Raw genomic sequence first — 215,069 nt, 5'->3', positions numbered from 1 at the left:
ACTTTATTTCAAACATGGAATAAGACTCGTTCCCTTCTTTCGATCTCCGTGGAGGTTCTCGTGTCCGAAACAACCTGGAAAGCAAAAAAATTCACATGTCATCACAAGTGTAGCAGGACTACAACAATCAAGAACCCAGCCTGCCATTCACCTTTATTCGGCTATTCCTTATTTTGCTAAATTATTCTGACCTATTGATGTCAATATATTTAAAAGGCAAATACATTGACACCGTTCAATAATAAACCCAAACACCGGTCAGAAATGTACCCCTCCATCATTCACCAATTTACGTTACGTTACCTGCAGTCCACTAATCTAAAGATATTCATGTTAAATATTCCAAAAGGTGAAAAACTTAAATATCCCGTAACGTTACATACACATTTCCGACCAACAGTGACTGTGATAATGATCCGTTTGTGTGAGAAAGTATACTCAAGATAACTGTACACTTACGACTACCCTGACATATCAGTCACACTTACCTCATCCAAGAGTCCTAAACTCTGTCGCACCCCTTTGATGTTCCTTTTATAAAGGTGCATACACCTGAAAGCCATTAATCAAACCTGTTAACGAAAAGAGGTAGGGCTGGGAATTAAAAAAGAATCGATTCCAATGCGTTGAGAATTGAGAGTCGATTCCGATTCCATTAGGAATCGACTCTTCTCTAAGAGCCTTCATAAGCACAAGCCCCGCCCCTAAGCTGATGTCATTGATGACGTCGACAGGCTTGTTAACTAGGTACGTTAGTTTACCCTAGACACTGTGTTTCCATTGTATTAACTAATGTACCTAGTCATAGGTTGATATTATCAAATAGGTACATTAATTTCTTGTCTAAGACAGCGCAGACTTCCGAAAAAACTGATGGATTAAGTCTAGAGGAATGATAACATATTCTGCATGCATACAAGCAAAAGCTTTTTTTGCAAACAAAATGCAGATATGATAACATGTGTCCACACATTTAACAAATCATATAAGTACGTTTATTTTTCAGACGGACTGTAAACGAACCATCTTCTCTTACTCTCCACAGATGAACTCAGTATGTACGTGAAGAGAATGACATATATAAAGCACAGTCTCACCACATATTTACTTGGACGTCTGTTTAAAGCTGTAAAGCTGGACTGAACATTTTAAACATCTGTTTGCACCACTTACATTTAACAGTAATATTAATATGCACAGTATTCTTACATTTTTCCATTCATTTCATTTTCATTCATTCGTTGTTTTAAATACATTTTTTTCTATTATCGATCTGTCTAAATAGCCCTAAAGTATTTTTTTGTACAATGAATAACTTTAAAAATAGGTATTTGTTAGTTAATTAGTAATTTGAGCTGTGGTTTATTTTGAAAACAGCTAGTGAATAAAAAACGGAGAAAGATTATTAATAATATTATTAATTCTTTCAATTCCCAAACCAGGATTTGGAATCGGAATCGACTGCGATTTGTATCGCCTTTTCTTGGGCCAAGAAAGTTTAAAAGTGAGAAATATTCTGAAACTTATATTAGACAAACTCTCAATTTTTCATAATTCTCAGAATTTTCTTACCATATGTAATGTTTATAGTGTTTAAGAATTATTTGGGACAACATTAAAAACGCTGTCATAAGTAACAAAAAGTTTGGAATTTTGTTAGACATATTAGATAATATAAATTATATTTCTTGTTTTGAATTTGTTGATATGGATGTATTGAAAATGTATTTTTTCCTTCTTTTTCTTTTATGTTTTATATTTTTTTCTTGTCATAGCCCATCTTTAATTACACGTTATTAATCCTTTAGTGGTTTTATTATAATAATTCATTAAAGAGCACGTCCCTGTTCAGCATAGAGTAAACAAACACTAGAGGGAGACATGAAATCGTATAGAGGGACTACTTATTGTACATTTATAACTCCAGACACGGTTTCTAATTTTCGTAATGTTAAATAACTATATCAACGTGTTTTTCTCCTTAAAAAACGCTATCTATATTTTATATGTACATTTAAATGAATGTATATGTATATAGGCATAGGATGACACCTTCATGTGGTTGTCGACCAGCTGCTTCCCTGTCCAATTGTAAAATCTTTTTTTTTACAATTTACATTTTACTTGCGTTTTGTAAATTGCGCAAATCCTCGACTTTTTTTACAAACAAAATCTGTTCTTATATAACAAAATATGATGAAATTGCATTGCAGCACACAAGCCCTCATTTTATTCAGCCTCATATCTGTGAGAACACAGTAATATTAGTGTGATCCAAACAGTTTGTTGACTCACTTTCCTTCGCATGTTCAGCCCACACTTTCAGATTGCTATGCTGCTCTGTGGTCTCCATAGCAGCCGGGGGCTGACTGGCTTTCACAGGTTTTCTTGTATCAGATGCTGTTTAAGCAGAAACTGGCCTTGGCAAGCTCATGTGAAATATCAGCACACTTGGCTCTAATGATGTTTACTTAGTAAAGTGATACACCAGGTGACTCATGCTCAGGTGACAGTGACCAGCATGATTATATCAATAGGATTGCTACTTCAAGGGAAGCTTGTCGAAGAGATTGAACCTGGCAGCATCAATACTTGCAGTATCAGCATGTGATACAACCCTCACGAGTCTGTGAACACAAGCAGTGGTGGATCGATAAAGTTTAGTTTTGTGGAGACCATGAACCTCTGTGAAAAGATAACAAAAGACAGGACTATGTTCAAAGCATTTTATTGTGTTTTGTCGGTTTGTTTTGTACAAAACAATACAAAAATCAGCAACAACAGTCATAAATTTAGCTTCGAGTGAACTGCAATCAGCCACATGGTACAGTAAAGTGCTTCTTAAATCAATACCCATGTCGTCTCAGGTGATTTTTACCCCAATTTGTATTTTGGACAAACTTTGGAATTTAGAAACAGACAAACAGTGCTTCAAAAACAATAGCTTTCAGACTAGAGGGTCACATTTTGAGGATAAAATAATCGATTCTTGTGTACCTGAATACTCTTATCCCAAGAATGTTTGGGTGGGACATTGGGTCATACTACAATACTTAACATTTGTTTTGCAATGGCTAATATGGGGCTGCGTAAAACAAGAACATTCTACACACCCCAAATAAGAAATCTTGAGAATAGAAGTCAGATTTGTTAATACAAGGCAACCCATAACTCCTCCATGGGTAAAACAGAGGTGAATCTTTTGTCAGAGGCACAGGGGCTTTTGAGGATATACCAAGTGCCACAGACACTTCAGGAAATACAAACCTTAATATCTGAGAAATCGGCAATATAAAGAAAAAAGAAAAAAAATATATACTGAAGAGAAGTGTCAGAAATTGTATTTCCCAGACCAAAAATTGCTTTAAATTTAGCTTACGAACGCTTCAGTTTACCATTTGTACATCATTGTAGCAAAGTAGTTTCCTGAACAAAACATGAGGAAACCACTGTACATACAATTAAAGTCTTACTATAAGACATAAAACCCCCACAAAAGATGCATTGGTAAAAACATTTTCAAAGTATTAAAGAAAATCAATAAAGGTTACAATCAGTGTCATATTAATCAGCATAATGGGTCCTTCAAAACCAAGGCCTGCCATTAGGTTTTATATATTTCAGAGCACCACACGACAGAACTGGTGATGCGCTGAAAACATTCAAGAGGATCATACACTTGAGCAAACCAAACTCCCAATGATGATAATAATGCTTGTCGATTTCATAGCCTCCGAGAGGCACGTGATCTATACTTGTGTCGTAGGAGTTAGCGTGTAAATGGCTTAAGCTGATCCAAGATCAGCACTCCCAGACCCTATGGCAAAATTTGTTGCATCCCATGAAAACCATCAAGCATTACAGAGAAAAAAGGAGTTTAAACAACCCGAAAGTCACTTTGAAGGCCAAAACAAAAACAGTTGAACAACAGACCTGCACTATCAGCCTCTTTCTTAATTTCCTTCGTTTTCTCTAGTCACATACACTCGCTCGCTCGCGTTTCAGCATATAAATCAACATCAATAAGTAACAAAAATTATGCAAAAAGAAAAATATAACGTTCCACCTGAACAGCACCTTTGTAAAAATAAAATAGAATATTCTTTCAATAAAAAGATAAACAAAGTTTGAAACATCAGTGTGGCACACTCTGAGTTGGAGTCAACCATTAACATATAAAAAACAAAAAAGTAAAATTTCTTAGACCATTTCACTCATACGGCTACATTGTCTTGGAAGACTACATTTTTTAAATACTTTTTCCTGGAATGCTTTTCCATTTTTTATTTTTTTTTCAGTTTTTAAGTGTTATTTGAAAAAAATCTCTCCCTCCCCTCCTATTTATAAATCGCTTTGTTCGATATTTGCGTACCACAACGGTCCGCTCTCAAAGCCTTTACTCCCTGATGCCACCCGTCGGCATTCATCTAGCCATACTGGCAAACGTGTGCTTGTCAAACCACCAACCACTAGAACCTTATTGTGCTTAAATGTTCTAATGCAGCTATTGATAAGATATTTGGTGACAAGTTACTGGAAACCGTTGTGGCTTCCTTGACATTGGTTGGGATGAATCCATCATGCCAATTAAGTTTGCAAAGTGAAACCCTCACATAAAAAAAATGGCTGGAAAGAACACTGGGGCAATCTGCAAGTATGAATTAGAAATACCACTAAAATGGCACTTAAGTATTAACAGAAGATGCTGGTATTCCTAAATCAGAGGATTATTTTACAGATGAAATGAATAAAAGGCTATGGAGGCGCTATTCAGAACTTCACTTAGACGAGATCTACACTAAAATAAAACGAGTCATAACAACCTTCATCTGCATTGCCTGAGCGCAAACTAGATTCTTCAGTATCTGCAGAAGGGGAGGGGGAGTATAATGCTTGCACGCATACAGGAGGAACATTCCTGAAACGAAGAAACTCATCTCTCATAGAGAAAATTCACAGTGAATCCAGTTGTAAAGTGGAAGCAGCACATAAAGGAGGTTTGGGTATTAGACCTTTGGTGTGTGTGTGAGAGTTGGTATTTTATGCTCTGACAAATTCCTAAAATACCTGATGTAACCCAGTATCCTAAACTCAACATCGAATAGACTGTCGTTCCCAGGTTGTCGAGTGCTGTTCAAAAGTGCTCTAGAAGCGTTTGCACCGGTGGAACAGTCAAACAGAATTTAGGACAGACAGACTCCTAAATTTTAGGACTTTAGGGAAGAGTTTGGTTTCAATTGGACCAAGGAACAAAAAGAGGGGTGAAGGTGGAAAATAATCATTGGTTTGTCCGTACAGGTACCCCAGCTCAACCAATCAAGCGCAGTCCCCCACAATGACCAGCGGTGCCAGGAGTTGCCGTAGCTCAGAGGCGGAGACGGGGGCTCCCTTTAGCATGCTGCTCCTCTGTCTGCGTTTGGCCAATTTGGAATTAGAGGGAGGGGAGAGGCGCATAGATGAGGCACCAATCGTGACAACCTGAGGAGAGTCCTGCTGTTGCTGCTCCTCCAGGTCATCCTGCTCGGCCAGTTGACGGTTCATTGCAAATGCCTTGCCGGCAAAGAAGGTTAAGTCCTTAGTGCTGCTATTCCTGTGGGCGTGCGGGAAAGACAAAGTTAGAATGACATTTGCCGATACTACATGCATCATGGTACAATCTGGAAAAAAAATTCTCACCTTTGTGGCAGGATGGAGGAGAGGAGACAATCAAGAGCACCCTGGAGGAAAAAAGGAAGAAAGTTCAAATTAAAAACGTGTTGCAAAAAGTTCCTTCAAGTAAACAAGAAAACATCAGAGCTTCTTACCCCTTGTACCCAGGGGTGCTGGAGAACCTGAGCGGCACTGAGACGTTTCTTGGCGTCCCGTACAAGCAGTTTGGAAATGAGGTCTTTGGCGCTGTAGGAAATGTGAGCCCAATCTTTTTCTGGAAAGTCATACTTGCCCTCCTGGATGCTCTCAAACAAGGTGTTCTGGGAGGAACAAAGAAAAAATTTATATATTTTTTACATTTCATCTCAAATGAACATCAACCAGAGCTACATCTGTTCATAACAGTGCACATAGTCACTACGGCTGTCACGATTATGAAATTTGGCTGACGTCTAATAAATCATTGCAATTATGACAATTGTCTGTGCTAGGGCTTTGTCATTTAATTCTCATACAATTTTTATTTGGCTTTGAAATGACCACATTGTTCTGAATACAATATTTTAATTTCACTTAAATAATGGGGTCATCATATATTTAAGATCTAAGCTTTTACCTACACATGTAAAACAGTACGATCAGGAGTGAATTGAAGCCACCATTAAAATGCTATCAGACATAGAAAAGCTTCTAGTTGTTATAAAAAGTTTTACTTCTATATTCAAGAAATTATGGCTGGTTTTCACATTGAGATGATCTTAAATAATATTAAATTGTACTTCAGGTATTTTCATGAAACATGCTTTAAAGTTTTCGTTTGAGTGATTTTTGGTACATTTTACAAGTATCATCATACTTTATATTATTACAATATATACACACAGTAAAATATACAATATGCAGGCACTCCAGCTCCCCCTTGTGTCTTCTATAGAGACTTGCAATAATTGCAATGATCTGAAACCATCATGATGAGGTCAAACAATGGCGATGAGACGATTATTCAATGATCGTGACAACCCTAATGGTCACATGACTGCGCAACGCTAGGCAATGTACCTGACATGCATGGCAAGGTTCTCCATTCTCCCAACCGCAGTCACTTCCACAGCGCCCCACGAAGGGAGGATACCCGCTCAGCATGATGTACAGGATGACCCCCAGGCTCCACAGGTCACAGCGTTTATCGTAGATGGTGGCTTCCTCATTAAAGGCCTCCACCACTTCAGGGGCCATGTACTCAGCAGAACCACACTAAAGTAAAAGAAAAAGGAAATGGGGTTGAGAATAACGTAAACAACTGCCACCTGAGTCGTCTCGGTCACAAGGCACAAACACATGTAGTCACATCAATTCTGGTGGCGTGCCATGTTAGCAAAACAAAGATGGAACCAAAAGCAAACAGAGAACAGTAAAACTGTGAATGCGCTTGTATTGGTTCCAAGCAGTTCAATTTCTAAACGCTGCATTCAGCTGACAAACGTCATGTAGACCCTCAAGCATGTCTGAGACATACTGTGTGAGAATCACATGGTAAACAGCAGGTCGTGCCAACCCGGAGGGGGGTTGGGTTGTCAAGATTAACAAATTGAATGCTTAAGGATGCACCTCACAAAACCTCGACTTGTTTCCTGCCGCAGTCCAGATGGAAAATGCGGTGTGGTGCATAAAACCTCAAAACGAAGTTACCACGGTAACAATGGTTATGTCACAGAGGGGGGGAAGTGAGTCATGGAGTGTTTTGAGGGCTCAGCTGCAAGCTCAGAGCGCTTTGTTGGGTCGGGCTCCATCCGCCTCTGCCTGAAACTAGGTCACGGTTTGGAACAGGAAGAAAGAGGATTGTATGTCCCAGAAAACCCACATACTGTTTATTACATAACAGCAACACGGTCATTTGCGACACACACACGCACATCTTTAATATAACAGGATAAAACCATTTGAGAGAGCAGTTCACTGGTTAAAGGACAAAAGACATTCTGGAACGTTCCGCAGAAAAGTGCTCTTTAAATTGTCCTCAGCGGGTTGCACTATTATGGTCGATTGATCATCTACAATTATGGAACGGAGGTCAGTGTTACAAAATAACTCGTTCACATTTTTCCCCCGAGATGAATTAATTTAGCAGACACTTTTGTGCGACTGTATTTCACAATAATATTTAACTCCTACACAAACTGAATTTGAAGCAGATACGTACATTATCACACAAAGGTGAATTTCCAAAGTAGACTGCAAAAAAACAAGCTAAAAACCACAAATGCTGGAATTACCCACACCCCACATTCAATGTTTTCTCAGGTGTTCAAGACCAACGTGGGTCATGTTTTGGTTTGTTTCTTTGAGGTTAAAGCAGCAGTCTGTCTGCACTGCCGGTCTTTTGTTACCCTTAGCCCAGCTGCCGCTTAAACACCGCCTCCAAACACACTTATGTAATGCTATTTCGCAGTGCAGGAATCCAAAGGCAGACAAAAGCTCCCACTGTTGCACCCAACCCCCATCAACACGGCTGTTTCTGCTCGCCATCTCTCAACACCCTCACATTCAAGAAAACACTTCACATCACCCCCACTCCTAAACAAAGACTCTCACGACACACTAATCCAGACTGGACTATCTGGTAGCAAACACTGTTCCAACCCTACTTGTGTACCTATATTTTAAAAACACGCCTTAGAGACTATCGTTTGTTTTTGAAATAACGTTGACTTAGTTTCAAGACAAACTTCAGATGCAAGACTAGCACGACGTTGCATCATTTATTCAACCTAACGCGATTGCTGTGTGCCACCACATGAGGACTAGCATCCGAAAGAGTTCTAGATATATTATATGTGGGACTTTCCGAGTTCTGTGACAAACTCGCTTGAGGCACCAAAGCATGCTTCAGCTATGCGAGCTACTCAACTATACATAGATAGCTGAATTTCCCCTGTGGTTATGGGTGAATATATCCTGCAGAAACAGTGCAAATGCATTTCCTATAAAAATCAAGACTTCCTAGTAGTTTTCATTGCATAAGAAACCACACCAAAACAAATAAAAAAACGCAATCTGCTTGCTTCAACTAGCCTGTAAATAAGAAACAACTCCCGAGTTTGTTAAAGAGACAATCCTGTAAACAATAAAAGGGTTGCGATCTACTCGGGGAATGAAATCTAGATAAGATCTCTTGGATTGGGGCCAAGAAAAACATGTTGAGTGCATGACCAGAACACACAAGATGCTCCTCCCCCTTTCAACCTCCCTCTCATCAGACCAATCGCATGGCAGTTGCTAGGAGTGGGGGTGACTCTAATCGAAAGACTTATGCCCAGACATGCTCGAGGAAATGCAGAGAGACAAAAACAAAGAGAAACGCAGTCCAAATGTGCCCAAGGGGAGCGGTATGTGAGGAAATTGAAGCACAGAAGCCTGAAATGTTTGTTTGCGTTTAACTTCTGTTCCCGTCGAGCGGTCTGGCAAAGAGTGGCAAGGCAGGAATGAAGGTTGAAATTATTTTAAAAGAAACAAACACTGGGTCCAAGTTTGAGAATGAATATAACTTTAAAAGTGGCCATGTGAATTGCACATAAAAACACAGTTTAGGAATGTCGAAACTAAATGTTTTTGTTCTTCGCAGATTTCAATTTTTCCAAAAAGTGTGAGCATAGCACTGCTCAAATAAAGTTTATAAAAATCATTTTCACCGTTAACTCTACAATTTCTAGGATCTCTCACCAACACAATCCCCATCTCTTAAAATAAAAAACAGGTAATTCCTTTAAGATTGTACACTAGACACAGTACAATACAAGGACGTAGATAAAGATGTGGCCTTATATCAAAGAATACAGAGGAATGACTGAACTATTATGACCTCCTTAAAGTTTCACCGTGGTCATAAACCCAGCCGTTGACCTAGGTCTTTTTTAGAATGATTATAACCAGCCAATCAGAACAAGATACATCAATGACACCACCCAAAGCCAACCAATAGCATTAAAGCAGTAACCCCAGATAAGCAACGGCACTGAAAGTGCCTTATCCATACTCCCAGCAAAAATAACAAGCTTCCAATCTGTTTCTCCTTTGAATTTAATAACATTTGGTCTGGTAAAATCTGCAGCCAGTGCAAGAAGATAAAAAATAAAGCAAGCAAGAACAAAGGTCACGCTTACTGGAGTGAGGAGCTCTGGAGTGGAGATGGGTGAACTGTCACTGTTGAGTTTAATGCCACTGCCCAGATCAAAATCGCAGATCTTCACAGGAGAAATCTACAAAAAAATAAGATCATGAACATATGCTCAGAAATGACGGACCACAAGTGGCAAGCATGTTTGTTGAATGTTTTCACTGTGACTGGAAACCTCAGACTATATCATCACGCTGCCTAAACCACAAATATACTTTGAATGCGACTACAGTGACAAGCAAATGTAAAACTTACCCTGTCCACATATTCACACAAGATGTTTTCAGGTTTCAGGTCTCTGTGGGCCATACCTGCAGGTAAACAAATGAAAGTCACATGTTAGCTTTAAGTGAAGATTGTCGATGGGGCGAAGCGATCATTGTGGGGGAATTTTTCCAACACAGACCGCTGCTTAGTGCCGCTATATTTAGTGGAGCATACCCTCACCCATCAGTACTGACAGGATTAATACATATGAGATGCTCATAACTTCACATAGAAATGCACATCCCTCAAGCTAACAGATGAAGTGCCAACTTGATTTCCAACGACCCCTATTTCTCACTAGACCCAGCAAACCCCCAATGTGAAACATCATCTCCTTAGCTCCACTTTCCAAGCTTTCCCCGCCCCTCCCCAACAGTCTTCTCGTACCTTTGTTATGAAGGAAGTCCAGCGCACTCGCAATCTCTTGCACCACAATGCTAGCTTCCTGCTCGCTGAAGTATCTCCTCTTGTGAATGTGGTTCAAGACCGAGCCTAAAACGTAAGGTTACATGTTACCATCAGACCATGCAATCTTTTGGTTTAAATCAATACGACCGGCTCTCTATTCAATTACCTAGTACCCGGGGGAGTCTGGGTAATGTTTCTCAAAAGTAACACAACACTACAGAAACTGCACGTACCTCCTCTCAGCTTCTCAAACACGAGGTAAAACTTGTCCTCTTCCTCAAAGAACTCCACAAGCTCCAAAATATTTCTGTTGGGTGAACAAAAGACTAGTGTTGAGTGACAACAGTCAACAAACAACCCTAAAAATGACAAGTACACCAGTTTCTTCAGGCGATATTGCTATCGTCATTAAACTGACACACGTTTAAGATTGAATATACCAAAATAAAAATAAAAATTGTTTGGATATGCAAAGCAGATCAGTAATAACAGGCTTACCTGTGGCCTTGGCACTGGTACAGCATTTCCACCTCTCGAAAAACACGACTCCTGCTGTGTCCTGGCCTCTTCTCAATTATCTGAAGAGAAAAAAAGAGGTATGTTGGGATCAAAGCTGAATGACACGGGCAACACCCTAAGGTGACAACCAACCTTTGAAATCTCCCACTATAGTAACCATTTGATTACAAATTACCTTCCTAAATAATTGTAGCACACGATTCAGGACTGATAAAATCCACCACATCTCTACACAGAAACAAAATAGAACCTATATTCTAGTAAAAACAATTCAACAGTTTACTCAGTCAACCCTTTACTAAACTGAATAGGAATCATACACAATTGCTATCCAACAAACCTAAAAGTCTCAACAATCACAACCCCTCGTGTTTTCTCAGAATCTGTATGTGTGTGCGATTTATTCAGCTCTCTGGATTAGTGTCGCTATTGAAAGCCAAGCATGCAAGCGCACAAATGTGCATCGGGGTTAAGAATGAGGCATGTGTGGCAGCGCATTCCCAAAAACCCCAGTGCTGCTGCTCCACGCCTGAGTCAGCAATCAATCCTCACTGAAAAAATTATAGGGTATAACATGCTCAGAGGAACCAGAGGCATGTGGGGACAAAAATAACCTAGTTTACGCATTTCAAATTTCATCCAAAAGATTTACAGCGCTCTCAAAGTATATACTTAATTAGCTTGCATGAAGGGAAACCAAACCTATAATCTTGTCATGGCAAGCACCAAGCCAAATTCGGCTACTGCTGTAATCCATGTAAACATGTTATTTCCAGGCAGCATTGTTTATCTCCCATTAATCTTTATCCTCATATAGAAAGAGGCCCTTATAGAGACTGTTTGACTGCTGTTCTGTAAATCTGACCACGCTTGTAAACACGCTTCCCAAGCATGCTGGTCAGGAGGCCCAGCTGAGGAGGCTACTGGGTTGTTTTCATTCAGCTTTGCCTTTTGTTCAGACTGGGACACACAGGGGGAGGGTAGGGAAGGACATCTGGTGAGAGCTGTCTGAAACCCATCCCATCATTAATAGACCTAATGCTTGTAATGATACAACACCCCCAAGGGACCAAGACCCATCCATAAATAACATTGTCTTTGTGAGGTAAATTACATTAAGCCAGCTAAACCTGGGGATTAAGACCACTTTAGTATAGATAAGAAAATGAAGAGCACAAGTAATATTTTGATGCTCGCTAAATAAAGAACTTGAAAAATCCAAAACAAGTTCACAAATTTCAACTTCCTCAAATAAAAATGTGAGACTAATGTCCCTGGCACACAATGTTCATTTCACAACATGCACTTGGTTCTAAATTCTGCGGTGTGCGAGAGAGCAAAAAAAGAATAGAGAAGAGAAAAGAGAAACTAAGTAAACACTTCCAGGACATAACTCCACCCTATCCCCCTCCCCCATTATTGAGGTTGATGTTTTGGTCGACGTGCCAGTACAGAATGTTCTCGTCGCTGTACATTCTACCAGCCAATGAGAGTGATGAACGGTAAAGGATGTTTCTGTTCCAACTCTCTGATTGGTCGACCTAATATCCGGTCTAACATAAACAAAGTCTTTCCACCAAGCCTGTACCATAACTTCTAGCGCTAACACAATAGAGCGTCTTGTTGTTCATACAAAGGCCTCTGAGAACTAGAACAAAACTCTGTGAAGTACAAAATACCAAGACAAACTACAGTTGAGCGTGAACTATTTTAACAAATGCAACAATTGTTTTATTAGACTGAAAAAATGAAAACCATTACAGTTATCCCATTTCTGAAGAGGGTCATTTACAGACAGTCCACATTCATGAGCTCACCATCCTCAGCTTGTAGGAATCTAACATGCCCTAAGCAACCACATGCAAGAGTGCAAGTCAGCACTAAACAACTACAGTCACATAGGCATGTCACAGGGGTAAATCTCATTCCCTGTAACCCAATACACTTCTTCAAAGGGAAAGTCATTTCTAACAATAGCCCTTGAATGCCAAATCAGACACGTGAAAGCTTAACTTGTTGAATTGAACTTTTATTTCAAGATATACAAAGCATCTCACCTTCACAGCATATTCTTTGTGGGTGATTTGGTTGATGCAGGTCTCCACCCTGGCATATGCCCCTTCCCCTAGCACCTCATCCTGCAGTTTATATACATCTGGAATCAAAAACAATTGTTAGAATAACTGAACCCACTGTGAGCCTCAAACTGCAATAATGTCAATTCTACATTAACATGTCAGGACATCGTGATGCAAGAAAACAAATCATCATCTCATTTGATATGCAAACACTTGGAACTCACCCTCAAATCGCCCTGAGAAGCTGTCGGTTGCTCTGCATCTCTTTTTCTTCTTGTTTCTCTTCTTGGCGTCTGGGATGTCGATGGGCTGACTGGATAGTATGTCTGATTAACAGGACAGAGAGCAAATTCCAGTGTTGGGTATAAACACTCCGAGATATACTTATGTTTAATACGATCGTGTTTATTCACATCTTTCGTAAAATATTCGGTAAAACATAACCTACCATGTCGGGCAGAACAATCAAAGTTGAATGACGTGTCAAGAAGATGGGATGCGTTTTTGGTAAATTCCTCGGATTCAAAAGGATTTTGCCCCTGGATAGAAACAAAAAACATGTTGCTCATTTGTACTGGGGTTTAAAATCAATGGATTTTGTCAGTAGCATACAACACACATTTCATAATTAAATGGCCTATTATCATGTAAGGTTTAAAGTCCAAACAAAAAATATTAAGTTAAGAGCACTCTGGAAATGGGATTAATGTTTTAACAGCCCTGCGATCTTGAAATGAGCCACATCTCCTAAATCGTACTCAATGCAGATCAGTGTTTATATTCATATAAATCACACACTCACCTTAAAGGAGCGATGGAATCCGGTAACCTCGGTGACTTTGTTCTGCACCATTTTGTCCTGATTTATGTGACTTTGTTTCGACTGGTGGGCTGGCTGCAACAACGGCGATTTTAGCTTCAGTGATCGAACTCACTCAGCTAAGCCAATGTCTTGCGAACCGTGGCGCTTTGAACGGGAAACCTAAGGAAAAAAGTTAAACTTCACTGTAAATCAGGTAACTTCAGTTAAAAAACTCAAAATGCTAAACCACTACAGAACTTTATTTATAAAGCTGCCGTTTTAAACTTTCGGTTTTAAACGAACCAAAGCGACACAATGAGACGCAGTAAAAGCTTGCGCGTCACGGGCAGGGAGACATGCCCAAGAGATTTGTGCCAAGAATAACTTCGATAGAAAACCTCGCTATTTCCGTTCGTTTTCCGTTCGGCCAAAGTACGTTACTTAACGTTCATAATCGACTAAAATGCACGCAAGCAAGTTCAACCGAGTGATTCAAATGACTCGAGTGACTCCAAAACACAAAGCGTAAGGTCTGCAATAACTCCACCAGCATTAAGAAAGGTCGAAATAAACCAAAACATCAGTAACAGTTACGCAAGATAATGTGAAAATGAACGGACCTAAACGTCAACTGCAATAGTAATTTCCACAAATTTCCTGAGATGTGGCAACAATGAACTAAATCCGACCGTTGGACTGCGTCAGTTTAAATAAAAAAAAAACATGACGTTATGCCGTCGCTCCTCTAACGTTAACGCAAATAGAAAAGCCCGATATATCAGTCGAACGTAAAGCTCGTACTTACCCCGTTGTTGTCTTTAAAGCTCCAGGCTTGACGCCGTTGTATGAGCCTCTGCTTCGGGAGCAGCAGATGGTGGCCGTGGGGTGATTAGGCTAAAAGTGTGTAAGGTACAAAAAGGAACACGGCGATACTGGGATTTATAATCTCACGCCCCTTCCCTCCTCCTTTCAGCTGGACCCGCCCCCTGTTCCCTGTAAACACGTACGACACACACTCTACCGAGCGAGTGAAAGAAAGAGCGAGAGAGAGATCACGTGAGCTGATGACGAATGTTATGATTAAAGACTGAGGAGAATATGAGCTGCATTCGTACGTTTTTCAAAAAGAATAAAACACGTTATGAACAGAATGGTGACAATCTACTTACACACAAATTATTAGGGGACACATTCATGTGTGGCCGTTATGTCAATTAAAACGAGATCAATAACTCGTGTAAAGGCGAACTGCATTCATTTTGACTGATGCAACATTCTGTAACAGCCAAATTTCCCAAATGACTAATCATGAATTGCAATTTCGACAGCTGGTCTGAACAGGTTTTCTGTCGTGACAATTTCAAAGCTAACATCGTTTTGTATATGCTTATTACTGAATTAATGACCAGGAAATAATGTTCTTGTGCTTTTCCCTCATTTGACGTTTTATGCTAAGCTTTGTAGCGGTCACAGGGTAGCATTTGTATTTGGACAATTATTCTGTAAGCCTAGTGAATAAGCAACTTTATATATTTTGTAATAATAGTACAAAAATACTAGATTATAGGTTGTATGTTTATTAGTTTCATGTTGATTAAATCTTTCACATTTTCCTTAGCCTGGATTCCCAATATAGATAGTGGGAATGTTGGAATCCACGGGCAGGCGGCTGACACACCCGGACGGGACACCAGCATGTTTTACAGACATGCTGAGATAGGTGGACAGTCTGAGCATCCTCATGTTGGTGTTAATGAAAGCCTTTATGAATTTGATCCTTTGAATGAGTGACATGAAATAGCTGAGATCTGATCCAAAGCTGTTAGAGAATAACTGGAAAGGGATAGTTAATCCAAATTGAAAATTCTTTCATCATTTACTCACCTTTACAGTATTCCTGTATGACTTTCTTTCACAAAACAGAAAAGAAGATAATTTGAAGAATGTTGGCGACCAAATAACATTGGCCCCCATTGATTCCATTGTATGGACACAAAACGGACATTTCTTAAATTATCAGGTCAGGTTTTGAATGACATGAAGGTAAATAAATGATGAATGTTTATTTCTGAATGAACTATGCTCAAAGTCATTTTTGGAACTTGATAAGACCATTCTTATTCAGAACTCGCAAGGTTGTGTCAAACAGTGATATATATTTTTCTACCAGATGGCCCATGCTTTATTTTCTTGTCTTATCTTTATTGTTGTTGTTTAAAAGCGTTCAATGCCAATTGTAGAGTTCGGGGGACATTATGTGACTCTCCCTCTTTTATATCCATCTGCCTGTCTGTCCTCGTCGTGTTTGTTTTGGCCTATATATTCAACCGTGAAAGCAGCACCAAGGATTACGCAAAGTTCAGCACAGGGAAAAGTGAAGCACATGATGAAATGCCAAGATATGTTGAAAACAAGCCACGTGATGGAGGAGTGGCAGAGGGTACTCTGGGTTAACATATTAGTGGGGCCATCGCAAAAGGTTGCGATAGGCATTCAGACTCTCCGTAGGAATGCCTTTGAAAAACAGAAGCACATGTATGTAAGAGGGGGAATCTGAAATCTGATATTTAGTGTGTTAGTCTGTTATTCTGTAAAATGTGATTTATTCACAACACAAGCAATGGATTAACATACTAATGTATGGTGCAAGAAATTTTAATGAGAGAAGAAATGCGGTGGAGAAAGTGAGAAAGAGAGGTGTTTGTGAAAGAGGGTGAAGTGTGAGCGTGTGTTTGCAAAGGGAGAGAAAGAAAGTTAGGTGTACAAGTGTGTGTGCATGTGTTAGGACTTCTGGTGTGTAGTTTTTCCAAGTAGTCAGCTCGAACATACACACAATGATTTATTCACACTTTAAACCTACACACGGTGAAGATTTATTCACACTTATGCCGTAGCATCTTAATCGTATGCTCGAAGAAGAGCAATTGCCATTCACCAGTGCCCAGATCTGCAGTAGGCAACCTGCTTATCTAGGGAAAGCACAGAACAAAGCATACATAATTATCAGAAGTTTGACAAACTAAAAGAATGATCCCTTAAATGCTTATAATTAACGTTTGAAACAAGTTGACTGTGGAGGGAAACAGGAGCTGCCTCTGTTTGTCTAAATAAAGGAATATTGCTCATTCTAGAAAATATTTGGGGGGATTAAGCAACCTGCATGGGCCCATATTTCATAAGTGCGCTTTTCTCACTGATATCCTTTTCCTAGAAATTGGAATTTCAGAAATTGTAATATAGGCCAAACAATAAGCCACAGAATACAAATGCGGTGACAAATGGAAAATCAGTGCAATTATCAATTTAGTTGTTTCCCTAAATGCACAGAGGAAGCATACTTGGCATACTGAGACGTTTTGTTAAATATTTGCATGACTACTTTGAGAGTCAGAATAGATGGGCTAATATACTGAAGTATACTGATTTTTTTAAATAAACAGATATTGAAAAGGCATATCCTCCAAAGAAACACAAACTGACCAATGTAAAAATGTGCTGTTTTCACAACCATGATGTACTGATCATGCCAATTTTAGTGTCAGATAGTTTCGTTTACACAGCCTTATGCAACATTTACCCGCATTGAATCAGCTTACAGTGACTGCAGTGTGTGTAGTGTATTTGTGCGTATGATTCTCTCGTTGTGCACGTATAAAAACTGAGAGCATGAGATCATAGCTCCACCCACTGACGTCTCAGTGTCCCTTCATTTTGATTCTGGTACATTCCAACAGATCACAACAATGCCGTTATTGCAGAACTTGCACTTTCAGAAGTGTAAACACACGACCAGGCGCTTTTGTTTAACACGAAAGAGAAAGCGCGTGCAGTGCTGCACATCCGTTTATCAGTCAGATATACATTAGCAAAGAGCGAAATCTGTAGCCCTACTTCAGTTTGTCCACTTTCACCTACAACTGTTTAAAAAGACAGAGATGGAACCCTTATAACTGCACGCGTTCGCATGCAAGCACATTATTTAGACCACAAAGTAAATAAAAACGTCTTGAATTGGTTTAATTTACTCGAGAAGAATTCTTGATCTCAGCATGACCTTGTTGCAGCGAGACTAAGCCACGCCCACTTATTATAATGCCGAACCTTCTGGACATATCCGGACTGGCAATGCGTCAGAAGAGTAATTGAGAAATTATGGGTTAAGCGTGATTACCAATTAACAACTTGATTTTCAAAACAAACTGCAGGAACTAGAGAGAGGGTTGAACAAAAATGTATGTGAACTCGGGACCTTTTCAGCACGTAGACTAGTCTAAGACAGAACAAAGGTCTCTTAACACTCCCTGAAATTTCGCAACGTACAGTAACGTTAGGCCTACTTGAAAAGCACATTATAAAAGGGGTTTCTTTGAAAATTAAAACTGGTTCTATTACCAAAATGTGGACATAGTTTTTTGTGTAACTGACTAGTTATTTAAGCTTGCAAGAGAGCTCATGGTAACGCAACATTACATCATCCATCGCTGACTTGGTGATTGCAGCGTTTGTCTCCTTCTAGCGGACAGAGACAAAATTGTTTCACATATGTGACAGTGGGTTACAAAACCAGTCTTAATTTTGATTTTAACATCACATGAAAGCTGAATAAACAAGGTCTCTTTTAATGTATGGTTTGTTAGAACAGGTCAATATATGGCTGAGATACAGCCGTTTAAAACTCTGGAATCTGAGAGTGCAAAAAAATCTAAATATTGAGAAAATTGCCTTTGAAGTTGTTAATAAGGGGCACTATGGCAGGCCATCCACTCACAAAAATAAAGTTTTTTATATTTAGGGTAGGACATTTACGAAATATCTTCATGGAACATAATCTTTACATAATATACTAATGATTTTTGGCATAAAAGAAACATCGATCATTCTGACCCATACAATGTAATTTTGTCTCTTCCTAAAAATGTTCCTGTGCTACTTAAGACTGGTTTTGCGATCCAGGGTCACATATTTGGATTTCAAAAATAGTACATCTCCAATTCAAGAATAAATAGGGAGTTGTAGGTCAATCTTTTATTTATAATTGTGCAGTGCATCAGAAGGCTGACACAATACCACAAGAACAGCTTGCTGAAAAAAAAACATTAAACATTAGGATTGTCTATCACAACAAAAAATAACATGAAAACGCCAATATATCAGGTGGTTAAATGAAATGTCAAGTCAAATGCACTGAAATAACAGTTTTTTTCCAGACTATCAAATTATTTTTACAACTCAGTGCAATGCCAGATCTCTGACATGAATCTCTTACAGAATCAAAAAAGAAAAGAATCCCAATGTTTTATGCAGTGTTGTGTGGTTGTTCATTAAAATTGATCCAATTTGATTGTTTTAGCTATTAGTAAGAGTGTAGTACCATCAGCTCCATTAAAACACATTTAAATCAGTTCCAGACAATTTTGATCCCCCACAAAATCTTTTTTTTTTTTAAATGCCACAGATTCCATCTGGTGGTACCAATAGCCAAGAGCACAACTAATAAGGTCCACAGACGAGACAGAGTGGGTTTAATATCTCAACCACATACATAAATAACCACAAATATAATCTGTATGTTATAGATTATAATAGTACAACAGGTAAAAAGGAATAATTCCGAAATTAATTTGGAAAAATAACTGGTAATACTGATTTCAAATAAAAATATACTCCCTATGCCTGTATACACATCAGAATACAGAAATGTAGACCTCTCTTGCTAAACAGAATATTACAATACTTTAAAAGTGTATAAAAATAGAGTCTTTAAAAGTTTTCTATTTTATCTGCTTTTAAATTGTTAATTTTGGGTGGTTCTTCTGATCTGTGTGGAATGTGAGGGGCCGTTCTCCATTTCAGTGGCACATCCGTGATGTCATCTCTTTCTGTTTAAAGAAACAGACACTGCATTAGTGCCACAATAACCATCACACAAACCGCATTGCATATGTTCAGCATGCAACAGGTAAAAAAAACCCCGGCATGTACAAATATCAATGCTATCCCTACTTGATAAAAAAATCCTTTCAATGAATTGATTAATTTACATATGTTATGTATCAATATAACATGATTACAATCATGCTCCCTTTATTTGACTGTACTTTACCATTATAAATCACTTAAAAATGCATGATGCAAACAGTGACACCAAGCTCCTGATGTCAGTAATGGGATCTGCCGTGACACCTGATCTCAGGCATTCAGGCGTGACTACAGAGAGAATTAATGACTGCGTCTATGGGGTTGGATTTTCTGCCTCATGAGCTCAGACGCTCATTAACCGCATGTGAGAAAATGACGGCGGCAGCAAACATGCTGACTCATCTTGTCCTTCAAAGCCCTGACAATTAGTTAAAACTTTTTGAAATTGGTTTGTTAGCTACTTATCATGCAGTGACGCATTAGCATTCGTTCCTTTATCGGTCATCTTTTGTTTCTTGGATTCTACACTCAAACAATTTGGGAAGCACATGACTTTGTCCACAACCTTCCACATAGAAACAAACAAATCTACAAACAAACACCTAATTTAAATATTCATATCATCATTTTCTTTACATCTTACACACATGCTTACCAGAGGCTCCAGTTCTTTGTGGTCTATGAGGCTGAATTCAGTAGCGAAGTAATAGAAATGTTTGTAACAGGTGTTCACATGGGCTTCGGCTCCCATGTGGCTCACACGGTCGAAGTGGTGGATGTACACATGCACGAAGACACGGAAAAGACGTGATAAGATCTTCTTTGCTACTTGCATGAAGGTCTTGGGAAATGGTGTGCCTTAAAATAAACAAAACATTTCATTAGTTACATTAAAGGGTTCATATGGCGCAAATACGTTTTTTCTGTGTATTTGGTGTGTAAGAAGTTGCCTATGCATGTATAAAACATGTAAAATTGCAAAAATGTAAGTGTTGGAACAAAACATGCATTCTATCTAAAAGCAAATGCTCACCCAGACCTGCCAGAAACGCCTCGTGTAACCACAGCCCCACAAATCTACGCAAGTTCATGGTATGATTTGACTGAGACCGCCCAGATGTATACGCAAGTAAGGTGTACCTATGAGTACAATTGCTTTGTAACCTGATGTTCTAAATATGGTAAGAGGTGTTACATTTCCGTCACACGCTTGCAGTATTCGACCAATCACTACGCACTGATTAACTGGCCAATCATAACACCCCTTGCTTTTCAGAGCGATGAGCTTTGTAAAAAATCTGCGCGTTTCAGAGAGGCGGGGCAAAGAGGAGATACAAACATGCACAGTATGTGGAAAATACAGCGTTTTTGAACCTTAAATCGTGTAAACACATTGCATTACATCTAAAACAAATGATAAAATACGTTTTAGCCATGTCATGTGACCCCTTTAAGTGACATACACAGCATGCTAACATACAAAATGACACAAGTTCAAGTGTAACTGTATTATTTAAGTGCGTATGAGGTTCAGCGATTTCTTGTTGTGACAGTGATCAGGTACAAACATAGGAAACAACATCAGAAGGGATATTATTAGATTAAGCTACAGCATGCGAGCTTACTGATTTCATTAACTCTCTGTTCTCTTCTCTCATCTTCACAACATCTGCAAAAATGTCTCATCTGATGCATGTCCTGCGACAGATTATAAATCTTAGAATCGCTGTGGCGTATTAATAGTGCCCCCGCGTTCTGTACCGTATGCAGAATACATTTGCATTTATGCATTTGGCAGACACTTTTATCCAAAGCGACTTACATTGCTTTATCCTATACATTTTACATAGGTATTTGCAATCCCCTAGGCTCGAACCCACAACCTTGCGTTGTTAACACAATGCTCTTACCACTGAGCTACAGGAAAGCCAACTGTAAATTATATGACCAAATTTGAAAGCACAACAGATGCCAGGGGAGGCTGGGAAATTCCCAATGGCAAATACTCACATCTAAACGTTAAACTTTTATTTGTTTGGTTACTTGTGTCATAAATACTATTCTAAATCGTCTACATTTATATGATGGTTGCTTCAAGATATCAAAGCCACACTAGACATGTGATCACACGCATCACCTGTTCTAATGACACATAGCGTGCACACAAGTTTTCTGGTTTGCGGTGTCCTTACCAACATTAGTGGGGAAGATATGTTCATTGTTGATCTGGACCTCAATCCACTCCATTAGCAGACTCATGTACTTTGGTGCAGGGAGAGCGGTGGGCTTCTTGTACTTCTGTTCATCCTGCCAACGGTACTCGTACTTGGGTCCCCCGGACATAACTGGGCAGGTCTGGTCTGTGCAGGAGTCGCTGATAGTGCCGTAAATGAGGTTGATGCGATTAAAGAAGTCCACTACGTGAACGGCCACCCAATCGTTGAGGTCCTCACCGTGAGGCAGCTGAACCGCCTGCTTTAGGTCCAGGCCGGCGTTTAGGGACGCCTGCGCTTTCTTGTGCAGTTCAAAGCGCTGCGTGCCGGGCTCAAACTTGCGCTTGGGCCGGAATGTCCTGTCCTTGTTGAAGACTTGTTTGAGGGCCATGGACATGTTTGCTGGGGGGTTGCAGGGTTGTTGTGTAATGTTGAAAATGAACCTTTTGTTAGTGAAAGGTGACTGAAACTTATCAAAACACTAAATAAACAGATCAATGTCGTATGTTGAGGCTTTTCAATAACACCAAGTTCACTGCCAATGAGGATGAATGCTGAAATAAAAAGGAAAACATAAACTATCAATTTTTGTATGGGCTCATTTTGTAATTCATTATTATACAGATGAATGGAACGCAAACGGACGAAAGCAACAACATGTCAAAAGAGTGCCTAACATTTTTGTCATCCGTGACAATGAAATAACTTTACATGTCTGGATTTTTGTTCACATTTTTGCAACTTTTCAAAACCACATTCTTCAAGCCAAGGATTAATTCCAATTCACTGAGCTTTAAAGCGAAGTGGCATTAAGTGTGCAGTAAAAAAAATGTATTTTAGATAGAAAAGCAAACTTAACTAACACTATCTTTGCAGAAAATCTTCTGAATTATAAGGAACCAATTTACCACGGACTATGAATGGGCTTTGTTTAGTTGAATAAAAAGGAATTCCAGTTTACACTGCACATGTTGTACTAAGAGCCTTATATTTATAATTTTCGCGGAAATATTGAGTAATTTCCTGTTGGGCACCATGGGTGGCATTTACTGACCGCGGCAGGGAGGAAGATATTTACGCATTATGATGATTCACAAAATAGACATAACTACATATTCATTTTGCAAATGTAATTCTGAAAGTTAAGAACATTTCCAACATATTTTTAAATGAATGGACGCCAGTAACCAATGAAAAGCGAAACAAACTTGTTGCGTGAGATGCTCGTCTGTTCAAACGCTCATTCCGTGTGACGATGTTTTTAATGGCGCGAGCACGACTGACAATCACACGTATTAAACTTTAACTAAACCGCATCAACGAGATAAGAAAATAAGCTCTGTCGAATCTCGACACAGATCTATCAACTGTATACAATAACTACGTTGTTAGCGAAACGGTGTCGTAGCCAACAGTAGAGAAGTTGAAATAAACTTACCAAGCGAGCGCCTTTCTTGTTCCGCTTTGATGTGGACCGCCTTTTCCCGCCACCCTCTGTTTGACGATTATTCAATAACGCTTTTTGTAATTGAACTTACATTGTATTTGCGTTTGTTGCAGAGTTAAAAGGAACGTGGCGTTCACACTGTAACAATTATTTTGTCTACACGACTACACTTTCTAAGGAAACCACAAGCCCCGCCCTATTGAACAAAGTACACTTCCTCTATAGAGCATTAGTGGAAGGTCTTTATAAAGGAACATGAAGGAAGTGGATGAAATAAACAAATGTTACTTTTATAAAGTTATTTTTATATCGTCTAAAGCATTAAGTATATCATTGGCATATTTATACACAATATAATATAATATGACAATAACTCAATTATTTTCGCATTTCTGTATTACAAATATGTAATTCTAATTGTCTTAAATTAAAGTTAATTATTTTGTCCAAAAAATGTATGACCTCATGAGTTTATTGTTTAACTTAATTTTACTGCATGCACAGTTTATTTAAAGTTGCAAAATAGCAGAAACAAAAATATAAAACGTTTTTTTTAATAAAACTCAGAAATGACAAGAAACTTGAAGAAACACAATATCCAACAGAAAGCAGGAGATTGTTAGTTTGAATATCTGATCACATTGCATATTTAAATAGTAATAATTACACATTATTATGAACATAAGCAATACAAAGTATCTATTACTGATGGCGGCAGGCATATAATCAAAAAATCACTTGCATTCTTCTGAGAGTTTTATGAACATCAAAAGTATTTTCAGAATGCTTCTTCCCATGTTTTTATTGTGTCCTCAATTCAGTTATCATTTGTAGGAGGACTTTCACCGTCTTTTTTCATGTAGTCTGGTATCTTTTTTGCAATGGAGTAATAGAAAGTTCTCATCTTCTCCTCAACAATTACAAAGCCAGGTCGGTCTTCATGCCTGCAGAAGTTAATCAGAAGATATTTATACTCCCACACCAGAATCTTTACAAAAAACGCATAGATGATTTGTTCTTGTAACTGTGTTGAGAAAACGACTTATTATATTGGCTTAATTTAAAAACAATATTGGATAATATTTACTTGTATATCCAGCAGTCTTTCATCAATTCATACATGGTGTCAGGGCATCCGGCTGGGCATTCCATACGATTTCCACTTTCTATAAAACTCATTACTTCTGGGCCTTTCATTTTCTGCACATCAAAGTCATCATTCAAGCAACTCATTTAAGTTGGGTACTAAATATGTTAACCACATCGCAGCATATGCTTACCTTATACGGTTTTCCTCCATAGGTAAAGGCCTCCCACATGGTAATGCCGAAGCTCCAAACGTCACTTTTGCCGGAAAATTTGTGAAACTGGATGCACTCGGGTGCATACCACTTTAAAGGCCATTTCCCCCCTGTGCGTGCCTGTACAAATAAGAAAATCACACTCAAAATGAACACTGTCTACTTACGATACTGTTCTCAGATTTAAAAAGGTTGTACAACTGTGAGCAGTCCCACCTTGTAATAATTGTCATCTGCACCCAGCGCCTTGGAGAGACCAAAATCACTGATCTTGGCGTATTGCTGGTTGACCAAAAGTACATTACGGGCAGCCAAGTCTCTGTGAACGAAGTTCCTGCCTTCTAAATACTTCATCCCCATGGAAACCTGATGCATTAACATCACTATGTTATCCGCAGTGATCTGGTCCCTGAGAGATAATGCAAAAAAGCATATGATTCAACAATGAAAACAACACCATCGAGAGAAGTGCTTATTGTGCAACATTTTGGTGTCAGAGTATTTTAACAAAGTTGACAAAAAGTGCATTTAAATGCACATTATGATGAACTCACCTTTTGCCAGAGAGAAACTTGTTGAGCGGGCCAGCAGGGGCCATCTCCATGACCAACATGAGTGCTTCGGCCTCACAGAGCCCAATCATGCGCACAATAAAGGGATCACTCAGCTGATGCATAAACTGTGCCTCTCGCATCATCTCCTCCTTTACTGATTTATCGTTCTCGTTTTTCAACACTTTAATAGCCACATCGATCTGTTTGCTGTGTTTGGAAACAATTAAGACATTGGGATCAGTTATGGGCCTAAATTTAAGTTGTGTAGTAACTATTACTAGAATGTCCTTAAATCACGTAATCTAACTTTATGCAAAGAAAATATATTTTCTTTTTATTTAACTGCCAATATATGATATCATTTAATATATTTAAAAATATACAGAATAATACATTTCTAATATATTACAATATATTGAATAAAATGCTACATAAGGAATTGCTCTTCATATTGAAAAAAATACTTGGTTCCAGTATATGGAAACGTATTAGGCCTGTCTTTACATTGCATTATATTTTCCAGTTTATTTCTATATGGGGGTTTTGGGTAATTTATAACATTTTCACCTTTCCATTTTAAAAACACCTTTCTTCACACATCCGAAGTTGCCTGATCCAAGCTCCACCTCGTCGATCATGAGCTTGTCTCTCTTGATGAACAGCGTTTTCTTCTTGCATTCATTCGGATCGTCATAAGGACTGATGAACGCATCATGGTCCATAGGCAAATTTGGACGAAACTCTGCTCCTGGAGGTTTGGGAACTGGCCCACATGAAAGCTGATGTTACTTGTGTGAAGTTGTTGGCATGCTCATTAAAGGTTAGTAGTCTAGAGGTGACTTAACCTCTGCTAAATTTAACTCGTTTAAACATGTTAGATAAATGAGACATAAAGCACCTCTTTAAGCGAGATGAATCGGAAAAGTTAAACACTTAAGTCAAACATGGTTTCAAGTTTTGTTGTAACACTGTAAACATACCCGAAGGGGGCGGCGTGTACCCATTTCCCCTCTTCCACCTCTGGAATAGACAAACAGAAATGCTCCTCAACGATCAACATCAAACACAATATTGTTATATGCGTTTAAAATTAGGCATCATAAGTGATTTTTTTCAGTTCTACTTACCGGGCCGTTCGAGACAACTGCAGGGAAAATCGGAAAAAAGAAAACGTATTTTAATAAAGGCATATACTGTCTTAAAATAGGTAGGTCATTTAAATAGGTAATAGGTAAACAGAAATACATTTTAAAGTCCATACCTGCTGGTGCATTATTCTGGTTGATACATGGTTCTCTAAGTACAGTCACAAGACCATCTGGTTTCATCTTTAGGTATTCAACCAGCTGCCATCCAAAAAATATAATTAACATTAACAATAACCATAATAGTGAAAGGTTTAGTTGTCATTCAAAAGTTGCGAGAGCAAAATCTTTATTAGCGAGACATTTTGGCATGGTTATCCTGTATTTGGTGGCCCATCATAAAACCATTCACATAATAGTTTTTAGTATTATTATTTGCTTTAGTTGTATACCATTTGATTGTGTATGCTTCGAAAATAGTTTTGCATATCTATATCAAAGATTTTTTAAAAGCTAGAACAGGAAACTCTCTCTTGTGCTTATATAGCTAAGTATAGGCTCATCGTTTAGTGCAAAAACATAACATTTTGTGAAAGTTGTTCTGTTCAAATGGCTTTCCCTTTTGAAATGATCTTACTCATATTTTCCATTTTTTAAATGAAGAGAATATGAGATAAAAGAGACTAGTTTACCTGCCAGACAGTGTCAAATTTAGTTCCCTCCGGCATCGCATATTTCCCTGATTTGTCGTGCAAGATCTGATAATGATATACTGTTTTCCCGTATGTCACAGACAGCGCAAAGGTGCCAAATTCTTCTCTTTCTCTTACTCTGGAAAACAGATTTTTTGATTAGTTGAGGGGACTTTTAATAGATGATCTTATCTGCTTTTCTGGTTGACCATGCGTACCACGAAAGCATCCACAACATTTAACCAGATACACCACCCTTATGTAAAGGGATAGGTTATCCAACAATGAAAATTCATCTCTAGTTCCAAACCTATATCATTTATTTGCTTTATTTAAACACAAAGAAAGATATTTGGAACAATGTTAGCAATTGACATTTCTAAGGCATCAATCTACCATACCAGAAAAAATTTAAACGGTAGTCAAAGGTGCCCCAGAACTTTTTGCTTTCCTAAATTCTTCAAAATATCTTCTTTCGTGTTCAACAGAACCCCCAAAATATAAAAAATCCTAGTACGGTATTCAATGATATTTCATTTTTGGGTAAACTCTCTTTAAAGACAACAATAAGTGTGTGATTTGTCCCTAAAATCTGCCTGTTTGTAGCAGAACACCTATAGATTGTCAATCTGATGAGTAATGAAGGCTTTCGCTCACAGGAACTTTCCGTCCGGCTGAGATCCTGAGTACAGCCGTCTCTCACCCTCCTGTCGAGCAATCTTGCCATGGAACCAGGGCATTTTTTCATGTGCTGTGGTGGCAATCAGTTTCTCTAGCTGTGGGGCCTGGCTGATGACCGCTTGCTCCAGCGCTTCACCCTAAGGAAAAGTAATGTATCTTCAGTGCCAGAAGATTTGTAAATCTCTCATTAGAACATCTGCTGTGTACCTCTAGCTTGATGGGTCACATCATTTATGAAGGATGTCTAAAAAGCATATTTTAAAACAATTACAGTGGATAATATATGGTATTAAATATACTTTTGAATAAGGGGAAGAATAAAAAACCCAGAATTAGGACTCTGAAATGATTCTACAATCCAACAAATGATTTTAAACAGTACAAATATTTAATGTAGTCACTCATTATTATGGGCTTTTAAAAGGTGCATATTTAAAGAATAAAACAAAACAAAAAGGTGTAGCATAAGTTTTACTAATTATGTAATTTACCAAAATACCCCTGTATATAATGGTAGTTTAAGCTGAAATATATTGTATCTGTATCAGCAATATTTGTAAGCGTAAAACACATTTCTCCAAATGTCAGTGTAATATGTATATATCAGAACACTTTTTTGGTCTCTATCCTTAAAACATCATTAGAATTAAAGAGATAGTTTGCCCCAAAAAATTAAAATTCTGTCATCATTTAATTTCTTGTCATTTCAAATGTGTATGAAGAAGTTATTTTCAAGAATGTTGTTAACCGAACAGAAACCGCGCTGTTCGGTAACTAACATCCTTTAAAATATATATTTTTGTGTTTTGTGAAAGAAAGAAACTCATACAGGTTTAAAAAAGGTCTAAAATGATGAGAATGAGTAAATGATGACAGAATTTTCATTTTTTTGGGTGAACTATTCTTTAAGTAGTTCTAATGATATTTTCAGGATCGATGCCAAGATGTTGTCATGGTTTAAACATTTTATACTGATATTTGGGATTTAACTTATTCAGAGAAATTTGTCTTACGTTAACAAATGTTTTTGGGTGAACTGTCTCTTCTCTTTAAACAAAATTTAACATCAAAATGAAAAATTGAAAAAAAAATGTTGTAATGTAACATTTTCATTGTCTTTGCTTGGTTACATTTACACAAAGTCTCACCTCTAAATTCCAGGTCTGGCGAACATATTCTCGAAACATGTTGTCTCTCAGGCTGTCAAACACTCCAGGTGTGATCTGCGTGTCGGCCGTTCGCAGGCATGGCTTCCTTAGGGTGCACACCAGCCCATCTGGGTCTTTGCTATAATATTCGCATAGCTCCGCGGGTCCACAATGAGGCTTTCCACCCGCAATGCAGTACGTCCCATTTAACTGTTTCTCTATAGAGTAGTGATAAAACTCCAGGTTCCAAACTATGGAGAGGACATAGCCGCCCAGACTGCGGAGGCACTGACGCATTAGGAAGAGACCGTCTCCCATGCCGGCCAGCTTCAGGTGCTCCTCGGCCTCCGAGCGACTGATGCTGCCATAGAAGAACGGGAGCTCCGCAGCAGGGTCGGACATGGTGGAGGTGAGGAGGAGGCGGTGAAGATGTTCCACAGATCAGGGACTGTGAAAAATGCTGCTGTTTGAGGCAGAAAGAGAGAAAAGAGAGGTTGAAGAAGCTGATGAGGTCATCAAAATGGGGTAATCTGTGAGATGTGATCTGTGAGATGCGGGATGTGGGAGGATATTTTCTTCTTTAAGCCTCTTTGATTTCCTCTGTTTCTCACACATAAAAACAGCTTTTATTGACCCCTCATGCTCCAAAGAAGTCACATATTGAATTTAAATTTTGTTACACAGCTGTGTAGATAAATATAACACAATCTGTTAAGGGTGGTGTGGTTGATTTTAGTGTTGCTTTGCAACTAGCGAAGTCTCGCATTCGGTTCAAATCACCACAACAGGAAACTTAGACATATCCTTTTCCCCGCCCCCGCCAGGGTTTATATGACAACCTCTCCACCCAGCACAGGTGCTGATGCTTCAAGAACGTTCCTAACCCGTGTCAACAGACACATGTTGAAATGTCTTTCTGAAGGACAGAAAGAAAAAAGGACAAGGTGCAATTGAAAAATGAAGTACTTGTAGATACCGGAAAGACACTAAAGTGCAGCTCTGGCACCATGGAAAATAAGAGAAAAAAAAAACAATCTACTGTATGTGCTGTGATGAATTTTTTCCACTTGCAGAAGATGTGTAGGAGAGTACAGTGGCAATGTTCTAAGTATATGGATACATGACACACGCAAACCTTCACAACCAAAGAAAAATCCCTTTTCCTTTTTCATCGTCTTACGACGCCTTTCACTGGCGTAATGCAAATGATCTGACAATGTCTACCGGAGTAAAGTTGCACATGTCTTGAGGTTGAATCACATGGAGCATCATCAAATAAGAAGACAGATGCTCCTCTATTGCTATCTTTGATTTAACCACAGCTTCCTGGACACAGAAGTCTTCTGCTGCCCACACTTGCAGGGATGACAGTTACTAACCCTTAAAGAAAGACCCTACCACAGCCGCACAGGTCTGTCACAGACCACCACAGGCCACAGCAAAGACACTGGGGGACAGTGAGACTTGAAATATTGGAGATATCACATGGCAAACATTTATCATTTGGTTCCATTGACATGTGTGCTGGAATTTGTTGCTGTTTTGTTTCTGACATTTTTTATGTAGTGTAGGTGGAGAGGGTTAACAGGAGTCGCAAGATGACAACAAGCCTCCAACTCATGTTTCCTGAAACGCCATAACATGTCGGAAACAGCCTACAAGTTTTTCACTGTTTAAAGTGATGCGAGCCGTTCTGGAATTTTTGCCTTTTGATTATGGCGATGCTGAATTAGACACGCCTCCTCACCCCCAAACCCCGCCCTCTGCAGACATGCACACTCAGGTTAATTATAAATATCTTTAAATTACAGGTAAGGAAAATACAATCAAATGCAAACTCAGCTTCACACATACCTTTAGAAAAGGGAGAAAAAAGCATCACTATGTGAGAAACTGGTAAACTAAGCTTTCAGTTTCTGATAAAGGGACTCTGTAAAATGGCCAAAATTATTGACAAGCATTCTGATTGGCTAAACAGAACCTACAGATTACAGGGACAAGATTGATATAAAATTGATACTTCACCTAATAAATATTTTATTGACCCTAATTTGCTGTGCAAAACCTGTGTGACATTTTTTTTGTGGAGCACAAAAGTATATTTTGGGAAACGTTTAAGTGTGGGTTTCTGTACATACAATAGAAGTCAATGGTTCCAGTTGTTTGGTTACCAAAGTTCTTCAAAATGTATTTTGTGTCATGCAGAAAAAGTCATACTTTTTCTGCATTTGTTTAAAAGAACACAAGCAAAAGAACATTTTAATTTTAGGGTAAAATGTCTTCTTAATAGTTCTTAAGCATATAGAACTGGATGCAAGATTTGTAAGATCTGTTTACAAACACACAATTTTAAATCTTTAAAATGGAGAGGTAGGCGCAGGCTCCCCGTGACCCGAGGTAGTTCGGATAAGCGGTAGAAAATGGATGGATGGAAAATGGAGAGGTCAGGGTCCATGCTTGCTCACACGTTGAGTTGCTGTGTCTGGATTGGGACCTCCCTTTTGTGGGTCCACAAAACGAGGCCTACTAGTTTAACATGTATTTTGAGGATCAAAAATGTACTTTCAAAAATGAATAGTGTTCTACAGTGTTCAATGGAAAATGTAACTTAATAATTTGTTTTTTCCGGTGTGAAAGACAGTGACGCACTGCGGCTGGGCCTTCATCGCAACAGCAGCTCGTTTATAACCGAGATAATTTTTACCTTAAACAAAAACATGTCTACAAGTGAATTCAGACATCAAGCGACAGCATTTGATGTGAATTTTCTGTCTATTTCATCTAATGAGCTTTGAAATTGTGCGTCTTTGAAAATGCTAAAAATATCGAAGCGTTCTTACCGTATTAGTGTTTTAAAGGGTTTCCCAATATTACGAGTTGCAAAGAGTTTAAAGTTTATACATCAGTAATTCATCAATAATTCAGTAATCATTGCTTTACTGATTTGGATGTTTTAAAAAATATCTTCCAAACTATGATGTCTAAAATTTAAACTCAAACTTTCTTGAATGGAAAAACTGTTTTGTACAATCACGCAAACTACAAAGTACAGTACAATCTTCTTTCTCCTTATATGTACTGTAAAAGTGTAGCCTATTTGATCCTTGACCGTTTCAAGACTACTCAGTTTGTTTGTTTTGCTCATTTTTTGTCTAACTTTGATTTTGTGCATATTTAGATGGTCTCACGGGACCACTGGAACGTCATGGGCATTTGGATATAAAGAGTTTGGATTCCTGCCACCATACTCACACAAATTAAAATATACGATAAAGATTCAGTGCTCTATATTATGCATTGAGGTTAAATAATTCATGCTGCGGTAAACTTTCATTTCAAACATGCTCTATTTTATGAAGTGTGACCTGTAACAAGTTCAAATATGTTGCTGTCAGTGGATTAGTAGATAACCCAAGTGTCAAAACACATTTTTGGTATATACACTCTTAAAGATTGCTTTACTGCTTAATTCAGAACTGTGTGTGTTACTCTGTGATGAGTGATACTATTTTATCTTTGCTGTCACACATATTCATCATTGAATCTAAAATTTAAAAGCATTAAGAAACATACTTTTCAAGAGATTATAATCTAATCAAATGGAAATCATATACAATGTACTGCTAAAACACTGACCTCCATCCTGACTTTTATGAACTAATGATAGTTCTATTAAATATTATTTTTACTTAATAGGACAAAGTGTTATAAATATTCTTCTATTTTTATAGTAATGAAAACTATAATTTTACATCTACAGAAAAAAAAGCAAAATAGTTAAATGCAAAATATGACTGCAGTGTTTTCCCAAATGAAACACATCTACAGTTCAATTAAAAAAATATTTAGAACTAATATGCTATTTAAAAAATATTTACATGTATGTGAAAAACAAGCTTTGTTACATAAAATCTGCCTTGATAGCTCCCATAAACGTTGCTTAACATGCATATGAGTATGCCAGCAGGATGTTACAAATTAAGTTGATATCTGCTGTCTTAATTTAATGTAAAAGTTATCTGTCAGTACGGTATTTGACCTCCTCTGAACCCTCAGCTGTGAGTTTTCAGCATCTTTTCTCCAATATCTCACCTCATTTGCACATGTTACATGTCTGACATTTTGATTAGACTTGAACGTTTGTAAATTCACCCGAGGATAAGATAAGAACAGACGGTCCTTGGCAGACGGAGCTTAAAAAAGCCTAAAAAAATCATATTTAGCACTCACCGTGGCCTGTAGCTGAATCCAGGGATACAGAAAAAGAAAGAGAGAGAAATAACGGGTGAAGAAGGTATTACAAATGTATTTAGTCTGCTGAGGCGATGAAGCTCTGTGATCTGGCTTGTAAGCTAGACGGTTTCTATGCTTGCCAAGTCTTACTATCTGTCTGCGTGTGTGTGTGTGTGTGTGTGTGTGTATGTGCGTGAGCTTGAGAGAAAATGTGCACACAGGTGAAATGTGTGGGCTGTCAAAGTCGCTGAAATTTGAATTCCCTTTAGACTTCTCAGAAACTGTGACTTTTTCACCAAAGTCTGATGTGCAGCTTTGGGATGTGGCTGTTTTGAAACCCAGGCTCCAGAATAATGCCTAAAACAGGTACAAAAACGTTGTAAAAAGTCATAATTTGCATTTAATTGGATTATGGATCCATCAATGAATTTGAACAATGATGTATTCATAGTGGACATCAGAAATATAATGCTTTTTATCAGTGTTAAAAGAAAATTGGTCCAGCAAAGGAGAGTTAACGTCAAAAATGTGTCTCAGGCATAGACATCCATTTCATGTTCAATTACACCTATGCTTATTAATTTCTAAAGAAATTTTCCTCAAACTCTTGACTGTTGACGAATGCACATCTGGTATCCGGCTCTGTTTGGATGGTGTGTGTGTGTAAGTATGTGTGTGTGTTTTTGGGTATCCGATATTCAACAGGTGATCGAGGCAGCCCCCTCTGAGGGGCCCCAAACACGCGCTCATCAAAGGGAACGTAACGGTGCGACGCACAGAGCGCAATTGTTCTTCGCGGTGGCTCCTCCCGGCGTTCAGTGTCTGTTAGTGCCGTGAGCGCTGTGCAGAAAGTGATGTAAGAAGTCTGGTTCGTTTTACACAACCGCTCGTATGTGCGAACCGATTCAAATGAACAAGTTCAAAAGCTTTGAGTCATCTCTCAAAATATAAGTGATTGTGGACATATTTGGATACAATTCTTCTCTTTTTTTCGGACACTTTAAATGATGGCATCATAATATCGCCAAGTGTACCGTTTAATGTTTATTTACAGTCAATGGATTTACAAACGTTTTGTGAATCGGTTCGATTGAACTTCTAAAGAGAACCGACTCAGTAGAACGAGGTGTTTGGGAATCGAAACATCAGCGGAGCGCGAGCAGAATTCACTCAGATTCTTTTGCGGTAGACTGAAGGCAGCAGTGAAATCACACAGCACCAGAGCACAAATCACCGGCTCTCCTCACTATGTGGCAGAAAACGAACCGGCACTGAAAGAAGACGACAGACCAGACGGAGGTGACCAAATCGTAGAGTCCCCTAACGTTACCTGGACAATTAAACGGTGAGGATAGTTTTATGAACGACTTTACGCATTCACTCTTAGCTTATTATACAGTGTGCAAACGAATGCGGTGCAGTAGTACACACTTATAATTCTCAAATACTTTATTGCAAAACGCATTTAGGCGCAGTGCTATGCAAGCGAGTCTGTTTAGCTGTCAATTTGTTACATCCAGCTTGATAAAAGTATGCAAACAGCGGCGTTGTCAGAGTGGTGATCACTCTAGCAGAAAGGAGAAATATGTCTCTTCGCGGGGATCCGAGTCAAAGAGTTTGCCAGGAGCCTCAGAGGAAAACTTGCAGTCTTCTAAATGATCTTCAGTTGTAGTAATGTCTGATTACAGCTGCTATCAAATACAACACTGAATGTAAGACAAACATCTGTGTCTGATATTTGGGTACATGTATAAAATGCATTATTTGGCTTTTTAAAGGCTTTAAAATGTTGGATAAACGATTAAATTGAAATGCGTAAATTGGCGATGGCAGGAGACCTGCTCCCTGTCAGGTAGAGCGAGCGCTTCTGGCGCGACTGTCAGTGCGCGTGTACGCGTGATGGAGAGAGTTTGGCAAGCTTTGGGGAGATCCTGGAAACTACGAGTCTGACGAATTTCATTATAGTTAGAAAACCAGGCTTATCTTTAGTCTCGTATTTGAATAGTATACAAAGTTATTTTCAGCATACTAAATGTTTGTCACTTAATATGGTTAGAGGAGGATATTGATTTACTGCGAGATTAGACCCTTTTGAGGCAAATGTATGGTGTATTAATTACATTAATCAAGGTTATTCTAAGGAGTTTGCATTAATTTGACTGAACTTTGACGTTTCTATAGTGAACATAAGTTTATACGTATTTATGGTTAATATAAGTTTTTGTAGTTGTTCTGGATTTACATTTATTTTTTAAAAGGACAATGGTGGTAGCAAAGCTAGAGTTTTTTTTAATCATATGTCACCTAGTCCAAACTCATAATCTTTGGGATAGGAGACTATTTACCCAGTGTTATCACCCTCTGCTGGTGAACATTATGACTTTCACACATTAGTGAATAAGCATATTTGACTTCTGTCAAATATTGAAATACAAAGTAAATAAACTAAAGTTAGAGAAAAAGCGACTGGTTCTGAGGTGTATGGTTCGAGAGTTGACTAAAATGGTCATGCTCTGCAGCCGGTCATGAATAGCAATCACATTATGGTCACCGCTGATGAATTCTGAGTTCATTACCGGTTGTTACATAAGTCACTTCTGTTCTTCTCTGTGAATCAGTGATCATAATCTTAATTCGCTTGTTTGTGCTTTGTTTATTCGAAACAGAGTGCAGCGAATACATTGAGAAGACTAATATGCCAACATTTTGTTAATATCATCTCGACTCCTTTGGAAGTTTTCCCAGTTTGGATCCTCTGGTTTGTGTAAATCAAGCCTTGTTGTTAGACATTGTTTGCGGATGCCAGAGACCTGTGGCTTTTTTTATTGCCACAGCTCGCTGTCAAGCTAAATTGAAGAAAGTTGCTGCCTGCATATCATCCAAATGGAGATGGCCAGGGAATGCCTAGTTTCCAAAGAGGTTTGGAGCGGTGAGAGAGTGCTTTCCAGAACATTGGACAGAAAAGAAACGGGGGGAAGAAGAGATTTCTCCATTGCGGTGAACTCTTTACATTCAGTCATATGGGTTTAATTATCAAAGTCTTGCTCGTGCCTGATGGCTCCTTGACTTGCTGGTGTAGTCTGACAGCACAAAATGCTTCTTACCGTCTCGGATCCAACACATTGTTTTACCTCATGTCTGATATACCAAATAACAAGTATTGTTGTGTCACATCTACTGTACTGTATGTTGACACACAGCATGTAGCTCACAGATGCTTCCCGTTCTTGATTTGCCCTCAAGAACAGCCAACTTCAGCTCCTTCAAGGCCGCAGCTGAATCTTTTGGATGAGATGTCTTCCTGCAGCGTCTGTGGCTTGTGCTCTGTTGATCATTGGCTTGGCGTTTTATCTCGAAACAGACTGCATTGCAAAGAGACATCCAATGGAAAAGTTTCATTTTTCTCTCTTCACTCAAATTCTGTATAGCATAATGTTTGCTTTGACGTTTCTGAAAAACAAATAATGAACATTGAAGAACAAACTTGGACATTTCCAAGCTCAAGTTAAGACAATGTTTTAATGAATCATGATGATATCACTATAAAACAAGTCTTTAGCACGTGATAGTGTAAACGGGGGCTTTGCAGAGCATGAAATAACAGGAAAGGCCTTGGGAGGACAGGGGGTGGATGGATTGAAAGGGTGTGGAGAACATAGGGTCTTGTAGTCCATCACTATTCGAAGGGCACAAAGACCTCTTAGTGTTTTAAGTCCGCTTGCTGCATTTAAGCTCTTTCAGTGGAGCTCATAGGAAATGAGGGAAACTTAAAACCAGCATCAACCTGTTTTCCTCTGAGGCCTCTTTTGGGTCTCGACCTATTTGTTGGTGTTACATTTTTTAGATTGAGAAGAAAGCTGGTACGCAGACACTTTAACATGGCTTATTTTAACGCAACAGAATTCTTGGATGACTCTCGCACAGTGGTTTCAAATAACTTTCCAAAACAGTTCTTTTATAGAAATTAGACAAAGCCTGCACACACAAAAACGTAATTTTTGTCTTTGCAAAAGACAGGAATAGTTATCCCAGATGTACAAATGAATGTGTAAACTCTATTTTGACTTCGTCCCCCTGAGATGTTTTCTCTTTCGAGTCCATCCTTTTTTCATCAGGAGGCAACTTGTATCCTTATGTTGCCAAATAATTTCCCATCTGTTCTTGATTACCTTTGTCTGCACTTGGTTTCTCATCACCAATCTGGGCTGGTATGGCATCTCTGTTTACCTCTTCCCAGAATGCACTGTGTGAAAGTAGGAGAGGAGAAAAGTAGACCGGGGTGAATGGCATATTCGTAGCATAAGTTGTTTGTAGTTTGCAAGATGTGTGCAAAGCACAATGTAATAAATTGGACATTCTACAATGTAATGTGTTTAAAGTAAACGTAAACGTCTATTTCCAGAAGTTTAACCAAACATATATTGGCCACAATTGACTACCATATTAGGAAAGATTGCTTTATAAACTTCTTTGTTCTTCACAAAAGAAGATATTTGGAAGAATGTAGGAAAGCAAAGAGTTCTGGGGCACTTTTGACTACCATTGTCATTTTAACTACTATGGTAGTCAATGGTGCCCAAGAACTGTTTGATTACAGACATTCTGTGTTCATAAGAACAAACAAATTACAGTTTCGGAACAACTCGAGGGTGAGTATTATTATTTTTTTAACTTTGATAAATAAAAATAAATAGGGTATTGTGCTTATTACCTGCATAAACATGCATTAAGCATGTCAGTCCTCCATTCAGAACATATTCTATGTTTTCCACTTTTCTCTGTTATTCATAACAGCAGTGCCACAAAAGGCCCTCTTGTGGCATTTTTTATATTGAGGGGATGTTCTTTTATAGGTGCCTTTAATCAGCCTACCCTAGACCTCGGATAGAACCATCCCCCTAAGCTTTCCACTCTTCTTTTGTTCTTCCAGATTAGACAAAAGCGAGAGGGGCCCCCTAATTCGGAAAGAGGGTTTTTGCTCCTCATTGGATGTGAAAGGAGTGATTGATTGTCTCAAGTGCAACAAGAGGCAAGCAACATCCACCCAAGCTGATATGTGTGACCGTTCCGTGGGGAACAGATTGGCCAAGAGACCCCTAATTCTCATGTTTCTTTTTTTTTCAATAGGGTGGCTCTTCAAATTTATGAGTCCTGGTTCTGTAGAGGTCTTCTGAGAGGCAAACCGAAAGGATCCGCAACGAAAGGCAAGAAATCATGGTCCCAGAATTCTGTGCGTCACTCTGGTGAGTGTGGGCCGTCAGAGGGCAGAAGACATGTTGGGACGGAGGGCCGGGCATCGCACTGAAGCTTGCTGTAGTAACCATGGAAACGGTGTGGAGGAGTTTAGCCTGTGTTGGCATCATTGCCATGGTTGCCAGTGGAGTGGCAGAGAGTTTGAGTGATGAGGAGTTTGCTCAGTCTCAAGGTGAGATTCCTGTTTGCTATGCGGCTTTATTAATGTGAGATGAAGTTCTCGTGCAAATAAAGAAACTTCATGACAGTATAGTGATTGTTGGGTATCTAGAGAAGCACTGAAGAATCAATCTGTGTTCAGTGAAAACTAAGGATTTTTATTTTGTTTTTAAGTATATTTAAAATAACTACTAAAATAAAAAATCATATACATTATAAAAAAAATCTCCTATCAAAAAAGCTAAATCTCATACTTGCACAGAAAGTTATGTGAGAAGCTTTATAGACTGTGTCATTGGATGTACGTGTCTGGCCCGAAGTTTACTTCGGATCTGTTATACTTGATTTAATATACATCAATAGTAATTCATATGAATATTTTATTGTATTATCAAAGTTTGTTGAATTTTATTGCATATTACTTTTTAAATAAACAATTTATTGAATGGGTCATGTAACTTTGTACATGTAACATGTACTTTGCCAAGTAACGGTTCTTCTACTGGTAACCCAAAATAATACTGACTAGACATACTTTGAATTTGCTAGCTAATGAAATGTACTTGTTATTTCTTTTGCATATTATCAGAAATAATTTGCAGGGACTCTATTCTTTGCTAGTTGTGTACCAGAAGTAAATGTTGGGCCACAAAAGCATGCATGCGCAGTAACATTTCATTATGTTGTTACTTTGAAACCGTCTATACTGCACAACTGACTTGCTAATGACAGATCATGAAATCCATCTGATCCTGTGAAACACACAAGTCGGAGTCTGAAATTAAAAACAACTGTCTAGACAACCAGAAACATATGCACAATGCTGTGACCTCACAGCCATTACAAGAACCAGCCAGAACCATTGATCCAATCAGAGATCTGACTGTCTTGGGTATTTCCATAAATATATTTATTTTTTAAAGAACTTGTCAAAAAAACGTATCTGGAGCCGGTAAGAGTTAATCCAGCTTTTTCTCTAAAATGGCGATCAAGACTAAACCGTCAAACATCCACAAGTTAATATTTAATTTATCCCTTTTAGCTTCAAGAAAACTAACTACTGTCTCTTTTCATACAATTAGTGACCCCGTTATCCTAATTACAAGAGTTTAAATATCAATATGTGTTTCCCCACATCACAAATCCATTACGTCATTTCAAATATCCAAATCAAAAATTGAAATAGAGACAATCCTCATTCATATAACATAATAGGAACATAAATAAACATGTGAATTTGACTTCACCAAGTGTGTCAGCCTTTCTGTCTGCGTTTGTTCGTGTTTATTTAAAGATGGAGGAGACAGATATGTACACATGCTGTAGTTGCTTTACTTTTCTGTTTGTTTGGCCTGCCATCCTTAAATAACATAATGATGTCTTCTATCCAGCGTTACATCACATAACCGTGTAAATGGAAACTAAACCAATGTATAATGCATTCAGAGGGGTCGCCACAAGCATATTTTAGTCTCTCAGACAGAATTACACAGACAGAAAATGGATGGCTTTGCTTTAGTGGTGACAAAGTCTCCGTTCAAGAAAGAAGTCTTAGCCTGGCATGAGGGAGAATTTCCTTCCCCGCAAGTCTGGACCCGCTCACTGACTTGATGCAGCTGTTGCACATCTGGGAAAGGTAGAGAGACATCTCTCTGTCATTCGTTCTCTCCACGGGTTTCCACGGGAGCCCTACAGTAAAAGTGGCTTGGGTTCATACCCCCTTCCCCACCCCCAGCCCATAAAGATTGTTCTTAACCTTCTAAAATAAACTCTCCAACCCTGGGCGGCTCCTGCCGTCGGTTTATTTGATTCAAAAGTGAGGTCTTTATTCTTTTAATGGGTCTACATCTGTGGAACGAGAGGGGGTTTATGAGGAAGTAATCCAGGCGTTCTCCACTTCTCTTTTCCTTGTTGAGATTAAAGGGAGATCAAACGCTCTGTAGGACCACGGCGCCCTGTAGGTGTGAGCGCAGGGAGGACCCTTCCATCAATTGTGGGCCTTGTGTTTACTTAAGATAGGGCCTGTTGATGGTGGTCAGATGGGTGGGTGTGTGAGTTATACACTTTCATGCTTTGACATAAAAATCTGGCTCCTGTTACTGGATTTAAGATATAGAAAACGGCTAATTTTGTGTATGTTTTTGACCTAAAGTGACTTACGGTACATTTATACTATGAGGACATAATAAGAATGACATATCCCCTTTAAAGGAGTCCACCCTAAAAAATAATGATGACCTGATGACTTTTTCTTTTGCAGAACACAAAAGAAGATATTTAAAGAAATTGAACACCATTGGTCTCCATTGACTTGCATTAGTTTTGTTTATATAAGTCAATGGGACAAACGGTTTCTGTTGAAAATATACATTTTGTGGCTTTTAGTTTATTTCTGGGTTAAGGCTACAATTTTTTTATATTAAAGACAAAATATTATGTCTGAACTTGGCATATGTCTGGCATATGTTAACTATTTGACTTAATGCTTATGCATTCTTCAAAGTTGACAAAACAAACCTTTTGATTTTAGAATTAAGCAAATAGATACATTTAAAAGATACGGCCTTTCGGGTAAACGGAACAAAAATACTGATGACTCATCATGCACTATACTTGTTTTAATCCAATCAAATAATTTAGAAAACGGAAATGTCCTTCACCCTTAACACCAACCAACTAGCAATAAGCAAATTGTGATCCAATACACAGAAACAAATGATTAAAACTCAGAATTATGATGTAAATACTAAATGTAGCGTGATATTTAAGCCCAGGAGATAGCTTGTTCATTATTTTAACGATGAACCTCCATCTGTTGAGCTCCTCTGCTCGTGGGCTTCAGTCCGCACAGGTTTCGAAAATCCAAAGAAAACATGTGTGGGGCTCAGAGGCAGCTGCTTTTTCATTAATTACATTTATCAAACAGTCTCAGTCTGAGTAAATGGCTTTAGGAAAATAAAGATAACACCAGATATAGAACCAAACTCCCCTTTATGAAAGTCTTATTAAAACAGGCTGTATTTTAACATTGTTTGTTATTCTCCTTTTGACATTGAACACAATGCCACATTTAATATAAATCACACGCTAAGCCGGACGGTGTATTTCTACAGCTTTGTAAAGCAGAATTCCTACAGTGAATTGTTTATTATGGCCCTGTAAATCATGAGAAGTTATGGAAAGTAGTAAAACAAGTTAAATGAAGGTCACACACACACAAGACCCAAACGAAAGAGACATTTCTGTCGCCCTGCTCTCTGTTTAAACTGGCTGAATAAAGTAAACAACACAATGGAACAATCCTTGTTTCACATTAGGGACACTGATCCTGGCATGCTTTTTCGTAATATTTGAACGTATTAGAGAGTTTGGTCTGAAGGATGTTTGTCTCTATACGGGGATCTCCGCCTCATGGGAGGAGTCGTTCCAACACTGAATTTTCACAATTAATCTCCAGGCCCACTGTGTCGGGGACAGGAAGTATACAATTTCAGGATTTCCATAGCAACAGGCAGCCCTTGGCCTTTGGGCTTCAAGCTAGCTTTTCTTCTCTGTGGTCTTTTCAATGGTTTCACTGTGAACTATCTTGTTCCCCAATTGACACGGTCACAGTACACGAATGCGACTGAATAGAATCCTTGTAAGTAATTATTGGATCTTTGCACATGTGCCTCAATTTGTCTTCGTTTACTTTCATTTAAAATAAGGGTCCTTAAAGGATTTGTTCATCCGAAAATAAAAATGTATTTTGTAATTTGCTGACAGCCAGTTTGCTGTAAAGTGAATGAATAGTGAAAGCTTATTTATTCAGCTTTCAGATGATGTAAAAGTCTAACCCTAACCCATATAACTGGTTTTGTGGTCTAAGGTCACAAATGAAGAACGCATTTTAATTTTGGGGGAATATTTCCGTTAAAATGATATGTTGGCTTTGAAAAAGTGGCCAATATACAGTGTTTTATTATCTTTCACAAAAAAGTATGTCTGTGATTCAACGGGGTAGGAGATATATCTAATAAAGTAGAATTTAAATAAATGTAAATAACACCGATATAATATATCAATTGCATATATCATTAAGTCGTTAATCGCACATCCATATCTACGACTTTGGTTTTGTGTGTACGTAGAAACAGTTTTTACTAGGAATGCACCGATATGTAAATTTTGGATGATAACGATAATTATTTAACACTGGAAGCCGATAATCGATATATTGGCTGATAAACAGTATCTAAATATCAATATTACATCTTCTGAGAATGAAACAAAAGGCATAAAGTGGACAGATGCTTTTAATTGAAAACATTCAAAGCAGAAAACAAGGTAACCATTAGTTCTCTTTTTCCCAGAAAATCATGTTCCGAGCTTACCTCACACTAATTGAAGATTATTTAACGTTTAAACTTTTCTGGTTTGTTTATTTAATAAACAAGAGCCACCCAGTTTTTAATAGACACATGTCTATCATGTGTCAAGACAGAAAGCATTCAGACAGCAATCAGCTTTAAAAAAATATGATTTTGTTTCTATAATTTACACATTCATAAATATCTACATACTGTTCCTACATTAACAATGTGTTGCTTATAAGTAAGTGATTGATCCTGACAGAACGATAGTATTGTACTGGGTTACAACTCTGAGTTTTGCAGCTGTAGTGATTTAACCAGAGAAAATGATTCATAATGTATCAGCTATAATTTATCGGCCTAAATTTTATTATCAGCCGATAACGATAACACTTAAAATGACCATTTATCGTCCGATACCGATATGGACGATAATTTATTGTGCGTCCCTAGTATATACGTACATCAAATCATACTGTGATTGAAAAATAACATTTAGGTCTGTAAAACTGACTTTAAAAGTAACTGCTGCTTTAAAGTCCCAGTGAAATAAAAAATGACAATGCCTATTTTTCTCATGAAATATCGCAGCGTTTATTGTAAATAGTTTATCAATTTGGGCCATTCTCTTTAATAAAATTGTGTGTCCTCATAATCTTTATTTTATCTTTATTTGTCTATCTATGGCTCTCACTAAAACCTTGGTGTTTTAAATCTGATGTCATCACGCAACCGTGTTTTATTTTTAAGTTTAACCATAATAGGTAGTTTATATGGTTAGGGTAAAGGTTTCGTAAGACTTGAAACATCAAGGATATAGTGAAAATCGACAAGCCACTCCCATAGTTCTGACTCGAAACATCAAGGATTTAGTGAGAGCTGTCTATCCATCTTAAATGATATATGTTAGATGCATGGGCGGAGCATCCGTAAACTCCTCCCCTTCATCTGTCATTCTGCTGCCAGTACCATTTCAAAGTGCAATGGCTGTTTTTTTACATCCAATCAAATCGCTGAGAAAGACAAAGGCACCTGCCACTATTTTTCTCATTACAAATTCAATTTCACTCGAAAATGAGTAAAAATACGGAAGTGAAAACGATCGCAACTTATGGTTATGGTTACAACTTTATATATTGCCACAGCGTTGCGTCCTACTTACGTCTCAATGACCCTTTATCTGTTTCCACAGCTGAGTTTCTGTCCACTTTGGGCCAATATGAGATTGCCATTCCAGTGCGAGTGGGACCAGATGGGGAACCGATGTCAAAAGACCAGACCTCTCATGAACACGGCCGACATCGGCGAAGCGCAGAAGATACACAGAAGATCTACTATCAGCTGTCAACGCCGAGCGCTGACCTCCTCCTCAACCTCACACTACAGGGAGGACTGCTCTCACGGGAGTTCCGCGTGGAATACTGGAAAAAAGGCCATGTGGCCTGGAGCCATCCATACCTGCCCAACTGCCACTACGTGGGTCACCTGCAGCACCAGCCTCACTCGAGTTCTGTGGCTCTTAGCAACTGTAACGGCCTTGTGAGTTCCATTGTCGTTGTCTCTCAGAGGATGTATTTTACAAGTATATTGACCCATCCTCAGCCCCGATGATAGAGTGCAGACTTCATATCAGTCTACAAACATGTTTTTTATTTAAGATGAGGGAAATATACATGTAGTATGGATGTGGTAAAATTACATTTTTTAGAGCTGACTTGAGCTGACAGTTGATACATCAACTGTGTGATGTAGTGAGGTCCAGACAGTGAAGAATACATTGTAAGACTACACCAACAACACACATCAAACATATACACAAAGGATTTCCATTTATTTATACAGACTTTTAGATATTCAACCAATGAAATCCCAAATGTTGCGATAATGACATATGATACATCATAATCTCCTTCTTTCCACACTTGACTAAGCTGTTACGGCACTCATTGAGATCTGAAATGGGCAGCTGTATGATGTCTGTCTGTCTCAGCTGGTTTAAAGCTTGCTTCCAAAAACAGGTGTTTTGGAGCCTAATGAAGGATTAAGTTTAAAGCAGCATGCGGTGGCACGCTCATTATTTGCCTGTGGTTGTAAGGCACCTGCGTAAATAGATTACAGAGTCATACTTATTTATCTTGACCCTTTCAATATTCTCATTTGGTCCTGAATCCTGTTGTATTGGGTGATCTGACTGTCGCGCATCAAAGATGCTAATACTTCAAACCATTTATACAACTGCTTCGATTCATGGTTTTGGCAGCATGCTTGATATTTCATCCATTTGGGTCAATTAGGTCTGCGCTAACACGAGGAAATACAGTGGAAGATTAAGTTTGCTCATGAAGGCGGTAAAAGGCTCCCAGGTTAATTACTGATGGTCAGAGTAGCATGACTTAATTCAGCAGGGAATGCCCAGTGTGTTCACAAGAGCATCACTGAGCACATTAAAGGATTATGCGGGCTTTGAAAAGTGTGCCTGTAAGAGATGAAAAGAGAAAACAATGAAACATGCTAAGACTCTTTGGCCATTAGCCATAAGGTCTTATTTCATCCAGGATTATTACACGCAGTGTTTGATTCAGTGGGAGCTCATTATTGTCAAGTGGCTGCTCTAATGATAGCAAGATTCGATTATCTTGTAACCTGTCCATCATGCAAAATCAGATCGTCCAGGGAGGCCAGGGATCAAGAACCCCCAACTGTTAAGTTCTTTCACATGCAAACAAAAGCTCTTTGCGTACCTCGGTGTGGAGCCCTTCATGTATATCTAGAGGCGACGGGAAACGCTAATCCATGTTTTTTTGGGTTTTATAGCAAGGAGTGATTGTGGCTGGTGGCGAGGAATACCTTATCGAACCTCTGGTTTCTGCTAAAAACTTTACCAATGAGGACGGCAGCGAAGGACGCCCTCATGTGGTGTACAAACGGTCATCTCTGAGGTACCAGAACATGGACCAGTCCTGTGGAATCATTGGTGAGAGTATTAAAAATAAATACTGTATCTTGCTTAAAAATTAACATGCAGTTCTATGTTTCAAACGTGGTTTGCGACAAAGAGTCAAAAGATTTGGATTTCTGCTATAAAAAGCTTGAAGCCGTTTGGAAGTGTCAAACGATAACAATAAACAAAGATGTTTGAACATATTGTTAATTGCTAAACTATGACATTTTGTCAATAACTGTGGTTATATGTTTAAAACATCTGAACAGATGAGAAGCCCGGTAAGATCTATGGATGGTGGCAAAGACCAATAAAGCCGTCACCCAATCAGATGGGGCGAGGCCAGTTACCACTGAAGCGTTCGGTCAGCCGAGAGCGCTACGTTGAAACCCTGGTGGTTGCCGACAAGATGATGGTCAGCTATCACGGCCGCCGTGATATTGAGCAGTACATTCTGGCTGTTATGAATATTGTAAGTTTCAAACCTCCTTGTTTTTCTTTCCCGGGGTGATGACATCTTTATGGCAGTTTGGGGAATGGATGTCAACAGTTGACATCAGCTGGCTCATCACAATTCAGTGTGCAATGTAAAATTGTCTTTGGAGTACGATTGACCCCCTTCAGGTCATTTGAGTTGGCTCACCAGCTAATGATTATATAAAAACCAGTTGTCTGAGCAAGTGTCTTTAGTAAGAATCCACATTACTTTGTGCAATTTATAATCCCCATGGGCGATTTGTGGTGTTGCTACAAATTGTTTCACACCTGTGGTATGTGTTTAATGAACAGTTTACCTCACCTTACAGCCAAATGCAGCAGTGAGCACTTGTTTTATAGCGGACTGTAAAACTTCTATCTTAACAGTAAACAGCAGTATAACAAAAGTCTAAAAACAGGTATTTGGCTTGTTTTTTAAGACTGTTTTTTCTTGTTTCTCTGGAGGTCAGGTTGCCAAACTGTTCCAGGATTCTAGCCTGGGGAACGCAGTGAACATCGTTGTGACCAGACTTATTTTACTTATGGAAGACCAGGTACTCTTTATGTAGTACACATGCACACAGCCTTGGTCTGGTTTATTTCACCTGTCAAAGAGTTCCTTGTTTATTAATTTCTAGGCTAAAGTGTCGATCCTAGTCTGAGCCAGTTGAGACAGTCCACACAAGTTTGCACTGTTAGCTCTGCTGGGTGAGTCTGGTGAAAGTCGGCCATGAGTGCTCTTATTGTCGATTGTAACCTCTCGTATTGCCACGTACAGGATACTACATTTTTTAAAAATAAAAAATAAAGCAAACCAAATCTTAGGGCAGGTGGTAAATGTACACTGTACCGACACTGTTCTCACCACCAGCCGATGTGTGTCCGGGCCACCACCTATGACGACACTACACGGGGGAGTTGGCTTCCTCAGCGGGGTCTCTGGAACACACAGACAGAGTCAAGACCTCAAACGGTCTCCTACAGACGACACGGAGGGCAGGGGAAGGATCAGAATAGGTTTGCGGTGCGTTTAATGGGCCATTAATGATCCCAAATCGCAGACAGCTAAAAATAAATCCCCCTGTAATTTGTTCCGCATAATGTCATTTGACAAATGATGGGAGACCGGTCATTAGGAGCAGCATTAGCTGTGTTGAGATAACCGCAGTCAGGCACGCGGAGGTTTCGTGGAACCGAACGTGGTTCGTTTCCAAATTAGAACACCCAATTCTCCTCCTGAAGCAGAGGAAACCTGGAAAGTTAGGATTTTACGTATTGGATTGTGGGATTTAACTGTGCCAGTGTGTGCATTCCTGAGTTATAAGGGTGATGGTGCTGTGGTCACCGGGGTGCTGAATGCCCGGCAGTCACAGTGGTACAGAAAAACACTTTCACTTTAAGGAATAGTTCAATAATCATTTATTCACCCTCATGTCATTTCAAACCTGTATGACCTTCTTCTGTGTTACACAAAAGAAGATATTTTGAAGAACGCTGGTAACCCAAAAACACTGGATCCCATTGACTTTCATTGCGAGGACCACTAAGACATTTCTCAAAATATCTTCTTTCGTATCGCACAGAACAATTTCTTTATTTGATCAAGCTGAGTTGATTTTTTTATTTAAAAATAGAAATGTAATCAATCAATTCTCAATCTATATTAAATGTGTATGTACTCAGCTGGTCAAATAATACACACTGCAGTATCTGAATGTACTGAATGTCAATACAATCTTTTCTGTTCTTATCAGCCCACACTAGAGGTAACCCATCACGCAGGGAAATCTTTAGACAATTTCTGCAAGTGGCAAAAATCCATCTTGCACCGGAACGGCCATGGCAATGCCATTCCCGACAATGGAATCGCTCACCACGATACAGCAGTTCTCATTACTAGGTTGGTTTATATTAGACTTCTGTTAACACTGTGAACTCAAAGTATGCTTTGTGGTTCTCAAACTTCTACTTTCTGCATGTGAGCGTAACCAAACTGTGTGAATGGTCTTGTATTTAACATTTCAAACAGGATTTACAATCCTTCTTCTGTTTGTGTGACCAACTGTATGTCTAGGGGTTCCCTGCTCCATCTGTTTACTATTCATCTGTTCATTGGCCTAAAAATGGTTGAAGACTAATGTTATTACTTTTAAACGCCATAAGACCTAACACACAAACAGCTGTCTAAAAATGAATGGGACTCCATTGGTCTATGTCTAGGAAATGGGCCACAGTCTAAAATAGTGTTTACAAGTGACAGGAAAAGGGCAACATCTTTGCAATAACTAACATGGTGTTTGGAAGGACTGGCGATTTATGTTACAGCTTTCATCTACACCGCTTCATTGCTGTTACATTTAGATGCTTTATAAGTGACTTACAGTGCATTAAAGTAGGCTATACATTGGATAAGTTTGTGTGCCCTGGGAAACCCATGATCAAACCTTTTAGAAAGAAAGTGACAATGAGGGAGAGATATAACGTTAGTCTGGGAAGTGTTGAGTCTTTCATAGAAAGCTTTTATCGCAGGGTATGTGTGCATTTCCTTTCATTGTCTTCACTGTCATATCAGGACAATATCCAGCAGAACTGTCTCGTTGCTCTCTAGTATGTAAACAAACACGTGCCTTTGTGTGTGTGTGTGTGCCGTCGAAGCAGTTCATTCACACTGACAAATCCTTGTTCAAAGATTTCCATTATGTTTGTTTTCCAGATATGACATCTGCATATACAAGAACAAACCTTGTGGAACTCTTGGTAAGACATCCATTCATTGGCCTGTCAATCTGCATATGTAAATTATAGCATATGTTATAACACAATAGCGTTTGTGTGTGTTCACATAAGGTCTGGCACCTGTTGGCGGTATGTGTGAACCGGAGAGAAGTTGCAGCATCAACGAAGACATTGGTCTGGCCACTGCTTTCACCATTGCACATGAAATTGGACACACGTGAGTGTCTTTCCTCATTCTCTGTTTTGTTTCTCTGTTCATGCTCGTCTTTTTTCCTGCAATTTGGTGATTGATGCTTTTTGCGTTGGGTTAAGACCCTTAAACATTTCACTACAGTTAAATCAAGCAGACGTCTATATTTACACAGTACATTCTAATGAATAAAAGGGCTTCATCCGTGTTTACATATGCTCAAAAAGCGCCCTGAAATGTCAGTGCCACCTGCTTATGTCTTCAGTCAACACTTTTGAACTCACACATTTGACATTTGATCTCTACCCTGTGCAGTCCATTAAATCCAGCTTTGGGTTACCTTCAGAATTTAACCCGGCGCCCCATTGCCAGCCTTTACATACGAATAATGCTCATCACCTACAACTACACTAATATTTTCTCTCTTTCTTGCAAGATATTTTTATCATCTAAGTGGAGCAAGTGACGACAGACCCGAATGACTCCAGGCACTAGGCATTTCTTTGGTGGTTTCTTGCACTCCGAGAAATTGAAGTGTTGTTTTACTTGGTGGTCCACCATTTCACTCACTTTGTGCATTTCATTCATGCATATGCCTGGCCGATATAGCGCACGTATCATTCCTCAAACTTCCTAAATATTTCCATGAAAGGCAATTTTGATGTTTTGTTAGTGGAAAAGTGTATTGTGCTATCATTGGGAGATCTCAGCTCTGTTTGTGCTGGGTCACCGACCATTCTGTTGCTTTAGCTACGCTCTCAGGTCTCCAAACTGTTTTCATAGGTGGTGAAGTCATTAGTGGTCTGGTTTTAATGGTTTGTACAGGTACCTTTGAACCGACGACCATCTGACGCTGCCCACTGGGGCTGTCTAGTGTCTAGACAAGGGGGCATATGTTTGTGTGAGATACTGATGAGTTTGTGTGTGCGCACATACTGCAACATTACAGAGGGGTGAAATCACTAAACAGTTCACATACAGTTACTAACGCACAAAAACCTGCACACTGTTCATTAACCACCCACAATCCAGCTGAGATTAGTTTACCCCAAAATAAAAAATCTGTCATTATTTATTCATTCTTAACTTGTTCAAAACCCGTATGTGACTTTTTTCAGCACAACAGAAATAAGGATATTTTGAGAAATGTCTCAGTGGTTTTGTGTCCACACACAGTGGCAGACAATAGGGTCCAGTGATGTTTGGTTGCCAATATTATTATTTTGAATAAAGTCATACAGGTTTGGAAAGACATGAGGGTGAGTAAATGATAAAAGATTTTTCTTTTTTTGGCTAACTATCCCTTAGCTTTTCTCATAAATTAAATGCTTATTTAGATCTGTGCTTTATTTACAAAACTCAGCTCTGTCTGACTGGTGGGATTAACACTGTGGTACAGTAATACCGCGCAGGGAAAGTAAATCAGGAAGAGTAGAATTATTACATGTTTTTTTATTTTTCCAGACTGGAGCCGTCTCACAATTCCATAAAATCATTCATCTTTTTCACAGATTCGGAATGAATCATGATGGTGTTGGCAATGCTTGTGGGGTGCGCAGTCAGGAGACCGCAAAACTCATGGCCGCCCACATCACAATGAAGACCAACCCCTTCGTCTGGTCTGCCTGCAGCCGTGATTACATCACCAACTTCCTCGAGTGCGTCTGTTTCCCGGTTCTGACATCTATATTTCCACTTGGATGCACTGTAAAAGCTGCATTGAGCGTGATATATAGATTATAACTTTATTTCGTTGTCACAAAGGTTCAGTATTAGAGCACTCACTTATAAAATGTATTGATATTTAGGCATTTTTAGCTGATACAGTATCTCTTTACAAATTGACGATTTGCAAATGTGCTCATTCAGCCTAGTGTCACTTACAACACAGATGCTGCTGTCAAAGAAAAATGCACATTTTATTGTTTTATTAAAATGTTAAAGTTATTTTAAATATATTCATTTTGTGGGTATTTTATTTGATATGATCATTTATCCCCTTTGCCGTTTAAAAGAATGTCGTTCAGCCAGTAATTTAATCCATGTTATATGCCAGTGCCCTAAAAACAGGTGGTCAAGCAGGTTTTGATGGCTACTCAAGCTTTTGGGAAACCATCAGCTGATCCATCAATTTTTAATCTTAGTGTTAGTAGCCCTAACATTTAATCAATTTGCTTTCACAAATCCTGACATACCTCTATTATGTTTTTGTCAGCTCTGGAATGGGTTCCTGCCTGAACAATGTGCCTGCCAAGCAGGAGTTTTTGTACCCCACCACAGCACCTGGCCAAGTTTATGACGCTGATGAGCAGTGCCGCTTCCAGTATGGAGTGAAGTCTCGTCAGTGTAAATACGGGGTACTTGCCTTACTCAGTGACAACCATTGTTTCCTAAAGTGTCTTTTACTATTTTTGATGCATATAACAAAACTGCACATAACCTCGTATAACAATGTTTTTTGGAGAAGGCACCATGATAATGCCATGTATCTTTGTGAAGATACAAGACCGTGGTTGTGGATTAGAAAGCATGTTTATGTAATACTGTACATGCACATTTTATATCGACTGTACGAAACACCAATTTGAACAAAACCATCATATTGCAAGATTCATTGCAAGATATAGTTCACCCAAAAATAAAGATTCTTTTATCATTTACTCGCCCTCTGTCATTTTCTTCTGCAGAACACAAAAGAAGATATTTGAAGAATGTTGGTAACCAAACAACGGCCCATTTACTTCTATTGTACGGACACAAATCCAATGCAAGTCGATGGGTACCGCCATTGTTTGGTTCGTCAAAATGTCTTCTCTTGTGTTCTACAGAAGAAAAAAGTCATTTAGCTTTACAGGTCGTGTCTTTATATAGAAAAAATCTGTTGCTGGCTGAGGTCCTATCCAACTTACATTTATATTCCCATAGTAAATCATTTTGCCTCTCTCTAAATGTGCACCAGATGGTCACTCTACCTTTCGCTGACTGTAACATTCCATTTTTTCCTCCCCCTTTACACTTCAGACTGCTGGCGTTCTGCCATTTTTGTCCAAAACCACAAGATGGTCAAAAATGTTACATTTCGCTGGATTGTGACTTTGTGCTTTGCCAGCTGTGTTTGACCTTTCCACCTCAAAAGACTCACAGATGATTTTTAAAGCAGGCGGTGTGTAAAGTGTACCATACCTGCTCTTAAAGAGTTGAGCCTTCTGTATTGTCTGCAAGATTTCAGAGCAGGAAGAATGAACATCTGGAGGAGGATAATACACTTTAGTTTGGCTCTTACTGTAACTATGTAGTCTAATAAAACAGGAAGTTGTTGGCTAAGAGAAGTGTGTTCTTTCAGTAAGACTGACAGACAAAAGCCTGAGAACATCTTATAATTAGAATTTGGGCTTAAGAAACATTAATTGTGTTTGTAAAAGTCCTATGGTATCAAAATGGTATGGTAATGCCCTGTTTTTAAGCAAAAAACGTTTTGATTTTAGACAAAAACCATGATATTATTACTCAATAAATAATTATTGGCGTTAATTCTGACTGCCTAATGCTAAAATGTGTTGATAAAACACCATTGCAACCTCTATATTCTCTTTCAGTACGTTAAAGCAAAAGCATATTTAGGTTGAGAAAGTTGATTGGCACGTTTTATTAAGCGTCAAAGACTTGTTTCACTTTCACAGCTTCAGTGTTTATTTAAAGTCTGTTTATGTTCCATTGCCAGGAGTCGATTTCTTTAGTGTGTGTGTGTGTGTTTGTGTTCAGGAAGTGTGCAGTGAGCTGTGGTGCATGAGTAAAGGGAATCGCTGCATCACCAGTAGCATTCCAGCAGCCGAGGGCACCATCTGTCAGACCAGCACTATTGAAAAAGGGGTAAGCGCTGAGAATCCTGGGAGCAGGCCAGAAATGCTAGAACACTGCTATATCCAGGCTCAGGAAATAGCAGTCTGGCAGTCTGAAAGATAAAGCTTTTTTTGGCTTGATAAGCAGATAACATTTATTTTGCTTGATAATGAAGTCTGCAACTCTCAAAATTGAATTTTATATGAAGTTTCGCAAAAAAAAAATTGTGTTGACCCGTTGTCAACATTTCTATTTCTTTAGTGGTGCTATAAGAGAGTATGTGTGCCATATGGAACTCGTCCTGAAGGTGTGGATGGCGGGTGGGGCCACTGGTCTCCATGGGAGGAGTGTAGTCGCACCTGCGGGGGCGGAGTCTCATCCTCCATTCGCCATTGTGACAGCCCTAGGTGGGTCAAGGTCTTGTGTTTGATAGAATCTGATTGGGTTGTTAGCCTTTGTTAGCCTAGTTCTACTTCATGCAGTGCAGACCAATCGGTGTGTGACATCACAGAACCGTGAGAGCTTGAAAGCATACAAAGTCGTCTTCTCTGGAATCGGTGATGTCACATGGCAATTGGTTTTTCAATTGGTGTTGAACAAGCCCAATATCTGTGTGTAAATATCTGTGTGTAATAATCTCTTGTCAGTGCAATGTAATAAGTCAAAAATATTTTTTTTACAATTAATGCAAATAGATATTGACATTGGACAAGATTAACATATGGTAAACTTTATGGATGATATTTAATTTTGCCCAGAAAAATTCAAGTCATTTTAGCAATTTTACAACATATTGGTGTATTTTTATATTTGGTCGATACCAATATTTTATTTATAAGCCAATATTAGCCGATAATATCTTAGTGCCGATAATATCCTGCATCGCTAGTAAATCTTTGGACAATCCATGTTTGGTTTTGTTTTTAATGTTATAAATTGTCCGTTTTGAATATCATTGTTCTATTCACTGGCAAATTCTTGCAAATCCCGCCCATTTGAGAGTTCACCCAATCAGGACTAAATGACATTGATTGAAACAGTCTTCTGTTTTTCCATAGCAAATAGCGCTTTTTATGCCGTTATAGCCTCCGGTATGAATCTCTTTTAGCAACCGCCTTTGTGTAATTGATTTAATCATTCATGATGTTCTTACTTTCAGCCCTAATTGAACTCTATGAACCTAATCTGAAGACATGCCAGAGAAAATCGGAAAAACTAAAAGATAGACAGGCAGACAGAAGATGTCTGGCTGAAATGAATTTAAGCAGAAGTGATTGTGTAATTTTGAGTTGCATTCAGATGGTTTTCATGCTTATGCAGGCCAACGGTTGGGGGAAAGTATTGTCTGGGAGAGAGGAAGCGTTTCAGATCCTGCAACATTGATGTAAGTTTCAAAGGCACATTTTAATTGTTTGTTATAGAAGACAATTTTAGTGCAGATGCTCACAGAGTATATTATCATCTAGCACCCGCAAGTTGTAAGTAGCAAATGTTTGTTTTTAGATTCTGCTCCACAAACTCTAATCTAAAAAGTGGTTAGGGGAACCACTTTTAGTGCTATAAAGCACCATATCTTGGTGCTTCAGTGGTTCTTCAGAGGTTCTACTGAGGTGCCATATAGCACCGTTTCCGTATAAAGAACCCATAAATGGTTCTTCAACAGTTCTATATAGCACCTCATCCCAAAGAACCTCTGAAGTACCATTGAAGCATTAAAATCTGGTTCTGTATAACACTTAAAGTGGTTGCCCAATGATTGCGGTCCAAGAACCACTTTAAGTGCTATATAGCACTATTTTTTTTGAGTGTATTTAAATTTGACCTGCAGTCTGGTGGTTTTCTCTGAAGGAAGATAATGACTGAAGAAGTTATGCTCCAACAGATTGTTAGACAGACTGAATTATGTGTTTGTTTATGGGTTAGGAGTGCTCGGCCGGATCCCAGGACTTTCGAGAGATTCAGTGCTCCGATTTTGACAGCGTTCCTTTTCGGGGAAAATATTACACATGGAAACCATACCGAGGGGGTAAGTGAAGGAATTATGTAAATTAGTATTTGTTTTTAGACGTGATGTTGTGTTGTTTTGGAATCACATGGATCAATAAAGGAGAATTATATTAGAATCTTCTGCACATTTCCATAGTGACCACATCCATCAAGCTATATAAAATACTAAGAACGTGAAAAGTAAATAGATAGTCCTTTATAGAACATACTGTATAGCGCTACTGTCCAGGTACTAAATTGAACTCTTAATCTCTCAGTATCCTTTCCCTCTGTCATACATTTACAAATGTTTAGTGAATTTTGGGCTCTTGGGAGTGATTTAGATATCTAACATGGACCACCATGCTCCGGAGATATAGATAATGATAGAGAAAGAGAATGCAGGCGATGGTCTGGCATCCATATGCTGGGCTCTGGGCTGCCAACTCTCTTTATGAGTTCAAAGCCGGCCGTCAGGGACGTAACTGCCTTTAATCTGTCCCCTAAATAACATAATGACTTAAAGAGATAAACCCACTGCAGACTAGCCACAAGTGCTGCTTTCATCAAGACAGCTGATTTTACAATGGAAATCCCTTACGGCTGTTAAATATCTGAGTCTGTCATAAGTTTGGATAGCAGATAGACCCTAGACCAGCATCTCCTCTTTATGTGTGTACCTCATTATCTTATTGCATTTTGTGTTGCCTGCTTCATATTGTCTTTCTGTGTGGGCCTGCATTACTTCTTACCATCCCAAAAAATCTTGCGCCATGTTTTTATGAAGAGTATAGGTGCCACAATATACTGGTATTGACAATAACCGTGATATTAAAAACCATAATATTGATATCGTGTTAGTACCACACCAATGATAATACTTTTTAGTTATTTACCACCCATTTGAAATGTTTAAACTCTCTCTCTTTGCCTCACTGCATTCATATTTAAAGTGTGATTAATTGGTCAAAAGAAAGAGAACACAAAAGAACTTAAAGATGACGGATTGCATTACTTTTTTATTTTCATTTCATTTTTAATCAATAGGTATCACGATAATATTGTTAAACTGAAATCTTTGGCAACAATAACCGTATAATGAAAATCTGATATCACGACGAGTTAATTCGTTAATAATATCTTAAATGGTGTCCAACATGCACAGCACACGCATTGCATTGTGGGATACTGTGTTTAATGCAAGGTTAACTCTAAAAAACAACATGTTGAATTCTATGTAAGCGGACCTGCGGTGTATGTGGAAAGAAATAGTTTATTCTAAGGTAATAAAAACATAACACTTCATTATGTAAACTCTTTATACACCTCTGAATACATAGTCATGTATGTACCCGTAGGACACATTTTTTTTTTAACCTATAATTCATTTTCGTAGTAAAAGTAAGTATAACAATATACAGCATTTAACAAAGTAGACACTTTCCTCCACTTTTAAAGCCTGTCTATTGAAAAAAACTCATACTCAAACTCTCATGAACCCCATACACTCCAGTGAATCCCTAGCCACCTACTTAAAAAATATACCTCTGTCCTGCCAGAGCAAAGCCTCATGGGACCTGTAGTTTTCCATCGTAAGATAGCTTTCATGTTTTCACAAGCACCATGGACCTTATCAGATTAGTCCAACACCAACAGAAAATTGGCATCGAAGGAACCTGCAACCTTTCATTGGCAGCTCAAAAACTGCCCTCCTTAGGTTTATAAATGTTGTGGAAGCGTTATTGTTTTGCATGTAGACTTTGGTAAATGTTTTGGGTTGGAGCATCATCACTGCAAAACAAAAAGGGGAACAGGTTCAGACCTAATGGCCTTTCAAGCATAATATTAAAGGAGGCCCATAGAGGGGCCTTGCTGTAGGGGGTCCCAGACAAATTAACTTACTCGTACCAGTATTGGATTAGATTCTTTTAACTCCTTGTTCTCTACCACATGACCAAGAGAAGGCTAAAAATGATGTGGCGTCAGTCTGTGTCTTGGAAAACTGGCCTCATATTTCACAGTATGGATTATAAGACTGTACAGTTCCTTTAGATGGTAGAGCATGTGAAGGTCATGTGTTCGATTTCCCCTCTTCCTCCTCCATCCCATGACTTTTCTTCGCACGTTCTCTTCGTCTCTCAGGGAATGCGCTGAGAACGACTTTTCCCCTCCAACATGCTTTATTTTCTGTTTCTTAAATTTGTAGGGCCGTGACAGAAGAGACAAGGGGAATGAAGCAGATGTGTGTTTGTGTGTGTAGATTTTAATCAGATTCAGCTGCTTGATATCCATAAGCAAGCCAACTGAAATGTGCTTCCCCCATCACTCCCGGGCCCCCCATCCTTGTGCTACCCGTGGATGTATCAGCAGTGGAAGAATAAACTTACATAAACCCCACAAGCTCATTAAAATACCACATGCAGCCATGGGACTCAACGGAGTGTTGGCTGCTGTCCCATAGAGTTAGTATAGTTATAAAGCTCAGTTTGGCTGCGTGTAATACGTTATTCACATCTCCCCATTGTAAGGGGTGCATTAAACAAAGGAGAGAGTTTGTTGTAAGTTAATTAGTTATAACACAGGAAGTGCCAGGTCAACACAAATAATGAGTATTAGAACAGCAGGATTTCTCTGCGTGTGTGTCAAATTGAAAAACAATTCATATCTGTGTCTTATGCAAGATCTTTGTAGCATTTAAACTATAAATGTATATGGGTCAAAGTCGTTAAAATTTACAAAGTGGTTTTATGTCCATAAAAGCACATTAAATGTAAGTAAAATGTCTACTTTATGGTTTTAACTAAGTTTGAAATAATGTTACATTGTCATTCAGTGTAACACAATATTTATGTAAAAGTTCAAACAACATGCTTATTCTGACTTGGACATATTAAAATATAAGAATAAGGGACCATATTACATTTTATTGTGCTTTAAATGAGTAAAAAATACATATTGATGAATGGGCAAAACCTAGGATGGTTGCACATTATAATTTTTTTCAAATGACTACTAATTAGCATTTGGGGTGAACGTAATTACAGTTTTTTTAAATAGTCATAAATTGATTTTTGTTGTAAATATGACTGACAAGATTATTGAACTGGATGACATTTTAAGGGAACAATTTATGATATTTACTTTTGTTCATGCAAAAAAATGCAATTCAATTATCATCAATTTAAAGCAGTATTACACTTTTTATGCTTAAACCCTTTTACATCCTTGACCCACATTAAAGGTATTTGCAGAAGTATTACGCTTATGAAGTTATGAATCAACTTTGTCTCAGATGTTTTTAACAGAATGAGATGCAGTATGACCAGTATTATGAAACAACAACAAGAAGAATGCGTAATCTCTCTGTCTTTCCAAAACCTTTTAGGTTCAGATTCTCTTTTTTTCAGAAAATGTATCACTGCACTTTTTAAATTCTTAAATCAAGTTGACAAGCACTTTTTTATATCATTGGTTGGATATTTGTAAAACTGAGTGAAATAAAGGGTGATTAATAAAAATGATATATGGAAGAAAAAAAATCACGAAATATAGAGATATGAAGTTTCGTAAGGACTGCAACTTTTCGAAGAATTGGAGAGAAATGTCTGACTTTTCTATCTTGTCAAACCATAGTAGAAACATTGTTGATGCTTTTCTTTTACATTTTCCATTTGTTCTCTGTTTAATCCCACTGCCTGTTAAACTATTTAAAAAAGCTCTCCATCGTGATTCCGTTGCATTTCCTGCAGAAACAACATGTTGCGCTTCATTCTGTGACTTTTTTACTTTCATCTCTGTTAGTGTCTTCCAGGCCAGCTCTTGTTCTCCGTTTTCACCTCATGTTTCTAACTAAACGGCACGTGTTTGTTGTGGTGTGATGTTTTGCACGTTTGGCCGCAGGTGGGGTGAAGTCATGCTCGCTGAACTGCCTGGCAGAGGGCTATAACTTCTACACTGAGCGCGCTCCAGCTGTGGTGGACGGTACGCCCTGCAGAGACGACTCTCTGGACGTGTGTGTTAATGGAGAGTGTAAGGTGAGTCACGTGCGTGCATTTATGAACCGAACGTTTCTTCAGATGGATTGGAACCGTCTGCCTGAGTAAAAGATAGAAACCGTTTAATAAGTTATATTTCTGCTTTTGTGATTGAAACGCACGTTTCTAAAATATACACAGAGCTGAATGAATGTCAAATGGAATGAATATGTTAACAGCGTCAAACACATATAATTGATCTCATACGCTAGAGAGTTAACTTTCCTATCCCCTGATGTTCTGCGTGTGCTCTCTTGGACCGAGTTGGACTGCTTTATCCCTGTACTCTCGTCCAGACCGAAGGTTCTGTTTATCAACAGTTCAGCCCAGAGTTCTGCTCTGCTCTGAATGCCGCGAGAACTCGATGACCCTCCAAATCCATCTGTCGGCAGTACAGGCAGCTGAACATGATCACGGTGCTTCGCCTTCCCTCCCTCCTTGCCTTCCACTCTTACTCTTTCTTTATTTCTTTCCTTCTCTCCGTTTCTACTTTTGCTTTTCTTTCTTACTCCCTATTTATCTTTTTATGGTGTATATGTAAACCAAAGATCAGCAGGGGCAAACATCTAAGTCGTGTTTGTGGTTTAGCATCCAAACCAAATGGCCACTGACTTGCACTGTTTTTGGGAGAAAATAGGTCAAACATGTGCAGGTTATGGAATCTAGGCCAGGTCAACAAAACTCTTTGGGGCTTTAGTGGGACTTTTCTGTGAAGTTGCACAGCTCTGGATTTGGAAGGTCTCGTAGTTTCAAGGGAGTACGTTTTGTGTTGCCTGGGTTTTTTTGCACCAAAAATGTTTGTTCACCAAAGATTACAATCATCATTTAGTTATAATTGACTTTGTTATCATTTACTTACCCTCGTGACGTTAAACACTGAATTGCAAGACGTTGGGCAGTCTTTGTCGCCATTTACTTTCATTGCATTTGTCCTTTGGAGATGGAGACTTGAGTCTGTCAGCTGCTTAAATTCTTCCTAACCTCTTTTGTATAACACTGAAGAAAGTCATTTGGGTTTTAACAAGAAAAATACATCATTTCATTCAGTTTTTCAAAATGCCTTTTCACTCCTAATATTTAAGTGACACTATTCATCAAAAATGATGGCTGAAACGTACTGCTTGTAAATATCCCTCGAAAAAAAAGGTGTCCTTTGCACAGTGGTTTTGTGTCGGTATATTTGCAGTTCTTTGAACAATGAAATATCTGCTCTTTTTTTCTTGTTCATTGATTGACCTCCGACCCCTCTATTTACCTATTTTGCAGCACGTGGGCTGTGACCGGATCCTTGGCTCGGATGTTCGGGAAGATCGATGTCGCGTTTGTGGAGGAGACGGGAGCAGCTGTGAGGTCATCGAGGGGGTGTTCAATGACTCCTTGTCAGAAGGAGGTACTGAGGGTGTGCACTTTGTTTTGGACTTGAAGGATTTGTATCAATGTGTGCAAAACAAACATGTTGGAAATGATCACTACGTTTCCAAAGACGGTTCTGTTTTATTTCAACAGGCTCATGAAAGAACATTTTAGGTGTTCAAATACAGGCCCTCCTAGGGGTTTCAGCTCCCCTCTTGACAGAAGTACAGTTTCTATAGCTGTGGATTCACAGCTGGAGTTAAAATACAATACGCTTGGGTGCTAAAATACTGTTCCCATCAGCTTTGACTGTGTGTACAGGTTCAAACACAATTCCTTCATTGATGGCTGAAAATTTCAAGCTGCACCATGACCTGATCTGAAAGCACATGCAAATAAACATTGCCAACTGCAGACTCAACTCAGTTTTACTCACAAGAAGAATATAATTTAGTCTGTCGACTTTGCTCTTGTTAACTGAAGTAACACAAGCCCTAGTGCCGGAATTGTGTCGCTCCCCGCTAGATCTCATAAATGTTTGTGTGACACGCTTTGAGGTACTGGGAACAGCCTTGGCCGGTTCCCTTGGTGTCTGGGGAAGTATTTTAAGTGTTGGCTCTAACCCAGAAGGCTAATTGATGCTTCTTTGAGTGTCCAGAACATAAGAGAGATGAATGCATCTCTTTAGTGCGGTACACAGACCTTTAATATCCTTGATTAGTCAGCTTTCATGTTCTCTAGTCAAAGCTTCTATAGAACATAAGAAAGCCTTTAAATACACAATCAGAGAATTATGTCATTCGATGAAAAAAGTTAGAAGTTTTCACCCAAAAATGCAAATTTACTCACGTCATTCCAAACCTGACTTACTTTCTTCTGCAAAACACAAAATATATTTTGAAGAACGTTGTTGAAGGGATAGTTCACCCAAAAAGGATAATTTGCCATTGTTAACTAATCCTCAGGTTGTTCCAAGCCTGTATACATTTCTTTGTTCTACTGAACACAACGGAAGATATTTGGAAGAATGTCGTAGAAGGTAAAACAAATTCTATGGTGGTCAATGGCGGATGAGATCTGTTTGGTTACCGACATTCTTCCAATTATCTTCCTTTGTGTTTAGCAGAACAAAGAAATGTATACAGGTTTGAAACTTAAATATTGACAGAATGTTCATTTTTGGGTGAACTATCCCTTCGACCAAAAAACACTGGTGCCATTGACTATCACTGTATGCACACAAAACAACGGAGACATTTCTCAAGATATCTTATTTGTGTTCCACAGAAGAAAAAGTCATTTATAGGTTTTGAATGAAATGTGGGTGAATCATTGATGACATCATTTTTATTTTTGTGTGAACTACCTATTTAAATGCTTTAGGAGTTGTGATGAACCTTGCACCTCAAGACGTGTGTAGATGACAAAGACTTAGCTTTGAGAGGCTGTTTCAGAACAATGTGTATTATGACTTGTGTAGTAAAAAATAACGCTACAGTTCAGATACAGCATATGTTGGAGAGTTTCCTTGCTGTTGAGGGGTGCTCAGGGACCCCAGCGGTTCTCAACGGTGTTTTATAATTACCTGCTCACATGCAAGGACTCTCTTGAAACCTGTAAATCCTGGAACACAGAATATTGGCCATGAAATCCTCCATTTTCATGTTAAACATACAGACAACCCATTATTAAAGGAAAAGTTCACCCTAAAAACTATTCCTTTAAATTTGTTAGCTGATATGAAGGTTTTAAGGGTAATAGAAATACATTGCAGGTATAAAGTATGTGTGCGTATTTGTCTGTAATGTAGTACTTTGCTAGTTTTAACATCTGATGTAATTAAGATTTTAATGGAAAAATAGTCACAAAATCATTTTAATGTACTGTGGCCATTGTTTCCAGTTACACCAGTCTCAGGTGTATTCATTTATTCGAGGTTTCCAGTCACCCACTTTGACTGATTGAATATACAGGACTGCTATTAAAGGGTCATGACATGACACTGAATTGTTCAAAGGATTTTCGGGAGACAGCAGTGTTTACATACGGGCCGCAGGTTTTCTGTGGGTGCGGTGCAGTCTGCTGGATCTGTGCTGGGTTAAGGGTTATTCTCAGATTCAGGAAGCCCTTGTGGGCCACTCCCTGGGCCGGCAGCGGTGAACATTGACCGCAGTGGCTAGCCGAAGCAGAGACGACGGTTATTCTTGGCTTTATCCTTGTTTGTGAGTTCAAGGTTTATAAAGGCATAAATGCAAGCTAAACAACTTAAAGTAACAACACTCATGTATTTTTTAAATGTGCTCAAGAATATTTTCGGGATTTAAAATGAGCAGTTAAGTGTCAAAAACGAGTGGAAATTTACTTGGGTGAGTAAATAAAATGGTCAGTGGAAGTATGGAGTCAGCAAGTTCAATGCACAGTAACAAGCTCTACACAAATATCGAAAGGAAAACATAATATCAAATATTTAAATAGTTATAGATATCAATTATTATAGTTTATAAATAACAAATACAGTTTTAAGGTCAGTAATCTTATTATTTTTCATTGCCATGTGTAGGAAAATTTATTTTTTAAACACAAAATCTCTCTCCCTTTCTATGTATGTGTGTTAAGTACTCCAGCATTCAGCATAAATGCAAAAGGCAGGGGGTCACTATGGGATTTACGGTCAATGTCTTCACCACATGGTCTCAGTTAACAGCAGAGCCTCTCTCAGTGATATGACTGAATTGAAATAAGTTTAGCTCTTTCTATTTTACCTTCTGATCAGATTCTGGAGTTGTTTGTAGGCCTGCGGTGGAATCTGGCTTTAAGCACAATATGTGTTGGGCAGCATAATGTAGAGACGTTGCCCAAGAATTCAGTCGGAATTTCAGATCAAGTCACACTCATCCACAAAGTGCATGGTTCTGCTGTTATGAATAAATGTGTGTGTGTACTCTCTCGTAGGTTATGAAGAAGTGGTCAGAATTCCCAAAGGATCTGTGTTTATACACATCCAGGAGCTCAACATTTCTCTCAATTACTTGGGTGAGACGATTTTTCATGGTGTTGCCTCAAAAATGAGGCTTTGCACTGCAAAAAATATCCGCTCAAAATGTATTAGTGACTTGCATCCACATTTTTAGTCTCAATTGAGGTTGCATAATTGTAGGAATTGTGGCAACAGTCTTTTCAGCAGGCATTTGTAAAATCCTTTTTCAATGTTTTCTTGTCCTAATGTTGTCGAAAAGTAGCATTAACCCTTTCTGTGCCCACTGCAGTGTTGAAGAGCAAAGGGGATCAGTACTTTATCAACGGCAAGCTGACCATCGACACGCCACGCCGCTTTGACATCGCAGGGACCACCTTCTACTACCGCCGTCCCACCAATGAACCGGAGACCCTGGAAGCACTTGGGCCCACAAACATGACCCTGATTGTTATGGTAACGTTACTGTAGCTCCATGGTGCTGGGTGGTCTGTATATTTGTGCACTGCCTTTATTTGTGCTACAGATCTTGCAGAATTTCGTAAGCTGCTGTGTATTTGGTTTCAAGGGGGAAGTGAACAGCCATTATTTTTGCGCTCTTCACCTTTAAATGCCTTGAAATAGTAAATAGCATGAAATTGTAAATCTTAGTGGGATAATATACAGTTCTGTTTTTAAACTGTTGCTCAACATTTAACATTGAGTTTAATTCTCTGTTGTTTGTGGTATATTGGAGGTCTTGGTCCGTGAGGAGAATCCCGGCATTCATTACCGTTTTAACCCACCCGTCAACAGAGATCTACTGAGCGGTTACGCCTGGCATTATACATCCTGGTCTCACTGCTCTGTGCTGTGTGCAGGAGGTAAATTGTGTATTACAGCTTCAACATCTGATCACAGACACACAAAATTGCACACAAAAATATACACGAATGTGCAAAAGAGATGAATGACCAATAAATTTACACAAACAGGATGTACAATTTGATAGCATGGGAATTGAACACTTGCATGCACTATATACTGAGACCACCACAGAGGATGTTGCTAGCTCTGAAGTCACTTCCTGTCCTTTACTTTCTTTTCCCTTTATTCTTTCTTTTAAGTCTTTTGAACTAATGACCCGAATCCATGTCGCTGATAAGAAACCATTAGGCGCATAACTATTTGCTGTGAAACTTAAGCTTTGTTCCAAACAAAGCTCGCCTACTGTAAAACGGCATTCAGCAATCAGGTTTTTCTCACGTTTATTAATTTAGCAGTCGGTTTTATCCAAAGCGACATAAGAGAGCATCCTAACCATTGTAAGTGACTGCTCTTCTCTGTTTCAGGAGTTCACGTGCAGCAAGTGGTGTGCAAAAAACAAGCTGATCTCTCTGTTGTTTACAACCACTTCTGTGACAAGAAGAACAAGCCCAAAGACAAGAAAAGGATGTGCAACATGGAGCCCTGCCCTCCAACGTGGGTTATGAAACTCCTACATTTTCTCTCTTCCAGTTTTGCATAAATTAAAACGCAGGTTGTCAATGCGATCTTAGACACATCTTAGTTATATCTCATAACAATGTGGTACAACATGGTGACATCACCAGTAGCAGATGATGAATGTATGAAGTATTCATGATGTGTGATGATGATGGGCTTGATGTGTGCGTGTGTCAGGTGGAGGACCGGGGAGTGGTCAGAATGCAGCCGGAGCTGTAACGGAGGACTGCGCACACGGGAGGTCCTGTGTGAGAGGAAGATCTCGGCCTCAGAACAGAAAGTCCTGGATGACTCGGTCTGCGCCACCCCACGTCCTTCCATGACTGAGCCCTGTCACAACCACACCTGCCCCCCAGAGTGGCACGCGCTGAATTGGTCTGAGGTACAGGAACACTAAAGAGAAAGATCTCTCTCTCTCTCTCACTCCCTAAACCTGTCATTGTGTTTCACTCATCTTGCAGTGCACTCCTAACTGTGGTCCAGGTTACCGGTACAGGGTGATTGTATGTAAGAGTGGAGAAAATGGAGAAACACTGCCAGAGGCAGAGTGCCCAAAACAAAGCCGCCCGACCACTAGGGTGCGCTGTAACATACAGCGCTGCCCCCCGCCTCAGTGGGTCACGGGACCCTGGGGAGAGGTAAGACCTTAACAACTGACTTTTCTGTTGTTTAAAGTTCAAGTAATGTTAGATTATGTCTTGATGAGATGTGAATGGCAGGAGTGTTCTTGGTTCCACAAACACTTGCCAAGTTTGTAACCTTTTCGAGTTAAGCCAATGTTCTGTCCCATGTGTTTGCGTTTCAGTGCTCGGCTAAGTGCGCGATGGGTCAAGAAATGCGCTCAGTGCAGTGTCTGACACACACCAGCCAACCGTCCAATGAATGCCCAGAATCACTACGGCCTGCATACATGCAGCAGTGCAAGAGCAATTGTGAATACAGTGGCCCTACAGATAACCCTGAAGGTTAGAGGTTACACACAGACACAAAGAGACGTGTTCTGGGTTCAGATTTACGTTGACCTAAATGCTGTGGTTTGATTATGGTAAGAGTGTTACGGATGTTGAAATCAATCAAACGTGTCTAGATGATATGGCATTTTAATGCATGCACGTGTATTCGTACATGTGTTTTTGGACTAAAAAAGGCAACAAACACTTATTTATCTATCTTTACCTAAGCTTTTAAGAATATTAATTGTCGAATAATCAAACACAAATGCAATAAGTAGTCAATGCAGGCCAAAACTGCATGAAAAATCTGGAATAGTTTACCCAAAAATGGCCCCCGTTGACTTGACAATAGTCATTTTTAATCCTACTATGGAACGTTGTTATGGGTCAGAAATACACCTCATCAAAGGGTTTTAAGAGCTGATCTGAAAACTTTGTAGTACATGTGACTGATTTGCATTTTTCGGTGTCTTTCAGAGTGTAAAGATGTGAACACAGTGGCGTACTGCCCCCTGGTGCTCAGGTTCAAGTTTTGCAGCCGCCCATACTTCAGACAGATGTGCTGCAAAACCTGCCAAGGACACTGACCTCTCTCTCTCTCTCTCCCCCCCACCTCTTCCTTCGTGCGTGGCCAAACCGCCCATTCTCAGCATTCCACTGGAGGAGTGTTGTTAACCACTGACTGACTGACATCATTGTAGTAGAGAGTGTGGAAGAAATCAGAACGTAAGAGAGAGACTTGCTGCTCTCCGTCTCGCTCTCAGACCAGCTGCTTTGGGCCTGCTGCTGTGAAAACCCGTCTGTCCGAAAGACCTGTCAGGGTTTCGTTTGCTAGCAACGTGGTGCTTTCGCCAATAACCTGGTGTACAGAAACGTGTTTGTGACATAGTTCTTGTAATGTGATAAAGGAAACTGTTTCTCAACGTTATTTTCTTAAGGGCCGTTCACACTGACACAAAAAGTGACATGTTGACCAGCATTGCAGGCGTCAGTATTGTGACTGGAAGATGTCTGTGTGAGCAGCTATTAAGATAACAAACAGTATCACTCAGATCATTTGATCGTTTAGATCTCATAAGCTCTCATTCGCCTGTTGGGTTGGTGCTAAGATACTGTATCTTTAAATCTGATGGCCTCACGACTGTTTGCAGACAACGTGCCGTTATCTTATCTTCTGGACTTGTAATGCTTTCACTAATAATCATGAGGTAAGTGCATCCGTCAAACATTTGAAGTGTTAAGGGATCAGAGAGATTGAGATGTAAGGGCTGTTTTAGCTAACATGCACATTGATGAAAGCTGAAGCGGCCGGTGATATTTTAGTTCAGTTGCTTTTACTCAACTTTGCTCTGTTCCTCATTGAAAGGCTTAGAAAGAAATTCCAATGAGCAGATGTTCTTTTTTGGGGGATTCTGGGTCATGATGTAACCCGTCATATGGTGTTTTATATATATCAAAAGTTACCTTAAACCCAGGTTCCAACCCACAGTTTCCTGCTCTACCCAATAGGCCACTCTGCCTATGATCATATAGCTTGTAATTAGTTTTCATGCTTTTAGGTTTCCTCTAGTTGTTTACAAAAACCTAATAGACTTAAAAGATTTGAGAATCCAAAACTTTTCGCTCAAATTTGTCACTAAATCATCCGTCTCAAGTTGTTAGGACTGTTTAGAGTTCTAACAGATGTTCTCTCTGTCTTGGATCCTGGCAGCGCTTGTCAAATGTTTGATTGAAAGAGCAGATGGCCTCTATTTCACGCTGGTGGCTTATCTGTGGTGCTATAGTACGGTGCTATGTTTTTATTGGTCATAATCTCAAGATTTATGTATTTTTTATCGTAGGGATTGCTGTGCTTAAATACATTTGCTAAAAAAATTATTAGCAAGATTCTATGAAAACTAGAATTATCGTTGAAGTCTCTCTATAGAGGCGCTAAATGCATAATCAGATTTTGGTACAGTTATTACAGTGTGTCAAAGACGAACATGTTTTGCTTTTGAAAATAAGCTTTTTTAATATTTTGCTGTGTTTATACATTTGCAGAAACTGTAGATTTACATTGGAGAACATTGGTTTTCACATGCTATTCAGTAATATGCTGTTCTGTATTGTTTCGATGTAGTTTGTGTCTTCTAAACTGTAAGTAGACGAGTTTAATTTGAAATACTGAAATAAAAAATGCATTGTGTACAATTTACACCCATTGGTTATTTTGATTGTGTTTGTAGGGCTGTTCAACGATTAATCGCGATTAATCGCATCCAGAATAAAAGTTTCTGTTTACATAATATATGTCTGTGCACTGGGCATATTATTTTTTGTATTTATAAACATGTACACATGTAATGTATATATTCAAGAAAAACATAAAAATTAATACATATATATATATATATATATATATATATATATATTTATATTAATATTAATATATACATGCAAATATTTCCTAAATAGATACATATAGGTCTAGGTTTGTATACATAAAATAAATATGCACAGACATATATTAATATGTCAACATAATAACTTTTATTCTGGATGCGATTAATCACGATTAATCGTTAAGTATCGTGGTATTTCGTTTCTTCCTTAAATTAAATTTAAATTAATTTAAATTAAATTACATTAAATTCACATTAAATGTCAGATTTGTCCCATGCAAACCTCACATTTATAAGTTCCACTCCTTTGGAATGACATTGGTGATTTGTTTAAAGGGACAGTTCCCTCAAAAATGTTCTCACTTATTTACCTTCATTTTGTTTATTCCCTTTTGACTTTATTTTTTTCTAGTATGAAACAAGATTTTCATATGGATTTGATCACTCATGACTTTTATTTGACTTCATGCACTAAGGTCCAGCATTGCTTAATTACAGGATTTGAGCATCCCTGGCCCTCTCCAGAATTTCTCTCTGTCCCTGCCATTTTCTGCTACCAAAGCACCATGATTTTGTATTCAGAAGCGAAAAGAGGTGTTTACATGCTGTTGAGGGTTTTTCAGCTTTTCTGGTTGTAGGATGACTATATCACTCTAGCTTTACTGCCATCCAGTCACAGGAGGGGCTGCATCCTGTTTCTCTTAAGCGTAACGGCTAACCTTAAAACTTTAATCATTATAAGTTATCATTGCGATTGGGGTGTGTGCCCGGTCTGTGGTTGTCAGTGGATGTAGAAAGCATTCAACTTCTCGTCTCACCTAAAGGCGAGTTTGAGGAAGTCATATCAGCTCACAGACTGTTTCCCATCGCTGCACTTTCTGCCCTTATGCTCTTCAGTCTGGCGGTCATGGCGGGGTGCTGAGAAACCTCTGGATTTGTTAAACTCGCTACACTAATCAGCCCAAAGAAAAGAACAACGGGGAGGAGAAAAAACAAAGCAACACAATGGTAAAGAAAACCGTTTATATGTCACTGTTCTTTAATATGCTTGTGGCTTATTTTAATGAAGCTATCTCAGATAAGCTTTGACTAAGTGACTGTTACAGATACTGTTATAGATAAAATAGAATTTTATTAAAGTTATAGCACAAAATCTAATAACTTCAATTGAGCTTTTTTATGCATAAAGCATCACTTTTTATTGTTTACTCACAAGTTGTTGCTAAATCTGAATGTCAAAAGCAACATATTTTCTATAAAAAATGTCGGTCGACAGAACAGCACCACATACAGTCACAGGGTCTGTAAGGAATTTCGACAGCTCCTTAAATGGAAACCAATTGACTCTGTTTAAATTATGGTTCAATGTTATACATCTGCACAGTTATGGGTGGAGTACATTTGTTATTGAAAGACGCTGTTCACATCTCCTTTGCTACTGAAGCTTTCCTGAGTTCACCTGGCCGTCTGAAAGCTTCTCAAAGTTAAAAGGTGCACTGAAGGAAGTGAGTGTTTGACTCGTAGCTCGAGGTTCACGCAAGATTTTTTCGCAACGGCATCTAAAGTTTGTAGAGTTGGGTGGGAGGGAAGTGAAGATATGTGTCAGAGGGGACTGGTGGTTCCTGTCTTGGTATACTTCCTCACACCTTCAGCTTTAAGGAGTCTGTATTTCAGTCTATGCTAAAAATGTCCTCTATACTGTAGGTGGCTGCAGCTTCCGACAGCCAGAGGATGGATGCAAAATCCCCGGTAGTCATGTTGTTTTAAAAGATGCAGTGTGATACATTGTTGGCCAAAAATCTGAGAAGTGTGAAGAAAGTCACTCATTTGGACGTTTCGTAAGGCGTCATGAGGCCCAAATGTGAAAAACAGCAAGACTGTATCTACACTGTGTCATTATACAGAACGTCAATGAAATGTGACTGACGTATGATTTGTCAGGTCTATTGTAGCATACGGATAGATGTATGCTATCAATTCCTCTTTCTGGATTTTATAAGAGCACATCAGCTTATTCTTTAATCTCTATATGACTCACAATGCTTTGGCGGGGAATTTCGCATTGGGCAATTTTGGATTAGAGAATCAGAGACTTTGTAAATAAGGAAATCAGCATTTTCCAAAGTTCAAGCATTTTCCACTTACTACCTTTCTTCGAAATAGATTTCATACAGATTTCAAATAAAGAGGTACTATACACACTGTCCACTGGCCAGGCATTTTTAGCCCTCCCCTCCAGGCCCAATTTACAACAGACCGATAAAAAAGGGAAGGGCAAAATAAAGGCCCACACTACATTTTTTTTAATTAAAGATGCCGTTTCACTAGGATACACGTCACGATACGGAAAAAGAAGTAAATCGCAACTACCATTTCATGATGACTTTTAAAATATATTTGTATGTGTTCTGTGGTAGAAAGATAGTCATGCGGGTTTGGAATGACAAGAGGTTGAGTAAATGATGACAGAATTTTCATTTGTGGGTGAACTATCACTTTAAATGTTAACTGTGGCTAAACTCTACAGCTTATGCTTAGCTACTAAAGTTACTTATTACTTGTAGCTCAGATAAATACAAACATTATAGTGAATAGAAATCATACGATTCCAGCTTCAAAGACGGTAAAGACTTTGAAACACTGGAAATGTTGGATTGAAACCTCTCCAATTGTGAACTATAGAATATGTATTGATTCTTATAAAAAAGTATCAAGCAGGTATTTAGGCAGAACTGTTTATTTGAATGATGTTTTGTAAGAGGATTGTGCTATATTTCTATGTAATACAATACACTGACACACAGCTGGTCTATGGTCTCTGAATATCTGCTTCGTGCTAACTATTTGGGGCTTCCTGTCATAATTACCACATGCAACCACCTTTCAGTCATTGAAATAGATCCACTTTATGTTTCAGAAGACAGGGCCTCTTTTTCTCATCACATTTGTAGCTTTAGAAAAACGTTGTGATTTGAAGGATAGAACAAAAAAATCTGTCATAATTAATTTACCCTAATGTTATTTAAAAGCTAGATATGACTCTCTGTGGAACACAAAAGAAGATATTTAGAGAAATGTCTCAATTGTTTGTGTCCATACAACGGTTGTCAATTGGGTTCAATGTTGTTTGGTTACAAGCCTTCTTCAAAATATCTTGTTTTGTGATCTTCAGAACTCAGACATGATTTATAAGACTTGAGGGTGAATAAACAAAGAATTGGTGTCAACTCAATATGATTTTGACTTTCTGATTTGGTTTTTGTGAAGATCTTGTTCCCTGTTAAAAACGCATCCGGATGCCCGTCTCAGTTCAACTTTTAGCTTCTCTTCTTCTCTATGTGCAATCATAAATGGTTAAATGTGGCGGTAAACACTTCAGCAACCGGTAAAGTTGAAAGAGGAACTGGATGCTGTTAGTCTGTTCATGATAACGCTGTCAGTTTTCCAAAGCTAAGGTATTTTTCCTGCCTGAATACTCCTGTATATTCCTGAATATACGCCTGAATATTCCTGCCAGTTTTCCAAAGCTAAGGTATTTTTCCTGCCTGAATACTACACCCTCTCTCAAACCCATTATTTTTATATAGATTATGTTGTTAGATTTCACATACTGACCAAGTTAACTGAAACTTCCTTTTATAAAACAAGACATTGTTTCCTGGCCTGTTTGCCCTTCGCAATCTTGAAAATGTAGTAAGCTCTGTATGTTACGCGACTTTCTTTTCCAGCTGATGTTTAACTGGCTATTTGATAATGCAATAAATGTTCCTAAACAAATGTATTCATTGTTTTAAAGTTACTCTTTTAGGTAATGCAGCTTTTTAAAATCTTAGCAGGTGTTGCAGTAATTTATTTATCGTTATGACAATAAAACACAAATATCAATGGACTTGAAAGGAAGCCATCGGGATGTTGAGATGCTCTCAAGGATGAATTTGATCTTCAGCATCCTCATCCTGGTTGAAAGGTTTCGTCAAACCTAATGGCATTGTTGGCATTATTCTGGATGACACACCCATCCTATACATCTTATGGATGATTATTTTATTGGACATACGTTCAATTATACAAATGAAATAGGCTGCAAATGCCAAATTGTGTTTTATTGCTGTATTTTGTAATGACTGTTTTTTCTAAGTACTAAGTACTCTAAATGCTCCACTGAATACTATTTTTCCATTCTGTCTCTCTTTCAGGCCAGTAAGTACCACTGGCAGAGTCAAAATGTCAAACAGAGCGGTGTGGATGACATGGTGCTTCTGTCCAAAATCACAGAAGATGCCATCGTGGAAAATCTCAAAAAGAGATACATGGACGACTACATCTTTGTATCCTTTTAATCAACATATTAAAACAAAAGTAGTTAAGTTGAATGTCAACTAAAAGTTTTCTGATAGGAAGAATGCGATATTCTTTAAGAACTTTCATAAAAATCAATATTGACATCTTAATGTAAAAATATTAAATTTATAGAGCTTGAATCGAGAATTTATGGCTTTCTGCTTTTGTGTATCTCGGATAAACTCACTTCCTTATTTCACACGATGCTAAGCAGCGACTGTGTTGGTTATATTATGAGAGCATTACTTTACTTTACTGATGTCACATCAATCAAGTCAAAATAACTACAATTATACAGACAATGTTACGCAATACTTAAAAATACAGTTGATAAAAAATTTACATTTTTTGTTTCACAACAGTGTCTTCTTTGAGATATTTGTTTTTACATTTTTCAAATCAGCCTGTTGATTTTACGGTGCATTGCTCTTTGACGAAGAATCTTGAAAAGAAAAGCAAATATAAACTTTTTAACAACTGAGCCAAATTGAAATGAAACTAAACTACACTGAATTCGTTCATTTGTCCTTGACTCAAATCTAAAGACGTACATAGGGGCTGTATTGATCTCAGTGAATCCATTTAAACAGATGCCATACTTCACAGAGCATGAAATTGAACTCTACCAGGGAGCTGTACGTCCACATACAAACAAACACTGTTACTTTAAATATTCATTCGTTGTATGTTGATGTCAAATTCACATCTCTTCATCTTTCTCTCTTCAGGCCCAGTATGAAAACCCACCGCATATATATGCTCTGACTGATAACATGTACAGGAACATGATGATAGACAGTGAAAATCAGTGTGTCATTATCAGGTTTGTAAGTTTCAACACCAGCCTGTTTTAATGTAACTTGCTGCAGTCAAACTCAAAGCCCCTTTCACGTTAAAGCCACACCGTCGTGAACCTCTCCCGAAAATAAACCACTGGAGAGCGAATATCAGAGAAGAGATTCACTTTTGCTCTTAGAGACCCTTAGACTCAATTTTCATAAAAATCTTCAGCTTTGAGAAGACTTTTAATTTAAAATTGAGACATTTTACTCTCTAACAACTTATCATTATTAAGTATAATTTACTTGGATTTGACACTAAATGATTTGAAGGTTGTGCAATGCATCTACTTTTTATTTCATTACAGCCTATCTGCACAGTCACATGTATCACTGTGGCTCTATTGTAATTATTAATTCATTTACTTTTGTCTTCTTCTTGCTTTTGGCAGTTCCTTCCACCATTTTTTTTGTCACACCCACCAAAAGCTTTGCAGCAGTAGTGGTCACCGTTCTTAGTATAACTTCCTTCCTGATTTGCAAAACACAGACTGATGGCTTAAGAAGAGTTTGCAAATGTTTTGCATCTCACAATGACCCAAACCAAAGGCAGTTAGGTTGCCCATCCACCCAATAACCTAACAGACACCATTAATGAATAACAGTATCTCTAACAAGAGTTAAACTTCCAAGGCATGATGACCAGAGATGTCGTAAACATTGAATTTCCTGGACCTTCATTCTCAGGCACAGCCAATGAAATAAAGCATTCGTGTGTAACATGACGTTTTTGTTTTTGCAGTTTGGTTTATCACGGTTTACATTTCTTTGAAGAAGCATTTAATAAAAAATAGGTGGGTTTTAAAGCCGTTACCCACAGCTTCCTGTGATAGTGACGAAAGCATTCAATCGTATGTTTGTGTGAAAATGTCATTGTGAAAATGAATGTTGACGTCGATTCCCATGGAATGTACCAACTTGTACTTTGCATGGCACTGTTGCTTTAAATACAGGTGTCTGCGAAATGCAGAAGATTGTAAATGCATGTGTTTTGGTTACCTGTCTTGAATGTGTGTCCAGTGGAGAAAGTGGGGCAGGAAAGACAGTTGCTGCAAAGTACATCATGGGCTACATATCTAAAGTGTCAGGGGGAGGAGCCAAGGTTCAGGTAATGTCTTTGAAAATCTTCTTTGCAAAGTCCTTTCAATATTTATGCTGATATAAAGAAGATCTGAGCCCTGAAACCTATTTTGTGATCTTTGTGTTGTTTAGCATGTGAAGGACATTATCCTGCAATCGAATCCTCTACTGGAAGCATTTGGCAATGCAAAGACAGTCCGCAACAACAATTCGAGCCGCTTCGTATGTTTCACACTATTCATATATCTGCTCAGTTTCCTAAACTCCCGAAAAGGATGTGTTTATCATTAACAAATTGTTTGTGTTATGCTTTTTAAGACATTGTGTGTTATTTAGCACACTTGTGTGAAATAAATAAAAGAGACAACACAATAACACCCAAAAATAACACAGTGGTGTGTTCAGTTAAGGACATTTTATTAAGTCAAATTAAAAAATATATATATACATAAAGTATATATACTTTTTATTAATATACTTTATGCAGTAAGTATAATAAAAGCAATGGACTATTTCAATACAATTTGGGACTAAATTGTCCCACTTTTTAGTATTTTAAGTGTAACAGCAGCAGTCACATGGAGTACACAACATATTGTACTGAAATTATACTAGAACTAAACTTATAGGGATACTGATAAAATACAACTGATAGTTTAATACTATACTTTTAGAACGTTTTTTATCATGACAGTATACTTTGAAATTTACATTTTGTATACTTGTACATTCTATGTAAACTTAAAATCATAGTTTACTATTTAAATATTATAAAGTACAGTATTATTATTAATATTATTTCACATTTATATTATACTATTTATGTTTTAAACTGTTTTAGTATTATTAGTATTATAATTAATATTACTACACAACAAGTATATACTTAGAAAACGTGATATACCCTTCAAAAGAATGAGTCTAAGTATAGGCCAAATATAATGGAGTATAATACTCAATACTTAATACATAAAAAGTTTACAATCTTATTTTGAGTTTGTAAAGATATATACTAGTAGTGCACTTGAATAAACCTCTTATTTGTAGAGCTTTGTAACACTGGTTTGATTGACAGGGTAAATACTTTGAGATTCAGTTCAGTAGAGGAGGAGAACCAGATGGAGGGAAGATTTACAACTTTCTCCTGGAAAAATCGAGAGTCGTGAGTCAGAATGAGAATGAGAGGAACTTTCACATCTTCTATCAGGTAAAGCTAGTGTTTTTTTAAGAAGAGTTTGTTAACTCCTTGTTTGCGTACACAAGTTTACCTTGCACAAATTTAAAGAAACTATATAACCTTTTTGTTTTAATTCTTTTTTTTTGCTAGCTTATGGAGGGAGGCACACCACAGCAGAAAGAACAGTTAGGAATTATGACCCCAGATTACTATTACTATCTGAACCAGTCTGGCACCTACAAAGTGGATGGAACCAATGACAGCAAGGACTTCCAGGAAACTATGGTAGATCTTCGCATATAACATAATGACATTCAATCTGTCAGTTTCATTTGGGAGTGAACAATGACCCTACCGTTGATGATGTGTATTGATGACTTTGTCCACAGGAAGCAATCCAAGTGATTGGCATCCCACCGGCGTTTCAGAGTCAGGTGCTGCAGATAGTAGCTGGCATCTTACACCTGGGTAACATCTGCTTTGTGGAAGCTGGAAACTACGGTCAAGTGGAGAGCACAGACTGTGAGTGACATGTGCACACTTGATAAACAATGTCTTGTCCATAATTTGTGGCATTTCAACCTTTTTCCACCCTCACCGAACATATAAGATTTCTAAGAATGGTGACTTCTACTCTTTCATTGGAGTGTTCTGCTTGTTCTACCTTCTCATCCCAGTGTTAGCATTTCCAGCGTACCTTCTGGGCATTGATCAGAGAGGTCTTCAGGAGAAACTCACCAGCCGGAAAATGGACTCCAAATGGGGTGGCAAGTCAGAATCCATCGATGTGACTCTAAACAGGGAACAAGCGTGCTACACGCGTGACGCTCTTTCCAAAGCTCTGTACACGCGTCTGTTTGACTACCTGGTTGAGGTAAGGAAACAGTACATGGCTGTCAACATGCGGCTATACTGTAACCTTCAGTGGTTTGAGTTAGAGAATTGTTTTCTCTGTTGTCAGGCAATTAACAAAGCCATTCAGAAACCTGTGGAAGAGCTCAGCGTTGGAGTTCTGGATATTTATGGATTTGAGATTTTTCAGGTAAATATTCACCTCAAGTTTCCTCATTTTATTTATATTGATTCAGTTAAGGCAGTTTTAAATAGAGATGCACCGATATATTGGTTTATAATCGGTATCAGTCGATAAAAGCGATTAATCACATTATCGGCCGATAGTTTAAAAACAGCCGATGATCAAGGATCACGAAAATGTTAAGAAACATCACCCGCATTCAGAAAGCTAAGAAATATAAATTTGATCTTTCAGAATCGGTTTCAGTAGATATCACGAATTATTGCTCTTCTTGTGCATTGTATTTTAAATTGAAGCTTTGTCCCATATTTTCATCTATATTCTGGGAATAACCAAATGAATTAAAAAGTTATTATTTTGACTCTCTCTTTCTGTCTTATTCTAGAAAAATGGTTTTGAGCAGTTTTGTATCAATTTTGTGAATGAGAAGTTGCAGCAGATCTTTATTGAGTTAACACTGAAAGCTGAACAGGTACAAAATCATAATCATTCAGATGTATATATTTTATGTTTATGAGGACTTGATGTCTGTCATCATTCTTCTTTACCATCCACAGGAAGAGTATGTACAAGAAGGCATCAAATGGAAACCCATTGAATATTTTAACAACAAAATTGTGTGTGACTTAATAGAAAATAAACTGGTAAGTCCACAGAGCGTTTTTTGCAATATGCTGTTAATATTATAAATCCAAACAAAAATCTTAAGATAAAAAACATGTGCCATTATCTTGTTATATTTTTCTCTACGCTTCAACATTATTTTCTCCTCAATCCCAGAATCCCCCGGGCATCATGAGTGTGCTGGATGATGTGTGTGCCACCATGCATGCTAAAGGAGAAGGGGCTGATATGACTTTACTTCAGAAGCTTCAGGCTGCTGTGGGGACACACGAACACTTCAACAACTGGAACTCTGGTTTCGTCATTCATCACTACGCCGGCAAGGTGTGTAAAGAGACTTGTGTAGAAAAACTGTGTAAATATCAATGTCAGAAGTTGTCTGGCGAACAGTCGTGCTCATATTTTTCTGATTTAGGTGTCGTATGATATCAACGGTTTCTGTGAAAGAAACAGAGATGTGCTTTTCACTGATCTCATTGAACTGATGCAAAGCAGCGAATAGTAAGTATTATCTCACTTTTTTGTTTTAGGCCTGCAGCATTGTCCACCCCTTTTATGTAGGTTTGTTAGAGAATTAAGCACAGAAAAGTTATGCAATGCAAGAAAGCTACAAAACAAAGACAGATGAGCATAATGAGTTTTCCAGAAAAAAATGACATACACACATTTATTATAACCTCAATGAACATATTCCAAACATCCAGAAGTATTTCTTTCTGTGGTACTGCAGTGACTTCATCCGAAGCCTCTTCCCAGAAAACCTCAACACGGATAAGAAGAGCAGACCAACCACAGCAAGCTCAAAGATCAAAGTAAGTCCAACTGTCCTTAATAAACTCCTAAGACTTCTGCGGATCAGCACACCAGTCACATTTTCCATGTTTGGAGTCCAATTAGAATAAAAAGAATCGATTCTTATGGAATCCCTGTGTGGTTCACAGAGACAAGCCAATGAACTGGTCAGCACACTGATGAAGTGCACGCCACATTACATCCGCTGTATTAAACCCAATGAGACCAAGAGACCAAAAGACTGGGAGGAGAGCAGGTGAGTTGACCACTTGAAACATCACAGATTCACAGATCAAGAAAAAAAGATTGTGGATTGTAGAAAGATTTCTTTATAAATGTCTTTGTCCTAATGATCACAGAAGAAGATATTTTGAAGAATGTGGCAAGCAAACATTTTTTACCATTGTCATTTTTCTACTAGTAGTCATTGGTGGCCAAGAACTGTTTCGTTACAAGCATTCTTCCAAATATCTTTCTCTGTGTTCATCATAGCAAATATGTAAATATTGACAGAATTTTTATTTTTGGGTGAACTGTACCTTTAATTTAATAAGTTATTTAGTCAAATACATTTTAAGGTCAATTTGATTATACTTTTTTTTTCACAGTGAATAATATTGTCTGTCGTATGGAGGCAATAATAGCATTATTAGATAACATAATACAACATCCAGACAATGAGACTGTTTAAAATGCCAAGATACTAATCAAACACAGAATGTAATAAACTTTCATGGTCTTCTTTTCTAGAGCTAAACATCAGGTGGAGTATCTCGGTTTACGGGAAAATATCAGGGTGCGACGTGCTGGTTTTGCCTATCGCAGAATCTTCCCGAAGTTTTTACAAAGGTAAGTTTTTGACAATATTATATTTCAGGATCAGTTCAAAAATAAACATATGCTGGAATAAGCCTGATTTATAAACAACTTTCATGCATGTTTGTATGCATTCATTCGATTAATGGTCACCTTTGTTAGGTACGCCATCCTAACTGCAGAGACTTGGCCGCATTGGCGAGGTTCAGAACAGCAGGGTGTTTTGCACCTCTTGCAATCTGTAAACATGGATGCCGACCAGTATCAAATGGGCCGCTGTAAAGTCTTCATCAAGAACCCAGAGTCGGTGAGGATCTTAAATCACTAAACACACCAAAATAATAATAAGAAATTAGTCAAGACTGGCTATCTGTCAGCATTGAGGGTATAAATAAACTGTTCTTCAAATTCCGCCTTGACTTTCAACTGCATTTATTGTCCCATCCCCCATTTCTTCTAACCCTAGCTATTTTTGCTGGAAGAGATGCGAGAAAGGAAGTTCGACACTTTTGCCAGAACCATCCAGAAGGCATGGAGAAAATACATTGCCAGGAAGAAATATGAACAAATGAGGGAGGAGGGTAAGTGTGAGATGAGGCGATAAGTAATATGTTTACCATCGATAACAAAGCTGTTTGTTTTAAGTTTGCTCATTTATTGATGACTCTTATAGCATGTGAATATACAGGAAGACTCAAGGCAGAAGTAGATTTTTGCAACTATGCTCATGTCTCATCTCAAAAGTTACTGTATGACTGTCCTCAGATCTGTCAAACTCTGTGTAAAGGCCATAGTGTTTCACTGATTGTGCCCCCTCTTTCTCTCTCTCTCTCTCTCTCTCTCTCTCTCTGTCTCTCTCTATCCCATATTCAGCATCTGATATACTGTATAACTTTAAAGAGCGCCGCAGTAATAGTATAAACAGAAACTTTGTTGGAGATTACCTGGGCATGGAGGAGAAGCCTGAACTTCGACAGTTCTTGACCAAGAGGGAGCGGGTTGACTTTGCAGACTCTGTTAACAAGTTCGATCGCAGATTCAAGGTGAGAAACTCACAAACACAAATCAAACAGAAATAAAGACACAATGACGGAATATGTGCTTCAACACATAAACATCCTTTCTAAGCATGAGTTTAACTCATGAGTTTAACCAAAAGGTTCTGTGGGCTACTTTTCTTTAGACAGTGGTAATTCACACTAAGTAAAAATGGCAGCGGATGCCATTTACACTAAGTTTAAATAGCAGTAGGCTCTGTTTACAGTATGTGCAAAAAGCAGCATTGACAATATGCTATTTACATTTACCGAAACTAGCTGTATTTTCTTTGGATTATGTAGAAAAGTTATATGCTATCGGTACTTATGAATAGTGTCAGATAACGTTACTATTTGCACCTTATTATTAACTATTAAACATTATGCAATAATAACAAAATGTAAATCATTATATTTATTAAAATTATTTAAACGATGGCAACTTATTGAGATATTAAAACCCTACACCTACCTTAACCTAAACTTCATGAATTAAAAAATAATTTTAAGTCTTAAATCAATTTTATAAAAAAACAAATGCCTTTATGAGCTATAATGTGATAGAAAATGGTAAAAGATCATTTTCAGCGAGAGGTGGATTACAACCCCAGTCTATAGTGCCAAAGCTATACAGTCCTTACACCTCACTCCATTGTAGTCGCTGTTTGAAATGGTGTCGTTCTTACCCTTTCTCTAATCCTGTCAAGAATAGTCGAAGGAAGAACCCTTAACACAGACAGCGGTACAATACCAGAACTTTAATTACCAAACAAAAACTGACCTGAGGTAAATACAGAAAACAAAAGACTTCCCACGAGGGGGAAAAACAAGACTGAGACAGTACGACAAACTTAAATATCAGCCACGAATTTAGGTAGCATAATATGCATGGCACGAATAAACTAAATACTACTCACATGAGGAACATAGTTTCTAACACACAAGGTGTCTGACAGAGGAATAAAACACAATGACACAGCGCAGGACAGCGAACACCAGGTCAATACATAGGAGGACTAACAAGGGTAAGTATAAATGGGTAGGTGTTGGGAATCAGACAAGGCAGAGAATGCTTATCGAGGGGGCGGGGTCGAGACGAGACAGGAGAACACATGGCACGCCAGAACAAACAATGCCATGTGTCTCACACAAAACACATTGGGCTTTCATGACCCTGCCACAAGGCTAGAATATCAAGACAAGAATAGGCAGGATCATGACGATTCTAATCACATATTGGTGGGCTGAGCGAGGGCAAATAGTCTCTGCCAACAAGGCAGGCGGTTTGTACTCAGTGTAAACAGACACTCCGTTTTATTTATTGAAATGGTGTGTTGAATATATAAATGATTGATAAAATACACATTCTTGCAAGCAGTCAGTTTCTCTTTTTTCGCTGATTTTTTTCAGACAATAAAAAGGGATCTAATATTGACGCCAAAGTCCATCTATCTAATTGGTCGTGAGAAGGTAAAGAAAGGACCGGAGAAGGGTCAGATAAAGGAAGTCCTGAAGAGAAAGCTGGACATCGGCAGTATCCGTTCGGTTTCTTTGAGGTGTGTTTCGGCACAACATGAACTCCAGATATGTGCTTATTTAGCAAAGACGCATATGGCGACTGCATGCAAATGGGTGGAGCGAGCCCCAAACAATATGAGACCTTGGACCACAAAACCAGTTATAAGGGTCCATCTTTTTAAAGCTAAATGAATAAGCTTTCCATTGATGTATGATACAATATTTGGTCGCTATACAACTATTTGAAAATCTGTAATTTGTGGGTGCAAAATAACTAAATATTGAGAAAATTGCTCAATTCATAAAATTCATAAAGTTCAATGAAATAAAAAATGAAAAAGTCTACTTTTTCATGAAATGTTGCATCAATGTGGGTCATTCTCTTTTTAAAATTCATGTGCTCTCATAATCTTGTGTTCAAATCTGAAAATGCAGATGTACGCACTGTGCGCTGTCCCTCGCGTACGCGTAAAAAAGGAACTATACTTCAAACTTAAGATGGATAGTCATTACAGGAAGGAAGTGGGTTTTCAGATTTTAACTAAATATTATGAGGGCACACGAATTAAAAAAAAGATAAACGAAATTGATTAACTATTTACAATAAACGCTGCATTATTTCATGGAAAAAAGGCATTGTTATTTTTAAATTCATTGGAACTTGTCTATCAGAGGCTCTGTAGCAGGCCGTTGCTAAGAAGAGACAGGTTTGTTTTAACGCTCTCTATTGTCTATTGTGAAAAATAGATTAACCCGAAAGTAGAAATTCTAATCGGTTACACAGATACCAAACTTGAGTGGGTATTTCCCAAAGAGTGGGCAGCAGCAAGAGATGCTTGTAGGTGTTTTTCCGGCCATTATTGTTAGCAATTCTGCTGCATCCACTCACAAATGTAAAGTTTTATATATTTACAGTAGAAAATTGACAAAATTTCTTCATGGAACATGATCTTTATTTGATATCCTAATGATTTTTGGCATAAAAGAAAAATCTATAATTTTACCCTCAATACAATATTTTGTTGGCTATGTGGTGGACCGGGAATGCCGATTAGAAATAAAAGAAAGAATCAATTGATCAATTCATTAATTAAAACATAACAATGTAAACAAATAAATCACTTTTTAAATTGAGAAATTAATAGACTTAGTTAAACTGTTCTATTTAACTTGTGTTAAATGAACAATAAAAGTTTAAATTGAACAATAAAACACTAAATAAATAAAAATACTTTTTAAATGTGTAAATAAATAGATCAATTTCAAACTGTTTATTTTATTCATGTTTTAAAATGTAAAAAAATTAAAAGTTCATTAATAAATCCTTATTAAATCGTTTTAAAAAAAAGCATTTGCCAAATGCTGTTCTCTCTCTGTTTGCCAAACGCTTTTCTTTATCCATTTGTCAATCGAGTCAAACAGCTTTGTTATTAACCAAACCAAACCAAACCTGTTAGACGTACGAGAAGTATTTATTACACCCTGTTATATCGCACGCAAGCCCTGCAGCAATTTACCATAGAAATCATCAATTTTAAGGCGTTTGCATCCCACTGCATCCATATCTGTTTATAATATGTCATAGTCTTTTGCAGCACTGCTTGTGTGTATTGTAATGTAAGACAGGGTGTTAAGGAAATGGATTGCATCTTTCTTGGCAGCATTACAATCCCAACCCGAGTTTCAACTCTATCTCTTCTAAACCCCTTATTCACAGGAAGGCGTTTTCGTTTTGCCATTGTGGTACTGAATAACGACTCCAGCCAATTTAGGGAGGGGTTAGGATAAACTAATCCCACAGCAGTTTCAATTAGGGGAGTCGTAATCTGGTGGGGAGTCAAAATTCGACAGTCCATAACAACAAGTTGCAACATTCTGGACTCTCGAGTGAGCGGATAGGTTCGGTGTCGAGGCCATTGTGTGTACAGCTCATGCTGGACTCAGTTTATAACTTTGAATTCTGTTCGGATCTCCAGCTCTATCTCTCGCCATTGTAAAAGAACAACGCCACTATGGCTCTCACATGATGAACTTCAATCAATCTGTGCTGGAGTCTGTGTGTGAGATTGATGAAGAGTAATTTGGGTTTTGGGTTCACATATACGTCCGAAATTAACTTCTGCCATGTTATGTACTTAGCGTACTTTAACGGCAGTAGGTCTTTCTTGCTGTCCAATGAAATTCTGCCTTACAATTACTTTGTATGGCATGTATGAGAGGGGGTGTATCCTAAAACTGAGCTGAAAAATGATTGGTTTCCCACACGTGTGGACTGTCAAATGGCATAATTTGACTCTATTGACAAATGGTTAAAGAAAAGCTTTTGGCAAAACGACAATAAAAAGCAATTTGGTAAATGCTTTTAAAATTTGCATTTAAAATGATTTATGAATGAACTTTTTATCTTTAATGTTTAAAAGCATGACTTCTAGAATGTATCTATTTATTTAGACATTTAGAACATTTTTTTTTATTTAGTGTTTTATTTTTCAATAAAATAACATTTTAAAACACAAGTTAAATAAAACAGCTTAAATAAGTCGAATCATTTCTCAATTTAAAAAGTGATTTATTTGTTTACATTGTTATGTTTTAATTCTTAAATTGATCAATTGGTTCTTTCTTTTATTTCTAATAGGCATCCATATAAATGTACTTTGTGATACTTATGACTGGTTTTGTGGTTCAGGGTCACATATGTCAGTTTTGCTTAAGCAGTAGTTCCCAGTACAAATGCAATTACAAAACTTTTAAATGAGGAACACCATGAAAAGAGAAATATTGTGCTCACTATTTGTTTTGAAATCATAATTAAAATACAGCTGAAGCTGTTTCGGCCCGACAACCTAATATTTTCAGTGAAATGATTTGCACGTTTTGCCACAATCAGCTAAATATACAATCAGCGAAATAACTATTCAAAACACATATCACCTCTTTCAAAGCTTTTTGGGTCTGAGCGAAAGTTCTCTACATATTAATCGTGTTTATACTTCATTGGGGACGGTGCAAATGTGCAACACAAACTAGTTTCCAGACAACCACTGATGCTGTCTAATGCGGAAGTTCTGCCACTGTTGCAAACTGCAAAGGGGAAATTAACAAACAGGAAATATGTTAGTATTTATGGCTATGTTCTAATTTTTTGCCTTATATGTATGAGGCTCTTAAAGCTTTTCTGGTTGGTGTGCTTGCACAGGCATAGAGAAAGAGAGAAAGGAGAACGAGATGGTGTTTTTCAAAGGAATGTTTATTGTTTATTACTCTGATTGAAGAGAATATATCAAAGATGTGCTAAGATCATGTAGAAATCAATTCCAGACATAACCACTGCTTCTTCTCTATAAAAAATGCATTATTTCCTCGAAAAAAAGGGAAATACACAGAAAAAATAAGGCAATAAATTAACTAAATTAAATTTCCATATATTGGAACCAAGTACTTTTAAAAGAATAATTAAAAAAACATAATGACAATTCCTTATGTGTTTTTCAATATACTTATTTATTTGTGTAATGTTATTTATATAATATTATATATATACCATATTATTTAGATTTTATTTAAAATATTTTCAAATTTTAAATGATTTAATATATTGACAGCTAATACGCATGAAAATATATTTCTGCCTAATATGTTCTTAAAGGTTTTGTGGTTTGTTTGAACATACATGATAGAGAGAGAAAGAACAAGAGAGTGAGATGGTATTTTTCAGAAGAATGGTGATTGTCCATCACCCTGGTTGAAGATAATCTAAAAATCAATTACAGATATAACTTCTCCCTTCTGTACTTTGTATTATATCAGCAGTCACTCTCACCTTTTCTCTCCTCTGCTGTTTAACTTTACACTTTAGAAATCATTCCACACCTTTGCCAGTGCAAATGATATCTCTAAATGATAAAAAAATCAGTTAATTGAGGATAATTGAGGCAAAAACAAAACACTTCTTGAGAAACAAACAGCTTCCATTAATGGTCCAGATTGAACATCATACAAAAGTGGATGAGGGCTTTTTTGGCAAGCACCACTCACATATTTAAATAAATGTAAAACTATACTCTTTTTTGCATACCCTCCAGCACAAGACAAGATGACTTCTTCATTCTTCATGACACTGAGTATGACAGTCTTCTGGAGTCCACGTTTAAGACAGAGTTTCTCAGCTTGCTGTGCAAGCGCTACGAGGAACAAACCAAAAGCAAACTTTCACTGTCCTTCAGCGACAGGTCCTGATTCAATTTTATTTCTTTCAATGTCATTTACAATGAATTAGTGCAGTCTCCTTATAGCAGTCCAACATGGTCTCATGTTGAACAGGCTGGAATTCCATGTGAAGAAAGAAGGCTGGGGAGGAGGCGGCACCCGTGTGGTGGTTTTCCAGAGGGGGCAGACGGATGCAGTTCAGATCAAACCTGGAGGAAAGACGCTTTCTGTGTCCGTAGGAGATGGACTTCCAAAGACATCCAGTAAGTGAATGTGAGAATGGATGGATGGAAATTGTTTACAAAATTGTTTTGTGCTCTGATGTTGTGTTTCTCCAGAGCCAACCAGGAAGAATATGCAACAGGGTCATGGAGGAAAACCCCGAAAACAACACAGAGGTATACAAATAAACTCGTTTTTTTGTATCTTTAGTGTTGAAACCTGAAAAGCCACTACTAACTATGTTGGCTTATATGTTAGAATCGTTTATCCTTACATCTGTCAATGTCAAGAAAATAACACCTGTAAAGAATTGACTCCACTGAGCTCCACTTTTTTATTTCTTACAGGTGGCCATCAAAATGGAGCTGCACAGTTTCCCCGGGCTGCTCCTCAACAACAGCGGGATACCACATACTCCCTCCCCATGAGGCAGAACCCTCCACCCAGCGAAGCTCTTGCCAAACTAGGATCACAGAAGAATCGGAAAGGCTCCAGGCCGGCGCAGAATCAGTCCGCAAACCTTGATTTCCTCAATGTACCTGATCAGGGCATGTCAGGGTAAGAGAACTTCTGAATTACATCTAAAATAGAGTTTTTCTGAATATTCCGTCTAATAAGGATCTTTGCTTACCAGAATGCAGAGAAAAAGGAGCATCAGTCAGCGGCCACCCCCGGCCCCCTCAAGCCGATCCAGACCCCAACCCCGACCGCAAGGCCCACGCTGCAAAGCGCTCTATCAATATGTGGGCCAGGATGTGGATGAAATCAGTTTTGATGCTAATGAGATCATCGATCTAGTCAAAGAAGGTGAGACCTGTAAATGAGAGAGAATGCCATCATTTCGCCATGTAGGACATGAAACCAAACAACAAATCCATTGTAAATTTTAAAATAAGTCACATAAAAAATCATGTCCTTAGCTTAACCATTATACCTTAAATGTGATGTGTTCTTTGGGCTTTCTGTAGATCCATCAGGCTGGTGGCGAGGGCGGATTCATGGCAGGGAAGGTCTCTTTCCTGGGAACTATGTTGAGAAGATCTGACCTTCTTATATGTATGCGGTAGACAGCACTGATGAACCTGAACCATGACTTTTGACCTCAAACCTCCACCAAATCTCTGGAAATCTGGGAATACTCCAGTCTTAGCCTATGATACGACCAACTATTTCAAATGCTCTCAAATTGTCCTTTGTCAATATTTGTTGGTACAATTTGAAGGCTAAGAGGGAGTATACACTGTTTACAAAGACTCTGCACTGTCCACAGGTGACCACTGGGTTGTGCTGTTTTGCGGTTTTCAAGATTTTCAAGAACTGTGTTAAAACCTTACCATGAATTAACACAATTTTCCGAATGCTTATGTCTTAAATACCTAAACTGTATAGGTATAAAATCTGTTTGTTTTTAAAATGTATGTTTTTTTATTTTCTATTCTTTAACATGCATTCGTTTTCTAGGATACTAACAGTATTAAAGTGACTTTTATTAAAATGATCATGCCGTATCATAGCCTGTATACTTTAAATGAGGTCCTGAAAGAATACTTTTTACATACCGTAATTTCAGCTACAGACCCTAGTGTCTATATTCTCATAAATAAGGAAATGATGTAAAAAAAAAATGTTGATTATAAATTATGTGTAAAAGAGTTCCTTGTGGGAGTTTGCATGTTCTCCCCGTGCCTCGGGGGTTTCCTCCGGGTACTCAGGTTTCCTCCCCTGGTCCAAAGACATGCATGGTAGGTTGATTGGCATCTCAGGAAAAATTGTCCGTAGGGTGTGAGTGCGTGAGTGAATGAGTGAGGCCCTGCGATGGGTTGGCACTCCATCCAGGGTGTATCCTGCCTTGATGCCCGATGACTCCTGAGATAGGCGCAGGCTCCCCGTGACACGAGGTAGTTCGGATAAGAGGTAGAAAATGGAATGGAATGGAGTTCCTTGTGTGCTGTAGTTTATCGTAGCTTATAGTAGTCCAGTTCAGGGTTTCTTTAAAGCAAATTCATAAGTTTGTGAAGCTTTTACTGGAATCCTTGCATTTGAACTTCAATTTGCCCTTTGGCCAACACACCATTATTCCTGAAACAACATTAAGACCCCAGTCTAAAAAGCTTTACCTTGTGAAACATGTTGTAGTCTTTCCCCCCACTACTTACACAATGTTTTGACAGATGTGTGAAGACAGAGAAACGTTCCTTCTGTGGCGTTGAAGGTAGATGGAACTCCCACTGTGGGAGAACTGGTTGAGCCGGTGTGTTCAGACCGAAAATGTTCTCCTTAACAGATGCACAGAGATACACAACAAGAATTGGTTCCTCGTGTAAAATAAGCATTTATGCAAAACCTCAAAATGTAAAAAAACAGAGATTTAAGAACATGCTTGATATTTGCATGTGATCTTAAAGGTTTTAAAGGGGTAACTGCACTTATTCAAACTTATTATACCCCATTTTGTGTCATGTAGGCAATGGCCTATGTTTTTCAGGCCGTATGCTGATCTTTGCGGGTTACCAGGCATTTTTTTTATAATAACCAGTTTAAACTGAAATAAAATATTAAGGCATAGAACCTTTCAGATTCATTCTTGACTTTTTGACAGATTAAATGCATTATTATGATTTTGTACAGGCCTATATGCAAATTAAAATTGGACATCTAAAAAAAAAGAGCATCAAAACTTTTCATTTTACCTTTTCAATGAACATGAATGGATGACATTCAAGACATTAAATACTAAAATTGTAAAAAGAAGAACAGTAATGACCCGAGAGGTGTTTGATACTCGACAGGTGAGATGAAAGTGCGGTTCACATCAGCTTGTCAAACTTGCGCTGCAGCTCGTGCCGGAGGCGGCGCGTGGTTGCCACCCGTTGTCATGTAAAACGGCTCGTTTCAGGTCTGGCCGCATAGCGCACTGACAGCTTCACAGTACAAACGCGCCATGAAGAATGCGACTGTTCGCTCGGTTTCACCTGAACTCTCCAGGTGATGTCACAGAGCGAGACCCGAGTAACAGGATCGGGGACATTTCTCCCCTACTTAAACCTACCTGACACATGGAGCGCGCGGTCGTGGATACATTTTTAACAGGTAAGTAGTGCTTTTTGTGCGATCGAGTGCGATCGTTTGGAATGATCGATTTGAGAGAGTTTATATAGATAATCGTCAGCGTTTCGGTTATCGTAGCGTTTCGCATGCTTGAAAATGCGCTGTTGCTGTGCCTACAATTAATTTATTATCCCGTGGATTGGCTTCTCCGGGTTTAATAAGGCTAAGTGGTCTATGGTGTAATGTTCTGAAGAACATATCCGGTAAAAAATGTGGTTATGTGCTCTTTGTGGTTGTTTGGCTTTGTTAGATTAGTGATATTCATATCTGCATATAGGTGCAATTGGCTTATTTAACCTGTAGCCTACAGGTTGCCTATTGATTTATAAAACCACGTGACCGCAGTCAGAGGTGTAGGTTGCTACGAATCAAAGAGAAATTGATTTTTAATTGAAAAATATTGAATTGGAACAAATATTTCTTTGTGTCTTAAAAGCGCTTGAAATCCGAATAGGTTTCAGTTGTTAAACATGACAACGTGTGAGTCACATGAAGCCATACAATGTTGTACTTAGCCTACATGCAAAACCTGCTCAGGCAGGATAAACGTGAAAATGTCACCTGTCAGTTTAAGCTCATGCTAGAAAAGACAGAGTTTCTGTCAAGGTAGTTAAAGTGCTTTTGTTCTCCATTCTGGAACATTTTCCAACATGACTGTTTAGTATTTTAAATCCTTAAAAAAATCAGTCAGTCATGTACATTTGGACGTATTGTACATTGACAGTCTCTCTCTTTCTCTCTCTCAGGGATCCCTTCAGTACCATCAGCGGATAAAATGGCAAACATATTTTCTTATGAGAGCTCGGAAGTGGACTGGTGTGAAGATAACTATAAACACTCAGAGATTGTTGTGGAATATTTTAACACGGTATGTGGCCACAAAACCTGTATTCAATCACCAACCTGTCTGTGAATATCACCGTTAACACTCCTTTTTATTATAATGAATCTTATTCAAGACATTGCCGCAGTCTCCATACAGTAATGTTCAAAAGTGTCACGGTTTTATCCAGAAACTACACCCACAGTATTGACACATTTCCAGTGACTCAGGCACAATCTTCTGTCTATCCGATGTGTATCAAAGACTATTTGTTCTGCCCATTCAAGTGTTCCGGCCCTACCCGAATAACAAACCGATAAAAAACATATGACTGCAGATATGTGTGACAGGTAGCCAGATTTAAGATGCTGTGTGATTTGAGTGTGTGTCCAATCCACTAACATACTGTGTCCTTTCCTCCTTCAGTTCAGCAGTTTCATCTTCTTTGTGATCTCCCCCATTATGCTTTACCTGTTACATCCATATGCCAGGGAAAGGAACCTGGCTGTGCACCTGGTTTGGATCATGATGGTCTTTGTAGGCAAGTGTCAGCATATCAGCACGAGTTGAATTTACAAGCTGTTGTGGCATTGATAATCCAGCAGGGGTCAGCATTGCGCAGTAGTTAAAGGGAAAGTTCACACAAAAAAAATTCTAGCATCATTGATTCATCCTCCTGTCATTTAAAACCTAGGTATGACTCTTTCCTCTGTGTAACACAAAAGAGGATATTTTGAGAAGTGTCTCAGTGGTTCTGTGTCCATACAATGGAAAGCAATGGATTCCAAAAGTTGTTTGGTTACCGACATGCTTCAGAATATCTTCTATTGTCTCCTGCAGAAGAAAGAAAGTCATATGAAGTGTTTAGGATGTGGTGTTCACAAGACAATGTACATATTTGTTATAATCTGATTTTTAACAACAGTCGATGACCATGCATGTCATTTACAAAATAGATTAAAAGAGCCATTTGTATCTCTCTTCAGGTATCTTCTCCATATATTTTCACATGACTCTGAGTTTCATGGGACAGATCCTTGATGAGTTGTCAATCCTCTGGGTTTTGGCTATCGGTTATTCTCTGTGGTTCCCACGCAAGCACTTCCCGTCTTTTGTTACGGACAGGTAATGCTGAACTTTATTAACTAGATTATGCTTTTATTCCTAATGTACCATATGGACTCTTTCCATAGAACTGTGTGTTTTATTCAAGGGAAAACCTGCATCTTCAATTTAGTAAAAAAAGGAAGAAGCAATTAAAGGATCCATTTACTCTTGACGTGTGTAACATTAACCCGGTTTTACACCGAAATATCAAATTCTACTCACCTCGCTGTGGGAGAGATGGTGTCCACAGCTTTCTCAGTGGGATCCAACCGACTGTTTATTAATATTTAAATATGGGTAAGAAATAGTAGAAAGCTAGATGACAGGGTTTGCTTAGAATACCTGTAAGTATTCTAATTAATCTAATTGTAATCCAGAAAACATTTGATCAATCTCGAAGCTGTATTTTATTTTTTAATTCATCTGTCATCGTGTGGTTTGGATACCTAATACATTAAGAAAGTATAAGCTCCCATGTATCAGGGCTGTGCTAGCCTAACCTTGAGTTTGATTATATTATATAGAATATTTAGCTGACTATATGGTGAAAAAGTGGTTTTGAAAATGTAATGATTAATGTTTTTTCTGTCTTTCTCTGTTGTTCTTCAGGAGATCCTTCTCTCAATTGGTTCTGGTTATGACGTTTGTAACCACTTTATTCTCCTTTTACAAACCTACAGCCAACGCTTACGCTCTCAACTTCTTTGCGATACACATCATCTACTCCCTCTTGGTGGAATTAAAAGAGTAAACTATATACATTACAGTTAAACACAAACTGTCCTGCTTTTTGTAATATGGTGCATTCATGTGTAGGCATAGGGATAAATATATATATTATATGTATCAGATATTAGATTTTTGTTTATATCTGAATTTAAGTCATAGTTCACCCAAAAATGAAAATTCTGTCATCATTTACTCATTCTCTTGTCATTTCAAACCTGTAAGACTTTCTTCAGCAGTACACAAAAAATGAAATTTTGAAGAATGTTGGTAACCGTGCCAGCAACCATTGTCTTCTGTTGCATGGACACAAAACCAATGCAAAAGATTGGGTGCCAGTTAACAACATTATTCAAAATATCTTCTTTTGTGCTCTGCAGAAGAAAGAAAGTCATACAGGTTTGATATGACAAAAGGGTGAGTAAATAATGACATTACATTTACATAACATTTAGTCATTTAGCAGACGCGTTTATCCAAAGCGACTCACAAGTTGAGTAAACAATGAAAGCAATTGGGTCAAACATTAGGACAACAAAAAGCATAAGAGCAATAAAAGTTTAGTTTATCTAAGCTTAAATAAGCAGGTTTTTTTATTAGATATTGTAGAAAAGATATAGAAATCAGAAATGATCAGTCAGGTGCAGATAGAGGAGATGTGTTTTCAGCGGATTCTTAAAGATGGTGAAATAATCTGCTGATTTTGTAGCTGCAGGCAGATCATTCCACAAATGTTATGATGACAGAATTTTTTTTTTTGGATGAACTATCACTTTAAGGCTAGAAATGCTCATTATTATAGACTTTTTCCCTTATTTTATATCTTGCTTGTTTTTAAATTTTTTCAACTGCTGTGTTTTTCACAAACAGTTGCCCAAATAAGAGAGTTTTGCGACTGACCTGGGCATCTATTGGCCTGTGGGTGCTGGCCATCTCCTGCTGGATCAGCGATCGCTTTGGCTGTAGCTTTTGGCAGAAACTGAACTTCTGTTATCTGCATGGGATATGGTAAGTGAGGCAGTAACAGTTTACAGTGTGTTCCAGTCCTCTATTTAATTTGACATGTCACAGTCCTCATATTATGTTAGGCCTGCATTTGTGTATCAATTATTGCATAAATGCCATTTTTTACTTGTGCATAATATAATTGGAGACCATGCTTTGTAAAATATGTGGGCATATAAATCACAATACAGACTTTCAGGTGACCATGTTATTCTTGTTTTTTCTCCTTTCTGTTCAGGCACATTTTGATTGTTTTAGCCACTGCTTATGCTAGCACTTTGATCGCCTATCTGGATGCTACCCTGGAGATCCCCTACTCACTACCTGACGTGCAGTACTGGCCACGGGATAGCTGGGCAATTGGGCTGCCTTACATTGTCCTTAAAGGCACCACAAAGCTGAAGAAGAGGTGTTAGCAGACAGAACAAAAAGCAGAGATGCATAGTCATATTTAAAAAGCTGCTTGGTGTAATGCTGATCTAGGTTCAGCTTGTCTTATTCTAGACAATATATTATATACTGTAGGCAGGATAGAGATAATCCTGGATTAGAGAGACCTTGCGCTTTGAACGTTTAAAGGGAAAGTAATTGTTATACGAGACAAATTTTACATCATGTGGTGATGTTGCCATTTCAGGCACTTCGTCCAGTGTGTGTGTGCATGTGTGTGTGTGTGTGCGTGCATGTGTGCGTGTGTGCTCTGTAAAGCTGCAGATGACTGTCTGTGCACTGATTGTATTATCATTTTTACAAACAACTGTTTTGTAAAAAATTGTATTTGCACTGTTGTGCAAAGATTGAATGTATTTACGACATTTAATTCTTAAATTTGAATCAAGGGCTTTAACGCTTTTAAAAGACAATTTTAAAGTGTGACAATTACTTGTAACAATAACTTGATTTTTGGGAAAAACTTGAATGGTAATTGTTAAGAAATGCTTTGGTGTGAACTTCACACTGTGAAGGTGCTAATGTAAAATATGTTGGATTAAGAGTCTATTTATGGAGAAGTCACCGTATTTGTCTGATATTAGACGTCAGTTCAATAATATTCTGAAAAATGGTGAAACTGTTTGTTTACAAATGTAATAATTGGGACTGTATTGGTGTTGGAATTGTTTTTAAACGTGTTTTGTAAAGAGAACTTTATACTTTCGATAAACTCCATATCCTTGTATGAAATTGTGTACAATGATGTATTGACATGACATCACTGTTAATACAAGATGTATGTGGCATTAAATAAACTAATATCATCACTGTATCAGTTTTGATTCTTAAGACATGTTTGGTACACGATTATTTAAAGGTTTGAAATGTTTTCATCATGAAGGATCTTAATCCGCACTAAAATCTTGACACACAGAGTACTTAATAGGTTGGTAATGCAACTGGTCGGATGCTTTATTTGGAAAAATGGGGTGAAGTCCAGGTTAAGGATTTTCCAAACAGATGTATCGATTTGCTCACACGCAGCACCCTCTAGTGTACATCTTTGGGATAAATCATAGGTGCAGTGCATGTTCACACAGCCTCACCTCCTTCTGCTCCGTCTATAGATTTTTTTACAAATACTTTGCATAATTTACAAATATACTATGTCTTTTGCTATAGGTTATACAGTTGTTGTTATATGATATTGCCAAACACTTTCAAAACACTAGATTCTCACACAGTTTGAAGTAAATTCCCCATTTAATAATGGTGTTTTCACGAAAAGTTGCCAATGACGAAACCATCGTACGTTTTACAGCTCAAAAATGTCAATTTGTGACTTTAAAAAAAACGTATTAAACTAAATAAGTTCCCTAAAACGGCAAGTGAAATCCCTCGCCGTTAATAATTTACTGTAATCTCCCTAATGAAACAGAGAACAGAGGCATGTCCTCAACCGTCCAATCACAACACAGCTGTGTCTAACATGCTTTATTTTGAGGGAAAGAATACATTTAAAAAGTGCACAGGAAAAAAATAATAGCCTGCCATGTAATGCGACTACACCGAAAAACAAAAACATCCTATCGGTTCGGCTGATCTCTAATTATTACCTACCACCAGTGCAGCAGCCCGTGGGAAGTCCCGCCTACCGCGCTTTGCGATTGGCTCCGACGCGTAAAGCGTGTCGTCGACGGCACCTGATTGGACACAAACGCTTTCTGTTTTGGGTGCATGCCAGAGGTCCGGAGAGGGGAGGGGAACCGTCTAGTTTCCGGTTTTGGGCTGGAATTGACACACAATGAGGAGTCGGGAACAGCCGCTCAAAAGCATTCTGTAAATAAACAGGACCTTCATCGTGCCGGTGAACTATGGAGAATCAGGTAGAGTATTAAACGCTTTTGGTGTTGCATGGGGTGAAGTCAACTTTTGTAAGCGCGCGCCTAGAGAAATCCACCATTGCAACTGAATGTGGACACTTGGAGCTCGTGAAAGCAGCGGATCGGAGCCGTATAACCCCCTCCCTCCTCCCTCCACTCAGCTATTTGACTCGAGCAGGCCACGCATATTAAAGCTACATCGGTATTTGAGGACACCAGCTCAGATGCGTTAGCCAGCTTTTGCAGTGGGCAAGTCCTGCGTGCACGATCACAAACACAAAGAGAGTGTTTTTGTCCCGTACTTCTGTGCCCCGGGAGTCAGTAACATTCTGCGGCTTTTATCAGAGGAAATGAGGAGCATGCGTTTTTATGCATTAGTGCTTGTGACAGAGCATGCACGGTGAAGGGTGAGGGCATTGCACAGGTCTCGTGTAATAGTGGGGGTTCCTGGTATGCTTCTGGAAGCGGGAATCTATCTTCTAACAGGCAAATAAATTGCCCTTTTTGTGCATTGTGATTTATGAGATGCTTAAACAGGGAGTGCAGTAGCAGTGATCATATGCTGTGGATGAATTGGATTGCATTAACATTTGGGCTTTTATTGTTGGTTGATGTTTTTCATAATGTCTGTGTTTGCAGGAGCATCATTTGTTTTCCTGATGCTTTTACGTTCTGAAAAAGAAACATTGTTTCAACTAATGTGACTTGTTAAACCGAGCCCCAACTGAATCACATTTCTAATTTCAAATACTGTTATTGTTACTATTTTTATATATGTGTAATATATTGACAGTAAATCTCCTTTAAATGGTATTTTGACAGAAATGATGGTGCATCTTATTAAAACGAACCAGGGTTTTATCACTGTTGTCGTAGTCTAACTATGATATTTTTTTAGAAAAGACATGATCACAGTTTCATACTGTCATCATGAAAACCATAGTTTAAACATGGTATTTGTATTAAAAATATTGTAACACAAATGGTACTCGCAGATCTACTATGAGAAAAGCATGTTAAATATTCCTAAAGAAACTTTAGTCCGGCCTTTCCCGGACAGGGATTGGATTAAGGCTGAACTAAGGTTTACTAGTTAAATTAGGTTATTTATGTAGTTTTTACAAATGTGTCTTCCAAACAAACATCACGCTTGTGCATTTTCAGGCAAAACTATAGTGCTGATATATTATCATACATATTCCATTGCAAGCAGTTTTCAGTTAAGACAGTTCTAGCTGTCAGTTCTGTCCGGGAAACTACCCCCATTGACTACTGATGGTACTGTTGATGATAAAAATGTGTCATGTAGGGGGAAAAATCTCAATCTTAAAGCAGAATATTAAGAAATGATTTGCTTGGCATTTGTCTTATCCGTCCAGTTATATTGTTTATGTTAGTTTAATCTGCACATGCTTTTATTAGAATTTCTGCAATCGTATAAGACATGATAGCCTATATCAAAAACCTAATTTGTTTATTAATCTGATTTGTGAACTTTACATTTGTAAATTGAATGCTAGTTGTAAGCGTGTGTTTTGTACACGCCTTACTCCTTGCTATGAAAAAAGCCTTGGTGCTGATATAACATTTAAAAGAGAAAAAAATCAATCATTATGTCAATAATATGAAAAATCATGAATGCGGTCTAATTAAATTCTATTTCCCGAACCGCTTCAAGCACAACAAAATTGCAGCTCCTCTGAGACTTGTTTTATTGCTCCCTCTGTGACTTACACATGTGTTGCTTGTATTTTACTCCGCTTGACTGGTAATCTGTATCATAGCAGTGATCCAACCTACTACGTGTTGTCTCTGTTTTGGCTTTGATAAAGTGTTGCAGGTGAATCTATCTATGCTGGGGATTTGTGAGGTCTGCCCTGCACCCTCTTGTCTTCTGTCGAGACCAGAGCTAATAGACTTCTGTTTAATCTGCTCCTTTTCAAAAAGGTATTTTTTCATGTTTTTGCCCCCATTCTCCTGGATTAGTGTCGGATCCTATCATGTCTGTCTCGTATCATCTTTGTATTCGGGCGGTCATGTTCCACTCGGGCAGGAAGAGTTTTTCTGCGGTTAGTGTTTGTAATTGTTACCTCAAGGCGAGTTGCTGTGACAAAATAACAAATACCAAGGCCTGGAAATAGAACAGACTAATGCTGTATCGTCCTTGCCGTTAAAGGAAGCCAGCCTTTTGTCTGTATGTGACATGATGGCTGGGGATTGTAGTCAATGAATGAGAGATGGACTCATGGGGTAAATCTAATGCCTGGCAGCATCGGGCCATGATGGCAGGTTTGGAAACGTTGGAGTGTCGGCCAAAAGAGAGTTAAAAGGGCATTATGATGTCAGGACAAGCGTGCCAGATGGCAGCCAATAAGGTTCTTCACCTGAATTTCTCTTTATATTCTCACCTACTTTACCTTCATTAGGTACCTTAGTTGTGTTTTCGGTTCTGGTTCTCTTGGTGAGAAGGGGCACGAGTCAACAGCAGCTGAGCATCTGGGCACCTGGACCCACTTTGGCCCGTATCCACCCTATGTGGAGTCTCTGGGCAGCGTTCTTTTTTCCTGGCTGCTTTTCAAGGAATTCCCCTGATGTCTTTCTCTGCCCATTTGGCAGAACCAACCATGATACAGAAGATTAAAATGACTAAAATGACAAAAAACGACTCCCAAGAATATGTTGTGCCTAAGTTTCTCCAGTATAACAGTTTCGACTTTATGAGATTTTAGCCTAGATTTCACAGACTGGGTCACAATTCACAATCTAATAATGAGATTAGAAACATCAAAATTTGATTTCGATCATTAATTTCACTATGATTTCAATCTTTGACATGGCCTTACTCACTCAATATTAAAGATATGTTCTTTAAATTATGCGTATGACTTTATGTAGAAAACAGTGACTTTAGCTGGGTGTTCACAGCCAGGGTCACAATTCGTGAGTCTTGGGTGAATGACAAATATTTATTCTTCTCACAGTACACAGAGCAGTTCTGCAAGTATTCAACTGTAAATTATTGTTATACTTGGCCTGCAAATAGAACTTTTTTTACCAGAACACATATTATTTACTCAAACAATCTTGTCTTTCTCAGAGTCAAAATCGTAATACTTTTGCTTCTTATACGCGTCTCATACCGAAGAGAATTGTAAATTGGGTTGAATGGCTTCATTGAGATGTCTGTTTCTCTCTGTTGACAGTGTACGGTTCAGGTAAAGCTTGAGCTGGGTCACAGGGCTCAGCTGAGGAAGAAGGTGACATCAGAAGGCTTCACTCACGACTGGATGGTGTTTGTTCGAGGCCCGGAGAACAGCGACATTCAGCACTTCGTGGATAAAGTCGTCTTCCGGCTGCACGAGAGCTTTCCTAAACCTAAGAGAGGTAAGCTGTACAACTTTATGAATAACACATTTGCACCAATCACAGTTTAATAACCCAAAACATCATGGGGAGGATGTTGATGTGATACAGACGTGCTCAAATTTCTTTGTATCCCTCCACAAAAAAAAAGAAGAATGCACAATTTTCTCTGAAATAACTTGAAACTGACAAAAGTTATTGGCATCCACCATTGTTTTACTCCATATTTAATAGAAATCAGACTTTGCTTTTGATTTTTTTATTCAACATAATATGTAAATAATAAAACAAGTGAAATCTCATTGACAAAAATGATGGGACCCCCAACCTTATATTTTGTTGCACAACCTCTGACTGATCAGTTCTGACTTCTATTTCTTTTCTACTCTTTCAAAAACACAAAAACCTAACTTAGTTCTGTATACTGTGGTAGGCTATATGAGACCAGTCTTTTTTATTGCTTTTATGCTTTTTGTTGTCCTTATGCTGTCCCAATTGCTTTCATTGTTTACCCCATCTGTAAGTCGCTTTGGATAACATTGTCTGCTAAATGAATAAATGTGAAATATAAATGTTTAGAAGCAATCACTTCAAGCAAACATGTTCTGTAGCTCTCAATGAGACTTCTGCACCTGTTAACAGGTAGTTGGCCCACTCTTCCGGAGCAAACTGCTCCAGCTGTTTCAGGTTTGATGGGTGCCTTCTCTAGCCTGCGAGTTTCAGCTCTTTCCCTAGATGTTCGATAGGATTCAGCTCAGGACTCGTAGAACGCCACTTCAGAATAGTTCAATGTTTTGTTCTTATCCATTCTTGGATGATTTTTAGCTGCTCGTTTATGGGTCATTATCCTGTTAGAGGACCCATGAGCTGTGACTGAGGCAGAGATTTCTGACACTGTCCAGTACGTTTCGCTCCAGAACTCCTTGATAGTCTTGAGATTTCATTGTGCCCTGTACAGATTTAAGGCACCCTGTGCCAGATGCAGCAAAGCAGCCCAAAAACATAACTTGGCCTCCTCCATGTTTCACTTTAAGTATGGTGTTCACTCTTTTGAAAGCATGATTTTTCCGTCTGTGAACATGGAGCGGATGTGACTTGCCAAAAAGCTCCAGTTTTGACTCGTCTGTCCTAAGGACATTCTCCCAGAAGGATTGTGGCTTGTCAATATGAATTTTAGCAAATTTTTTGCTTTTTTTAAGTCCTTCTGGGTCTTCTTCCATGCTCAAAAATTGACGGATGGTGCGATCAGAAACTGATGTACCGTCATCTTGGAGTTCAGCTCGAATCTCTTTGGCAGTTATCCTTGGTTCTTTTTCTACCATTCGCACTATCCTTCTATTCAATCTGGGGTTGATTTTCCTCTTGCGCCCAGGGAGGTTGGCAAAAATTCCATGGACCTTAAACTTATTAAGGAACTGTTGTCACAGGAACATCGAGCTGCATGGACATGGTCTTGTAGTCTTTACCCTTACCATGCTTGTCTATTATTGTCTTTCGGGTCTCCTCAGACATCCCAATCCTTTGCTTTCTCTGGTCCATGTTGAGTGCGGTGCACACAATGATACCAAACAGCACAGTGACTACTTTGCCCCGTTTAAAAGGCTGAATGAATGATTACAAGATTGGAAAGATGTGTGATTCTAAATAAAGAAAATAATGATGCATTATCTTTTCTAAGGGGTACCAACAAATGTGTCCATGCTATTTTAGAATATCTTTGTAGAATAAGCAATAATTCTTCTCTTTCCACAGCTTCTTTGCTTTATTCTATGACATACCAAATGCATGCAAGTATACATGAGACAATAGCTTTTAATTTCATCACTCTTCAGAAGGAACAAAGCATTATTTCAATGAGCTGTAAGGGTGTCTACAAATTTGAGCACGTCTGTAGTTAGCCCTTCTTAAAATTAGCAGCAAAAATATCAACCTATTTGATTTGCTCCATGTTTCTTATTTAACAGAGCTGGTTTGACATGTTGTCTTTCTGAAATCACTATTTTTGGTGATGTTTATTTTTGCCGTAAATCATTATTATAAGTCTCCCTTTATGTTTGTTACTGGATTTGCAAATATCTAACCAATAAAAAGTGCAGGTCAAATTATCCTTTTCGCTTCTTTGCCGAAGGAGATAACATATTGATGAAACGCTCTCTGTAGAGCAGTTTGTCCGTTAAGGACTAAAGTGAAAACAACATGGCGAATTCCATGCAAGGGGACCCGCGGTGTTTGTAGACAGAAATAGCTCATTCTAAGGTAAAAAAAAAACATCAAGCTTCACGCTTGCATCCGTCAATAGATCTGTCAATTAATCCCTAAAAATACACATGGGACCATACTAACCATTTCCAAGTGACATCAAGGTTTCGAAAAGGACAGGGACAATATATAATATTTACATGTGTAAGGGATTATTTACAGTTAGATTGTCAAAATAAACCCACACGGGATGATCGGGACCTAGAGTTGTGGTATATTATACATCATCCCGCTTTAATGCTGAAATTACGCTGCTGCTTATTTCATATTGATTTGTGTTTGACTTATTTGTTTACGTGGGTGTAAAGGAGACTGGCACTGGAGCGACATGAGAACATGAATAATAATGTTAATAATTGGTTGTCAGTGCGAATAGGCAAAAACACAGTTTATTAGTCATTACATACAAATATGTAATCATAATATGCTTATGATTAACAAAACATGATAAACTATTCCAGAGAAACGTGTGATGATGTTTTGTCAGAATTCTGGAACCTCTGGTCAACATATATGTTCATTTTAGCCTAACATTAGCCTAGCCTAATGTTCAGCTATCGGCTATATTCAGATATAATGTAGCTGAAAGGTTTTCCCAAATTTGGTGCAACAGAAATATTCATTACTATAATAGAGACTAAAATCATTGCTGCTCTTTTGCTTTGTGTCTGTTTTATGACTATGACAAATGCCTGGTGATCATTTTCTCCTAAATTGTAAAACTACAATGAGATGAAGTGGCAATTGATTAATGCGGGTTTATGATGGCAGATGTTCAGTGCCAGAGAGAGAGACATGTTTTTATGAACCAGTTATAATTATAGTATAGTCAACGCAATAATTCATGTTTTGCATCTCAGTGTGTAAGGAGCCCCCATATAAGGTTGAGGAATCAGGGTATGCTGGTTTTCTGATGCCCATAGAGGTCTACTTCAAAAACAAGGTAAGGTATCTTTCCCTACAACTATTCCTTTTTTTGTCTCATCTGCATTCACCCCCCTCTCTGACTCATCCCCGTATGCGCTTGTCTTTTTCTGTCTCATCTTTTGTGAAAATCACCACGCTGAGATCAAGTGGGCACCGTATTGTACGCAAAATGCAGCGATTCGCCTTCTGAACTTTACACCGGGTGGTATAATGCGATACAATGACAATCTCATTTTCCAGACCACCCACAGCCTAACAAGCTTGTGATATGTAACTGTATCAGTCGTATCTTGTTTTAAAAACATCCCACAATAAAAGATTCCTGTTTTCCGGAGCCGTCTTCAACAAATCCATATTTCATCGTGCTGAGGGAAGCGATGAAAAGAGAGAGAGAGGTGGAGCGGGAATGTTCATTTGTAACTGTAATCTTTCTTAATCTGTGCTCAGAAGCGTTGCCGATGAATCTCAGCCTGCAGTTCTTTGTCTCTGGACTGTGAAATGTAATCCATCAGATTACGGTGTCGGTCTCGGCTCTGCTGGCTTTGCTTTAATGCTTTGATGCTAGTCTGAGTTGTGTGCTGAAATGAGCAGAATTAATGGCAACACTGACTATTGTCATTCTCGCAGGAGGAGCCGAAGAAGGTGTGCTTCAACTACGACCTCTTCCTCAACCTGGAGGGCAACCCACCTGTCAATCATCTGCGCTGTGAGAAACTCACCTTCAATAACCCCACCCGCGATTTCCGTCGCAAGCTTTTAAAGGCCGGAGGGGTGAGTGGTGTATTATGGGATGTTTTTTTTATTGTTGTTAATTGAGATGGTCTCTTCTGATGTATACATGACAGATGTTGTCGCACTGTTGGGTAGCTGACATGTCATGTCCTGTGGTGTGACATGCTGTTCTTCTAATAAAGTGGTTTCAAATGGCGTTCTGCTAATTCTTTTACATTATAATGAATTCAGCTTTTATGAGCTCATATTCATGTAGAGCCTACATGAAGATTTTCCTCCTCAAATGTCTCACTGCAGGACTGTTTTAAGGGATCATTCACACAAAAAGAGAAAATAACATTAATTTATTTGGCCTCATGTTGTTCAAAAACTGTATGCTACTATTCTGTGGAACACAAAGAACATATTTTGAGAAATGTGGTTTTGTGACCCCACAATAGATGTCAATGGGGACCGGTGATGTTTGGCTAAAAAGTCCTACAGGTTTGAAATGATATGAGCGTGAATAATTGATAAAAGAAAACATTTTGGGAGAACTAACACTTTAAAATGAACTAGTGAAGGCAAAAACTTTATATAAAGAATATCGAAAAATTGACAGGACCGAAGATATACTCTTTATTGTATATGTATACATAATACATTGAAATCAAAACGTCCATTGATACATTGTCAACTACCCTTCTGTATCTTGTATTTTACACTCTAATCTCCTATTTATTGTGTATAAAACAGGTCATGGTGATCCCAGAGGGCGCAGAGGTGGTCCCGAGACCCAGTCCAGATTACCCCATGCTTCCAACCATCCCGCTGTCGGCCTTCTCGGACCCTAAAAAGAGCAAAACCCCACAGGGATCAAAGGTATGAAAATAGCAATTTACTAAAAACATTTCCTTCTAAGCTCTTTTAAATACTTTATTGCATATCAAGGCACTACAACAGGTCAATACACTACATTGATTGTACAGCATTCTCTAGTCTTTTGTTTACTTGTAATCCCAAGATTACAGCATTTTAAAGGGGAATTAAATGACTATTATGAAAGACGTGCATCGTATCGCTGCTGAATGACCTTCAGTTTATTTATCATATCTGAGCACTGATGGCTTTGTCTGGGTCGCTCTGTGGCATCTTTCATTAGCTCAGGAAAGTGAATCAGTCGCCCGCTGCTGATTCACTGTGATCATCCAGAGCGAGCTGGACATCGTCCAACATCCCCATTATCATTAACACTGCTGATCTCAGAACAGCCTCATTAACAAAGCACATGACCTTTGGATCAATGTTGAGTTAAATTAAACTTGCTGTGATGTTTTTTTTGTGATGATTTTGTGGTGTCAAGTGGTAATTCATCTCTGAATGGAATCTGTTCTGTTATTCTGTAATATTTGCAATAAAATGTAAAATGTATTATGTTTTCTATGTTTCATTATTTCCCTCCTTCTGTCACTACAAAATGTATTTATGTGTATTTACTTTAATGCAACAATTGTTGTGAGATATCAGTGAGATATCAAATAGATCAATATGAATTAGTGAGTAGAAAGTTTGATGGTGGAAATTATAATTTTGATCAAAACAATGTTCTGGTCTTGTAGGAGCCCAGTAAAGAAGGAAGCAAAGTGTCCAAATCTCACAAAATGGCCAAGGAGCATCGAGAACGGCCGAGGAAAGATTCGGAGAGCAAGGCGACGTCCAAGGGAGATGCCGACCGGGACGGTGCCAGTAAAGGTAGCCGCGACCCTTCCTCCTCGTCGTCCAAGAAGCCAGACATCAAAGTGAAAGATGAGAACAAAGTTGTGCCCAAAGCTGCTTTCAAGGAGCCCAAGCTCACTCTGAAGGAATCCAAAATGGAAGGCATGTCTCCTAAAGGAGGGGGGGCGGTGGGCGGTGGAGGGGCGGTCGACGCAAAAGTCCCCAGCAAACGACCTTCCAATGCGGAGTCGCCCAAACCCAGTGTCAAGAAGCCAAAGAAGGGAGGGTCCGAGGGGTCAAAAGGCTCCGGGGGTGGGGTGTTCACAGGCACTTCCCCCCGAACGGCGTCATCTTCAACGACTTCTTCAGGCTATGGGGATAAGAAGGCATCTAAAGAGAAGGGCCGTTGGGCCAAGAGCAAATCGGAAGCCCAAGAGGTCAAAGAGCCAAAAAAGCCTCCGGAATCCGATGACTCCAACTCGGAAGATGAGGCTTCGTCTAAGTCGGAGGTTAGACTTTTGGTTTTTGTGTTTAACGATTTTATTTATTGGGTGCAAAGAAAACGTCAAACCTTGATAAACGTTACTGTTAAATGCCTGAAAGGGTGATTTATTTTTTTTGTGGAAAAAATGTAATGACACTTATTGTTTAAGACGTCGCCACCTTCGGCTTGAAGCATAAGTTAATAGCAGTAATAACAAGAGTTTTTATCTTCCTTCCTGCAGCAGTCGGCACCTTCCAGCCCATCTGATTCCAGCTCCAGCTCAGAGTCGAGCTCAGACTCGGACTTTGAACCACAGCAGAAACAAGGCCAGGGTAAGACGTGATCTTTCCCCTCAGGGAGTGTCCTGATAAGCATTTGGATCCTTAAATAGATTTCCCTACTACACTTTTTCTCAGTTCACCGTCGACTTCTTTAATCAGTTACCTTGGAGAGGTAACTCCATTTTGAGGAAGTGTCTCAAATTTAAAGATGTACTTTATGTTAAAGTGGTTGTGTTAATGTCATTGTCCTGTTTGGTTATGCTGGTGGTGCATATATTACATTCTGTTGTGCCAACTTGATAACAAACGGAACTGGAAAAAATAACAAATAGATTCTAGGAACCGCTCATAGAAATTTTAACAAACTGTAGATGTGAAGCTAAATCTGTCCTATAAAGAAATGTATATTAAATGAGGAAAAAAGCCCTTTAGATGTTTATTGTGTGGACTGTGTACTGTAGGTCCCCTGCGCTCTATGGTGGAGGATCTTCAGTCAGAAGAGTCAGATGATGATGACAGCAGCTCAGACGAAGAGACTCCAGTCAAGAACAACCTGCCCAATCGGGACTCCAGGTCGTTCAGATCTCTCTCTCTCTTTCTTGCCAGTGTTTGCTTAAGCAAATCTTTCAGATGCTTTAAGTCTCTCAAATCAATGTAAGGGGAGGCAGGTTTGTTTGCTCAGAGCAAACACTTCAATTTATACGTCGCTCTCTGTTTCCGTCTCATTCAAGTGGATGAGCTGAATTTAAAGACATACTGTTTGAGCTTGGAAGCATTAGATGAATTGTTGAATTTGTCATTATAATATGCTTTATTTAAATCTACAATGCATTTACTTACATTAGGGCAGAATAAATCCTACTTTAATGTCAAATGCATTTCGCACAACATCAGGTTGAATGGTTTTATTTTAACATTTTATTTTTACACCCATTTTTGCTCACACTGCATGCATACAATTCAATTTCGATCGAGATGTTTCAGAGAAATGAACAAAACGGTTGATAGTTGGAGCGTAAAAGGGATTTATTTAAATGTAAACAGGAACTTTTTTGACCTTTGCTCTCTCCCCTCACAGGCTGAGTCTAGACAGCGAGAGTGACTGCAGCGACGGGCCGCAGCGTCCCAGTCGAGATCCGCCCCCCCAGCCACAGAAACACAACTCCAACAATAACAAGGTTACTATGTATTCAAGACTGCATGGCAACGTTTCTTTTTGAACCTTGACAGTCGTCCAACCGGTGTCTTTATTCATACATTTCTACAAATCTTTTTGCTGGCAGCGAACGCTTGTTTTATCCTCTTTGAAACTCAATCGCGGCAGTCAACTGCCCGTTGAGGAATTATTAATGTTGAAAGATGATGAACGATTGGCATTAGCTCTTGGATTAGCCTGCACCCGGTGTTGAAATGAGGCGGTGACCCGCGGCTTTTGATCGAATGCTTGTGGAATGCCGCATAACTGAGAGCCTCCAGCGGTGCTTAGTTTTAACAATGCTCCGAACACTGGCTCTCTGTTACTGGAAAAACACTGCAATGTTGAATTTTTCATCAGTTGGTCACTGTGATGTTTTGGTCCAATCTCTGTCTGTCAATCACACAGGTGTCAGGAAGGAAGAGTCCGGACCCCTGCTTGCGTCAGGAAAAGGTCCTGAAGAAGGGTTACGACAAGGTAGGAAGGGTAAATGAAACTTTTTATTTTACACATCTCACCCTTATCTCTTTATTCCTATATGGTTAACATCACACAAAAGCCCTTGATAACCATTAAAAGCTATCTGTCCACACTAAATGTGAACAAAAATGTTTTTACAACAGTGGATTCTGGGATTGCTTACCAATTAGAGAAGGCACCATAAATATGTTGCTTTGCCTATGATGCTTTTTAAAAGCTTCCTCTGTAAATACTAAATGAGTGATTGTTATAAAATAGATTTGGAACGAATGAATGTTTTTTTTATGTCTGTGATGTAAATCTTTTGGTCTAATGTCTTGTTTTAGGCATACACTGAAGAGTTGGTAGATCTTCACCGCAGACTTATGGCGTTAAGGGAACGTAATGTTCTGCAACAGGTATGTGCATCATACTAAAAAAGACATTTTGGTCATAATGTCTAATGGAAGATTCAATAGACGACCAAACGATGTCACTTTTAAACAGCGTGTCAAGTTAAAGCAGTGTCTGAGAATCTCAGTTGTTTGAAAGGAAGAACAAATCCTGTATACAGTATGTGTGCTATTACAGTGAAGGTCACAGGAATCGACGTAACCAATCACAAAAATAAGTTATTTATCCATGAGTTGTGCCAGAGAATTTCTGTTGGTGTTTGAACATCCGTGTTTTAAACTCCTGTGTGATTTTACTTTTAATGTTTAAACCAAATCACGCAGGCCTAACAAATGCCATTGACCTGTTTTGTACCTCCAGATCGTGAACCTCATCGAGGAGACGGGGCACTTTAATGTCACCAACACGACTTTTGACTTTGACCTTTTCTCATTGGATGAGTCGACTGTCCGTAAACTACAGAGCTACCTGGAGGCTACCGCCACATGACAGGAAGTCCATCACGGTTGGGGGGGGTTAGGGATGGTGGTCTGCCCTTTTTCACTTTTGTGCTGAGAGAGAAAGATGCAGAAGGTGAAAAATCTACGAACAGGAAACGGGAAACAAAGGCATGACATCACAGCCATAAACAGATTACTAAAGAAGAGGAACAGAGGACGAGTGAAAGGTCTTGGTGCACGGACGATATTTTGGGAACAGCTGCTAGCCGACAAGAAAGGCTTCCCAGGAACAAGCGTTTCCTTCATTCTTCTATCTAAGGACCTCTGCTTTCTTCTTTCTCATCCCATCTCAATATCCTGCGCAACAGGAAGTTCTCTGCTTAAGGGGCCTGAACTGAGGGTCGAATCTGAATTAGAGGAAAAAGTCTATCTGTAGCCATACGCACTGATGCATCGAGGGCCACAACCTTTTATATTTTATTTTTCTACCAATGTTTTTCAAGGTATTTTCGACTGTGGTCGGTAAGAAAGCCCCGCACGCCATGAATGTATCGCTTTTTATCCTCTAGGGCTAGTCTTAGTGCCTTTATCATCTCATTCGTGCTCATAGGAATTACAGCAGTGTTATCTTTCACTTTCTTATGTGTATGTGGGATGTCGGGATACCTTTTCCGAGTTGTATGCCAATATGTATCGATCCTCATTTATGTGTTTGCCAAACGGGCCTTAGAACTAAATGTTGTGCTTTGCTAGTGCAGCTCGTGGAAGTATTTGCAAATCTGTGTTGCCGTGTTTTCCGTTATCATATTTGGTTCTTACGTAGACTGAAAAAAGAGAGACAAAAAAAATGGCAAAATGGGTGAGACAAGCTTACGTGGAAGTAGGTTATGAATAGGAAACGGCCCCTGAAACGGCAGTCTGTAAATTCACTGTGCTTCTGACACAAACTCTCTCTCTGACTATCATCTCGGCTCCGCTCGATTTTGTCTCGATGCCCCGCGCGTCTATTCTCATGCTAATAGCTTTAAAGGGCGCTGTGGACTGAGCTATAGACCATATGCCCTTAACTTCACCCTGTGTGGGAGTATTGTATGTTTGTGTGTGTGTCGTGAAAGTGTTTGCTTGCAGAGTTCATTTCAATCTTCAACAGATTCTGATGCTGTATGTCTGCTGCACAGCAAACAATTTTATACTAATTCACTTTTGGTTAAGAGTCTTATTTGAAAGAGTGGCTGAATTGGGTTGTGTGACCTTTTAACTCCCAACTCCTAGTTCATGAACTTTAACCTTTGACCGCATACTGGTTCGGGTCAGCCTGTCATAAAGGGGCAGGGCAAGAGGCAAAAGGGGTGGAGTTAAGTGAACTTGAGTGGCAGCTCTGAAGAATTGCCCCACTGAGCACACCCTGTTCTTGTTTTTTCTTTATCTTTTTATTTTTAGGGGGTAAATTTATTTTTTATTTATGTACCTCTGCACTTTTGGCTTTGTTGACTCAAGTACTTAAGTAATTGTATTTTTATGAATTTTATACAATATTTACATGCAATATGATATTAACTTTTTGTGTCAAGAATCGCCAGTTTTTTTAAGAAACTTTTAGTTTTGGTTTCTCTGTATCCGCACATTATATCATCATAGACTGTAGGAAATGACCATACGAACTTGAATCTGTTACTTCAGGCCGATGTATAAGATCATGGCAGGGCGTGTTTGTGTAGAAAACTTGACATCAAGAGTTGACAAACCATATGGTTTGTTGTAGCCTGCTGTACACAGGACCCTATTACCATTCACTACAAGGGGAGAAATGCGGATGGAAAATAACAATTATCATGTGAGTTTCAACTTTTCAGAACTGTATTTTACACAGAACAGGAAATGAACACTAATGGGAGGGGCATAGATTTAAACAACATTACATAGAAGTACATGTATAATACACAGTGGGAGTCTCATCTACAGAATCAAATCCTGCATCATTTTCTGATCCTCAGCTTGCTGGTGCAGAGAACTGTCTTTTGTCATTCTGTGGTGTTTTTATTTGTGTTTGCTGTATTTATCCGTGGGTTTGGGGAGCTCTGGGTTTTTACATGTGATCTGAACAGAAGCGTAACCTTTAGTATGATGTGGTAAACTTTGCATACAGTGCCACCATGTGGTCATTTGATGCAAGTTGTAATAAGGGCAAAATATGTTTCTTTTTATGTTTTTATTGCAAAATCATATTATGAATAAAGTCATTTGAGTACTGTTCACGTGGCTTTCAGTGTCTTGTTTATATTTTTAACGATTTTAACAAGGTATGCAAAAATCAAGTCTTTTTACATTGTGTATAACGTTACACTTAACAATGAAAAAAGTAGATAACATCTTTGCTGAAAATGGTTTCTGTGATAGCCTATTTTGACGTCATTTTGAGTTCAACTCACGTAAACTATATTTGTTCAAATGAATCAATCAATTTCAGCAACCTTTATCAATAGAAAGTACCCGAACGTTCGTAACCTTAGTTTTTAGTTACAGAAAATAATATAGAATTATTTTGTTCCCAAAATAACCAAATGGGATTCAACGTCGCTGGAATGTTTTGTGTTACTAATTATATATAATATTTTCAGAGCAAAGGAAGAACACACCAACATTATACATCACATTTATTTGAGATAAAGTGATAGGCCTCACATATTTCACAAGTGCAAATCAGAATTCCATCTCAATACCAACTATATCCAACATCTATCTTGTGTCGACAGTGACATGCACTTTCACAACCTTTAATGTCACACTAAACACAACAAAGTTGTTACCCAGCTCAAACGATTTTAGAGTCAGGTAGAACCAGATATAACCTTCCATAGTCTGAGACCTCACATTGTTAAGCTTGTAAACTCTACGTTGAACTTTAATTAAGCCGTAACTGTAGTTCTAAGTTCATGAGAGCATCCAGATGGAATCTGATAAAGATTGAAGAGAAATGTACACTTAAACCGAAATCCCAGACAGAAGCTCAATTCTACCTTCATTCTCTGTGTTTTAATGAGCTATGTATATATTTCATATCATTTCATAAACAAATCACTAATACTCTTATTTACAAAAAGGCCTCACTGTGGTCCTGTCATGCTGCGTAGTCCGAGTATACATATTAAGTAATTAAGGATTCCTTGCCGAGAAAAACAATCTAGTGCATTTACAGAGGGAAAATAAAATCTTTGGATTTGCGTTGCAATTTTCTGGTTCTTTGCGTATTCAACTATTTGACTGATTTTAGTTGCAGACATTTCCAAAGTATCACCTGTGCAGAGTAGCTCTCACAGTTCCTTCATATCATTCCCTTCTTTCACAAGATAAATATTCAGCGTCATTAAAGACAACAATGGCAGAACAATGTTTTCCCATAAAGCTAATGCATATACTGGAACTCAATGATATCCAATGTTAGAATTTAGAGGACTGTCAGAGAGAGAGTCAGTAAAGCATCAAATAAGACCACAGAAGAATACGCATTCATAATACATACACACACACACACACACACACACACTATACAACAGGTTCATGGAAAATTAATAAAGAATTACAATAAAACAACTAAATCAACCAACTGGTCAAACATGTGATGCATTTGGTTTAAAAAAATAAGACAAAAAAAATATGGCTTGTTTGATATGGGTGTTGCCAAACAACCGCCTTCAAAGAACAAAGTCTTAAATTCCTCTATGTACATCCAGTTTTCATTTAACAGAAATCAGATCATAAAACTGATTTCATTCACATCTTTCTGACATTAATCGTGAGTATCAGTAAACAACCCTGACTTATTCTCAAAGCCATTTAGTCACACCGATGTCTTCACCATCAGGCGTTCTCAAGTTTTGATGACAATTTACATCATAAATAATTCATCTTTAAACATACCTTCTCAATGACCCGCACCAAAGTTACATATAACATGGCTGATAAGACACTTCGTTCATTGGTAGATACCACACTTCATTACAAAAAGGCAACAAAATAAATAGTAAATCACCACGGAAAGAAAACCTTCAAAAAAAAAAAATCTCACAAATGGCTTTTGGTCTTTTGTAACGATACAGATAAATGTAAACAATATGAAAAAAGATTAAACCCTGAACAAATTTAAATTAAAAATAGACAAGCATAAGCAAACATAAGGTCAGAAGTTGTGTTCCTATGTGTGTGTGTGTGTTCGTGCGTGTTTGTTAAACCATGTTAGTCTCTTTGTCTCTCATCTCTTTTGTTGAACATCTATTTAGAAGGCAGGAGGTCATCTGGGGTGGTGGGGGTCGCGACTTCTTTGTAAAAGTTCTCGATCTGCTCTTTAAACAACTTCATAACCACTGGCCTTTTGAGCTTCATTGTGGGCCCTGACAGAAAAAGAGAGAAGCTGTTTAAAATGTGTCAGCAGCTAGAAAATAACAAGACTTTGATTGACATGTGAACTCACATAAAGCATTCGATTTAAATATTTTTGAACAAAGTATAAGAATAATAAAGGTGGACGTTAAGAACTACATTTTAAACAGAAGCTCTTATTCATTTTGGCTGGATGTCCACATGATCCCCATCTAATGTCCACTCACCCAGCTCTCCTCCAGGGATTGAGAAATCTTTATCCAGCACCGTCCATTTCTGGATGCGCTGGGCGTTAGAAGTGGATTTTTCATTGACGCGGTTGATGCCCTCTTGTATAGCGGCGTATACAATACGGTCACGCCCGCCGGCGATCTCACTGACTCTTGTGGAGTTGCTGCCAAGTTTGCGACATAACTCTACGGCTTCAGGAGTGAGTTCATCTACAGGTAAGCCGGTCTCACCGTTTAACTCACACTGAAAGACAGACAGAAAAACAGTTAACAGTTAGAACTAATTACTTGAGGAATTCTCTTTATCTGTATATTCAATTGTTTTTGATGAAGTCAAAATAAAAACATTACAACTATTTAAATTAAAGGAACTGTTATTGTTATATATTGTTATTTATTTATCTATATTACACACCAGATAATCCAAATAAATCAGAATCATATTGGTTTTGATATACTTTGTCCCGAACACCCATGAACCATTGAGATTTGAAGTTAGCAATATTAATTACTGCATTTCCCACTCATATTGAATTTGATCATTTATTTTATTGATGTTGTTTTTTTGCATTTAGCAAAATACGCTCAATATATATATTTACACATCTATAATTTTAATTCAGAACACATACAATTTATTAAGAAGGTTTAATGTTAAAACTAACCCTAGTCTTTTCGTTACAGATGGCTGCCACTAGGGGGCGTAAAGATCCCAGTAAAATGTTATTGCATTAAGCCAATGTAGTTACACTCATTGTGCATTGGATGGCAGCAGCTTTAAGGCTGCGAGGTTATGAAAGCGTTTTGAAAACACAGGACTTGTGTATCTATAAAAACCTATAACCATTCACACAAAACTTTTCATTGGAGCCACCAGATCAGATTTGCATCATTAAGTTATCCATATCTTTCATAATTACACAAGGCCATAAGTAGATATATAATAGAGTTCACACTGACACACAGACCCTAGATTACCTTAATAGTGATCAGCAAAGACAGGAACTTTCTCTTATCTCCGATAAGCATGGCGTTGCTTATCAGCGGAACAGCTTCTTTAACTTCATCTTCAATGGGCACAGGAGGAATGTTTTCCCCTCCGGCTGTTATGATCAATTCTGGAATATTTACATAGATTTGATTAAAGAAATCACATTTAAATCTGTGACCACATTGTATTTCAGCTACGCGTCTGCTCTCGATCCACCGTCGATACCTTTAATCCGTCCGGTGATGAATAGAAAGTCGTTCTGGTCATGTTTGCCGAGGTCGCCCGAGTGCAGCCAGCCGTCTGCATCTACAGACTCTTCAGTTTTATCAGGCATGTTCAGATAGCCCATGAACACATGACGACCCCAGAAACAGATTTCTCCATTCCCATCAGCATCAGGGCTGAAGATCTTTGTTTTACAGCCTGGAATTACCTTTCCACAGCTGAGAGAGCAAGCAGATGTTAGATACACTAAGTGAATTGAGCTAATTTAGTTTGCTTCAGTTTTGTGGAAAAATGGATGGAAACTTAAACTTGAGCTTTAAAGAAATGACGTGTTTGTGTTTACCTGGTCAGTCTGAAGGCATCAGGCAATGTGACGGTATGAGGTCCTGAACTCTCACTCATGCCATAGAGCTCCAACAGTGGAATGTCCAGACTGAGGAAAAACTCCAATGTGTCTTTGGTTATAGGAGCAGCTCCAGTGTAGCATTTCCTACAGCGATCCAGACCCAGTGCCTTCCGAACCTTCCGGAACACCAGACGCTTCGCCAGCCGATAGTTAAGTGGATTTCTGGGCATGTTGCCGTTACTGGAGAGAAAAGTCAATTACTCTCTATTAACACCGTATTAAATGTATACTTCTGTTTTAGCACTTTTAATATTTTATTGTAGAAAACATCACTGACTAATGCATAATTCTTTAATTTAACATTTGAATACATTTATTTTAATGGCAATTATTTATCAGTGTAACAATTTTTTGAGAAATGTCCAAGTGGTTTTGTGTCCATTCAATGGAAGTCAATGGGATCCGATGTTGCTTGGTTACCAAAGTTCTTCAAAATATCTTCTTTTGTGTTCCACAGTAGAAACAAAGTCATACAGTTTTAAAATGACTTGAGTGTGAGTAAATGATGAAAGAATTTTCATTTTTGGGTGAGCCATTCCTTTATCTCAAAATGGAGCTCTGGTTTTCTAGTGATTTTTTATAAATTCTGACTCGCATACATGGTGCATTCTGTGTGTGTGTGTGTGTGTGTCTGTGTGTACGTACGGATCAATTTTGTTTAGGTTGGTCTGCAGACCAACATCTTTGGCCCAGGAGGCCACTTTACGGCGTACGGTGGAGGATTTGGCTCCGACAGACTTCATCTTTTCCTGCATCTTCTCCCACACTCGCGGGACGCCCATGAACGCAGTAGGACGAACCTCACGTAAGGTGTTGACCAAGGAACCCTGTGACACAAACAACCATTTCTATTAATACATGTCTCAGGATGGTTCATGTATGCATGCCAACATCAGCTGACACAACCAGGAATAAATCAGGTGACATGAGTAGCCTCTAGTGCAGGTAGATCAGTTTTTAGCTCCGAGATCCAAAATCAAAGACCTTATCATACAACCCAAACTGGTGTTAGATTGAGTCATGATCTTCTGTAACAGCAGCTATCACATGCTCAGTTTCAAACAGATCTTTAGAGATTTAACGTCATTCATGATTATTTTCATAGTAAAGAACGTTTTTTGAGGCCTTTTTGTACATGAAAGCATTGAAAGCATGTAATGATTTCCAACAGGGATGGGTCACAATGGTTCACTTGATTTTTTCCCTCTGCCTAATTTGTTTCTTTACCATATCTGCGTAAAAACAATGTCATGTATCCATCATTCACGTCATGTGCACTCATAACTCAATTCTGAAATGCTTTAAGACCGTACGTGCAAAAGCGCACACTAACCTTTAGTGCATCAGGCTGTGCGAAGTACGAGGCTCCTCCTACTTTCATGGTGATCCAGATGTCAATCATCTGTGCAGCGATATGGCTTAGCGGCAGGTAGCTCACCACGATTTCCTGTGATTTGTCTGCATTTGTCAGACCCACATCTTGGCTCGTTGCAAATGCCGTCCATGTCAACTACAAGAGAGAGAGAAGTTTTGTGCATTTTGCTTACTTACTATTAAGTACACACTACTTAGTAAACTCAGTAGTATAGTCATAAGCAATATTGCTCATGTTTGGGTTTTACTCACGTTGTCGTGACTGAGCATGACTCCCTTCGGCTGGCCCGTGGTTCCGGACGTGTAGATCAGCGTGCAGCACTGATTGGGTTTCTGGGAGCTGATGATGTCATCAAGCTGTGTATCGGGCTCATCGCGGCTCAGCTCCATGAACTCCGCCCACTGCGTATGTCAGAGGTTTGCATAGCGAATGTCAGCTTTCAATAAGAGAATTATTTAACGTTGCGATCTGAGAAAAGACGTGTTTGTTTTATCAAATGTACCGTGTAGAGGTTCGGCTTCTTCTCTTTTAGCTCATCTTTGTACTGGATAATGGCTTTGAGGTGGGGCAGTTTGTCCTGGATCTAAAATGCACACATAATAGATGAATAAAGACAAACGTTGCAATTTATTATCTTAGATCTGAATATGAAGCAAAAGTGGGTTAAAGGTCTGATCTGGTTTGTTGAATATGTTCAACACATTAATATTTTGTACTATTATCACCTGTAGGATCTTCTGTAGCTGTTTGTTGTTCTCCACCACCAGAATGTTGGCCTGGCAGTTCTCGGCTACATACTGGCATGCCTCTGGGGAGTTGGTGGTGTAGATGCCCACAGCAAACCCTCTGTCGACAACACAAACATATTCTCTATTTAAGCATCCTAAAGGTGCTCACCACAGTACATCAACAGGAAACACTATCAAACACAAACATCATTCCAACCCATGGGTATTCCGACCCACTCCACCTTAATCTTTGCAAACATGTAAATTTAGGCTGCTACGCAGCTGCACAACAGAGCCACTATTTATTCCTGATAAACAGATTACAGCTTTGTATAAAACTAACACAAACCATGTGCAAATGATGCGTTACGGAGAATGACCTAGCGTGCATCTGGAGTAGCGTTGTCATTTATCATCAACATTTATGGTTGAGCTGTATGTGTAACATGAAGGCCAAAGGCTGAAACATATAACCTGCAGATACACGGAACAACATGCTACCACACACACATGATAAGCAGGTGATCAGGACACAGAGCACACTCTTACCCTGCTAAAATAGCTCCGATGTCAGCGATAAACCACTCGGCGGAGTTGAAGCCAAGGATACCGACTCCATGATATCTCTCAAGACCAAGCTGTGAACACACAAACACATAATTACCTGCAGTTACACAATAAAACAATTACATGAATTCATTGAAAATTTCAATTTTCCAATGCAGTATTTTGCTTTCTATATATGCAGTTAACTGAAATAATAAAAAATGATGTTTATTTCATATTTTAAGATTGTATTTTTAATATTTCAATTTCAATAATTATGTTTTGTACGGAAGCCTTGAAGAAATTAGCAACTGTGCCTCTAAAATTGTTAGAAGGGGATTATAAATATAATATGTCAGCCATGAAAATATGTAGGGTTTTGCTGTAAATGATAGATTATATAAAATATTTCAAGATAGAGTACTTCCATTTTCATTTATAATATGATGAAAGGTAAAATTACTTATTTTTTTTACAAATTAAGTTTTCACATTTGCACATAAATTGCGGATCTTGTCTTCCTAAACAGGGATTTCATTCTTTGACATGTCCTTACTCAGAATATAAAAACATCAAAGTTATATCAAAGAACCGTACATTATGTATGATGATTTTTTGTAGAAAACAAAAATGTGCACATAAAAAAAAGAAGTTTACATCACCACACTTTTTTGTTACTTACTTTAACTTCCTTAACTCTTACTTTGAATAAGCATAAATATAATGATGTCTGAAATTCTGGCCTTAGTATTTCAAATGATCTTTTGGAGTCTAAAACATATTTTTTAAGTCTTTCCTCTGAGTATGCTACCTAGAGAAAACACACCAAGACCTGAATTGCTCCCAAAGGGTCAGAGTCTGTCACGTTACATCTAGAGTTTCCTAACTAACGATAAACAAAACCATGGAAATCTGCCAACATCAGCCGGCGGGCATGATGTACTGTTCCCCACAAGGAGAGCATGACCAGTCGGGAGTTGACGTTCACCCTGAGCAACACGAAACTTCATACAAGGTCACTGACAACAAGCTGAAGAACAATGGTCTGTGCATACAACGGTTATTATTCAACCCATGTTCATTCCAGTATCAATTCACTCTCAGGGGGGTCAGACCACACGTTCATAAACGGCACAAACTAGACTCGCAAGTGCTGTATTTAGTTCCATGAGTCTAAAGCTGTTTAAAACACATATGTGAACGCATTGGGCTTTCGTCCTGCAGTAACCTGAAGTTAAAAGTTTTACTCAAGGACACCAGTGTTCGAGGAGGACTGTGATCTCATTAACACTTCAAGTTCATCCCTTTATAAGCACTTATATGTTTTTAAATGGTTGTTATCAGGCACCTCTGACACTGTAATGTTCCTGATAAGAGGAATACTTTAGTGTCATTTCAGTTAATAGTGTCTAGGAATGGTAAACTGTGGCTATCACAACAACCCAGATGCGATAAGACGATACTAAACTCAAAACAAATCATTCACAGACAGAGTGTTCGAAACCTTTAAAATATTGGCCGGGTTTATGTCATCAATGCTTTTATCAACTATGCCATCCAGATTACGTTATATACCTGGTTATAGATTAAGTTTTGCCAACATTGTATGAATGTAATGCTTGGCGCTACATACCATAATTTTTCAGCAAAATTAAATGAATACGTGGAGTTCACCATAGATAGAATTACAAGAATGATTATAATAGTATATAATATAATTTAAAGAATCTATTGCAAATTAGAAATGAAATACATTTTTTGTAGTTATGAATAAACGTTAAAAGAAAATTACAAAATGACAAAATCAAATAATTTCCTTTATTTATAAAGAAAAAATGAAATGGCCAGAGGTCATATTTGACTCACAAATAGAAACATTTTCTCTCTCATGCTCTCACCTTGAGGAAACTCTTGGCAGCAGTCCGGCAAGCTTTGTAGTATTCACAGTAGTTCATGGTTTTCCACTGTTCTCCTTCTTTCCAGCCCAGCGCGGTGTATTTGCCGTATAGTTTTACTGCAGTGGTGATCATCTGGTTCACTGTCACAGGAGCCTCAGCCGCTGGGCCAGAATCACCCATCCTGAGCTTCACCACTCCATCCCTTGATGTGGTCCAGAGCTCTGTCCCCTGAGGCGGAAGGGAGAGAGAGTCAGGACGACGTGTGGCACCTAAAAACGAAAGCGAATCGTGATTATTATTTATATAAAATGTTCATTATGTATGCAGAACACTGATCTTTATAAATGACTGGATTGCACATAGAACACTAAACCAATGGCAAGAGATGAAGCCATTGGAAACGATCACGCCGCCATCTTGCCCAACTGAAAGAGAGCGCTATCTCACAGTCAAAATGACGATTCAAAACAACCAGTTTCTCAGCTTGTTAGGCACACGATACATTTTCAGTTCACATGTGTGTCTTTATAAATACTTAATTCTTATGTTTCTTTTGGGAAGTGCTACTGCACGCTACTAGAAATTAATAAGACCCGAAAAATTTCCCGTGTTTAAATAAATAACCATTACTTGCTTAAGACATTTGCGTTGTAAGAATGTACTTTAAGACTTTATATATAAGACGCGGACTGGTAAATTACTAATTTATCATTAATATGTGAAAACTCCCTATTAATTTAAAAGAACATTTGGGTATACTTCTAGCGTTTTAGCGTTAGCTTCAGTGTAAAGAAGTCATTTAGCAAAACAGTCATTTATATAGATCAGTGACACAGAACCACTTGTAAATGACTCAATTTAAAGGGACAGTGTGTCATATACACATCACTGGCACAAGATGTAACTGTCGTAATCCAGCAATGTCTTGAGCAATGGTGTCAGTTAGTTGCAGGAATTTCATTTATTTGCCAAAACAATGAAAGACTGCTTTTGCAATCATTGCTTAGCTTACACAGGTTAATACGGGTCTGAAATAACACACTGTACCTTTTGATAAGTAAAACAGTTGCAATATTAAGAGGAATTTTATTGACTGATTTTGCAGATGTTGAAATAGGAAGAATCCCCCTCGCCAACACGTTGTGCAATATTCTGTGTGTGTCAATCTGATACCCAAAACCCCCATCTGCTCCCAATTTTTCGTTGACCACACACCCAGCCAAACACACCAGCCTGACCTGTAAATTCAGGGTCATGTGACTTCACGACAAGGTGACCTCATTCTAAGCACAGTTATCTAATGTAAACACGACAGACAAGAGCAGAGCGATGAAACTTCTGAGTGTTCACACACACAAGTGCTCTGTTACTGTTTAACTTGCGTGTAAAAACTTATACGTGCCTATTAAAATTGATATAAATTCCCATAAAACAATGTCTTCCTGCTCAGGGAACAGGAAGTTGGCTAGCACAGGGAAGGGAAGCTTCCTTTACAAACACTTCCTTTAACGCAGCGTGCTGACTGAGTTCTCGGACATTCGAAGTTTCATACAAATTTTCAAGTATGGAAATACTGAGGCACGTTTATGTTTTCAGTTAGTCAGTGCACCGGCCAGTGTTCCATTGCTCTTTATCTCTAAAATGCAGGACCGTCACCGGATACACATGTGGTGGTTTTGGGGCCATAAAATGTGTAGGGCTTGTGTGCTTAAGCGGGTGTTAAGCTCTGGATTTGTGTGTGTGCAAATAAAAATTCCCTAGCAAGTTTGCATGTTTGCGTGAGTGTTACATCCACAAGAGAGTGTGTTTGTTAGTAAAGGAGTGAGAGTGTGTTATGGATATTTTACCCCAGTGTTCGAAATGATTTGCGAATATATGAGAATGTGTCTCACCTGATTCATTGTGAACGCTCTGTTTTGTGTCGATCTGCTCTTCTCTGGCACATGCCTCCTCCTCCGATGACTCACTGTGAAGAATTCAGTAAGAGAAGATAATGATCAAATAATGGTTTTTCCAGACGAGCAGCATTCTGTCTCTAGCTTTACTTTCAGGGATTCTTATAGGTATCGCCCTGCTCAGCTCAATACTCTGTAGTTATTCTAAGACACCTGTTTAAATGAGCGTCAAGAACTCGTAGATGTACTTTGAACAGATTGAGAAACTAAACAACGTGCAAAATGTTGTAGAAAATATGCGAAACATGATCTAGATCGGCAGAAAAAAATATCTTTTTTGGTTTCTTTATCCACTGTGAACAGTGTGTTTGTCTTTACAAAATTTGTGAAAAAGTCTTTGAATAATTTTAATTGGGGCTTGATTTATGCCAACTGATCAGCATAGCATGTGGTTAAAGCTGCTGTAACTTTATCTGGTTAAACATGAACAAAAGTTGTTAAGGGACAGTTCACCCAAAAATAAAAAGTCTGTCATGATTTACTAAACCCTTGTACCAAATCTGTATGCATTTCATTGTTCTGATGAACAGAGAAAGATATTTGAAGGAATGCTTGTAACCAAACCGTTCTAACTGCCATAGTAGGAAAAAAAAAAATTGTAGTCAAAAGTGGCCCAGAACTGTTTGTTTTCCTACATTCTTCAAAATATCTTTTTTTGGGTTCCAACTAATTGTAAACCTGTCTTTCCCTTCTATTTTAGTCAATGGTGGCCAAGAACTGCTTTGTTACAAGCATTCTTCCAAATATCTTTGTGTTCATCAGAAAAAAAAAGTATACAGATTTGGTACATCGAGAGGGTGCGTAAATGAAGACTTATTTTTTGGGTGAACTGTCCCTTTAAGCCAGAACTTCTTCTGGAAGTCTTCTTACACAATTTCTCAATGTAAGCTTTTAACAATGTTGTATAAGTTGAGCTGTCCGGTAAGATTTTGTCAGTTTCAAACCATATGAATTGAAAGACTGCAGCTTTAAGTGTATTAAACGACCTTATTTCTTTCCCACACATATCTAAGATGACATCATTCTCACATTTACAAACACTATCCTGACATACCTGTGACATAGGTGTCCATATTGTAAGTCTCAATAACCAAGGCGAGTTTTGTGGCAAGCAAGGGCTGGTATATTTAAACATGTAAAGTATGTGTACATAAAACAGAAGAAATTCATTTAGACTGACTTTGCTGTGATGATGTCCTCGAGGGAAGCAAGACTGTCCCCTGCACCACAGGACTGAAGGTTCACATCTCCTGGATGATCCATCACTACAGCTGTGGACATGTCTGTAGCTTCACAACCGGTCACTATTGAGAAAAGATGCAAAGTCTTAGAAGTAGTGGTTAAACATCTTCAGTTTCAAATGTATGCCAAGTGAAAAGATCTAAAGAGAGCAGGGTGGACAAAAGCAGTGTAAAAAAACTAGTGTAATTATAATTTTTTTAATGCATTAAAATCTTATTTTCAGACACAGTCAAGAAACTAGTTTGCAGACGACACCTACATTCAAGTCTAATTTCGAAAGTAGGCACCTGATGCAGTGATCATGTCACACGTGACAGTCACACATCCAAACACAACACATGTCTCTGTCACAATGGACTAAAAGAAACATGCCTTTGTATTTCTTCACTAAAATCTTTAGCATCTTCCTTAAAGAGACCTTTTTGAATTCACTACGGAACTTTGTGTTATGAAACCCTGTTTTGTTTATCAAACTCTGTGGGCAACTCCCCAAAAATCTCCCTTCAACCCCATTCTTACATTTTTGTAACCCTATGAATAAAACAGCCGAATTGAAAACCCTCAATTTGGCAGGCGAATGAGCATGTTGGCTTTGTAAAAATATTTCTGCCCACTGTTGTATCATTTTTCAACCATTCCATTCCGAAGCGTGACGTCTGCAATTTACATTAAAATTTTAAGCTCTCCTGCCCATCTGTAATAAACTCTGGCAAAGTTCTTAAATATTGCTGGTTTACCGACCATGGTACGATGCATCGTGGGGAGATTAACAATGTCGTTACGACTGTTTCGCAAAACCGTAACTCAGTCGGAGATCAATAATGCATGTTGCTTGCTTACTTTGGCCAAAAGCTTGATGCATGTATAAGGAATGATGCTTCTAACCGCAGCTCTAGACCTGTAATTCCAACCGCTCAACTTTGCGATGCTGCTTGCGATTGATCGTTGGAACGATGGTTTTGGGAAACACTTGAATCGTTGAAGTATGCTGGAACGACGAAACTTGGGACCATTGTTGGCTAAGGATGCATGTGGGAAACGCACCCCAGCTTGGTACTCGTATGAGCTGGCTCACTGCCCTGTGTGTTTTGGAGCTGGTGGGCAAGAGGAAGCCATCGGTTTCCAAGGCTACATGATGAACGTAGTTTACTACTCCATCTGGTACTGGCATTTTAGGACTCTAAAATGCAAATAGTTCTTAGCTACAGCTTCATAAAACCTGAAGTCCCTCGACCAAATACTACTACTACTATTATTCCATAATCTAGAATTGAACATTCCACACATTTCTGTTTTATCTCACTCTTCGTGTCTTTATCTCATATCAGCCAGCCGTTGTCATGTGGTTCATCCGAAGCGGTAAATTTGTGGTTGTACTGTGTTCATTCCTGGCTCTGTTTATTCAATGGGTTGTGATTGTATTCACTGCACTGCATTCCAGATTCAATCACCCACCCGATGATGCGTTTCTTAATAGTTCATATATTTCTCATTCTATCAAAGTGTAACATTATTTCACATCTGGCTGTAATTTTAACCCCAATTTAACATTTACAGGTGTCTTTTTAGTCCTTGTGGGTTCTGTAATGAGCACACGTGACTTGTATTTCCACCCTGGCACTGCTTTGGGAGTCGGACCTTCCCACAGGAATTCCCATCCGAGTCTGTTCATCTGGGGACATGTTCAAGCTGAGATCTGTGTATTCAGCACCTTTCTTTCACAAGATAATCACCATACAGTTTTGAGGGACTGGATGAGGGAACTGTTTTCTCCTGACTTACATCACACAAGCCAAATAGTGTGATTCACCTTAAAAACGGTGTGCGGGTCATATACAATAGGATGTCAAGTTCTTATATATAGTACATAGAGATGCATCAATATATCTCCCAATAAACGGTATTGGTCGATGAAAGCAATTTTTCACACTATTGGCTTTCGGCCCATAATAAAAAAGGTGGATGTTCAGGTCTGATATATCCTGTCAATCAAGGAAAATGCAATGAATTTCGGCTCTGCATAAAGAAAATAGTAAGAAACATCATAAGTTTGATGTTTAATATTAGTAGTCATTAAATGAATTAATAACATTCAGAAAGCCAAGAAATATTCTTTAAATCTTCAGAATCGCTATAGGCAGATATCATTCTGAAAAACAGGTTAATGGTGGAGATATTTAGTATCGGTAAATTGTATATTTTATGATTTATATGAATTATGTGCCTGATACATTTATAAGCATTACCATCGTTGTCGTCAGCAAAACCTGTATTTCCAACACAGCCACTCTTCAGGATTTCTTTTTTTAAATAATTATGAATTAAATAATAATAATAATTCATAATTATTGAAAACTCTGTTGTCAAGTTGACAAGCTCCTTTTAATACTTTTTATTGTTTCAATATCCAAAACCCACAGACAAACATCAAGAGTGACCAATAGCATTGATTAACAAAAAAGTATGAAAAAAGGATTTAATATAAAACATTTTGACCTAATAAACATATATATATTTTCTATATTTCTTTACTTAAAATACATTTTAAGGCTTGTATATATGTGAACTGGAAAAATTATAGTTTTGTTTATTATTCGTGTGTAATTTATTGAACACCCTCCTCACACATGGACAAAAGTTTGATCCTTTTCCTATAGAATTAACCTCACCATCATCTGACTCATCTTCCATGCAGTTATGAATATGAAAAGTGATTGAAAAGCATCTTCTCTACAGCATGATGGAAGAATAACAACATGTGTACATAAAATGAAGGCCACACCTCAATCGTGCCATGGATTCACTGTCCCAACCTCCAAACATACAGGATGCTTGGGAAGTGTGTGTGTGTGGTGGGGGGTGGCGGTCACATAGCTAACCCTGCCAGGATCAGCCCCCGCCCAAAAAATTACCATCTGTAAGCCGGTACTGAAAGTTGACTCCCACTGTACTTACATTAAAAGCTGTTTAAATGGAATAAACATTTTACCTGAAACCCAAGTATGTGAGCTTCACCATTTTGATGCTCACGACATCATGTCACCCGGCACACAAGAGCCACACCTTTAGATTTACATCCCAATTTACATCTCTTTACGTCCAAACACAATAACCACAGAAAGGAATACACCTAACAGAGATCTGCTGCTTTAAAGACACACATCAAGCCTTCATAATGCAATTCATCATCAGCAGCTTCTATAAACCATAAGCCATCAAACCATGATGCTATAAAACCATCATTCACATTCATCTTAAAAACAGAAACTGTAACTTACAGTGCATCCTTACAGGTGGAATAAACTCTGCTCTGTCTTTGGAATTCCTGTGTGTAAAAGCGTATAGGTGGTGTCTTTCGGTGTAATTCAAGGTTTGGTTCAGACACAGCCGGCAGACTCAGAAATGGTGGCCGCTTCTTCACGCCCTACTACTGTGCATCAAGTAGATTCATTTTCAAACTGAAGCATTCCCCCCTCCGTAACCACACCCTCAACCCTCGAAAAAAACACCCTTCCATTTCTGATTGGCTCAAATCGCTCACACCACAAAATGAGGGGGAGGAGCTTCTGAACACACGGAGCACATGATGCACCAGTTTCACTCTTATATATACAGACTGATGCAAATGTTTGGTTGAGGTTACTGCAGGCCAGGGTAAGCTAGAGCACGACACATCATCTTACAAATCCAAGCACAGCTGCGTCTGAGATCAGTTCATAGATATTCCATAGACACGTAACACACATCTGTCCTACTTAGACGTAGCAACTGGCACACTTTAAAACATAATGGTGATATTGTGCTGCTTGGATTAACCCTGCATACTTGGATCTTTAAAGTCCCAGTGAAATAAAAAATTACAATGCCTATTTTTTCATGAAATAATGCAGGGTTTATTGTAAATAGTTTATAGTATTCTCTTTTTAAAATTTGAGTGCCCTCATAATGTTTAGTTAAATTCCCTGTAATGACTATCCATCTTAAATGTGGGGAGCATCGGTTAACTCCTCCCCTTAAAGGCGCAATTTGAAAACTGTGATTGATAACATTGATAACACTGTGAAGGAGCATCTTCAACTCCAGTGCTAATAATCAATCAGAGGTGAATTAGAAATAATGTTTCTGCATGATGTAAAGTAATAAAGTTTGATAAATGTTGCGTTTGATGACGTGATTTTATTTTATTATAATGAATTAGATGTAATTCATACAATTTTATTTATTACTATTTAGTCATGTGATCTAAAAACGATTACTGCTAGTTCAGTTAATATATACATGATACTTGTGCTAAATTAAGAAAAAGACATTCAAACAATAAGACTAACCTTGTTAATCGATATAATAATCATACGTTTTCTGTCAGAAAAGGAATCTAAACAGTTGCTCAACTGTCTACAGTCTTTGAAGCAAAAATGTTGAATTAACATTAATCAAAAATAAATACGTTGCATTACCAGCGCTTGCATTTTTAGAGTCTGCTTCTCAATATAGTTGTAATATAAGCTGTGAATATTTCAAATTGAAACATTTCACCATTTAAAAATTCAATAATCAAAATATGCAGCCTTCACTGCATGATCCCCCATAAGTGACTTGTTTCATTTTATATCTGAGCCTAACCTAAGAAACCAAAACCTTTACATGTAAGGAGATGTACAGGCTTGTTAAATGCTGTTTTTTACATAAAAGTTTAAAAACATTGATAAATGTGCATGACGCTAGCAATGGTCAACAAAACCAAATAAGTTCAAAGTGAAGCCATGAATGCTTTTTACATTTTAGCTAAGTCTTATTGGACAACTCCATCCTGTATTTCTTGTTTATTTCTGTAACAAAGGTAGCTGGAAGATGCCTCTGAGAAGGAAATGAATGTGAGAATTGCATTGACATACAAAAATAGGAACTTACTGTAGTGGGGGAAACTTTTTCTAAGCTACTGCTCTATGAATTTAAATTTGCATCATATTTTTTGAAAGGATACCAAGTGAAGAAGAGACTTTTGCAACGAAATTCAGCATAATCATCTTAAGGAGCAGGGAGTGCTTTTCTCTGAGCACTTCACCCAACCATTGACGTTCAAAAACAAACCAATGAAAAACAACCATTTAAGTATCATGAAAGTTTTCCATGGGATGTTTTCCTAGTCTTTTGAAGCCAGACAACTGGAATTATGAACAGACTGAATAGCTGTTTGCTAATCTGAGCCAATGTTTGCCTCGAGGATGCAATGCCATTTTGCTGTCAGTTACATTGATGTGGTGTTTAATTTGGATGATGTGCTTTGGCTGAGATAAATATTCCAAGAGAATATAATATGGTTTCTGAAGATATAAAAACAGCCATTTCTGGTAAACACAACCACGTAAGCTAAAAAATAATGGTATGTTCTTTAATAAAGTACAACCTTTCTGCCAAATCAACCGATTGGCTAAATATTTTGTGTGACATTCCATGCGATATTTTCCCTTTTTCACTGACAAGAACAGGAAAATCGTAGTTTCCTCTAAAACAGGAAAGCTCATCCTGACATCGATCTTTAGCCTTCTCATTTCCATGTAAACCAAACCTTTACATGCACTAGAATACTTGAAAGGATATTTCTTTTTTACCGAGTTAAATCCAGCTGTCACTGTTTGAATATGTTATATGAATGTTCACCTAGGAGGGTCTTACTCTACTAACCATATGGTTTATTATCCAGTGTTTACAGCTCAGGAAAAAAGCTGCATTCCCGTACACTCATTGGCAACATTCATCTTTTAAATCTTGAATATACGTGCACTATATATACAGTATAAATATGTGTTGAATACTGCAAAATACATGTCTTCTTATATCTTCAATGGGTGCGTATACACATTTGTTTTACAGGAAACGTGTCGTTCAACCCGGAAGCCGGTATGAGCTCGAAACTGCCCATGATGTCCCATCAGTGTGGTCATGTGATCTAGACTGTAAATGTCATGGGTAATTGAAATCGGGCTTGAAAAATTGAACAGCTACATACAATTTCTGTGTGCTATTTCATAATCTTTTCGTTTGTCTTACTTGAAAACCACATTTGGAGACCATTTGCATTTTCAGGAAGCTGTGGTAGTTTTGGCATCTTTGCAAATATACTCGGCCTTGAGAACCAAGGGTAATTGACACAGCAGTAACTTCAAAATCGGTGATGATGGTTCTCCTCCCCAACGTTGTCCGACTCTCTGACAGCCAATGACAGAGTGTTTTTAAATACCGTGCGATCACGTGACCGTTGACCGAACATCAGATCAAGCATCTGGCGCGAGACATCGCATTCGCCACACACGCGCCACAAAAGGTTACTGGCGGTCACTGACATCATCATTGATGCGTACTTTGTGTTGTTCTCATTAGTGTAAGCTACAAATGCTCTTTTAGTTACTGCTGGTAGAGTTACTAGGTAATTATAACAACAAAGGTTCACATGGAGCACACATTCATTGTACCATGACAACGTAATGTGCTAAACTGATGAATTATTATATACGTTGCACACGCTTGTTAAAACAAACTGAACCTTCAGAAAGTTATATTGTTGTCAATAAATGTGCATATATTCACAGACTTAAGTTATGTATTGTTGTTCGTGCTATTATTTCCGTTTCACACGTTTCATTCATGAACCTGCGTAACCAGAATATCTAGCTAAACAGCTTAAACGATGCTAACGTGGACATAGATTACCGGCAGAAATTACGTTTTAGATGTAAATCACACTCACACACATCTTTTCAGAAGAATCTGTAAAAGCACTTACCCTCTTAACAATATCAGGGCTGTCAGATATTTACTTTGTTACTTCAGCGAGTTTCATACAATTGTAGATTTTGAGATATAAGATTGTAATCAGTAACCGTGTTGAGAAACAGACAATGTGCGATAACGTATCTGTTTATCTGTGACAAACCGGCTCAGTTTACGAAGTTCACGCCAGCTAGTAAACGCACAAGTAGTATAAATAATAGGTTAGTTAATCAATCCTAAAGCACACGCCCCCAACTCTTATCATCATACCTACAATATCTCCCGAGCGCCACCTGGTGTTCACTGCACAGACTACACACCTAACGCCCACTACAAGCAGTCACAGGCGTTATATGACAACATTTTAATTTATTGTTTTACGATAAACAATTAAATTAAGATTAAAGTCATGAATAAGTAATTTAATGGGTAAATAAATATATATAATTCATTTATATAAATTGGTTAACTAACTCAACTGTATGATTACACAGTGAAATAAAAAGAGAAAGTGTGAGGAAAGTACCTGTAAAGCAATATTAACCACGTTTTCTTCCTTCTATAGGGTCAGACATCTATAGACACATGTGGGTTATTATTTATTTTATTTAAGGTAAACCTGGTGAACACCACTTTTAGGCTATTCTATTTCACATATGTGACCCTGGATCACAAAACCAGTCTTAAGTAGCACAGGAACATTTTTAGTAAAAGACAAAAATACATTGTATGGGTCAAAATGATTGATTTTTCTTTTCTGCCAAAAACATTAGGATATTAAGTAAAGATTATGTTCCATGGATATATTAAGTAATTTCCAACCCTAAATATAGAAAAACTTTATTTTTGTGAGTGGATGGCCTACCACAGTGTCCCCTATACACAACTTCAAAGGCAATTTTTTCAATATTTTGATTTTTTGCACTCTCAGATTCCAGAGTTTTCCAGATTCCAGTGTCTCAGGCATAGATTGACCTACCCTTAAAAACCATACATTAAAAGAAAGCTTGGTTATTCAGCTTTAAAGTGATGTAAAAATCTCAATTTCGGAAAATTGACCCTTAAGACTGGTTTTGTCGTCCGGGGTCACATATTTTACTTAACACTGGGCAAATGCAGTATATACTTTACAGTTTGCAAATATAATGCCTCCTTAAATCCTAAAATATTTTAGACTTTGGTGTAAGATGTTTGTTTGTTATAACAATAAGCAAGTTATAACTTGATTTCATGTTGTTTAATTTGTCTTATTTTAAATACATATAAGTTCTCTTAAGGAAGTTTGTTTGTGCCCCCTAGTGGCCCTTGCCACCGGTTGAGAAAACACTGTCCTATGATGAAACACCGCCACCGAGCGGTGATTGTGACGTAGTACACATGAAATGTATCCGCGTGCAAATATGCTGCTCAGTCTGACAGCACGAACAGTTCTAGCACAGACGACGTTCGCATAAAAATACTATTTTTAAACTTCATGGATTGCGCCACAGATATTTTTACGGTCACACACGTCAACAACATCGTTGCTGAATAATGCGTGGCCCATACCGGTTAAATACGTTAAACGAGAGTCAGATTTCTTCTTTTGGTCAGTTTATCTGGTATCTTCGCGGTAAAATCACAAAGTTTTAGCGGAGAGAAACGAAGCGCGCTTCTGCGCGGCTCTCCGCGGGGAATCAAACATTAACCGGTTAAGCCAAGAGTAAAATGCTCTAGGAGGAGCCTAAACGTGGCCCTCCCCCTCTCGCTTTTTAGCCTTTGACGTATGAGGAGGGCGATAGCAACAGTTGCCTCGAGACCCCCGCTCGCCATAGTGACTGTAGTCGTGGAGACAGTTACTTACCAACGGGAGCAACACTCAGCAACAGCAGCAGCAGCCGCAACTGGAGGAGAGAGAGGGAAAAGAACAGTAAAGCCAGGGCAGATCTAAGCAGAAGCCTGAGGTGAATATCTTTTTACTGGTTAAAGAGATCGAAATTAATTTCATGAAAACGTTACAGGCCATGAAGGTTGAGTAATCTGCATCTGGACATGTTTTCACGCCCTGATCTCCTCGCTGTCTTATAGAATCACGTTAGCGCGCTAGTTGGTTAGCTCATCTGACTCGCCAACTTTGATCAGTTTGTTTGACTATACTGGGCGAAAACCTCAAGTGATCTGTCTGTATGTTAAATGTCATACATCTTGTTAATCACGTCTGTGAGATGTATATAATGTCTTGATGGGGTAAGTTGACGAGCTAACTTGCTAACCAGCTGAGTAGACAAACTTTCCAAAAAGCTAAAACTGTTTTAATAGCAGCGAAATCTGTTCGAGGAGGAACAGTTGCAGTTTAACAGCCTTGTTCCGCAATCGCTTCACTTCACGGATCGTTTTTATTTCCTAAAGCGCGTGAGTTACTCTGGTTCTGCGCTGATTCCGAGAGACTGACGCGAAATCTTGACCAATTTGGTTCCGTTTACCTAACGTTCTGGATAAATACTTTTAATATTTATAAATGGAAACGCCACATCGTAGATTGTTTTTAGTCGTGTCGTGTTTATTTGAGCCAGAAGTTGCAGGACGGGATGCATCAACAGGTTGTTAAAGAACCAAAAGCGGTGACCAGCGAAAGTGATTTGTCTTATTACGAGCGTCATTGGTGATACAAACTTTGTAAACTATTTAGACAATGATAAATGTCTGTTTGTATATCTGATTTGAGTGTATTTTCGTCATATACACAGATCCTCGGGCTCATATCAAGATTGTGATCTTAACTTATGTCTAGTAGCCTGTCGTTAAAATCCGTAAAAATGTGTAAAACAAAGAATTATTGTGAATGAGGCTCATGAATGAGATGTGAGATTAATGTTATTGTCCTTAATACACGGGTGTCTTAGAGAGGAATAAAATCACTGTTTTAAGTGGCTATTGCGAATGCATCTAAATTAGTCTTTAACCTTATTGTTTTGCGCCTTATTGATTTGTGCGTCAATTTTTTTGACGCAAAACAGAAAATCAATTTCTGTCACACATGTGATGCGTCTTTGATGCCGGGTACATGTCACTGCTCCACATCCCCCTGCCTATTCAAAGTTTTTAATGGCGTAACTAAGTAGAGCTGTGTTAGTGATGTGAATCACTATACTGTAGTAATTATGAGCAAATGAGTTATGTATTTGCATGATCATTCTCCCTAATGAGATCAGCCTGGCTGTTGACGCTAACAGCTTGACTGTGCTCACCCAAAGCTGCTGTAATTTTTCTGAAGTTGCAACGTGTCGCCGTGGCGATGTTACACCTGCTCGGGAGAGAGTCTGGTAATGAGCCCTCTTCATGACAATAGCTTGCGGTCCAGGTGTCGGCCCTCATTGGTCTCTGCCTCTCTATTGATCTCTCTTTAGCCGAGAGTGTCCGTGCTATTGAAAGCCTGCCTGATAATGAGGATAATTGGCATAGAGACAGATCCTGATGCAACATGTACCTCACGTTGACCAGCTATTTCCTCACTATCCACAACATCCTGGATGGCTTCTATTATTTCACTCTCCCTGGAGCGCTGGCGGTGGGATGCTTAAGATTAGGTGTATTCGTCTGTCACATTTAAGAGAGTGTGTATGTGTGACTGGTCCCTCCTGAGCTCAGCTTAACGGGGAGGGGACTGGCAGCATAGCTCGCATCCGTTGCCGACGTGTCTGTCAAGGGCTTCACTGAGCTCTGAAATTCTCCCCAAACACATCCTTACAATGTGACATCTCCAAAAGCCCAAAGATCCGGTTTCTGTAATGAAATATATGTTGTTACAGGTGCATTTCCAGGCTGGAGGAGAAATGAATCATTCATGTAATTGAAGTTAATTATTGATGGGGCTGGTCTCTGCTTCCTGGGCTGTGTGATGTCCAGTTTGGTAGTTTTGTGGGGTTTGCAATGCATGCGATACTATTGTTGAAATGACCTCTTCCTCGGTTAGACTGTGAATCATAATCAAAGTTATTTGTTAGTCCAACTGTCCGTTTGGATAAGCTTGGGTACAGTAGTTTGATGTGTTGCTAAGGGGACATCGTAGCCCAGTGGGCAACATGGGCTGTGATGTCTGCCCGCAAGGACAAGTGGGCCCCAGGAACAAGAGATCAAAAGTTTGCCACCGTTGGCAGTACAAAAAATTGCTAAAAATAAATATGATTTCTACATAGGTTTCCCCATAAGCACAAGGATGTTTACCCAAAAATAAAACATTTAGTGAATTAAACTAGAATGTGTATCGTGGTTTGATGTAATCTGAGCACTGTGGCATGCCAGCTTGACAAATATTACTTGCGAATTTTGCTTTCAAGGCAACAGGAAGCGGGGGTTTGTGGTAAGGTTGCATTTAATTAGTTTTAGATCACTCCCTTACTATTTCTGTGGTTATAATGTGAAATTACAATACTTTCATCCTAACTGAATGTATTTTGTATGTCGTCGCCTATCTTTGTATGTCACCTGTATTTACTGTATGCTCCCCATTGGAAAATTTATGGTGTGTTTGTCATTGGCAGGTTAGCTGTTTGTTGCCTTTTTGTCACATAAATGCTGGTGGAGTTACATATTGAAAAATGCAAGTAGGATATTGAATATTCATTAGTTCTTGCTGAAGTTACTACGTTTTGCGGCCATGTGACTCTGTCAATATGAACGAAACTTAAACCCCCAAATCTTAATGTAGATTGCCCAAAGAGCATATCAGAAACCAATGTTTGTTAAAGTTTTGCCTTAAACACTACATATATCTGTGTAGTTTATGTATCCTTTTTTGGTTATTCAAATCTGAGAAAAAGATTAGCTGTAAATCAGAGGACAAATTTAAAACCATTTGTTCACTTGTTTTGACAAAGCCCCGTAATGCGATGTAGTCCAAATCAAGCTTTTAATTTGCTTACACACCCACCACAAAGAAAAATAAAGGAATGGGAATGGAATTCTGCGCAACCCAGATCCGAGCAGCTGTTATGTTTACATGGCAACTTGATACACAAATACAGCCATGGTTTTGGCATCATAGTGGCTGGGACGGGGGTGCTGTGTTATTCTTTTAAAAGTCAGTGGTTTTTAATCAACTCTTCAATCTGTTTGTGGCGATGGACGTACACTCTACGCTCGCAAAGGAGCTGAAGGGCAAGATGCAGATACAGTACCAGAATTAGTCAGCTGTATCGCCGATCACTGTTCTATGCCGAATATCTGCTTTGATGTGAGTTTGGACGTCTCTGGTTTCTCTTCCACACCCTGGAGAGGCATCACTAGCATGAGAGCCGGTGTTGTACGCATTGCTGTCTTTAGCATCTGTATGGATAATCACTTTAAAATCATTTAATGAAATCAGGCCACACTATCTACGTTTACACAACAGGAAGTGATAACATCAGTTGCATGCACGAGGTAGTTTACCTACATCTGAACACGCATGCACATGCATGCATGCATGGGCAGTCCACATTACATCACGCTCATCTGTCAGCGCTCATGTAGAACCGTGCCTGCGTCCTGTATTCTGTCTCAGAGCTGATCTCCTCTCCCCTCCTCAATCTTCTGCCATCATGGAGACTTCATGATTGTTTTACCAGGGTCTACTGAAACCCTATACCGTACTGAGCTTTTAATGGACTATAGTACATGCAAACAGCTGCAGTGGTCCCCTGTGAAAGGTATTTGTGCATGTGGATGCATCATGGGGGAGGGGAGGCAGATGGCCAGATACAGCTCTCCCGTGTGTGTGCATGCGTGTATGTGCGCATGATTAAGCTAGTGCTGGATTTAGCCCGTGTTTAAAGAGGCCGAGCCAGAATCAGATCACTGCTGTACCCGTCCGGCAGCTGCCCTTGTGCTGAACAGGGTCACTGTGAGGCCTGCGCCCTGCGTGTCGGCGTCAGGGCTGCTCTAGTGCAATAATACTCAAGATAAAAACTAGAGATAAAGTCATTGGAGGAAAAAACACGCTATAGTTGCAAATTAAATTGTGTTTGTAAAGTGAAACCTGTTTTGGCACAGTGATGGGTTTGTTTATTGTGTATTTAGAAATAAAGATTTAGTCCTGGCAGTGTGATCAATTCTGTTGATCATTAGTCTTTTTTGTCTCCATAGATATCATAATCATTGTGTTTTGTTTTGCTGTTTATGACTGTAATTATCTCATTATCTTATCATTTACTCAGACGTACAGAAACAGCTTCCCTCCATTATGTCATACAGAATTGACAGGTTGAGTTCGAGCAAAGAAGTTTCCGTTCGATAGGCACTCATCATTATAATCTATTGCTCATATTTATTGCAAGGGATTTCTTCATTATTTACTCACCTTTGAGTTTTTCCAAATCTTTAAAAATGTCTTTGTATTGATGAAAACAGAGCTTATAACCATACAGAATTTGCCCCCCATTGACTACCATAGTAGGAAAAAATACAATGGTATTCAAAAGTGCCCCAGAAATGTTTGCTGTCCTACATTCTTAAAAATGTCTTAATTTGTGTTCAACAGAACAAAGAAATGTTTAAAGTTATTTTTTCTTCTATGTGATTCAATGTATAACTCACCCTACAGAAAAATAATGAACCTTAACTCTTAAAGGGACAGTTGACACAACTATAAAAATTCTGTCATCATTTACTCACCTTTGGATTGTTCCGAATCTTTGGGATTTCTTTGTTACAATGAACACAGAGAAAGATATTTGGAAGAATGCTTGTAACCAAATAGTTCTTGGCCACCATTGACCACCATAGTAACAAAAATTACAATGGTAGTCAAAAGTGCCCCAGAACTGTATGCTTTCCTACATTCTATAAAACATCTTATTTTATGTTAACCAAAACAAAGACATTTATAAAACAGTTTTTTTCTTCTATTTTTTTCTTTCTCTGTGTTCATCGGAAACAAGAATCGGACACAGATTTGGAACAACTGAAATAATTTTCATTTGTTCAGGTTTCTTTAAGACTTGTTCAGGGAGTGCAATATTTTACAGAGATAAAAACAGGTGAACAAATCTCATTGGTTTACATTCAAAGGGGCATCTAAGGATTAAAACCCCAGATTCTGGGGTTTTTTTATTTGACTCGGGCTAGTACAACCGGGAGCGCCTTAGCAACTGGTCTGGCAGCATGCCAAAAACATTCCCTAGCAACCAGATAGCAACCCCCTGGCAACCAGCCATAAAACCCTACTTGTTTTTTCCTTAAAAATGATTTTGTAAATTATATTAATGCCAATATCTCTGTTAGCTCACAGGACTACACTGCATTAAGCCACTACGTCTGATGAATAATATGTAAAGTTGATCAAAACCCATTCTTCTTTTTTTTTAAGAGATAGGGGAAACGTGTGGCTTGGCTGTGAGATGTCTGAGCAGCAGGTTGAGACTTGTTGAAGATTGAAATGTGTTGCTCACGAGAGCCTCTCCCTCACCGTATAAACCCCCCACCCTTTCGTCTCAAACCACTCCTTGTCGGGCGTTCTTTACATTCCACCTGCTTTGTATCGTAACCGTACAACTGCTAATTAAATTTCCTGCCACAAACAGCACACTGGGCAGTGACATTTGCATCACAATGGCCTTGTCTCTTTCTAAGTCTCTCATGATCCACAGACATGGACAGACACTGTAATGTCCTCCTTTTTAACTGTTGCATATCACACAAAGCTGTTTTTTGTCCTTAACCCAGTTTTCTGTTTGTTGACCTCAAAGAAAATGTAAGTCAGGTTCAAAATAATATGAGGGTGAATAAAGTTATTCTTTCAGTTCTATTTTATCGTTGTCTTTAAAATCGGATCTTTACTGACTTCATTTCTGTGTTCTGTTTCGTTTAATATCGATTACAATTAGGTTTGGCACATTTTGTAGCATCAGGATTCACCCACTTATTCATCCTTTAGAAGGTCACTTCATTTATACCCACAGAAAAACATCTCTTATTCAGCACTTTTTCTCCACCTAAGCTAACGTCTCTGTATTTATCATGCGTTGCTTAAGCTATGCCTGACTACAGATGTGCACTTTAGCCCATCAATACCCATTCATGTCCCTATATGCACCTGAATAGACGACGAGGAAGTGATTGTTGATTCTGTGTGGGCTGAACCTTGTGTGACTCTTGCGTTGCCCTCTGTGCTATTGTATGCAGAACTGGTCAAACAGTCATCTTGGCCCATTTTCCCCCATCGGTCAAGGCCAGGTTGAGTCTTTGTTTATTAAAAAATTTCCACCGTTTGCAAGCAGTTAAGTTCTCTGTCGTTTTTTCTATGCAGCTGCTCACAGGATTTCTCATAATGGATATTGTAGTAGAGTAGGCGGGGCGAGACCGTGGTTCGAGTCCGGTGAGTAATTGTGAATTAGCGCCAGCTGTGCGCACACCGGCCTCGAATCACGTAGGAGATGGGAGAATATAAAAGGAACGAGCGACCGGACCGTCGAAGAGAGAGGACCGGGCCCGAACTTGTGTTTGTATTTATGTTTATGTTAATGTTATTGCGCCGGCGGTCGTCCGTGAGGGGCCGCCGGCTATTATTACTTTATTAAATGTTTGTTTAAATGTCTTCCGGTTCCCGACTCCTTCCTTCCATACTTGAATTGTGTTACAGATATTAAAAACACTCATGTCCTTAGTCTGAAGATTTGGCCAGCATGAAGAGAAACCATCCATTAGATCGGCCACAACCATTGACGTGGGTTATTGGATTGCCTAATGTGATACTCAAGGAAAGACAGCTAATGAGCCGATCTTTCTATTTAAATGTGTGATGGGTAGAAGCGTGTTGACAGGCAAATTTCATCCGGTCTGTTTCCTTTCAAACGGTAATAATGACCGACTGTAAGTCAAGAAGTTGAAATGTCAACAGCACAGGGAGTTTAGCTGATGCTTTTCATTTACAGCTGTAGAGATCGGTCATAAGAGCACGTTAAAGGGCGTCTGTTTAGATGGAACCGAATGAATCGCAGAAGGTATGGAGAAGGCTGTGTTGTTTTTTCAGATTAATAAAGGAAAGATTACTCGGCCTGCTCAGCTCCGAAATCCCAACGTGGAGGTTTTTCTCTGGAGAGTAGACGTAATGTGGAGACAATGTGGTGGAACAGAATCACTTTAGGATGTTTTTTTCCTCTGTTTTCTCTTCGCATCCCAGTATATAGGTAACCGTTGACCTGATGCCATTTGGCGCTTATCTCTGGTCGTCTGGTTATCTTAGCTTCTTCAAACAAAAATGGCCAGATGCATACAATATTAGCTGTATTTTATTGCACATAATAACAAATGTAGATATGCATACAAAAACAGCTGTTGCATTTGATGCATTTAAAAGTCTTCTTTATCTGGTGGTTTGTTTTCCAGCTGGAACTTGTTGCAACTGTGCAGCAGCAAGCCTGCAGCAGCAACTGTGATCCATCACATTCGTGTGGCAATTTTCCCTCAACAGTTTTTCTAATGTGTCACTGGGTGTAGTAACCACTATGTATATTTTTGCGCCCCAAACAGGCACCTGCTTGGAGAACGTTTTGAAATTCGAGACTTACCCTGGAGCACCTTTTAGTAGCTCGAGACTGTTTTTGTATCACCATGGGCAACAAGATGGTGTGACAACAGAATCCGGAGTTCCACCATTTTGTCAGGGAAATGACTCCTACAAAACCATTAAACAGTTTACTTTAATGACGGTGTCTTTCCCCTTGTACTCTTTTTTTCAAACGTAAGCTTTCGGTTTTACAATCCACGTTCTTTATTCTCAGAATCATCCTCTGCTCCGGGTTGGGGGTGGTGCGGAAATCTGGAAAGGGTTACCGGGGGAGGAGGAGGAGGAGGAGGAGGAGAAGGAGTAGGGTGGGGGGGTTGTAGAGTTGTAAGTGTGAACAAATGGTCTCCATGGCAACGCTCGACCGATTCTCCCTGGCTGCAGAGCCCTTTGCTTGTGGCGTGCTGGCGACGGATGGACTGGGGTTGCGATGGCAATTGAAGAATGAGGGTTCTGCGAATGTGTGCGTTTGGTGGACGATCAAGGAGAGAATGGCAAGGAAAAGCTGCAGGTTTTTTGGAAGAGCTCGAATGGATCCAAGGGTCCAGCTGAACACTTACATCGTGACCGTCCACTGCCATCTGCAAACCCTTCCTCTCTTACCTCTCTTTGTGTATGCAGTGCAATTTACACACATTAAATAAAACTGGATTGCAATTTAGTTCTAACCAAAACAAGCCCCCACAACACAGTTTAGTAAATAATCTACAGCTTCAAGATTTGTTTTGTTCTGTCAGTTAGTTTAAATGGATGTCTGGATTATAAGCGGTAGGCAACCCGCTGTGTCGTCTGAATGTGTTTTGAAAACCGTGTATCTGTGAAACATCAGCCCAGCTTGTTGGACACAGATGTCCAGTATAGACAGCCCTTTAATGGCAACAAGTGCTTCTGCTTTATTGCACGACTGTTTGAAGCTTCCGGTGGTTCATTAAAGCAATCGGAGTGTATTTTCAAGCTGCAAATCTGTCAGGACCGTCTGGATTATCTAGTTGGAAAAGTAGTTTAAAGCTTCGTTTCCAAAGTGATTGTTGTGTTTGGAGTGTCGAGTCACTTTTCTTTATTCGTTTTTTGTCTTAATATCCTTTCTGATGGCTTTAACATTCCCTGTCAGCGTGACCACGTAAAAAACATACCAAAGGAAAAGGTTAGAAAGTTTAGCTGCACAGTGTCTGTAAACGTTTTGCTGTGAAGGCACATGGTTTTCCCCTCCCAAGTCCCTGAACCCCCCGTCCCCCCTTACAGGGTTGGAGTAATAGTTTATGTATTTATTGTTCTAAGTTTCTGGTTAATGTGAGATAGAAGGATCACTTGGGGGATGGCATTGTTTGGTTTGGGAAGTATTCTGTTGGTTGCATAGCAACAGGCTCCTGGAAACGGGAGTGGACGGTGTTGCCACTAGCAACCGTTGTTGCTCTGCAAACAATGTGGGCCAGTGCAAACATGAGCCAAGACTGTGGGCTCCTGTTTTTAATTGAACATCTGCATGTGCTTTTGCCCTGATAGAGCGCTGTTAAAGTTCGATCTGTCTTTGACAGATGTCTCTAAACCTTTTTCTCAACACTAAACACATTAACAGGTATGGCATTGTGTTTTCTTTGTTGTTTAACGCCTAGGAAGGATTTCGATCTCACTCCCTTCAAACTAAGGTTAATGAGAACAGAAGGAAATCGCCGCTGTGATTTGGCGGTCTTTAATAGCTCATTTGTGTTTAGCTGAGGTGAGTGGTTGTGTCGTGCGGCAGGGAGTCTGGGCTGTACTGTAATAAAGCACAACCCTATTCAGGACGGGCCTCTCTTGCTTTTCACACCAAAGTGCCGGGGCTCCCGCTGTTCTTCTGCCTTTATGCGGGTCGTAGTTGCTGGTGGGGAATTTGTGTGGCTTTTAACCTTGTCTAGAAGCTCACGTAAAGTCCAGAAAGTGACACCGCTTGTCCAATACTGCCCTTAATTCACTTTTTCTTTATCTTAGTTTTACATTAGACAACAATACGCTGACTGACAGGATGAAGTTGATTTCTCTCGGAACACCTGAAGGCTTACAGTGAAGAATATTAACAGTAGGAATAATAGCGGTAGGCAAGATTCGCCTCCAAAGATAACTGCGTCTGGGCCAACCAAACGTATTTATATCCAATGCAACACCCCTCAGACAAATTCCTTTCTTTTAAAAGATCAAAGCGCGCACTTAGTATTTACTCTCAGAGTTCTGATGAAACTTATTGATGTTATTACTCATTTTTTTTAAACAGTATGGCTCATGCGAGAGAGTTGGATTTTTCCTGAATAACCCTGTCGATTGATTGGATGTGACTCCGTGATTACTGAAGATTTAGCACACAGTTTATTTATTTACCGTATATTCAGTCAGTGTTGAGGATTACACTATCTTATAAACATGGTTTAAACGGATAATTCACCCAAAAATGAAAACTCTGTCATTATTTACGCACCTTCAAGTTGTTCCAAATCTTTATCGTTTTCTTTGTTCTGATGAACACTTAGAAAGATAATTGGGAGAATGCATATATAACAAGACAGATTTTGCCCCCCCCCCCTTGACTACAAAAGTAGGAATAAATACAATGGTAGTCAAAACGTGCCTCAGAACTGTTCGCTGTCCTAGATTCTTCAAAATGTCAATGGTGGGCAAAATCTGTTTGTTATAAGCATTCTTCCAAATATGTTTCTAAGTGTTTATCAGAACAAAGAAATTTAAACAGATTTGGAACAACCTGAAGCTGATTAAATTGTCATTATTGGGTGAAGTATTCCTTTAAAAGACACAATAATGAAAAAGACAAATTTTGATGTCTTGGCTTCATGAACAAAAAAAATGATAGAAAGCAGATATCAGTGAATTTTTAGCTTGCAAAGGCAATTAAAATTTCTTTGCATTTTTATACTTTATATTTAATACATTTCTAGATTTTGGAGTGTCATCTAAAAATGATATTTACCTTATAAAATATTTAAAAGGCATTTAATGAAATTTATGATAATGATATATAACCTTTCTTGCGTTAGATGTCATCAGAAAAGAATGAAAAATTATGGAAATGTAATTTTGTTCGTATATGAAATTGAATTGTACTGTTCTTCTAGAGCATTTCATCCTATTGCTGCTTTATTTTTTTATGCACATTTTTGTTATTTTATAAATACACCCAGAGCTCAAACTTTACAAAACTCTAGGGATGCACCAATTCTTTGGAAACCGATATATTGGCCGATATACAGTATCTAAATATTAATATAAAATTCCCTGAGACTGAAACACAAGGCAAAAAGTGGACAATTGCTTTTATTTTTAAACATTCACAGCGGAAAAGAAGAGAACCTCTCTTTTTCCCCTGAAAATCACGTACCAAGCCTACTTTACACTTGTTAACGGTTCTTTAACCTTCAAGCTTTTCTGGTATATTTAATAAACAAATTATAGATGTTCTTCCAGAAAAATGTTCTTAAAAGCTGAAAAAGTTTAACCAGAGGAAATTATTTATGATTTATCGGCTATAATATATCGGTTTAAATCGTATAATGTTTTGATATGTTTGTATCTATAACATTAAAAATGACCATTTATCGGCCAATGCTGATAATTTATCACGCATCCCTACTTAATTCATCTTCATCCACTTCTTTTATTTAAGACGCTGTAGACAGTTCTATTCGTCCTTATTCAGCTTCAATTAATTTACCTTTGAATTCAGCTTTCCACTTGAGAATTTATTATTTCACATTACTAATCTCAGAAACACAATTAGCCGCTTTTCTTTATTCTTTCGCTCCCAGTGGAAAACTTTGAGTGCTTGTAATTATCATCCGTGTTTCCCTCAGATGAAATCGTGCATGTTAAGCGTATCGCTTGTTGTGCTTTCCTCCATTGTAAACTTCAACAACTGTCATGAAAACGCATGAGCTCTCTGATCAGACTTCTCTCTTGACAGCCCTCAGGATCGATGCGAGTACGCATTCTAACCTCTGATCTGGGACCTGTTGCACGCTCTGCCAATTGCTTTTGAAATGTGGAACGAAAGATCTGTGTCGCTGTCAGGCAGGTTAAGAGCTTATTTAGATGTACACAGATCGACAGGCCTCCCTTAGCTCTTTTTCCATGTTTCTGAGTCTGTCTGTCTCTCCGCCACTACAGAGTTCCTGTGCGAGCGCTTAAAAAAGAATAGAGCAAGGGGTGGGGGGAGGTTAGGGTGGTAGAGTTAGGGATGGTTGCCATGGATCCCTCACCATAGCAACCGACAAACGTTTACAAAGCATTGAGGAATTTCCTCATATCAGCTGTATTATTGGAGCCCCTAGAGACGGAGTTCATTCCAAACAACTGCTGGAGATCATCAGTATCCTGGCGGGGGGGACCAGCCTCATTGCCGTTTTAGTTTTTCAGTTTTTTTCAGGTGTGGGGGGGCGTTGTTTTTCCACCCCTTAACTCTTTCCAAAGTCCTTTGCTGTCTCCTCTTGTTCCGTTTAGTTTTTCTCTTGTTCCATAAGAGGCCGCCTGGTCTCCATTTGTGTTGCCCTCCTCTTTTATATTGCATCATGGCTCGGATGAGTTGAACTGTGTTCTTGACGACAGTGTCAAACTTTTCGGCTCAACACTTTAACTGAATCCCCTCCCGGCCGGTAGGAGCCGAACCGTGGTTGTGATACGATTGTTAATGTCTCCTTTGTTCATTTCCACATAATATAGTTCATAGATGAGTGGCCTGCTGGGGCTGTGGGTGGCTTGGTCTGTCTTGGCTGGTTCGAGCTTTTCCTGGTCCTGTAGTAGAGGCTTGTGTGAAAAGGCACATTGATGATGGCTGGCCAATGTGCAGAGTGTTTCAGTGAGCCGCTTTGATCCCTCTAGCAACTTGATGCATCTACGATTCCATTATGCAACCCTAGCTGCATCCCTATTTGCATTATTATAAAGATGTTTTATTTATTATACCTAGCATTTAAATTTAAGGTGTAGTGTTTTATTGTCTTTCAATTTTTTCTTAGGAGAAACATGCAGCGGTCAGAGGGCGGCTCAGAGACGGCGTCCACTGTGGCACTAAGGACGTCCACCTCAGCCCAGGCGCCTGTGGTTCAGCCCGTTCCCCCATCACAACAGGTAAATGTGTTCTGCATGACACGCTATCACACATCCTAAAACAACAAGGCAGATAATAATTGTTATGAAACCTCCGCCACCTTGAAGAAAGGCAGAGCTTTAGTGTAGCACATCTCTCATCAGTCTGAATCTCGGTAAAGATGACTTCAGTAAACGCTGGATCCATCTGAAGTGATGAAAGATCTCTCCTCACCCACACCCTTCAGCTGTCAGAGCCGATTGAAATGATTAGCGGCGACGTTGAGCCGAGCTGGGAGGGAAATGTTGGGTTTGGATCAACCACACATTCAAAGAAACCCATCTTTATATTATTTAGGTTCATGTTTTGAGTATTACATCATATTTCTTCTGACTGAAACCGGTAGAATACTTTAAGCCATGATGTTTTCGTTGCAATTCATGCTCTATGTATAGATTACATTTCGGTTGTCACACACACACAGAAGAACATTTGAGGTGCCAGTCTGGAGAGATTAAACATGGTTTCTATAGGCGTATCCAGTGGTTGTCAACAGGGGGGCGGGGCCCATAAGGGGGCCCCAGCTGACTTCGAGAGGGGCATCAAGGTGATCATTATTTTAAAATTAGCATTGAAATACATAAAAAAGATATATATATATATATATATATATATATATATTATTTGGCCATTTTTATAGCTAATAAACGTTTTTACAGTCAACATTAATCTCTAAAATATTTTATTGGGTAGAAATGTTGAGGTTTTGTGAGTAGAAGGGCGGGGGCTTTTAATATTGTCAAATATATTTGTTAAAATATCTTCTTTGGTGTTTCACGGATAACAGTCATATACAGGTTTTGAACCACATGAGGTGTAATAAATGATGACAGAATATTTCCGGGTGAACAATTACACTTACATTTTTTCATTAAGCAGACACCACAGTTGAGAAATACAAGTGATTGCCTGGCCGCCAAATTATACTGATAAAGAAGAATTTCAAACTCCAGAAAAGTTACGCTTCTCCTTTCAAGGGACCTTTCAAGAATTAGAGTCTCTTAATTCTCAAGTTTGTGTGTATGTGTGTCCCTCACCTGCAGCGTGTGTTAGTTCAGACCACTGGTTCTGCCCAGAAGGGTGCTCAGGCGCAGCAGCTGCCCGTGCCTAGAGTTCAACAGGTCCCTCAGCAGGTACACACACACACACAGGACAGCCAATCACTGCACACCCCGATGACCGGCAACAATTCCGGCTTATCTCTTTCCCCTTTTCATATCTCTGTCACTCTCTCGGCTGTCTTTGTCCCTGCATCACCAGCTCTGTTAAATCAACAACATACTGTCCGAGCCCCGAAAAACACAGACACGCTTCACTCTCATGCACGCCATGCCTGAGCTGTCGCGACTAACACGCTAATTACTGCTTTTCCGGCGTGAAGGGGTGTCTCTCATTGTCGAGGTGAATCTTTGTGTTCACTGCCCTCTGCTGCCTGCAATCTGAATGTAGAACCTCACTTCGCTTGCAGAATTTATATTGGCACACGTCAGACGTGACGCAGTGCTTTTTGCTTCTGATCTTCATATGTGTGTTCCTGTGTGTTTTTGAAGGTACAACAGGTCCAGCACGTGTACCAGTCCCAGGTGCAGTACGTGGAGGGGGGAGAGGCGGTCTATCCCAATGGAACAATGTAAGTAATTGATATGGGTGCTCATTTTATTTTATCTTTATTTTCTCTAATTTGATGGTTCAACATTATTAAACATCTGACAGTGGTTTGTAGGTAAAATCTGAAGTTATTAATTTCTTTTAATGACTTGAAAAGTGAGTACGTGGGATCTGTGATAAAAGTTTCTGAAAATCATGAATCCATGACTCTCACGTGCACACTCTCTTCTGTCTTCCTTTAGTCGCACTGCATACTCTTACAACCCAGACTCCCAGCTGTACGGACAGGGTAGCGGAAGCACCTACTTTGACTCCCAGGCAGGGGGCACACAGGTCACCACCGTTGTCTCGTCCGCCAGCGGAGTGCCCACTCACAGCATGGTGGGCATTGCCATGGACGTAGGTGGCAGTCAAATCATTTCCAGCGGCAGTGCTTACCTGATCCACGGTGGAATGGAGAGCGGCCGTCACCACTCTTCTCACTCATCCCGCTCCTCATCCGCAATGGTACGGTCCTCTCTACTAAAAGATTGTAAGACTGGTCCATAAGTGATGTGGGAGAGGGGGTGAGATTTTGTGACAGTTTGAGTATTTGAAAAGCTGCAATTCCAGAAATATGGCCACCACAGAAACAAATTGCTCTCATCCTTCAGTTCTTAAAAGAAATAAAAATAGTCATTACAGTTCATGTCGATGGCGCAAAAAAATCTGTTTTGAATTTATAACCACACCACTTTTACTGCTCAAATAAGAGTAGAAAATGCTTGCTAAACTTTTTAAGTTATATCCAGTTTTCTCATATAATGGCTGTTTGAAGTCACTAAATCCCATGATAACATGCAAATGATGCAATCATTCCAGGACTATTTAGACAGCTTAGTTGCCACACATTTTCCACATATAGGAATGCTTTGTCCATAGACTTCCATTATAAGTGCTTTACAGTTAACATGCATTTCGAATAAACTAGTAAGATACTAGCGACATGTCACTAAAATGGTCGATACTGAATGTTTTTAACCTCAAACATTCCTTTAAAACAGCAATATTTTGCAACTTTTTTCAGAGCGTCACTTAAATATGTACAATACTACACTAATAGCCTCTGTCACGTAGTCGGTCATATCATCAGTCATATAGAAGTTTATGAGGTGGTCCTGAGGCAGTAATAGAGCTTGAGAAGGCAACTGCCTCTAAATAATTCAGCTCTGCCTTGTTTTAGCAGTTTTCACAGCCACTTGAGTGGCCTCCGAAACAAAGCAACCCCTGGGGCTCATTACCATTTGGCCAAGAGCCCTCGGGAGCCTTTTAAACACTTGGAAGGATGCCAGTTTTTTACTTCCACCCTGTCTTTTTCTAAGTTTGCCACTCTGCCAAATCTGTCTCCCAGTGCCTTCTTTTATTCCTTTAATCTTTTTAAGCCTCACTTTATTTCAAGTTTAGATAGACAGTATTTGAAAATCGAAATTCATCTCGGCCACAAGTTTCACCTCAGTGCTGAGAAACCAATCCGCGCCCAGTATTGGAAACTTAAATCCTTCTCCCGTGCAGGTGATATGTTTATAAACACGCTGTTTATAACCGTGCGATTTCCGAATCGCCTGGCGAGTTGTTCTGGTGTGTTTGAGGGTAGCGTGACCTCAGTTCATTTCCATATATGAGGCCGAGACAGGAAGAGTGCCGTTACCCTTAGAGTTCCTCACATTTGCATGCTTTTTGTCCACTCGTAATGAATGTGGCTGCAAATACTGACAGACTGTAATAGAAATGCTCAAAATCCGGCTGCAGCTAACAGACTGATTTCCTTTTCTTTTTTGTGTGTGTGTTCTCCTCTGTTGTCCCCCCACACATCCCACCCCCTCCATTCTTTCTTGTCGTCCCCCCGTTTCATGTCTCGCATGCCCTTACTTTTCCTCAGCTTGAAATGGCGATTGAAAACCTTCAAAAGGCAGATGGGATTGCCACTCACAAAAGCAGCCTGCTCAACAGCCATGTAAGTCAAACCGGGGGGGGGACTTGATTCGAATCGGGAACAAAATCTGTAACAGAGCCTATTTCTCCTGCCTGCTTCTTTTGCTTTGCATTTCACCGCTGATGCGAGCATGCTTTTATCAGAACTGCCCATTTGGGGTTAAACTGCCCCACTCACATGTACACCACTTATAGAGACATCCAGTTAGCATGAAAGGGACTGAACGTGTTTGTGTGTATTTCAGCTCGTGTGATGCTAATGAGAGTTTAAGGCCCTGAATTTGAATATCAGAAGACGTTGCTTTATGTTCCACCCCTCCACAAAACACACACATACACACAACTTAACATTAAAGCACACCTCTCAAACCTTACATTAAAGGTTTCGTTTCGCTAGTTCTAATTTGCCAGGGGTTTCAGATCCTAGTCGAAATGTGTTAGATGTTTAACAACCTGAAGTGGCTTAGAGCTCTTGAGACCGGCACATTTGTATAGGTCAGCATAAAGACAGACACCTCAGCCCACGGTTATGAATATTTAAAAATGTTCAATGATCCTCCTTTTAAGAGGGCTGTATTGGCTTAACAAAGCCTGAGGTAACGCTGCTGTGTATGTTTGTGTCGGTGGAGGGGCTAATTTAATCTTCACATATTAGCTGTTAGTTGTTTTTGCTTCAAAGTCTGCAGATATCTCCCACATTTCAAATAGAGCCATTTAACACTCCCTCTCTCGTGTTTTTTTACCTCGGTTATTGGTTGGCCCAAACAATCCAACCCTGCAGAAATCTAAAAAAAAAAAAAAATATTCATTTTTCAGTCATGCCACTCGTGTTTTTGATCATATATTCAGACATCTTGGCTATTATGATCATTAAGAAACATGAATAGATATATAGACACTGTGTAAAAGTGTTAGTTCACCCAAAATGAAAATTCTGTCATCCTTTACTCACCATCTTGTCATTTCATACCTATATGACTTTCTTTCCTTTGCAGAACACAAAATAATATATTAAAAAAGGTTAGTAACTAAACAATGGTGGTACCCATTCCCTTCTATTGTATAGACACAACAGCGATTCCCTATATCCTTCAAAAATGTCTTATTTTGTGTTCTGCAGAAGACAGTGGCGGGTATGCAGAGCTTGAATAAATGGCAGAATATTCATTCTTGGTTGAACTGTCACTTTAACAGTTTTAACCAAAAAATTAAATGATAGCATAATTTCTCGGCCGTCAAGTTGTTTCAAACCTGTATTCATTGTATTGTTATTCTGAACACAAAGAAAGATATTTGATAGAACGTTTGTAACCAATCAGTTCTGGGTCACTATTGACTACCATAGAAGAAAATTAAACTACTATGTCAGTCAATGGCCCCAAACTGTTTGGTTTCCAACATTCTTCAAAATGTCTTATTTAGGTCTTACTTTAGGTTGAATAAATGTTGAATGAATTTTCATTTTTGCATGTATGAGAATAAATACGAATATGTATGATAAAGATTATTTTGTTTAAACTTCAACTATTTCTGTAGTATTCATGATCTGGTTTGAGATCATTGTCCATTTGAGGTTATTGTATCTTTGTGCGCAGTTGCAGTGGTTACTGGATAACTACGAGACCGCTGAGGGAGTGAGTCTGCCGCGGAGCTCTCTGTATAACCACTACCTGAGACACTGTCAGGAGCAGAAACTGGATCCGGTCAACGCCGCCTCGTTCGGCAAACTCATCCGCTCGGTGTTCATGGGTCTTCGCACACGCCGACTTGGCACCAGGTCAGATAAATAGCTACAAACTCAAGAACCCCACTTAATCCACAAACAATGTCAGACTACAGCCAGAGCTACAACCACAATCACTCCTAGATTTAGTCACAGCAGCACAGAGGAACGTTTATTCGGTCTGCTGAAAACACTGCTGTAATACTTAAAGTATGATCATGAGGTGATGGGCTGAAATAAATCACATTCAGTCTCAAACTGTGGTGTGTGGATGCAGAGATTGGGGTTGCCGGGATAGAGCTGATGGGATAAAAATGCAATGGCTCATTCTGTGTGTGTGTGTGTGTCTCAGGGGGAACTCAAAATACCATTATTACGGCATTCGTCTGAAGCCTGACTCGCCTCTCAACCGCATGCAGGAGGACACACAGTACATGGCAATGAGACAACAGCCTGTCCATCAGAAACAGAGGTGAACACCTTCTCTCTCGTTTCCCACTTGTATTTAAAGTGTCAAGTCACAGTTATATCAGCATCTGGTAGTGTGTCTCGCGTTTAGATCCAGACAAAGTTTTTTTTCACCAAATAATTTGTTGGATTTGAGCGTAACGGATTTCCTTCACTGATTCACACTTCCTTCTCAAAGTTTTTCGTCTTCTCTTTTCAGTCACATAAATCCCAGCATACTTAGCCTTCATCTCCCTCTCGATCCATATCTCTTTCTCTCAGTTGTGAATAATAGTCCACTTGTAAATTTTGTGACGTTTCTTTTATGTCCAGGTTTAAGCCCTTGCACAAGATGGATGGGATGGGAGACAGTCTGAACAGCAGCTCCCAGCACTTGTCCGGCACCCCAGAGCAGAGCGTAGCCGCCCAGAGCCAGCATCACCAGCAGTACATTGGTAAAACCTCCCGTGGCATAGTGTTTTTTAAGCCGGTCTCTTAGGAAAGATTCAAATTATCTACACTCCCACCCTCTAGTTTACAATCCTTCTTAATTGCATTTTAACTTTAAGAATTATTCACATTGTATGTTTGTGTGTATTTTGGTAGATGTGTCCCACGTCCTACCGCCCTTCCCCTCTCCTGATCTCGGCTCGTGTCCTTTGCCTGAGGCGATCTGCTTGAATGATGTGAAAAAACTGCAGAACAACTACAGGATCCACTGTGAGGTATTGCACACTTTTGCACATTTATTTGTATCACTCCACTAGAAGCTCCTATAAAACATTGATGAACTTTGTTGAAACCTGTAACTTTATATTGGCACCTACTGTATTATTGCTCCTGTATGACATATCGCGTATTGCTTCCTAAACTCTTTGTAAATCGCTTTGGATAAAAGCGTCTGCTAAATGACTAAATGTAGATGTAAATGAATCATACCCACTTTCCAGTGCTGGACCAGAGCTTCTGCCTAAAGGTGGACCCCTAAGGAGAAACCCCTAAGGCCTGGCACTACGGTTATGTTCTTCTATCAAAAGGTTTAGAAAACAAAAACTTAGTCTGGCTAGCCTAATGTTACAAAGATAAACCGAAACTTATAAGGGCCTGATAGCTTTAGGAATATATGACCGAATTTGCATTTGGGAAGAGGATCCCTTTAATTTGCGATAAACAACCATTTATCACATATTTTCCACCATGGGTGCAAGTAGGTGACGGGATAAATAAGCAAAACACCATTAACATTTATAGCTTAATTTATAAAACATTTATAAATCATAGCCTTCTGTAAAACAGTTTTCTGTCACAAAATATTATTAGGTCTGTCAAAGTGAAATTTGTCATTTGACATTGACATTATAACTTTCATTCTGTTGTGTGTGATTTTTCTAAAGAGGATCAGACCACAAACACCACAGCGAGTCCTCTAGTGGACCTCACACATTGTTGTCCATGGCTCATTTATTTTTGTTAAACATCCCAGTCATACATTTGTATGATTCATTAAAATGTTTTTTCCATTGATATAGCTTCTATTATATATTCATTCTAAATGCTTTATAAATTATTACCAAAATTGAGTAAATATGACATATACATGTCTTTTCTCAGTCTTACCTTCACTTTCAACAAGCTACTAAGAGTGACAGGACAAACAGCACTACATTCGTGTTGCCAGAGCAGTTTAACTGCAGAGGATGAGGTTCAATGCAGATGGAAAAACTTGTAATTTCAATCTAAGTGCGCTTTTTTGGCATGAGAAATAACCATTCAAATTCATCCAAAGCTTGTGCAGTCAGGCTGTGTACAATGAATCTCTCTTTCTCTTTCTCTCTCTCTCTCTCTCTCTGCTCTTCTCGGTATTTATCTTCCTTCTCGTTCTCTGTGCCGACAGAGTTTCTGGTTTGACACGTTCCTTGAGTTTTACTTTCATAATGCAACAGGTCTCATTACACCACAGTTCTCAATATTCAGACCCATCTTCATTTCAGAGCTTACTGTCTTGATATCATTGCTGCCGTGATCTCATGCACTCTGTCTCTCTCTAGCCCTCTCTGTCCACCGCATGTATTTTGTTCCGTTTTTTTATTTCTCAGGGTTGTTTAGTCTTTACAATTAACCTTAACTAGTAGAATCTTGACTGTCCGTCTGTAGCTAGCTGCAGTTTTTTCTCACCGCCTTCATTATTTGGCTCTTCTCAGACCCTCTAAATGGGCAGATTTAATCTTACATTTTAGCTTTACTACCAATAACAAGGGGAAGTTTGACCTTGCATCCCAATTCGCACACCATTTGTACTAAAAAACTGTTAACTAAGTCCCAAATCAAAGAGGCCGTTTACACGAAAAAACTCAAAAACAATGTATGCGTTTTGGCTGTCCGTTTACACGGAAATGGCGTTTTAGGCGACTGAAAAAACAAACTTTTGAAAACGGGTCTCAAAGTGCAATTTTTTGAAAACGCCTCTGTTTCTTTAACTGTAAACTACAATGAAGACAATGACTTCACGCGCATGCGTATTACACGCTCCGTTGCATGAACATAGCCAAAACAAGATGGCGGCTTCCCGTACTGTGAACTCTCTCGCTGCTTGACTATTCGTTAACATTTCCCCTAAAAATGTGCTGCACCAATAAGACCAGCAAAGACACACTATTTACATTCGCCAGACTTTAAACACACATATACGTCCACCAACGGTATTAAAAAGCATATTTGGCTTATAACTGTGCCAAGGAACCTCATGTTTCTTTACGCAACAACATCGCCATCCACTACAACGATTTTATCGGTTTCCCTGGATCCATGTGAATGCAAACCGTTTTGATAACGCTGTCACGTGTACGTGAATCTTTTCAAAAACGTAAAGGAAACGTGTCCAAATTAGGACGTGCATCAGAGTTGTTTACGTCATGCTAAACGGTCTGTTGGGTTTGCAGTAGTAAGACTATTTTGGGAAAACATTTAGTTGGCCGATGATGAATCCCTCAACAGGTCACAAATCTGACGTGTCGACTTTTGAGGAAGTCTGTCTCTGTCATATCTGTCTCTGCACATTATGTTGTGATAAGAGAATGTGTAAATTACCATAGAAGAAGTTGTTCTTGAAGTTTTGTGGTTTAAAGGCAAGTTTATAAGCAACCCATTTGTGCTTTTCTCCCTCTTTATGATGAAGGTAAGACCGCTTGTTTGTCGAGAAAGAGATTTTCTCTTTTTTGTTTTGGAGTGCTGTGTTTGAACTGTTGCCGGGGTGACGGTAAACAAGGTTGTCATGGTGACCTGGCTGTGGAAGCCAAAACATAGCATGTGACCAGCGAGGGGCGGAGGGCGCTGTGTAACTGGATACAATAGTGTGTGTCCTCATCCTGAATCTGAAATATAAGTGTGAATCACTCTTGAGACGGTTTAGCACCACACACACAAACGCACATTTCACTTCTGCTCTTAAATTAAGATAAACACCTTTTGTTTGGCTAAAGCTTATTTTTTAACCTTAAACTGAATTTAAGATGAATGTTATTTAGTTTATGTATGTGGTTGTGTTGTTTAACATTTTAATTTCAAGAGGGCACTTCAATAAGTATTAGCTCAGACTGAAGGAGACCGTCATCACACAAATGTTATCTTAAGCCATTAGAGAGCGTCCTCAAGATTAGTCATCAAGAGCTCCACCCTTCTCTTTTAATAAATGTTTTAAGAGGAATTGTTGGAGTAAGTAGACCTTTAACTGTTTGGATGTGTGTAATCATATTTAATTTGGTTATTTTTCTTCGTCAGGCGACTCTTGATGTTGTGATGAACTTGCAGTTTCATCTCATAGAGAAGCTGTGGGAGACCTTTTGGTATTCAACAGCGCCATCTAGTGACGGGGGAACTACTATTCCCAACAGGTGCCAGATATTCTTAAAAATAAGATTACCTAAAAATGTTAAATCACGTGAAATTTAAAAATAGGACATTTTATTATTTTATTTCTTATTCATTTTTTTAATGTTTTTTTGCAGTGAAGAGGATATGGAAGACATCAGAGGTTTCCCCAGAGAGAAGCTGATCTCTCTCTGTAAATATGAACCAATCAAAGATTGGATGAGAAGCTGCGATCACATCCTGTATCAGGCTCTGGTGGAGATCCTCATCCCTGATGTACTGCGGCCTGTTCCCAGTTAGTAATTATATGAATACACTTACAGTGAGCTGTTCCTGGATCAGTGTTGCAGATATAGTGAGCAGAAAGAATGAGCATTATTTATGACAAATGTGATCCCGCAGGTACACTCACTCAAGCTATCAGAAACTTTGCAAAGAGTTTGGAGAGTTGGTTAACGTCAGCCATGAGTGACTTTCCACAGGAGATTGTTCGCACTAAGGTACAATGTGTGTGTATACTTGAAAGACAATATGTTATAATACAAATAATACGAGCGAAATCTAACAAAATACAGTGTTTTAAAGGTTTTTGATGATATGAAATGTTTTCAATGATTAAAAAGAATGCATTCAAATATTATGATTAAATAATATTATAAAAGTTACAAAATATTATGTTTAATATAATAATACAATAATATTTCCATTAATACAGTATTGAAAATTATATATTATGAAAAACATAAAAAATGCTAGTTAGAAAAAAGGGGTAATAACTGTAAATTGTTATTTGCATTTCAGTTGGTTTGCATTGGTAAGAAGTCAATAATGCTGACTTTATCTGTGCAATTTTGTTTTCGAGTAATTTAATACTCTGCATTAGTATTATTTGATGTAATACTCTGTTACTTTGTATGCGTAGGCAGCAGTAGTGTGTGCGTTTGCACAGACCTTGCGCAGGTACACCTCTCTGAATCACCTGGCGCAAGCGGCCCGTGCCGTCCTGCAGAACACCTCCCAGATCAACCAGATGCTCAGCGACCTCAACCGAGTGGACTTTGCTAACGTTCAGGTCCGTCTCTCTCTGAGTCTCTTTGACTTGTGTCTGTGCTAAAATGATTTAAATGCATCACGGTGTGTTGTGCGCGTCTCACTCTGTGTGTTTTTGTGTTACAGGAGCAGGCGTCCTGGGTGTGTCAGTGCGACGAGAGCGTCGTCCAGCGTTTAGAGCAAGATTTTAAAGTGACCCTACAGCAGCAGAGCTCTCTGGATCAGTGGGCCACCTGGCTAGAGAATGTCGTCAACCAGGTGCTAAAACCTTTTGAAGGCAGTCCCAGCTTCCCCCGCGCCGCCCGCCAGTTCCTCCTCAAATGGTCTTTCTACAGGTAAAGTAAAGTTTACCCTACCAGCATAATGTATCTTAAGTTGTCCCTCAATTATGGTAAGATGTTGAACTTTTTATAAACACAAAGCTTAGCAGTAATTGATCTTATAAGAGTGTTAATAGTAAGAAGAGGCACATTTCTTCGCCTGTGCTTTTAATTCGTGGCTAATTTGATGTGTGATAGTGTTATAGTTTAGTATGATGAAATTCTCCCGTTGCCCTGGTTACAGCTCCATGGTGATCAGAGATCTGACTCTGCGCTCGGCCGCCAGCTTTGGCTCCTTCCACCTCATCCGTCTGCTCTATGATGAATACATGTTCTATTTGGTGGAGCACCGTGTCGCCCAGGCAACCGGAGAGACGCCCATCGCTGTCATGGGGGAGGTGAGAAGATCAGGCTGCTTGATTCCGTTTCATATTTCAGACCTTCACACATTAATAATTTAATAACAGCTGTCACAGATTTAGCCTGTGAAAGAGTTTAGTGTATCAAGGACTTTAGCCTCTTTTGACATTTTGGAAACACTTTTAAAACATATTTTTTATACTAGCTAGTGTATTAAATTTGTGCACTAAACTCAAATCTTATTGGACGGAGAGATTCATCGCAGGTCGACAGGGGAGGGGGGACAGTGTCACACTGCGACAGTGTGTATACAGCTGTGGAAAAAAATTAATAGACCATTTCAAAATTATTTTCACTTTTTCTGAATTTACTATTTACAGGTAAAATTATAATTTTTGTTCAATTCTGTGAACTCCCTAACAATATTTCTCCCAAATTTCTAATATAAAAATTGTTTCTATTTGCATTTATTTGCAAAAAAGAGAATATTTTCTTCGCATTTTTAAAACTTTTTGCATTATTTCTCTTTTTCTCTTTGACACTGAAATAAATAGTTGTAAATTACTACAACATTTTGCGTTAATAATTTCCATAAATATTGAATAGTGCCCACCACAAGACCCACCACGTCACTGCCAATTTTAACAGTTTTCTTTGTTTATATTTCAGTTCAGTGACCTCAGCACAATGATGCCATCAATTATGGAGAAAGGTAACAGATTTGAAAAGTTACCAAACACAAGTTTCAAATTTTCAAGGTTTTTCTGCTCCATGTTCTCATATTCCTTTATTCCCATATTCTTTCTTTACCTAGACGCATCATTCTCAGATGATCTGGGAAGTGATGGAGATATGTCGAGAAGCATGAGCGAGCCAGCAGTGAAGAGAGAGAGAATCGAGATCAATCACTCTCTGCAGGAGATCTAAGAGCCTCATGCCAGCCCAGAGCCGGCTGCTTATGTGTGTGTATTCTCAGCAGTGAATGTAGGGCTGCTTGGGCCAAACTAACACTATGTGAGGTTTTGGTTTATCTTGAGGGTACGTCAGTTTGTCTCTCTCTTTCTCGCTCTCCCCGTTAGGTTTCCTGCGACTGTGAATAAAGAACTTGTTCGTTTTGTAATGTTTTTCCTTTTTGTTGACGTGCCATAGTCTTCATTCAGTGCCTTAGAAACACTAGAGCAGACCTATCTCTATTTTCGTCTCTATCTCTCGTTCTGTCGTTTTCTCGGCCGTGCCTCTAACCGCAGAATGAATGTATCGTCTCAGAACCTCAGATGTCTAAAGCACCTTTTAAAGATGGCCTCATTTTTAGTCGTGCCCTTAAAGACTTTCGGCCTCGGCCGTTACCTGCGGCTCTTCAGGCTTAGATGCAACCCCGCTGACCCAAAGCCGCCCACTCAGCTGCACCGCAGCGTTCCGCCCAAACCTGCTGCACATGCAAATGCCTTTCCATGATGACATGGAGGGTCGACACTTAATCCTTGCAGTTTTGTAGATATAAAGCCCTGGCCATATGAGATGACTAGTCTATACCTCAACAGTTTTTACTCCTCAATGTCTAACTGTAATGTTTTGTAAATCACTATTGAAGAGCATCCCAATGTCAAGCTTCAGGATGTACATACGCCTAATGTGTTGACGGTTATTACTCTGGTAGAGCCATATTCCTAGACACCAAGTAGTGCAGATCTCACCAAATATGGTTTGTAAAACTTTGGTTTAGTTTTGTAGAAGTTCTTAGTTGTTTGCAGTGGTTATAAAGACACCTAGATGATTTGTGAATATATTGAAAGTACCTGTGTGTGCGTGTGTGTCTTTATACAAGGCCTTCTAATGTAACTGGAAGTGAGTGTGCATTCACCCGGTTATGTGAATATTTTGTGTAATTTTTATTAAATTAAACATATGTAGGCCTACCTGAGCTTTTTACATAGCCTCTTTTTATAAAGATTAAAACCTTCCTTTGCATAACAGACTGAAGTAGATATTGTGTATATGTAATAGCAAAAAACATATGGGTGACACATTATAATTCTATGAACCCTCACATCTCGCTTTTTCTAGATGATTTAGAAAACCCAAAATAGATACATGCAGTAACAGAAAATATGCAGATACTTACAGAAACTCCTCATCACTTGGTGCTGTACATCTGATCTGTTGATTTAATTGTAATGCTTTAGATGGGAAGCTGTTGATGTGCCCAACTGACCGATGTAAAGCTGGAAATATTTTCTAAAGATGTCGTTTTTATGTTTGTAATCGTTTGATTTCCAATGTTGTGCTGAACCCAGATGTAATCTTAACCGGTGCCTGGTAGCGGCCCGTAACGGGCACCCTACACACCCCTCTCTGCTATTTACAAAGAGAATTTTCCTTTCAATTTGCTGTTTTGTGTGTTCTGAGAAGTGATTGGCTGATGTTCTCTCACCGTGGTTGGTCGTGAGTTTCAGGCTCTGTATTCTAACGCCTGTCACGTTTGTTGCCTTTCGTGTGCTTTTGGGATGGGAACTTTGTGGTTTCTAGTTTTCTTTTGTAATGCCGTTTTACAGCTTCTGGCTAAGGAATATTTTTATGGAGGTAGATGCAATTCTTCTCACTACTATATTGATACCTTATTTTTGTGTCTTTATTTAGCCTCAACCGCTTAGTTGGACTGTATTTTGTACTGGTAAAAGTGTAATAAATTTATGTAAACCACTTTTGTGTGATGCTTTGTTTTTCTGTGTAATGAATCATTTCCTATTAAGAAACTTAGAAGTCACACAAATACACGGTTTTCATATTAAATCCTCCTTGAATGCACAACATGAGTCCATTTTTTCTTTATGTAAATCATTTTTTTACATACTTGTATATATATATTTTTTCGTTCACAAATTTGAACCAAAGTGACAAATTTACATCCAATTTATAAACTTCAAAAAGGTGCACAGACCACACAGTATATACAGATAAGAGAACAGATTCATGGATAATCATCTGTAGACCAGGAAATCCCAGATCTCAAGCTGGTTGTGGTCCCCAGTTCCAGTGCATGGTTCCTAGAGTGGGTATTGTCCATTTCCTTCACAGGTCCCACTTGTGGACAATATGAATTGTAGCTCAGGGGGTTGAAAAAAGTGCAAACATTGTGCATGTGGTACCAGACCGGGCACCATCACCTCACTCACAAAGAACATCCAGCCATGTACTTTCCTAAAAAAAGTGAGAAAAATATGATTTCTTAATTATTTAAGAGCATGTTGCAAAAACAACCTTTTAGATCATGACTTCTGCAACATGCAAAGAAACTACATTTTACCAACTGCAGAGCATTACAGCACTGTAAGCATTCGACCAAGGTTGCAAGTTGGGCCAAGGGCTATGCACCAGCACATTTGTTCATGTAATATAATTCAACATATTCAGTACGACATTTTCTGTGATTAGATGAACATGAAAGCAACAAAAATCTATCAAAATATGTTTTCACCCTGTGATTAGGTTTCAAGAAGTCATCAAGGGTGCAAAAAAAAACTAGGTCTCACCTGTTGCAAACCTCTTCTTCACCAGGGACATGCGGTACCGGCTGCCCACCAGCTCAACATTCATGCCTGAGAGAGATGTCCCAGATCCAACAAACTGAACAGCCAGGCTTGGGGGAGGACCCCGGGGCACCTCAAGGCACTGCCAACTGGCGCACAATGTGCCAGATCCTGAGACCCAAACATAAATAACAGTGTCATTAGCTGCTCTTTGATTTAAGAAAGACTCTTGTTCTTTTCTCTTGATATGGTCTCCGAGACGCCTATGACATATGTAAGAAGTTTGGAACTAAAACATTTAGTAACTTCCAAAATGATCTAAATTCAAAAAATCTCCCATGATGCTCTGATGGTCTCTGGTCTATGTATTTGCTTCTTGGCCTCTTGCTCTGAGCAACTCCTCTTCCACCCACTACAGCAGAAAACATCTCTTGTTCACACAGCAATCTAAAACCTCCACTACACTTTATATAGAAAATGACTGGAAGTACATAAAATGCAATATTTTGGGACTATTCATTATTTCCAATCTACAATACTCTTCGATTCAAGCACTTAGTAAGAGAGAGGGGTAAAAAAGAACAGCTGTTGATGCTTATAACCTTTGCTGTGATTGGTCGGAGAAAGGTTGGGTATCTTCCATAAAAGTCGTCTTTCTTCAGCGTTCCTGTGACAGAAAACAGGTCTTCATTTCTCTCTTTCATGAGTACCCACCCATCCCGTTATTTAATGGTAACTCAAAATCATATTATAAATGTAATTAATCCACACCAAAGCCCATGTGCACACTTGTTTCTCACCAGGATGCGGGAGGCTTGCACTGCAGGTCGGTGGCAGTGTGATCGAGGGGCAGCAGCACTTGTACGGAGGTCAGCTGGGTGGCAGGGGCGGTTGCAGGGCAGCAGTGGTAATCCAGAGACACACGGGTGACCGTTCCACTGCGCTGACACTCAGCAGACAGCAACAGGGGGGCACGACCCGGATCCTGAGAGGATGCCTGTAACATACCATATACATCAAATTATTACCAGACAAAGCGTCAATGTGAGGCTAATGCATCTCGGGAGTGATTTACTGCTTTAAAAATCTGTTTTGAGTAAACTGTAGGTTTAAGTATAAAAAACATCATTAAACCAGATTCAGTTGCCATTCAAGTATTATTAGGGTTTGTGGTGACTGACCTGGTATTTGAGCAAAGCCACATTGTAATAAGAGGCCTGTGGGTTGAGCTCCGCCTCTCTCTGCAGATGAAGCGTTAAGGCCTGCATGTTGAACCAGAAATCTTTAGAGTCTGGGTCACTCTGTGATGGATCACTGCAGGTACAAAGACAAAAATGAAGGTGATGTCCATTACCATTATTCAGGCTCTTTCATTAGTTTGATAAATATGATAATGATAAATAAATAAAGCATGCAATGTAAAATAACGATACGGTTAAAAGTGTGTGCTAGACGCCATCATACCTGTAAAGTAACTTTTGATTGGGTAAGAAGTGGTCCACTCGAGAGATGTTGACCAATCGAAAGCTAAGCACAGGTGCGTTTGGGTTGGCGTTGAAAATGCGGGTGATCCCAGCAGGAAATGACATGGTGAGGTCACCGGTGATCTTAACAAGACAGCTGAAACATACACAAGTGAACAGTTGGAATTCAATGAAAACAATGAACACCAAGTCACTTGAAGCAAGAGCAGGGCGGGAGCTTCGGGTGATCTGCAGTTCTAAACACAAGCGTATATGTGTTGTTCTGGCTTTATCAAGAGCTTTCCCTTGAAATCCAAAGACTGACCGGTTGTGTTCTCCTCCTTTGAAGTAAGCATTGATGTACTCTGTGATGGCTGCGGCTACGGGCAATGATTCCTGAGTGCTCAGAGAAATGGGACTGGGCCCTCGAGACAAACCTGCAAGGTCACACAAGTAAAAGTATCAATATTAACATTCAATTAGGATTTGTATTTACAGAATCTCCATGGATTTTTATAGCGTGCGTGTTATGGATGACAGAATCACCTCGGGCTGGACTGGGAACACGGTTCTGCACTCCCCACTCGCTAGGGCTAGAAGATGATGAGGAGGTGAGTGAAGGACTGGGATCAGGCAGCGGAGATGAGCACAGTGATCTAGACTAAGACACAGAGGTCAAAGGTCAAAGTTGCTGTACTTCTGCAAAATGATGACAAATAAAAAAGTAACATTCCTCAAATACAAGGCAGGTATGTGTTTAAAATACAATAATTATTTTGTAATCTAAAACCTTTTTAATTTAACTGGTTAAAAGTTATATATAATTATAATCTAAAATAATATAATATTATAGATTAACAATATAATATTAAATGGGTTTGCGAATTTTATGTTGACTGTGCAACATGTGACTAATAACAAAACAGTAGATACTTACACACAACTGTTAAAATCGATTATTATAGTTGACTAAATCAAAACTATTAAAATGATTATTTTCATTTTAGTTTTTGTTTAGTTCTTAATTTAATTTTAACTAAACCTATACAGCAATATTAAAAACAATAATTAACACAATGACAACAGCAAACAATTAAATTACTTAAACGCAAAAAATATAACAACAACAATTCAAAATACTAACAAAACTACAATAAAACTAAAAACAAAACTATTCTACCCTTAATGTTAAAAATAAAACAACAAAAATCTGAATACCGGCTTCTTTTTTTTTCTTTCAACTTAAAATGATGGAAAACAAGTGGATGAAATTGCTTCTGTGGCTGAAACAATTTTCTCCTTGTCTTGTAACAATATTTTAACTTTTTTGGTGTAAAGCAACTAGCTCTTAAAGTGAGATCTCAATAGTGCTGTTAATTTAGAACTGAAGTCAAGAGAAACCACATCCCATAAAACAAGATTAAAAACAAAGAGTCTGCTGATGAAGGGCTTTATTTTTGTGAATGTAAAGACACTCAAGTGTTGCTCGCTGGACGGGTTGTATAATGAGGTCTGTGGAACATTTACCCGCTCACAGCCACTCAGTCTGCCCGAGGAGCGCTTGGACTGAACGGAGCGGGGCGGAGCCAACACCAGACGCTCACTGCTGTCCTGCCTGAAACCATGCTTGGAGACTGAAAGAAAAAGAGAGAATTCAAACATCTTCCTTAAATATCATTAGTCCCATCATCCATTAAAAAGCCACACCAGTTTATACCTGGTTGTGTGTTAAAATCCACGCAGTTCTGGTCTTTGTCTGTAGAAAAGCAGAGGTCCTCCTGTGGCCCAGAATGCCGTGTGAGCGGTGGTCCGTTCCTTCGAGGCTCATCATTAAATGATCTTTGTTTCCTGAGCTCTTGCGTGACTGTATTGTTGGGAGTTCCTTCGCTAAATGGGTTATGTACAGAGTTCCAATGCACCAGCTCTTTCTTGGGATGAGAACTGGGGGCGGGGTTTGGACTGGGCGTCGGCCTATTTCCATTCACCCTACCTTGTGCGGCGACCTGCGCTGCTAGAGACGACTGATGCGTTGGGCTGCCAATCATAGTAATAGCGAAAGGATCCTCTTGGGACTCGGAAGGCGGAACACTACGATCTCTTTTCCTCTCTCTGTCCTTGCGGGTGGATGATTTTGAAGATGGTGGAGGAAGAGTTTTAGTGTTGGAAAAGGGGTCTACTCGGACCTCGATGCCGTCCCTGGTGGACAGAGGCGGGGCCCAAGCATCAGAGAGAGGGATGTTGTCCTTGGAGGTCGACCGCTCAAAGGCAGCCAGAAAGGGGTCTTCTGGAGGGATGTGTTTACAACTCCATACTGACGGTTCCAAATCAGAAGACGGCAGGCTGTGGGAGAAGGCCGGGAAGCTGAAGGTGGTGGGCTCGATGTCGGGTGGGGCACGTGGGGAGCGTAGATTAGAAGACCAGGCATTGGCCGGATTGGCCTGTGGTAGAGGAGAGCGGCCGGGCTTGGGGTCGTGGAATGCGGCTAGGAAGGGGTCCGAAGATCGACCCAACTGTACAGAGTCTTTAGACTGAGCCGGGGGCCATGCTGCCCAACCAGTGGGTTCTGGGGACACCCCAAGAGGCTGATGGGACGGTGAATCCAGCCCAGAATCCTCAACATTCTCAGGAGAGGATGAATCAGAGGAGAATGCAGCATCTGGAAGAAAATAATTGAAGTCTATTAAGTCCCTAAGACAATTTATCCTTCAATTAGTCCTTTTGTCTTTAGTTGACTAATTCATGCTTCAGTGCCAACATAAACAGATCCGGAAAGGAAGGTGATTAATCCTTAGACTAATGCAATGCACACTTAGGTTCATTGAAAGCTTTAATTATTCGTTTTAAAAAAGCTGTAAAGGAATTGCTTGTTTTGTCGGTTCACATCTAACACTGTAATAAGTCTGGGGGTGGTGTGGTTACAGGGACTTACATTCAGATGCAGTGAAGGCTTTCTGAAGTTGCTCTCGGCCAGCAAAACTGTGAGATTTAAAGGCAGATTCCAGAGGAGGTCCAAACAGAGCGTCAGAACCGGAGGCTATTGAGCTCAACCTGAAGAGATGAAGTGATACAGAAAACCAGTGAATACAGTTCTGTCATGACAACTCTGCGAGTTTAAGCATGGTAGTGTACATGACATGTAAATTTATTTGGTCTTGGCGGAATAGATCTGCTATCCTGCTGATGCGGCGGAGCAAGTACGGAGACTGCTGCTGTGTGCATATAAGGAAGGCTGCTGCTGCACATATAACATATATGAATAAACCCCGCATAGCTTGTGTGATCTCCTTGTAGCAGACCAATACAGGTGGAGTTGGGGAAGGAGGAGGGTTTCTGAAACGCGCTGCACTGCTAGTACAATAGCTAACAGAGATTTAAACGTAGAGCAGCAAGCTCATTGGCCGCTGATACAGAAGGAACCAATCAGCTGCGCCATGTAGTAAAGTTACTATGTCAGATTGGTTTAGAATTTAGGACTGCGCCATCTACAGTTTCATGTCTGAACTTTCTATGTCATTATTGGGAGATGTGCTTTGGGGAAACACAAAATATACAATATACAGCCACAAAAAATTAAGAGACCGCTCAATTATCAATCAATCTATTTTAAGGTATGTGTTATACTAAAATTATAATTTTTGTTTGATTGTGTGATCAACATTTTCCACCAGAATTTTTTTGTTGCAGAAAATTAAAACAAAATATCAAAAAATGCAAAGCAATGTTTTTTAGACCTTTAATACTGCAAAAAAGGTTCTTATTCATTTTTAAACATCACAATATAGATGTTTTTATATGGAATTTAGGAAAAGTTCAAAATGACAAAATACAAAAACCCGGTAATTCAAAATACAACACATTTTAATCACAGGTTTGTGCCTTTTTAAATTCTCTCAATCTTTAACATTGCCATTGGGTGACTTGAAGGCACTCCTGTTTTTTTTTCACAGTCCGATTAATGTGCTTGTATTTTGTTACACTACCATATGTCTTATATACAGCAGCGGAAAACATGAAGAGACCATTTTACATTTATAATTTAATCAGCATTTCTAGATGTATTGTGGTCATTCCAGTCCAGTTTCTGTTGAATTTCCAAAAAAATTTAACCTCAGGAGTGACAGAGTCATACAACAGCAGTGTGAAAGACTGACAGCATGACAAGACAGATGAAAACTATGATATAACGATCACATCATTTATTTTGAACTTTTCCTAAATACTTGTACAGATATTACTATTGTATTGCTTTAAAGTGAACATGAACTTGTTTTCTTTGCAGTACTTAAGGTTTGAACAAAGAGCATAATTTCTCTTATTTTGACCAGTTTCGCTGTGTTCATTTTCTGCAGATAGAAACAATATTTTTATATTCGTATTTGGGAGGAATATTGTTAGTAGTTCACAGAATTAAACCAAACTGATTACTTTTCCTAAACACACCTTAAAATGGTACATTTTGAAATGGTCTCTTTTTTTCTGTCCCTGTATTTCATACATTACTTTTCGCCTGCGACTATATTGTACCTGCTGTGATCTGGGCTAGAAGTGGATCTGCGCAGACTCTCCTGTTCTCCATCTACAAAACAACACAGAATTACATCATATACATCAAGAGGTCAATGGTCATAGTATGATTCGACATACTACATGTTTAACAAAGCTGAAGACATAATTAAATAGACAATTTATATTAATACTGATTATCAATATCAACATTACATTATATAATCAAACCACATCCTATTGTCCTAAATCCTTGTGAGGCAACTACTCCACTATGTGACTAAAGGGATGAGTAATAGTCATAGAGACAACAGCCCAAAATCATTTTCATCAAACCACACAGACTTGGCAAATTATTTCCAATTTTTCTGTTATTGTTTAATCCTGTGATACGGAAATAGAGCCCCGTCTGAGGCTGTAATTGCAGCAATCTGCCATCCAGCAGACCTGAGATCAGTATGTCAATCAAAAGCAATAATGACAGTGCGCTTATGATGTATGACTCTGATGCCAGGTCAGCCCGGTGGCAGATTGCTGTGATTAAGGCGTCAGATGGAGCTTTGTTTGTGGAATAATGCCTTCTATCAATGTGAACAGAGGAGGAGATGGGACAATCTCTGTGTGTATGTGGCCATTTGAGACTGCAGGGTGACAATATCACATGAACAATGTATGAACACTAAAAAATTCATGATCTGTTTGGTAACTGAAGCTGTAGAATACAGTCGTTCTGCAGAGGCCAACCGACCTCTCTGAGAAACACTTTCTCCTTCACCTTCAGACCGACCAGCTGAACTTGAGTTTCCTATGGCAGAAGAACAACAACACATGAAAAACAAAAACTTAGAGACAAATATTGTCAAAAAAGATGCCCTGCTTAGTGCCTGACAGGTTCAAATGATTGACATCTCTAACTCTCCTTATTCTCCATCGCTAAACAATTATGTAAATAGTACAAAAGACATCAGTCATGTAAAATACCATTTTCTCTTAAAGGCAGAAAATAGGGACTTCAAGAGATAAAAACTCAACTTACGTGAGAGCTGTTTCTTAACTGACACCTGTACAATGAGGAGAATAAAAGGGGCATCTGTTAAATACATTTGAAGTCGATATGGTTCTAGCATACATGAGTCATTTAAATAATACACATTATGTCAAATAAATAGCTACCTAAGGTTAAATAGATCTTTTTAATGCACCTGAAGCATCAGTCACATGATACTATGGTCTCTTACCGCTCTGTTAGGGGGCAACGTCAACGCCCCCACCGTAGCCTTCAGCTCCTGCTCATTGGCTGCCGAGTTGCTACGGCTACTAGTGGCGACCGGCCGGATCTGAATGTGAAATTTCTTGGGTTCCTCGTCATCGAAGTCCGAGTCACTGGAGTAAAAATTGCCGTCCTTGACCTCAGCAGCACAACGTAGAAAGCAAGTTAAGGAGCAAATTATGACAACAGAGCATCCACAAATAAAAGTGTAAACAAATAACGAGAAATGCAAACAGACAAGAAGTCTGAACAGTAGTTTATAGACAATGAAACACCACAGGGAAGTCCAGAAATATCTGTCCTATTTAGAAAAACATTTAAGTTTCACATCCTAAAATACAACTGATGGGGAACTTAACGTTCGAAGGAATCTCAGCAAGTCACCAGATCTTTATCAGAAGTTTGTTTAAGAGAAATTGTCATCTGGCACTTCTGGCACTGGGCAGACCTGTAGACCCCACCACACATACACACATATACACTCTCTGTATTTATTCTTTGGAAGGATATCATTCTGCTTGACGTCTGCACGTATCACAAAGCCCTCGTCGTCCACTTCAAGGGGCGAGTTCTACACATACACAACACAAACAGACAACACAGACTCACAATAAGAAAACAGACAGGACACATGCTCACAAGTGTGGTGAACCTGGTCGATGATCTGATCTCATAAACAAACCAATGCTGTTGCTATGAATCATGTTTGAAAAACCTGTCAGTTTGCACAGTTGTAAATAAAAGTCCTTAACAGAGTGTTTATGAAGGATCTGTGGCAGCCGGTGGACTATCACGCACTCTTTTAAATACTCGGAGTGACGACAAGGTTGAAAATAGCATAATGAAGTAACCAGATCCAGACACATGTGCCACTCACAAACACACACAGGCTTGATTTTGTATGGGATTGTGACATAGACTCTGTTGTATTTCACTGACCTCATCATAGTATTTATTCTCTACCCCTAAACCTCAAAAGTTACTATGCTTGTGGTGAAGTACTTTAGACAAAAAAATAACACACACAGGTCTGTGCAACAATGAGATCTTCAAAATGAGTTTTACGAACAAATCCACAGAAAAACATGTACAGTTTGTGTAAACAATGTGTGTTATTGTGTTGAGAACTCACAAGAGAATCTGCCACAGCTGAATCCCTGCAAAAAAAAGGAACAGTTATGAAAACTCTTCACAAAGCCAAAAACGGGATATGACAACACTGGCACTGCTAATAATAAAAGTTTGAAAGCACATATTAAGAAACAAAACTTTTTTTCGAATTGTGTGAAAGCTCTTGTGGGGGTCCCCTAACCAGCCTTAAACAAAAATCCACAGAGCTACAGTATCAGTACAGGCATCAATCACATTATATCAGGAGATATCAGGATTTATCTCCTGATCGATAATGTAGATCAACTATATAAAAATAATCCATATGAACCGATGCAGAATAAGAAAACGACTGTCATTCCTTCGGGCGAAATCCTTCTCATGAGAGTCGGAGCTCATGTTTGCAGATTATTAAAATAATCTCTTGGAAATACGAAAGTATTCTGAGTGAAAGAAAAATATTCTTGGGAAACGTAAATGTTTGACAAATTAACAAATGTTCATTGAGAGAGAAAAAGATTTTTCGCTCCCTTTCCTATTTTTTTCACCACCTGTATGTCCCTTTAGTGGCTGCGTCGCCTCTGTCTTGACAATGTGAGATAACAGCGTACATAAAGAAAGACTTGATATCAAAATAACTGAGTTTCAAGATAAACGCTTTCAATATGAGAGGACCTGCACGCGGCCAATGTCTCTGTGCGATGTCTCTGTACATGTCTTCATTGAACACCATGTGGCGCACTTGAGCATGCATGGATTTTCAGAAGTCGTTTCGATTTGCGTCTTTTAAAATTTGAAGAAATAACAGACAATAGTGTTTTGTTTTTAGCGTGATTATTTGACAAAAATCATTTTGGGTTTTTAGTCTAGTTTTAATGAAAGACCAGGGGACTCCCCAAGTTCATTATTTTAGACCTTATGAGGGGTCAGGGACCACCCGCCTCAATTCTAACCCTGTGCAAGGTGTTCACATCACATGCTGTATGTACTTACGTTGAATCAGGTTCCTTGTCTCTCTTTCCTAATCCAGGGATCCTGAAGGCTTTAGCACGACTCTTTTTACTGTTCTCGGGTAAAGACAGATGCTCCTCAAACCCAACTGGACCTAACACACACACACACACAAACACACATACAGGTTAGTTTCATTATATTTGGTGTGGAGATCTCATAGACATCCATTATTTTATTACTTGGCTAATTATATTATCAATCAATCAAAGTTTGAGACCTTTATGATAAAAAAATTATAAATTATTTTAAAACAAGCTTGCCAAAGCTTACTGAAAATCCATTTTAGCTTTGCATCGGCCGTTATTTAAGTCTGGGCCATAAATAGTTTAAAAAATGTCTCACCGGGTCTTTCTTTCCCTGTTCCCTTCTGTTCTGTAAACTTCTGAATGAGATTGTCAACGCCAATGTTCTCCACGTTCTGCTTGAATTCCTCATGGACCTGAAGGAGGAACAGAAATGAGATTTAATCTTTGAAAACTAGTCAAGACCACATCAAGCAGAACAACTGTGAACCACAGGGGTAATTCAAGCTGGACACACAGTTTTCACAACAATTACGGGATGAAAATATAAAACTGAAGTTCATTGAAATGATTAAAATCTCAAAAGAGATAGATGCGAGTTGGCCTAGAGTTTTACCTGTCCAACCTGTACGTGCGTGTCTTCGATGGAATGGGAATATGCTTTGATCAGCAGCTTCATTTGTCGTAGATGAGCCTCCTCGATGTCCTGAAATTTCTGCATTTTCGGAGAGAAACGAGAAACAATTTCTTCATTTGACTCAGAAAATGTACACTGAAAAAAGGTTTAAAACTGTACCTTTTCTGTGGCTGGGGTGGTACCCTTAAAGGGATCACATGACACGGCCAAAACGAATCTTATCATTTGTTTTAGATGTAATGCAATATGTATACACGACTTAAGGTTAAAAAACGCTGTATTTTCGACACACCATGCATGTTTGTATCTCCTCTTGGCCCCGCCTCTCTGAAAGACACGCGTATCTTTTACAAAGCACATCGCTCTGAAAAGCGAGGTGTGCTATGATTGGCCAGTTAACCAGTGCGTAGGGATTGGTTGAATACTGCAAGCGTGTCACGGAGATGTAACTCCTCTTACCATATTCGGAACATCAGGTTCCAATGCAAAAGTACTGACAGGTGATAAAATGTCATCGGTACTTCCTTATATCAATTCGAGCCCGAATCTGATACGAAAACTGAAGGTTATCAAGTTTGCTGGCTCAACTTGAGCAGGATGTAAAGGATTGGTAAGGTTTTATTAAAAAAATATGATTTTTAATAGTTAAAAACTATATCTTACAGTTTTACCTTTTATATACGACGTCATAAAGAGTATAAACAAACAACCATATACATCATACAGAGTTTGTGTGGGATAGAAACAAGCTCGCATAACAGCAGGGAATGGTAACATAAACATAAATAACGCGAGCGCTTTGGCCCTTCTTGATCAACCAGTGTTACGTCTTGTCACGACTCAACAAAGACAATATAAACACAACATTTTCAATAGGTCCTTTATGGTACAATAAAGAACCCAAAAAAGTACAACATTATTTAATGATTTTGTTTAACTTCAAATGTATAAAAAGATCCCTAGGGCAGCAATTCCCAAACTTTTTCATTCCAGGGCCCATCTAGACAGGTAAAAAATAACTTAAGCTGCAATACCAATCTATCTAATGGTAAAATATAGAAGATATTGTTATTGCCAATCATTATCTGGACTTAACAGTTTTTTTGTGTGACTTTCCACGACCCACCTCATGCCATTGTGCGACCCACAAGTGGGTCCCGACCCACAGTTTAAAAACCCCAGCCTTAGGGTACCACCCGAGCGACAGAAAAGGTACAATTTTAAACCTCTATGCTACAAATATTCATAATAAAGCACAGTTTTGAGTGGTTTACTGATTTAATAAAAAGGTGAAACTCCACCATAATTTAAAGACCCTCATGCCATCCCACTTATTTTCTTCAGCTCAACACAAACATATATGCCCCAAAAAGCTGAAGCTCTAAAAGTTAAAAGGAGTTGAAGATTTTTATTGGTGAAATAATAACCCTTTAATTCGAGTTGATTAAGCAAATTCATTAAAGGTAATTTACACAATTAATTGAAGTGTACAAATGCGGTTCAGTGCAAGAATTATCAAAGAAAATCGACTTAAAAAATATGTCCTCTTTAAATATGGGGGCAGCCAATTTATGTATGTTCCATTTTACACAATTATTCTTGGTAAAAATTCATATTACTCTCACAAAGTGCACCTCCAATTACTCAGACTGCACATCAGTACCCTATATTTGGAATATTAGTAAAGCACTTAATTAGAGTTGAAATATCTGTCATTAACATTGAACGTTGGTCATCCTCATGAATTTAAAGATTAATGCTGAAGCCATAATTGTGGGATACTATGACCCGTCTGTTCCAAGAGTGACGTCAGAACTCATTTCACAGACCCGTTCTTTCATCAGTCTCAAATTATTCATACGTGCAGGTTGTCACCAGGCAGAAATAGACCACAGGCGTGTAATTATTTTGTCAGACGCACAAGGGTTATTGTAGCCATGGTAACTTTATCACTTTGTTGAAACGCTGCAAAGGATTTGGCAAATTCACACATGTGCTGGTTTGCACATTTTACTTCTTGTAAGCCTCCGCAAAGAATCAATAACTGTTGAGTAGCTTTAATTTAATTTAATACAATTTATATACAATAAAATATTACTATAAATTAATATAAATTAAATTCTTATCTTACAAACAAACACAGACCGGAAGTTAACTTCGTACCAGGCGTTGGCAATGAGACCATCTATAATAAGCTCAAATATTCACACAACCAACCTGTGCCGATTCACTCATCTTCTGTTCAAAGTCAGCTTCAGCGAGATTGAACTTCTCGATAGACCCTGCAAATGATTCGGCCGCTTTCTTAGACTTCAGCTCAGCCTGAAAAACACAAGAGCGAATTAGAAATAAGAACAGGGAATATAATTCTTCAAGATCACAAACATATCAGGATGTTTCTCCCGTGGAATACAAAATGAGACGTTCTGGATTATCAGCTCTTCAATTTTGCTCTTTCATGCAATTGCAAGTAATGGTACCAGAAACTTTCAAGCTTCAACAGGATGCAAAAGTACCATAAATAAGGTACTTTCAGCAAAGGTAAAGTAATCCTAAAATCCTACATCGCTTTGCTATGAGGATGTTATTCAGTCAGGCCAGTAAACACACAAACCTTTTCCAGCTCTTTCTGATGAGCGCCCTCTTTGCGCAGTCGCTCCAGCTCCACACACTTGCTGTGGTATCCTTCTCTGGTCTTTTGGAGGTGGGCATTCTGAACCTGAACACACTGCACGGCCTCCAAAGTCCCGATCACCTCCTCCTTCGTCTCCATAAGACACAATATAATACAACGTTACGTCTACATACGTCTACAAGTGCAGAGAACCTATCGGTCCATGTAAAAAAAATAATTGAAAACACACAAATTTGACAGTCTGTGTGTTTGGGAAAGCAGTGACGGCGTCAACAAGACAGCAATGCATTGTGGGTACAAGAGCCAGTCAAATACACATACAGAGATCCGTTAAAGGATCCCACCGCGAGTCCTTAAATTACCTTACGGTGAATTTTGACCTGCTCCTCGTTGTATTTGTTGATGTCACGGATAAGGTCGTTCATCTTCTTCATGAGCTCCAGGTGGCAGAGGGCCACTTTGTCAGAGGACACGCGAAACACGTCCCACAAGGGAGCGAATGTGCTGAGGAACAGAGCAGGTGGTTAGATGTTGAAGTGTGGAAGTGCGTAAGCCGCTCGGATTTGTAACAGCACAGCAGTATTAGAACAACAACAACACGCTTCCTTGTCTTTGTACATCAAGATCCCCACACTTCCCCACAGCTCTTACGTTTACACAAAGACAGCCAAAAATAACAGTTGTAGGACAAATACGTTTGAGTAGGTTGTGCTTACAAACTGGAAGGAAAAATCTAAAACAAAGTCATGAGTTGAAATGATCTCCTATTAGCTGTGTGTTTGTAAGTTTGCCTTACAAAACATTGCAAAGCCAGTTTCACCAGTGTTATAACACTGTGTGATTGTTGTTGAGACTGAAAGTGAGGTAAAGAGCACGAAGGAAAAGCTATCCATAGCAACGACTTTTCAGGCCAGCGGCACACCGCCAAACACAGGTGCATGAAAATACAAGAATGCACGGGGGGGCTCTGAAAGCACAGTTCCTGTTGATAAGTATCTCTCCAGACTCAAACCACTACTGTCTGCCCCTAGAAACACAACAGCAGTCAAAACTGCTCCGTTGCTGTAAAATAATGAATCCTTATTCTCCTAATAACACAATGACTAGGGCTGAGCAAGAAAAATTTAAAGCGATTAAAAAGTGATTAATCGTTTTTTAAAATGCGTAGGATTGCTACTTCTATCCACTAGATGTCACTTTTCCTTTTACAACAGGTGGATGTTACAACAGGGAGCATTTAGTTCATTCATTGCTTAAATAACGTGGTTGATGCTGGTATGTCCTCAAACTCACCTTCACATAAAAGGTAGCGGATCATATGTTGCAGCCTCTCTTTACAGCTAATTTTGTGAATTTTTGTTTGTTACTGTATCTCAAATGTAAAATAACCTGAACCTGCTTGATCAATATACTTAAGTGTGTTTAAAGCTTAATATACATATTTGCAGCTCTTCATTTCATTTTTTAATTCACTATTGTAATCTGATATTTTCTCATCTTTCTCATAAATATATATAAGATTTGTAATCTATAATCACTGACTCGAAACGAGAATAGAATCGAGAGCTTGTGAATCGGAAATCGAATCATCAGAATCAGCCCTACCAATGTTATCACTCACCCGAGAGGGCTTCCATTGCTGGCCAACTTGGCTAGTTTACTCATTGATTTCGAGTAGGTCTCCTCAACGGCCGTCCTTGAATGCAAACACAAACACAGCAGGTAATATGTTAGCTTACAAATATAGGAACACAGGTGATGTCTAGCAAAAGTGATTTATCACTAAAATGAAACAATAGCCTTATTGTTTAAATGAAGTCCAAAAATAAAAATTCTGTTTTCATTTTCTAACCCTGAAGTTGTTCTAAATCTGTATTCATTTCTTTGTTCTGATGAACACAGAGAAAGATACTTTTAACCAAACAGATCTTGCCCACCATTGACTAAAAAATTGCTTTAAAAATATCTATTTTCTGTTGAACACAAAATAAGTTATTTTGAAGAATGTAAATTAAACAGTTCTGGGGCACTTTTGACTGCCATTACAATTTTTCCTACTATGGTAGTCAAGAACTGTTTGGTCACAAGCATTCTTCCGAATATCTTTCTCTGTGTTCATCAGAACAAAGAAATGTATACAATTTGAAACAACTTGAGGGTTAGTAAATAAGGACAGAATTGTTGGGTGAACTGTCCCTTTAAAAAGAACTTTCAACAATAAACAATAAATTGTAGTGAAACTCACACCACTATTGATAGCTCATTACACTATTAGAAACATCTGAGAACCTCACAGAGAAAAATGAATACATTTTCAGTATTTATACTATAATATCACACTTACTAGTTATTGATGTTACAATAAAAATGTGGAAACATGGTATTAATAGCTACTGCTGTCATTAAAAAAAAAACAGATTTGTTTACAGTTTTACACGACATATACTTTACACATACTATAATATTTTATATAAAACATTTAGCCAAAATCTCCTAATAGAGGTTGATCACATGTTCTGACACTATAGGTCTGCTCATAGGAAAAGGAAGGTCTCATCCTCTTCCTATTGACTCTTCTTCTATTCTTATAAATGAAATTATGTTTGTTTTTATAGTAACAGCACAAGGGGCTAAAGAGGCTAAGAAATAGAGCCAATTTGAAGCATGATGTACAGAGTGGATACAAAATGGCCTTTGAAAATTGATTAATGTAATTTATTGCACAAGCTATGCTTGTATCACTGGCATATTTTGTCTCTCTCAATTTTCTTCACACTCCCCTCAGGGCTTTCCGGGACAGATATCCAACAACATTTTTTTTAAGTCTCCAGCCTATGATGAAAGGTGCCTGCGTCCAGTTGCACCATAATGGATGAAAGAGAGTATGAATGTTGGCAGGAGCCTTGATGGAGCTGTAAATAGTCCTTAGTCTCTCTGCATAAGTCTTTACAGGGTTTCAGTTTAATTATTCTAAAAAGAAATTAGCCTTGACTTGAGCGTCACTCACAGACCCCCAAGAAAATCCTCACACTTCCAAGATATTCTGTCAGTGGCAGGCGAGACAAATTCATCATTTGTTTAACAAAGTGCATGTACGAGCCTGCTGGCACCTTGCGTATGAGAGTGTGTGTGAGTGAACAGTGAAAACTTTGTTGTCTGTACTGCTTCTCTCAGGTAAGTGCGTTTTAACACTCTAGTGTTGTGTGCAGACAGCACAGTGCTGTGGAGAGAGACAGAGACCGACAAAAAGAGAGACTTGGATGGTCTTATAAGCAAACAAAAACTTATGAGATACAATAGCACACATTAAAAATATCAAATAATATGATTTAATAATATCAGATTTTCAGATATTTTTATTTCAGGAAATAAAAAAACACTTTTATTTTTAAACGATTATTTAAAATTTACTTCGCGAAGCACAGCGTAACATAACATATTATTACTCTTACAATAGTCTGTTTAAATACTCGATTATAATTGGCTGGAAGGTATGCATTAAAACCGTTTATTGCATTTCGACTTACTATTAAAAATTTCGGCCAGTGGTTGTTGCAACTTTTAGTTGAAATTGCTTAATTTATTTTGATGAATTAGGGTCATTTAAAAACGACTTAAAATTATAAATTGAAAAAACTTTTAATTGCACTTAAAAATGTAAGGCAGGAAAATGTTTGTTGCGTAACATGTTGAAGAAATGACATCTGCTTCTAAGACACAAGTGTGCGCAAGAGTGAAGAAGAAAACAAACTCCATGTTACATTTCTGACAGTAACAGTCACACCATATCACCCCTCCTTCCCATCACCATGACGACTCCTGCCAAAACAACACCTTACCTCTCGCGCACGAACTCGGCCAGCTCTTTCGTGGCGATCTGTCCATGTTTCATGTTGTGGTAGAGGACGTCAAACCCCGCATTCTTCTCTCCCTGTGAACAAACAAAATACCAGCATGAGGTCCATTACCTTTGAGTGTTAAAATGATTCATACACTAAAAACAAAATGGAAGTGTTAATATCAAAATAGCCAGAAAAACAAGAAGAAAACTGAAGTGTAGTACAAATTTGGGGTCTGTGTGTTATAGCAAACACAAAATTTTCCCAGAACACCTGGGGCTTGGTCACTATTTCTATCTGTACTTCTCCCTTAAAATGTCTTGGCATTTCCTTTGATGAAACACAGTGTGGTGAACCAAAACACAGACGGAAAAGACAAAAAACTGAGATGCTACGTGAGCATTTGTCCCAGACTCCCCTCAAGCATGGAGATCCATAGACGATAACCTTTGAAACAAAGTATCAGAACATCCTGTGGCCAAAGTTAGCAAGGACAAAAATAGCACCCTTTCTTTAAGCTAACAGAAAAATGTCAACAAAGGAGAGAGAGCGAGAGATCTGACAAAACCAGGGCAGAGTCAGTGGCCATAAAACTTCCACAGAAAGCAATTTCAAGGTAAGAGACTGACAATATTCTGTATCATACAAAATAAACAAAGCCCTCCATCTTTAAGGATCCACAGTGGAAATGTTACTCTGATTTTTAAGGAAGCAAAAGTAGTAATCTGAAAGTGACAATCCCATTCATTTTTCTAAACGCATCAGAATTCCTTGAAAATCCTTTGTTTCATTTCAGTCTTGTATGTAGTATACAAGTAAAGGTGCTGTTTAAAGAATAGAGATCATAAAAACATAGTAGATCACAACAGTTGTGCAACTTCACCGACATGTAATTTCAGTGTTGCGTTGCCAGTATGCTTGTTGAAACATGACCTCTTTGGAAAGCTGATCTCCAATGATTCCCTCTACTATTCCCACACAGGTACAACAGCACCCTTTAACACCACCTCACTCTCTTCTGCATGTCTTCACTATCCTTTTTTAACATGTCAGTGATGGTAAACATGAATTTGGCAGGCGAAATTACCCTGAAATGAAAGCAAATCTGCCGACGTCCAAAGTCCTTTTTTAACTTTGTTCTCAAATGTTCATTTGCATAGTATCCGCAATTTGCTTCATCTAATGTAATGCCAGCACAGAGGACACTTTGTTTGAAAAGAACTTGATAGATGAGAGAGAGAGAGCAGGAGAAATTGAAGGAGAGAGGCAAGGGAGGGATGACATTAAGCAGGGCTGAAGGTGTTGAAAGAGAAACTCCAACGCTGCCTGACGATAACACTCGGTAAAAATGTGTCTCCACCACGACAGCGGTTGCTAAAGCGACAGGGTTCCACAGGTAACTGTGAGAGAGTGGGAGACATATGACAGCTTGTTACAGGTGACAGCTATATGTATGTGTTGGTATAAGGGGGGTAAAGTATTATTTTATAAGTTCCATGTAGGGCTAAGTGATATATTGAATAATCACTAATAATATATATTATCGTAAATTATGTTCTTTGCTAAATCTTCCGTCAACATCTGACCGATTAGTCAATTCAAGTCGATTTCTTTTCTACTCTTTCTATAAAAAAAACGTAGCTTTATATACTGTGCTGGACTGTATGAGACCTGGTGCCAGTTGCATAAACTCAGCCACTAAATTAAGACTGTGTCTTAACAACTAATCTCACTAACTAGCAATTAGTTAGGACTAATAAGTCTTTCTTTTCAGATTGCAATTAGACCATTCTTATATGTAACAGATTTGTAGAAGTCATGACCAATCTTAAAGAAAATAATTTGATGACTAACTTGTAAGTCTAGTCTAAGCATTTTATGCAACTGGCCCCAGTTTTTATTGCACTCATGCAATTTGTTGTGCTTATGTTGTTCCAATTCCTTCTATTGTTTACCTCATTTGTAAGTCGCTTTGGATAAAAGCGTCTGCTAGATGACTAAATGTAAATAAATAAAAATAATGCATTATATTACTTTATACATATTCAATATTAAAGTAAATAAAATTAAATATATACTGTATCACTTCACAAGAAAGTAAAACGCTGTAAACACTGGTCCGGAAGCAATTCCAGTTTCAGTTATTTATTTGTAATTATTTAAATCTTACATATATAATAAAATCTTGAATGTTATAAATGTTGGTTGTATTTTGTTCAAACTATTTGTGTAGTGGAACAGGATGTTCTTCTTGACCAATACTAAACCATAATGGTTTACGTCATCCGAAGGGGCCTATAGAATAACAAATTAAATAACTTTACTATATCTTTAATTAAATCAAATTAATATATTGAATACTGTATTATACTATATATGCGAAAACAATACTGTATCTTCCATTAAATAACAAAATAATGACTAGAATAATATATTGTATAACTTTGCAATACCTACAAATGAATAATAATAATAATATATTGAATAATACATTAAAATATATTTCAAATAAAATTGAGTGTCAAATCTTGGAGACTTTCAGTGGCTCCTCCTTAACTGAGAGTTTTAAGGTCTATTCAGGGATGATGATACTACTCTAAACCTTTTCATAATGGCATGAGGCAGAACATTCGACAGCAGCATGTTTAAGAACCACCTCATAATAATAACAACCTCTCTTAGACGGTAGAGCTAACCAATCTCACTTGATTTTAATTACCCCTCCGCTGTAAACACAAGCTGGGTTAACAACTTTAGCAGCATCTAAGCAGGACTTATCCAGGGCTTGATGAATAAGGCAAGTCTCATGGAAGTTGTAATTGAATGATGGCTGGACATTCCAGTATCATGATGCTCGGGGCAATGAGGCAATCATGTGAGACCAACCTCAAACCCCCCCCCCCCCCCCACACACACACAGCAAGCAGAACAGAACAGAGGGCCATTTTCACCAATCCCTTAACAAAAAAAATTGGAGACACCCCATGAGTGCAGCATGTCCCTCTCTGAAGGCCCAAGGCCTACTGGCTGAGATGTCCAACAATACTGGATTGACTGAGGACATACAGTAGCATTACGTTGTGCCCTAGTTAGCTATAAAAGTAACTAGCACTTCTAAAAAGTCATCTCTTCATTGAGTATCTTTTGCACCATCATCTGAATCTCAAACAGTGGATTTCCCAGTGTTTACTGCTGAGGTAGAATACAAGGATATAACTGCTGACTGTGCACAACGGTTAACACACACAGGCCCAATCCTGTCACCTCTGATGAATTACTATATGAGCTCTTAGGTAAGAAAGAGAGAAAACATTGACCGACCAAAAGTACAGTATCTTTGTATCGTTTACCCTTATCTTCACGCCTCGATTAAATCAGAAAAGCAGGACATATAAGAAGCTATATCAATGTTTAAAAGACTAAGGCAATGTCATGCCAGTTCTGAACTTAAATTAGTGTGAAATCAACCTAAGACATGATTGTGAACCATTCTGGATATTCTATGCCATTGTGTTGAATAGGGAGCAGTGTAGAATCAGTAGTCTGATCATGTGTAGTGCACTAGAAGAACCCAGATGAGGCACTTGTTTAGAGAAAAAACTCAAGTGTAAAGTTGGATACAATTAATTCATAATCATAAAAAAGTCTAGAAGCAACGATTTGGGTTCCCAAAAAGTCCAACAGTTATGAGAAAATGCAAAGATGCTCGAAAGTTTTGAAAAAAATCTGTCTTATTCTATCATTTATTTTCGAACTGATCCTAAAATACATTTAAAAAAGTTTATTTTTATTCAGGATTTGCACAAATTGCAGCTCTGCAAAGAAATCGATTTTTTCATATGGAATTAAGGACATACGTCGACAATAGTTCACACTTAATGAAACAACTAATAGGCTAATAAATTCAGAAAAGGTGAACATCTTTGAGGGTGTCACTTAATTATTTCTGGGGCTGTATACGAACTCAAAAATACATTTCAAGTGTCTCAAATCATTTCTCTTATAATGACGTGAATGCATTTTGAATAGGAACTGCAAGGCCCGTTAATTGTCTACAAGAATTTGAAAGTCGCTCACTTCTCACAATAACTACCCCATAAAATATCTAGCTTGGCATAAATAAAGAGATTTATTTTTGTTATAAAAATAACCAAACACTAAGAAATATATTTACGTTTAGTGTTGTTTTGTCTAAATTTTACATTTACATCATCTTGAGGCCCACTTTTGATGTTTGTTGAGGCCTAGAGGGACCGCCCCCCTTGCTGAGACTTTAGAAAGTCTTTAACTGGTACCATCAGTTTAGCAGCTGAGAAACCCCGGTGATGATTTTATCACGTTAAAGCAAGTTCACATCACAGTAATATCGATACTTGGTTTTGCAATGAGCTAAAAAAAGAGCAAGATAGAGTGAGAGAGAGAGAAAGCAATGAAGAGAGAAAATTTCTCAGCAGGGTCTAAATCCATATAAATACGAAGCTGTAAGCCTCATCATCCAAAGCTCTGCATACACTTTAATACAAAAAGGAGAAAACCCACATGTAACCTTGAGAAATTGAACTAAATGGAGTGATTAGGCTGCTAAATGAGCTCTCTGTATGAAGGCCTTCTGAACACTGTTTCTGAGACTGAGAGAAAAACAGACAAAAATGAAAACAAAATGAAGGACGTACGGCCTAAATTAGGAACGTGCTTAATCACTGTGATATAGCAAATTCCCTCTCAGAGACTTCATTCATCACACGGTTTTAGTAATTACTCAAATGTGTCACCTCATTCGTGACACAGGGCTTTATATGCAGTGCTGCAGGAACCCTCACAGCAGAATGAGCCAACACACAGATTGAACTAACACACACAAAACATTGTCAGGAATTTGTTGCAACTTGGGCTAAAAATGATTCAAATTCAAATTGTGGGTCATAGAAATTATTTTAATTTATTAATTATTTGCAATATATTGTGTATTTCATACAAACATATATTTTAGGGAATTGACTACGACTACGACATTATGGCATGCTGTGTTATCTTATAAGATCAGAAAAGATATGTTCTTAACAAAAAGCCCCTGGAAATCAATTTACAGTAAACTTTAAAGGACTACTACCCTCCTGAAACACCACTGACACCCACAAAAATATATTACCTCAATGACATCAAGAGAAATGAAAAGCTGTTTCAGGCCTATTATGAGTATAGAATAAAAAATGATTTGAGAAAAATGACTATATACTTTGTTCTTTCAGAGTACATGCATTAATAAATTGTGCACAAAGAGACAAAAAAATTATAGTACAAAGAAAACTAAACAATATTTATTTTCATGTTGGGATTGAAAAGATAATGATTTTTAGATAAGCACAGATTCAATGTCGAGATGTCTATGTGAGCATATCCAGAATGAATAGTTCTGCGTTGATGTTTATAAGTTTGGGGGATGTTTTACACAAGCTTTGTGTGAGAACACAATAGAAGAGGTCTCTGCATCGACAAGATGAATACTGATGAATATCTGCATACACAGATGAACATAGCAAAGGAACCTAAAAAGAAAACCTCAGTCCACACTGCAAATAATGAAGGTGCTAAGATTTTACTACAGAAAACACACACACAACTGATCATATTAGTGTTGTGTATCTACAGAATACAAAGTTCTTAAACTGGTAGGAGAACCTGTAACATGACAGTATTTTATCTCTGTATCCTCTCTGTTCTCTGCTCGATACACTCCCCCAGCGGTCGTACAGGTTTCGGAAAGTTTTTCCAACATTATAAAACTGTTTTGTATTAATGTGTCTTGGTCCCTTATTGGACAATTCTCCCGGAAAAGCATGCAGCATGGCCACAGGATAGAAGAAGAAGGAGCATGCTCAGACGGTATCAAACTAAATACTCTTCGAAGATACAAAGTATGCAATACTACTCTATAGGTACTCAAGATTAATATGAGATTGGCAAAAACCTTGTGTGTTACGCCTGCTTTAAAGTAGGACACATCTGAAATAGCCCTGCCAGGTGTGCGGAAAGCACAGAGCATGGCTGTCCTCATGGGAATGCTTACAAAGCCCTGGCCTGTCCCTCTCCAAATCGCTCTCTGGTTCTCTTCTCGCTCACTATTTCGCTTTGTTCTTTACTCTCTCCATCCATCCAGCCCTTTATACGCTCTTATCTGATCAAAGCTGTCAACATATGAATCTCAAACTGCTTGCCAAGCAACTGAATGTGTAAACCCTGAGTGAACTGAACATTAAGACCTGTTTCCCCACGCGTGCATGCAAAGTGAAGTGAGTGCATTTTGACCCCCACAAGAACCGGTGCACGAAGATCCCATTACCGTACAAAATGCGTCAGACTTACCCAAAAATTGTTATTGAAATACGCCATCTCCATCGCCATCTTCTAAAGTGTTCTGAAAGAGAGACAAAGGTCATGGCATTAGTTTCATCCAGCTGCTCTGAGAGTCTGCAATGAGGTGTTACGATGAGTAATAAGTGTCTGGAAGAAAAGAGGGGAAATATCGCTCTCTGCATATTGCATATAATCAATTGATATTAGAAGTGTCTTTGTTATTCTGCTAAATGGATGTAATAAGGAGAGTAGATTATGTAGGGAACAAGGTGCACAATTGGAACAAGGCTAACCAAACGAGCAGACATGCAGACAAGGTTGATATATGCTGGTGGCAAGAACTCAAGGAGGTTTAATAAAATGAAACCCACGATGAAGCATACACATTCATCATTTATCCCTTTCAAGGCTTTGCTTTAACAGGTGACTGTGAAAGTGTCTCTAAGTGCATACAAATGTCAGCCAACTCAGAAATATAAAACCTGTACTTCAACTATTAGCCCAAGCTTTGTTCAGATCAAGTCTATTCAATTGACACATTGGAACTTCCTTAACGGGTATTAAAGCTTACATGTCAGATCCGTTGAACCAAGCTGTTATATAATGCACCACTTTTTTATAATTGGGTTGTTTTGTTGAGCGCCTCTGAGGTGAGACATTATCCTGACAGCTACAACAGGTGCAGAGAGCTGAGTCATAAAGGTCTCTTCTGTAATACAGTCTTTCTTAAAGTTGTACTTTTTTGAGGATCTATTGACAGAAATGCAACATAATATGCATAATTATGTCTTCATGTGTATAAAGTCATTTTTATTACCAAAGAATGAGCTATTTCTATATACACACACCGCGGGTCCCTTGCATGGAATTTACCATGTTGTTTCTAAAGTAGCCCGAAATGAACAAACTGCTCTACAGGGCGTATTTCATAAACCATTATCTCCTTCGGCAAAGAAGCGAAAACATGACAACATATTAGTCCAGTGTCAGTCACCGTAGTGCTTAGAAAGGAAGGGATGAGTGGTGCAGTGAGCCGTTGGTTGCAATTTTCAACCTCACAGCTAGATGCCGCTACTTTTATACACTTAACCCTTAACACACACAGACCTTAGAAGTTATATTAGTTAAGACCTCTCAAAGGGACAATGGTTTTTATACATACTACATATTTTAACCGGAACAGAGCACGTACAGTGCTTTCTTCAGCTTTTTAGCACACTAAGGGGCTATTCAAATTTTGCATCTTTTGTGCTTGCAAGTTCGTTTTTGAAAAGTAGAAATAGGAAGCGCGGGTCATTTGACAAGAGAAGGTGCCGTGGCTCGTGGTTTCCACATGGTTTTAGATGCGAAATGTGAATCCCCCTAATGATTATAACCAGCATATCTAATTAAATATTCTATTGATTTTTAAGATTTTGTTATTTTAAATGTCATGTTGTCATACGGTTTAAATATAGGTCTATTTATAGTCTAAAAGTGACAAAAATTACATTTACTATTAAAGAGATAGTTTAGCCAAAAAAAGTTCTGTCCTCATTTATTCACCCTCATGTTGTTAAAAAGGAAGACATAAAAAATATATTTTGAGAAATGTCTAGGTGCTTGTTTTCATAAAATTTATGCAATTGGGGTCCAGTTTTGTTTGGTTAACAACATTCTTCGAAATATCTTTAGAGTTCTGGAGAAGAACGTCATACAGGTTTGAAATGACAAGGTAAATAATAAATGATTTTTTTTTGTTTTTGAGTGAACTATCACTTAATTTACAGACAAAACTATTCTAGACGTTTGAACAAATAATACAGTAAGTTGCGCAGTTTAGCGATTATAGCATTGAGGAAACTGCTGAATGATAGTGCTGTATGTCCTTGACTAGATGTGTTTTTGTGTCCCCCAGCAGAGAGCCGGTTAGAGGTGTGATTCCGCTCATGTTTATGAGACCTGGATGTTGGCAGGACCTGCAACCCTTACAGTGCTGACCACAGTGCTTTTCTCTGACCTGTCAGTCCGCCCTCAGCCTTATCCTGGCACTGTTGAAGGCCATCAGCGGGCCCCAGCACGACCTTTCACCAAACAGGGAAACACTCATGCTTACCCTTCACTCTCTCTTTCGCTCTTGCTCTCCCACACCCCTTTAACCAACCGGCCAGGCCGACGTTACACCCTTAACAGGGAGGGAATACAGTCCAAGAAATTTTAAAAGTTGGCTTCTTGTACCTTGTAATTAGGTCTATTTGTCAACGATGTGAAAGTAAAGTATTACATAGTAAAAATATACTAATTAAAATTCAATAAAAGCTTATGAAACAGAGATGGATGTTACAACCAATGGCATGTAATAATACACCAATAAATTACATAGACCGGTCAAATAACAAGTTATAGCTGTATTCCAGCCATTTTGGTATTTTTCTTTGGGTTTGGCACCACAACAGTGACACTGGCAGTTGATTTTTCCACTAAACACTGTCAGCATCCTAGAGCTGCTTCTGTGGTCACTGAGGAGTGAGACCTGAATCCATCTGGTATTCAGCGAGTCTGACAGGACTAGTGTACTTCTTATGGAAAGATAATAGACAGACCCAGGGTAGAACATACAGTAGGAACTCCGTTTAGTGCACCATTCTGTACAGTCAGTAAGCAAATCACAAGTGCTGATGGATTAAATATCACATCTACCATTTGCTACCCACATTTGGCAGTGCAAAGTGAGCTTTAGAATTACATTTTGTGAATATTGTTCACAACTCTAGTAGAGGTCACTCAACCCCACCTGTGTATTAAAATAACAAAAAGACAATGGACAATACAGCAAGAAACATCAGAAAGTTATGACTGATATTGTCTAGCACACATACCAAATCAACTAGCCAAACACAACTCGATAAATATCAGAGTGGCTTACATAACAGATTGATTTCATGTTGCAGACTGATATAGTGTCCAGATGGACATTCTCAAATATTGGTTCTTTATTATTATGAACAGTAAGCTACTGCATGTCTCATTACGACACTGTTTTTATAAAATGCACCTGTTAAAGATATGCAGACAAACACATTGATGGATGGGCAAAGTGATAGAGACAGTCAGAGACAGACAAACAGAGGGTACTTGGACAAAGAAACAGTTGGACACTATGAAAAATAAGGCTCGTAAGCCTTTCGCCTCATGGCTCTCTGGAAGAATTTCAATAGCAACCCTCAGTACATTTCATCTTTTCTCTCTTTCACTTCACTTTGGCTGAGAGGATTGTTACAGAGTTATTGGCAAATGCAGATGCAACTCCGAGAGGAAACAAAGATGGGACGGGGTCTGATCTTCTTTCTCTCTATTTATGAACCTTCATATGGTGCCGTGTCTAAACAGAAGAAGCATATCAACCCTCAGCTGAGTGCACTCCAGGATCGAAGTATACTTAGAGCCAACAATCAACAGTAGACAGCCTGCTTGGATAGTAGCAACCCCATCTGTCAAAGGGAGCGAGTGATTATACGAGAGAAAGAGAGAGAGAGTGAATAAGTGGGGAGTGTAATTCCAAATGAGAAAGAGCCATCAGAAAAAGTAAGAGGCAACCCTTTCGATATGTGATAAATATTAAATATTTTTTAAGGTTTCATTAGGAAGAAGAACTGAGGAAGGCAATGAAAATATATTTACACTTAGAATTAATCAAATGTTTTGGTTTAGTGTATAGGGTCTCTATGTTGTGTTCTTCTCAGTATGCGTTTTTGCATAAAAATGCACAAAGGACACTTCCTGTCAGTGGTTTTGCTATAGCTTCAGCAGCACACTGCCAAACCCCCACCCACATAAAGCCTTCCCATCTTTATCTCTACTTCAGAGAAATGCACAGAGCTCGATCTGGTGTGATTACCGAATAAATTCTGGGGGAATTTTATTAAAAGCCTGTGCTGGCTTGAGAAAACCCTTCTGATGTTCTTCGAGAAAAAAAACAAGCTTATAAGATAAAATACTAGCTATTTGTTTTACAAGATGTACTGTATACTGGTATAGTAATGGTTATAATTATGTATACCATGGTACTGAACGATTACCAAAATAAGGTGATAAAAAAATTCATACATACTTTAGAATTAAGTCGATACACTGAAATATTTTCTATTTATACAAAATCCAAAATCATATCATGCTATTATACTAGAATATTATATAAGAATATAATTTTTAAAATACCAAAACATTTTAGTTTTAAATAATTTTGGACTAAACATAAAAAAATTAAATCTACATAATATAGTTATATTATTATTATTATTATTATTATTATTATAGACCAGGATGCCGTGCCAAAGTCCTTATAGTCATAATACAGTATTGCATCGTCCCTGCTGACTACTTTGCATAATAAATAGACTCATAAATAGCTAATCAGTCATTAGAACACTTCTGGACATCAGCTCATTGAACATTACGAGATAATGAAGCACCATGAATGGCACCATGTGGACAACAGCACCGCAGTCGTCCACACTAAAAGAGATCAGCTTGTGTTGTCTCTCTGTTCAGGGTGCAACGGGCTGAAACCACAGCCTCTACTGCCTTTTCTTTTGACCTGAATGCTGTTGTTGACATCAGTGGTACTCGAGCACAGTCTATGGCAGCAGGCCAGAGCTCACCTCCAGTCGGGATGTTGCCAAGCTGTGCGCGAGCAAACACGCAATAATTAACTTTACACATTGAATTAATTCAGACCATTAGTTTCAGACTGCATATTTCAATGCCATAAGGTGTCTAAAAGATGCTGATGGAGGTAATTGCTTTATTCATCCTTGTCTCCATCAAAATCTGTCATTCCTTGCTTTTTTTTTCTCAGTTTGACCTACATTGCAAATTATATTAGAGTATATTAAAGTCTCTTAAATCTGAGGACAGTTGAACCCTGTTCTTTCCTTGCAGCAGTTCTGAGGGTCTGAACTGACCTGATCATTGCACACAAACATGAAAAATGGCAATTGACTTGTTATGCACATGTCTTGTATATATTCCTAGCAGATCTTCAATCGGATTCCCAGTATGATAAGATAAAATTATTGTCAACAAAATATCACAACAATTGGTGAAGATATTTCCAACACAAGCTACATCCGATTCATATAACAATTCCCCACAATCAGGCATAGCTCAAAGCAACGTGTCATCCATGTTTCCTTCACCAGGCTTCGGTTTGCCCCTAGAAAGCCCCACAGACAGAAATCATTCATCCGCCAAGGACTGCCAAGATTTGACCACAGGGCCTGTCCTGCTTGGCAGGGCTCTAGGAGAGCCAGCAGCAGTGATACACAGCTACGAAGCCGTTAATGTGCCTACTTAGCCTAACTAGTTTAAGGGGGTCATATGAAAAGTTACTAGTATCGCAAGGAGCTGCGACTAAACAGACCAACTGAGGTAAACTTCTAACCCATTTAAAGTCGACAGCCATTTAAATAAAAAATGAAAGAAATAAGGCATTTAAAGAGAAAACATAACTTCCTGGAACTATCTGAAGGCTCCATGAAGGAGGTTTTAGACTACCGTTGGCAGAACTCTCCCTCAATGGCTCTGATCGCTCTGAAAAGCAAGGTGTGCTATGATTGGCCAGTTAACCAGTGCGTAGTGATTGGTCGAATACTGCAAGCGTGTGACAGAAATGTAACGCTTCTTTCAATATTTGGAACATCAGGTTCAAAAGCAATGCGTATACATTTGGGCGGTTTAAGTCAAATCATATCTCAAACTGACTTAGATTTGTGGGGGTGTGGCTACACGAGGCATTTCAGGCAGGTCTGCGTGATCATTTGCTTTTAGATAGAATGCATCTTTTGTTCAGACACTTTAATTTTTGCAATTTTACATGTTTAATACATACATGGGCAACTTAAAACACACCAAAGACACAGAAAAACACGTATATGTATATGAACATTTTAATATAATATAAGAGTGACTGGAATACTGGACCAGGGAATCTTTGAAACTGTTGTGTTGATGATGCTAAAATGAGCTTCACTCTGTCTGTCTGGTGTTCCGTCGCTCAAATAATCATGGAGTTCATGCTAACACAGCGAGTTCAATTTGATGAAGACTAAATCAACAGGACCAATTCAAATTTAAATGCAAAGTAGCATGCACCCACCGCCTCCCGCTCTGCACGTCTCCATCCTTCCCTCCAAAGGTCTTCAGAAGCAGGGGGTTGTCCCTGGATGATCCCGCTTTGCTCAGATTGCACTGGCTTTTATGTGGCCATGCTTCTTTCAGTCAAAGTAGCAGGGGATTGATAATGAATCCAGCTCGACTCAAAATATGCCAGACCAGCTAAGACTCAACAGCCCCAGTATGGGGTCGGTGCATCTGCTGTTAAATGCGGTATGATCCCCTGCAGTATGATCCCCAGCACACTGAGCTAAAAGCAGTGGAAGGCTCCAGGACTGAGCTCATAGACATCCAGATGTCTACAGGCCACAGAGCTTTAATCAGTCTTTTGTGTAAGGACGATTAACAAAAACCCATCCTTTTGCATAGTTCCACTCCTCTGACATCAAAATTCAGAATGGAACTTTTAAAAAAGAGAAACGCTTACACTACAAAACAGAAAACAATGCATCCTGGATGCATGCATGCCTGCACTGGCGACCCATGCGGCACTGGAGCTCTGTGAATAACTCTGGAGGAGAAGCAACAACCACAACAACCAGTAACTGTCTTCAAATCTTTCCAAATTGATAGACTGTGCCAAAGTGTCAATTTATTACCTACTACCACAAAAAAGATATAAAAAATCTGCTTTATTTACAACTTCTGTTAATGCGATAGTTCACAGAAAGAAAGACTAAATATTTATTTCCATTTTAAAACCTCCTTCTTTGTAACACAAAAGATTATATTCTGAAATGTCTCAAAGGAAATCAATGAAAATGGGGACCGACATTCTTGTAATATCTTCTTTTGAGTTCCAAAGGGGAAAGAAAGTAAGGTTTGGAGTGACATGATGGTGTGTAAATGCTTATTTTGTTGCGAGATTAAAAGTTTAACAAGGTGTGAAACTGTGATGAAGGAGTCAAGGACATTATAAGCATCCATTGCTAGAACTACCAAAATGCCCAATATATTGCTTTCAATACATTACATCCTAGGAGTTATTTATAAGATTGTTAATATCTGCAATAATTTAAAACATTAGCATGGTATCAGGAGAATCATATGGTTTTGAAAAGCTTCCTGTATTCCTTCCTTTACTATTCTTGTCTCAATGCTCTCAAGTGGGCCATACTATGGACTGCACGAATGAGTCTAGAGCAAGGTTTCATTTCTATTTCTAAGTATAGATTTTTGATTTTGTGAATCCCTGTGCTGCCTTAAGCATAGACTAAACAAGAACAAGACAGTCTGCATCACAAGACCCTTAATCATGAGGTTAGAATACCATGAGACAATTCACAACATGCTGCAAAAGATTCCGGCAAAATTACACAGTGTAGTACAGTGTTCGTGAGCACAGGGATCTTTTTACACAGTCACTTAGGTCTGCAAACTCTTTTGACATTGTAAGAAGATGAAAACATAGCATGCAGCCGTTCTCTGCAAATGTGAAACCACATGGCAATGGCTCAGGATGTGACATTACGCACAAAGTGTTTCTAGAAATAACCTGTCACACTTCACAAGAGACGGATGGCCACTTCTTGAGATTTCTACACCCTTATCCACGTTATTAAACTTGACAAAATGTATTAATTTGTAATTCCATAAACAAACCACCTGTTTTTCAAAGCATAAAAGCATTTTGCAGTCTCAACATAAGTGCAATCTTGATGAAACCTAACAAATATACAGACGCTGCTACATATTCAGTTAGATCTGAATCAACATGCAAAATATAAAGCATTGCATATAAAACACAGTATAAGAGCTAACAAATTCAACTGGTAAATTTAGATCTGAGAACCACAACATGTATACTTTGTACAGCATTTACGTCACTAGTAGAGACTTTCTTCGACAGAGCACCACGTTTAAATTCTTTGTTCTATAAAAGGGAAATACATACCGCACTGATGTGAAACAGCACTACATGTTGCTAAAAACATAGATAAAGGGTATTACTCTGTGCTGACATGCTGAAACAGAGATGCTCCGCTGGGGAAAGCCTCCCCTGTCATTGTGGCATAACGTTACTGTACTATGAACTACCCAGCGCTGAACGCCTATTATGTTGCATTCCCGGGAAAATGTTTCAACGGAATAAGTACAGAGAACATTTTTATAAACAGGAAGGTACAAAAGTATGTTACCTGTTTGGGTATTAAGTACAAACAACGTGGCTCATTTTCTTCGCTAAGCTCCGGTTAGTTGTTCCGACCGTGCTGCGTTCAATGTGTTACGGAGAGTAACACAGTTTAAACGAGCAGTCGACAGTCTTCGAAAATCCCCGCCTACATTTGCTTCTATTGGTTCAGTTGTCCTGTCACTCTAGCGTCGCAGGAGAATAGTTGTGTAGGCATGGCAACTGTGTTTCCCATCGGCAAAATTCGAGCCATTGGGATGGCGGTTCTATGCAACAGGCAACGCCTACCTGTTTTGGACTTGTGTCGTTGGATAAACTGCTTGTCAGTCAACATAGGATCGTACAAAAGGCGGGAACTCTCCAGTTCGATTATTGTAATGTATGTAAATTAAATGTATTGCGTTTCGACATTCCGCTATCCAAATCACCACAAAGAAGCATTCAACACGTGTGAAAATATATATAAAAAAATGATTTTATCATAAATGTAAAATAATACTATTAATATATTGTTAAATGTTGTCCATTTGTTATCAAAACATTTTTTCAGATTTATTTACTCCAAAAAGTAAACACAATGTTTTTCATAAATTGTACACAACATCTCTTAACCATAAGATATATAAAACGCAAGGCTAAATGCTATACTTCTAACGTTACTCACTAGTAATGTATAATACCCATCATAAACAAAACTACAGTAATGACAATTAATTAATATGCAAATTCAGGTCAGTTTAACAGAGGCCAAGATTCAGCAACACATGACATAAAGAACTTAAAAGCTCATCTGGATCATAAATAGCCATTGTATCAGCTTTTGATAATATTTCATTTTTAACGCTTCAAGGCTTGTGTTCTTCGAAGCAGGGATCCACAAACTATTACGTATTTATAGACAAAACACCACAGATGTTATGCTCGAGTGCTGTCATTCACGAAAGCAACAGGGGAAGATCTGTGCTGCACTGATGTCTGCGGGAGTGGGTCCGAGACAGAAGACACAGAAAAGCAGGTTTGCAGCGTGGGTGCACTGTAGTCAGGGTGGCTCTTGCTGCGGTGAGCTGTGACATTGTCTCTTTTTTCAAAGCGACGGCCGCAGATCTCACAGGGGAACTGGTAAGCGCTCTCAGCGTTGTGCTTGCGCATGTGCCAGTTCAAAGAGGCTTTCTGGCGACAGGTAAATCCACACACCTCACACCTGAAATAGAGCGAGACAGAGAGTGAAAGACATATAATGCCAGTGGATTTATATAAAATAGAAACTGCAATAGTAGATAGATTTGTGTAGACTATAAATCCGATTTTCTGTCAATCCAATTTTTCGAAATTGTGATTTTTACATAATATGAAATCTGAATAAATAAGCTTTCTATTGATGTATGAGGTGTTAGAATAGGACAATATCTGGCGGAGATACAACCGTTTAAAACTCTGGATTCTGAGAGTGCAGAAAAATCTAAATATTGAGAAAATTGCCTTTGAAGTTGTTAAACAGGGGCACTGTTGTTAACCAATATTTAAGGTAGGAAATTTAAAAATATCTTAATGGAACATGATCTTTATTTAATATCCTAATGATTTTTGGTATAAAAGAAAAATCATCAATTTTGACCCACACAATGTATTTTTGTCTTTTACTAAAAATGTTCCCGTGCTACTTAAGACTGGTTTTGTGATCCAGGGTCACATAGTAAACATGCCGGACAGACAATTTATGCTCAAGGAGGTTCGTAGTGCTTCCCAGACTCAGAAAAGCAAGTTATATTTTGTTGTGTGTGTATTTTGCATCAGAAGGTCAGAAAACAAACTTTGTGAGGTGTGTGCGCCTCACAATGACAAGTTAAATAATAGGACGTCGTTTAAAATGTTCATGCAAAAATTAGTAATGTAAGCTTGGGAATAAACAAAAGGTGTGTGTGGTGAAACCCATACTGCAGCGGTTTCTCTCCAGTGTGTATCCTCCGATGGATGATCAGGTTACTGCTGGTTCGAAAGGCCCGGGCACAGAACTCACAGATATAGTCTCTCTGATCTTACAGACACAAACAACATGCACAAAGAACATTTACTTAGAAGATTTAATTATTTTATTTTCTTAATATTATAACCTTAATGCAACTAATGTTAAAGAGTACGTTCCCACGATCCCATTTTCCAACCTTTAGTTAGTTTGTAATGTTGCTGTTAGAGCATAAATAATACCAGGAAAATGATAAAGCTCAAAGTTCAGTGCCAAGCGAGATATTGTCTTAAACAGAATTCGCTTTTCAAGGACTACAGAGAACGGCTGGATCGGCCTTCAGCCCTCTACTTCCTGGGTACATGATGTCACTATTCCGAGTGCTTTTAATAAGCTCCGCCCAAAGGAATTCGCAAAAAAAATGGCCTTGTAAACATTTGACTGAGCTACGAGCTAAACTACTTTCACTTTCACTTTCATCACAGTCCTACAGCTGGTAATAAGAATTCCCCTACACACATTCTAAGATAACCAACAGTCAGATAACAGCTTCCATGACTTTGACATCGACTGTGAAAGCTGTGTAATACACTGATATTGTATGTGTGTTTGCTTACCTCTTAAACACTTCTATGAAACACCCTTGAAGTCCTGCTTGCAATTGTCTCCTACTCAATCTGCTTGTTTTATTATCTAACTCTGGTCCAATATCAAAAGGCAAAACTAACGCTTCTGTTATTAGTGTTAATTAATAAAACCAGTCTGACATTCATTTCATTTCCCTCGCCATAGTAGGATTAAATTGTGATCTCTAACAAAGATTGACGTTTGCACAGGCACTAGCAGAACTATTAACTTCAATCCGCATGTTTTTAACTGATAAAGTGAAGTTGATACCATTTTTACTGTTTATTGTTCAAAGGCATGGTTTATTAATACACATGCAGAGAGGCTGATGTAGTATGGGTGGAACATCTTCACACACACCTTCCAGAGCCATTTACAGAGAGAGTCGCGTGGATAGTCAAAAACCTGACTGCAATGGAACAGTTTCTTCACAGTTTCAATAGTTCCCGGAAGTTACTAGTAACGCCATTGGAAAGCCATTTAATGAATAAAAAAATGAAAGAAATAAACCATTTAAAGAGAAAACATAACTTCCTGGAACTTTTTGAAGGCTCCATGAATCACGTGAGGCTCCAGGTTTTTGGACTTCCGTTGGCAGAACTCTCTCTATCAATGGCTCTGACACACTCTAAGCAGGGAACCAATCACGACAGACTGGGTCAGCTTTACAAATCAGAGCATTTCGGAAGGAGGAACTTTACATAGACCGGAAGAAATCCAGTCGTTTAGTGAGAAGAGGGACAGCGGTGAACAATAGACTTGAAATATGTAAAATATAATGCATTTTTTTTGCCTCAAAAACAGCAAAGACTGGCTCCTTTAAGAGAAAATGATATACGTAGTGTATATCATTGTATGGTTTAAACACTGGTTCATTTTTAACACTCACTGCTGTGCAGCTTCTCATGTTCTTTCAGATGCTTCTTAAAGTTGAACGACTTATTGCAGGTGGGGTGCGAGCATGAGAAGGTCTTCTGCTGGAGATGCTGGTACTTGACGTGATGCTGAGAAGAGGAACAGTTTGTGAGATGTACTGGCTTCACTTAGTTGTTTCCATCAAAACACAATAAAGTACATTGGTAGCACTTTATGTTACAGTTTACTCATAAAGTATGTAAACCCATATGAAAGAGACAGTTTACCCCAAAATAATTATTCTGTTATCATTTACTGATCCTCTAATTGCTCCAAATCTGTATGAATTTCTTTGTTATGATGAACACGGAGAAAGATATTTGAAAGAACGCTTGTAATTTAAACAGAACTGGACACCATTGACTGCGACAGTAGAAAAAATTACAATGGTATTGAAAAGTTGTACACTGTTTGCTTTCCAACAATCTTCAAAATATATTATTTTCTGTTCAACAGAACATAGAAATTTATAAAGCAATTTTTTCTACTATGGTAGTCAATAGTGGCCAAGAACTGTTTGGTTACAAACATTCTTCCAAATATCTTTGTGTTCATCAGAACAAAAAACTTTATTCAGATTTGGAACAACTCGAGGATGAGTAAATGATGACAGAATTTTTATCTTTGGGTAAACTGTACCAGCATTTCTTATTCTTATAAATAATATGAAACTGTATTGATATTGATGTCCCTCTACTGGCATCAGCAAAGCTAAAGTCCTGGGTTTAATTAATCAAGAATACACATTTACATTATGGATTAAAAGTACAGTGTAATGTGTGTTTTGTCAGGTAAAAGCATCTGCTATGCTAAACTGTGTATGTTTTTGTACTGACAATGCAGAATAATACACAACACAGGCCTTTTCTTTTTTGGGTTGTTTAAGTCCACCTAAGATTAATGATTATGTCATGAATACTGGCTTGACTCAGCACTCACATTTAGATATTGCCGACTGGAGAAAATCTTATCGCAGCCCACAAACTCGCAAGGCAAAATTACTTTCTGTGTTATTTTCCTGTAAGACAACAGTAACATATAATAGAACATTAAAAGGGAAAAATTCTGTCATCATATACACACCCTCAGATTGTTCCAAATCTGTATAAATTTCTTAGTTCTGCCAAACATCAAGGAATATATTTTGAAGAATGTCACTAACCAAGCAGATCCCATCCTCTTTGACTCCCATAGTATTTATTTTCCCTACTATGGCAGTAAATGGGGTATGAGATCCCTTTGGTTATTGACATTCGTTTGTGTTTAAAAACACATTTATTCAGGTTTGGAACAACCTGAGGGTGAGTAAATCATGACAGGATTTTCCTTTAATGGTATATATGTAATAAAGCAAAAGGACAGGCAGCATATACATTTTAAAAATACTGTATTATAACAAAGAAATTAGTTTACTTTGCTATCAAGAGAGAACAAACCTTTTCTTCCTGCCACTGATCTGAGACATGTCATCTTTCAAAGACTGTGGGCTAGAGAGAAAATTGTAGTTTAATTTATTGGGATTTGGTTAGAATACATTTATGAAACTATGAGCTTACCAATTATTTTCAAGCATTCCTGCTTTTCTGTTGGCGTTCTGCTTATCTGAAGCATCTACTCTCCTCTGGTTCCCTCTTTTGGTTAAATTAAGCACTGCAGTTTCTTCAATGCTAGGTGACAGAATTAAAATACAGTCATTTAAAAATGTTATTCTCCATCTCATCATTTTCGGCTGAACTGAAAACGTGTACCACAAAAACTGAAGAGAGCTAAACATTACGACTACTAAATAACAAAATATGCAGATATATGTACTTATGCTCCGAAAGGTGAGAGACATCAGTTTCATCATTTCCTCCCTCATGGACAGCATCCTGTTCAGTCTCAGTCACTGTGACATCTTAACACAAGATGGTATTTAGTTCTTGAAAATAACAGCACTTTGAGTCAATTCTTCATTTTAATCTAGGTCACCTGCATTTTTGTTGTCTCCAGAAATTTCAGATCCTGCCTCACTTCTCTCTTCTGATTTATTTAAAGTAACGTCATGTTTACGTCCCTGTCGTTGTCGGGTTGTCACTTTAGGCAACTCTTGGCTTAAAGTGATTGGCTCCACCAATTGCTCATTGCCCCGTCTGGGCCTCTTCGGACTAGCGGGGGACACATCTCCACTGTTGCCATCTCTCTCATTTTTAGATTTCACTCTTTCAATAGGAGACCACGAAAAATGATGGCCACCATCACAAGTGTATTTTAGACACATGTCCACCCCAGATAAGTAACCATAGTCCTCGGACTCAGATTGCAGAACTGTTCTTCCTGTTTCATGGGCACTCTTATTCTGCTCTTGTTGTTTTGTTATAGTCTTAGACTGCAGGACAAGTGGAAGGGGGCATTTCTGTCCATGGTTGTGGACCAGCAGAATAAGTTCCTGCAAAGATTCCGTGGTAGTTGACAGACTTCTTTTGGCATCTGGTTTCTCATTAGCTAAAAAAGGCAATCCCATAAATAGAACCTCAAAGGGGGTGGATAATCGAAAACCGGAAGACGTGAACATTATTTAGTTCATTCAAAGAACATTCAAAAATAAAATGTATTTAAACACCCACAATCTCAAGTTTACCTGAGCACTTGATACAAATTCTGGAATAGTAGCTGCAAAACAGAGCGCAGATGTAGCCGCCAGTTAGACCACAAATTATCTACAAACGTTCACACCACCAAAAGACTTGACTGTTAGCCAAAAATGAATGTTTTTAAGTACATAACCATCATCTTTTTTTTCTGTCTACATTCCCTCTAAACCTCACTCCTAATTCCAGTCGTCCCCTGTACGATCTGGAACTGGATCAGAACAAATGGAAAGATTTAGATTTCTGCTTTAAAGCCAGAATCAACAGCTGCAGATGAAATTCTGCATTTTGCATTACCCAGCCAATGAACTGTCATCTAGTGGGTATATGGGTAACATTATTTCTCTGTATAATAGGATGACTGTATTATACCTGTCTAGGAGATGCTGGGCAAGCTCTGAGTGAAGCGTGAAGCCCAGTTCCTCTTTGAGCTGACCCCAGCTCTGCAGGCACGAGCCCAGGCGCACCCGCGATTTACTCCTGCGTGCGTCCAGTTCCCTGCGCCGCTGACTGCGCAGAATGTTTTTAGAAGTCATCACACTGACAGCTGGCAATCAAACAACCTTGTAAGTGAAAAGATATTATGTGAGTTTTGGTATGCAGCAACAAAAGAAATAATAATAAATAAGGTTATTCAGCATTATAGATCTTATAAAGCCTGGTCTTGCAGGTGAATGGGGCAAGATTATATACCAAATTTAAATGAACATTTATGCATTTAGCAGATACTTTATCCGAAGTGGTTATCGTATTAATTCCAATAAATAAAAAGTTTATATGTAACCTACAGGGGATACAGTAGGGGACACAGTAATAAGTATGAAGCTACTGTTGGACCTGATCTAAAAGGTCCAGTGATATTTCAAACAAAAATTCTGTCATCATTTACTCACCCTCTTGTCATTTCAAATCCCGTTTTCCTTCAGCAGAACACAAAGAAAATATTTTGAAGAATGTTGTTAACTGGACCTCATTTACTTGCCCTGGTTATGTGCCCATACAATAGAAGTGAATGGGGGACAGTGCTGTTCTGCGGAAGAAAGAAAATCATAGAGGGTGAATATACGATGACAGAATTGATTGAACTAGCACAATGTATTGAAATATTCGCAGTAATTAAGACTAATTAGAAAAATAAGCATTTTAAGCAATTCAATAGTTAGGTTACAGTTCAAAACATAAACAAGACAATATTTGCAGACCCTCATTATGATCCTGTGTGCTAGTGTTTGCTGGGTCCACTCGCTGAAACTGTTGCCCTTTTAAGGAGGAGCCGCTCGAGTCAATCGATAAACTGTGCGCAAATACTGAGAAGTAGGCTACGTGATGCGTTTCATCTAGAAGAAAATAAGAATAACGCCTGAAATCTTATCACTTTTATGTATTTAGTACCAGAGTAACATGCCAAACAAAGCGAAAAATTCTAATCGGAAGTTTAGCTTCCCACAATGCTTCACGGCATAGCTAGGATACATGGGAAATGTAGGCTGTATCCGTGTTCGGGGGCTGTGTTCTTCTCCTTTTTTTTGCCAAGGGTAAATACAAAAAACATTTACATTTCAATCAAAAGTACAGTACAGTTACCTTAGAAAATAACAAAAAAAAACAAGAACAACGATAAAAATTAAACAAAAGCAATAACATCAACATAAAAAGACACAATAAATAATTATTCAGTAAAATAATAACAATAATATTGCACAATGACTTTTAACAAAATGTATAATAAATAGGCACAGGTCTAAAGTTTAATGGGCTTTAGTTTTTTTAGAATTAAAATTATTATTAAATGTAATTATTGGGCTGTGTTAATCTACATAAACGTCTCATATTGTCTCAACTTAAATATACATTTTCTGGATCCGTATTTGTTGAAAAAAGTCAGAAACGTCTCCTCTGTGTCCTGCTGCTGTCAGGAAATCATCTGCGTGGCGAGAGCATCTCATTTCAGTTTGGTTCTTTGACTTTTGAGGCTACGTGCTTTGAAGAACAATTCCTCTTTTTTTAAGTCCGTGACCTTACAAGGTTGCAGCCCACGAATTGGGAAAGCTGTACTCTGAGAATAATATATTTTACAGTATCTACAGTGATTTGGCTTCCTACATTCTCGAACATGTGATGAAACTACTCGTGTGTTTTTCCTATTAGTGCATATGTGGACGTATACCCACTCATTGAACCCATGAAGAAACTTAAATTGGAAGAAAAAAAACAAGAAATAGACATTAGTTAAAAAAATATCTAACATCATTTGTTTGCACAGGCCTAGGTTGATATTTTATATTCAATGTAGTAACTGATACATTGGTGGTATGGTCTAATTCTCAATTAATAATGCTTTGCAGGCATTCAAAAGTGTTTAGATAAATCATTTTTTTATATTAGGTTAAAAAAAATCCTCTTAAATGCACAATTTGTCATAGACTTGATACATTACACATTTAGCTTTCCTGTAGCTCAGTGATAAGAGCAAGATCGTAGGTTCGATCCAGGGGATTGCACCTAAGTATAAATGTATAGGATAATGCAATGTAATTCGCTTTGGATAAAAGCTTCTGCCAAATGCATAAATGTAAATGTAAATTGACACATTAAATGACAAATTACATATGTTAGTAGATCATGTTTATAAAGAGAAGCTGACTCTCATTGCTAAATACACTTTATTTTGTATATTTAAAACTTTATTTGGTTTGTGGTACAACTATACTGCTTCATCCCCCCCAATTTAAAATAATAATAATCTCTGCCAATGAATCGAGGAAAGAGCACCAGAATGATATAGATGATGTAGACAACAAGAACATAAAAAGGAAGCAACATCAGTTTCACATGTGTTGGGCTGTGCCCACAGCTGCCTGTACATGATCGCTCACGCACGTACACGCTCGCGAGGAACACACAGCACACACTTCTTGTCACTCATCTCAATCTATAAACCAGCATGGAAGAACTTGGTGAGTTGTTCAGCATTCTGTGTCATTCTAACACTAAATATGAAGTAAAATCTTGATCCATAGCCTAAAGGTGTGACTAGTTTGTAATCCAATAACTGAGACAGAGATTCTTCTTGATCATCCTCTGCATTTTTGCTAAACAACAAGGTATCTTTTAAAACTGGCATACAAGCAGGTGTGTGCAAGGTATTGCTGTGAGAAATAATCACTGGCATAGGCCTACTCTTTTATTCAATTTTGTTTTATTCAATTATTTTTCTAATTAGCGAGACATGCCCCTAAAATCGCTATAGTTTCAATGCGGCTAGTGCTTTACCACTGTCAGGATGTAACAGAATAAAGGTTAACCGAACGTGGAAAAAGTTTGTGTTACTTCAATACAACAGTTACAGGAAGGAAGGGCCGTATTAAAAATATCAATTCGTATGAAGTTTAGTACCCATACATAGGCTGCACACTTCTACATGCAACTTTTTCTGCATGGGACACTTTATCCTACTTTACAGATGGGGATAAATGTTACATTTACTTTGCTTCCCTGTTATAAGCAATTTTGCTGTTGTGGAGAAATTTGGTAGGGGCAAAATTCTTTAATGTATATTGTCAGTGTTTGATAAGATTTCATCTAAAATAATACAGCTGAAATTGTAGCTGTTTGGTTAATTAAGTGATACAGTACTGCACATGTATGCTTTCTTTAAAAAATATCAAAGAGTTGAGAGGCTGACCATTCATATCCATATAAAACAAAATACTTTTATGTGTCAGCAAAAGTATGTTGGAACGTTTGAAATGCATGTAGTTGTTTTTCATGTTCTGTTTTCTACATCCGTTGTGTTGCTAGAGTCACTCGCCTTTTCACTTCCTCAGGAAATGACATTGATTGCTTCATATCGTAATACTTACCCTGATTGCTTCAGTTTTTCCAATAAATAATTTCAGGAGTGTGATGTGGGATTTTTTACAGACATGCTTTTAGAAGAGTTGGCCAACAACTCCTCACAAACTTCAACTGGTCCTGAAATGATTCCACCCAAAACACTCACGCCAGGAGCTTCAGTTAAAAGGGATACACCTAAGCATGAACCGGTAGTTAACATACACTATCAGACACATTTATTTCGGTTTTCATTTCTGCTGCAAAGCATTTAAGTTTTTAACTCTCTATAAAAAAAGAAAACATATCCAATTCCATTGTAATGCTGTTGTCTCTTCATTACAGACTGATTCCTTTGGACCAACAACAAACTATTTCAATCATACATACAGGTATTGACGCCTGCAAATATAGACTAAAGTCCGTCCCCTGTATAGAACTGAACATTTGGACTTTCAGATCTGCCGAGACAACATTTAGGCATGCGTGCCATGCTTTGAGGTGACCACTGAGAATATAATGTTCAATAATGTACTATGTTCACTAAATACAATAATCTGTTTCTAGTGTGCCTCCAACGCCCTCGGAGACAGGAGTGATGAGTCCCACCACGGCCACACGAGAGTTAGACTCCATCATGAATGAACTTTTGGGTTTAGATCTTGGGGTAGGTAAAAAACATGATCTACATCAGTTGCTGACCTTTTCTTGCCCCAGCTACATGTTTTGTATTAATGTAATTAACAAGTAGTAACAGTAGAGGGCAGCAAAGGCACATAAGTGTTTAGAAAAAAATCTTAATTCATACATAAAGTAAGGTTATATACTCGCATTGACCAAATTTTGTTGTATTTTGTAGCTTCCGGAACAAGCACCCACATCAAACCCACCTCCAATCGCTCGCAAGTTGATAAAGGACAGAAATCCAGCAGCAACTACACAATGTGATAGTGGAAAACCAGCAGAGGAAAATGCAGAAGCTAATAAATCACAGCATCCACCTCTGTCTGGAAAAATATCTAAGAGTGTGGATGCCATAGACGACTTGCTGGGCTCCCTTAGCTCAGACATGGAGAAGATGGGGGTCCACACTGCTGGAAAAGGCCACTGCGCTTCCTGTGGCAAGATCATCACAGGGAAGGTAGAATAACAAAAGAATAAAGACTGATGTTGCCCCTAATTTTCTGCAGCACTTTAGCATGTGTATTTTCCTTATGCAGATGATCACAGCTCTGGGTCAGGTGTGGCACCCAGAACACTTTGTATGTACGGAGTGCAGGGCAGAGGTTGGCACATGTGGTTACTTCGAGAGAGATGGCAAACCATACTGTGAGACGGACTACCAAAGCCTCTTCGCTCCTCGCTGTGGCTACTGCAAGGGTCCTATTATTCAGGTGATCTGTTTCTACTCATACTGTAAAGCTTGCATTTATTTTATGTTTTAATATGGAGCTCATGTGTCCTTTCATAATTGATCAACTTTTATTATTTGAGAATGTTACACTGCATTTATAAATAAAATAAAATGAACAAAATACAGCCCAAAACCTATAAAACCCTTCCAGGACACCCTCAGCTACTGACACCACAAATATTAACTTAATAAATAGGAAAGATGTTTCATTTTCCAATCACAGATATTTATTCAGTTAAGTTATTATAATTGTTTTGCTCAGAACATTTTAACAGCAATGGATCAAACCTGGCACCCAGAACATTTCTTCTGCTCCGACTGTGGAGATCTATTTGGACCTGAAGGTAAGACAGCTAGCTGGGCGTAAAAGTATATCCCAATACCCCACACATGCTAATTTTTTTTAGACTGTGGTTGTCATTCCAGCATTTGTAATTTTTCTTGCCAGGGTTTATGGAAAAAGATGGTAAACCATATTGCCCCAGGGATTTCTACCGCCTCTTTGCACCCAAATGCTCTGGTTGTGGAGAACCAGTGAAGGAGAACTATCTGTCTGCAGCCAATGGAACCTGGCACCCCGACTGCTTTGTCTGTGCGGTGAGTGAGTTAGTGAGGTGGAAGACTGGAATGCAATACAATCATTCACTGCTTATAAATAAGGAATTTGGAGTCAGTCAGTCTGTTCTATTGTGGTGAGCTTCAAAAGTGAATTGCTATCACTCTAGAAGTGAAATTAATATTCTTCTACATTTTAAATGTTGCTTTAATATCCAACTTTCTTATTTTACCCCCTGTTTTAACCCATAAGACAAGTTTTATAATACACTTTAAAATAATATTTGTTGTTTCTTGTTGTTTCAACTTAAAAAAAAATAAGTTACCTGGTTTCCTTAAAGAGTACATAACATGAGATCATGAAATGTTCATGCGGTGTGTAATGTTGCCGCGTTTGCAAGTAAGCAGTCTGCCAAGTTGTAAATCCGAAGGTGAATGAATAACAAAGTTCTTAGCTTGGAAAAAAGGGAGTCGACTCCGGATCACGCAAACGAGTCGTCCCTAGTCCGATTCGCGAACTGCCGCGGATGTATGCCACTACTAATAGTCCCTGCCTACGTTCTGCTAGGACTGCCCGCGAAAACTTAACTCTTTTCCCACATACCAATCACAACAGACTAGACCTTCTGACGAATCACGACTAGGCTAGTGGAAAAGAGGGGAATAGACAGATGAATTGCAGAACGAATCATTTGAGAATCAGTCAAGAAGAAGGGTAACAATAACTGCCTACTATAACAAAATAATAGTGTTTTTACACCTATGTACATTTCTATGTACATAAACTTGTTGTTGGACACTACATAAACCAAAGTAAGATCTAAAAAAACTCTAGATATGTACTCTTTAAAATGTTGAGTTAATTCAACATAAAAATATTAGTCAACACAACGAGTTTCCATCAAATTTATTAAGTTAACTAATATTAGACCAGTTAAACCAGGTAACCTATTTTTCAACAATTATTTTTTTTATTCTAAAATTCTTTGTAAAAATATAAAAAAAAAAAAAAAAATTATGCACACATTACTCGAGACATGATAAAAATACATGTTTAATTGGGATTATTTGGTCTTGAAGATAAATGTTTATGACATTGTTTAGATTTCCTATGGAACAGAGAGATTCCTGGGGTCTTTCTTATGTAAAATAAACTGCAGACTCGATTCCATTCTGTGTTTCCGTCATGTTTCTATTTGCTCTGTATTTAATCTCATTGCAGTATAAGCAATTAAGACATTTTGAAGTTCCCTAATGTGATTTTTCATTCTCGGGTCTCATCTTTCTCTCCAGGACTGTTTGAAGCCATTTAAAGATGGTTGTTTTCTCGAGATGGATGGTCGACCACTCTGTTCTCAGCACTATCACTCTAGACAGGGGACTTTGTGTGGGACCTGTGGAGAACCCATCACTGGCCGATGCATTGCAGCTCTCGACCGCAAGTTTCACCCTGAGCACTTTCTGTGTGCATTTTGCCTTCGAAAGCTCAGTCAGGGTGTGTTTAAAGAGCAGGGAGGGAAGCCGTACTGTTCAGTATGTCACACAAAACTCTTTCAATAAAAGTCTGCAAGAATTCTCTGAACATAAAGATTAAAAGTAAGTGTCATTTGAAGTATGTTGTACCTGCTTAATTCAAAATAATATTTTAAAAATAAACTATTTTATGATGTACAAACCCATTATTTTATTTCATTATCAACTGTGTTGATGCTCACATTACTCAATGTTTTACAAAAACAAGTAAAATGTGAAATGGTTCTAAAGATTTGGATTGAACAACATTGGTATGCTTCCTATAGCATCTTTGTTTGATTCAGTTCTGCTGCATGAGACAATGAAATATTGACTGTGAATTTAATTGTGTGCTTAGGTGAATACCGTATAATAATAAAATAAACAGACATCACTGCAGGCCATGAGGAGATGGGTGGGTTTGTGATTACATAAGGTTTTGAAGACTCAAGGTTCTAATTGACTTAATACATCTGTGTTTTCATAACCCTGCATTACAATGACACCCGGGAAATGTTTTCCATAAACATTTAAAAAGGGGTTTAAATAACACCAGGCATTATTTTTGTCTGAAAATACATAAATAATACAGACGCAAGGCAAGATTGTTCATGTCAATGAGGCGACAGCCCATACAAACTGCACCGTCTTGACAGAACACACAATTCATATACTGTATATGCGTATATACTTTACAGTATATAAACAAATACTTGTTTTTAGATAATATAACTTCAATATAAAAAGTTTGAAAAACATATTAAAAAAAAATTGTCAAGTATTTATTTTTTCATTAAATGTAAATCAAATAAATTGAAAATTAACTGATCGGATAAAAAAGGGCCATATATGCACTATACCCTCAATCTATTATTTGCCATTTTGCTAAATCTACATTTACTGTGTTTTTTTTGTTTTTTGTTTTTTACAAAATCTTGAGGACAAAAACTATTTATGTAAAGCACATGCTTACACACACGCACACACACACACACACACACACACACACACACACACACGCACACGCACACGCACACACACACACACACACACACACACACAAACAAAAACTTGTTTTCAGAGAATGTATTTTAATAAAAAAATTATGAAAAATTAAAATTCTCTAATAAATATTTGGCAAATAGTTATTTTCATAAATTGAATTTAATGAAAAGTTGTACAACCCTGAAAGATGTATTACATAACTTGCATAATATGTATTCCTTGCAATGTTGCTTAAAGTGCATTTAAAAGTGCTTTTAAAGGATGCTTGCATATTTTACCTAAAGAACCAGATCTTTTTTCCAGAATCAATTCAAATATGCAAACATTTGAGGCAAAACTGGCAACGGAATTGCTCAAGATTTGTCAGTTCAATGCACTTACTCAGGCAGTAACTTAAGGATGAGCATTCTCATCTTCAAAGAATTCTCTGATGTTCTGCTAAGAGATGACAGCTGCTTTCTGGGAGGAGGGGTCAAAGATCAAGATGTTTATCACGCCACGAACAGTCACAAACCAGGGAAACCTCCCACAGCGTGTGAACAAACACGCCGTGAACTTCATATTTTAACGTGTTGTTTGGATCAAACTGCTACTAACCATAAATGGTACGGATTGAGCAACAATACTTTGTCTGTGCCAAACTGACCTACAGGAAAGCACACTTGAGTGGATTGTACTCTCATAATAGAGTTCAAGAGAGAGAGATCAGTGGGAGTAAAAGGGGAAAAGAAAGAGGAACGTGCTGAAGAGAGAAGTGTGGGTGTGTAAGGTTTGAGATTATAAATCAAGTTGTCATTACTACATGAGAACTTTCCTTTCAGAGTATGCAGCCCGGGTTAAAATAAGTCGCTGTCACAAAACACCACAAAAAAACAGTTTTCTTTTTTAAAGCTTCTCTTTTCGTTCACTTTCTCTTTCATTTACTGTCCCTTTGCTCAAATAACTGCTAATCTTTCTCTAATATAGAGCTTCCTGAATGGGGTTTCTGTTTGGAACCACGCTGCGTGCAAAATGAATCTGGTTCTACAGTATTTGAGTTCAGCTTGCTTACATGCCCAAATTAAAAGAGCTCATTCCTAAATCTCTAGGATATTTTGGTCCCTAGATAGGTCCCTTAATTAATTTCGTTACTTTTTAGTATTTTATGGTCGAAAATCACAAGTTTTATCTCTTAGAAAGTAACAACGTACTTGATATGAGGTCTCATTCATGTCCACAACACAAATATCACAGGGCAAATAATGCTTGGAGGTTTAAGATGTAGAGCTTTGGTTAAGTTTTTGGTTAGTTTTGCCATAAAATGAAAATTCTCTCATCATTAACCATTAAACCTATATGACTTTCTTTCTTCGGCAAAACGCATGAGATATTTTGAAGAATGTTGGTAACCAAAACCCATGGGTCCCCATTGACTTGCATTGGTTTTGTGTCTATACTACAGTCAAAGGGGACCGACAGATTTTGCTTATCAACATTCTGCAAAATATCTTCTTTTGTGTTCTGCAGTGGAAAGAAAGTCATACAGGTTTTAAAAAAGAGGTTGAGTAAATGATGACTGAATTTTCATTTTTGGTTGAACTATCTCTTAAATATTTTAATATGTCAACCTAAAAGCAACAGCGCTTTTACTTGCAGTAGCGTGCACCAAACTGAGCCAGATCAAAGCGTACTTCCATCTTGTGGGTGTAAACTTTACTGATATGAGAGAATTATAGGGGGGCAATGGTGTTGAGTGCACACTTGTAAAGCCACAGGGAACGAAACAGGAGTGTTCAACCTTGTTAAAGCGGCAGGAATTAAAGGCCTGTGAGTAAGTGTTGGTGTGGCATGAGTCAAGTGACATTTACAGCTATGGGGCTGGAGGAAGCCCCTGGGTGAACTGGTCCGTGGATGCTATAGGGAAAATAGAGAGGCGGGCGTGCAAGTCATTGCAGAGTCAGTGTGAAACCCTAGCCTCACCTGAACCAGACCGTGGCCTCTCTGTCACCCCACTGATCCTCAATGCCACAGCACGGGTCACAGAGCGCCATAAATACCAACCTGGCACCAACCGAGACTAGACTTAAAATGAAGCCAGTAAGTGTCCTGTATGACAGACAAGCCGTTGAGTGTGTAAACCCAACGAACAAAACCGCATTCAGAGGGCCCCGTCTCACCTTAAAGGGCCGGTAAGATGAATGTGGAGCGCTGGATGCCAAAATGATTAACTATACACAATATTTAATGAAACCAATGAAGTCAAAAGTAACTTAATCTATTTATGGAGCGAACATGAAATGCTGAAGTGTCAACAGAGCTGGGTTTAATTGATTGATTTGCCATGTACGTATTCCATCACCAGGGAGACACATTGTAACATTTATTCTTATACAAACAAGATGGCTGCCAGAGTGTTGTTAGATGTTAGAGAAATGATGCAGAAGCTTAAATCAGAAATGTGATGATGTCGTTTTTATGAAAGGCTTTCTGACAAATGATTTTGCTTAGTCTAAATTATCTACATAAAACATTGAAAGTGAAGATTATAATTGTGTATAGTTGTATAATGTATAATTAATGGAAATTATTTTATAATTTAAAAGATATATTTATGAAATGTATAATTATTTTGAAGGACGGTGGTAACCATACAATGTTGCCCCCCCATTGACTTTCATTAGATGGAGACAAAACCACTGAGACATTTCTCAAAATATCTTCTTCTGTGTTCCACATCTCACATCTCATACACTGGCCCTATAAAAGTTGTCCAAAAGTACAATTAAAAGGCTACCTTTAATATTTACATTATAGGTGGTAAAGCTATACAATACATTAATCCAAGTCAAAGCTCTGTGTAATAAAGTAAGGGCACCTGAAGTAAACGTTGTTTTTGAATGAACACAAGAAGTGACAACTTCAACACATTCTAATTGCTTCCTGGTGACACAGGGCCCGTATATTAATTAGACAAGCTCATTCACAGAAGGAGGAAAAGGTAAGGGAAGCCTTGCCCCCCTTCACCTATGTTTGCTTTGGGCTACAGCCAACCTAGCACAGGTATCACACCAGATTGATGACTGGCTTCTCTGTACCGAAGGCTTCCTGTGGCGATTAGCTGAGTCTCCTCGAGCCAGGCGACTACTTTTTTGACTTTATCACTTGATCTGTGGTTTCACGCTCTCTTTCCTTCAGCTTTGGCCTCTCTCGTTCCCTATCCCATCGTACTCGGGGACTCATGGTTTAGATGCCAATGTTCTGAACTGTTGTGACCTCTTCTTTTTCTTATGTTTCTGAAAGGCATTTGTATTCTGCTTTATTTAAGAGAACATGTCTTCCTTCATTGCAGGTCCTCTGCATATCTAAAATGCAACAACGATTTACGAATGCCAATCATGCGCTCAGATTTTTGTGCCAACTTCTAAAGAAACAAATTAGGTTGTGCTGGTTAAACTTAGTGTTTATCTTCCACCTCTATTGTTGCTCCAAAATGTTATTCAACAAAAATGAATGCTGTTGACTATCAATATGTAATATTAAAAAACAAATATATACAATATTTTAATTTGAACCCATGCCACTCCTTGTATCCAACAATACTTTTACTAGCTCCCTTTTAACAAAAACGAAACGGTGCACGACGCCCTGGACTCTGTGCAGCGAGTCACCGACAGAACCCCAAAGTCAAAATTCTGCCTCATAAACAAAAAAGTAACTATGGAGACAACAGCGCTTGGAGGCAACCTGGGGTAGCTTCAAATCAACCTCAAACCGCAATCCTCCCACACACTAAATCCTCCTCTCTCATCTCTCTTCTCATTTCGCTCTTATCTGATACTACTCCCACTCCCTGATCTTGAAAAATGCAGCATGGGAGTTGTGAAAGTGTAACGGCTGAGAAAGACGAGCCCTCCAGGGCAATGCTTCATCGGTGCTGAAGGGAAAAGAAACGTCGACGTTCGTCATCTGCAGGATCTGACTCCACAAAGTCCACACATGAAATAACATGAACTCCACGTGGATGCAAAATCCACTGATTTTATGCAGTTGTAGCATCAAATTGCGCAGAACATTTTACACTGATGTGGCTTTTTCCACAAACTACATTTAAAAAGACACATCCTCCTCACAAACTACATTTAAGATTTAAGCCATATTATTGAGATATACTTTTTTGAGGAATGGTTAACCACATGAGAACATGTTTGATGGGTCTGTGTGTGCGTAGATTTGGGGCAAGTGGTTTGCTAAGTGATAAATCACAGGCTCTGCCACGGGAGACTTGGACCTGGGGGTCTGTCTGGCCCCTGCCATGGAAAACTTTTGAGAGCCACTCTTACACACATAATGTAAAATGAATGTATATAAATACCCGCACCATCAGGAGCTATTCATGTGAAAAACAAAAGAATTCGCTACAAGCTCATTTAAATTAACATACGAGTAATCCCCACAACTAATTCTTGAAGACCCCAGCTGACTCTGAGCACTGACTGAAGGGTACAACTGCTCTTTTGTTTTGATAGCTGTTGGTCATTACAAAAATTCTAACTTGAATTCGACATCGAATGTTGTAATTTTTAAACATTTTTTTTCTAAATTTAGACAAATTGCCCTGATTTTTTATCGATACTTCTATTTTACATTTCGATCCCCACACTTTCACATGTTCACCGTCTTCTTGTCATTGGAAACTTTTATCCCCTGCATCAAAGTTCTTTGTTTTATCAGCATATCGCATATCGTCTAACGGAGCCAGGGTAAACAGGAAAGCCAGGATTATTGCAATTTTTCATCTCCGTCTTTCCTCTTCTGGGTTGGTATGCGTGGTCAGGCTATGAAATTGTTTCCACGTAATAACAGTTTGAAAAAAAGTTGAAGCTCAAGGGAGATTACTTCTCCAATTATCTACATCACGGCTAATTTACTGTCTGGGTCCCGCATCTTGAAAACAGAAGTTTTGTCTCTGCAAGCACAACTGTATGACAGCAAAAGGAGAAAACACATTGAAGCATTTGACCCGATGTCTGACATAAAAAAAAAGAAAAAAATAAGCATAAGAAAACAGTTTGGTCTGTTCGGTTCTTTGCACTCTGTATGCACATGCCATTAAAAACCTTTAATTTCAAAGTACTGTAAATTGCATTCTTTGTTACTCCATTCTGTTTACAATATAATACATTTCCAATGTAAATACAATAATGTACAGTAAAACCATTTACATGTGAAAACAATGTCTTAATAATACAAATAATTGTAGTATTATTCTCCACCACCATTTGAATGTCTATCAATTCCTAAAATACACAAGGCATGATGTTACATTCTTTAAATTCTTTCTTTATCCGAGATAAACGTTTATTTTACTTAACAACGATACGTGACGGTTGTTTAGTTATGGTCTCATTCTGAATATGGGAGACAGATTGCATCTTCAGCACCTGCACGCATCTCAGCCACGTATGCATCATTTAAACCCGACACGTATGATAAGAGATGATGATGATGCATCAATCGACTGTAGCCTTTCCTTAGAATAAAATTCTGCAAACAGAAACAAACAAAGGGTTTCATAACATGCCATGTGGATGAATCTGTGTTTGACAGGAGAATGGAAAACAAGGAAATGTATCATCCAGGCCAAATGTTATTTGTCATGTCTGAGCACACTGTACTCCTCTCTTTCAAATCAAATGATACAGAGCTCTTTCGCTTAAATTGAGGGAAACGGCGATATCATGGAAAACATCTAGATGATGTGCAACTCGACACCCATAAATCTGCAACTTTCTGGAATTGATTCAACAGGGATCAGCATCTTATCGAAAGAAATCTGCCTGCGTGCAGCCAGCGTGGTCATTAATCAAAAGACCTGTCCGCTTGTGGGCCATGCTGTGTTTTTTACCCCCTGTTGAGGGGTGGGTTTTAGGCAAACAGAGTCCATCACCTTAAAAACAAATCCATCCAGGCTTTGGTGGGGGTCTGTTGCACTTGAGAATAGTTAAAGCTTGACTTGCATGAACGCCTATTAAGATTGACAGAACCATGAACAAGGATCTTACAGGTTTGTGTGAAGACCTGGGTTTAAGAGTGGCTGATGCTAAAAACCATGATTATTGACATCTTGATCATTCTATATGATTATTTCATAAAGTAAACAACTCAGCACCTGTTTAAAGTTTTGCATTGAGAGCCACAATGGTCACAAACTCTTTCTCTCTAATCTTTTTACCAAAAATGTACCTTGCCAAGAAATTAAAAACACAAAAGAAACCCAATTAAAGATGAATATGACTGACAGCAAATTTGTTCATAAAAATATTCATACATACTGTATATGTATATACACACACAAACGCGGTATATATACACCATGATAATATAATTACTGTGAAGTCTTTTGGCCATAATAATCGTGATATGGAAACCTGATATTGTGACAGTCTTGGCTTACCTGGAAAAGTGAAGTATACACATACACAACCACACACATGATGCATATACATAAATTCATGTTTCACACATAATCACACAAACCTTCATAATTTCTTCCATAACAACACGTGCTGTATGTGGAATGTGCGCACGCCATTCAAACGTGACCTGCCAGGCCAAGGCTCTTGGCAGAACAATAAACGAATGGCCAAAAAAAGAGCATAACGTGTGTTTTCTTTTCTGAGGCATATTTTAGATTATAGTAAAAGCCTACACATGCACAGAATCAAAAGGAGATGCAGAAAATGGGAGTTGATCTATTCCTGGAAGCGGCCACACTCCTTGTAAGCGAGGTCTCGGGCTCTCATAAAGGTTGTGGTGTTTTTTTCTGTGTGTCTGTCAATCATTGGGAAAAGAGGTAGTTGAGTACCAAGAAGTGGAGAGTGGGTTGTTTTATGGGCTTTACCGATTCCCCACTGACAGCTTCTCTTCACTTCTGCTCTGGGTCGTGCCAGAGAGTAACAACTGTTTGCGAGCTGAAATTGAAAACATGCAGCGGTACGAGAGACGGCAGGATTTGATTGTGCTGTTTACGGACAGCACTGGATGAGAACAAACTGCAAAGGATTGTGGCACGGTTGTGATTTCATAGTGCTGAAATCTGTCAATGCAACCAAAATAATGGCCATTTATTTTAACCTCCTGGGAATTTTCTTTGTTTTTCTTTTGAGGATACCGGAAAATTACTTGCACTTCTAGCGTTCCTGGAGAGCTCCGGTTCATTGAATTTTTTTTGGTCTTCAGTGTGGTTCCTTGTAAGACATAAAATGCTGGATAACAGATTTATTTGACTTTTTTGTATCCAGTGCAATAACACGGAGGACATCTTCTCTTGCGCAAAAGTACACAAAGATACACACAGCTTGAAAGAGATTAAATGCAAAGAGGAGAAATTATGTTTGACTGGATTCATGATCCACTCCTCCAAATGACAACATGGCTTTGATAAATGACATTGCAATTCTGTGCACTTGACAGGGGAACCAGACATCTTCTCTCTCATGGCCAGATCACCCAAAAATATGAAATCATTTACTCAACCCCTTCCAAACCGCTATGACTTTCTTTTGCAGAACACAAAAGAAAACATTTGGTAGAACATTGGTGACCCAAAAAAAATTCCATTGATTTCAATAGTACAAATTTTAAACTTCTCAAAATAATGTCTTCTGTTTTTCAAACTCTATCTTGAGGTGAATAAATGATAAAAGTCTCATTCATAACATCGATTACCAATGATCAACATTTTAGTCTTTGTTAAATTTAGTTCATAACATTTTCAGTTGTTCATTCATGGTAGCTCATTATTTACGCATTATTGCAAATATTTCTGTTATGTTTTAGATATATCGTCTACTAGTAAATGCTGAAAGTAACATATATTAAAATTAATAAAGACCGTAAAAGCATTGTTCACTGCTATTAAATATTAACTAAATACGTTAACTAATAGTAATTAATGGAGTGTAAAGTTTTACCAAGTTAACATACCACTTGTTACAAAAGTGTATTTAATTTTTTTATCCCAAAACACAAAAAGATAAAAAATATTGTTTATTGTTAGATCATGTTAAACATTGCATTAAGTCAAATAAAATACAACCTTTAAGGCTTTAAAGAGCTACAAAAAATTGCTTTTTAGGACAAAATGCTGAATGTTTAATAAAATAAGTCAGAAAGAGATACAGTATGAAGATTTAAAAAACTAAATGTTTAGTTTACTTTCGTTTAAAGTACATCTCTATTCTGCAACAATCTTCCATATTTTAAGGTTGCAATTCAAAATGTTCAATATCTTTATCAAATATTCAATTTATTCATTATTGATTAAAACATACTAGGCTTCCTTGTGGTATTTTTAGCCTTTGTGTACACATACGTTAGTCTTGCATCCGGTCAATGCCAAAGCATTTCAAACCTGACAAGCAATTCCAGTCAAGAAACTAAGATGTTCTTTAAGAACACTGGAAAAACGCTGGATAAACATGGTTAAGATTTCACCAGTCATAAAATCCCCTCACAGTACGCAGCAGCCAGGAAACAGACCTCTCCGTATTTTCTTAGGCACCACTCTGCTCACACCCACCCATTTATGTCTCCCCCTCTCTTAAATATACACACACAGAAGTACATTTTAAAAGAATGAAGATGATACACTGCATCTCATCGTTTCAGTACACAGTGAATGGCAAATTTATTACAATAAATATTAGCTTGCTTTGGTCAGATTATGTGCTTCTTCAAACCATAATTACATGGACTGAGAATATCAGATTTACACAAGCCTCAATATGAAGTGTGTCTGTCTTTGTGGGATGATATGGAGCCCTGTTGCCAATGTCCTATACTTTACAATGTCTTGGATAAGCCTATTTGCGGTAAATGTGAATGGACTGTTCACTGACAATGATGCTCCAGTTATTTCCATATTACAATGATTTGAACAGTGTCTCCTCACATTCTGGTTTTGGACTACCACAATATTTGACCAGTGATCATTAGACTCTTTTAATACTTGTAAAATGGTAAGCAGCAGGGATGAAGGCAGTCTATTCAGACTGTAACACTACAAAGCCAGCAACAGATGATGCCATAGCAGGGTTCCCCGGAGATCATCCTAAAATTACACATATAATCTCTGATCTGAGAAAGCACTGTTGCATTATGGGAAGCCTTTGTCTGCAAACACTTTGATGTGATTCTTCAGTGTTTTTTGAGGTTATGAATACAGAAATGTGAAACTGAAACATTCTCTTTCTTTTCATTTGCATTACAACACTTTCTTGAGCGACTAAAAACATTTAAATATAAAGCAGACAAAAAATCCAAACAATTTGATAAATACTTCCTGGAAGCTTAAAACTTTTGTTCCTTTTACACTTAATATCTGTTAAAATCCATCATGGACTCACATAAAGAAAGAACAACATATGCATCTTTCAGCATCCAAATTTATCATCATCCACATCTCTCCACCCCGTCTCTCTCTCTCAATCTCTCCCATATTGATTCATGAGATAGCCTGAAAGTCCTTGTCTTCATGTGAGTAAACGCTTTGAAAGAGTTGCATAAGATAAGATTTGGGCAGTTTACCAGAACTAGACGGTGTGTTTTGGTTTAAACCTGGCTTATAATGAAATTTTGAAAGGGATAGTTCAGCAAAAAAAATTTATGTAGTACTTGCCCTCATATTGTGAATTTTTCATTTTTTCCATGGAACACAAAAAATGGTGTAACGCAAAATATTAATATGTGTATGATGGCTTTAGTCACCATTTACTTCCATTTTGTGGAAAAATTACAATGAAATATGCAAATAGTGACAAAGCGGTCAGTCACTAAGATTTTGCCTTTTTTATACAATCTCCTTTTTGTTTCAGACGTGATGGAGGCATAGAGAGAATCATACTATTAGAACCCTGTAACACTCTAGGGCATTTCCTAAGGGAAAGGAGATCTGTAATATATTCAGGAGCTTGACCATGCAGTCCCTTATAAAGGAATAATAACACCTTAAACTTGATGTGAAGTTCAACTGGCAACCAGTGTAATGACGCAAGAATCAGTGAAATATGGCCCCTCTTTTTTGCACCACTATGGAACTTGGCTGCAGCATTTTGAACCAGTTGCAAACGTGATGAAGAAGATTTACACACAACAAAATACAATGAAGTGTCAAAAACATGAATCACAGTATAAGTCCCTTAGACGTTAAAAACGTTTTCAACATCCCAATTGATACATGTAAATGATGACCAAATTTTTTATATTTGTATAAACTATTCTTTCAAATGGACTTGTTGTTTTCCACTATGGTGACCAACAAAAGACACTTGAAAATCCCCCAACTCTCTCAAGGGGACCGCTGCAAAAACAAATAGCCACAAACCACAACAATTCCCTAAATATTGACAAGATGTCAGTTTTATTTTGAGCTTGGAGGACAGTTTGTAAGGTTACTGCTGGGGTGCACAAGTACAGACACTACATTCTATCTGTCAGGATTGAATCCACATCTGCTGTGTGAAAAAGTTTTAACAATTATTTCTTCAAAACACACTCTTTGAGAACTTTGAAACTTTGTCCATATGGCTACACAGAGAACGGCTGTTTCTGTCCACGCTTACAACCACCTGCAATACCATCAGTGGGTGATAGAGGGCACCCATCCCAAGACAAACAATACAGCAAAAGGTATTAGTACGAACACAGCAGGCAGTTGGGAACATATCAAAAAAGCATAAACTCAACCCAAAAAGTGGTGGTTTGGGGTGGGGGTACCTTCACATGAATGGAAACCATTCTGTCTTTTCTCAAATATGATTCATGAGCTCAGTCGAGGGTGAGCTGTGAAATGTCACAGTGTCAGTCCTCGACTCCTTTGGCTTCAGGAACCAGAAAACACAAGTCTTGTGGAACCCGGAGGTGAAAGACATTAAGCACTCCATCAAAAAAGCAGTCTGAGAGCATATGAGAGTGCAGACCAATCTGTCAACACGTCTGTTTGGGTAAAACGTCCACTGAAGTGTTCTGAGGATGAGGTGAACACACGCCGACATGGACGATGACCATACGCACGGCCGTGCAAAACACACAAAGAAAGAGGCACATTAATGCACCCCAAGCATCAGTTTCAATGTTTTCAGTAATTTGCCGCTAGAACATTACCGTTCAACTTTTATATTTTCCCTGCACAAAACGTACCGTATTTTTTGGCACAGATTCAATTTTTGTACAGCCGTGCACACATCAGCCAAGAATGTGAAAATCGCACTCGGACCTAAGCTTCAAGGTGTGGTTTCAACAGGTAAATGCATCTGCAGGTGGACAGGGTTGATCCAACAGGCTACTTTCTCCCATATGAAGGAAAGAGCCCTGTATAACAGAACACACACAATGAGAGGGCAGATGTGCCCAATTATCGTTCACGGCAAGAAAAAAAACACAAACAGCCCACACAGTCAATGAGCCGTAGAATTAAGAGGTTTCATGGGATTGTCTATCATTGAGCATTGTTGTATAGCAATTGCAAACCTGATATAGGCTACCTTCAACCGTTCATCAATGTGACTGTAACACGAGGCTTCACATTTTTGATACTCCAAATAATTAAGGCCCGGTTATAAGCAGACTCACACTCACATAAACAAATATAAGTCTGTAATCAGTGCCGTGTAATCATTGAGCCTACAGAAAATATACAGTAGGTAAGAGCAACTACCACACTGGAGACTCATAACGGACCTGTGGAGAGTCTGGAGACTGAGACATGATGTAAACACAAAGGAGCTCTTGTGTCGACTCTTACCGGTGTCACCAGCATGGCTGTATGTGGCACTTGTTTTGAAGGATCCCTATGATTAATGGCCCACTACTTGACACCGTCACTCGGTCGTCCACTCGGACAATAACACGGGTCACGGCACCGTGGA

The 215,069-nt window shown here is 38.5% G+C and overlaps 12 protein-coding genes and 1 long non-coding RNA gene across 21 annotated transcripts; 7 read left to right on the top strand and 6 right to left on the bottom strand.

The window, feature by feature from the left end:
• Window positions 1–2,712: 2,712 nt before the first annotated feature.
• mknk2b (MAPK interacting serine/threonine kinase 2b) lies at window positions 2,713–14,859 on the bottom strand. Its single transcript, XM_056772734.1, has 14 exons — window positions 14,703–14,859; window positions 13,898–14,077; window positions 13,544–13,634; window positions 13,320–13,421; window positions 13,075–13,172; window positions 10,997–11,076; window positions 10,732–10,805; window positions 10,478–10,582; window positions 10,079–10,134; window positions 9,810–9,905; window positions 6,709–6,903; window positions 5,805–5,969; window positions 5,677–5,717; window positions 2,713–5,590 (listed from the first exon to the last, which is right to left on the bottom strand). The coding sequence occupies exons 2-14, from the start codon at window positions 13,946–13,948 to the stop codon at window positions 5,317–5,319; spliced, it is 1,428 nt and encodes a 475-aa protein (XP_056628712.1). The 5' UTR covers window positions 13,949–14,077; window positions 14,703–14,859; the 3' UTR covers window positions 2,713–5,316.
• Window positions 14,860–19,391: 4,532 nt separating this feature from the next.
• On the bottom strand, window positions 19,392–23,664 carry mob3a (MOB kinase activator 3A). Its single transcript, XM_056730030.1, has 4 exons — window positions 23,468–23,664; window positions 22,009–22,583; window positions 20,472–20,674; window positions 19,392–19,776 (listed from the first exon to the last, which is right to left on the bottom strand). The coding sequence occupies exons 2-4, from the start codon at window positions 22,424–22,426 to the stop codon at window positions 19,747–19,749; spliced, it is 651 nt and encodes a 216-aa protein (XP_056586008.1). The 5' UTR covers window positions 22,427–22,583; window positions 23,468–23,664; the 3' UTR covers window positions 19,392–19,746.
• Window positions 23,665–24,014: 350 nt separating this feature from the next.
• LOC130440164 (tyrosine-protein kinase ZAP-70) lies at window positions 24,015–33,343 on the bottom strand. Of its 2 annotated transcripts, none has more exons than XM_056773098.1 (13): window positions 33,168–33,343; window positions 28,938–29,400; window positions 27,766–27,926; window positions 27,109–27,247; window positions 26,593–26,677; window positions 26,459–26,475; window positions 26,312–26,351; window positions 25,899–26,094; window positions 25,332–25,538; window positions 24,994–25,186; window positions 24,757–24,897; window positions 24,564–24,676; window positions 24,015–24,420 (listed from the first exon to the last, which is right to left on the bottom strand). In XM_056773098.1, the coding sequence occupies exons 2-13, from the start codon at window positions 29,337–29,339 to the stop codon at window positions 24,294–24,296; spliced, it is 1,821 nt and encodes a 606-aa protein (XP_056629076.1). In that variant the 5' UTR covers window positions 29,340–29,400; window positions 33,168–33,343; the 3' UTR covers window positions 24,015–24,293. The 2 variants fall into 2 exon arrangements, with proteins under 2 accessions (XP_056629076.1, XP_056629077.1); XM_056773099.1 differs by having other exon boundaries at window positions 28,938–29,397.
• A 986-nt stretch (window positions 33,344–34,329) lies between these two features.
• Window positions 34,330–68,100, top strand: adamts10 (ADAM metallopeptidase with thrombospondin type 1 motif, 10). The gene is made up of 25 exons (XM_056772242.1): window positions 34,330–34,515; window positions 38,298–38,595; window positions 44,127–44,473; window positions 45,749–45,908; window positions 46,145–46,347; window positions 46,823–46,906; window positions 48,107–48,252; window positions 49,066–49,109; window positions 49,200–49,305; window positions 50,790–50,936; window positions 51,494–51,635; window positions 53,041–53,148; window positions 53,380–53,525; window positions 54,439–54,502; window positions 55,042–55,144; window positions 59,005–59,138; window positions 60,405–60,528; window positions 63,444–63,524; window positions 63,758–63,921; window positions 64,202–64,328; window positions 64,797–64,926; window positions 65,128–65,332; window positions 65,412–65,588; window positions 65,756–65,915; window positions 66,381–68,100. The coding sequence occupies exons 2-25, from the start codon at window positions 38,493–38,495 to the stop codon at window positions 66,488–66,490; spliced, it is 3,315 nt and encodes a 1,104-aa protein (XP_056628220.1). The 5' UTR covers window positions 34,330–34,515; window positions 38,298–38,492; the 3' UTR covers window positions 66,491–68,100.
• A 954-nt stretch (window positions 68,101–69,054) lies between these two features.
• On the top strand, window positions 69,055–87,476 carry myo1f (myosin IF). The gene is made up of 28 exons (XM_056729550.1): window positions 69,055–69,295; window positions 72,484–72,615; window positions 73,174–73,263; window positions 73,357–73,451; window positions 74,488–74,575; window positions 74,680–74,769; window positions 75,623–75,754; window positions 75,875–76,009; window positions 76,114–76,246; window positions 76,402–76,598; window positions 76,686–76,766; window positions 77,146–77,232; window positions 77,318–77,404; window positions 77,541–77,708; window positions 77,800–77,885; window positions 78,115–78,196; window positions 78,326–78,432; window positions 78,927–79,025; window positions 79,155–79,299; window positions 79,459–79,573; window positions 79,866–80,035; window positions 81,440–81,585; window positions 85,633–85,779; window positions 85,871–86,019; window positions 86,095–86,154; window positions 86,326–86,536; window positions 86,613–86,785; window positions 86,947–87,476. Exons 1-28 carry the CDS (start codon window positions 69,293–69,295, stop codon window positions 87,021–87,023), a joined length of 3,285 nt encoding a protein of 1,094 aa, XP_056585528.1. The 5' UTR covers window positions 69,055–69,292; the 3' UTR covers window positions 87,024–87,476.
• A 1,429-nt stretch (window positions 87,477–88,905) lies between these two features.
• Window positions 88,906–94,011, top strand: acer1 (alkaline ceramidase 1). Its single transcript, XM_056729574.1, has 7 exons — window positions 88,906–89,068; window positions 89,833–89,954; window positions 90,336–90,450; window positions 90,896–91,034; window positions 91,626–91,763; window positions 92,613–92,750; window positions 92,986–94,011. The coding sequence occupies exons 1-7, from the start codon at window positions 89,035–89,037 to the stop codon at window positions 93,161–93,163; spliced, it is 864 nt and encodes a 287-aa protein (XP_056585552.1). The 5' UTR covers window positions 88,906–89,034; the 3' UTR covers window positions 93,164–94,011.
• Window positions 94,012–94,949: 938 nt separating this feature from the next.
• On the top strand, window positions 94,950–109,564 carry mllt1a (MLLT1 super elongation complex subunit a). 2 transcript variants are annotated; one of them, XM_056772710.1, is made up of 12 exons: window positions 94,950–95,065; window positions 98,266–98,446; window positions 101,545–101,627; window positions 102,239–102,382; window positions 103,079–103,204; window positions 103,942–104,547; window positions 104,764–104,854; window positions 105,265–105,376; window positions 105,882–105,981; window positions 106,407–106,475; window positions 106,805–106,876; window positions 107,232–109,564. In XM_056772710.1, the coding sequence occupies exons 1-12, from the start codon at window positions 95,054–95,056 to the stop codon at window positions 107,358–107,360; spliced, it is 1,725 nt and encodes a 574-aa protein (XP_056628688.1). In that variant the 5' UTR covers window positions 94,950–95,053; the 3' UTR covers window positions 107,361–109,564. The 2 variants fall into 2 exon arrangements, with proteins under 2 accessions (XP_056628688.1, XP_056628687.1); XM_056772709.1 differs by having other exon boundaries at window positions 106,407–106,484.
• A 386-nt stretch (window positions 109,565–109,950) lies between these two features.
• Window positions 109,951–128,251, bottom strand: acsbg2 (acyl-CoA synthetase bubblegum family member 2). 2 transcript variants are annotated; one of them, XM_056772708.1, is made up of 15 exons: window positions 128,069–128,251; window positions 121,223–121,346; window positions 119,980–120,053; window positions 118,088–118,356; window positions 116,193–116,281; window positions 115,641–115,761; window positions 115,418–115,498; window positions 115,167–115,316; window positions 114,874–115,050; window positions 114,186–114,367; window positions 113,478–113,720; window positions 113,135–113,352; window positions 112,897–113,036; window positions 111,916–112,162; window positions 109,951–111,699 (listed from the first exon to the last, which is right to left on the bottom strand). In XM_056772708.1, the coding sequence occupies exons 2-15, from the start codon at window positions 121,321–121,323 to the stop codon at window positions 111,581–111,583; spliced, it is 2,211 nt and encodes a 736-aa protein (XP_056628686.1). In that variant the 5' UTR covers window positions 121,324–121,346; window positions 128,069–128,251; the 3' UTR covers window positions 109,951–111,580. The 2 variants fall into 2 exon arrangements, with proteins under 2 accessions (XP_056628686.1, XP_056628685.1); XM_056772707.1 differs by lacking the exon at window positions 128,069–128,251 and adding an exon at window positions 124,563–124,714.
• A 1,069-nt stretch (window positions 128,252–129,320) lies between these two features.
• On the top strand, window positions 129,321–156,024 carry rfx2 (regulatory factor X, 2 (influences HLA class II expression)). Of its 3 annotated transcripts, XM_056772456.1 has the most exons (18): window positions 129,321–129,998; window positions 142,573–142,684; window positions 143,747–143,836; window positions 144,254–144,333; window positions 144,554–144,818; window positions 146,230–146,304; window positions 147,878–148,059; window positions 148,358–148,477; window positions 148,786–148,907; window positions 149,059–149,177; window positions 152,230–152,342; window positions 152,457–152,614; window positions 152,722–152,819; window positions 153,242–153,391; window positions 153,496–153,704; window positions 153,934–154,087; window positions 154,719–154,761; window positions 154,864–156,024. In XM_056772456.1, exons 2-18 carry the CDS (start codon window positions 142,580–142,582, stop codon window positions 154,974–154,976), a joined length of 2,196 nt encoding a protein of 731 aa, XP_056628434.1. In that variant the 5' UTR covers window positions 129,321–129,998; window positions 142,573–142,579; the 3' UTR covers window positions 154,977–156,024. The 3 variants fall into 3 exon arrangements, with proteins under 3 accessions (XP_056628434.1, XP_056628435.1, XP_056628436.1); XM_056772457.1 differs by lacking the exon at window positions 146,230–146,304; XM_056772458.1 differs by lacking the exon at window positions 143,747–143,836 and having other exon boundaries at window positions 129,324–129,998.
• Window positions 156,025–156,859: 835 nt separating this feature from the next.
• fcho1 (FCH and mu domain containing endocytic adaptor 1) lies at window positions 156,860–188,845 on the bottom strand. Its single transcript, XM_056772455.1, has 27 exons — window positions 188,716–188,845; window positions 180,434–180,485; window positions 174,071–174,162; window positions 171,853–171,927; window positions 170,594–170,735; window positions 170,211–170,363; window positions 169,814–169,918; window positions 167,576–167,674; window positions 167,279–167,375; window positions 166,916–167,027; window positions 165,945–165,969; window positions 165,323–165,383; window positions 164,781–164,965; window positions 164,579–164,603; window positions 164,291–164,347; window positions 163,564–163,615; window positions 161,969–162,087; window positions 160,757–161,695; window positions 160,567–160,673; window positions 159,586–159,700; window positions 159,365–159,476; window positions 159,041–159,196; window positions 158,758–158,890; window positions 158,377–158,573; window positions 158,179–158,243; window positions 157,580–157,747; window positions 156,860–157,247 (listed from the first exon to the last, which is right to left on the bottom strand). Exons 2-27 carry the CDS (start codon window positions 180,470–180,472, stop codon window positions 157,219–157,221), a joined length of 3,459 nt encoding a protein of 1,152 aa, XP_056628433.1. The 5' UTR covers window positions 180,473–180,485; window positions 188,716–188,845; the 3' UTR covers window positions 156,860–157,218.
• Window positions 174,595–182,729, top strand: LOC130439850 (uncharacterized). The gene is made up of 3 exons (XR_008909507.1): window positions 174,595–174,686; window positions 174,970–175,052; window positions 182,322–182,729. It is a non-coding gene; the product is annotated as an uncharacterized LOC130439850 (long non-coding RNA).
• A 402-nt stretch (window positions 188,846–189,247) lies between the features above and the next one.
• Window positions 189,248–196,284, bottom strand: znf692 (zinc finger protein 692). 4 transcript variants are annotated; one of them, XM_056730097.1, is made up of 12 exons: window positions 196,046–196,284; window positions 195,737–195,873; window positions 195,216–195,406; window positions 194,834–194,865; window positions 194,185–194,697; window positions 194,026–194,110; window positions 193,770–193,880; window positions 193,650–193,700; window positions 193,153–193,231; window positions 192,188–192,302; window positions 190,644–190,743; window positions 189,248–189,909 (listed from the first exon to the last, which is right to left on the bottom strand). In XM_056730097.1, the coding sequence occupies exons 3-12, from the start codon at window positions 195,377–195,379 to the stop codon at window positions 189,624–189,626; spliced, it is 1,536 nt and encodes a 511-aa protein (XP_056586075.1). In that variant the 5' UTR covers window positions 195,380–195,406; window positions 195,737–195,873; window positions 196,046–196,284; the 3' UTR covers window positions 189,248–189,623. The 4 variants fall into 4 exon arrangements, with proteins under 4 accessions (XP_056586075.1, XP_056586077.1, XP_056586076.1 ...); XM_056730099.1 differs by having other exon boundaries at window positions 195,216–195,390; XM_056730098.1 differs by having other exon boundaries at window positions 195,737–195,868.
• A 1,405-nt stretch (window positions 196,285–197,689) lies between these two features.
• lpxn (leupaxin) lies at window positions 197,690–202,321 on the top strand. Its single transcript, XM_056773142.1, has 9 exons — window positions 197,690–197,800; window positions 198,768–198,889; window positions 199,023–199,069; window positions 199,245–199,344; window positions 199,537–199,818; window positions 199,898–200,071; window positions 200,354–200,435; window positions 200,540–200,688; window positions 201,940–202,321. The coding sequence occupies exons 1-9, from the start codon at window positions 197,788–197,790 to the stop codon at window positions 202,204–202,206; spliced, it is 1,236 nt and encodes a 411-aa protein (XP_056629120.1). The 5' UTR covers window positions 197,690–197,787; the 3' UTR covers window positions 202,207–202,321.
• The last annotated feature ends 12,748 nt before the right edge of the window (window positions 202,322–215,069 follow it).

This window comes from Triplophysa dalaica, chromosome 18 (assembly GCF_015846415.1).
Source record: "Triplophysa dalaica isolate WHDGS20190420 chromosome 18, ASM1584641v1, whole genome shotgun sequence".
Lineage (NCBI taxonomy): Eukaryota > Metazoa > Chordata > Actinopteri > Cypriniformes > Nemacheilidae > Triplophysa > Triplophysa dalaica.
The sequence above is the reverse complement of the archived record's forward strand: the minus strand, read 5'-3'. Positions and strand labels throughout refer to the sequence as shown.

Excerpts from the sequence above, each read along its gene's own strand:
- znf692 (XM_056730097.1), bottom strand. The coding sequence starts at position 195,379 with ATGACTTCTAAAAACATTCTGCGCAGTCAGCGGCGCAGGGAACTGGAC. Across the intron at positions 194,698-194,833 it reads AATTTGTATCAAGTGCTCAG|CTAATGAGAAACCAGATGCC; the intron begins GTAAACTTGAGA and ends TGCCTTTTTTAG. Across the intron at positions 189,910-190,643 it reads ACTGGAGAGAAACCGCTGCA|GTGTGAGGTGTGTGGATTTA; the intron begins GTATGGGTTTCA and ends GCTCTATTTCAG.
- LOC130440164 (XM_056773098.1), bottom strand. The coding sequence starts at position 29,339 with ATGTCCGACCCTGCTGCGGAGCTCCCGTTCTTCTATGGCAGCATCAGT. Across the intron at positions 27,927-28,937 it reads GCCAGACCTGGAATTTAGAG|GGTGAAGCGCTGGAGCAAGC; the intron begins GTGAGACTTTGT and ends ACTTTTCCTTAG. Across the intron at positions 27,248-27,765 it reads CAGCCGGACGGAAAGTTCCT|AGTAAGAGAAAGAGAAGAAT; the intron begins GTGAGCGAAAGC and ends TCTGTTTTCCAG.
- myo1f (XM_056729550.1), top strand. Across the intron at positions 75,755-75,874 it reads ACTTTCACATCTTCTATCAG|CTTATGGAGGGAGGCACACC; the intron begins GTAAAGCTAGTG and ends TTTTTTTGCTAG. Across the intron at positions 76,247-76,401 it reads TCAAGTGGAGAGCACAGACT|TGTTAGCATTTCCAGCGTAC; the intron begins GTGAGTGACATG and ends TTCTCATCCCAG.
- adamts10 (XM_056772242.1), top strand. The coding sequence starts at position 38,493 with ATGGAAACGGTGTGGAGGAGTTTAGCCTGTGTTGGCATCATTGCCATG. Across the intron at positions 63,525-63,757 it reads CATTTCTCTCAATTACTTGG|TGTTGAAGAGCAAAGGGGAT; the intron begins GTGAGACGATTT and ends TGCCCACTGCAG. Across the intron at positions 64,927-65,127 it reads ATGGAGCCCTGCCCTCCAAC|GTGGAGGACCGGGGAGTGGT; the intron begins GTGGGTTATGAA and ends TGCGTGTGTCAG.
- acer1 (XM_056729574.1), top strand. The coding sequence starts at position 89,035 with ATGGAGCGCGCGGTCGTGGATACATTTTTAACAG. Across the intron at positions 91,035-91,625 it reads CCGTCTTTTGTTACGGACAG|GAGATCCTTCTCTCAATTGG; the intron begins GTAATGCTGAAC and ends GTTGTTCTTCAG. Across the intron at positions 92,751-92,985 it reads TGTTATCTGCATGGGATATG|GCACATTTTGATTGTTTTAG; the intron begins GTAAGTGAGGCA and ends CTTTCTGTTCAG.
- mob3a (XM_056730030.1), bottom strand. The coding sequence starts at position 22,426 with ATGTCCATGGCCCTCAAACAAGTCTTCAACAAGGACAGGACATTCCGG. Across the intron at positions 20,675-22,008 it reads TATCTTCCCCACTAATGTTG|GCACACCATTTCCCAAGACC; the intron begins GTAAGGACACCG and ends GTTTATTTTAAG. Across the intron at positions 19,777-20,471 it reads ACAAAGAACTGGAGCCTCTG|AAAGAGATGACATCACGGAT; the intron begins GTAAGCATGTGT and ends TTCTTTAAACAG.
- lpxn (XM_056773142.1), top strand. Across the intron at positions 200,436-200,539 it reads AGATCTATTTGGACCTGAAG|GGTTTATGGAAAAAGATGGT; the intron begins GTAAGACAGCTA and ends TTTTCTTGCCAG. Across the intron at positions 200,689-201,939 it reads CCGACTGCTTTGTCTGTGCG|GACTGTTTGAAGCCATTTAA; the intron begins GTGAGTGAGTTA and ends CTTTCTCTCCAG.
- mllt1a (XM_056772709.1), top strand. Across the intron at positions 102,383-103,078 it reads AGCTTTTAAAGGCCGGAGGG|GTCATGGTGATCCCAGAGGG; the intron begins GTGAGTGGTGTA and ends TGTATAAAACAG. Across the intron at positions 106,877-107,231 it reads AACGTAATGTTCTGCAACAG|ATCGTGAACCTCATCGAGGA; the intron begins GTATGTGCATCA and ends TTGTACCTCCAG.
- acsbg2 (XM_056772707.1), bottom strand. Across the intron at positions 120,054-121,222 it reads GAGGACATCATCACAGCAAA|TGAGTCATCGGAGGAGGAGG; the intron begins GTCAGTCTAAAT and ends AATTCTTCACAG. Across the intron at positions 115,762-116,192 it reads ATCGGAGCTATTTTAGCAGG|AGGGTTTGCTGTGGGCATCT; the intron begins GTAAGAGTGTGC and ends TGTTGTCGACAG.
- rfx2 (XM_056772456.1), top strand. The coding sequence starts at position 142,580 with ATGCAGCGGTCAGAGGGCGGCTCAGAGACGGCGTCCACTGTGGCACTA. Across the intron at positions 148,060-148,357 it reads ACACGCCGACTTGGCACCAG|GGGGAACTCAAAATACCATT; the intron begins GTCAGATAAATA and ends TGTGTGTCTCAG. Across the intron at positions 149,178-152,229 it reads ACTACAGGATCCACTGTGAG|GCGACTCTTGATGTTGTGAT; the intron begins GTATTGCACACT and ends TTTCTTCGTCAG.
- mknk2b (XM_056772734.1), bottom strand. The coding sequence starts at position 13,948 with ATGGTGCAGAACAAAGTCACCGAGGTTACCGGATTCCATCGCTCCTTT. Across the intron at positions 10,806-10,996 it reads TACCAGTGCCAAGGCCACAG|AAATATTTTGGAGCTTGTGG; the intron begins GTAAGCCTGTTA and ends TTCACCCAACAG. Across the intron at positions 6,904-9,809 it reads CTCCAGAGCTCCTCACTCCA|TGTGGTTCTGCTGAGTACAT; the intron begins GTAAGCGTGACC and ends CTTTTACTTTAG.
- fcho1 (XM_056772455.1), bottom strand. The coding sequence starts at position 180,472 with ATGGCGATGGAGATGGCGTATTTCAATAACAATTTTTGG. Across the intron at positions 170,364-170,593 it reads AGGTCAAAATTCACCGTAAG|ACGAAGGAGGAGGTGATCGG; the intron begins GTAATTTAAGGA and ends TGTCTTATGGAG. Across the intron at positions 160,674-160,756 it reads GGATTTTAACACACAACCAG|TCTCCAAGCATGGTTTCAGG; the intron begins GTATAAACTGGT and ends TTTTTCTTTCAG.